Source organism: Bos taurus, chromosome 3 (genome assembly GCF_002263795.3).
Source record: "Bos taurus isolate L1 Dominette 01449 registration number 42190680 breed Hereford chromosome 3, ARS-UCD2.0, whole genome shotgun sequence".
Lineage (NCBI taxonomy): Eukaryota > Metazoa > Chordata > Mammalia > Artiodactyla > Bovidae > Bos > Bos taurus.
Genome location: NC_037330.1, coordinates 8,314,739 through 8,585,185, shown reverse-complemented (window position 1 = coordinate 8,585,185; position 270,447 = coordinate 8,314,739). Strand labels below are relative to the sequence as shown.

At 46.0% G+C, this 270,447-nt stretch overlaps 14 protein-coding genes, 2 long non-coding RNA genes, 2 other non-coding genes and 4 pseudogenes across 56 annotated transcripts; 9 read left to right on the top strand and 13 right to left on the bottom strand.

Annotated features, from left to right (window-relative positions):
• Positions 1 to 5,980: 5,980 nt before the first annotated feature.
• On the top strand, positions 5,981 to 7,230 carry LOC112446059 (voltage-dependent anion-selective channel protein 2-like; annotated as a pseudogene).
• A 3,186-nt stretch (positions 7,231 to 10,416) lies between these two features.
• On the bottom strand, positions 10,417 to 22,441 carry LOC100336682 (intelectin-2). The gene is given in 8 exon segments (XM_059884944.1): positions 10,417 to 10,716; positions 16,424 to 16,527; positions 17,804 to 17,924; positions 18,327 to 18,485; positions 18,812 to 19,059; positions 19,981 to 20,091; positions 20,710 to 20,905; positions 22,352 to 22,441. Coding segments are annotated over 8 exon segments (1,182 nt in total). The 3' UTR covers positions 10,417 to 10,563.
• A 19,936-nt stretch (positions 22,442 to 42,377) lies between these two features.
• Positions 42,378 to 43,581, bottom strand: LOC100137986 (heterogeneous nuclear ribonucleoprotein D-like; annotated as a pseudogene).
• A 12,748-nt stretch (positions 43,582 to 56,329) lies between these two features.
• On the top strand, positions 56,330 to 57,108 carry LOC788783 (neurotrophin-4-like; annotated as a pseudogene).
• A 39,099-nt stretch (positions 57,109 to 96,207) lies between these two features.
• F11R (F11 receptor) lies at positions 96,208 to 142,396 on the bottom strand. 3 transcript variants are annotated; one of them, XM_059881545.1, is made up of 12 exons: positions 142,267 to 142,396; positions 125,643 to 125,708; positions 120,630 to 121,345; positions 100,519 to 100,587; positions 100,261 to 100,368; positions 99,898 to 100,044; positions 99,396 to 99,598; positions 98,931 to 99,033; positions 98,686 to 98,793; positions 98,454 to 98,466; positions 98,089 to 98,137; positions 96,208 to 97,948 (listed from the first exon to the last, which is right to left on the bottom strand). In XM_059881545.1, the coding sequence occupies exons 3-12, from the start codon at positions 120,688 to 120,690 to the stop codon at positions 97,913 to 97,915; spliced, it is 897 nt and encodes a 298-aa protein (XP_059737528.1). In that variant the 5' UTR covers positions 120,691 to 121,345; positions 125,643 to 125,708; positions 142,267 to 142,396; the 3' UTR covers positions 96,208 to 97,912.
• LOC107132057 (small ribosomal subunit protein uS10-like) lies at positions 109,715 to 110,077 on the top strand (annotated as a pseudogene).
• Positions 140,931 to 142,396, bottom strand: TSTD1 (thiosulfate sulfurtransferase like domain containing 1). Of its 3 annotated transcripts, none has more exons than XM_005203566.4 (4): positions 142,267 to 142,396; positions 141,917 to 142,039; positions 141,212 to 141,382; positions 140,931 to 141,125 (listed from the first exon to the last, which is right to left on the bottom strand). In XM_005203566.4, the coding sequence occupies exons 1-4, from the start codon at positions 142,340 to 142,342 to the stop codon at positions 141,070 to 141,072; spliced, it is 426 nt and encodes a 141-aa protein (XP_005203623.1). In that variant the 5' UTR covers positions 142,343 to 142,396; the 3' UTR covers positions 140,931 to 141,069. The 3 variants fall into 3 exon arrangements, with proteins under 3 accessions (XP_005203623.1, XP_002685900.1, XP_005203624.1); XM_002685854.6 differs by having other exon boundaries at positions 141,223 to 141,382; XM_005203567.5 differs by lacking the exon at positions 141,917 to 142,039 and having other exon boundaries at positions 141,223 to 141,382.
• Positions 142,397 to 142,635: 239 nt separating this feature from the next.
• USF1 (upstream transcription factor 1) lies at positions 142,636 to 148,324 on the bottom strand. 7 transcript variants are annotated; one of them, XM_024985344.2, is made up of 11 exons: positions 147,501 to 148,324; positions 146,319 to 146,411; positions 145,889 to 145,938; positions 145,620 to 145,735; positions 145,179 to 145,280; positions 144,749 to 144,944; positions 144,411 to 144,498; positions 144,208 to 144,266; positions 143,969 to 144,063; positions 143,589 to 143,717; positions 142,636 to 143,393 (listed from the first exon to the last, which is right to left on the bottom strand). In XM_024985344.2, exons 2-11 carry the CDS (start codon positions 146,324 to 146,326, stop codon positions 143,304 to 143,306), a joined length of 933 nt encoding a protein of 310 aa, XP_024841112.1. In that variant the 5' UTR covers positions 146,327 to 146,411; positions 147,501 to 148,324; the 3' UTR covers positions 142,636 to 143,303. The 7 variants fall into 7 exon arrangements, with proteins under 7 accessions (XP_024841112.1, XP_024841124.1, XP_024841108.1 ...); XM_024985356.2 differs by having other exon boundaries at positions 147,835 to 148,324; XM_024985340.2 differs by having other exon boundaries at positions 148,232 to 148,324.
• A 1,698-nt stretch (positions 148,325 to 150,022) lies between these two features.
• Positions 150,023 to 165,007, bottom strand: ARHGAP30 (Rho GTPase activating protein 30). 4 transcript variants are annotated; one of them, NM_001191499.1, is made up of 13 exons: positions 164,626 to 164,995; positions 160,058 to 160,160; positions 157,998 to 158,142; positions 156,714 to 156,796; positions 156,487 to 156,594; positions 155,620 to 155,747; positions 154,977 to 155,148; positions 154,794 to 154,897; positions 154,640 to 154,717; positions 153,965 to 154,363; positions 152,481 to 152,746; positions 152,034 to 152,388; positions 150,023 to 151,391 (listed from the first exon to the last, which is right to left on the bottom strand). In NM_001191499.1, the coding sequence occupies exons 1-13, from the start codon at positions 164,720 to 164,722 to the stop codon at positions 150,781 to 150,783; spliced, it is 2,649 nt and encodes an 882-aa protein (NP_001178428.1). In that variant the 5' UTR covers positions 164,723 to 164,995; the 3' UTR covers positions 150,023 to 150,780. The 4 variants fall into 4 exon arrangements, with proteins under 4 accessions (NP_001178428.1, XP_005203596.1, XP_059740751.1 ...); XM_005203539.5 differs by having other exon boundaries at positions 150,023 to 152,388; positions 164,626 to 165,007; XM_059884768.1 differs by having other exon boundaries at positions 150,023 to 152,388; positions 152,652 to 152,746; positions 164,626 to 165,007.
• On the top strand, positions 154,294 to 155,620 carry LOC132344818 (uncharacterized). The gene is made up of 3 exons (XR_009493825.1): positions 154,294 to 154,380; positions 155,153 to 155,243; positions 155,466 to 155,620. It is a non-coding gene; the product is annotated as an uncharacterized lncRNA (long non-coding RNA).
• A 766-nt stretch (positions 165,008 to 165,773) lies between the features above and the next one.
• On the bottom strand, positions 165,774 to 182,062 carry NECTIN4 (nectin cell adhesion molecule 4). Of its 4 annotated transcripts, XM_010802749.4 has the most exons (10): positions 181,990 to 182,062; positions 181,719 to 181,866; positions 172,872 to 173,231; positions 171,359 to 171,649; positions 170,151 to 170,271; positions 169,079 to 169,227; positions 168,699 to 168,855; positions 168,211 to 168,286; positions 167,834 to 167,908; positions 165,774 to 167,498 (listed from the first exon to the last, which is right to left on the bottom strand). In XM_010802749.4, the coding sequence occupies exons 2-10, from the start codon at positions 181,795 to 181,797 to the stop codon at positions 167,274 to 167,276; spliced, it is 1,533 nt and encodes a 510-aa protein (XP_010801051.1). In that variant the 5' UTR covers positions 181,798 to 181,866; positions 181,990 to 182,062; the 3' UTR covers positions 165,774 to 167,273.
• Positions 182,063 to 194,179: 12,117 nt separating this feature from the next.
• KLHDC9 (kelch domain containing 9) lies at positions 194,180 to 196,000 on the top strand. The gene is made up of 4 exons (NM_001192635.1): positions 194,180 to 194,832; positions 195,117 to 195,276; positions 195,368 to 195,566; positions 195,834 to 196,000. Exons 1-4 carry the CDS (start codon positions 194,312 to 194,314, stop codon positions 195,998 to 196,000), a joined length of 1,047 nt encoding a protein of 348 aa, NP_001179564.1. The 5' UTR covers positions 194,180 to 194,311.
• A 323-nt stretch (positions 196,001 to 196,323) lies between these two features.
• PFDN2 (prefoldin subunit 2) lies at positions 196,324 to 208,270 on the bottom strand. Its single transcript, NM_001080221.2, has 4 exons — positions 208,185 to 208,270; positions 197,436 to 197,524; positions 197,211 to 197,334; positions 196,324 to 196,614 (listed from the first exon to the last, which is right to left on the bottom strand). The coding sequence occupies exons 1-4, from the start codon at positions 208,257 to 208,259 to the stop codon at positions 196,438 to 196,440; spliced, it is 465 nt and encodes a 154-aa protein (NP_001073690.1). The 5' UTR covers positions 208,260 to 208,270; the 3' UTR covers positions 196,324 to 196,437.
• On the bottom strand, positions 202,692 to 202,798 carry LOC112446156 (U6 spliceosomal RNA). The gene has a single exon (XR_003034217.1). It is a non-coding gene; the product is annotated as a U6 spliceosomal RNA (small nuclear RNA).
• TRNAK-UUU (transfer RNA lysine (anticodon UUU)) lies at positions 204,816 to 204,887 on the bottom strand. The gene has a single exon. It is a non-coding gene; the product is annotated as a tRNA-Lys (tRNA).
• Positions 208,271 to 208,325: 55 nt separating the features above from the next.
• NIT1 (nitrilase 1) lies at positions 208,326 to 211,258 on the top strand. Of its 3 annotated transcripts, none has more exons than XM_005203468.3 (7): positions 208,326 to 208,587; positions 208,978 to 209,076; positions 209,344 to 209,598; positions 209,709 to 209,812; positions 210,021 to 210,154; positions 210,324 to 210,449; positions 210,716 to 211,258. In XM_005203468.3, the coding sequence occupies exons 3-7, from the start codon at positions 209,354 to 209,356 to the stop codon at positions 210,980 to 210,982; spliced, it is 876 nt and encodes a 291-aa protein (XP_005203525.1). In that variant the 5' UTR covers positions 208,326 to 208,587; positions 208,978 to 209,076; positions 209,344 to 209,353; the 3' UTR covers positions 210,983 to 211,258.
• A 284-nt stretch (positions 211,259 to 211,542) lies between these two features.
• DEDD (death effector domain containing) lies at positions 211,543 to 222,046 on the bottom strand. 6 transcript variants are annotated; one of them, XM_005203536.5, is made up of 6 exons: positions 221,829 to 222,046; positions 220,215 to 220,247; positions 214,247 to 214,635; positions 213,939 to 214,046; positions 213,499 to 213,645; positions 211,543 to 212,738 (listed from the first exon to the last, which is right to left on the bottom strand). In XM_005203536.5, the coding sequence occupies exons 3-6, from the start codon at positions 214,569 to 214,571 to the stop codon at positions 212,362 to 212,364; spliced, it is 957 nt and encodes a 318-aa protein (XP_005203593.1). In that variant the 5' UTR covers positions 214,572 to 214,635; positions 220,215 to 220,247; positions 221,829 to 222,046; the 3' UTR covers positions 211,543 to 212,361.
• Positions 221,213 to 246,921, top strand: UFC1 (ubiquitin-fold modifier conjugating enzyme 1). 6 transcript variants are annotated; one of them, XM_059884751.1, is made up of 7 exons: positions 221,213 to 222,607; positions 243,234 to 243,356; positions 245,199 to 245,266; positions 245,503 to 245,566; positions 245,871 to 245,947; positions 246,197 to 246,287; positions 246,486 to 246,921. In XM_059884751.1, the coding sequence occupies exons 2-7, from the start codon at positions 243,234 to 243,236 to the stop codon at positions 246,564 to 246,566; spliced, it is 504 nt and encodes a 167-aa protein (XP_059740734.1). In that variant the 5' UTR covers positions 221,213 to 222,607; the 3' UTR covers positions 246,567 to 246,921. The 6 variants fall into 6 exon arrangements, with proteins under 6 accessions (XP_059740734.1, XP_005203587.1, XP_010801073.1 ...); XM_005203530.5 differs by having other exon boundaries at positions 221,213 to 222,752; XM_010802771.3 differs by lacking the exon at positions 221,213 to 222,607 and adding an exon at positions 222,864 to 223,474.
• Positions 246,922 to 247,023: 102 nt separating this feature from the next.
• Positions 247,024 to 253,711, top strand: USP21 (ubiquitin specific peptidase 21). Of its 3 annotated transcripts, none has more exons than XM_059884702.1 (13): positions 247,024 to 247,164; positions 248,548 to 249,168; positions 249,974 to 250,033; positions 250,161 to 250,281; positions 250,511 to 250,622; positions 250,804 to 250,959; positions 251,470 to 251,534; positions 251,834 to 251,937; positions 252,119 to 252,205; positions 252,488 to 252,566; positions 252,796 to 252,903; positions 253,008 to 253,122; positions 253,333 to 253,711. In XM_059884702.1, the coding sequence occupies exons 2-13, from the start codon at positions 248,569 to 248,571 to the stop codon at positions 253,421 to 253,423; spliced, it is 1,698 nt and encodes a 565-aa protein (XP_059740685.1). In that variant the 5' UTR covers positions 247,024 to 247,164; positions 248,548 to 248,568; the 3' UTR covers positions 253,424 to 253,711.
• On the bottom strand, positions 253,507 to 254,324 carry LOC132344819 (uncharacterized). The gene is made up of 2 exons (XR_009493826.1): positions 254,186 to 254,324; positions 253,507 to 254,014 (listed from the first exon to the last, which is right to left on the bottom strand). It is a non-coding gene; the product is annotated as an uncharacterized lncRNA (long non-coding RNA).
• A 76-nt stretch (positions 254,325 to 254,400) lies between these two features.
• Positions 254,401 to 258,247, top strand: PPOX (protoporphyrinogen oxidase). Of its 7 annotated transcripts, none has more exons than XM_005203496.4 (13): positions 254,419 to 254,618; positions 254,787 to 254,881; positions 255,029 to 255,163; positions 255,299 to 255,414; positions 255,597 to 255,729; positions 256,033 to 256,177; positions 256,287 to 256,477; positions 256,914 to 256,974; positions 257,153 to 257,271; positions 257,355 to 257,465; positions 257,565 to 257,714; positions 257,907 to 257,949; positions 258,029 to 258,247. In XM_005203496.4, the coding sequence occupies exons 2-13, from the start codon at positions 254,795 to 254,797 to the stop codon at positions 258,169 to 258,171; spliced, it is 1,434 nt and encodes a 477-aa protein (XP_005203553.1). In that variant the 5' UTR covers positions 254,419 to 254,618; positions 254,787 to 254,794; the 3' UTR covers positions 258,172 to 258,247. The 7 variants fall into 7 exon arrangements, with proteins under 7 accessions (NP_001179355.1, XP_005203553.1, XP_005203554.1 ...); XM_005203497.5 differs by having other exon boundaries at positions 254,770 to 254,881; NM_001192426.1 differs by having other exon boundaries at positions 254,401 to 254,881.
• A 97-nt stretch (positions 258,248 to 258,344) lies between these two features.
• B4GALT3 (beta-1,4-galactosyltransferase 3) lies at positions 258,345 to 264,145 on the bottom strand. Of its 3 annotated transcripts, none has more exons than XM_059884365.1 (8): positions 263,809 to 264,145; positions 263,102 to 263,247; positions 262,481 to 262,779; positions 261,740 to 261,975; positions 260,776 to 260,966; positions 260,545 to 260,667; positions 259,245 to 259,349; positions 258,345 to 259,134 (listed from the first exon to the last, which is right to left on the bottom strand). In XM_059884365.1, the coding sequence occupies exons 3-8, from the start codon at positions 262,740 to 262,742 to the stop codon at positions 258,861 to 258,863; spliced, it is 1,191 nt and encodes a 396-aa protein (XP_059740348.1). In that variant the 5' UTR covers positions 262,743 to 262,779; positions 263,102 to 263,247; positions 263,809 to 264,145; the 3' UTR covers positions 258,345 to 258,860.
• Between the last annotated feature and the right edge of the window lie 6,302 nt (positions 264,146 to 270,447).

Genomic DNA, 270,447 nt, shown 5'->3' with positions numbered 1-270,447 from the left:
TGGACAACCTGGAAGAAATGGACAAGCTCTTAGAAGGGTACAGTCTCCCAAGACTGAACCAGTAAGAAATAGAAAATATATGAACAGACCAAGCACGGAAATTGAAACCATGATTGAAAACTTCCCAACAAACAAAAGTCTACAACCTGACGGCTTCACGGGTGAATTTTATCAAACATTTAGGGAAGAGTTATCAAACCTTTATCCCTCTGAAACTCTTCCAAAAAGTTGCAGAGAAAGGAAAACTTCCCAATTCATTTCATGAGGCCACCATCACCGTTATACCAAAACCAGACAAAGATACCACAAAAAAAAAGAAAATTACAGGCTAATATCACTGATGAAGATAGATGTAAAAATCCTCAACAAAATACTAGCAATCTGTATCCAACAATACGTTAAAAAGATCATACACCATAATCAAGTGGGATTCATCCCAGGGATGCAAGAAACTTTCAACAACCACATATCAGTTAATGTGATACACCATATCAACAATTTGAAAAATACCACATGATCATCTCAATAGATGCAGAAAAGGCTGTCGACAAAACTCAGCACCCATTTATGATAAAAAAAAAAAAAAAAAAAAAAACCTCTCCAGGAAGTGGGCCTAGAGGGTACACAGCTCAACATAATAAAGGTCGTATATGACAAACCTACAGCTAGCATCATCAATTCAGTTCACTTGCTCATTCTTGCCCAACTCCTTGCGACCCCATGGACTGCAGCACGCCACGCCTCCCTGTCCACCACCAACTCCCAGAGTTTACTCAAACTCATATCCATTGAGTCAGTGATGCCATCCAGCCATCTCATCCTCTGTCATCCCCTTCTCCTCCAATCTTCAATCTTTCCCACCATCAGGGTCTTTTCCAAGGAGTGACTTCCCATCAGGTGGCCAAAGTATTGGAGCTTCAGCTTCAGCATCAGTCCTTCCAATGAATATTCAGAACTGATCTCCTTTAGAATGGACTGGTTGGATCTCCTTGCTGTCCAAGGGACTCTCAAGAGTCTTCTCCAACACCACAGTTCAAAAGCATCAATTCTTCAGTGATCACCTTTCTTTATAGTCCAACTCTCACATCCATATATGACTACAGGAAAAACCATAGCCTTGACTAGATGGACCTTTGCTGGCAAAGTAACATCTCTGCTTTTTAATATGCTATCTGCTGCTGCTGCTGCTAAGTCACTTCAGTTGTGTCCAACTCTGTGTGACCCCATAGACGGCAGCCCACCAGGCTCCCCCGTCCCTGGGATTCTCCAGGCAAGAATACTGGAGTGGGTTGCCATTTCCTTCTCCAATGCATGAAAGTGAAAGGTGACAGGGGACTCACTCAGTCGCATCCAACTCTTCGCAACCCCATGGACTGCAGCCCACCAGGCTCCTCCATCCATGGGATTTTCCAGGCAAGAGTACTGGAGTGGGGTGCCATCGCCTTCTCCGAATATGCTATCTAGGTTGGTCATAATGAAGAAGGAATTCATAGGGCCTGGACCCCATCTTAGGCCTCTTCATGCTGATCATGCTCGGCCACCTTTCCAATGGACTCTGAACTCTGTGTTTAGTGCCTATGAAAACAACCACAGAAGGATAAGACCCCCCTCCAGACAGGGGAACCTTGAAGATCGTATCTAGGTTACTCATCACCTAAGAGAAAACATACACTAATCATCCCTTCCTCCAGATAGGCCATAAATTTTTCTGTACCTATCAGAGTGTAACCTCAGATTTATTGATTATTGGCTAATTGTTTGACTGTTTGAGCACATGAGCACATAGCACGAGAATGATGGGGTTATTGGGATTGTATTTTCCTTGGTTTATGTAAGTCTCAAGGAATTTGGAGTGGTGGGTTCAGACACGAACACATGGGGTAAAAAAGATTTTCACAAATGCTGGTCGGGGTCCTTGGCTAAGAGGACACTCTGCCTTCGGCCCACTGGTGTAATAAGCTGCACTCCACTATCTGCATTGTCCTTCTGAGTGAGTTTGTTTCCCGGAAAGTGTGGCTACAACACCTTTCCTTACAAGGAGTAAGCGTCCTTTAATTTCATGGCTGCAGTCACCATCTGCAGTGATTTTGGAGCCCAAAAAAATAAAGTCTGACACTGTTTCCACTGTTTCTGCATCTATTTGCCATATAGTGATGGGACCGGATGCCATGATCTTCGTTTTCTGAATGTTGAGCTTTAAGCCAACTTTTTCACTCTCCTCTTTCACTTTCATCAAGAGGCTCTTTGGTTCTTCTTCACTGTCTGCCATGAGTGATGTCATCTGCATGTCTGAGGTTATTGATATTTCTCCCAGCAATCTTGATTCTAGCTTGTGCTTCATCCAGCTAAGCATTTCTCATGATGTATTCTGCATATAAGTTAAATAAGCAGGGTGACAATATGCAGCCTTGATGTACTCCTTTCCCTATTTGGAACCAGTCTGTTGTGCCATGTCCAGTTCTAACTGTTGAATCCTGGCCTGCATACAGATTTCTCAAGAGGCAGGTCAGATGGTCTGGTATTCCCATCTCTTTCAGAATTTTCCACAGTTTATTATGATCCACATGAGAGGGTAACAGGCAGGAAGGCCAGGGGTCTCCAAACAGAGGAAATAGCCTGCAAGTGTCAGACATTTTTATCTCTCTGAAGTGGCAGGAGGAAACAAACTACCGATATTTTTTCCTTCTCTATACACATTTAAAAGGAGGTTTCTCTTAAAATACTGTGTTGCCATAATGACATCTGGTTTCACCTGAAGTTAACTATTCTCAAACCTTGAGTTAACCAATGCCTTTGTCTTATGGAAATGTTTGTCTCAAGCTATGCTAATGTGCTATGCATTTACCCCAAACTCTGTCTTCAAGTCGGTTCTGCCTCTTGGCTCAGAACCTACTTGACAAACCAGTATGTTATATTCAGATATTGTTCCCCTAATCTATGTAAATGAAACTATTTGTATGGTGATCTGCCCTTCTTCAAGATTCAAGCTCATCATTTTATGGCCTAGGATGAACCATTGGGTGCTAAGATTATCCCAAAATGCATCTTATGGGTGAGGGGCCTGGTGCCATTCTGAATTTTAAGACGTTCCTTTCTTTCATTAACAGACTGCTAGAGACTATATAACACCCAGCTGAAGACTAGCAGGGGGGGGACTCTTTCTGCCCCCTTCTGATGCCTATGTCAGAAGCTTTCTCTATCTCCTTTATACTTTAATAAAACTTTATTCCACAAAAGCTCTGAGCGATCAAGCCTCGTCTCTGGCCCCGGATTGAATTCTTCTCCTCCGGAGGCCAAGAATCCTGGCATCTTTGCGTGATTCAACAACAACCTTTCACACACAGTCAAAGGCTTTGGCATAGTCAATAAAGCAGAAATAGATATTTTTCCGGAATTCTCTTGATTTTTCAATGATCCAACGGATACTGGCAATTTGATCTCCAGTTCCTCTGCCTTTTCTAAATCCATCTTGAACATCTGGAAGTTCATGGTTCACGTATTGTTGAAGCCTCGCTTGGAGAATTTTGAGCATTACTTTACTAGCATGTGAGATGGGAGCAATTGGGCGGTAGTTTGAGCATTCTTTGGCATTGCCTTTCTTTGGGATTGGAATGAAAACTGACCTTTTCCAGTCCTGCAGCCACTGCTGGGTTTTCCAAATTTTGGCATATTAAGTCAACAGTTCCACAGCATTGTCTTTTAGGATTTGAAATAGCTCAGCTGGAATTGCATCACCTCCACTAGCTTTGTTCATAGAGATGCTTCCTAAGGCCCACTTGACTTCACATTCCAGGATGTCTGGGTGTAGGTGAGTGATCACACCATCGTGGTTATCTGGGTCATGAAGATCTTTTCTGTATACTTCTTCTGTGTATTCTTGCCTCTGCTTCTTAATATCTTTTCTGTATACTTCTTCTGTGTATTCTTGCCTCTGCTTCTTAATATCTTCTGCTTCTGTTAGGTCCATACCATTTCTGTCCTGTGTATTTCTGTCCTTCTGCCCCTCTTTTCTTGAAATGTTCCCTTGCTATCTCTAATTTTCTTGAATTAGAGCTAGCATCATACTCAGTGGTGAAAAGCTGAGAGCATTCCCTCTGAGATCAGGAAGAAGACAAGACAGGACATGGATGTCCATTCTCACCACTTTTATTCAGCACAGTTTTGGAAGTTAGCTATAGCGATCAGAGAAGAAAAAGAAGTAAAGGGAATCCAAATTGGAAAAGAAGTTGAACTGTCAATTTTTGCAGAGGACATGATACTCTACAGAGAAGATCCTAAAGATACTATCAGAAAACTACTAGAGCTCATCAGTGAATTTGCTAAAGTTGCAGGCTACAAAATAACACACAGAAATCTATTGTATTTTTATACACTAACAGCAAAAGATCAAAAAGAGAAACTCAAGAAGCAATTCCATTTATCATTGCATCAAAAAGAATAAAATACCTAGGAATAAACCTACCTAAGGAGACAAAAACCTGTGTTTCAAAAACTACAAGATGCTGATGAAAAAGATCAAAGAAGACATAAACAGATGGAAAGATACAGTATGATCATGGATTGGAAGAATCAACATTCGCAAAATGCCTGTACTACTCAAGGAAATCTACAGATTCAAAGCAACCCCTATCAAATTACCAATGGCAGTTTTCACAGAACTAGAACCAAAAAAAGTTTCAAAAGTTATATGGAAACACGTAAGACCCCAAATAGCCAAAGCAATCTTGACAAAAGAAAAATGGAACTGTAGGAATCAAGCTCCCTGATTTCAGACTATACTACAAAGCTACAGTCATCAAAACAGTACGGTACTGGCACAAAAATAGAAATATAGTTCAATGGAACAGGATAGAAAACCCAGAAATAAGCTCATGCACCTATCAGTTCAGTTCAGTTGCTCAGTTGTGTCCGACTCTTTGTGACCCCATGAATCATAGCATGCCAGGCCTCCCTGTCCATCACCAAGTCCTGGAATGTAAGGTCCATGAATCAAGGCAAATTGGAAGTGGTCAAACAGGAGATGGCAATAGTGAACGTCGACATTCTAGGAATCAGTGAACTAAAATGGACTGGAATGGGTGAATTTAACTCAGATGACCATTATATCTAAGAATTGAAGGTTTTGAACTGTGGTGTTGGAGAAGACTCTTGAGAGTCCCTTGGACAGCAAGTAGATCCAACCAGTCCATTCTAAAGGAGATCACTCTCGGGTGTTCTTTGGAAGGACTGATACTAAAGCTGAAACTCCAGTACTTTGGCCACCTCATGCAAAGAGTTGACTCATTGGAAAAGACCGTGATGCTCGGAGGGATTGGGGCAGGAGGAGAAGGGGAAGACAGAGGATGAGATGGCTGGATGCCATCACTAACTCAAAGCACGTGAGTCTGAGTGAACTCCAGGAGTTGGTGATGGACAGGGAGGCCTGGCGTGCTGCAATTCATGGGGTCGCAAAGAGTCGGACATGACTGGGCAACTGAACTGAACTGAACAAAAAAAGAAATTATACAAATGAACTTATTTACAAAATAGGAAGAGACAGACTTAGAAAATGAACTTATGGTTGCTGTCACCTACAGTAAATGCTGCATTTTCTTTCACTGCAACCCTGTGTCAGAAGACAGGTTTTTCTACACACAAGGCATAAAAGTCAATCTTGGTTCAGCAACACCTTGACATGAGGAGAGAGAAATAAGGCAAGAAGTAATAAAAATAAGTAGAGAAATGAAAAATAAATGAGGAGTAAAGAAAATCAGGAATGAGCTAGTAAGGAACAAAGATTTAATAAAGAGGAGACAAAAAGCGCAGATACTAGGGAGGGAAATGCATTTGACCCTGGAACAAAGCAGGTTTGAACTAGGCTGGTCTACTTACATGTGGATTTATTGTCCAATAGTAAATAATATGGACTACATAATTTGTGACTCATTGAATCTGCAGATGTTAGCCACAAACACAGAGGAACCTCAGATATGGAGGTACTATGGGTACAGATGATCAACTATAATTTATATGTAGATATTAGACTGTGAGGAGAGTTGGCCCACAACCCACACATAGTTCAAGGGTCAACTGTACATGAATTGTGGCTGATCAACTACCATACAAATCAGGTTTAGCCAAGAGCAACCACAAGGCTTTCACTTCACCCTCCAGCCAAGATGGCTGCCGCCCAACCCTTAACAAGCCCACGGCCTCAGCTGTGGCTGCAGCTCGCCCTCAGTAGACACCAGATGATTTCTTCTCACAGTCTTGCCATTGAGACCTACACACTGAGCTGTGTGTAAATGATGTGTACTCCTCTGTCATGAGGTGACACTGGAAAATCTGCCAGGGACATTTCCAAGGGAGGACTGGTTTGGGGTTGTCTGGATGGGAAAACAAATCATGCACTGACACAACATTCTCAACATCATCTAACACAGACACGGGTCAAGTGCCTGGCAGCTTAGAACCAAATACCTATACTGTATGATCTACCACAGAACAGTGCAACACTGATAACACTCTGAGAGCAGACTTGAATTAAAATGAAGACCAGATTTGTCAAGGCTTGGATCTGAGTGTGGTACTACCTTCTCTCACTAACACAGTAAAGAAAAATGGTAAAATCAAGTCTTCTTACAAGAGAGAGCCAATAAACCTTGGCTGTGATATCAATTTGGATTTTGCTGGACCTGCAATCCACGGTTCAGCTCTCTTTGATGGTGAGGGCTGTTTTGACTGTGAGGGCTGGCTTGCTGGGTTCCAGCCCATGACCTGGTACAGTGCCAAATCCAACCTGACAAGGAATAACTTGCAGTGCATTACAGGACTGGGTCGTCCACCTGCATGCTAGGGAGTGATTCAGGGGACGGAATTTGGAGGATCAGTTTAACAAAGAATACGAAGATCTTGACAGTCAAGTGAATGTTGCTTGGATATTAGGCATCAGCTGCACTCATTTGGGTATTCCAGCTAAATGTCAGTTGGATCCCATTACTTCTGTTTCTGCAAAAGTCAACAATTCTGGTTCAAATGGTATGAGATTCATTTAGACAGTGTGTCTGGTGTGAAGCTGACGTGTCTTCTGGTAAACAGGAAGAGCATTACTGTCGGAGGCCATAAACTTGGAGTTTCTCTGGGGTGGGAAGTTTATCTAAATGTAGAAACCTCTAGGAAGAGATATCAGAAGATGGGTCTTGATACAATTCCCCAGTGACCAGTAGGCTTCGTTCTCCCTCTCCTGATCCCCAGTCACCACAACAAAGGATAATCTACAAAAGAGCTGTATTTTAGAAGTGTGGACAATTTTAAGTACACTGGCTGTCCAGCTAAATAGAAATTATCTATCTAGTTGCCAAGGCTGCAGTCCTCCAGTCACCTATGCATTCCAGTCAATGAAGAAATTAATTCGATGATCTATGAAAGAAATGGAGTTTTATTCAAATTAAACTGAGGATGGTAACCCAGGAACAGCCTCTCAAAAAGCTCCAAGGACTGTTCTCCCACTTAGAGGCCCACGCCTAGTTACGTAGGTTTTCTCTTTTCATTTATTACGTGTTCTGGCTGTGCTGCGCCCTGGCTGCTGCTCGCAGGCCTTCTCCAGCCGCAGCGAGTGGAGGCTGCTCTCCAGTGGTGGTGCACAGGCTTCTCACTGTGGTGGCTGCTCGGGTTGCACAGCCTCGGCTCTGGAGCACACGGGCTTCAATAGTTGTGGCACTCAGGCTCAGAAGGTACAGCTCCCAGGTTCCAGCGCTTGGGCTCAGTAGTCATGGCACGTGGCTTAATTGCCCCACAGCAAGTGAAATCTTCCTGGAGCAGGGATCAAACCCATGTCCTCTGCACTGGCTGGCAGATTCTTTACCACTGGCCCACCAGGGAAGTCCTATCTAGGTTTATGAGATAGACGGCTGTACATTAAAAGATGTACAGAGTCTATAAAATCCTGATCTCTAAGTACAAAATGATGGGCCATGGTGACCTCTAATGAGTTCAAGAAGGAATGTTGCCTATTAAGGAGTTGCCTTGGTGCTAGGAGAATGGTGCTCTTGATGACTGAGCAAGTATTTCTGCCAATACAGAGGCTTGGTGGATGCATAAGGCAGATACACAAGGCACAGTAGAGGAGACCAAGGAGGCCAAGGGGTGGAGAAATTTCTAAGCTTAAATTTTCTTGACTTCTCTTAGAATATGAATTTCCATTTCATCAACATGAATGCATAAAATTATTAAATACTTGAGGCCAATAATGAAATAGATTTTTGTGAAATGTTTAAATTAAACACATTTTCTTAAATTTTTCTTTTTGCCCTCAGCTACAAATGTTCAGAAACGCAGAATGTCAATACTCTACAAATAAAGCAAGTCCTGTGTCCAGGGTTTCTCAACACACTACTCACATTGCAGATCACATCACTCTCCATTTGAGGGAGGGGTCCTGTGCAAGGATGGTGTTTCCCAGCAGCCATGGCCTCTATCCAGTGGCACTCCAGCCCTACAACATCACCTCCCAGGCATGAAAATGTCTCCAAATGTTCCCAGGTGTTTGCTGAGGGTAGGGTCTCCAGGTAAATATTGTGGGAAACACATTTATACTAAAAACATTACTCATTCTTTATCTGAAATAAACTGTAGGTGAGTCTCCTATGTTTTTATTTGCTAAATCTGGCAGTCCTCCTGAGAGACAACAGCACCTGCACCTCCTCCATCTCCCACCCTATTTGAGAATCACTGCTCTAATCCACAAGGAGCAATGGAGAAAGAGTACAGTAATGGGAGGTGAGGAAAGTTATGATCAGATTTGCCTTTTGAACAAAGTAGAATAAAATGTCTGCACTATGCTCATAGCCAGAGCTGTTGTCATCGAATTCGCATTGTACAGATGATGCACTGAGACCTAATTCAATGTGTAGCTCTGCTGTTGAGTAAGCAACTGAAGACGGGAGCCCAGATCCTGCCATTCACATCCTTGGGGAGTGTGATACTGCTTTACACTAAGTGGCAATTTTGTTTTCATCCTGTTTCTGGCACTGAGTTCCTAAAACTCTTGGATTTCTTAAGTGATCAGAGCAAAAAACAAACAAACAAAAAGGTTTCTTGTGTTATGTGAATGAAGTAACTTTTGGATCACACCTAAGGAGGTAGCGGAGAAGGCAATGGCACCCCACTTCAGTACTCTTGCCTGGAAAATCCTATGGACGGAGGAGCCTGGTGGGCTGCAGTCCGTGGGGTCGCTGGGAGTCGGACATGACTGAGCGACTTCATTTTCACTTTTCACTTTCTTGCATTGGGAGAAGGAAATGGCAACCCATTCCATGTTCTTGCCTGGAGAATCCCACGGACGGGGGAGCCTGGTGGGCTGCCATCCATGGGGTCCCACAGAGTCGGACACGACTGAAGTGACCTAGCAGTAGCAGTAAGGAGGTAGGCTGGTTGCGAGGTGACTAACCACATGATTAAAGGGTTAGAACTATCAGTACTACAAACCCTGACCCTCCGGGAGGGAAGAAGGGCTGGAGATGGAAACAATTGCCCTGGTAAATGATTAAATCAATCATGCCTATGTAATGAAGCCTTTCTTAAAAAAGAAAAAGAAAAGAAACCCAAAGAAGTGGGTTCAGAGGGTTTCTGGATTGGAGAACAGATGGGAGAATCGGGGTTGGTGATAGGCTGAGAGGGCATGGAATCTCCTTACACTGTCCCCATACTGTACCCTAAGCATCTCTTACATAGGGCAGTTCCCAATTTTATCTTTTTATAATAAATCAATCACCAGTTGTTTCTGAGTTCTGTGAAACACTCTAACAAATGAGTTGAACCAAAGGAGGGATTCACTGGACCCTCAAATATATAGCTGGTCCTTCCAGACTTCCAACTGGTGTTGAAGTGGGGGATCCAAGGGGCAGATGTACAGGACTGAGCCATTCACATGTGGGATCTGGGGATTTCTCATAGTAGATTGGGTCAACATTGAGTTGAAATGTAGGACCTCCACCTAGTTATCAGAACATTTCTTGGAGCTGAGACAACCCTCCCCAACACACACACATTCTTGGAGCTGAGACAACACTCCCCAACACACACACATTGCAATTCATACTAGAATCATTTTAGGGACAATGTCTTAACTGTCAAAGCTACAGAAATCAAGGAAATGGGTAGTCTCAACTACCCAACTTTTTTCCTACAGAATCTAAATAATAGTCATCTTTTCTTCATTATGTTTCCTTTGAGAGCTTGATTTGACTAGCCAATAACAATATGGTAGGAAAAATTAGGGAGAAAAACTTTCCCTTGCTCCTCAGTCTTACTCAGGATTTGCCTACAAAGAGGGGCAAACTTGTGTTCTGGGACCTGAGACTAGAAGTTCCCAACTCAGAAAGTAAATCAAAAGTCACCAGAATAAGAGGCATTATTTTAATACATCTTCCAGGTGTCAGACAATTTGTAAAAAGAATTCAAAAAAACAAGAGTCACAAATGACGTAATTTACTCTCCTTTCGTTGTTGGAGAAAATGGAAACATCTTTCCATCTCTAAGTTTCTGGGCTTAGGAGCTGGGTTCCACGTCTCATACACTCAGGTCTCAGCGGTAGAACAGGAGCACAGCTGCCTCAGTGATCTCCCGGCTGGAGCTGGAACCCCGGTGAGTTCCGTATCCATCCCAGTCAAAGGAAGAGAAATCCCCACACTGCACGGGATTGCCCTCTGGGAAGAATCCTCCTCCACCGATGCAGTGCTGGGGGGCAGGGAGAAGACACAGTGAGGGGTTGGCTGTGGACACCACAGAAATCTTAATCTTTAAATCCCCTGGAATCTTTGGTCCTCCTCCTACTTGGCCTAGACCAATCCCCTGCCAGAAATCCTCCCTCCAGTGGACTCTGAAATCATGTTCTTTCCTGAATTCCTTTCTACCTTGCTTCATCTTTATTCTCAGGCCTTTTACCTCACCCTTTTCCCTCAACTGATTCTCCCAAATGCTATTCCCCACGGTTCTGGCCACACCAGTCTCCTGATGATGGCTCATCTTCTCCCATGCCTTTTGCTAGTATCAGCATAATCATACATTGTCAAGAAACTCCTAAATCTCGGAAGTCAGGTCCATATTTTCTGAGCTTGAAACCCCATAGGCAACTGCAGCCACATGTCTCCATCTACATATCTCTAGATCTAACATGCCAGTTGAGCAAAACAAAACTAATTCTTTCTCTTACTGGCCTTGAACACCCTGGCTCGGGTCCTCAGCATTTCACATCTGCATCTTTACACCTGCCTCACTACCTCCCTGCCCCTAATTTCCCTGCTCTTGGATCCATGTCCTCCACCTGGCTATACATCATTATAGAAACATCAAAGCTGATCAGGTCACTCCTCTGTTCAAAATCCTCTGAAGAGTCACATCTTCTATAACATGAAATCTACATCCTGAACAGAATGGAAATGTCCCTGCTTACCCTGCTTCCTGTAGGTATTTCCAGCTTCTGCTCCTGCTTCTACCTAAATGCACGAGATGCTCCAAAAGCAAACAACAGCTCAAGGGCCCTTCAACACCCCCATGGTCTCTCAAACACCAGTGATTCTGAAAATGTTAGTCACTCATGCTAGACAGGCATCTTTCTGCCCTTGTTACTTGCTGAGCTCTACACACAGCTTTTGAGATTCAACAAAAATGTCCCCAACTTGGAGAATCAGCTATGTGCCATCATTAGAGGTAGAAGCTCCTACATTTTGTTCCCCAGGCCCCTTGTTTATGTTGCTATCACAGGTGACACCACATTGCAACCGTGCACTTCTGTCTCCATCCCATTCAGTCTGATTTCCTTAAAATGACTGTCAGCTGTGCATGTCTAATATCGAGCACTTTGTGGGTGCTCTATCATGTATTTTTATGGAATCAGTGCTTGCAAGGGTACATGCAAATGAGCACTAATGAACACGATAAGGCTCCATGGAAGCCAGTGTAGGGGGCGACACGTCCCACCCCACTCCCAGGGCCCACACCTGCTTTATCCTCAGAATCATAACCTAAGGGCTCTTTCATGAGGACACGGTTGTCTCACTTTGACTGACAAATGGGCAAACATATTTGAGGGGGGACATGAAGACGTCCTTCAGGGTCACACACCTTAGACTGACTGGCAAGAAATGAAAAGGGCCTAAGTGAATGTTCTCCCCTCTATATTTCTGACACCCTCTTCTTCCTGCCCCTCCAGTCACAAAATACCCATCAAAGACAGTCTCCACCCAACATGCCTATGGTGTTCTCTTCTACAAGACTGGAAAAACAACAAAAACCTAAAGCTTCTAGAATTTACTAAGAATATTTGAGAATGTCTTTGTGACCTCAACAAACAGAAATATTTCTTAAACACAACATAAAAATGCTAATCATATATGAGAATATACATAAATTGAACTTCAAAACAGTAAATTATGTCCAGTGGTCTAAAGGTATAAACTTTCAGTTCATTTTTCCTGTTCATGCCACACATGTTACAGATCTCAGCTCCCCAACTAGGGATTCAGTTGGGCCCCCTACAGTGGGAAATTGATCTTCAAACCATTAGGAATATAAATATGAAGATGCAAGCAGTGGATCAGCACCATGATGGACTCTTGGCTCCAGGGTGGATCGGCTCCTGGGTGGCCATCGGCAGAGGTGAAGGCAAGTGCCCTCTGCTCCTGGGAGTCCTCCAGCATCAGCTCCAGCCTTCTCCGGACCCACCACTTCAGAAGGGCCTTTGCCTCAACCCCCAGCCACGTACTGACCAACGTCTGATGGCCCGTGAAGGTTTAAACGTTCAATGTGGACTAGCAGTAGGACGGCCAGGGCACTAAGCATGTCATCCAGCTCCGCTGAGCGGCTAAAGCACGTGTCCCTGCTAATTAGGGCCTGAAAAACGTGGTCCACTGGAGAAGGGAATGGCAAACCACTTCGGTAACTTGCCTTGAGAACACCATGAGCAGTATGAAAAAGAAAAAAGACATAACACTGAAAGACGAACCGCACCCCCCCCGAGATCGGAAGCTGGCCAATATACTATTGAGAAGATGGAGAAATAGCTCCAGAAAGAATGAAGAGGCTGAGCCAAAGCGGAAATGACACCCAGCTGTGGTTGTATCTGGTGGTGAAGGCAAAGCTCGATGCTGTAAAGAACAACATTGCATAGGAAGCAGAAATGTTAGGTCCATGTGGTCAAACAGGAGATGACAAGAGTGAACATGGACATTTTAGGAATCAGTGAACTAAAATGGATGGGAATGCTGCTGCTGCTGCTGCTAAGTCGCTTCAGTCTTGTCGGACTCTGTGCGACCCCATAGACGGCAGCCCACCAGGCTCCCCCGTCCCTTGGATTCTCCAGGCAAGAACACTGGAGTGGGTTGCCATTTCCTTCTCCAAGGCAGGAAAGTGAAAAGTGAAATGAAGTCGCTCAGTCGTGTCCGACTCCCAGTGACCCCATGGACTTCAGCCTACCAGGCTCCTCCATCCATGGGATTTTCCAGACAAGAGTACTGGAGCAGGGTGCCATTGCCTTCTCCAATGGATGGGAATAGGAGAATTTAATTTAGATGACCATTATATCTACTACTGTGGGTAAGAATCCCTTAGAAGAAATAGAATAGACCTCAGAGTAAACAGAAGAGTCTGAAATGCAGTACTTAGGTGCAATCTCAAAAATGACAGAAAGATCTCATTTCATTTCCAAGGCAATTCATTCAGCATCACGGCAATCCACGTCTATCTTCCAACCACTAAGAAGAAGCTGAAGTTGAATGATTCTATGAAGACCTACAAGACTTCTTAAAACTAAAACCAAAAAAAGATGTTTTTTTCATCATGGGACTGGAATGCAAACGTAGGAAGTCAAGAGATACCTGCAATAATAGGCAAGTTTGGCTTTGGAGTACAAAATGAAGCAGGGCAAAGGCTAACAGAGTTTTCCCAAGGGAGCGCACTCATCATAGCAAACACTCTCTTCCAACAACACAAGAGACAGCTCTGCACGTGGACATCACCCGATGGTCAGTACCAAAATCAGACTGATTATCTTCTTTGCAGCCAAAGGTGGAGAAGCTCTATACACTCAGCAAAAACAAGACATGGAGCTGATCATGATCAGATCATGAGCTCTTTATTGCAAAATTCAGGCTCAAATTGAAGAAGGAGGGAAAACCACTAGGCCATTCAGGTATGACCTAAATCAAATCCTTTATGATTATACAGCAGAAGTGACAAACAAATTCAAGGAATTAGATCTGATAGAGTGCCTGAAGAACTATGGATGGCGGTTCGAAACCTTTACCAGAAGTGGTGACCAAAACCATCCCAAAGAAAAAGAAATGCAAAGGCAAAATGGTTGTCTGAGGAGCCCTTCCAAATAGCTGAGAAGAGAAGAGAAGCAAAAGGCAAAGGAGAAAAGGAAAGATATACCCATTTGAATGCGGAGTTCCAAAGAATAGCAAGGAGACATATAAAGCCTTCAGAGCCTTAGGAAGCATCACTTCAGACAAAGTTGGAGGTGATGGAATTCCTACTGACCTATTTCATATCCTAAAAGATGATGCTGTTAGAATGCTGCACTCATTATACCAGCAAATTTGGAAAATTCAGCAGTGGCCACACAACTGAAAAGGTGAGTTTTTATTCAAATCCCAAAGAAAGGCAGTGCCAAAGAATGTTCAAATTACCATACAATTACATTCATTTCACATGCCAGCAAAATACGCTCAAAATCCTTCAAGTTAGGCTTCAGCAGTATGAGAACTGAGAACTTCCAGAGATATACAGCTGGATTTAGAGAAGGCAGAAGCAGCAGAGATAATTGCCAATATACGCTGGATCATAGAAAGCAAGGCAATTAAAAAAAAATTTTTTTTTTGCTGCTTCATTGACTATGCTAAAGCCTTTACTGTGGATCACAACAAACTGTGAAATATTCTTAATGAAATGGGAACACCAGACCACCTTACCTGTCTCCTGAGAAACCCGTGTGCAGGGCAAAAAGCCACAGTTAGAACTGGACATGGAACAATGGACTGGTTCAAAATTGGGAAAGAGGTACATCAAGGCTGTATGTTGTCACCCTGCTTATTTAAGTTATACAGACAGTACCTCATGAAAATGCAAGCCTAGATAAAGCACAAGCTGGAATCAATATTGCCAGAAGAAATGTCAACAAACTCAGATATACAGTTGATACGACTTTAATGGCAGAAAGTGAAGAGGGACTAAAGAGCCTCTTGATGAAGGGGAAAGAGGAGAGTGGAAAAACTGGCTTAAAACTCAACATTCAGAAAACAAAGACCATGGCATCTGATCCTACCACCTGATGGCAAATAGAAGGGAAAATGTGGAAACAGCGTCAGATTTCATTTTCTTGGACTCCATAATCACTACAGACAGTGACGGCAGCCACAAAATTAAAAGACGCTTGCTCCTTGGAAGAAAACCTATGACAAACCTAGACAGTGTGTTAAAAAGCAGAGGATCGCTTTGCCGACAAAGGTCCCTGTTCCAGTAGTCATTTATGGATGTGAGAGTTGTACTAGTTGTAGTATAAAGAAGGCTGAGAAGCAAAGAATTGATGCTTTTGAACTGTGATGCTGGAGAAGACTTTTGAGAGTCCCTTGGACAGTAAGGAGAGCAAAGCACTCAGTCCTAAAGGCAATCAACCCTGAATTTTCATTGAAAGGATTGGTGCTGAAGCTGAAGTTCCAATACTTTGGCCACCTAATGCAAAGACCTGACTCACTGGGAAAGACCCTGATGCTGGTAAAGATTGAGGGCAAGAGGAGAAGGGGTCAATAGAGGATGAGATGATTGGATGGCACCACTGAGTGAATGGACATGAACTTGAGCAAACTCTGCAAGATAGTGAAAGACAGGGAAGCCTGGCATGCTGCAGTTCATGGGGTCACAAAGAGAGGGACATGACTTAGCAACTGAGCAACAACAACAGTGGAGTTCCAGAGTCCTAATCACTGGACCATCAGTGATGTTCCAGAATTTCATGTATAAAGTAAGTCCTGGGGGTGTAAGGTACAGTATGGTGACACTAGTCATAAGACTATACTATACATTGAAAAGTTACTCAGAAAGTAGATGTTAAAACTTCTCATCACAAGAAAAAAGAATTTGCAACTGTGAGTAGTGCTGGGTGTTGGCTAGACTTGTTACAGTGATCATTTCATAATATATAAAAATATAGAATCACTATTCTGTATATCAGAAACTAATATAATGTTATAGATCAACTCAATCTCGATTAAAAAATAATAGCTAAAAAAAATAATAATAGCTACAATTTAAAAATTATGTCTACAAAATGCCAGAAAAGAGTAAAAATGCAAGCCACATCAAACACCCCAGACAGGTACACACACACACACAAACATACACACACACACACTCACCCGGACAAGCCAGGGATCTTCCCCAAACTCACGTGCTCAGTGTTTCAGCCAGTGACTCTTATCCCAGCACACAGGGCATTGGCTGCCTTCTCATTGTTAAACACCCTGAACTGGACAAATCCTGCAACAAATTCTTCTGGAAAAGAAGAGGCAGAGAAAAGGCCAAGGATTCAAAGGACGAACTGGAAATATCTTCCCTTTGACCAGCCTAGGAATTCCCTAAATCAACAGGTCAGCTTACAGCCAATCTCTGGGCATAGAGCACAGCACTTTTCAACAGTGGCTGATGCATCCTGGCCTTGAAAAAGCAAAGAGACCCTCCCTCCATCTGGGGCAAGAAGACCAAGGCTCAGGCTCACAAAAGTCACTTGTCTGTCTAAGGCTCATAGGAGAAATGAGATCCACTGACATATCAGCAAGAAGACCTCCAGGGGTTCAGCAGGAATAAGCAATGATCAGAAGCAGCCATCGGTCTCTGCTGGCACACTTCTCATCCAATTACCATGACTTTAAAGTAAAATGACTCTTATTTTCCCTCCAAAGACAAGTTCTGTGGCTTTATCATGCTTAAAAGGTCTTCTTACAATAATAGTTATCCACCATAACAAAAACAAATTTTTCTCATTACTTTGCAAGTTGTTCTCACCTGTACACATTAATTAGCTCTTAACTATGGTAAGATTCTTACAGTGACTCAGGAAACTCAAACCAGGGCTCTGTGACATCCTAGAAGGGTAGAATGGGGTGGGAGGTTCAACAGGAAGGGGACATATGTATACCTATGATTGATTCATGTTGATGTACGGCAGAAACCCACACAATATGGTATTGGTTTAAAATAAACAAACAAACTAAGGGGAAATTAGAAATAAATAAACGAAGGGGGGAAAAGAATCCAAAAGGGTTATTAGTTAAGAATCCTGAGCTTATAGGTTTTTCATGATGGTTATATAACAAAAATTCATGTCACATTCCTAGAAAACAGCTTGGCATATTGTACATGTTTAATAAATGCTAAGGATTATTAGGGTTACAAAAGATCACTCCTGGGTGTTCTTTGAAAGGAATGATGAAACTCCAGTACTTTGGCCACCTCATGCGAAGAGTTGACTCATTGGAAAAGACTCTGATGCTGGGAGGGATTGGGGGCAGGAGGAGAAGGGGACGACAGAGGATGAGACGGCTGGATGGCATCACCAACTCGATGGATGTGAGTTTGAGTGAACTCCGGGAGTTGATGATGGACAGGGAGGCCTGGCGTGCTGCAATTCATGGGGTAGCAAAGAGTCAGACATGATTAAGCGACTGAAATGAACTGAACTGAACTGAAGGATCATTAACTTTTCTTATTTACACTTTCCCCGAGAGTGCAGAGAAGGGTTGACAACTGGGCTTTGGAAGCAGATACTCACCCCTACCATATGGTGAATAATAAGATGCAGTTTTCTTAGCATCACCAAAGTCATACACAACAGGAACGGCTGGGCCGTTGTCAGTCCAGCAATTCCCTGCTCCGTATTTCACTGGGTATTTCTGCAGGGACCCAAAATACACATTGTGGAAGACAACACAGACACTGCCATTCTGGGCAGTAAAGGCTTTATACCCTCATGTGGCATTATTCAGGAATCAGTATGAATAATACTGGTGTATTTCCCCCTTGCCACCCATAGCTAGGACCCTAACCAGCCTCAAAACCCCTATCCTTTTCACTCTCTACCCGCCCCAATCCTCTCCCCTAGGCTTCTTCCCCTGCCTGGCTCACAGTTCCTCTGAAAGAGGCGGCACACTAGTTCATAGTGACGCAGAGGTAGTAGAAAGCCAAGCAGAGGCCCTTAGTGATATGGACAGAGCAGACTTACTCCCCATCCCAAACACCTGACTCTCAGCTCACCAAAGGTAGTGCCCCCCCCCTCAGCGAGCAGCGCCAGGTACCTGGTAGAGTCCAAACAGATTGTGCCCCAGGCTCTGGAAGAAGCCAGTGTTGGTGTGGTACCTCAACAGGGAGCTTTTCCTCCATTGCTGCAGGGGGGACTTGTTGGGCACGTGCCAAATGCCCAGGTCCTGGGCCTGGATGTCGTAGTAGCCAGGGTTCTGCAGAGGGACACACACTCAGCCTGAACAGCCCAGGAGGTGCCACCAGCCAAAGACCCACACACACAGTGCTCAGTGCAGCTGAGAGCTCAGGTCTCCAGGGAACAGGTGCCCAGCAGTGCCCACAACCCCACCTCCCTTCAGCAGTCGATGAGACCCCACCACACAAACAACCTTGGTGAGAGGAATTTGTCATTCAAGATATGGACTTCCATCTTTATTCTTCTCCAGCCCCACGTCCACATCCCCATCTCCCACCCTCCCTTCCACATGCTCTGCTCCAGCCACACTCAGCTCCCACCCTTTCCCACCTGGGTGCTCAGTACCTTGTAGTCATCGCTGGTGGCGGCCTCTGCAGACCCAAACGTGTTGTAGTTGGCCCAGTTGCCGTCACCCTCTGGGTAGTCAGCCTTGTTGCCCTGCTGACTAGACCAGCGATCGCCCACCGTGCATTTCCCACGCATGTTGTTCTCATGGACGCTGGCCACCAGGGTCCAGCCACCACCCCCAGAGGTCATGTCACAGAAGGTCTGGTAGACGACACCATTCTCAGTGCGGAGGTGATACAGGCCATCTGCAGAGGAAACCAGCCAGAGACCCCCTGTCTGAGAGCACAGGGTCCATCTCAGACTCACAACCAGAAAGACTCTGGGAAGTCAGAAATGTATCCTGAAGGCTCCGACACATATCCGCTTGTTGAGGACAATTCTCTGTGGACACTGACTGCCTTTGTTCCACGCTACCTTTTCAAAGACTTTGTAGAGCGAACATCCTAGGAGACAGAGATGGTATCTCCCTTGGGATAGAGCCTTCTTATGGCCAGAAGAGGCCAGAAACATCTCATCAGGATGTGGCCTCTGCAACTCAGAGATAAGGGCAGGCATGGTCACTGCCCATTATATGAGATTCAGATTCCCTAACTGCACAGTTCTTCCTTGTACTCAGCCCCAGAGAAAATAAACTGTCTTATCCGAAAAGGCTTACATTTGCTTGACGAACCCAATTTATGAGCCACTTGGCAAACAAACTGCATGGGCAGATATCTCCTGGCCCTTTCACATCACTGGATGGGATGGGACCCAGAACACCAGCACAGGAAAAGGCTGATGCTCTGGCTACTTCTGTGATTGTGAGGAATAAAGCTCTATGTCTCTGCCTCTGGAGGCTCATGTTTTCTACCAGAATCTATGATACTAGGGCAGGACTAACTTCTTAGCTTACAAGCAGGGAAAAATCTTACACTCATTGCAGCTACAGCCATCATGCTAAGACTCACCAGAAACACCACCTTCTCCCTGTGTTCAGAAGATCATGTCTCCGACAACTAGGCTGGACCCAAAAGCCTCAAAATTCCCAATAGAAATCTCCTAGGCTGGAAGCTGGAGTCAGAGCAGACAGGAGCAGTAGGCACACCCCCTCTTGATCTCCATGACTAAGATCTGTTTAGCTAAAAAGTGGTTAAAAGGAAAGGATGCTGAGTTGGGTTATTACTCACCAGCTGCTTTATGGCACCTTTCTTTGATTTCCTTGCAGCTTCGTGGAAGGAAAGACAGGTAAGGAGCACATGTTTCCTCCTCCCAAACCTTCTCAATAGAAAGTGTCCCTGCTAGAGGATGTGAGGATAATTCTCAGTCTCATGCCGCTCACACCAGCCTTCCTGGCCATTGGCTCCTAGCCCCTTCCCACTTCACAGGCTCATCACTAGGCTGTGAGGCCCCAGAGGTCAGGATTCTCTCTGCTAAGACTAGCTGACCACAATCTAGTACATACTCAACACTTGCATTCTTCTCCACAACCAATTAAACACAAAAACTCTCATTATGCCTACTGTGATAAATGGAATTTTGAGGATGAAGACTAGGGAAAGATGTTCCCTGGACACAGCCCTGACCACCAAGCACCCTCTGGGAACCCCAAGGCCAAGGCCATAGGAGCAGGAGCAGCTAGAAGGAAGCCCAGTCTTCACCACCATGGCTCCCCTGAGCCCCCTCAACCGCACAGAGGCACAGATGGAGCCCCAGGACAGGCCTTAGCTTCAGACCAAACATCCAGAGACACCAGCAATCAGCACTCTGGCCACAGCTCAATTTGGCTGCAAAGTGTGGCTTCTCTGCATCTCCATGACTCCCCCTCTAGTCCAGGACTTCAGCATCCAACCTGGTTCTACTCTCTCTGCTCCACTGCACATCTCAGCTGATGAAACTGCTGCTCCTGAGTGACTTACCTGCACTCGGCCCTCTGGTGGCCACAGCCAGGAACAGCAGGAAGTAAAACCTGACTCCTGTCCCCTAAGTAGAAAGGACATGCACAAGGTCATTGGCTGGTTCATCCTTTCTCTCCCTTCCATCCTCTCTCTTTGAACTCTCTGAGTAAGGAAAACTCAAACGGAAAGTGAAGGGATTCTGGGTGCTCTGGACCTCCTGGAACAGACCCCACCCCAGTCAACCCTTCAAATCCTTAAGGGGCCACAGTCTCCTTTCTCTCAAACTCCCCATCCTTAAGGCCAGGACCAGACCTGAGCTGGCATTGTGGCTCCCCACACACTGGGATCCTGTCTCAGACTCAGCACAGGGAGCTAGCTCTCTGCTTCCTTCCTCAAAGGTGCCAGGAGCTGAGAGCGCCCAACCAGGAGGAGTCTCAGAGCTCCTGGGTCTGCAGGGAGGTCTGAGGTACTTAAAGTGCTGAACATATGGGCCCCGCCCATCCCAGCCTACTTTGGGCTGCAGGCCGCACCCTTGAGCATTCTTCCTTGAAGCTTCCTGAGCCTCAGGCCCTGGAGAAGGAAATGGCACCCCACTCCAGTACTCTTGCCTGGAAAACTCATGGACAGAGGAGCCTGGTGGGCTGCAGTCCATGTGGTCGCTAGCAGTCGGACACGACTGAGCGACTTCACTTTCACTCTTCACTTTCATGCATTGGAGAAGGAAATGGCAACCCACTCCAGTGTTCTTGCCTGGAGATTCCCAGGGATGGGGGAGCCTGGTGGGCTGCCGTCTATGGGGTCGCACAGAGTCGGACATGACTGAAGCGACTTGGCAGCAGCAGAACCTCAGGCCCAGGCAAGGAGAAGGAATGTGTGGCTGGCTGAAGGGGCAGGAGGCAGCACTCCTGGGCACACAGGTGACACTCACACAGGGCTCCCTTCCATAACAGGCTCTGGGGATGGACGGGACCTCACGGTTCTCCCCTGCAGCCTGTCCTGCTCCCACCTCAGTCAGATGCCCCAGGGCCTCACACACCTCTGTCAAGTCATCATCCTTCCAGTCTCTCCTGAAACTTCACCATGAAGCCGTCCCTGACACCCCCACCCCCTGGAGAAGCTGATGGATACTCTCCTGTCCTGCTATGGCTTTTTTCCAACCCCTAATTATGTGATGTCACACTGTCATGTCATTCTTGTATTTATTTGGGGTTAGAAATAATTGAAAATTTACAGAATATTGTAAAAATAAAAACAGTTCATAAACACAAATATAGCCTTTACCTAGATCCACCTGCTGTTTGTGTTTCACCCTATTTACTTTATCATGTATACCCTCTCTCTATATTCACACACAAACTTACACAACACTTTTTCTGGGCAAATTTAGGGTAAGCTACATACATGAAGGCTCTTTCCCACAGATAAGTTTGTATTTTATTAATAGAGATATCCCATATATAACCACGTGCAATTATCGTTCACACTTTTCAGGGTAGCAGTGTAACTTGCTGGGGTCCACCAGCCTGGGAGTTCCACTCAGCTCAACTGGCATCCATAGTAAACTGAAATTCCTCTGGCTTTTATTCCCTCCCATTATTAGGAGATTTCTTGCCTACATTTGAAGCCCATAATCCCCAGGGTACACCTGCTTACAATGTTCTACCTCTCCATTGCACACCCATGCCAGCCCAACTCCTCTCAGCACTGTCCACTGCCCACACTCTGGCTGACCACTGACCCTGCGATACCTCATTTCCGCCACCTCTGCTGCTGGGGCTGCTCTGGGGGATCAGTTGCTGGTGCTCAGGACATTACTTCCTGTCCTTCCTGGGCCTCCAGCAGCATATCTCTTTGCTGTCCAAGATACAGGAGCCATCATGCTTCTTCAGTGCAGAGGAAGGCAAATGCCTTACACACATACAAACCACTATCTAACCCAAGGCCTGGAATGTTATTAATAACTTACACTTACCCGTGCACTCTACTACATCACAACCATCTGAATTTGTTTTCAGAGAGGACAAGCTTGGAGAGAGAGATGGAGAGAGGACTGACCTGCCTCCCATCTCTGCTGTTTGCTACAGCCATAGGGAAATGACCACTAATACCCCTTAATCAGGCAATTTCTCAGGTAGTCATTTGGGTTGTTCACTGTGATTAACTCCCTTCTTTTTGGAGGCCCAGGAAAGACTGCCCCTCTCCTCTGTGAAGTTAGGTGGGCCATGGGACTTGTCCTAGCCAAGAAATGTGAGCAGAAATGGTCAGTTTCAGGCTGAAGCCTTTACCAGGCAGGGCACAAGTCCACACCATCCTTTTTCCAGCCTCAGGAAATGACCCCATAAAATACGGGGCCCTGGCTTGGTGGTGTGTTTATGTCTGATGAGGAAACTAATCTTCGAGGTTGGAAGGATGGTGTTCTGTGCTCTGTTTTAGGGGAAATGCCAGATGTGCTGCCTGTGGTGTCTCAGGAGGCGTGAGATGTACAGACTGCACCGGGGCGTTGAAGGAAGACAGGGAAACAACGTCAGCGCTACGAGTCAGCTGCCTTGGTTCTGTATCACAGAGGGGAGGGTCTGGGAGAAAAGGTGGTCGTTTTGCAAGCAGGAGTGAAAGGAATAACTAATTCTGGGTCTTCAACAGGCAAATGGTATGGGCAAATTTCCTTGATAAATCATCTTCTATCAGGACACACACACACAGAAGCCCTATATGTGTGTCCGACCAGTCAAGTCCGACCCTTTGTGACTCATAGACTATAGCCTGGGGGGCTCCTCTGCCCATGGAATTTTCCAGGTAAGAATACTGGAGTTGGTTGCCATTTCCTCCCCCAGATAGATGGATACAGATACATACCACTCCCCAAATCTTTGTCTCTGTCCGCTTTAGTCAAGAACAAGTATATACTATTTAGTATCTCATGCACAATATAGTAAGTAGTGGCAAAAACACAACCTAGCAACTGAGGGAGCTGAGAAATAGTATTCCTGCACTACACATCAAACTTCTAAAATTTTACTAGTAAAATTTGGGAGAATAAAGCAATACCTTTTTAATTGCGTTTAGACTATGTTTCTGAATTACTGTTCTCTCAAGTTCCAAAATACCAATATTTGGGGTATAATAACATATCTTAGTGTTTTTCAAGAATATGAAATCTGATTTTTTACATCTTAATTTATATATCCAAAGGAACAATTTGCATTAAAATTTCAAATTAAAACTACACTCCTTTAAAAAATTGTCACCATACCCATTGCTCACTTAAAACCCCATCTTGGTTTTACCCTACACTAGCATTTCAGTCTTACGGAATATAACAGTGTGCTGGGGTACTGAAAGCTTGTTTTCTACTAACTACATCCTAGTGGCAGACCCAGGTTTTAGGCCTAGTTATGGTCTATCCTTACAACTCTTTTAATTCTTACTCCTATACGTCTGAGAACTCTTTTTTTATGTTAGTTCACCTGGACTTGTTTAGTAATTCATTTCCTTCACGTCCTCAAAACAGAAAATGTTAGCTTAGCAAACAAGAGAAACAACCAACTTTTTCTTAAGAATTGCATACAAGATAAATAAATATTTGAAATGCAATGAAATCAAGTACATAATAAAAGCTTATCATGAAATTATATACAAGGAAGTAGTTGAGTTTGTCACTGGAAAAGGGAGATAAAAATTTGTTCTTGAAGAGCTCGCTGTCTCCAGAGTATGAATAATGTCACACTTTTTGATCATGAGAGGCGTTTGTACTAAACCAAAGATTCACAAATCACCATCTGAAGATTGGGGCAGGTCATGACAGTGTTAGGCATACAACATAAAAAATATAAGAACAAAAATATAGGTTTTCTATGTAACTAGATATATTCAAGCTAAAAAACTACATTTACTCTGTGACTGTGGCCTATTTTGGTGTTGTTAAAATACCTTTCATGTAAAAATAACACTGATAACATATGTTCTATTTTTGCTTTTTAATTTTTAATGGGAAATTTTTTTTAAATTTTGTAACAACTTTTTCTTGTTTCCCAAAATAAACTTTATGACAAGTCCTAAGTTATGATTCTGTGTTGAGCCTGGTCTAGTCTTGAGAAACCTGTCTTCATCTCCATGGGGCAAAATACGTAATCAGAGGCACCGCTGGGTTTTCCTCCTAAAAGACCCAGCAGCAATCCCCAGGGACTTTATAAAACACGGAAAGGATCCCAGCTTAACAGGGAATAGGGAGAGATAAGGGAAAGTTCCTTTGCTCTTTGGAAGGAGAATTCAGGGGCTGTTTTGGTTGTTATTAATTTTCCCACCTCTTTCCCTTTGGGGCTGCATGCCTACTGTAGAACTATCTCTCAGTTATGTCCATCTTTGCTTTATATATTATAATGGTATGTTACTAGTTGCATAAATGTTTCTAATTCCTGTATCATTTTGCTGTACTGAACTTTATAAATGTATAATGTCCTTTGTCTCTTGCTACTTTTTTTAAATCTATTTTGTCTGATATTAGTATTAATATTTGCATGGAATATCTTTTTCCTGCCTTTCACTTTTCTTCACTTTCAATCTATTTGCATCTTCAGATCTAAAATGAGTCTCTTGGAGATATAGAGTTGGATCATGACTTTTTTTTAACGTTCGGCTGTGCTGGGTCTTTGCTGCTGTGCACAGGCTTTCTCTAGTTGCGGCGAGCAAGGGCTACTTTCTACGTGTGGTGAACGGGCTTCTCACTGTGGTGGCTTCTCTTGTGCAGCGCAGGCGCTAGGTGTGTGGGCTTCAGCGGGTGTGGCACACAGGCTTAGTTGCTCCATGGAATGTGGTATCTTCCTGTACCAGGGATCAAACCTACGTCCCCTGCATTGGCAGGCAGATTCTTAACCACTAGACCACCAGGGACATCCTGATCATGATTTTTTAATTCATTCTGCCATCTCTGTCTTTTTATTCGAAAATTTAATTCATTAATATTTAAAGTAATTGCTGACAAGAGGGGATTTACTTCTTTCATTTTTTTCTGTTTTCTATATACCTTACAGGTTTTCATTTCTCCATTGTTGTACAGCAGAAACCAACACAACATTGTAAAGCAAATCTCCTCCAACTAAAAAGAAAAAAAAAAAAGATTTTCCTTTCTCATCACCTGCATTACTGTCTTCTTTTGTGTTCAGTTGGTAATTTTTTTGTAGGGAAACATTTAAATTCTTTTCTCATTTTCTTTTGTGTATATTCTATACTATTTAATTTGTGCTCAACATGAAGATTACATGTAACCTGCTAAAGTTATAATGCCATATTTGATTTTTAACAGCTTAACTTCAGTATTATACAACTCTTTCTTTATAGCTCTGCCCCCAATCTTTTCTGTTGCTGATGTCACAAAATTACATCTTTATACGTGGTGTGTCCTAAAACTTAAACTAATAATGTTTTTAATGCATTAATCTCTTAGATTGTGTAGAAAAAGTGTACTCATAGTGTTTGGATAATTTGCTTACAGGTATGTCTCTCCCTGCCATTCCCTTGACTTCACCCTCCATCCCACTGTACTCTACAACTCAATGAACATATTGTTTTCATCTGTTTCAGAGTTTACCACAATTCACAGTATAGTGGGAGAAGGCAACGGCACACCACTCCAGTACTCTTGCCTGGAAAATCCCATGGACGGAGGAGCCTGGTAGGCCACAGTCCATGGGGTCACTAAGAGTCGGACATGACTGAGCAATTTCACTTTCACTTTTCACTTTCATGCATTGGAGAAGGGAATGGCAACCCACTCCAGTGTTCTTGCCTGGAGAATCCCAGGGACCGGGGAGCCTGGTGGGCTGCCGTCTATGGGGTCGCAGAGAGTCAGACAAGACTGAAGTGACTTAGCAGCAGCATAGTATAGTGATTATTCAGCAAAAGTGTCCCAAAATCTCTTTTTAATAATTGAGTAAAACAGAATTGAAGTAGATTTTTCAAAACTCTTCAGTTCAGTTCAGTTCCATCGCTCAGTAGTGTCTGACTCTTTGCAACCCCATGAATCGCAGCACGCCAGGCCTCCCTGTCCATCACCAACTCCCGGAGTTCACTCAGACTCACGTCCATCGAGTCAGTGATGCTATCCAGCCATCTCATCCTCTTTCGTCCCCTTCTCCTCCTGCCTGCAGTCCCTCCCAGCATCAGAGTCTTTTCTGATGAGTCAACTCTTCCCATGAGGTTGCCAAAGTACTGGAGTTTCAGCTTTAGCATCATTCCTTCCAAAGAAATCCCTGGGCTATTTCCTTCAAAACTCTTAAAAATATAATAATAGTTAACAAGTATCAAGCAGTTATCACAATCCAGGCACTCTTTTAAGGACTGTAATGCTATTTCATTTAATATTTATAAAAAACAACAACTGAGGACTTTACTATTATTATCTGTACTTTATTAATGTCTGTATGACCTGTATTCAGTTAAAAAAAACTAAGACTCTGATATATTAATAAATTTCTAAGGGCCAGGTGAATTTCAGGAACCATGATTTGGACTAAATACACTTATGAACATTTTTTAATGTATTGTCCACCTGGAACTTTCTGCCAGTTTTTGTTTCTACCTGTAGAGAATTAGAGAATCCATTTATTTCTCTTTTTTTAATAGGCATAATTGACATACTGTATTAGTTTTAGGTATACAACATAGCAATTCAACAATTATGGTCTGCAATATCAACTGCAATATGGTTACCACAGTAAGTCTAGTTACCATCTGTTACCTTACAAAGTTAACAAATACCCTACATTAATTAATGACTAAGTACATTATATTCTCATGATTTACTTTTTTTTTTTCTCTTCCACATTGTTTTTTTTTATAGGCATAATTGACATACTATATTAGTTTTAGGTATACAACATAGCAATTCAACAATTATGGTCTGCAATATCAACTGCAATATGGTTACCACAGTAAGTTTAGTTACCATCTGTTATCTTATAAAGTTAACAAATCAGATCAGATCAGATCAGATCAGTCGCTCAGTCGTGTCCAACTCTTTGCGACCCCATGAATCGCAGCATGCCAGGCCTCCCTGTCCATCACAAACTCCCAGAGTTCACTCAGACTCACGTCCATCCAGTCAGTGATGCCATTCAGCCATCTCATCCTCTGTCATCCCCTTCTCCTCTTGCCCCCAATCCCTCCCAGCATCAGAGTCTTTTCCAATGAGTCAACTCTTCTCATGAGGTGGCCAAAGTACTGGAGTTTCAGCTTTAGCATCATTCCTTCGAAAGAAATCCCAGGGCTGATCTCCTTCAGAATGGACTGGTTGGAATTCCTTGCAGTTCAAGGGACTCTCAAGAGTCTTCTCCAACACCACACTTCAAAAGCATCAATTCTTCGGAGCTCAGCCTTCTTCACAGTCCAACTCTCACATCCATACATGACCACTGGAAAAACCATAGCCTTGACTAGACAAACCTTTGTTGGCAAAGTAATGTCTCTGCTTTTGAATATGCTATCTAGGTTGGTCATAACTTTCCTTCCAAGGAGTAAGCGTCTTTTAATTTCCTGGCTGCAGTCACCATCTGCAGTGATTTTGGAGCCCCCCAAAAATAACGTCTGACACTGTTTCCACTGTTTCCCCATCTATTTCCCATGAAGTGATGGGACTGGATGCCATGATCTTCGTGTTCTGAATGTTGAGCTTTAAGGCAACTTTTTCACTCTCCATTTTCACTTTCATGAAGAGGCTTTTGAGTTCCTCTTCACTTTCAGCCATAAGGGTGGTGTCATCTGCATATCTGAGGTTATTGATATTTCTCCTGGCAGTCTTGATTCCACCTTGTGCTTCTTCCAGCCCAGCGTTTCTCATGATGTACTCTGAATATAAGTTAAATAAACAGGGTGACAATATACAGCCTTGACGAACTCCTTTTCCTATTTGGAACCAGTCTGTTGTTCCATGTCCAGTTCTAACTGTTGCTTCCTGACCTGCATACAAATTTCTCAAGAGGCAGATCAGGTGGTCTGGTATTCCCATCTCTTTCAGAATTTTCCACAGTTGATTGTGATCCACACAGTCAAAGGCTTTGGCATAGTCAATAAAGCAGAAATAGATGCTTTTCTGGAACTCTCTTGCTTTTTCCATGATCCAGCAGATGTTGGCAATTGGATCTCTGGTTCCTCTGCCTTTTCTAAAACCAGCTTGAACATCAGGAAGTTCATGGTTCACATATTGCTGAAGCCTGGCTTGGAGAATTTTGAGCATTAGTTTACTAGCGTGTGGGATGAGTGCAATTGTGCAGAAGTTTGAGCATTCTTTGGCATTGCCTTTCTTTGGGATTGGAATGAAAACTGCCCTTTTCCAGTCCTGTGGCCACTGCTGAGTTTTCCAAATTTGCTGGCATATTGCGTGCAGCACTTTCACAGCATCATCTTTCAGGATTTGGAATAGCTCAACTGGAATCCATCACCTCCACTAGCTTTGTTCGTGGTGATGCTTTCTAGGGCCCACCTGACTTCACATTCCAGGAAGTCTGGCTCTAGGTCAGTGATCACACCATCGTGATTATCTGGGTTTAGAAGATCTTTTTTGTACAGTTCTTCTGTGTATTCTTGCTATCTCTTCTTAATACCCTACATTAATTAATGACTAAGTACATTATATTCCCATTACTTACTTTTTTTTTTCTCTTCCACATTGGTTTTCATGTGGTATTTGCTTTTTATTGTAGAGAGTGTTGAAAATTCTCTAGTTCTCTTTTTTTTTTTTTTTTTTTTGCTTTACAATATTATATTTGTTTTGCCATACACCAACATGCATCCACCACGGGTGTACACGTGTTCCCATCCTGAACCTCCCTCCCACCTCCCTCCCCATATCATCCCTCCGGGTCATCCCAGTGCACCAGCCCCAAGCCTCCTGTATCCTGTATCGAACCTGGACTGGCGATTTGTTTCTTATATGATATTATACATGTTTTAATGCCATTCTCCCAAATCATCCCCCCCCCCCACAGAGTCCATAAGCCTGTTCTATACATCAGTGTCTCTTTTGCTGTCTCGCATACAGGTTGTCGTTACCATCTTTCTAAATTCCATATATATGCGTTAGTATACTGTATTGGTGTTTTTCTTTCTGGCTTACTTCACTCTGTATAATAGGCTCCAGTTTCATCCACCTCATTAGAACTGATTCAAATGCATTCTTTTTAATGGCTGAGTAATACTCCATTCTGTATATGTACCACAGCTTTCTTATCCATTCGTCTGCTGATCGACATCTAGGTTGCTTCCATGTCCTGGCTATTATAAACAGTGCTGCGATGAACATTGGGGTACAGGGGTCTCTTTCAATTCTGGTTTCCTCAGTGTGTATGCCCAGCAGTGGGATTGCTGGGTCGTATGGCAGTTCTATTTCCAGTTTTTTAAGGAATCTCCACACTGTTCTCCATAGTGGCTGTACTAGTTTGCATTCCCACCAACAGTGTAAGAGGGTTCCCTTTTCTCCACACCCTCTCCAGCATTTATTGCTTGTAGACTTTTGGATCGCAGCCATTCTGACTGGCATGAAATGGTACCTCATTGTGGTTTTGATTTGCATTTCTCTAATAATGAGTGATGTTGAGCATCTTTTCATGTGTTTGTTAGCCACCTGTATGTCTTCTTTGGAGAAATGTCTGTTTAGTTCTTTGGCCCATTTTTTGATTGGGTCATTTATTTTTCTGGAGTTGAGCTGCAGGAGTTGCTTGTATATTCTTGAAATTAGTTCTTTGTCAGTTGCTTCATTTGCTATTATTTTCTCCCATTCTGAAGTCTGTCTTTTCACCTTGCTTATAGTTTCTTTGGTTGTGCAGAAGCTTTTAATTTTAATTAGATCCCATTTGTTTATTTTTGCTTTTATTTCCAATATTCTGGGAGGTGGGTCATAGAGGATCCTGCTGTGATGTATGTTGGAGAGTGTTTTGCCTATGTTCTCCTCTAAGAGTTTTATAGTTTCTGGTCTTATGTTTAGATCTTTAATCCATTTTGAGTTTGCTTTTGTGTATGGTGTTAGAAAGTGTTCTAGTTTCATTCTTTTACAAGTGGTTGACCAGTTTTCCCAGCACCACTTGTTAAAGAGATTGTCTTTTCTCCATTGTATATTCTTGACTCCTTTGTCAAAGATAAGTGTCCATAGGTGCGTGGGTTTATCTCTGGGCTTTCTATTTTGTTCCATTGATCTATATTTCTGTCTTTGTGCCAGTACCATACTGTCTTGATGACTGTGGCTTTGTAGTAGAGCCTGAAGTCAGGCAGGTTGATTCCTCCAGTTCCATTCTTCTTTCTCAAGATGGCTTTGGCTATTCGAGGTAAGCCGCTGCTCCAGCACCACCCGCAACTCAGTGCCTGCCATGCTGTCCTCGTGGCGGTGGTGAGAGACCCGGCCGAGGAACTGCTACTTTTTTATAACTGTAAAAAGTTATAAATTTACATCTTAACCCCTTCATCTGTTTCACTCTCCCACCCCACTCCTCCTCTGGCAACTACCAATCTGTCCTAAAAGAGTCCATTGTTTGTTTGTTTGTTTGTTTTCTTTTTTACCTCACTGTGTGGCTTGAGGGATCTTAGTTCCTTAACCAGGGATAGAACCCATGCCCCCTGCAGTGGGAGCATGATGTCCTAACCACTAGACCACCAGGGCATTCCTAAGAGTCCATTTCGTGAACCTCTTGTCAAGGATTATATTTAGCTGCAAAAAAAAAAAAAAAAAAAACCTATCACAGCAGCTTAAATAATTCAGTGGATTTATTTATCACAAAATAAAAATTCTAGGGGTAGGCAACGAAGGACTAGTGTGAGACTCAACTACTTTAAGAGGGTACTTGACTTCTTTGATATTCCTACTTCACATTCTATTGCACATAATTTTTTTTCAGCCTCCTGATCACAGAATGGCTACTGTCTCTCCAATCATCCTATCTGTTTCCAGGGATAAACAAGAATAAAAGATGAACAAAGAACATTTAGACTTCTACTCACTAGCACTTGTACAATGGCAACTCTAGATACTAAGGAGTCTGAGAATTTTAATATTTTGTACTGACATTAGAAGCAAGGGGGAAAACTGGGATTGGAATGATGTGCTGAGTTCACTACTAGAAACTATGATTTATCAATTTTATCAATTTTATCAAATTTATCAGTTTTTGTCAATTTCAATTTTTTAAAAAACGCAAACTTGTCATCTACATTTCTTTGATTATTAATGAAGTGGAACAATGGTGATTTTGTGCAATATTGATCTTGGTTTTACTAAACATAGAAAATAATTTAGAAATAATGGTAATCACTTCTGCCTTCCTGGCCATGCCACATAGCTTGCAGGATCTTAGTTCTCCAACTCGGGCCCTTGACAGTGAAAACTTGAAGTCCTAACCACTGGACCACAGAGAATTCCCAACCTTTAAATATGTAAACCCATGCTCAGCTCACTGGCCATAAAAAACAGGTCATGGGCAATGGTTTGTAAACCCTGATCTTGACAAGAATAAAGCATTAGTGTTATTCCCCTCTGTTTTCAAATCTACCTGCCTTCTTCTGGAATTTATCACATGACTTGGTCTGGGTAAAATCTCAGTATATTATTATCAAATTGGTGCAGGAAGGGGGACCCCTTCCAAGGCCCGAAACTGGGCTCTTGTCTAACACTCGGAAATGAATTGTCCGAGGAGACACATGTGCTGACAAAGCAAGAGATTTTATTGGGAAAGGGCACCCGGGTGGAAAGCAGTAGGGTAAAGGAACCCAGGAGAACTGCTCTGCCGCGTGGCTCGCAGTCTCAGGTTTTATGGTGATGAGATTAGTTTCTGGGTGGTCTTTGGCCAATCATTCTAATTCAGGGTCTTTCCTGGTGACGCAGGCATCGCTCAGCCAAGATGGATGCTAGCGAGAGGGATTCTGGGAAGTGGACGGACATGCGGTGTCTCCTTTCGACCTTTCCGGAACTCTCCCAGTTGGTGGTGGCTTATTAGTTCCGTATTCCTTATAGGATCTCCTGTCATAAAACAACTCATGCAAATGGTTACTATGGTGCCTGGCCAGGGTGGGCGGTCTTAATCAATCTGCTTCTCCTAACAACTTCCCCCTGAGAGACTCAAGATAACTTCTTGGGAATTGGGGCAGAGGTCTCTTTCTTCTGTAACTTCTTCCTGCTGTGCATGGGCATAGGCCTGCCTAGCAGAGCAGAAGTTTTTCTCTACCTGATCTAAGTAGGGGTGTTCCACATCTGAAACCAGCTTCCACCCTTGAAGTAACAGCAATTTAGTTTGAAACTGTTGGCCCCTCTCAGAGATGAAATAGACAAGGGCCAAACAAGAGACCTAACAGGATGGTCATCTCTGGTCCCCGGAAACACAAGGCAACATTTGGGGTGAGGGTTGCAGGGTTTGTGGCCCTTTTTGATTGGTTGGTGGTGAGGCAACAGCTGTGTTCCAGGAATCTTGTGCTCAGTCTGAAGTTACCATCCTCCACCTGGGTGGGGGCTCAAAGACACTGCTATGCATATTTCTTTGAGTAGGAACCAGGACTCTCTCCGGAGGCCGTACCAACCTTTGACTGTTTCTCCTGTTTCTGTATCCCCTCACTTCCCCGATTAGTAATTGTTGGAATCCACCCTTTGGAACTCAGGGAAGGTGAAGGAGGCTGAATGAAGCCTATATCCTACAGACAAGCAATGGAGAACACAGAACTGATCTCTACTCCAGAGCCCCACAGAGTTCTACTCAGTTTTAATTTAGGGAACTAGGCAACTATGACTGTGATAACTTCCTGTCAAAATGGGGCATAGGACTGCCTCAGCTTGGAGTGTAGACACTGAATTGGAAGTGTTTCTGAGTTCCAAGTTCTAGATCTGAGTCTTGTATGATTAAAATCTCAATCTCTTGGTCTGCCGTTTTGGTGTAACAGACCCAATTAGAAGTAGTTGGAGGAGTGATAACTGGAATTTAGTAGACAAAATAAATCTCATTTCTTTTTAGAAGAATAGGCCTGAAACCCAGTCTGGACCTGGCACTTCAGGGAGACTTGTAGCCAGGTAGCCAGTTGCCTAGTTTTATAAAAAGTCAGGTTGCCAGTTACTAGCTTCCAGCAGACATAGTTTTGAGAATGGTGGCATCCAAGCCTGACATGACTCAGAAAACTCAAGTGTTGGATATAGGGAGAGAGACTTCTGCTCTGCTAGGCAGGCCTATGCCCATGCACAGCAGGAAGAAGTTACAGAAGAAAGAGACCTCTGCCCCAATTCCCAAGAAGTATCTTGAGTATGAAGTCTCTCAGAGGGGAGTTGTTAGGGGAAGCACACTGATTGAGACCGCCCACCCTGCCCAGGCACCACAGTAACCATTTGCATGAGTTGTTTTATGACAGGAGATCCTGATAAGGAATACGGAGCTAATAAGCCACCACCAACTGGGAGAGTTCCAGAAAGGTCGAAAGGAGACACCACGTGTCCGTCCACTTCCCAGAATCCCTCTCACTAGCATCCATCTTGGCTGATGCGTGTGTCACCAGGAAAGACCCTGAATTAGAATGATTGGCCGAAGACCACCCAGAAACTAATCTCATCACCATAAAACCTGAGACTGTGAGCCACGCGGCAGAGCAGTTCTCCTGGGTTCCTTTACCCTAGTGCTTTCCACCCGGGTGCCCTTTCCCAATAAAATCTCTTGCTTTGTCAGCACATGTGTCTCCTCGGACAATTCATTTCCGAGTGTTAGACAAGAGCCCAGTTTCGGGCCTTGGAAGGGGTCTGCCTTCCTGAAAAAATACTGCTGAGTCATGCATAGGGGATGGGGCCATCACCATAGCCTCTATCTCCCCACATCCGCCATCAGCAGCTGAACAGTAGAGAGGCTGGCCCATCAAATGCCTGATGCACTGAACCACAGAGTAGGACACCACCCAGGGTGCTCCTTTAAGTGACTGATGTGCCGATCTACAGAGTAGGACCCCAGACGGCGGGGGGCCCTTTATGTGCCTGATGCACCAAACAACAGAGAGGGACCCCAGGCAAGGGAGCCCTCTGAGTGCCTGAACAGGCAGATCTATGGAGAAAGACTGGCCAAAGAGGCCTTCTGATCGCCAGCTACAAAAGGCTCGAAAAAAGACCATGATAGGGCCATAACTCCTGCGGCAGAGGCAGTCCATGTCCCTGCACACTTGGCGCCGCCAGGGTCCCTGCAAGCCAAGCAGCTGCACCACCTTCATGCTCAACTCTCACTAGGGCAGAGCTGCCACAGGCAAAAAAAACGTCTTGCTTCTATGCACACAGGGTTGCTTGGGTCATGTCCAGCTCTGTGACCCTGTGGACTGTGGCCCACCAGGCTTCTCTTTCAGGGAGGGGTGTTCTCCAGGCAAGATTACTGGAGGATATTGGCCATTACTGGTTGCCATACCCTTCCAGAGCACTGTATTCCCTGCTGCCCTAGCCACCAACCCCCCAAAGTACCTGGTGATGCGAGAACCCCTGTGACCCAAGCAGCTGCACCACCTCCTCACTTGGCCCTCACAGGAGCAAACCCAAGCCCTCCAGAGCAGCCTCAGGAGGAAACTCCAGTGGACGACCCACATGTAGAGGTAGAAGTAAAACCACAATTGAAACTCAGGAGTAGTGTGGCTAAGGAAGAAGACCCAAAACCTTCCCACCAGCTGTACAAGCTGCAGATTAAATCCACACGATCAACTAGGCAGACTCTGTGTCTATGGAATATATAAAAGGTCATTGAAAGCTCCCACAAAAGAAGTTCTGATAGCGCTAGTTCTGATAGCTATGGACATTGGAGGCAAGAATACAGGAGTAGAACCAGATTACAATATGAGCTGCCCTCACGGCAGGTCCAGAGATCCGCACAGTGTTGGAAGGCATCCTAGGGAGGTGAAGTGGACTGTGACTCCCAGAGAGGGAAACGGCTCTGACAGCAGTGACTCAAGAAAAGCATTTATTATTCTTATGTTTTGACTTGTTTTGTAGATTCTTTTGGATTTTTTCCCCCTGCTTTTCCCCCCTCTGTTGTAGTTGTTGGTTTTATTGGCATTATGAAATCTAATTAAGATTTGAGCTTTTTTTTTTCCTCAGTCACATTTTTTATCATTGTTATAAACCTCTGCCTCTACATTGGGCTTTTGCAGTTCTGTGGAGTTTCCCTTTTTCTCTCTCTTTTTTTTAATTTTAAGTTTTCAAACCTATTATTTTTTCTACAGTTATTCCTTTGTTTACTTTTCCTCCTGTTCTTTTCCCCTTGCAGTTAATCTTTAATGTATATAAATCTTCTTTATCTACTTCTATTTGACATTGTATATCCATTCTTTCTTTCTTTCCTTTCTTCTCACATATTTGTTAGTTTTATTTTCATTGCTTTATTCCCCAATTGGCATCTTGCTTTAGTTTGATTTTCCAGTTTGTGCTTTAGTTAGTTTTGTTCTGAGAGATATACTTTTTGGTTTCCTTTGTTATCCAGGTCAATCTATTGTACTTTACTTTTGCTGGACTGTTTTTTCTACAGTTATTCCTTTGTTTACTTTTCCTCCTGTTCTTTTCCCCTTGCAGTTAATCTTTAATGTATATAAATCTTCTTTATCTACCTCTATTTGACATTGTATATCCATTCTTTCTTTCTTTCCTTTCTTCTCAACATATTTGTCAGTTTTATTTTCATTGCTTTACTCCCCAATTGACATCTTGCTTTAGTTTGATTTTCCAGTTTGTGCTTTAGTTAGTTTTTTTCTGATAGATATATTTTTTGGTTTCCTTTGTTATCCAGGTCAATCTATTGTACTTTACTTTTGTTGGACTGTTTTGATTTTGCTTATGGGTGTATATGTATATATGTATATTCAGTCACACTTTTTATTGTTGTTATAAACTTCTGCCTCTACGTTGGGCTTTTGCACTTCTGTGAAGTTTTCCTTTTTTTTTTTTTCCTTTTTCTTTCTTCTTCCTTTTTTTATTTCGTTTTTTATCATTTTAATTTATAATTTTTAAACCTATTAAACTTTTTCTACATTTATTCTTTGTTTGCCTTTCCTACAGTTCTTTTCCCCTTGCAGTTAATCTTTAATGTATATAAATCTTCATCTGCCTCTATTTAACTTTGCATATGTATTCTTTCTTTATTTTCTTTCTTTCCTTTCCTCTCAACATATTTGTTAATTTTGTCTTCATTGCTTTTTTCCCCACGTGGCACCTTGCTTTAATTTTGTTTTCCAGGTTGTGCTTCAGTTAGTTTTTCTTCCTAACTGGTAAATATGATTTTTGATTTCCTTTGTTTGCCAGGTCAATCTATTGTACTTCTTTTTTTGTTGGATTGTTTTGACCTTGCTCATAGGCGTACATGTATATGTGTATATTCCATTATTTTAATTATTACTTGTCTGATTTTGTAACTGCCATTTGTCTGGGGTTCACCTTTGGTTTCTCGTTTTTGGATATTTGTTTTAATCTCACTTAATGCCATAACAAACCACTTGTGGAACATCAGTCCTGACCAAGATCCAGCCCTGAGACTTTGGAGTGGGAGTACTGACTCCAAGACCCTAGACTACCAGAGAACTAACCCTCAGTTCAGTTCAGTCACTGAGTCATGTTCGACTCTTTGTGACCCCATGAATCGCAGCACATCAGGCCTCCCTGTCTATCACCAACTCCCGGAGTTTACCCAAACTCATGTCCATCGAGTCAGTAATGACATCCAGCCATCTCATCCTCTGTCGTCCCCTTCTCCTCCTGCCCCCAATCCCTCCCAGCATCAGGGTCTTTTCCAATGAGTCAACTCTTCACATCAGGTGGCCAAAGTATTGGAGTTTCAGCTTCAACATCAGTCCTTTCAATGAACACCCAGGACTGAACTCCTTTAGGATGGACTGGTTGGATCTCCTTGCAGTCTAAGGGATTCTCAAGAGTCTTCTCCAACACCACAGTTCAAAAGCATCAATTCTTTGGCACTCAGCCTTCTTCACAGTCCAACTCTCACATCCATACACGACCACAGGAAAAACCATAGCCTTGATTAGACGGAACTTTGTTGGCAAAGTAATGTCTCTGCTTTTCAATATGCTATCTAAGTTGGTCATAACTTTTCTTCCAAGGAGTAAGCGTCTTTTAATTTCATGGCTGCAGTCCCCATCTGCAGTGATTTTGGAGCCCAGAAAAATAAAGTCTGACACTGTTTCCACAGTTTCCCCATCTATTTGCCATGAAGTGATGGGACTGGATGCCATGACCTTAGTTTTCTGAATGTTGAGCTTTAAGCCAACTTTTCCACTCTCCTCTTTCACTTTCACCAAGAAGCTCTTTAGTTCCTCTTCACTTCCTGCCATAAGGGTGGTGTCATCTGCATATCTGAGGTTATTGATATTTCTCCCAGCAATCTTGATTCCAGCTTGTGCTTCTTTCAGCCCAGCGTTTCTCATGATGTACTCTGCATATAAGTTAAATAAGCAGGGTGACAACCATAAGAGATGATAAACATTTTTTTCCTTGGTGGTGTTCCAACCAAGGAAATGGTGATGAATCAGACTCAGGAAACGAACTTATGGTTGCTGACAGCTAAAGAGATAGGGAGTTTGGGAAGGACACGTACACATTTCTATATTCAAAATGGATAACCAATAAGAACCTATTGTGTAGCACATGCAACTCTACTCAAGCTTCTGTGCCAGCCTGGATGGGAGAGGGGTTTGGGGAAGAACAGATACATGTATATGTATGGCTGAGTCCCTTCACTGTTCACCTGAAACTATCACAACACTGTTAATCAGCTATACCCCAATACAAAATACAAAGTTTAAAGTTTGGGAAAAAGAAAAAAAGAAATGGTCATGAGTGATGTTCCTCTTAAGGAAGGGCTAGAAATGCTGTACATGCCTGTGTACAACCTACAGGCCCAATGATTGGCAGCATGCCTTCAGCCTGAGACTCTCGAATTCTGCCGTTTAAAAGAGGAGTCCGATCCTCATCCAGTTAAAAGGAATGCTTAGTCCTGCAAGAGAATATTGTCACATCTGGCTCTAGTGAACCTGAAGTGCCTAAATGCAGAGTGCTGCTACTTCACTGAGCTCCAAAGAACAAGTTGTGTTTGCTTTGCACCTCTTCCATAATGAATAGTATGGTAGATTTCAGTTTGAGATTTGCTTTCCTTGTAATATATCAGTTCAGCAGGGGAGGCTGTGGAAAAGGAGACCCATAGCCTTCACTACCTCAGATCGTCAAGATCACTTACACCTACCAAAAAGAACTCGACAACTGTGAACAATCAGTTTGGCTTAGGTCAGTTTACAAACACATCCTTAATGACTCATTGTTTATAAATAATCTCAAACCATGGTTTTCTCTCAAGGGTGATATTTCAGACAGTCTCATTGGATAGATCCCTTTGACATCTCTATATAGTCATGAGTTGAAGAACACTCTAAGGTACCTGGGACCACACCTGTTTTTACTCACTATTCTATTCTCTGTGTGTGCCATGCAGTAAGTGTTCAATAAAAACTATTAAATGTATGCTTTAACAAATGAATATGTAACACATTTTAGCCAGAATGTTCCCAAGTCCAAATCTTCCAACTTTCATTGGACCAAAAAAAAAAAAAAAAAATCTGCTGACTCAATTTCCTGCACTACGTACTCTGGAAAAACCCCATGCCCTCTCTGAGAGTTCAAGGGATTCCCAGGGGCCCCTCGTGGCTACCTCTGGCTCTGACTTCTTGTTCTTGCTGAATTCTCTCACGTCTCTCCTCCCACACAGTTCTCATCCTTACACTATATATAGGACCAAGTATGAAGCCTCCCCTTTTATCTGCAAAACATCACCAATCCAAGGCAGTTGTTGAGATTGCTACTGAAGGTTTTTGGATAATAGAGAGGAATTACTACTGCCAGCCCCAAAAATAAATAAAAATGAGATATTAGACATCTCTGTTCTCATGTTCCTCAGCATCCCTGAAACAAGGAACTTCCTACTGCTGAATTTCCCCCTCAGAAGAGTGACCCTGCCTCTGGCTCCCAGAGCTATAACGGCCTCTCACTAACCTCTGACATCAATCACTAACTTTCCAACGTTGTCTTATACAGGGAAGCCTACCTCTTCTTTGCTGCACCATCTCCTGTCTAGGCTGAGTTTTTGCAAGCAAAGTGGCCTGATTAGATGTTTTTTTCTAACCCAGGAATTTATATCTCTCCCTCTAGGCCATGCTCTATACAAGAGCATTTACTGTATATATTCTATGAACCAGTTGTCCTAATAGATGCCAGGATATAAAATGAATAAGAGCTTTCATGGTGGCTCAGTGGTAAAGAATCCACCTGCCAATGTAGGAGACACAGAAGATGCGGGTTTGTATCTTCTGGTTCATAGAATATATACAGTAAATGCTCTTGTATATAGCATAACCAATCTGACTGCTACTAACAAAGTACAACATGTTGAAGCTGAAGATGGAGACTGACTTCATTTTACTTCATTTTAATGTAAACAGCCAGCTGGGTCATTGTTATACATACTGATCTCCAAACCTCCCTAACTATCCCTTCCCTCCACCCTTCCCCCCTGGTAACCATAAATTTGTTCTTTAAGTCTGTGAGTCTATTTCTATTTTTGTATATAAGTGTATTTGTATCATTTCTTTTTAGATTCTATATATAAGGGATATGGGATATCATACTTTTTTTTCTCTGTCTGACTTAATTCTCTGTCACTCAATATCACAATCTCTAGGTACATCCATGTTGTTGCAAATGGCATTACTTCATTCTTTTTAATGGCTGCGTAATATTCCACTGTATACATGTACCACTTCTTCCTTATCCATTCCTTTATCAATGGGAATTTAGGTTTCTTCCATGCCTTGGCTACTGTAAACATATTGCAATAAACACTGGGGTGCATGTATCCTTCCAGACCATGTTTTCCTCCAGATGTATACCCAGGAGTGGGGTTGCAGAGTCATGTGGTAACTCTAGCTTTTTTAGCTTTTTTAAGGAACCTCCATACTATTCTCCATAGTAGCTATACCAATTTACATTCCCACCAACAGTGCAGGAGGATTCTCTTCTCTCCACACCCTCTTCAGCACTTAATGTTTGTGAATTTTTTGATGATAGCCATTTTACTGGTGTGAGTTGATATCTCATTGTAGTTTTGATTTGCATTTCTCTAATAACTAGCAGAAAGTGAAGAGGAAGTAAAAAGCCTCTTGATGAAAATGAAAGAGGAGAGTGAAAAAGTTGGCTTAAAGCTCAACATTCAGAAAACGAAGATCATGGCATCCAGTCCCATTACTTCATGGGAAATAGATGGGGAAACAGTGGAAACAGTGTCAGACGTTATTTTGGGGGGGCTCCAAAATCACTGCAGATGGTGATTGCAGCCAGGAAATTAAAAGACACTTACTCCTTGGAAGGAAAGTTATGGCCAACCTAGATAGCATATTCAAAAGCAGAGGCATTACTTTGCCAACTAAAGTCCATCTAGTCAAGGCTATGGTTTTTCCAATGGTCATGTATGGATGTGAGAGTTGGATTGTGAAGAAAGCTGAGCGCCGAAGAATTGATGCTTTTGAACTGTGGTGTTGGAGAAGACTCTTGAGAGTCCCTTGGACTGCAAGGAGATCCAATCAGTCCATTCTGAAGGAGATCAGCCCTGGGTGTTCTTTGGAAAGAATGATGCTAAAGTTGAAACTCCAGTACTTTGGCCACCTCATGTGAAGAGTTGACTCATTGGAAAAGACTCTGATGCTGGGAGGGATTGGGGGCAGGAGGAGAAGGGGATGACAGAGGATGAGATGGCTGGATGGCATCACCGACTCGATGGACGTGAGTTTGAGTCAACTCCAGGAGTTGGTGATGGACAAGGAGGCCTGGTGTGCTGCAATTCGTGGAGTCGCAAAGAGTCGGACACAACTGAACGACTGAACTGAATAACTAGCAATGTTGAACCTCTTTTCGTGTGTCTCTTGGCCGTCTGTATGTATTCTTTGGAGAAATGTCTATTTTGGGTTTCTGCCCATTTTTTGATTGGATTGTTTGTTTTGATGATATTAAGCTTCATGGGCTGTTAGTAGATTTTGGAGACTAACCCCTCATCAATCACACCATTTGAAAATATTTACTCCAAGTCTGTGGGTTGTCTTTTGTTTTGTTTCTGGTTTTCTTTACTGTGCCAAAGCTTTTAGGCTTAATTAAGTCCCACTTATTTATTCTTGTTTCTTGTTTCCATTATTCTAGAAAGTAGATCAAAAAGGATACTGCTGCCATCTATGTTAGGAGTGCTCTGCCTATGTTTTCCTCTAAGAGTTTTAGTGTTCAGTCTCAACTTTAGGTCTTTAATCCATTGTGAGCTTATTTTTTGTATGGTATAAAGAATGATCTAATTTGATTTTTTCCCCATGTTTCAGTCCAGTTTTCCCACCACCATTTGTTGAAGAGACTGTCTTTTCAAAATTGCATAGTCATGCCTCCTTCATCATAGATTAATTGACCATGGGTGCATGGGTTTATTTCTGGGCTCTTGATCTTGTTCCATTGATCTATATTTCTATTTTTGTGACAGTACCACACTGTTTTGACGACTATAGCTTTGTAGGATAGTCTGAAGTCAGGGAGCCTGATTCCTCTAGCTCTGTTTTTCCTTCCTCAAGATTGTTTTGGCTTTCCCTGAAGCATTTTCAGGAACTGAGGACAAGAGACCAAACGTTATCTCAGTGCTCTTATCACTCAATGAACTCCAAGGGTTTGGGAAACTGTAAGACAGGAACTATGGATGAAGACCAAATATATATTTCTCATATATTCTGATTATCACCTGAATGATCAGATATATTTTTTAATAAACCACAATATCATAGGCACTCTTGTAACTTCCATATCTTTCATCTTAATATTTGGTTTGGGGTTTGACCCTGATGTCCACCATGATCCTAGTTCCACCTGGTCCACCAGCTGCAGCTCCCCTTCCCCCCATTGCTATTGATGCTTGTACATCTCTTTGGGTTGTGCTTTTTTGTTTTAATTTACGTGTCACAGAACCAATTTGATGATATGTGCTTTCTAACAATTTCTTTACTGGCTCTTCATCTGTATATGTGATAAAACAAATCCTCATTTTTTCATTTATTTTTGAATCCATGGGGAGTTCAATATTTCAACCCCTCCTAAATCTCCAAAGTATTCTTTAATTTGTTCTTCAGAAGTATCTGGGCTCAACCTACCCACAAAAATCTTTTTAGGAGATTTTTTGCCTCTTAAGTTAATACTCTTAAAGTATTAACTTTTGGTGGGTCTATCAATTTGCCATCTAGTTAGTGTTCTTTGTCTTCCAAAGTCTTATTAACACTAGCAGCATCTTTGAAAAGCACAAATCCAGGTCCTCTTGATCTTCAAGTAATTGGCTCTGTTTTGATTATGCAGTCTACAGCTTATCAAGTGAGATAAGTATTCAGTCAGGTCTTTCTTGCTTATATACCAACTCAAGGCTCCAATAAACATTATACTATCATCCTGCTGATCCTTACTGATGTTGATCTTGTAGCCCTCTGCAAATGCTTCTGGGTCATCATACTTGCTTACATGCTGCATGGTGGGGGTGCAGCACCAGCTCAGCCTGAGTCCAGGCAGCGGTGATGATGGTGCATTTTATGGACCTGAATTTAAAATGATGGCAGAAAGGCCCATTCCTTGAATTTTTTAATATTTTGACTTCTTGGGGCCTTACATCCCCTGCAGGAACTATCCCTGCCAGGGTTAGCTAATTTCTAAGGGTAGCAAACAACTCGCCTGTGAACTTTCCTGTCATGTGCAAACCAACCAATACAGAGCTCGTACCCTCAGCCTTCTGTCTGTTAGGGTCTCACATTCCAGGACACTATCAACCTGCCCCAGTCACCAAGGATCAGGAGCCAGACAACTAGAGATAGCCCCTGTGCCCCAGAGCCCGCTGAAATTATTCAAACTAGCCAACCTGAAATCTGCTTATCCTGCTTTACCTCTTCCTGTGGAAACCACAATAAGAGCTCTTGCATACGATTTTCCCTCAATGTCTCTGCCTCCTGATTGACCCTGGTTTCTGCCCTTTATGGCCCCCCACCCTGATGCTGGGAAAGACTGAATGCAAAAGGAGAAGAGGGCGGCAGAGGGTAAGATGGTTAGATAGCATCACCTACTCAAAGGACATGAATCTTAGCAAACTCTGGGAAATAGTGAAGGACAGGGAAGCCTGGCTTGCTGCAGTCCATGGGGTCACAGAGTCAGATAAGACTTAGAGACCAAACAACTACAGCTTGTGGGACTGAGCACTTTACCTGTGGAATCTGATTCTATCTCCGGGCAGGTAGTGTCAAAATTGAGTCAAATGCTCAGACACTCTGTGGCATCCAAATATTGCTTGTTGGTATGGGGAAGCCTATACACACACACACAGGAATGAGTCTCAGAACCTTGCTTAGTGCCTACAGTGGTGATCAAAACTATAGTGGCTATGGGTGGCATGAAGATACTGCGTAGAACTATGGGAAATCTGGATATGGACTAGAATACGCAGATATTGGCAAACAGAGCGCGTATGGCAATGCATCTCAAGCAGGAGACAATCACCAAAATGATTTCCAGCCATACTAGTGGGGGCATCAGAAAAAAACAAGAGTAGTGCTAAGCTATTAATGATTGGCCTTCTGTTGATTTAAAATGATTATTTTGTAAAAGATTTTCTATGGTACAAGACAAAACTATGTCCCACTGTTTATAATTGAAACAGGAGGGAAGGGGGCAAAGCACATTCTTTAAAAGAGTGACAAAGCCTGAGGACATGACATAAGCTGATTAGAACCAAACAGGTCCAAGATGGAAGACAAACTGACTTCCACTAGGCCTTGAGCCTTCAGTATATGTTCATTGTAACAGATCAGCAAGCTAAATGACATACCTACCAGGGAAAACCACTAGACCATTCAGATATGACCTAAATCAAATCCCTTATAATTATACAGTGGAAGTGACAAATAGATTCAAGGGAATAGATCTGATAGAGTGCCTGAAGAACTATGGATGGAGGTTCATAGCACTTTACACGAGGCGGTGATCAAAACCATCCCCAAGAAAAAGAAATGCAAGAAGGCAAAATGTTTGTCTGAGGAGGCCTTACAAATAGTTGAAAAAGAAGAGAAACCAAAAGCAAAGGACAAAAGGAAAGATATACCCATCTGAATGCAGAGTTCCAAAGAATAGCAAGAAGAGATAAGAAAGCCTTCTTCAGTGATCAATGCAAAGAAATAGAGGAAAACAATAGAATGGGAAAGACTAGAGATCTCTTCAAGAAAATTAGAGATACCAAGGGAACATTTCATGCAAAGATGGACACAATAAAGGACAGAAACAATATGGACCTAACAGAAGCAGAAGATATTAAGAAGAGGTAGCAAGAATACACAAAAGAACTGTACAAAAAAGATCTTAATGACCCAGATAACCATGATGGTTTGATCACTTACAGACAGCCAAACATGCCTGGAGTGAGAAGTCAAATGGACCTTGGGAAGCATCACAAAGTTAGTGGAGGTGATGGAATTCTAGCTGAGCTATTTCAAATCCTAAAAGATAATGCTGTGAAAGTGCTGCACTCAATGTGCCAGCAAATTTGGAAAAGTCAGCAGTGGCCACAGGCCTGGAAAAGGTCAGTTTTCATTCCAATACAGAAGAAAGGCAATGCCAAAATATGTTCAAACTACCGCACAATTGCACTCACCTAATATGCTAGCAAAGTAATGCCCAAAATTCTGCAAGCCAGGCTTCAACAGTACATGAACCATGAACTTCCAGATGTACAAGCTGGATTTAGAAAAGGCAGAGGAACCAGAGATCAAATTGCCAACATCCATTGGATGATCAAAAAAGCAAGAAAGTTCCAGAAAAACATCTGCTTTATTGACTACACAAAGGCCTTTGTGTGGATCACAACAAACTGTGGAAAATTCTTCAAGAGATGCGAATACCAGACCACCTGACCTGCCTCTTGAGAAATCTGTATGCATATCAGGAAGCAACAGTTAGAACTGGGCATGGAACAACAGTCTAGTTCCAGATTGGATAAGGAGTACATCAAGGCTGTATATTGTCACCCCACTTATTTAACTTATATTCAGAGTACATCACCCAAAATGCCAGGCTGGATGAAGCACAAGCTGGAATCAAGATGGCCGGGAGAAATATCAATAACTGCAGATATACAGATGACACCACCATTATGTCAGAAAGTGAAGAGAAACTAAAGAGTCTCTTGATAAAAGTGAAAGAGGAGAGTGAAAAAGTTGGCTTAAAACTCAACATTCAAAAAATGAAGATCATGGCATCTGGTCCCATCACTTCATGGTATATAGATGGGGAAACAAAAGAAACAGTGAGAGGTTTGATTTTGGGGAACTCCAAAGTCAATGCAGATGGTGACTGTAGCCATAAAATTAAAAGATGCTTGCTCTTTGGAAGAAAAGCTATGACCAACCTAGACAGCATATTAAAAAGCAGAGATATTACTTTGCTGACAAAGGTCTGTCTAGTCAAAGCTATGGTTTTTCCAGTAGTCATGTATGGATGTGAGAGTTGGTGAAAGCTGAGTGCCAAAGAACTGATGCTTTTGAACTGTGGTGCTGGAGAAGACTTGAGGGTCCCTTGGACTGCAAGGAGATCAAACCAGTCAATCCTAAAGGAAATCAGTCCTGAATATTCATTGGAAGGACTGATGTTGAAGCTGAAGCTCCAATACTTTGGCCACCTGATGTGAAGAATTGACTCATTGGAAAAGATCCTGATGCTGGGAAAGATTGAAGGCAGGAGGAGAAGGGGACGACAGAGAGTGAGATGGTTGGATGGCATCACCCACTCTATCAATGTGAGTTTGAGCAAGCTTTGTGAGTTGGTGATGGGCAGGGAAGCCTGGTGTACTGCAGTCCATGGGGTTCCAAAGGGTCAGACATGACTGAGCGATTGAACTGACTGACCAGTGCCATGACCATACTGAGGTCAACCATCAAAGGTCAAAAGGTGGGTGGTGGCCCAGTTCCTGGAAATCCCTACCCCTTCCTCAAAAGAGTTGAAATAACTCTCCCACTCATTAGCTTATGAAACTACTCAGCCCATAAAACTAACCATGCCATATTTCGAGGCCTCTCTACCTTCTGAGATAGCACAACTCTGTTGAGTATGTTTCTATCTAAATAAAACCACTTCTTGCCTGTCACTTTGTTTCTCACTGAATTCTTTCTGTAATGAGATATTAAAGAACTGGGCTTAATTAAATGCTGAAGCTAGGTATATGATCTCAGTAGGAAGACTGTGAGTTTTGGCTGGATTTGAGTCCCAGCCTCGTTGGTTCAAGTCCCAATTTCAGTTACACAGTTTCATAGTCACCAATTGATTTTCTTTGTTTTTACTTGTCATTTGTTATCTGCCTTATGACTGAATGTGGAGTGTCTATATAAATTTTATTTGTAAAATTTCATGTTAAGCCTCAAATAAATGCTACTGTTGGGGAGGGAGAAACTTTCCCTTACCCTTCTCAAGTTATTCTGGCTGGTCTAGTAATTAAATTCACACAAGACAAATCAACAAGAGGGGAAAAAAACAAATTTGTGTGTGCAGAGATCCCAGGAATGGTACCTATGAAGCAGTTTTTTAGACTTTTTAGACAAACAATAAATTTGCAAGGAACTGATAAGACAAACATAGGCTTTGGGTGCTTAATTAATGAAGAATCTACAGCGTTTACTCAAATAGCAAAGTTTGTTTATATATACATCTTGACCCCAGTATCACTAACCCTGTTGATAAGGGTATCCTTATATCTTCAGGTGCAGAGAGGGTACCTTTCACATAGGAAATTTATTTTCTACTTTCAAGGAGACAGAGAGGAAGGCCAGGGCATTCCTCTTGCATTGGCCTTTCCTTAAGTATCTCCCATTCAAAATAATCAATATGCCATTTTGGCATATCTGGGGGCAGCCTGCCCTGAGTCCCAACACCTCCTTCTGTGAAAAAAGAAAAACAAAATGAAAGAAAAGAAATGGTTAGTATACCTGCACTCCCTTAGCCTGAGTTAGGTTGCACCCTAGATACACTTCTGTCATCAGATTTATTAAACTACATCGTAAAGTCGTTTTGTTGGGTTCTGCCTATTAGACATAATTCTTGTGGGTAATCATTCTGTCTCCTTCATCCCTGTGTTCTCAGCTTACAGGGTGGTGCATTGCCCAGAGTTTCCCAGCTCCTGTAACTTAATGCCTTTGTAGAGTGTAAACAGGTTACAGGTGTCCCAAGAGATCTTGATGGCTGTAAATTTTTTATGGTGATACAAAAGCCAAAACCATATTTCACAACCACTTAAATGTTCACTTAAATTAAAATTATATTTGAATATTATTTATATGGCTTTCCTATTTTCAGTTATTATCTTAGCAAAAGACTTTAGGTATAATGCCCACCACTAGAATGTCCTCTATTGGCAATACCAAGGAACACCTCCCTCAGTAATGCCATGTAAAATATCATCCTTGTTGTGTGTGCCAGGATGTAGTTTTGGGAGCACTGACCCACCTAGAAGGATTCTGAAAAGGGATTTGAATTAAATAAGATTGTATGAATGAACTGATGAATGTACTGGCTTTGTCTATTAGTAACTGCAAATCACCAGCATGCCTAAACCTTGGTATTCCAGCTAAAAAGAGAACAATGACTATTTTATAGAATTATGATGATTAATAATACATGATCTAAGTTCAGCTATAAAACATTATATAATGTAAATTTAGTTACCGACTTTGGCAGTAACAGTTACACTACCATTTCCCTAACTGATCTCCCTTTCTTCAGCCTCACTCCTCTGCCATTAAGAATTCTGCACCAAAAAAAAAAAAGAATTCTGCACCCTATTCTAGTAGGGGAAGAGGGTTTCCCCACACTGCCAAGCACCACTAGCTGGGTGTCCTACAATTAAACACAATTCTGATGCTATCTAGCAAAAGGTTAAGGACTCGGTCTCAAAAGACTTCCCCCTCTGCCCACTTCAGACATCAGTTGCAAGTCCAGAGTGTCATCTGTGCTTCTGACCTACTGGCTATAGATGAGAGGTTCCACTGACTCCTTCCTTGGGTTCAATTAATTTGCTAGAACAGCTTACAGAACTCAGAGAAACATTTTACTTTCTAGATGATCAGTTTATTATGAAAGGATATAACTCAAGAAGAGCCAGATAGAAGAAATACACAGAGCAACGTATGGGGGAAAGGCTCAGAACTTCTACACCCTCTCTGAGAATGCTAGTCTCAAATCTCCACATATTCACCAACCCAGAAGTTCTGGACCCTGTCCTTTGGGGGGTTTTGGAGGCTTCATTACACAGACTTTATTGACTAAATCATTGATCACTGGTTGATTCAACCTCCAATCCCTCTCCCCTCCCTAAGTGTCAAGAGAGGTGGGAGTGAAAGTTCCAACCCCCTAATCACATGGTTGGTTCTGCCTGCAACCAGGCCCCATCCCTAGGTGGGGCTCAAATTTCACCTCATTTGCATAACAGAAGATACCTGTATCCTTCTCATCACTCAAGAAACTCCTAAGGTCTTAGAGCTCTGTGCCAGAAATGGAGATGAAGACCAAATATATGTATTTTTTTTTAATTATCAATCACAAAATCAGAGCCATATACCCTGCTCTTATGATCAAATCATTCTTCTAGTCTCCCCAAATCACTCCTCAAATTAAAAATTTCTAGTCAGCTGCCCTTTGCCTACAGTTTTTTGCAGTTAAGCCTAACTGAGGCCATGAGGACCTTCAATTTTTAACTCTGAGGCAGATCCCTCTGTTCACTATGACCTGACCCTACAACAGGTCTAAGAGGGAAGTCCAAGACCAATAAGCCAGGTACACCAGCCACTAAGGATGGGAGATCCCAGAGCCAAGCTATATTAAACAAGTTTATCCAAAGAAGTCATAAGCAACGGCATGAAGGTAGGCTCAGTAGATGAGGCAGGCAACGAGAAGTCTAAGCTGCAGCAACAGCAGCAGTACTGGGTTTAGAGGTGAAGTAAGGACATAAGTAATAGGTTTTCATCAGAATGAGGTCCACTATGTTCCCCTAGCAAACAGCCTCCAAATTAAGTGGCTTATCACAACACAGGTTTATTGCTTGCTAATGCAAAGTCAGTTGCAGGTCTGGGGAAATGCAAAATAATTATCATCTGTGGAGCAAGTCACAGTAATTACACCATGAGGCCTTCTTAGTTGCAGAAGAAATAATACATCTGAAGTATCTTGCAGGTTTTTCTTTGCTTTAGCCTGGAAATGAAATATGTCATTTTTGCCAACAGCCCATTGTCCACAAGTCAGATGGCCCCACCTAATTTTAAAATGACTGATAAATGCAGGAGTGGTAGCTAGAATCCAAAGATGTAACCCACATACATTCCCTACTCATCAATTACACACATATTATACCATTTATATGAAATATTAAGAATAGTCAAATCCATAGAAAGAATTAGTGGCTACGTAGGGCTGAGGGGGTTTGGGGAAATGGGGTGTGTCTGCAACAGGTATGGGGTTTCTTTGGGGGTGATAAAAATGTCCTAAATTTGATTGTGATGATGATGACACAATTCTGTGAATATGCTAAAAAAAACATTCAACTATACATTTATGTATGGTTAAACTGTATATTTAACTATACATTTATGGTATGTGGATTATATTTCAATAAAGCTGCTTTTAAAAATCAAGATAATTTATATACCCTCAGAACTCTTGATAAAAATTGTCCAAAACTCACAAATAAGGTGAAAGGAAGACTGCTTGTGGTTTCAAGGTCATATACAAGCATGGCCCAAGAGGCCTCCCCAAGGATTATCTCACCCTTCTTTCTAGGCTGTCCAATACTCCAACCACAGCCACAGGTGTCTGCTGACTACCTAATATGTAGCAAGCACAACCCAATGTTTAATTTTATTTAATTTTAATTAATTTAAATGTTAAAGCTAGAGTTATTGGGAAACTTTTAAATACATATAATATATATATATACTTTTTTATAACAGAGGTCTTTGCCTTTATTTGTATCATAGGTAAGGTTTGGGGAAGTTGTTTGGTTTTGGCTGAGCCACACACCTTGTGGCATCTTATTGTTATTTTTTTTTTTTTTATCTTTTAATTGGAGAAAAATTGCTTGATAATGTGTTGGTTTCTGCCATACAACAACGTGAATCAACTATAATTATACATATATTCTCTCTTTCTTGAGCTTCCCTGCCCTCCCCACCACCACCACCACACCCTTCTATGTCATCACAGAGTGCCAGGCTGTGTTCCTCATGTTAATATAGCAACTTCTCACCAGCTATATATGCCAAACAATGCTCCAACTACCATACAATTGCACTCATTTCACATGCTAGCAAAGTAATGCTCAAAATTCTTCAAGCAAGGCTTCAACAGAACGTGAACCGAGAACTCCCAAATGTTCAAGCTGAGTTTAGAAAAGGCAGAGGAACCAGAGATCAAATTGCCAACATCCTTTGGATCATAGAAAAAACAAGAGAATTCCAGAAAAACATCTACTTCCGCTTCATTGACTATGCTAAAGCCTTTGACTTCGAGGAATACAACAAACTGGGAAATTCTTCAAGAGATGGGAATATCAGACCAACTTATCTGCCTCCTGCGAAACCCATAAGCAGGTCAAGAAGCAACAGTTAGAAGCGGACAAGGAACAATGGACTGGTTCCAAATTGGGAAAGGAGTATATCAAGACTATATATTGTCACCCTGCTAATTTAACTTAAATGCAGAGTATGTCATGAGAAATGCTAGGCTGGATGAATGATAAGCTAGAATCAAGATTGCCAGAGAAATATCAATAACCTCAGATAAGCAAATGACACCACCCTTGTAGCAGAAAGTGAAGAGGAATCAAAGAGCGTCTTGATGAAGGTGAAAGAGGAGAGTGAAAAAACTGGCTTAAAACTCAACATTCAAAAAATTAAGATCATGGCATCAGGTCCCATCACTTCATGCAAATAGATGGGGAAACAGTGGAAACAGTGAGAAACTTTACTTTTGGGGGCTCCAAAATCACTGCAGATGGTGACTGCAGCCATGAAATTAAAAGATGCTTGTCCTTGGAAGAAAATCTATGACAAACCTAGACAGTGTATTAAAAAGCAGAGACATCACTTTGCCAAGAAAGGTCCGTGTAGTCAAAGCTATGGTTTTTCCAGAAGTCATGAATGGATTTGAGAGTTGGACCATAAAGAAGGCTGAACACTGAAGAATTGACGCTTTTGAACTGTGGTGTTGGAGAAGACTCTTGAGAGTCCCTTGGACTGCAAGGAGATCAAACTAGTCAATCCTAAAGGAAATCAACCATGAATTGGAAGGATTCAACCACTGGAAGGATTGGGGCTGAAGCTGAAGCTCCATTATTTTGGCCACCTGATGGAAAGACGACTCCCAGCAAAAGACCCTGATGCTGGAAAAGATTGAGGGCAGGAGGAGAAGGGGACGGCAGAGGACGAGAGGGTTGGATGGCATCACCGATTCAATGGACATGAGTTTGAGCAAGCTCTGGGAGATGCTGAAGGACAGAGTAGCCTGGCCTGCTACAGTCCATGGGCTCACAAACAGTCAGACACGATTGAACAGCTGAACATCAGCATCATCATCTCACCAACTGTCTGTTTCACACATACTAGTGTGTATACGTCAATGCTACTTTCTCCATTCTTTCCACTCTCTCCTTTCCCCACTGTGTCCGTAAGTCCATTCTCGACATCTGTGTTTCCATTTGTTATTTTTTACTTACTTTTTACTATTTGGCCTTGCTGTGCAGCATGTGGAAACTTAGTTCCCCGACTAGAGACTGAATCCACTCCCGCTGCTTTGGAAGCAAGGAGTATAAACCACTGGACCACTAGGCAAGTTCTAGCCTTGCAGGATCTTAGTTCCTCAAACAGTGAAAATGTCAAGTCCTAACCACTGGGTCACCAGGGAATTCCCAGTATGTTTTTAACTAGACTTGGAACAACTCTTTTGACTGTAAATTTTATGAAACCTAAATGCAACATCAACAATTCTAATGAATATGTAGCATACAAATTGAGTGGAGCTTTATGTGAGTATTAGATACACAGTAGATTTTGAAGACTAAGCAAGAGAATAAATTTTTTACATTGATTACATATTGAAATGATAATATTTTGGCTACACACATGTTAAAATTAATTTCACTTTCTCTTCTTACTTTTTTACAGAGTTAATAGAAAAATTTAAATTGCATATGCAACTTGCATTATGCTTCTGTTGGACAGTGCTGCTCTAAGGTCTATATCTTTAATTTACTATTTAAAATTAATTAGGGCTTAAACTGAAGCTACATATTAATTTGTCAATTTTTGCCTGATAAAAGCATAAATGATTGAAGACTACCCCAAAGGTTTGTTGTCTAGTTTGTTTCTTGGTTGACTTATTCCAGAAGGCTCCTCCTGACTACTATATAAATCTCTATTCCACAAATTCTCTTTGAATCAGCTTTACTATCCACTAGATTCCTCATTAATGAGTTAAATAAACATCTGACACATGTTCACTTTACAGTCATATGAATCACATTTTTAACTTTTTTTAAATTACACTTTGGCAGAGCCCACTGGCAAGGCTCTACATGACACATCACTTCTTTAATAGAAAAAACTATAATCTACTATATCATTCAAATAAAATTTCTAAAAGGAAAAACACTTTACAACCTTGCTACTTAAGAAAATTATTTTGATTCATCCAAATCATCTACCAGCGTGGCCTATATGACATTTTTCCACATAGATGTAATTATGATGGATGCTATCTTGTATTTTCAGTTATGTGTATATGCAAAAATCATAACCATTTTCATGTTTATACATGTGCTTTGTAATTATCATTTTTAATAGCTGCATACTATTTCATTGGCCTTTGTGTTTTAACTCAACAATTTGTTTATTGTTGAGAATTTGGTTTCTTTCCAGGTTTTTACTCTTATAAATCATGCTTACAATGGATATCTTTCACATATATGTATATATATTTATACAGGCTTTAGCTTCTGTTTAATTGCTTTCTTAGGGCAGATTCCCATGAAAGGGATTATTGAACTTCAGGGTGTGAACAATTTTATAGCCACTGAAGTATGCTGCTGTAATGCATCCAGAAAACTCTGTAACCATTTCTACCACCATCAACAGTCCATTAACTTTTTAGTTTTCCAAAAGTTCCCAGTCTTGGTGAAAGAATGTATTTTGAGGTTTCTTGTTTATTTTGTTTTTACTATGACTTGATAGATGCAAAACAAGTCCTCAATTTAAATGCTTCTCATAATTTCCTGTTTTCTTTCTTTTTTGATCAAAAGGAAAACTGGCATTCTGGGGACACCTAACCTGAGAATGATTCTTAAAGGATACCTACCACATAGCCCTCAGCTGTGTGAAGCCAACTGAATGTGTTACCAAGTGTAACCACACTCTGCTCGACCCATGACAGGCCAGTGAATACAAGAGATGAGGTGTTGAGGCAAGGAATACAACTTTATTCAGAAAGCTGGCTGACTGCAAGAAGATGGTAGACTAATGGTTTCAAAGTAACCATCTTCTCGGAGAAGGCAATGGCACCCCACTCCAGTACTCTTGCCTGGAAAATCCCATGGACGGAGGAGCCTGGAGGGCTGCAGTCAATGGGGTCGCTGAGGGTCAGACACGACTGAGCGACCTCACTTTCACTTTTCACTTTCATGCATTGGAGAAGGAAATGGCAACCCACTCCAGTGTTCTTGCCTGGAGAATCCCAGGGACGGGGGAGCCTGTTGAGCTACCGTCTGTGGGGTCGCACAGAGTCGGACACGACTGAAGTGACTTAGCATAGCATAGCAACCATCTTCTCAGGGTCTGGATGCCAGGCTCTTTTATAGAGCCAGAGGGAGAGAAGCAATGAGGAACTAATGTCAAAAGGTAGAACAGGGACTTCCCTGGTGGTCTAGTGGCTAAAACTCTCTGCTCCCAATGCCAGGGGCCTAGGTTTGGTCCCTGGGCAGGGAACTGGATCCCACATGCTGCAAATAAGAGTTTGTATGTATGCCACAACGAAGACCTGGTGCAGCCAAATAAATAAATATTGAAAAATTGAAAGGCAGAATAGAGAGGGAGAGGCAATGAAGCAGTAAAGTAGAAAGGGTCTTCAGTCTTGCAAAACATCTCTGGGAAGGGCCAGCCTTTGGAAGGAGTGTGTTAATCTCTTCTTTTTCCCATCCATTCACAGGTGGGCACCATCAGATTATCTCTGTATGAGCTGAACAAGCTAAAGGCAAAGTAGAAAAAGAAAGATATACCCAAAAAAATAAAAAATAAAAAATAAAATAAAATTAAAAAAAAGAAAGATATACCCATTTGAATACAGAGTTCCAAAGAACAGCAAGGAGAGATAAGAAAGCCATCTTAATGATCAGTGCAAAGAAATAGAGTAAAACAATAGAATGGGAGAGACTAGAGATCTCTTCAAGAAAATTAGAGATACCAAGGGAACATTTCATGCAAAGATGGGCACAATAAAGGACAGAAACGGTATGGACCTAACAGAAACAGAAGATATTAAGAAGAGGTGGCAAGAATACACAGAAAAACTGTACAAAAAAATCTTAATGACCCAGATAACATGATGGTTTTATCACTCACCTAGAGCCAGATATCCTGGAGTGAGAAGTCAACTGGACCTTGGGAAGCATCACTATGAACAAAGCTAGTGGATGTGATGGAATTCTAGCAGAGCTATTGCAAATCCTAAAAGATGATACTGTGAAAGTGCTGCATTCAATATGCCAGCAAATATGGAAAACTCATCAGTAGCCACAGGATTGGAAAGGGTCAGTTTTCATTCCAATACAAAAGAAAGGCAATGCCAAAGTGTGTTCAAACTACCACACAACTGCATTCATTTCACATGCTAACAAAGTAATGCTCAAAATTCTGCAAGCCAGGCTTCAACAGTACATGAACCTCAAACTTCCAGATGTTCAAGCTGGATTAAGAAAAGCCAGAGAAAGCAGAGATCAAATTGCCAACATCCATTGGATGATCAAAAAAGCAAGAGAGTTCCAGAAAAACATCCACTTCTGCTTTATTGACTACACCAAAGCCTTTGACTCTGTGGATCACAACAAACTGTGGAAAATTCTTCAGGAGATGGGAATACCAGACCACCAGACCTGCCTCCTGAGAAATCTGTATGCAGGTTAAGAAGCAACAGTTAGAACCTGACATGGATCAATGGACTGGTTCCAAAATTGGAAAGGAGTACATCAAAGCTGTATATTGTCACCTTGCTTATTTAGCTTATATGCAGAGTACATTATGCGAAATGCCAGGCTGGATGAAGGGCAAGCTGGAATCAAGATTGCCCAAAGAGCCCCCGACCGTGCCGCCAGCAAGCAGGAGGAGGAGCTGACATGCCAGAGACAGCCTGGGGGAGCTGAGGAGGTCTCCCTACATGGTTGCCCCCTCCCTCTCCTGAGATGTCAGGAAGGAGGGGGCCACCCGTGTCCCCAACAGGGGCCCCCTGGAACCAGGGGTCCCAAGCCCTGGAGCTCAGAGGTAAGGAGGTGCTGACAGGTGCTCAGCAAGATGCTCCCCCACCCCTCAGGCTCCGTTCCCATCCTCCTATTTTTCCTCCTCCCCAGTGTCCCACTGGCCCCACCCCCCACCCTCACCCTTGACCCCATTTCCAGCACCTGAGTGCGACTTCTTGTCCCCGCCACATATCCCTGTCCAGGGGTACCCTCATGGGGCCCCCTCTGCTCTTTGTGCTGGAGTCCGAGGCCTTTGGGGAGCCCACCCGGAGCCCAGCTGACGGCAATCTGCGAGGGGTGAGCAAGACAGCACTGTGGTTGCTGTGGAGAGCTGGCCTGTGTGATGCCATCCGCGGCTGGGGACAAACCCCCGGACTGCTGTGCGCCTGCGTGGGTGTGAGGTAGAGATGCTGGAGGAGGTGCCTGCGGCTGGCGGCAGTCCCCTGCGCCGGTACTTCTTTGAAACCCACTGCAAGGCTGCCAGTACTGAGGAAGATGGCCCTGGTGAGGGTGAAGGAGACTGCTGGAATGTGGGCCAGAGGCACTGGTGTCTGAGTGTAAGGCCAAGCAGTCCTATATGTGGGCATCAACCACTGATGCCCAGGGCCGGCTGGTGATAGATTTGAATTGATACCGCCTGTGTCTACATGCTTCTAAGCCGGACTCGCCAGGCCTGAGACCCATGCCCTGGAACTGGGCAGACAGAGAAAGAAGGAGCTGGATGCTGAAAAACCTCAGGAGTGACCTGGCTGCTCTGGGCCTCAGTCTAGGAACTTGTCAAATGGTCACAAAAATCATTGAGAGTTCATTCTGGGCAAGACAGATGGTCAAATCAAATGGGGTTTTGAAGGATGAACAGGAGTTATCCTGGATGAACTTGAGGGTGAAAATGATGATGATGATGATAGCCAAAAAAAAGAAGATTGCTGGAAGAAATATCAGTAACCTCAGATATGAAGATGACACCACCTTTATGGCAGAAAGAGCCTTTTGATGAAAGTGAAAGAGGAGAGTGAAAAAGCTGGCTTAAAACTCAACATTCAAAAAACAAAGACCATGGCATCCTGTCCATCACTTCATGGCAAATAGATGGGGAAACAATGGAAACAGTGGTAGACTTTATTTTCTAGGGCTCCAAAATCACTGCAGATGTGACTGCAGCCATGAGATTAAAAGACACTTGTTCCAGGAAAAAATCTATGATCAACCTAGACAGCATATGAAAAAGCAGAGATATTACTTTGCCAAAAAAGTTCCGTCTAGTCAAAGCTATGGTTTTTCCAGTAGTCATGTATGGATGTGAGAGTTGGCCTATCAAGAAAGCTGAGTGCCAAAGAACTGATGCTTTTGAACTGCGGTGCTGGAGAAGACTTGAGAGTCCCTTGGACTGCAAGGAGATTCAACCAGTCAATCCTAAAGGAAATCAGTCCTGAATATTCATTGGAAGGACTGATGCTGAAGCTGAAGCTCCAATATTTTGGCCACCTGATGCAAAGAGCGGAATCATTGGGAAAGACCTTGATGCTGGGAAAGATTGAAGGAAGGAGGAGAAGGGGATGACAGAGGATGAGATGGTTAGATGGCATCACCAACTTGATGGACATGAGTTTGAGTAAGCTCAGGGAATTGGTGATGGACAGGGAAGCTTTGTGTGCTGCAGTCCATGGGGTCACAAAGAGTCAGACACTACTGAGCAATTGAAATGAGCTGAACTGAACTGAACTAGTGACTTCATTTAATCATAATTGTTACTGAACTCAGGTTCAACGGCTCACCACTTGAAAGCCAATATTTGAGAGACAAGTGCTGGTTAGAAAGGAAAGTTTGCTTTATTCAGGAGGTCAGCAACCTAGGGAGAAGGTGGACTCCTATCCAAGAACCAACTCAGAGATTCTGTTCGATCAGGAAAGTTTTTAAAGGAAGAGAGGGGAAGCTTATCTCAGTTAATCATTTGGAAAGGGGGGTCAGAGTCTTCGCTATCTTCCACTGTGTGCAGACTTTCTCCTGATTGGTTTGTAGGGAGGTAGCAAGGCAGTGTTCCAGGAATCTTGTACTCAGTCTGAAGTTATCCTCTTCCACCTGGGTGGGGACTTTAGTTCCTGCAGAAGAACTCGAAGATATTGTTGTGTATATCACCTGAGTGGAAACCAGGTCCCTGTTTTATCACTGCACTATAGTTCCTTGACTATTCTGAGGCAGGAGATAGATAGTCCATCCCTGGGTAAGGTGATAGGAGATTCATTCTCTGTGGACTGAAACTCCAAGATGAGAATAGCAGGGCATTTCAGAGAAGAGGCTAGGCCTTGCCCAGACCACATATTTCTCATTCTCGAAGTCAGGAGATCTCCATGACCATGCATGTCCTTGGAGGTCAAAAGGGAAGTGATGCCAACTGATGCAAGGCTACCCATAGGCCTCTGGCAGTAGAATCCATCTTGGCTAAGAGACACATGTACACATATGGGAGAATCCTGAGATATACCAAATATGGACTCTGACCCAGGCAAATCAAAATGATAGGCCTAAGAAAAACCAGAGTGATGCTCCACAAAAGTTATTTAAACTACCACAAGGGCAAGACTCGGGGACTTTCTCTCTGAGCTCACCTTTGTGTCTTTCCACACATATGAACTATTTTTCCACCTAGTAAATACTTTACTTGCTTCACTACTTTCTGCCTTTATGGGAATTCTTTTCTGCAAAGCCAAAGAGCCAGGGCTTTGTCATTGACCACTGGTCTAGTGGGGAGGATTTCGTGTTTTCACTGCTATAACCCACCTCAGTCTCTGGCCAGGAAACCAAAGGCCCACTTCAAGCTGCTTCAGGTTGAGGCTACCAAAGATCAGTTCCTCTTTTCATTCCCCATTGCCTCACTATTTTGATTAAGAACTGTTTGAATTTACCCTTTGATAAATCAGGGAAGGTCTAAGAGGCTGAAGCTTCTTTCCTACATACAAGAAACTGGGGACACGGAAAAGATTTGTACCAGGGGAGGTTCCAATGGGGTCCTGCTCAGCTTTGTAATCACTTCTTTAAAGGCCTTATGTGCAAATATAAACATAAACCATGTTTATGTTTGATTGACAACTTAGATGTCAAGTTCTAAACTGGGTTAGAACTTCAGTTTATAAATTGGATGGGCAGGTAAGGGCAGGCAAACACAGTTCTGCCTATAATGGTAGTGTTAGCAATATTTGTTACAATTTGCAGAAATAAAAGTTTCAAAACGTAAAGTTAAAGCCCCTAGAAGAATGGTGCTTAAAAAAAAAAAAAAAATCACAATTCAAATAAGCAATGTAAGGGCAGAAAAAATTTCCCAGCCTCCCATCTACTGCAGGAGAGTAGGGCACAGGAGAATGGTCACATCCCAGTTCCTGCAACAGCCACCAAGTGTGTGTTCTTGGTTTCATGAAACAAAGAATTCAAGAGTGAGAAATAGTAAAGTGACAAAGGCTTACTTAGGGAGGAAACACTTCGTTGACAGAGTGTGGGCCATCTCAGAAGGCAAGAGAGGCAGAAAAGGCACCAGGGTATGCTAACCTATCCTACTGCTGCTGCTGCTGCAGCTGCTAAGTCGCTTCAGTCGTATCCGATTCTGTGCGACCCCATAGATGGCAGCCCATCAGGCTCCCCCGTCCCTTGGATTCTCCAGGCAAGAACACTAGAGTGGGTTGCCATTTCCTTCTCCAATGCATGAAAGTGAAAAGTGAAAGTGAAGTCGCTTAGTCATATCCGACTCTTCGCGACCCCATCGACTACAGCCTACCAGGCTCGTCTGTCCATGAGATTTTCCAGGCAAGAGTACTGGAGTGGGGTGCCATTGCCTTCTCCGAACCTAATCCTAACCTGAGTTCAAGTCCTAATATGAGTTGTATGGTTTCAATAGTCCTGAATATGGGATTGCCAGTTTTTATAAGGGTGGGTAATTTCACAGGCTAATGAGCGGGAAGAGTATTCCAACGCTTTTGGGTAGGGGTGGGGATTTTCAGGAATTGAGCCGCCGCCCACTCTTTGACCTTCATGGCACCTGTGGACGTGTCATTTAGCATGTTGATGTGCTACAATAAGCGTATACTGAGGCTCAAGATCTAGTAGATGACTCATCTGCCATCTTACACCTAGTTGGTTCTAATCAGTTGAAGTCGTGTGTGTTCTCAGGCTATGTCATTCTTTTAAGGGTTGTGCCCTGCCCCCTTCCGATCTCAGTTCTATGTTCTTTGACTGGTCTAATAATTAAACTATATGAAACAGATTAACAGAGGAAAAACAAACAAAATTACATACCTCCAGGAGCATGTGAAAATATAAAGAATCAAAGGCAGCCAGGTAACTGAAGCTTATATCATATCCTGAGCTAAAAAAAAGGGGTGGAGATCTAGAGTTACAAAAGTGTGAATGAGGAAGGGCAAAAAAAGCATTGTTCACCACCCAGTTCTACATTGTCATAACCCTCTACAGCTGCTCACCAACAGGGTGAAGAACAGAGTGAGGCTCTCTGTGCTTTGTCCTAACAGTTCTTTGTGAAACTGAGCAAGACCCTGTGGGGCTCCTGGCCTTGGAAGCCTTTCCGTGTCCTCTATTCTTTGTAAGGAACAGACTCCAGCCTCCATGAGCTTCCCTGAGTTCCAAAGGACAGACTCAAACAGTTTTAATCTGGGAAAGAGAGGATGTAGAGACAAGGGAGGAACAGCCAAGAGTCAACAGTTTAGCCTTGGGGCGGGGCAGGTTCCGCCTCAAGGAATACACATAATAATATGTTTATGCTCTTTATAGAAATAAAAACAGCAACAGATGAAAGATGTATGCATGGTTGACTGCATGTATTCCCTAGACCAAAAAAAAAAAAAATTGTATGTATACTGGTTCCTCCTCTACCACTTCTAAGTTCTGAGCTTCATTAAGTCCTGAGATGAGGTGTATGATCTCAACAAAAGACTGTGTGTTCAAGTCCCAAAATGAGTTGTACAATTTAGCTACTACTTGCCTGTCTCCTCCTTTACCAATGCTCAGTCTATCAATCCTCTATCCAAATTACCTTTCTGAAACAGGAGGGAAGGGGTCAGGGTAGAGTCTTTAAAAGAATGACATAGCCCAAGAACAAGACGTAAACTGATTAGAACAAAATAGGTCAAGGTGGAAGATGCATCAACTTCCACTAGACCTTTAGCCTCAGAGTATGCTCATCTTAACACATCAGCAAACTAAGTGATACACCCACTAGTACCATGACAGTTTCAAGGCCAACCATCAGAAATCAAACTAAGCAGTGGCCTAATTCCTGGAAATCTCCACCATTCTCTAAAATAGTTGAAATAATCCTCCCATTCATTCGTCTATGAAATTACCCGACCTGTAAAAACTAACCTCTCCATATCTGGGGGCCTCTTACCATCTAGTCAAGGCTATGGTTTTTCCTGTGGTCATGTATGGATGTGAGAGTTGGACTGTGAAGAAAGCTGAGGGCCAAAGAATTGATGCTTTTGAACTGTGGTGTTGGAGAAGACTCTTGAGAGTCCCTTGGACTGCAAGGAGATCCAACCAGTCCATTCTAAAGGAGATCAGCCCTGGGATTTCTTTGGAAGGAATGATGCTAAAGCTGACACTCCAGTACTTTGGCCACCTCATGCGAAGAGTTGACTCATTGGAAAAACTCTGATGCTGGGAGGGATTGGGGGCAGGAGGAGAAAGGGATGACAGAGGACGAGATGGCTGGATGGCATCACTGACTGGATGGACATGAGTCTGAGTGAACTCCGGGAGATGGTGATGGACAGGGAGGCCTGCCGTGCTGCAGTTCATGGGGTCACAAAGAGTTGGACACGACTGAGCGACTGAACTGAACTTACCTTCTGAGATAGCCCACAGTATGTCAGTGAAGTGTGTTTCTACCAAAGTTGTTCTTACTTTTTGAGATATACCTCATCCTATCTATGGAACATGTATCTCTCTAAATAAATCCACTCTTTACCTATCACTTTATCTCTCATTAGACTTTTTTCTGCAACAAGACATAAAGGACCTGAGCTCTATGAATCCTGAGACCAGGTGTGTGATCTCAATTAAAAGACAATGGGTTGAAGTCTTAATCTGAGTTGTACAGTTTCAAAAGTCCTAAGTAAGCTCCTGATTATGTAACCAAGCCGGACCATATGAGACCTTCTCAGTTCCCCCATAATTCTGTTTTTTCTCCTCTCTGAAGTACCTAGATAGTGGTATCTAATGCATCTTTCCCAAGTTTTTCAACTGACAAGTTCAGTTCAGATCAGTCGCTCAGCCGTGTCTGACTCTTTTCGACCCCATGAATCGCAGCACACCAGGCCTCCCTGTCTATCACCAACTCCCAGAGTTCACTCAGACTCACGTCCATCCAGTCAGTGATGCCATCCAGCCATCTCATCCTCTGTCATCCGCTTCTCCTCCTGCCCCCAATCCCTCCCAGCATCAAAGTCTTTTCCAGTGAGTCAACTCTTCGCATGAGGTGGCCAAAGTACTGGAGTTTCAGCTTTAGCATCATTCCTTCCAAAGAAATCCCAGGGCTGATCTCCTTCAGAATGGACTGGTTGGATCTCCTTGCAGTCCAAGGGACTCTCAAGAGTCTTCTCCAACACCACAGTTCAAAAGCATCAGTTCTTCAACTGACAAAACTGCCACCAAATGGATGAAATTAGCTATTAATACTTGATGATCATGAACAGTAGCTTGCTTCTAGTGCCCAAGGATTGATCACCATCAACCAATCAGAGAATTGTGCAGGAGCTGATCACACACCCTTGGACACCTCTTCCTTCCCTTGCCTTTAAAAATGCTTTGCTGAAACCCTTCAAGTAGTGTGGAGTTTTTGAACACAAGCCCCTTGTTCTTGCTCAGCCCTCTGTCAACTACAAACTGGCAGTTGATTGGGTGCTTGCCATCTACCTCTACAAAGATTAAATCATGTGCTGCTACACCTGTTGATTTTCAACATCCTCTGAAAGGAGTTCAGGGTAGACAGCAGAAATTGTCGCAGGTAAGAGCCTTGACTCCATGCTGGATCTCTTTCTTTGACTTTAACCTTTATTTTTTTGTTTTATTTTGTTTTTGTTATTATAATCATACATAACGGCCTTCCTAAAAGGACCCCACCCCTCTGCTGGACTGTTAAACTAAAGTACCTTTGCTCAGCACACAGAAATATAACCTGACTCTGCCCACCTGTTAATGGCTGCAAGAAAGAAGGTATTAACACATCCCTTCCCCAATACTGGCCATTCCCAGAGATGATTTGCAAGACTGATGGCCCTTTTTATTTTACTTCCTCATCCCATCTCTCTCTCGTTTTATAAAAGAAAATGGCATCCAGACCATGATAAGATGGTTATTTCTAGACATTAGTCTGTCATCTTCCCAGTCAGCTGGCTTTGTGAAGAAAGTCGTATTTCTTGCCTCAACATCTCATCTCTCAGCTAAGTGGTCTGTCATGTGGCGAGCAGAGTGAGCTTGGATTCGGTAACAAAGTGAGGCCCTCTGTGCTCGGGGGGAGGGGGGGTGAGAACTAATAAGACAGGGCTTCAGATAGTTAGATATTTTCAGGAGCCAATTTTGTTGTTGTTGTTGTTGTGCTGGTTGATACACAGGTTTTTCTCTAGTTGCAGCGAGTGGGCTACACTCTAGCTGTGGTGTGATAGCTTCTCTTGGTAGCGGCCTCTCTTGTTGCAGAGCACGGACTCCAGGGCTCTTGGGCTTCAGTAGCTGCAGGTCCCAGACTCCAGAGCACAGGCTCAGTGGTTACGGTGCACAGACTTAGTTGCTCCGAGGTATGCAGGATCTTCCCAGACGAGGGATCAAACCCATGTCTCCTGCACTGGCGGGTGGACTCTACCACTGAGCCACCAGGGAAGCCCCAGGAGTCCATTTTTTTGAGCCTAATTCTTGTGTCTCCTCTCTGGAAAAGTATTAAAGTCCATGCTGACAACTCTTCCTGATGACTAGCAAAAGCTTCACAAGACAAGCAGAAACCTTCTGGGAAATATGTGCTTGATTGATTTCCCCTTTACCAAAATTACATATATACTATTTTTCCCTCCTACGTCTTGGGAGTAGTTTCTCAGAGATATTGAAGAGGGAATTCATAGGGCCTAGACTCCATCTTAAGCCTGTTCATGCTGATCATGCTTGGCCACCTTTCCAATGGACTCTGAACTCTCTGTTTAGTGCCTATGAAAACAACAACAGAAGGATAAGACCCCCTCCAGACAGGGGAACCTTGAAGATCATATCTAGGTTACTCATCGCCTCAGAGAAACATACACTAATCACCCCCTTCCTCCAGACAGGCCATAAATTTTTCTTTATCTATCGGAGTGTAACCTCGGATTTATTGATTATTGGCTAACTGTTTGACTGTTTGAGCCCATGAGCACACAGCACGTGAATGATGGGGTTACTGGGATTGTATTTTCCTTGGTTTATGTAAGTCTCAAGGAATTTGGAGTGGTGGGTTCAGACACGTACACGTGGGGTATAAAAGGTTTTCACAAATGCTGGTCAGGGTCCTTGGCTAAGAGGAGACTCTGCCTTGGGCCCGCTGGTGTAATAAACTGCACTCCACTATCTGCATTGTCCTTCTGAGTGAGTTTGTTTCCCAGAACACGTGGCTACAACAGTATCTGATATGCCATCTCCCAGGCTGCAGTCCTCGTTTTGCCCCAAATAAAACTTGACTCACGACTCTCATATTGTGCTTTTTCTTAAGCTGACACCTCCAATAAACCTTTCCATGCTTTAAACTCATTTTTGTTTATTTGCCGTAGAGGTAGGAGATACATGGGGCCAGGCTCAACAGTTTCTCCCCTGTGGACAGAAATTTCATAATAGCAGAAACTCTATAAAAACAGGATGATGGAGGAGGCTGGGCCCTGTACAGAGAAGAGATGAAAGACCACATATTCCTCATTCTAAAGTTAAGGAGACGTCCCCGACTACACATGCACCGAAAGGCTCCTTGGAGGTTGTAAAGGGAGGGGGGATAACCTCAAAGAAAGTGATGTCAACTACCCATAAGCCTCTTTACTAGAATGCATCTGGGCGAAAAGATGTGCACACACACGGGATGACCCTGAGCTATGCCAAATATGGCCTCTTTACCAGACAAAGCAAGATGATTGGTCAAAGTAAACTGGAAAGAAATGCCCCATAAAAGCGATTCAAACTAAAAGTGATTCAAAGGTGATTCAAAAGTGATTCAAACTCTGAGCCTGCCCATGTATCCATCCACAGGCACTATACTCTTTATCCTCCTAATAAACACCACCTCCTTGGGAATTCCCGTCTGCAAAGCCAAAAGGCTAGGACCTTGTCACTGACCACTGGTCTTCAAGACATGGTGATGCAGGGACTCCAGCCACTCCCCAAGCAGATCCTGCAAAAGCAACTGAAGTCACCATGGGACCTCTTTAATGAGACACGGTGAGAGCTCCATGACTCCAACTAGGTAGGGTCTATGAGGTCCTGTCAGCCTGAAAAAGTTACAGAAAACAGACCTTTGCCTGTCATCTGTCCAATAAAGATTTTTGGGGGTTTATGTTTCTCAGAGGGTGTGATGCAGGAGGTAGATGCACCCCCAACACAGTAGAGCAATTGGAGATTCATTCCCTATGGACTGAAACTCCAAAACAAAAGCAGCAGGACAATTAAGGGAGGAGGCTGGGCCCTATCCAGGACATATATTTCTCATTCTTGAAGTCAAGAGACCTCCCCAACCACACATGTGCAGAAAAGACTCCTTTGAGGTCAAAGAGGGAGTTATGTCAAAGGATATTCTCTACCCATACACCTATTCATCTTGGCTAAAATCCAATTTGGCTAAGAGATGTGTATGCACACATGAGAGATCCTGAGATATACCAAATATGAATAGTGAACCAGGCAAATCAAAATGACTGGCCAAAGGAAACTCAGAAGAAATGCCCCATAAAAGTAATTCAAACTACGGAAGGCTGCAACTCAGCAATTCAGACACTGTCTCTGAGTTTGCCCATTTGTCTATCCACACATGCTGTACTCTTTTTTTCCTCTGAATGAATATTTTATTTGTCTCCCTATTTTCTATCTTTGTGGGAATTCTTTTCTGCAAACCCAAAGAGCCAGGCCCTTGTCACTGACCAGTGGTCTAGTGGTTAGGATTTGGTGCTCACGCTACTGCAGCACAGCCTCAGTTTCTGGCTGGGAACCCAAGCTCCAAGCCAAGGCAGGCTGAGGCCACCCAAGGTCAGCCTCACTGTGCATTGGGCTCACAAATTTGCATTCAGCAACAAACAAAATTTAAATTCACAATTTCACCTCGTGTGGTTTTTCTTTAAGTAGACAAAGGGGAAGAAAACTATTCACAGGAAGGCAGAGGTGTTTGGAAAACAAAAGGTGGATAAATTTCTTTAGGTGTCTCAGGTAATAGCTCTCTTCCTGGTACAGGCCCCCTTTCCAATGTAAATTTAAGCAGTTAAGGGAGAGATAAAGAGCTTTCCTGTTAGATTTGATTACCTTTACCTTGAAATAACCCTCAGGCCGAAGAGGCATATTTTGGGGTGAGAAATTCTGTTCCCCTTCAATACAAAATAATTTACATGGCCCCTCAAAGGACACTGAAAAGGGATAAATCCTTGATCTCACTTAGTAACTTTTCACAGAAAAGACCCTGGAAAAGACCTGATGCTGGGAAAGATAGAAAGCAAGAAGAGAAGGGGACAACAGAGGACAAGACCGTTAGATGGCATCATCAACTCAATGGACATGAGTTTGAGCAAGCTCTGGGAGATTGTGAAGGACAAGGAAGCCTGGCGTGCAGCAGCCCATGGGGTTGCAAAGAGTTGGACATGACTGAGCAACTGAACAACAACTCTTTTCGCAATTCCCTTTCTCCCATCCCACTCACAACCGACAGAATACTGCTTTGCACCCATAGTTCCCAGGTCTGCTTAGGGACCCTGACTCTGTAATGCAAATTTAGTAAACTCTGCCGTTAAAGCCTTACCCTTGCCTCTCCCTGACATTCCAGCTCAACCCCATCACAAAAGTTCAAAACCAGTCTGACTGGGATTTGCTCTCCACAAATGGGAGGTGGGGCTGAGGGTGGGGTCAAGTGTCAAACACTGGAGGAAATCAAGTTACATCTTGTTGGAAAGCTAGATGACTGGTTTTGTTGTTTAGTCTCTAAGTCCTGTCCCACTCTTTTGCAACTCCTTGGAGGTTACTGGAGGAGTGAGTAACAGTCATGCGCTTGCACTCAGCCCCCACCTGTATCTTTTCTGGGAGCCCCATAGAGATGCTGGATGCCCCAGTGTGTGGCCCACTGCCCCTGCAGCCCCTTCCTACAGCCAGTGCACAGGTCCTGTCCTCATTTGAAAACACCTGGGGGCCAGATTTCTCTATTCCCTCAAAGTCAGGAACTTACCTAGGATCCACACGACCTGCTCAATAGTTTGCTCCAAGACGACTGTCATTGGCACCCCAAGAATAACAAAACAAAGGGATAGGCAGCCACTAGATGGCCCCCTCTGCCTTATCCACAGCAATGCAGGGCTCAACTACCTCCCAAAGTTTGACATTCATTTGTCTCCACCTGGGGATTAGGTGACTGGCTTCCTCTTTGGAAGCAAGTGTTAACTACAAATCGGCACCTGCCATCTCCCTCTACAAGGATTAAATCATGTGCTGCTGCAGCTGCTGACTTTCAGTGGCCACTGAAAGGAGTTTAAGGCAGAGCAGAAATGAGCCCTTTTTGCTGGGGGGGAGGGGTGGAGTGGGGGAACTGGCAGGAGAGGTCTTCATATATCTAGATATTTTTAGGATCTGGTTTTATGTGCTCAATTCTTGTATCTCCTCATATCTAGAAAATCACTAAAGTTCTTTATGGTGATGACTGTTCCTCATGACTAGCAAACGCTTCAGGAGACCAGCAGAAACCTTCTGGAGAAGGTGTGCTTGATTGCATGTATTCCCCCTTCACCAAAATTACATATATAATGACCTTCCCCCCTGCTTCTTTGAACCAGTTTCTCAGAGCTATCTGAAGTGAAGTGCTGACTCCTGGGCTGCAGTCCTCGTTTTGCCCCAAATAAAACTTAACTCACAGTGCTCAAGTTGTGCATTTTTTTAAGCTGACACAAGTTAAGGGACAAGTTGTGAGCCCTCGACTGGCTCCACAAGAGGTGGCCCTGGAGGAGTCTGAAGAATTCCCTGAATCCACCCTCAGGGACTCCACATGCAGATACTTATCTTTGGGGGATCAACTTAGGCCTGCATCACTCTCAGGTCCCCGTAGCAGGGAGTGGGCATCAAACTAAAAGACTTTGTGTTGTCTGCATCTTTCCAGGTTATCAGATCCTAGTGAAGGGAACAGAATCCCAGGGGGCTCTTCTGAGTACATATCCTTTCTGTGTCTCCCATTTCATGTTTGTAGGAATCAGGCTTCATTCAGCCTCCTAGACCTTCCCTGAGTCCCAAAGGGCTGATTCAAATGGTTGGTAATCAGGAAAGAGAGAGAATACAGAAACAAAAAAGGAATGTTACCAAAACTCGACTTCTCTATACTCCAGTGCTGAATCATATCCTGAGACAGAAGTAGAAACGAACAGCTTTCTTGCTTTGCCAGGCAAAGGGAGACACACCAGGCTTCTGCCTTGAAAACCTATGTGTCTCAACTCCAGAGAACTTGAGTGTTTGTACACCAGGCAGGGTCAAAGGCAGGCTCCGTCAAGATTAGGGTGGGTGCAGGGTTTGCCCTCCTTTAATCCTTTAGTCTCAGGTGGTCAGGTGGTGAGCTTCTCTGGTTCCTTTTGTTGTAGGAAGGGCGGGGTTGGGGGGGAGGGGACCCTTACAGGGCCCCAAGAGCAGGCTCTTGTCTAACACTCGGAAAAGAATTGTCTGAGGAGACACGTGCTGACCAAGCAAGAGATTTTATTGGAAGGGCACCCGGGTGGAGAGCAGTAGGGTAAGGGAACCCAGGAGAACTGCTCTGGCTCACAATGTCGGGTTTTATGGTGATGGGATTAGTTTCCGGGTGGTCTTTGGCCAATCATTCTAACTCAGAGTCTTTCCTGATGGCACACGCATCGCTCGGCCAAGATGGATGCTAGCGAGAGGGATTCCGGGAAGTGAACGGACACACGGTGTCTCCTTTCGACCTTTCCCGAACTCTTCCAGTTGGTGGTGGCTTATTAGTTCCATATTCCTTATCAGGATCTCCTGTCATAAAACAACTCATGCAAATGGTTACTATGGTGCCTGGGCAGGGTGGGCGGTCTCAATCAGTGTGCTTCCCCTAACACTTTCATCTTTGCCTCAAGTGGTTTCTTTGCTGATCCTCCCTTGATTAGCAACCATTCCAAGCCACCATTTGGAACTCAGGGAAGGTCAGAGGCTGGAGTCTTGCCTACAAGAAATGGGGGATAGAAAGTCTCCATCCTTGGGAGCCCCATAGGACTGGGTTTCAGGAAGAGTCAAGGAATAATCATGTAGCCCTGGGGCAAAGTTCCAGGTCCTCCTCAGGGGACAAGCAGAGCAATGTCTTTAAGTTCTTCTGCAGAAAGTAAGGGCCCCACTCAAGTAGAGGATGGTAATCTCATTGCTGAAGCACAAGATTCCTGGAGTACCACCTTGTTACCCCACCACCAACCAATCAGAAGAAAGCCACACACCCTGCAGCTCTCACCCCAAATTTTGCCTATAAAAACTTTTCCCTGGAAATCCTAAAGGAGTTTGGGGTTTTTGAGCACGAGCCACCATTCTCCTTGCATGGCCCCACAATGAACCTTCCTCTGCTGCTAACTCCAACCTTTTGGTTTGTTTGATCTCACTGTGCATCAGACACATGAACTTGTGTTCAGTAATGGTACCCTCTGTACACTTTTTAAGGTACAGAGGGTACCTTAAAGGAATTTTAAGCTGGAGGTAATTAATATGTTCAGTCGTGTCTGACTCTTTGACACTGTTATAGTTCATGGAATTCTCTAGGCCAGAATACTGGAATGAGTAGCCTTTCCTTTCTCCAGGGGATCTTCCCAAGCCAGGGATCAAACCCAGGTCTCCCACATTGCAGGTGGATTCTTTACCAGCTGAACCACCAGGGAAGCCCAATTAATATGGTGATTTCCTTGATTCTGGCAGAATGGTGATTTCCTTGATTCTTGTCCTCTCAAGGGAAAGAATTTAGTCGAGCATCATAGAGAAGTTTTAAGTAGCAAGAGTTTTACCAAACACAGCAAAAATACACTCCCAAGAAAGGATGAGAGTGGGCTATAAGGAAGCCAGTAGCAGCCCTGCAAGGAGGTAGTGTTAGGTTTTTTAGAGTTGTTGCTGTTCCCTGTGTCCTGCATCATTTTGAAACCATTCACCCAGATTGAGACTTGAACCCATGTGCCAGGACTCAGCCAAAACCCAGGTTGGGACTCAAACTAACATGGCTGGGACTCAAACCAACATGTCCAGGACTCAAACCTGGCCAAAATTGGGCTTGGACTCAAACCCACACGGCCAGGACTCGATCCCAGCCAAAACCCACTCTCTTCCAAATGAGACCACAAACCTGGTTTCAGGACCTAAAGAAGCTCTTGTTCTTGATGTCTCATTGCTGAAAGAATTCAGTGAGAGACAAAGTGATAGGTAAGAAGTTAATTTACTTAGAAACACGCTCCACAGACAAGAATGTGGGCTGTCCCAGAGAGTGAGTGTGGCCTCAAAATGTGGAGTGGTTAAATTTATGGGCTGGGTAATTTCATAGGCTAATGAGTGGAATGATTATTTCAACCATTTTGGAAAAGGGGTGGAGATTTTTAGGAACTGGGCCACCACCCACTGTCTGGTCTTTGATGGTGGACCTTGGAACTGTCATGGTGCCTCTGGATGTGTCATGTAGCTTGTTGATGTGTTACAATGAACATACACTGAGGATCAAGGTCTAGTTGAAGTTGACTTCTCTGCCATCTTGGACCCATTTGATTCTAACCAGTTTATGTTGTATCCTCAGGCTATGTCATTCTTTCTAAGATTGTGTCCCGCCCCCTCCTCTCCTGTTTCAGCATCATGTGGCCAAAGTGTCGGAGCTTTAGCTTCAGCAAGAGTCCTTTCAATGAATGAAATTACCCAGCCTATAAAAGCTAACCACACATTTTGAGGCTGCACTCACCTTCTGTGATGGCTCACACACTTGTCTATGGAGTGTGTATCTCCCAAGGCTGCCCTTGCCTTCTGAGATGGCCCACACTCTGTAGAGTGTGCTTCTCTTAAAAAAAAAAAAGAAACAAACAAACAAAACACTTCTTACCCATCACTTTGTTTCTCACTGAATTCTTTCTGCAATGAGACATCAAGAACCTGAGTCACACTGGGTCCTAAAACCAGGTGTGTGATCTTAGTTGGAAGATCATGGATTTGAGCCAGGTTTGAGGCCCAACCACATAGGTTCAAGTCCCAAGCAGGTTTTTGCCTGGGTTCAAGTCCTGACACGTGGATTCAAGTCTCAATCTGAGGTGAATGGTTTCAATGTGAAGAGCCAACTCATTGGAAAAGACCTTAATGTTGGGAAAGATTGACGGCAAAAGGAGAAGGGGGAGGCAGAGAATGAGATGGTTAGATAGCACCACCATCTCATTGGACATGAATCTGGGCAAACTCTGGGAGATGGTGGAGGACAGAGGAACCTGTGTGCTACAGTCCATGGGGTAACAAGGAGTCAGACACAGCTTAGTGACTGAACAGCAACAAAAATCCAACAGGCTAATGAGTGGGAGGATTATTTCAACTATTTTGGGGACAGGGTGCAATCCAGGAATTGGGTCACCACCCACTCTTTGGTTTGTGATAGTTGACCTTGGAACTGTCATGGTTCCTCTGGGTGTGTCATTTAGCTTGCTGACATGTTATAATGAAGGCTTTCCAGGTGGTTCAGTAGTAAAGAATGTGTCTCCCAATGCAGGAGATGTAGGAGACAGGGGTTTGATCCCTGGGTCGGGAAGATTTATCCATTTATGTTGTGTCTTCAGGTGAAGCCATTCTTTCAAATGTAGTACCTGTGTCCCTCCCTCCTTGCGTCATTTCTTGCTCAGATTTTTGTCCCATATTCTTATGGGAAGAAAAAAGGCAGTGGTCCATCTTCTGTAACTGCTTCAAGGCTGAGTAGGGGCATTGACCCTGCCTGTCAGGTAGTAAATATCTCTGGATGCCTGATCTCACAGCCTCAGGGACAAGACAGCTTGCTGTTTTAAGTCAGTATGAGCTGGAACACTCCCCATAACCATCATCTTGATAGGGAACTGTTGTAAATGCTTCACAGCTTTCTTTATGAATCTCCTTGATAATGAAGCACTTTTTCTAAGCACCAGAGTATAAGAATATCTATAAATGACAAAAGACTTAAAACACAGAATTAAACATCTGATTACAGTATAATTGATAAACAACCCTCATTGCTGTTGTTGTTAGGGGAAGCACACTGATTGAAACCGCCCACCCTGGCCAGGCACCATAGTAACCATTTGCCTGAGTTGTTTTATAACAGGAGATCCTGATAAGGCTCTCACTTCCGAGTGTTAGACAAAAGCCCAGTTTCGGGCCCTGAAAGGGGTCCCCCTCCCTGCAACATTGTGACACACAATATTTTAAGATAACTAGAACTATCACATTATACCAGGACATATTCCAATTTTAGAAACTTTATATAATCTTTAGAATGTCTATATTAATCAAACCAACAAGCTTAAGCCACCTTTAATACCAGATATTAGTTTTCTTCTGAATATTTTCCAGCTAACATGAACCTGAAATTCATTCTGGCCAGATTATTTTGTATTTCTGAGTATCATGTAAGTGCTTAATTTCCTTTAAGTCAGTTAAATATGGCTTTTTTATGAAGTAATTTTTGGCAATACCATCATCTATAACACTTATAGACACACATGAACACACATTTGGACACACAGAAGCCTGTCCAAAATTTCAGCCATCATCTTAGACCCAAACCATTTTCCCAAAATACTTTCCAAACCTAGGAGAGGGTCATTTAGAGCTTCTATCTGTTTGTGCATGTGACTCAGTAATTGAGATACACCAACAGAATTATCTGGAATAAAAACATAATATTCTGTCTTAATGATAGCACAGATTACCTGCCCCGCTCCCCCACCCCGCCATGAAGCTGTGATAATGTCCAAGGCCATTCTATTTTGTAGGATAGCTTTCCCCATTAGAGGTCCAAATTCTTAAATAGATGTGCAACAGGCTGGTATGTATGTCCTAAACATTGAGTTAACACACCAAGGGCCATACCTCCTCCTTCAGTACCAAAGAGAAAAAATGTTTTTTCTAAATTAGGTGACCTCAGAGCAAGGGGGTCTAATAATTTTCTTTTTAGAATTTGGGAGACCTGTTCTGTATCCCCCCAATTTAATGGTCCAGTTTCTACACTTTGTTTTAGGAGCTCATATAATGGTTTTGCATCTAGCCCATAACCAGGAATCCAACCCAGCAATATTCAATTACTCCCAAGAAGGTCCTAAACTGTTTTACTGTTTTTGGAGACTTTAATCTTTGAATTAACACTATTCTATCAGCAGATATAAACCTCTTCCCTGGGGTAAGCATGCATCCCAGATAACAAAACTTGTTTAGAAATTTGCACCTTAACTTTGGACACCCTATTACCCTTTTTTCATAAATGAGTTAGGATCTTAACAGTATTCTCATCTGATGCCTTCTTAGGGAAAACTTCCTATTAAAATATCATCTACATATTGCAGAATAACTCCATTTGTTCCCTTTAATCCTCAGTCATGGGACAAGAATTCCCATTTCTTATGCCAAGGCAGTCCCCAAAATATGTGGGCTATCCCTAAATCCTTGGGAAAGTCACGTCTAAGTATATTGTCCAGTTTCTTTTGTATCTGAATCTGTCCACTTGAGGGCATAAGAAACTGAGATTCTTTGGCCCATGGAATGTAGAAAAAGGTATCCTTTGAGTCTGATACAGTAAGCCACTTGGCTTCCTCTGGGATCTGAGTCAGAATAGTATAAGGCTTAGGCACAATAGGCTAGATGGTTTCCCTGCTTCATTAATAGCCTTTAGATCTTATGTAAATCGATATTCTCCAGTGGGTGTAAGAATGGGTAATATCAGCATATTGTGCAGAGACTGAGGTACCAATAAACCATGCAAAAGGTATTTTTTAACTGAGGGAGAGATTCCTCTCTGTGCCTCTGATTTTAGAGGGTTCTGCTTTTTGCAGAGAAATTCCCACCCAGGTCTTAACTTAATAACCACTGTTTGGATATCTTTGGCCAAGCCTGGACCCTCTATATTCTACACACCAGAGTCTATAAAGGCTTCTATCTCAGCTTCAATCTGTTCCTTCCTACTTTCTGTTAGAACCATTTGGCAATAAGCGTGATTCCTTTGTCCCTCAAGAAACAGAGAAACCCCTAACTTTAGTTAATAAATCACTTCCTGTTAAAGGGATAAGACAACCAGGCACGACAGAAAGGAGTGTAAAAACAGCTGACCATTGATGTTGCACGAAAGGGTCTCCAAGAAACTGTGCCCCTGTTTCTTCCCTGACAACCCCATTACATATCCCTCATGATTGCTAAGGTCTCCAATTCTTTGGGTTTCGACGGAGAAGTTTGCATCAGTGTCTATAAGAAATTCTATCAAGTGGCCCACTGCATCAAATGACCACCCGAGGCTCAGCATTAGTTATATAGATGGTATCTCTGGGTAGAGTCACTTTCAGCCTCAGGCTTCATAGGTCTTCTGATTGCAAAACCATCAGTGGCTGAGGGACCCCCATTGCTCTCTGGCATCTGGAGCATTCCTTATGCCAATGCCCTGGCTATTTGCAAAGGCCACATCAACTGTAATCCTTCCCCCAGTGCCCCTTTTGTCCACACAAGGTACACTGAGGTTGTATGGATACCCACGGACCTTGTGGTCTGCCAGTCAGATTGGCCCAGAAAAACCAGACTCTCAGTTAGCGGTCTCTAAGCAGACAAAGCCATTGCAATCATTTGGGCCTTTTGCATATTTCTCAGGGTACATTCAGCCTTTTTGGCCATATCCCTATTATTGAAAACCAAATAAGTCAATTGGAGCAAATTGCTCATTGCAATCTGAGGACCAGCAGTTGCTTTCTGAATTTTGTGCCTGATATCTGGGGCAGACTGAGCTGTCCCTGAGACAGAAGGAATCCCTGTTTGTGTATTTCCTAAAAGCCTCCACTAATCTCTTTTAGAACACTATAGGATTTTCATCCTGTTCCTGTTCAACCTTTCACCTTATCATAATTAACAGATTTTACTGTAAGTTTCTTCATACCCTCTATTAAACAGTTAATCATAAGGTCTCATCTGTCTCTATCAATTGAATTAAGCTGGTAATTCCACTGCAGGTTTGCCTCAAGGACATCATTCCCCACTCAGAGCACGGCATAGTCCTGTTGGGCTTGGGCTGCCAGTTAGTCCACATGGGCTCTGGTCGCCAGTATTATACACTGCTTTTCCTCAGGGGTGCAGCAGTGGGATAGTAATCAATAAGATCTATAAGTCCCCTCAGATGAGATTAAAAGATCTCACTAGTTGGGTAAATCCCTTTGTAAAAAAGCAGGATCCTCAGAAAAACTTCCCAACTTGTCCTCCGCCATACTTAGATCAGGCATTGAAAAAGGTACATGGACTGTTATTGTCCTTTGATTTTCATCCAGGCAAAACTGTAAGGGCAGTTTGTTGGTAACTTACACCAACTGCGAGGGCTAGATGGGCTAAGGATGGGCCCCTTGGGTAACCCAGGGTACAAAGAGGTTCCTGAATATGGGTGGGGCCTTTTTCTTCATCCCTAGCTGTGTTTCCCCTCAGGCAATAGCCAGAGAAGGGGCTCCTGCCTGTGGGTATCCCTCTGAGCTACATACACCTTAAATCCCTTTGGGGTCTCATTTAAATTTAAATACAAGGCCATGAAAATTTGAAGTGCGGAAGCTCACTCCATTCAAATTTCTCTCTACAATATAAATCTAACTCTAATATAGTATCATAACTAAGGGAACCATATGTGGCCACTTTTTTGGGGGGGGAGGGGGCTTCCTCCTTTAGTAGCCACTTTCCTTGGCTTCCTAATTTGTATCATGGCCAAACATGATTACATAACCTAATAATTTTTTTTTTCTTTTTAATCTCTGTAGTCTCAATCTTTCCCAATCCCTGAGGATATGGCCCAGAGGGGTATTGGTTGAGACTGATGCAACTTGACCCATTTCAGACCCAAACCTGAGATGATGTCTCTAACTCCCATTCTATCCAAGATTTCAGTCTTAAGTCAATATCCACTGTGCAATTTGGTCAAGATTTGCACTTATGATATTAGATGCTATCTTTTCCGAAATAGTCTCCCAACCAGGTGTTCAGTTCAGTTCAGTCGCTCAGTCCTGTCCAACTCTGTGACCCCATGAATCACAGCACACCAGGCCTCCCTGTCCATCACCAACTCCTGGAGTTCACTCAGACTCACGTCGATGGAGTCAGTGACGCCATCCAGCCATCTCATCCTCTGTCATCCCCTTCTCCTGCCCCCAATCCCTCCCAGCATCAGAGTCTTTCCCAATAAGTCAACTCATCGCATGAGGTGGCCAAAGTACTGAAGTTTCAGCTTTAGCATCATTGCTTCCAAAGAAATCCCAGGGCTGATCTCCTTCAGAATGAACTGGTTGGATCTCCTTGCAGTCCAAGGGACTCTCAAGAGTCTTCTCCAACACCACAGTTCAAAAGCATCAATTCTTTGGCGCTCAGCTTTCTTCAAAGTCCAACTCTCACATCCATACATGACCACTGTGTAAGTGCCCAAAAAGTTGTTGCAGAGAAGTAACACAGCAGACATCCCAGTGGTACTGATGAGCTGGAGTTGGTCTAGCTATAAATTGGGAATAAAGATCAGCACCTGTAAGAGTCAGAGAGAGGTATAGTAAAAGCAATAAAAAGTACAATTTGGTGGTCACATAAGTCTTCTAGGGTTATCAGAAGAAAGAAAGAAAGAGGGAATGAACAAGAATGCAAGCATGTAGGAGAAAAACCTCAGTCAAAGACTATAGAGATTAACAATTCTGTCCTGGACCCACTGTTGGATGCACATAAGCGTACAGACTTGACCCCACCAATGACATCAGCAGAGCTTCATCCCTCTGTGGGCTTGTGGAATCCCACATGCCTCTTAAGGACCAAGACCTAATTTTAAACCTTTCTGCCTTATCACTATCCCTTTGTAGTCACTAACTGAAACCATTCACCTCAGACTGGGACTTGAACCCATGTGCTGGACTCAGCCAATACCCAGATCGGTATTTGAACACAGCCAAAACCCATGGTCTTTCAACTGAGGTCACACACCTAGTTTCAGGACCTAACGAGGCTCAGGTTCTTGATGTCTCATCGCAGAAAGAATTTACTGAGAGACAAAGTGATAGGTAAGAAGTGGATTTATTTAGGGAGAAGCACACTCCACAGACAAGAGTATGGGCTGTTCTAGAGGGTGAGTGCAGCCTCAAAATGTGGTGTGGTTATCTTTTATGGCTTGGCTCAGCTGGTAAAGAGTCCGCCTGCAATGTGGGAGACCTGGGTTCGATCCCTGGGTTGGGAAGATTCCCTGGAGAAGGCAAAGGCTACCCACTCCAGTATTCTGGCCTGGAGAATTCCATGGACTGTATAGTGCATGGGGTTGCAAAGAGTCGGACACAACTGAGCGACTTTCACTCTTAGCTTTTATGAACTCAGTAATTGTATAGGCTAATGAATGGGAGGGTTTTTTCAACTATTTTGGGGAAGGGGTGGAGATTTCCAGGAACTGGGCCACCACCCACTTTTTGATCTTTGATGGTGGGTCTTGGAACTGTCATGGTGCCTCTGAGTGTGTCATTTAGCGTGCTGATGTGTTATAATGAGTGTATACTGAGCATCAAGGTCAAGCTGACGTGTCTGCCATCTTGGACCCATTGATTCTAATCAGTTTGTGTTGTGTCCTCAGGTTATGCCATTCTTGCAAAGGTTGTGCCCTGTCCCCCTTCCTCCTGTTTCAATTTGCCTGACAAGCTGATTGACAGCTTTAGGTTATATACTTTTGCCCTAGTGCACAGGCACTTACCCATGAGCCCCCGAGTGAAACCCATGGAAAGGGGGAACCAAAATCCTAATTTATTGCAAATATGGCATAATGAACCCAAGGTCACTGTGAGTCACCTTTTAGGTCTTGGTGCCCCTATGCCAACCTGTGCTGGAGTTTTATCTTGTTTGAAACTTAGAGCAAGGATCTCTGAGTGTGCTCTGATTACCAGGGTCCACATAGGGGAGAGAAATATGACCCTTCTAGAATGAGGTGGGACCCACTCATGTCTGACTAGCTACCTAACAAGTAGAAGTGTAAATTCTGTAATTTATGTGAATTTTATAATTTTCCTTCCTCTCCCAAAAAATCAACTTTGTCTCCACTTGCAGTTTATTTCAGCATTTGTGTTTTTTCTATTCTCGTTTGAATTGGTTATAATATTTGCCTAATTCTACCATATGAGTAAAATAAATCTTTTACCTAACAGCATTATTATATCTGTATGAGATTCATGGTTTTACCTCCTTGCAAAAATTATCTTTTAACAACGGTTAGAGGTATATTCACTGTAATGTTAAAGAAATAAAGAAATCTGAGCTTCAGGTCTTCTTCCAATGTATTATTTTCTTAAAGAGACCTCCAGATTGCATAAACTTCAGTCCCACCAAACTTATATCCACTACCATAAACTGCCAGCTCCCATTAAGCGGTTGAAATTTTATTAAGGTAAAGTCATAGCTCCCATAGGAAATTCAAAATGAACACATGTTAACAATTAATTAGCTCATTAATTAATTCTGTGAAGCAAAAAATGCAATTTCTGGAATCATCTGCTTACTTTCTAGAGTGGAAATCAGTCCCTACCAAACAAAATCCATTTGCATTTCTCTGAACAGGGATTATTTGCATCACCATCAGGCTTCCATGAATTAACTTTTCCCGGTGTGCTTAGTCACTCAGTTGTGTCTGACTCTTTGTGACCCCATAGACTGTAGCCTGTCAGGCTCCTCTGCATGGGGATTCTCCAGGCAAGAATACTGGAGTGGGTTGCCATGCCCTCCTCCAGGAGATCTTCCCAACCCAGGGATCAAACCCAGGTCTCCCACATTGCAGGTGGATATTCTTTACCATCTCAGTCACCAGGGAAGCCCAACTTTTCCCTCCATAGTTGCAAAATAGTCAAAGATGATAAAGGGTGCAAACCCCTATAGAACCAGAAAATCCCAAGGAGGGTCCTCTGGTTTAGACAAATCTTGGTACTCCACTGAAGGGAGGCTCTGTGTTTGTCCATTTCAAAGTCTTTCACAATTTCTCCTTAATTAGCAGCAGGGATTCAGCAGCATTAAGGTGTTGTTTGTAACAAACATGCTGTTTGTTTCCTCATAAGAGTGTTGTTTCCTTGAGCCTCCCCCTAAGCCTGTCACCCTGCATCAAGGTGACTGACAATTTGTGGAAATTTCCCCCAAGGTATCTAGAACAGTGTTTGATTTTGGCTGATTGCAGATTCAAGTTATGAATTGGGACCATGAGTCACTATCACTGTCCACCCACCACATACTTGTTCTAGAAGATTGAGACAGCACTGCCCGGAAGTGCCAGGTGACAAAGACTCTCTCCTTGGCCAGAGCCTAGTGTGAAGCACTGTACTCCCCCTATCCATGAATCAGTTTCCCTTGAATAAAGCACAGCAAATTTATTATGATATTGTACTGTTTTTTCGGTTGATATTCCTTACTTTCTAGTTTTCTGTGTTCAGATATTACCAAATTGAGACCCCTTGCCAAAACCTATTGTCTCAGCCAGAGAGGTCCTTGCTCCTGCTTGGATCCTCTAAGCCAATAAGGGAACAAAAACCCATGCTGAGACCGGAACTGCACAGTCTGTATTCAATGGCCAAAGAATGGAAAAGCAGGAACTTAGCTCATAAATCAACTTCTCAACCCTGTTAGAGCAGAGACCTCATATTTAAGAGAGGGTCTAGCTAAAAGGGAGGCAATTGGAAAAAGTGAGAGAAATATTCACGAGTCATCCAAGAACAGGAGTGTGGTTTGGAACGGGAATTGATGCAGCTCTCCTTTTTGTTCTTGTCTGGTCTTGCTCAGTTGTTGTCATTGCAAACTGTCAACTATCATGGCACTGGTGGGTGTGTCTTTTAGCAAAGACTAATGTATTACAGTGAGCATATGATGAAGCTCAAGATCTATGAAGTCAAATCTTCTGCCATTTTGGGCCTAGTTGGCTCGAAACAGTCTTTGCTTTTTACTCTTTGAAGCTTCCTCCTGAAACTTAGACAAGAGTAATTGGTCTCCATTGGCAGGAGAGGCAGGGATATGATTCTGGAGCACAGTCTTGGTAAGGCTTTTTCTTTTAGTCAATCACCTCAGTTCAGTTCAGTCACTCAGTCACGTCCAACTCTTTGCAACCCCATGGACTGCAGCACATCAGGCTTCCCTGTCCATCACCAACCCTCAGACCTTACTCAAACTCATGTCCATCAAGTCAGTGATGCCATCCAACCATCTCATCCTCTGTCGTCCCCTTCTCCTCATGCCTTCAATCTTTCCCAGCATCAGGGTCTTTTCCAATGAGTCAGTTCTTCACATCAGGTGGCCAAAGTATTGGAGTTTCAGCTTCAGCATCAGTCCTTCCAATGAATATTCAGGACTGATTTCCTTTAGGATGGACTGGTTGGATCTCCTTGCAGTCCAAGGGACTCTCAAGAGTCTTCAACACCACAGTTCAAAAGCATCAATTCTTCCGTGCTCAGCTTTCCTTATAGTCCAACTCTCACATCCATACATGACTACTGGAAAGACCATAGCTTTGATTAGATGGACCTTTGTTGGCAAAGTAATGTCTCTGCTTTTTAATACGCTGTCTAAGTTGGTCATAACTTTTCTTCCAAGAAGAGAGCGTCTTTTAATTTCATGGCTGCAGTCATCATCTGTGGTGATTTTGGAGCCCAAAAAATTAAAGTCTCTCACTGTTTCCTTTGTTTCCCCATTTATTTGCCATGAGATGATGGGACCAGATGCCATGATCTCAGTTTTCTGAATGTTGAGTTTTAAGCCAACTTTTTCACTCTCCTCTTTTACTTTCATCAAGAGGCTCTTTAGTTCTTCTTTGCTGTCATAAGGGTGGTGTCATCTGCATATCTGAGATAATTGATATTTCTCCCAGTAATCTTGATTTCAGCTTGTGCTTCATCCAGCCCGGCATTTCTCATGATGTACTCTGCATGTAAGTTAAATAAGCAGGGTGACAGTATACAGCCTTGACATTCTCCTTTCACGATTTGGAACCAGTCTGTTGTTCCTTGCCCAGTTTTAATTGCTGCCTCTTGACCTGCATACAGACTTCTCAGGAGGCAGGTCAGGTGGTCTGGTATTCCCATCTCTTGAAGAATTTTCCACAGTTTGTTGATCCACACAGTCAAAGACTTTGGCATAGTTGATAAAGCAGAAGTAGATGATTTTCTGGAACTCTCTTGCTTTTTCCATGATCCAGCGGATGTTGGCAATTTGATCTCTGGTTCCTCTGCCTTTTCTAAATCCAGCTTGAACATCTGGAATTTCTCAGTTCACGTATTGTTGAAGCCTGACTTGGAGAATTTTGAGCATTACTTTACTAGCGTGTGAGATGAGTGCAGTTGTGTGGTAGTTTGAACATTCTTTGGCATTGCCCTTCTTTGCGATTGGGATGAAAACTGACCCTTTCCAGGCCTGTGGCCACTGCTGAGTTTTCCAAATTTGCTGGCATACTGAGTGCAGCAGTTTCACAGAATCATCTTTCAGGATTTGAAATAGCTCGACTGGAATTCCACCACATCCACTAGCTTTGTTCATAGTGATGCTTCCTAAGGCCCACCTGAAGAAGCTGAAGTTGAATGGTTCTATAAAGACCTACAAGACCTTCTAGAACTAACACCCAAAAAAGATGTCCTTTTCATTATAGGGGACTGGAATGCAAAAGTAGGAAGTCAAGAAACACCTGGAGTAACAGACAAATTTGGCCTTGGAGTACAAAATGAAACAGGACAAAGGCTAACAGAGTTTTGCCAAGAGAACACACTGGTGGTAGCAAACACCTTCTTCCAACAACACAAGAGAAGACTCTACACATGGACATCAGCAGATGGCCAATACTGAAATCAGATTGATTATATTCTTTGCAACCAAAGATGGAGAAGCTCTTTACAGTCAGCAAAAACAAGGCTGGGAGCTGACTGTGGCTCAGATCATGAGCTTGTTATTGCAAAATTCAGACTTAAATTGAAGAAAGTAGGGAAAACCACTAGACCATTCAGGTGTGACCTAAATCAAATCCCTTATGATTATACAGTAGAAGTGACAAACAGATTCAAGGGATTAGATCTGATAGACAGAGTGCCTGAAGAACTATGGATGGAGGTTCATGACACTGTACAGGAAGCGGTGATCAAGACCATCCCCAAGAAAAAGAAGTGCAAAAAGGCAAAATGGTTGACTGAGAAGGCCTTACAAAAGCTGAGAAAAGAAGAGAAGCGAAAGGGAAAGGAGAAAAGGAAAGATATACCCATCTGAATGCAGAGTTCCAAAGAATAGCAAGAAGAGGTAAGAAAGCCTTCCTCAGTGATCAATGCAAAGAAATAGAAGAAAACAATAGAATGGGAAAGACTAGAGATCTCTTCAAGAAAATTAGAGATACCAAAGGAACATGTCATGCATAGATGGGCTTGATAAAGGACAGAAATGGTATGGACCTAACAGAAGCAGAAGATATTAAGAAGGGGTGGCAAGAATACACAGAAGAACTATACAAAAAAGACCTTCATGACCCAGATAACCATGATCACTCACCTAGAGCCAGACATCATGGAATCAAGCACCTAGTGGTTTTTAAGTTTGCTTCTCACCCAGCACATTCGACAGGCTGTGTAAGCATCTTCTCCAACCCTGACATGCTGTCTTTTCTATGTGTCTGTTTAGCACTTTCAATACTGTCATAGCTCAAGCATAATCAATTCCCAATTCCTTTGTAGTGTTATGGCAGTCTCTTCAGCAAGTTCTCCCATGAAATTCAAGCTTTTTTCTTGTTGACTTTTTTTAAATATGCAAAACATAATTATAATTTCAAAATTCAAAACAATAGAAAGTGGTATGCTCAGAGCCACACTCCATCATCTTTCTCTTTCACTTTTATCTTATCCACCAATTGTTTTAATGATAAACAATTTCATTAACTATTTTTCTTTCTGTGTTTGTTTCTGCAAAAATAAATATAATATGCTGTCTTATTTCTCATCACTTTTTACCAAATAGGAAGCCTTGCTTTTACTTCATTTAAAAAACATATCCCGGGGACTTCCCTGGTGGTTCAGGGGTTAAGAATGCACCTTCCAATGCAGGGGCTGCTGCTGCTGCTGCTAAGTCGCTTCAGTCGTGTCCGACTCTGTGCAACCCCATGGACGGCAGCCCACCAGGCTCCCCCATCCCTGGGATTCTCCAGGCAAGAACACTGGAGTGGGTTGCCATTTCCTTCTGCAATGCATGAAAGTGAAAAGTGAAAGGGAAGTCACTCAGTCGTGTCCGACTCTTAGCGACCCCATGGACTGCAGCCTTCCAGGCTCCTCCGTTCATGGGATTTTCCAGGCAAGAGTACTGGACTGCGGTGCCATCGCCTTCTCCATCCAATGCAGGGTACATGGATTCAGTCTTTGGGCAGGGAACTAAGAACCCACAAGTCATGGGGCAACTGGGCCTATGAACCCCAACTGGAGAGCCCACACGCCACAGCAAAGACCTAGTGTAGCCAAAGTAAAAAAATAACAACTTTCAAATTTTTAAAAATTCAGTCTTTGAAGAATTTTATTAAAATGTATAGATATTTTAGGTATATCATATATGTTAAATATATAAAACTATGTATTCAAACTGATTTATAGAAATCTTTCTCTTTTTTTAATAATTGTGTAAAGAAAAAAATGTTGCCTGCCATTCCAGTTCCACAAGGATCAAGCCATTAGCCACTGCCGTCTTCCACTGAAAGGATGTTCAGATATCAAGGGTGGAAAAAAAGCAGGAAACAGTCTGCACTTTGGCACTAGATAGCTAGGACCCATATCAAAGGAAAATTTTCAAAGGACTCCAGATTCTTGCATCTTCTCATCAACACAAAAGCACTAAAACCTTTAACTTGAGATGTCTGTTCTTTGTGATTAGCAGTAATATTTTGATGTTTGACTACATGTTCTTCCTAGAAAAAGAAAAAGTTCAAATATATCCCAGCTCCTCCCTTACCTCTTTAGAGAAGTTCTTCAGCGCTATCTGAGATGTTCTCTTGTGCTATAAAAGGTTCCCAAATAAAACTTAACTCCCAATTTCTTTTTTTAATTACTTATTTATGTATGCATTTATTTTCTGCACCAGGTCTTCATTGCTCCATGCGAGCTTTCTCTTCGTTGCGGTGTGCAGGCTTCTTACTGCAGTGGTTTCTCTAGTTGCAGAGCCCAGACTCTGGGCACACAGGTTTGTGTAGTTGCAGCACTCGGGCTCGAGGGTTCTAGAGCACGTGGGCTCCAGCAACTGTGGCGCAGGGACTTAGCTGCCCCAAAGCATGTGGAACCTTTCTGGAGCAGGGATCCAACCCGTGTCCCCTGCAATCGGCAGGCAGATTCCCAGCTACTGTACCACCAGGAAAGCCCAACTCACAACTTCTACACTGTGTGTTTTTCAGTTGACATTTGCATAGCGTTTCATTGTGTGAATATACCATAGCTTATTGAACCTTTTTTTCCCCAGACTTTTTGGTTGTGATGAGCAGCAAGCATGATCTTACTTCCTCTACCAGGGGTCCAACTGTCAGCCCTGTCACCTTCACTTTCTTGTCCCATCTTTGTTCTGTCAGAATTGAGAACTATCAAAGAAAAGGGGAGGGGGATTAAAAATGAGCAGGAACCTGCAAGGACTTCCCTGGTACAAAAGCTGCTCCATGTCCCGTGCTTCTTATTTGGAGAAAACAGTTTTAGTCTCCTAAGCCTTCTCTGAGTTCCAAAGAGCAGACTCAAGCAGTTACTAATTAGGGAACTGAGGGCATGCACAAAAACAGGAAAAGCAGTCAAGCAAGGAAAGTAATGATGGCTTAACAGTATTTCAGCCATAAAACAGAGTTCTAGTTTCTCCTCGTGGAACACAGGTAATAAATAATCTGATGCATATATTTGAGTTGTTTTGCAGAAACTAAGACCCCTACCCAGGTGGAGAGCTATGACTTCATGCTGACCACAAGTCCATAGACCCCAGACTGGTTGGAACCGGAAGGCTGATGATTAAGATTCCTGAAACATCAGGAATTTTCTAGCGGTTCAGCGGTTAGGGCTCTGCACTTCCACTGCACAGGGCACAGGTTAGATTCCTTGGTTGGGGAATTAGAATCCTGCAAGCCACTTGATATGGCCCCCCAAAAAAGATTCCTGAAACATCAATAAATGCTGTCCTTTCCTTCTCCACACTGTGTTATCAGTAGACTGGCTTCGCTGCATGGCAGGTGAGCAGACAAGTTTTGTTTGGTAACATGTTGGCCAGGTCATATTTTAAATGTATATATAGTTTTATTATGATACTGACAATGTCAACTGAAAAAACATGCACAACATGAGAGTTACAAGTTGATTTTGATTTGGGATAAAATAAGGACTGCAACTCAGGAGACAGCACTTCGGATAGCTGAGAACCGGCTCCAAAGAGATAGTGAAGGAAAGTCAATATATATATGATTTAGGGGAAGGGGGCGTTCAAAGCAATCAAGCACTTATCTTACAAAAGGCTTTCTACTAGTCACAAGGAGCTGATGTCATCATGAAGGGATTTAGTGCTTTTCTAGAAATGAGGTGCAAGGACTGAGATCATGAAATCATTTCCTGAAAACGTCTATCTAAAGACCTGTTCCACCAGTTTCCCTGGAGCGCAAAGTGCCTCTTATTCTCCACCCTGAACTCCCTCAGGGAGTGTTGAAGGTCAACAGCGGCAGCAGCACAGGATTCTATCTTCACAGAAGCAGATGGCAAATGCCCTCCTTGTGGCTGTTGTTGTTCAGTCGCTGGCAAATGTCCTTGGCAAGTGCCAATTTGTAGTCGACAACAAATTGCCCCCCTTTTATATTCACATCAGCAAAATATGTGTTTGCTTCCCCCAGCCTTGATGATCAAGTGTATTATCAAGTGAAGGGAAACAGAATATGCCACCCCAACATATGCCCTTTTGGTATTGAGGAGGAAGAAATTTTCCTCTCCCCTTTTAGCTTTTTCTGGCTAGTTTAAGAAATAAATTGACATGAACCAGATTAACAAAAGAAAAGCAAAATTTAATTAATAACATGTATCCAGGGGATGGCACCCCACTCCAGTACTCTTGCCTGGAAAATCCCGTGGCCGGCGGAGCCTGGTAGGCTGCAGTCCATGGGGTCGCTAAGAGTCGGACACGACTGAGCGACTTCACTTTCACTTTTCACTTTCATGCATTGGAGAAGGAAATGGCAACCCACTCCAGTGTTCTTGCCTAGAGAATCCCAGGGATGGGGAAGCCTAGTGGGCTTCCGTCTATGGGGTCGCACAGAGTCGGACACGACTGAAGCGACTTAGCAGCAGTAGCAGCAGCATCCAGGGGAGAGACCCAGGAAACTGAGTAACTCAACAAAATGGCCAAACTCTTCACCTTAAATATCATCCTCAGCTAAAGACAAAAGAGAATGTTGAGAATGGGGGCAGTGCATTATGCGAAGTTACCAGGAAAAGCACAGTAAAGAAGGGTAATTGTGATGCAGATTTAGGTCATTGCCTTCTCTGCTGATAAGTTTCCAGAGATTTGGTCATCTTCCTCTTACAGGAACAGAGAAAGCACACCATTACAAACGGAGATTTCCCTCACAAATGTAATCATTTCTTACAAAAGGGCAACTCCTACTTGGTTTAGAGAGCCCCGGCTGGAGAAGGGATAGGCTACCCACTCCAGTATTCTTGGGCTTTTTTTCCTCTGGTAAAGAATCTGCCTGCAATACGGGAGACTTGGATTTGATCCCTGGGTTGGGACGATTTCCTGGAGAAGGGAAAGGCTACCCACTCGAGTATTCTGGCCTGAAGAATTCCATGGACTGTATAGTCCACGGAGTTACAAAGAGTCGAACCCGACTGAGCAACTTTCACTTTCACTTCACCATGTCTGTTGTTTCTCAGAGAATAACCAGCTTAAAACAATGAATATGCCAATGAGAGGGGCTTCCCTGGTAGCTCAGCTGGTAAAGAGTCTGCCTGCAATGTAGAAGACCCCAGTTCGATTTCTGGGTCTGGAAGATCCCCTGGAGAAGAGACAGGCTACTCACTCCAGCCTTCTTGCCTGGAGAATCCCCATGGACAGAGGAGCCTGGTGGGCTACAGTCCATGGGGTCGCAAAGAGTCGGACACAACTGAGCGACTAAGCACAGCACGGCATGCCGAAGACATATTTTACAGTGGCAAATTCTGCTCCCCTACGTTGACATAGGATTATCTTGAGTTGATTACTTTTTAAAAGGAGCAAACAAAGATAAATAAATAAAAACAACAAACATAGGAAATGCTCTGAAAACTAAGTAGAAGTCAACCTTTCTAAGAGAAATTACAGGGTCGGCGGGGGCGTGGCGGGGGGGGGTGGGTTGGGGGCTGATAGAGAAAAAGGGGCAGTTCCTCAACCAAGAACTTAGAAGGGTGGACGCAAAATTCTTTTTCCTCCCCTGTACAAGATTTTAAAATTTTGCCAATCTGATAAGGGAAGTTAACTATTTTTAATTCCTCATACTTAACTCTATGTCCAGGAAATCATGCCTTTAACATCGCATCACGTTGGGAAGAATAACCATGACAGAAGGGTCTAGCTCCACCTGGTGGTAGCAGGTCTAGCTGCAGGAAAGCTGCACCTTTTCTTCAGGACTATTTGTGCCTTTGTATATTTCCCTACCTCTGTCAACTACAAATTGGCACTTGCCATAGGTGCTTGCCATCTACCTCTACAAGGATTAAATCATGTGCTGCTGCAACTGCTGACTTGCAACACCCCCTGAAAGGAGTTCAGGGTGGATAGCAGAGATGAGACTCTGGGAAAAAACTGGCAGGACAGGTGTTCAGATAGCTAGCTATTTCACGAGCTGATTTAATGAGCGCAATTCTTGTATCTCTTCATATCTAGAAAAGAAATAAAATCCTTCAGGGTGATGACTGTTCCTCATGACTAGCAAAAGCTTCACAATACTAGAAGAAATGTTATGGGAAAAAAATATGTGCTTGATTGCAAATATTTCCCCTTCACCAAAATCACATATATCACCTTCCTCTTTGTAATAGTTTCTCAGAGCTATCTGAGTTGCTGTCTCCTGGGCTGCAGTCCTCATTTTGCCCCAAATAAAATTTAACAGATGTGGGACTAGCCAATTAAAAAGATGCACAAAGTAAGAGTTGCAAGTTAAGTATTATTTGGGGCAGCCTGGGAGACAGCACCTCAAATAGCTCTGAAAGACTGCTCCAAAGAAGTAGTGGGGGAAGGTCAATATGTAAGATTTTGGAGAAGGGGGATTTTAATGCAGTCAAGAGCTTTCTTTACAGGATTTTCTGCTAGCCAGGAGGAGCTGATGTTGCCACGAAGGGATTGAGTGCTTTTTTGGATATGAAGAGATGCAAGGATTGGAATCATGAAATCAGTTCCTGAAAATATCTATCTAAAGACCTGCTCCACCATTTTCCCTGGAACACAGAGAGACTCACTGTCCACCCTGAGTTCCCTTCAGGGAGTGTTGAAGGTCAGCAGCTGTGATAGCATGGCTAGAAGGCAAAAGCCCTTCTTGTTGGTGTTCAATTGCTGGCAAATGCCCTTGGCAAGTGCCAATTTGTAGTTGACAGGCTTAACCCTTTTACCAGCTTTATTTCACAAGTAGACCTGCTGTCTTGTCCTTTCATCCACTGACACCCTTTAAAATATTAGAGGATCCCTTGGTTCATTTAGGCCACTATAACAAAATACTGTTGACTGGGTAGCTTATGAACAATGCTAATTTATTTCTTCAGGTTTAGAGGCTGGAAGTCTGAAATTAGGATGCCAGTATGGTTGGATGAGGACTCTCTTCCAAATTGCAGACTTCTCCTGGTATCCTCCCTGGTGGAAGGAGCCAGGGAGTGTTGTGGAGCTTCTTTTATAAGGGCACCAATCCCATTAATGAAGGCCCCACCCTCATGACTTAAACTTCTGCTAAAGACTCCACCTCCTAATACCATCACCTTTCATTTCAGCATATGAATTTGGGTGGAACTCATTCAGACAGTAGCAAAGGGCAACCTTTAGACCACCTGGACCTTAGGCTCTGTTCTAACATTGAAGGCTAGAGGTTGTCATCACCTGCTTCCCACACTAGCCAACTTCTTTCCCCTCATTCTATTTTCTTTATATTTCTTCTTTTCTCCTTTCCCTTCTCTCTTCTACATGATCAAGGCCTAGGACTAAAAAAATTTTCAGTGTATAGGGAAATTTGACCTGCATCCATAAGAAATGCTTTCTTGAAATAGACCTCAGATCCAGGCCTGGATTCTGCAGGCACCACAGGGAGCTACAGGTAAGAGCCCCAGGTTGCATCCTCCTGGCATTGCTTACATTGAATTCCACGAGTGGCACCTCTGGCCTGCAATGCCTCCCAACAAGGCATCTCATATTCTTGAATTTTCCAAAAAACCTCTGGAGTTGTATACAGAGTGGCAGTGCTGGTGTGGTTTAGGGAAACTTTCCAATAGCTCTTTTTCATACAGATAATTACATTTCTATAACCTTGGTAGAGGCAGAACAGTGAGTCTTTAGAATTTAGGTTCTGGAGTCTGTCTGAGTCTGCATTCTGGCTCCACTGCTTACCCCTATATGACGCTGGGCAAGGCACTTAACTGCTTCCTGCCTCAATTCCTCATCTGCAAGTGTGAATGATAGAGTACCTTCCTTTTAGGTGTGAGGATTAAATGAGGTAGTGCATTTATTGGTTTTAGAACAATGCTTGGCACTAATGAGGATTCCAGGCCAACTATCACTATGTAAAGCACTAGGCAACTACAGCTTCAGGTCCTGCCCTCCAACCAGATTGCTGCTCCCTAGGGAACAACTTCCTGGAGAAGGCAATGGCAACCCACTCCAGTACTATTGCCTGGAAAATCCCATGGATGGGGGAGCCTGGTGGGCTGTAGTCCATGGGCTCGCTAAGAGTCCAACACGACTGAGCGACTTCACTTTCATTTTTCACTTCATGCACTGGAGAAGGAAATGGCAACCCACTCCAGTGTTCTTGCCTGGAGAATCCCAGGGATGGCGGAGCCTGGTGGGCTGCCCTCTATGGGGTCCCACAGAGTCGGACACGACTGAAGTGACTCAGCAGCAGCAGCAGCAGCAGGGAACAACTTCAGCCGCATCAGCTCTCCTATGATTCCTAAATGTGTAAAAGCTCCATGAGGGAAAACATAAGGCTGTTTTTCACCTAAATCTGCTTATCTCAAACTCTAAAGAATGGTCATCTTTCTCACACCTTTGTAAAAAATCTGTGATGTTTCTGCCAACAGTGACATCCCTTTTCAGCATGGACATCTTTAAAAATTTCAACCTGTGTTTCTTGGAGATGCAGATAACACCACCCTAATGGCAGAAAGTGAAGAGGAAGTGAAGAGCCTCTTGATGAAGGTGAAAGAGGAGAGTAAAAAAGCTGGCTTAAAACTCAACATTCAAAAAAACTAAGATCATGGTATCCAGTTCCATCAGTTCATGGCAAATAGATGGGGAAAAAATGGAAACAGTGACAGACTTTCTTGGGCTTCAAAATCACTCCAGATGGTGACTGCAACCATGAACTTTGCTGACAAAGGTTCATATAATCAAAGCTATGGTTTTTCCAGTAGTCATGTATGGACGTGAGAGTTGGACCATAAAGAAAGCTGAGCCCTGAAGAATTGATGCTTTTGAATTGTGGTATTCTAGAAGACTCTTTAGAATCCCTTGGACAACAGGGAGACCAAACCAGTTAATCCTAAAGAAAATCAACCTTGAATATTCGTTGGAAGGATTGATGCTGAAGCTAACACACCAATACTTTGTCCATCAATGCAAAGAGTTGATTCATTGGGAAAGACCCTGATGATGGGAAAGATTGAAGGCTGGAGGAGAAAGGGCAGAGGATGAGATGGTTGGATGGCATTACCGCCTTAATGGACATAAGTTTGAGCAAACTCTAGGAGATAGTGAAGGACAGGGAGGCCTGACATGCTGCAATCAATGGCCTTGCAAAGGGTGAGACATGACTGAGCAACTGAACATCAACTCCCCTCCCAAAATAGATATTGATGGGTAGCAGAATATGCCACCCCAAAATATGCCACTTTGGCATACTGATTATTTCAAGCTGAAGAGAATGAGTAGTGGATACAAGAAAAGCCCTCTGCCCTTTCCCCATTTGCCTAAAAGCAGGACATAAATTCATTAAGGTGCCTCTCTACCTTTACCAGAAAGGACAGAAGTTAATCACCAGAGACAACTCTAGCCTTTAGCCCAGAGACGGCCCAAGAAAAAAATCTATACAACAAACCTAACATTCATGTCCCATTAGTTTCTCCCACATACTTGCTGTCACTAAGTCGCTTCAGTCATGTCCGACTCTGTTCGAACCCATAGACGGCAGCCCACCAGGCTCCCCCGTCCCTGGGATTCTCCAGGCAAGAACACTGGAGTGGGTTGCCATTTCCTTCTCCAATGCATGAAAGTGAAAAGTGAAAGTGAAGACGCTCAGTCATGTCCAACTCTTCGCAATCCCATGGACTGCAGCCCACCAGGCTCCTCCGTCCATGGGATTTTCCAGGCAAGAGTACTGGAGTGGGTTGCCATTGTCTTCTCCGCTCCCATATGTTTTACCATCTGAGCCACTAGAGAAGCCCTCCACATACTTACTTCCCTACAATTTGCCAATCCTGGAAAGTCTTTTTCCTTTTGTCTGGTCATTTCACTAAAACTTTATTCTTTTGTTATGCTGTATACGCCCAAATTGTCTTTTGTCAGTCTAATGACAGGTCCCCAACTGAAGAACCTAGGAGGGTAGTGGGGAAATGAGTTTTCTTCCCCTACAAGGTAGACTTCAAGTGTTCTGTGTGTAAACAGAATTAGATCACAAGTCTCTTAGGAGTGTTGTCAAAATATTTGTGGGAAAAGGTGAGAGAGAGAGAGATGCCTGGAGCCTTAGGGGTTGTCCCTGCTCGTTGCTTATCCCTCTGGCCACACTGCTGTTGCCAGGCTCCTTCCAGACCAGGATAAATGGACCTCATTCTCAGCATTCAGCCTTTCCTGTATAGCTTGATGCCTCCCCAAGGAAGGTTTCAATGTGCTCCTTCCTGGCCACCTCAACAGTTAAAACTGTGAGCTGGGCTCAGAGACAGGAAGAGGGCTGAAAACCCAGGAGCCCAGCCCCCTGGGAAAGACTCCACACCAGGAAGTGAATGAGGCTGCTCATTGTCTTCTCAGCCCTGTACCCCGTTCCACTGCCTCTACAGCCCACACACCAAGAACAAAATGCAGGCTTCAAGGCCCGGGACCCTCTGTCCCCCATCTCTCTTCTGCTTGTTTTCATTTGGCTAGCACTTAATCAAGAGGTGAGAATGTTAGTGAGAGAGGATATATGTAAACCTATGGCTGATTCATGCTGAGGTTTGACAGAAAACAACAAAATTCTGTAAAACAATTATTCTTCAATAAAAAATAAATAAATTAAAAAAAATGTTGGTGAAAAATCTGGCTTAAAATTCAACATTGAAAAAATCTGGCTTTCCATTCACTCCTTTCCTGCAGGCTCCAGGGATTTAGCCCTTATTCTAACTCAGATGTTCCCACTTACTCTGTTGCCTGAGTTTCTTTCTCCACAGGGATGTCACAGACCTGGACCAAAGCAATGTTAAAGTCTATGTTCAAAATCAAATGAGGTTAGGTTCTTTAGCTTCTTGAGAGCTCAGTTGGTAAAGAATCTACCTGCAATGCAGAAGATCCCGGTTTGATTCCTAGATCAGGAAGATCCATTGGAGAAGGGATAGGCTACCCACTCCAGTATTCTGGCCTGGAGAATTCCAGGGTCTGTATAGTCCATGGGGTCACAAAGAGTGGGACACAACTGAGTGACTTTCACTTTCACGAATAAAATAGGGCTTCTCTGGTGGCTCAGATGGTAAAGAATCTGGCTGCAATGCAAGGAGTTCGATCCCTGTGTCAAGAAGATCCCCTTTAGAAGGAAATGGCAACCCACTACCACATCCTTGCCTGGAGAATCCCATGAACAGAGGAGCCTATAGTCCATGGGGTCACAAAACTATAAATTTTATTCTCTGGAGGTATCTTTGAGCTCACCGAGTAGACTCTGTGAGCCAAATTCACCTTTCTGATTTGTAAAAAAAAAACAAACAAAATTTATGGAAGAAAGTTATCATTGAAATTAAACCATGGCAGACATGTCCAAAAAACATTGCAGAGATTTGATCCCTTTGATTCCTGAGGTAGATGAATGTGTGGAGATGGCAACCAGTGGGCAACAGAACAGTATCAGAATGGGGTAATATGAATAGCATCATCACATTAGAGGACTTCCAGTGTTTACGCTGCTGTGTTCACCAGAGAAACTGATTGCTTCTTCACATCCCCTCTCCAGCATGTCTTACCATGATATAAAAATCGGATTGTATATATTTTCTTCCCACTCCAGTATTCTCACCTGGAAAATCCCATAGGCAAAGGAACCTGGCGGGCTACAGTCCATGGGGTCAGTCAGACACGACTGAGCAGGTCACATGCACACATTCTTTCCACCATACAACACCCCTTCCTTAAAGCTCTGAAGGGCACATTCTTAATTACAACCAGTCTTCTTTCTTCGACATCATCCATTGATTCTAATTTTCTCCCTTGGGGACATCCATCCAGTAATCTTCAAATATCTAACTTTGTCTTGCTTGAGTCTTTGATTCTTTGGGTTTTACATGGTTTCAGAAGTTTCTAGAACGCAGTTTTAAGTCCCTTCACCATCCATATCACTTTCTATGAAGATATTGTCTGTAATCGTCTTAAAAGTTAACCCTAACCCTAACACAGAACTTCATATAGGGTTTTAGCACTATCAGCAAGGAGTATCTCTCTGCTTCTAGACATCCTACATTTTCCCAACTTTATACATGGAGAATTGGTTTTGCCAGTCCAAAGATACAATCTTACACTTACTACTATTGAACTTCTAAGATGCAGTTTATCACTCCTGCCTGTTGAGATCTTTTTGTATTCTCATTTTGCCAACTACTGAAGCTGCTGTTTTCGCTCCTTGTTGCCCACAAATGTGCCTTGTTTGCCACCTGGGCCACAAGGCAGTGACATTATCTCTCATTCCAGAAGGTGGCACTCACAAGCCCTTCATTTTACCAAGAGCTTCATAAATGCTAGTCACAATCTGTACCGTAGGTACTACTGTTGGGGTGTCACAATTCAGAGAAAACCCCAAGTGTCATTGCTCTCTCCTAATCCTCACATACACACCTCCCCAGAGAAAGCTAAACTCTGTCTCCAGCTCCTCCTGCCCTTTCTCATGCAGGGTCACTGTGAGCAGAACATAAGCTACCCAGCCTCTTCTGAAGCTGTCCTGAATCCTAGATCTACACTTGGCTAGGTTCCTTAGCATTTCTGTGCCTCTTTTTCCCAATCTGTGAAATGGGGATAGTGGTAATATACAGTAACTTTATGAATGATAGTAATTATCCAACAAGCAACTGGGGGATTCCCTGGTGGTCCAGCGGTTAGGGCTCAGGCTTTCGCTGCCATGGGCCAAGGGTTCAATCCCTGGTTGGAGAACTAAGATTCCATAAGCTCCAGTGTGGCCAAAAAAATTACAAATTCCTCTTCGTAGAAAAGTCCCATTTCATACTAGATTTTTACAGCTAGTACCAAGGAACGGACAATAAATTGCAAGAGCTACAAAATTAGAGATTTTTTAAAGTGCAAGTGGCTCAGACGATAAAGCGTCTGTCTGCGATGCGGGAGACCCAGGTTCGAGCCCTGGGTTGGGGAGATCCCCTGGAGAAGGAAATGGCAATCCACTCCAGGACTATTGCCTGGAGAATCCCATGGACAGAGGAGCCTAGTAGGCTACAGTCCATGGGGTCGCCAAGAGTCGGACATGACTGAGCGACTTCACTTAAAGTGCAAGTTGTCCTTTCCTCATTTATCTCCTTTACTGATCTGTCCCTGCCCCAGCATGCAGAAATGGACCAATCTATTTCCCACTTTCCCCTACCTCGATCTGCAAATCCTATTAACACAGGAACAACAAACATATCCTGAATGTTCAATCATTTTATCTCTAATCAGGTTGGGTCCATGTCTAAAACACGAATCTCTACAGAATCACCCTGTTCTCCAACACCAAGTCTCCTTTTAATATAGATTATATTCATTTGAAACATTACCATTCAAGTACAGTCTAATGGTAAGTGAAAATGAAGTGGCTCAGTCATGTCTGACTCTTTGCAACCCCATGGACTATAGCCTGCCAGGCTCCTCCATCTGTGGGATTTTCCAAGCAAGAATACTGGAGTGGGTTGCCATTTCCTTTTCCAATGGTAAGTTAAACTGAAATCTAACCACCAGATACTGTAGAAGGATATCCCTGATCTCTTAAAGACTACAGGGAAGATAAGTGAATGTCAAAGTCACTCTGGGAGTTCCAATTCTTTAAAGCTAGAACTTCAGAATTTAAACAAACTCAATGTGAAAAATAAACATTTATTACAAAAATTAGTTTTAACATTCTAAAATGAAAGCAGATGAGGTGTTTTCCAACTCAAAGGGGCTGTTGTTAGCTGGAGAAGTAAATTCCAAGGCTGGTAATTACTGACTCATACTCCTCAAGTGACCTAGGGAGTGAGGAACCATTTGCTCCAGACTTGCAAGAGCAATGATTCACCTCTGCCTCCCTGTGCCCTTTGCTCCGTTTACTCCTTCCCACCCTGTCTCCCAACCAGGAAGCTGAAACATACTTTGATATTTTCATTCTTACTGAACCGTTTCACAATCTCTACTTTCATTGCCTAATTAGATTTTATTTCCATCTGGAAAGCTTATTTTTTATTGGTGCATAACAATATGATTTGTTTTTTGTTTTTCCTCCTGGACCCTGGATGAAAAGAAAACTCAGTTCTGGGAGGGACTGTTAGTCAGATAAGGGTGCAGAATATGGTGAAATGGTGCTCAGTATCCTCCACAAAATTAGCAGAATCAATCCTAGAAGATCCCTTATTTGCCCTCTTGCTAGTTAATAAATAGACTACTGGGTAAAGGGAGAAATAGATTCAAGGGCAAAGAAGGGTCCAGATGGGATGAGGGAAGCAGGGCCCGGCGTGCCTAGCCCACTCACTCCTGCTCTCACTTACGCCTATCCTCTAAATAAAGTAGTAGTACTACTTTAAACTACTAGTAAAGAAGTGGTTCTCCAAAGGATTTGAGAAATCCTGCCTCAGGCCCTGGAGCAGCTTTTCCTGTAGCCTCTGGGAAGTGTACTAGCGCATCTGGGTTGGCAGAGGTGGGAGGGTGGTCTTCTTTCACTGGGTGAGTCAGATCAAGTAGAACCTGGAGCACAGCATCACTTCAGCCAGGTGCTCGCCTCCTACCGCAAGAGGACTCTGGAACACTAGATTTCAACATAGGGCCAAGACCACACACACACACGCACACACACACTCACACGCTCAGCAGAACTGACTGCTACACAAATTTCCATAACCCTGCAGACATATCTTAAAAGGGCAGGTCGAGTTTTTCCAACCAAGAGAAGGGTGATAGCTTGAGCTACCCACTCCAGCTTTCTTATCTGCAGATCAGCGTCTTGTTTTCCCTACAGACACAGTTGTCAGTCTGCTTGTGTTCGGGAAGAGGATGATGCAGGAGGATCCCAGTGGCACTTCCCATGGAAGACAGAAGAAAGTGGCCTGCAGAGGTGGCAGAAACTCGACACCGTTTCCAAACAACCATTCCAGCTGCTCCAGTCTCCAGCCCCCACTCTAGAACAGCTGCACCAGGCCTCAGCACGGCAGGAAGGAGTCAAGAAGCCAGACTCCAGATTCCTATCTGAAAACCACTACATGCAGGGGGCAGTGAGTACCCCACTGCTCTTGTGGTCTACTTGTGGTCAGCAGGCATCAGTCAGGACTTCTCTCTGATCCCTTGTAGGGCTGGGACAAGAAGGTTTGAAACAAGTCCCAGGCCACTCAGCAGTGGTGGGAAAGGAAGGGAGGCAGGAAGGTGCACATTGCTGAAATTATTATAAAACACAACCTAAGATAAAAGTGGGGGCCCCTGAGGGGGCTCGAAGACACATAAGGCATCCTGTGAAACTACAGGCATCAGGGGCCAGAGTCTGGTAGCACCTGAGTAAGGCAAGCACTGAGGACAGGAGAGAAGCTGGACCAGGGTCACACCAAGAATGACGAGGTCTGTCTGAACTCCCCCTGGAAAAATAAAACATCCAAGTCAGCTCTCGTCAGTCTTCTCTAGCTGCTAGATAATCCCCAGAATACATGTGAACATGGGCTGGAAACCCCCAACCCCAGCCAGGGGGCCCTCCCCATCCCAGGGCAGGCATACTCACGTCACTTCGAGCATTGGGCTGGCTGTAAATTACCTTCTTATTGGAGGTCCTAAAGACAAGCCAGAAGATGGAGACACTCAGCATCCCCCCTCGCCTCCGCCGTCCCTCTCCTTAACCTCTGCTCATTAACGTTAGAGGTCAGGACTGAGAACTTCACGGGCGCGTGGAGCTCTCGGTAGGCAGGTTTGGGTGGAGGGAGAAAGGACAAACACAGGACCGCAGTGGACCATGGTAGGAATCCAGATGTTCTCCCTACCAGGCTGGTCGCCTCCCCTCCAACCTCTTCCCCTGGGCACATTTCAGCTTCAAACCATTCACAAATACGTTCTCAACCTCAGAGAGCCCCTGGACAGCAGCTCACTCACCCTTTCTTTGCTCCTGAAAGACAAGAAATGGGACCATGAGTGTCAGCAGAGTAGAAGACAGCATGGCACCGGAAGATGGGGAACCCAGTGTGTGGCCCTGAAACACGGGTGAGCCATGCTTCCCGGGAGGTAACCCAGCACACAAAGGCTCAGTACCAGGTCGGCACTCAGGTGGCACTCAAGAATCAGGCCCCGAAGCAGGGAGGATCCACCGTTGAGAGCAAATACTCACTGTCAAAGTAGCCTCGGCTATAGGCGAACCAGATGCCAAAAATCAAGGCTCCCAGGAGAATGAGTGTTACAAAGACAGCTGCCACGATGCCCCCAACATTGAGCTCCACTGTGGGATACAAGGGAGAGGTCAGGCGCCTGAATACGCCTTCACGGCACTGACAGCACCACCAAAGCCAGGACGGAAAGCAGACCCCAATCCGCACCCCAGGTCTGAGCGCAAGCCCCAGCCACACCCTCACTCACCAGCATCCATGTGCACGGTGTCTGACTTCACGGGGGATGCATAGCCATTCTGTGCCTGACAGGTGAAATCTCCAGTGTCAGAGGCCGACACGGGATCAAAGATCTAGCGGGCAGAAAACGAATTGGCTTCCTGCTTGAAGAAGCCACTTACCTCTCTTTTATGTCTCCTGACCCTCATGCCAAAGTTACCTTGCCGCTTGCTTTTTCCCCACCTTCAGAGCTTGTATAACCCTGCACCCCATCACATACACCTTTTACCCCAACCCCACCTGCACTGCCTGCAGTGCAGGAGACCAAGGTTTGATCCCTGGGTCGGGAAGATCCCCTGGAGAGGGAAATGGCAATCCACTCCACTATTCTTGCCTGGAGAATTCCATGGACAAAGGAGCCTGGCAGGCTACAGTCCATGGGGTGACGAAGAGTCCGTCATGACTGAACAACTAACACACACACACACATCCCTACCAACTCCCCTGTCTTCTGGTTCAGGGTGTAGGAAGAGTTGCTGAAGGCACGGTTGCTCTTGGGTTCCAGAGGCATCTCTACTCCATCCTTGAACCACTTGTATTCAGATGGCGGGGAGCCATCTCTCTCTGAGCAGGTCAGCACAGCTCGGGTTCCAATGGTAACAGAGGAGGGGACGTTGATTGTAGGCTTGGATGGAGGCACTGGAGAGGGAGAGAAGGTACTGGTCACAGGGGTGGGAGGGCTGCCTGCAGGCACAGTAGCAGGCACCCCCCATCTATCAGCTCTAGCCCTCTGTCCTTACTGTGCCCTTAGTTTCCCCCTAACCAGGCGCTTGTCACTCTCTGGCAGCACCAGGACTCTGAATACTCTCCTCCCTGCCCCACCTGCAACCTGCCATGAGCATGCTCACTCTCAGTGAGCTCTGAAGCTTAGCCGAGTCTGCTAAGGGTTTAGGGAAGCAACCGACTGCAAACCCACACAGAAGACCTGCGGCACGTACCGAGCACGATGAGCTGGACGGTGACCTCCCCGTAGGTATTGCCGCCCTCATCAGAGACCATACAAGTATACATCCCCGTGTCTTTCCGGGTCACAGAATGGAAGGTGATGCCAGTATCCGAGAAGGTCACTCGGTTCTCATAGGAAGCTGCCAGGGGAGAGGAAGCAGGGGCAGAGTGAGCTGGAGGGCTGAGAGAAGCTGATGACGGCAGCACCCAAGGCACAGGGGCTCTCTTCCTCCCACCAGCAAGGGCGATGGGAAGGCCCTGGAGACTTGAGCCCCAAGGTGCCCCCCTCCCCTGGAATCCAAGCACAACCAATCCCTCTACAAATAGGCAGTCAGCAAGGAGATGGAGCGACTCACCAGTGATTTTGTTGTTATAGCAAACGAGACCTCTGATATCACCATGGGTAAACTTCCACTCCACACGTGGCGAGGAGAAGCCCGAGTAGGAGCAGGACAGCTTGGCAGCTGCAGGCAGAATCCAGGTGAGTTGGAGGAAGGAGCAGCAGTAAATGGACCCAAAGCACCACGTGGGTTGGATATTCCCCAAAGGTCTGCCCCTGCTCGCCTCCCTCTCACCCCAGCCCCCACCATCCCCCACAGCGCCTCCCAACTCACGGTTATTCTCAGGAACTCTGACTACCGGTTCATAGGTTTGCACCGCACCCCTGCCCAATGCCAGGGAGCCTGAGAAGAAGAGAGGTAGGTCCATCAGGAGTGGACAGAGAAATGCCATGGAGAGGGAAGAGCAGTCCCAGCTGATGGAGCATCTGGAGCCGGGACCCTCTGTGCTGAGATCTCAAGGTCAAGGGATTCAAGAGATCCAAACTCCTCTCAGATTTCACACCCTCTCACCATCTTCTTCAAATGTTTTTTGCTAAACTGCAGGCCAATACTTGTTTAATCAATGGAAATAAAACATTTATTTCTAAGGCAATGTCCTTCATTAAAAAAAAAAAAAATTTCCCTCTGTGACTATCAATAATCTAATTAGTTCCTACCAGTCCAAGAACAGCTTCCCAAATGACATTTCATGGTTTCAGAGAAAGCGTCTCAGTAAATAATTGTTGTCACTCGTCAGACAATCCTGGCAGGAAGCCAGAAAGCTGGAGGCAAAGACGGGAAAGAAAGGAAGAGGCAGTAATAGGGTAATAATACTCGCCATTTTGAGGGCATTTTGTGCTTTTTAAGGTGTTTTCACATACATTACTTCGTTTGATCCTTGAAACAAGAAAGACAGATCAGCAGGACAAGTATCATCCCAGTTTTACACAAGGAATTAAAGTAAAGAAACGTTTCTATGATCACACAGCTGGTTCTGGACCAGAACTGGGCTCAGATCACCTCAATAGAATCTCAATCACTGGGTTGGGAAGATCCCCTGGAGAAGGAAATGGCAACCCACTCCAGTATTATTCCTTGGAAAATCCCACAGTCAGAGGACCCTGGTGGGCTACTGTCCATAGGGTTGCAAAGTCGGACACGACTGAGCAACTTCACTTTCACTTCTGCCCAAAGGAAAAGGGAAAGAAAAGGTGGTGTGTGTGATGGGGTTGAGAGAGGAGGTGAGAGACAGGCTAATTAAATAACATGGTGGGAGAGAGGCAGCAGGTTCACAGGAGGGGCCGACACTCCAAAACAAGCGCCAGCACAGGACTCTGGGATGGTGATACAGTCAGCAGCCTGCACTTGCAGAGTTACTCGCAATTATGCTTTCCAAGCCCAAACTGACGAAAGATGCTTTAGTCAAAATCCTGTCTTTCTTAGATAAATGCAAGCACATCTGTTCAATGCAAGTATATTTTTCCTTTATTAAATTACTCATATAACTGAGCATGCAAAAGTAGGAAATCAAGAGATACCTGGAGTAACAGGCAAGTTTGCCTTGGAGTACAAAATGAAGCAGGGCAAGGGCTAATAGAGTTTTGCCAAGAGAACACACTGGTTTTAAGCAAACACCCTCTTCCAATAACACAAGAGAGGAGTCTACACATGGATATCACCAGATGGTCAATATCGAAATCAGATTGATTATATTATTTGCAGCCAAGGATGGAGAAGCTCTATACAGTCAGCAAAAACAAGACTGGGAGCTGACTGTGGCTCAGATCATGAACTCCTTATTGTCAAATTCAGACTTAAATTGAAGAAAGTAGGGAAAACCACTAAACCATTCAGGTATGACCTAAATCAAACCCTTTATGATTATACAGTGAAAATGACAAATAGATTCAAAAGATTAGATCTGATAGACAGAGTGCCTGAAGAAGTATGGATGGAGGTTCACAACATTGTACAGGAGGCAGGGATCAAGACCATCCCCAAGAAAAAGAAATGCAAGAAAGCAAAATGGTTGTCTGAGGAGGCCTTACAAATAGCTGAGAAAAGAAGAGAAGCTAAAGGCAAAGGAGAAAAGGAAAGATATACCCATTTGAATGCAGAGTTCCAAAGAATAGCAAGAAGAGATAAGAAAGCCTTCCTCAGTGATCAATGCAAAGATATAGAGGAAAACAATAGAATGGGAAAGACTAGAGATCTCTTCAAGAAAATTACAGATACCAAGGGAACATGTCATACAAAGATGGGCACAATAAAGGACAGAAATGGTATGGACCTAACAGAAGCAGGAGACATTAAGAAGAGGTGGCAAGAATACACAGAAGAACTATGCAAAAAAGATCTTCCTGACTCAGATAACCACAATGGTGTTATCACACCACAATGGTGTGATCACTCACCTAGAGCCAGACATCCTGGAATGTGAAGTCAAGTGGGCCTTAGGAAACATCACTAGGAACAAAGCTAGTGGAGGTGATGGAATTCCAGTTGAGCTATTTCAAATCCTAAAAGATGATGCTGTGAAAGTGCTGCACTCAACATGCCAGCAAGTTTGGAAAACTCAGCAGCAGCCACAGGACTGGAAAAGGTCAGTTTTCATCCCAATCCCAAAGAAAGGCAATGCCAAAGAATGCTCAAACTACTGCACAATTGCACTCATCTCACACACTAGTGAAGTAATGCTCAAAATTCTCCAAGCCAGGCTTCAACAGTACATGAACCGTGAACTTCCAGATGTTCAAGCTGAATTTAGAAAAGGTAGAGGAACCAGAGATAAAATTGCCAACATCCGTTGAATCATTGAAAAAGCAAGAGAGTTCCAGAAAAACATCTACTTCTGCTTTATCGACTATGCCAAAGCCTTTGACTCTGTGGATCACAATAAACTGGAAAATTCTTAAAGAGATGGGACTACCAGACCACCTGACCTACCTCCTAAGAAATCTGTATGCAGGTCAGGAAGCAACAGTTAGATCCAGACATGGAATAACAGACTGGTTCCAAATTGGGAAAGAAGTACTTCAAGGCTCTATATTGTCACCCTGCTTATTTAGCTTATATGCAGAGTATATCACAAGAAATGCCGGGCTGGTTGAAGCATAAGCTGAAACCAAGATTGCTGGGAGAAATATCAATAACCTCAGATATGCAGATGACACCACCTTTATGGCAGAAAGCAAAGAAGAAGGCTTAAAATTCAACATTCAGAAAATTTAGATCATGGCATCTGGTCCCATCACCTCATGGCAAATAGATGGGGAAACAGTGTCAGACTTTATTTTGGGGGGCTCCAAAGTCACTGCAGATGGTGACTGCAGCCATGGAATTAAAAGACACTTGCTCCTTGGAAGAAAAGCTAGGACCAACCTAGATAGCTTATTAAGAAACAGAGACATTACTTTGCCAACAAAGTCCGTCTAGTCAAACCTATGGTTTTTCCAGTAGTCATGTATAGATGTGAGAGTTGGATCTTAAAAGAAAGCTGAGTGCTTGAAGAATTGATTCTTTTGAACTGTGGTGTTGGAGTAGACTCTTGAGAATCCCTTGGACTGCAAGGAGATCCAACCAGTCAATCCTAAAGGAATCAGTCCTGAATATTCATTGGAAGGACTGATGCTGATCTTGAGAATCCCTTGAACTGCAAGGAGATCCAACCAGTCAATCCTAAAGGAATCAGTCCTGAATATTCATTGGAAGGACTGATGCTGAAGCTGAAACTCCAATACTTTGGCCACCTGATGCGAAGAACAGACTCATTGGAAAAGACCCTGATGCTGAGAAAGATTGAAGGCAAGGGGAGAAGGGGATGACAGAGGATGAGATGGTTGGATGGCATCACTGACTCGATGGACATGAGTTTGAGGAAGCTCCAGGAGTTGGTGACGGACAGGGAGGCTAGCATGCTGCAGTCCATGGAGCTGCAGAGAGTCGGACACAACTGAGCAACTGAACTGAACTGATTACTGAATATAGTCTCTTGACCCCTGAGGCTCCCTTTTCTCATCTGAAACATGAAGGGTTTGAACTAGATATTCTGTGAAATCCTCTAGGTTCTTTTTCTTGTTTCTTTCTCTTTTTTTTATAATAAATTTATTTATATTTGGTTGTGCTGGGTCTTTGTTGCTGCATGCGGATTTCTCTAATTGCTATGGCTTGGGGCCATCCTTCATTGTGCAGTGCACAGGTTCTGGTTACAGTGGCTTCTCTTGACGTGCAGCACAGACTCTAGAGCACAGGCTCAGTAGGTGGGGCACACGGGCTCAGTTGCTCCACCATATTTGGAATCTTTCCAGATCAGGGATCAAATCCATGTCCCCTCTCTTGGCAGGAAGATTCTTATCCATTATACCACCAAGAAAGTCCCTCTTTCTTTCTTTCTTTCTTTTCTGGCTTAAACAGTTAGAGAGGATTTTTATGTAATTTACTTCAATTTGATACAACCACACTGAATTAGCCAGGCTAAGTATTCTCTCTCCCATTTTATACATGAAAAAATTGAATGTCTAAAAGGGTAAGTGGAAGATCCCAGTTTTTATAGCTAGGAAATGACAGAGCTCTGATTAGCATACAGGTTACTCCTATCCCTGCTTTCCTCCCTTATTATACCATATTTTATACATCATGCTGCTTTTCAGAAAAGCCACTGGTTTAACGGAGGCAGTGCTTCCCAGGTAGCTCAGTGGTAAAGAATCTGCCTGCCAATGCAGAAGACACGGGTTTGATCCCAGGGTTAAGAAGAGCCTCTCAAGGAGGCAAATACTGGAGTGGCAACCCACTCCAGTATTCTAGCCTAGGAAATCGCATGGACAGAGGAGCCTGGAGGGCTACAGTCCGTGGGGTCTCAAAGAGTCAGACACAACTGAGCACACATGCCGTAATGGAAGGAAACTATGTACTAAAATATGATTCTTTTAAAAGTCAGGTCCATTTTATCTCTAAATCACTTCTAATCATATTATTTTGTGTCTGTATATTTGGCACTACATTTCAAAGTCAAATCTATAATCAACTGTAACAACAGACACAGAAATTAAAGCAAATAACCTTCACTAAATTGAAATCTGAGGACATGGAAGTTCTCTGACTCAGCTCTCATCAAGGATGCTGATCATGAAATGTTTTGATTTTTTGCCCAAGTCAACTTTCTCTGCTTTGATGATGGGAATTTGGGGTTTTTTTTTTTTAAGATTCTCAAATTTTACAATTTGCTACCTGTGATGTGCACTGAGATACTCAAAACCAGATCTCTCTTCAGGAATGCAAGACTCGTCCTGGTTGCTGGACTACTCCCAGAAGAAAGCCTGCTGCTGTCATCCCTCTCTTAGGGCAACCAGAACACTCGCCCAGGGGCATGCCTCCTACCAGGCAGAACAGGGTCAGGGTACCAGCATCCGATGCCTGATCGAGAGGAGGTAGGGAGTTAGGATTCTGGACTTTCACTGCTGTAGCCTGGATTCAATACATGAGTGGGGAACTGAGATCCAGCCAGTCCTGTGGCCAAAAATAGAGAGGGAGAACCAGCAAGAACTGACTTTTGGGGACCTCCCTGGTGGTCCAGTGGTTAAGACACTGTGCTTCCAATGCAGGGGAAGCGGGTTCAATCCCTGGTCAGGGAACTAAGATGGCACATGCCATGTGATAAAAAAAACAAGTGGGGTGTGGGGAGGACATATAAAGCCCCAGCTCTGTGTCCTACCTCCCTGGGACAACAATGAAGGGCTCTTCCTGCTTCAACATTCCCGGTGCAGAAGGCTGAGGCCTTGTTGGGACTACAGTGCAGCTCAACTTCTCCCTCTGCCCAATCCGGCTTCCTTTCCATAGGTGTGCATGCCAGGAGCACTCCCTCATAAATGTCCTAGGACAGTAATTGACATCTCAGAGTCGGCTTCCCAAGAAGCCAAACCTATGACACCACCCAAATAAAGAACAGCTTCTAATTAAGCTAAAAACTAGCCCTTGAAATAAAAGGCCACCTAAAAGAAGACAGATAAATAAACCACAGCATATGAATTTGATGATTATTTCTGCCTTACTTCTAACTTTAACCAAAGTTCTTTTTTGAGTCCTCTCAGGTCATCAGATCTAGAGCGTGCTCAGGAATGACACCACCACATAGATTCACAAACACACTGGACAACAGGCATCTTCCCCTTCTCATGAAATCTGACCGCTACTACCTAGTCCAGGCTTCTCTTCTCTTATTTAAAATACAGGGCCCTTTACCTCATGGCCTTCCCACCCTCCTCTGATGCAGGCACTGCTGATGACTTCCCCATGACCTGACTGCAATGCTCAGAGTTCTACTGTGACTGCGTATTGCACCATGAGTCAAGTCCTTCCTTCCTAGTGACTGCAGGACACCCCAGTCATCCTGATTCATGGTCCCCTTCTCATTCCAGAACAAGCCTCTGGAACCAGCCTGCCTGCATTCAAATCCCAGCTCTGTTACTTACAATTTGTGTGACCTGGGCAAGCCACTTTGAACCTCAGTTTGCCCATTTGTAAAATAGGGATAATAACAGTTTCGATATCAAAGGGCTGTTGTTAAGAGTTAAACAAGTTACTACAAATAAAGGGCTTATAAAAGTGTCTGACCAACAGGAAGCACCCAGTAGGTATGATGCCTTATTATCATTATCATCTGCCCATAGGTCCTTCTGTACACACTTCTTTTTCTGACTTCAAAGTAAGGCATATAAGTAAATGTAAACACTTCTGAAAAAATGCTTACATTCCAGCCCACCAAACCATATCCTCTATCACTGTGACGTAGCCTTAGAAAGACTGACTCTTTTCTAGAACCACCATGTATAGACCAGCAGAGTTGAGGGCTTTCCCTCATCACATCCCAGCTACGTCACAACATCCACGATTTCCACACCCATTCTCCTCATCTATTTTATATTTTCCCTTACCGCATCACGACCTCCCTTTTGCATTTAACCTTGGATCTATATTTGGCATACTGTATGTGTGTTAGTCGCTCAGTCATGCCAACTCTTTGTGACCCCATGGACTATGGCCTGCCAGGCTTCTCTGACCGTGGAATTTTCCAGGCAAGAATATTGGAGTTAGTAGCCATTCCCTTCTCCAGGGGATCTTCCCAACCCAGGGATCAAATCTGGGTCTCCCACATTGCAGGCAGATTCGTTACCATCTGAGTATACTTGGCATAACGTACATACATACAAATATCCTACTATTGATAATTAACATGGTAAACCAAAACAGAAGAAAATTTCATCTTTTCCATTGTGATGTTTAATTTACCCTTAAGTTCACAACAAGAAAAGTTACAGAGTCAAAGGTATCAATAGATTTTTGGTGCCTTCCTGTACAGAAGACCCTCACTTAATCTTGCACCCTTCTCTGGTTACAATTTTTTCCTCCCTTCTTCTCTAAACTTCTTAAAGAAGTAGTCTACACATACTGTTTGCAACCCAACATACGTGTTCACTGCTCAGCCTACTTCAGTACATCTTTGGCTCTCAACCTGAAATTAAAATTGCTTTTACTAAGGGCACCAATCATTGTATTCCTCAATTTTAAGATACCCTGATTATAAGATAAAACACTGATTTAGTAAAAACTTCTTGGGGGGAAATTAAATATATACAATAGACTTATATTGGCTGTAAGTCACATCCCAATTTCTAAAACATTAAGATAGCCTTAGAATTAAAATATCCAGTATTCGCTTTTTCAGTTACCATCTGTGCTCTTGGTAAGATGTTTGATCTTGCTGACTACTCCACTTTTAAGTCATCACCATCTTTCCTTCATTCTAGTCAATCAAGCACTAAGCACTACAATGTCATCTCCCAAATCTACCCAAATTTTTTAGCACCATCACCATCTGTTGTTCGTTGTTCAGCCACTAAGTTGTGTTCTGACTCTGCAATTCCACTGACGGCAGTACGCCAGGCTTCCCTGTCCTTCACTATCTCTTGGAGTTTGCTCAAACTCATGTCCATTGAGTTGATAATGCCATCAAATCATCTTTCGCTCTGTAGCCCCCTTCTCCTTTTGCCCTCAATCTTTCGCAGCATCAGGGTCTTTTCCAATGAGTCTGCTCTTCATATCAGGTGGCAAAGTATTGGAGCTTCAGCTTCAGCCCCAGTCCTTCCAATGAATATTCAGGACTGATTTCCTTTAGGATTGACTGGTTTGATCTTGCAATCCAAGGGACGCTCAAGAATCTTCTCCAGCACCAAAACTCAAAATCATCACCTGGAGAATTGCATTTAGTCTTTCAGTTGTTTTCTCTGCCTTGTTTAATCTTGGCCCACTCGCATCCATCCTCCACCCCACTGATGGAGAAAGAGTTAACATTTATTGAGCACACACTATATGCCAGGCACTGCTATGAGCACATTACAGGGACTACCATTTAATCCCTACAACAACCTTAGGAGTTGGATGATACTGTTATTATCATCTCTTTTCTACATGGGGAAACTGAGGCCCAGAGCTACAGATTCAAACCAGAGCAGTCCAGTTCCAGAGACTGGGCTACACTATACAGCCTTCTGGAAAGTCCAGATCTCACACTTGCTTCAAGCTTCCAGTGATTCCACATTGCCTGTAAGATAAAATCCAAATTTTTCAGCCAGGCAATAGTTCTAGCAAAACCCAACCTGGTGATAAGTTTATCATCTTCATCACCCTCTCTACTCTTGCAATTTACCCCCCAGCAATACAAAACTACTTAAAATTCCCAGCAAAGAGTCTCACAACCTCTGTTTTGCTCATGCTATTCCGGCCATGCGGAATACCCTTTCCCCTCTTTCTTCATCTGGCCAGCAGATATTCATCCACATTATTTTCTGGAAAATGACTTGGCCCACTCCCAATCCTTCCTCCATCTCCTTCCTAGGCTTGCACTACACCACGCAAAACACTGTCAAAGCACTTCCCATATTATAATGACATCATCTATGTGCCTGCAGGTCTCCCCTATCAAGCAGTAAACTCCCAAAGGAGCAGGAACTATGTTAATCTATCATTCTTTCTCATCACTTAGCATAAGTACAAATTAGTACAAATTGACACGGAACAACACAGAACCTTAACAAATCAGGTCAGAGCAAATCATTCACTATAACGTCTACTTGTTAAGATAAGACCATTTTTCAAATTGACAGATGAGGCACACCCCCACCCCCAAAAAAAAACTTGATTCAAAACACTAGCTTTAAAGCTGTAGGTATCTGCCTGCACAATGGTAGACGCTGGTTTCCCGCATGCAGAAGTGTGCAGAGCCAAAAGTGGAAGAAGTGTCAGAAGGTTTTCTAATGCAAGGTCTAAAATGTGGGGAAATGGACAAAAGATGTGAATCCATTTAAAACACCCCCAGCTCTTTGAGGAAAACTCAGCTGCTGCTGCAGCAGAGCCTGGAGTTACCTGCTCCAGCTCCCTGACTCACTGCTTGCTCTCGCCAAGGAACTAGCCTGCAGGAAGCCCCACAGCCACAGTCATGGCTTTTGAAGATACAGAAAGACTCCTGTGGAGCCAGAGCTGACAATTCATAGGATTAGAATCACCCTCACCAGCTGCAACGTGAAGTCTTTGGAGAAGGTATGTACTGACCTGATCAGAGGCCCAAAGGGAAAGAATCTCAAAGTGTAAGGACAGGTTCGGATGCCTACCAAAACCCTGAGAATAACTACAGGGAAAACTCCTTGTAGTGAAAGTTCTAATATTTGAGACTGATTCCAGATGAGGATCCATACACAACTCAATGACCTGCACAGTCCTGAGATTGCCAAGCAGATCTCTTCCATGAATACGGAGCTAAGAGTCAAGGCTGAAATCACCATTGCAGAAGCTTAAATTAACATTTTTCTAAATACTGACAACCAGTTGTTAAACAAAAAAACCTATTTCTTTCATGATCACAAGAGCAACCCAAGTAAGCCCAAGCCCAAGTCATCTGAGGAGACACCTGGCTAGATCATTGCTCTTTCTGCCAAATCTTCAAAATGGTTTCTGGGGTTTAAGGATTGAATTGTATTCCCTCAAAATTCATATATGAAAGCCCTAACTTCAGAAAGTAACTGTATTTGGAGACAAGCCCTTTAAGGATGATATAATTGTTAAAATGAGGCCCTTAGGACATGCCCTAATCCAATCTGATTGGTGGTGTTCTACAAAGAGACACTAAGCAAGCTCATGCCATAGAGGGAATGACCAGGTGAAGAGACAGCAAGAGCATGGCCACTGTAAGCCAAAGAGAGGTTTCAGAGGGAGCCATCCCTACCAGCACCGTGATCTTGGAGTTCTGGGCTCCAGAACTGTGAGAAAATAAATTAGTGTTGTTCAAGCTACCTAGTCTTTGGTATTTTGTTATGGCGTCCCAAGCAGACCAATACAAAGGTTCAAACTGGACATCAGCAATGGCATTCTGGTTGAACCCCCAGTCACTATAGCCTTGACTCAAGTATGCATGATGACATGAACAGTGAAAGAATCAACATGCTGCACAGCAAAGGAAACCACCAACAAAAGGAAAAGGTGGGTCTTGCCTACAGTGTAAGACTCACGCTTCTAAGACAGGAGGTAAGGGTTTGATCCCTGGTCCAGGAACTAAGATCCCACATACCACACAGCATGCCCAAGTAAATAAATAAAATTTAAATTTGTTTAAAAAAAAAAAAGCTAAAAACGCAACCTAGAGAATGGGATAAAATATTTGCAACTCACTTAACTGATAAAGGATTAATACCTAAAATGTATAAAGAATGCATACAAATCATAGTTAAAAAAAAAACAAACCACACCTAACCAATCTATTTTAAAAACTGTCAGAGGATCTGCATAGACATTTTTCCAAGGAAGACTGACATACAGATGGCCAACAGGTACATGAAAAGATGCTCAACATCATTAATTATCAGGGAATGTAAATCAAAACCATAATGAGATAACACCTCACACTTGTTAGAATGGCTATTATCAAAAAAGACAAGAAACAGATTTTCTGGTGGTCCAGTAGTCAGAGATCTTTGCTTCCACTGCAGGGGGCATGGGTTTGATTCCTGATCAAAGAACTAAGATTCCACAAGCTCCCCAAACCCAGAAAAGACAAGAGACAACGAATGCTGGTGAAGACACAGAGAAAAGAGAACCCTTGTGCAAACCTCATGTTGGTGGGACTGTAAATTGATACAGCCACGATAGAAAACAGTATGGGGTTCTTCAAAACGTAAAATGTGGAAGTATCATATGATCTGGGGCTCTCTCTACCCAGGTGGCAAAGAAGAGTCCGCCTGCAGGAGATGCAGGAGAAGCAAGAGATGCAGCTTTGATCCCTCAGTTGGGAAGATCCCCTGGAGTAGGAAACGGCAACCCACTCCAGTTGTTCTTGCTTAAGAATCCATGGACAGAAGAGCCTGATGGGCTACAGTCCACAGGGTCGCAAGAATCAGACATGACTTAGCGACTAACAACAAACCTAAGGAGAAAACAAGATGCAAGTTACCTTCCTGACAGTTGTTTTCCTCTCAGTCTCTGCCCCCAATTCCTGCCCGGTCCTGCAAAGACTCAAAGGCTAAGGATCCCTTACCCTCCACACAACTCTGAGCTGGAATCCAGGCTCCCGCACTCACAGACCTCGTGTGAGTCTCAACGGCACTTGCTTCCAGTACAGACATCCCCTTTTTCCCTTCACACTGGGGCCAGCAGAGTTAGCTGAGGCTTCAGCGCACACAGAATACACGATGGAATATCACTGAGTCATTACAAAGAACGAAATCTTGCCATTTGTGACAACAGGGATGGACTTTAAGGGCATTATGTGAAGTGAATTAAATCAATCAGAGAAAGTCCAAATACCATATGATGTTACTTATATATGGGATCAGAAACAAACAAAAAAACTCCAAGCTCACAGACACAGAAAACAGATTGGGTGCTTGCCAGAGGCAAGGAGAGAGTGGGGGGCAAAAATGAGTGAAGAGGATCAAAAGGTACTAACTTTCAGTTAGAAAATAACTAAGTCATGGGGATATGATGCGCAACACGGTAACTATAGTGAATAATGCTGTACTGCATATTTAGAAGTTGCTAAGATATACAGATGACACCACCCTTATGGCAGAAAGTGAAGAGGAACTAAAAAGCCTCCTGATGAAAGTGAAAGTGGAGAGTGAAAAAGTTGGCTTAAAGCTCAACATTCAGAAAACTAAGATCATGGCATCTGGTCCCATCACTTCATAGGAAATAGATGGGGAAACAGTGTCAGACTTTATTTTTGGGGGCTCCAAAATCACTGCAGATGGGGACTGCAGCCAGGAAATTAAAAGACGCTTACTCCTTGGAAGAAAAGTTATGACCAACTGAGATAGCATATTCAAAAGCAGAGACATTACTTCGCCAACAAAAGTTCGTCTAGTCAAGGCTATGGTTTTTCCTGTGGTCATGTATGGATGCGAGAGTCAGACTGTGAAGAAAGCTGAACGCAGAATTGATGCTTTTGAACTGTGGTGTTGGAGAAGACTCTTGAGAGTCCCTTGGACTGCAAGGAGATCCAACCAGTCCACTCTGAAGGAGATCAGCCCTGGGATTTCTTTGGAAGGAATGATGCTAAAGCTGAAACTCCAGTACTTTGGCCACCTCATGTGAAGAGTTGACTCATTGGAAAAAGACTCTGAAGCTGGGAGGGACTGGGGGCAGGAGGAGAAGGGGACAACAGAGGATGAGATGGCTGGATGGCATCACTGACTCGATGGATGTGAGTCTCAGTGAACTCCTGGAGTTGGTGATGGACAGGAGGCCTGGCGTGCTGCGATTCATGGGGTCGCAAAGAGTCGGACATGACTGAGCGACTGAACTGAACTGAATAGAGTAAATCTTAAAAATTCTATCACAAGGAAAAAATATTCCATAACTATATATGATGACAGATGTACATTTATTGTGGTGATCATTCTTCAATAAATATAATTGTTATATTATTATTTTGTACATCTGAAACTAAAATGTTGTATGCAAAATATACCTCCATAAAATAATTTTTTTAAAAAACCAACAGAAATTTTTTTTGGAAGGGACCCTAGGGACCCTCTGTCCCATCCTTTTCTAAATATATAATTTTGTTGACTTTTGACTGTGCTGGGTCTTCATTGCTGCACAAGCTGTTTTCTAGTCTCGGTGGGCAGGGGCCACTTTGCGGAGCACAGGCTGGAGGGCTCAGGCTCAGCAGCTGTGGCCCCTGGGCTTAGCTGCCCCACAGCATGTAGGATCTTCCCAGACCAGGGGTCAAAGCTGGGTCTCCTGAACTGCCAGGTGGATTCTTTACTACTGAGTCACCAGGGAAGCCCAACAAAGCTAAACAAGACCTCTGCAAGGTTTGTCCTCTGAAAGGTTTAATTCATTATATCCAAATTCTAGACACATGTTACTGAGCATGACCAAATAAATTTTAAAAAGCATGAATAATAAGATAATAGCAGCTAATATTTCTTGAATACTATGTACCAGATACTCTTCTGAGCCCTTTACAGGTCCCATTTAATCCTTGTAACAATGCTATGAAATAAATTTTATTATTGCTCCCACCTTACATATGCATTAATTGGAGCACAGAAATAAGTAATTTGCTCAAGGTCTCAAAGCTAGTAGGAGGTAGAGCTAGGATTCTAACCAGGTAACCTGGCTCCAGGGTACAATAAATTATACAACTAAGTAAAAATAAAAACAAACAAAACTAACCATATTGCCATGCAATAAGGTAGATCAATTTATTCAGAAAAATAATCCTAGGATATACGTAAAGGTATCTCTAAGAATAGATTCCAAACCCTTGACAGTGCATATTATCTGAGAGGTGAGAATACAGGCAACTTTTCTATGTTTCTATGTTTTCTACATTTGTGTAATGGCCAAGTATGTATTAAATATTTTAAGTTAAAGAAAAAAGAGTGGGAAATGGGAGTTAAAAAGGAAAGAAAAAAAAAATCAGATCACAAGAAGCAAAGAAAAATAAAACATAGCCAGAAAGGGGAAACAAAAGCAAAGGCAAAAACAAAGGAAGAATGATCCAGAGTAACAAGAACACACCAGGAAGCACAGGACAATGAAATAAAACTTTGAAGGTGAAATGAAGTAACAGATGAGTAAGAAACAGGAGATTACAATCAAGATCCTGTATATGAGTCTGATAAATTTCAAGGAGAGAAAAAAGGCAGGAAGAAATGTGAACATATGCATTGGATTGTCTCATGAAAAATGTTTCGAGGAGAAAGAAAACAACCCTGGAAGGCAAGTATTATTGTTACCATCCCACTTTATAGATGAGAATACCGAGGCTTTTTCCTAGTTGCCCCAAATCACTCAGCTGCAAAGGAGGTGGGAATCTTAACCCAAGTCTGCCTGATTCTGAGTCTTCAAAACTACTGTACACAGCGTCTCCAGCAGAGAAGCCGGGAAACACCATTCACTCTTCAAGATTCTGGGCCAGTGTCCCTCAATCCATTATACCTTTCCCCAGTCAAAATTAATCTCTCCAGCTTCTAGGAATATAACCTAAGAAAATAATCAAAGGTAAGCTTAAAGATGTATATTCAAGGACAATTTAATGTTATACAGCAAAGAAAAAAAAATGCTCAGCAAAAAGTGAACAATTAAGTAAATTACAGGATAGTCATACAGTATAATACTATAGAATGGATTTTATTTAAAGCATTGTTTGCTCAAAAAAAAAAAAAAGAAAGAAAGAAAGAAATACATATATGGCCATGATTTGCAATAATAACCTACCATCATAGAACATTTATGTTCCTGTCCTCTCTGTCATGGAGGTAGTCACCCATTTCATTTAAAACTGATATTCAAAAAAAAAAAAAAAAAAAAAACTGATATTCAGTCATTAATAATCTAAATGAGAAGGGCTCTATAACAGAGTTTTGTTTTTTGCCACTGGAATTCCTACCTAATTTGACAAACTGGCCATAGCTCAAAGTAGTTTAGTACACAACTTGGCTTAAACACTGGTATGTATGGATTTCTGTTGAGCTGGTATGACCTAAATGAATATATGCCCACAGGGCCAAGGCTTAAGGAAAAGTCAATGGCATCAAACAGCCATTTCATTGTTTTCCAATATATTTTTGCAAAGGTCAGCTACACCACATATTAATCATAGAGGAAAGATTAGAATAAAGCCAGCAATCAGTGTTATCTCTAGAGAACAGGATGTGATTTTATTTTCTCTATATCCCTGTTTTCCGATTTTCTGTGTTGAATATCTATGATTTCTTAATAAAGAATTTATCATTTTGAAAAGTAACTGTTTCTCTATGTTCCCCAAAGATTCTGTACTTCGATGACTGCCCCTGACGCATGGTGCTCTGTATTCTACTTAGTAAATACATGTCTATAGTTCCTTAGAAACAGAGAAAACGAGATACATTTGTATCTTCCCCTGTTCTTAGAGCTGTGCTTTGCCACCAAAGCAGTGCTGTGTTAATGAGGTAGTCAGAGGGTGGAGGCATCCAGATATCTGACAGAACCCAACCCGCCAACCTGTCCCTGTAAACACAGGTCAAACCCACAACAGAAAAGCTACTTCCTTCTACTGCTTTATTAAGAAAACTTTGGTCTCAGTATGCAATCCTGTTAATAATTAGAATTTTCCTTAAGGTGTTTTCATGCAATGAGTTTGTTTGGATCCATGTAAAAACAAACAAACAAAGGAAGGAAGGAAAAGGAGGGAAGCCAGGAAGCCAGCCAGCCAGTCTCTGGTTTTCTCTAAGAATTCATCCAAACTTCCCCTCTAGGCATATGAGCCTCACAGGACCCACCAGCCTCAGAATAAGCCAAAGCCTAGGAAAGCCCCCAGATACAGCATGCTCACAGTTTTCAGCTGTTGGCTAATGGTTACAAATACCTAACTGCCCTCAGAGTTTCTTAATAGCAGAGGTTATTCATTTTTTAATTCCTAATCTCAGCACAGTGCTCAGAACATAGTAAACACCAATGCTTGTTGGATTAACAATTGAATCTGACATTACAGTGCAATTAGAACCTGGACCCAGGGCTTCCACCCCCGGTTTGCTCTTTCCTTCCCACCACTCACCCTGTAGAGACTGAACTCACTCCTGGGGGTTGAGGTGGGACAGATAAGGAATGCGTGGGCAAGAGGAAAGCTGTGTGAGCCAAAGACTGGCTGGGCTAAGTCTAAACAGTCAGGCTTGGCTGTACTTTAGATGACGTGGGTCAACTGACACAGCCCTCTGAGTACAGCGGAGAGTGGCGATGGCTCTGTAGGACAGGAAAGCTTTCACTCCATTGCTCCCTCCAACTCTCTCTCAGCAGAATTTCCAGTTCTACCAGCTCGGCTCTCCTCCCCCACCCACCTACTCATTACAGAGCAGGCTGTGCCTGCCTACCCAGGGCTCACTCCAAGGGCCTGGCATCAGACTTCTGGCCAGCCAGCTGCTTCCTCCCATCTGACCCCGACACTGTAAAACGAATGACACCAGGCGGACTTTGGACAGAAACCCTGCTTATCAGGGAGTCCCAGGCAGATGAACTCTGAGTTTTCAATGCCTGGAAAACCCCAGTGTGTTGTATCCACTCACTTTACTTCTCACAACCCTCTGACAACACTGAAACCTCTTCCACAGTTACATTTGACAAGTGGCCATCCAGCTCTTTCCTGAGCCTCTAGAGAGGAAACTGGGCTGAGTTTAGAGATCCCCAAGGTCTCCCCTCAATGCTAACAGAAAACAAGCCCAATTTTTTTCCTAATCTCTCACATAAAATGTACGTAGCTTTTAAATCTGTCCTTGAGCAGGAGTGTCAGCTCTTCTGAATCCAAAGAATAGATACCTCTTAAACCAGAGGACTTGGGGAGGAGGTGGGGAGAGGGGTGGAATATTCTAACAGCCAAGGCCACACCAACAATATGAAAAGAACTCCAGGGCATATCAAATGAAATAAACAAGATACAGGATGGAATACAATGTATAGAGGGTGCCTCCTTTTGTGTCAGGAAAGGGAAAAGAAAGCAATATATATTTATATATACTGATATTTGTATAACAAACCACTGGAAAAATACACAGGAAACTAGGGGAGGTGTGAACCAGGTGGGAGTGATAACCCCACTCGTTTAATATTATTTTGATTCTCGAACCACGTTAATGTATTAATCTCTTCTAAACAGACAAACATTGTTGTTTGGTTTTTTAATTACAGCAGCTCCACCCCGAGCTAAAACTAGGCTGGAGATACCAGGCAAGCCCAGATCACAGGAAACTGAAGAGAAATGTCATAAGGGGAAAGCGTTCTGGAGCAAGGAGAGAAAAACTAATAAGACACTGGAATTCCACTACCACTCACTTCCTTGTTTCACCGTGTGGCGTCACTAGTTTCTAGGTTCTGGTTTCGAGGGAACAATTCTTTCATGGGAGAACCCCCCGAAGAGGGAGGGGAAAGGAGTGACTCACCAATCTACAGTTTGAGGTGAGTCTAACCCTGAACAGGAGAGCTAGAAAGGCTTGAGTCCAAAATATCGATATGAAACAGCCAGACTCCCAGGCTGACCCAGACAGGCTCAGGGCAGCAGTTTCTCCCTGCTGGAATGCCTCAGTGCAGACACTTCAGGAACGGGTGTGTGTGCAAACCCCAGGCTTCCAACCAGGTTTCCACTTCCCCAGCGGTCACAGCTGACACACACCATCTTGCTAAAGAGAAATGCCTCTTCCTGCCTAGGAGATAGCTGGAAACTTTTTTTAAGCACAGGCTCTCTAGGGGGAGGGAGGCTAGTATTCCTGGTCACCAGTTTTTCTTTTCCCAGGCCCAGTTCTCCCAGTGTTTATTCTCCAACCCTGTCCCAGCAGGTTCAGGCCTTCTTCTCCACTAGATTCCCCAGGCAGGGGTAGGGCCACTACTTGATCTTTTCTTCTTCCTCCCTGATGACAGAGTCCAGGTGAGGAGCAAGGACATGCAGGCATCCTATACAAGCTTCCAATTTCCCAAGGGCAGAGGACAGACCTGATAGGCAAGAAAGCCTCTACTTTTTCACTCTAGCCATTTGGAATCTAGCAGGGTCCCTCCCTGCTTTCTCTGACCTGCTCTACTATGGGCAGCATTCTTTCACCCTCACAAAATCCAAAGTGGGGTAAGAGCTGCCCACTAATAATCGCTTTCATGGATGTCATGAAGCTATTATCCCAGTTGATCCACAGGATGAGGTTAGGACAAGTATTATTACTCCTGTAATACTCTTGTATTACAGATGAAAGACTGAGTTACTAGACTATGATCACAAATAAGCCGGAAAGTCAAGCCAGAACCCAGGTGGGGGGTGGCCTGGTTGTTATTTCCATTCTCACTGTGCTAACCAAATAGCATCTCCCAGGTCTAGCCCTATTTACATGTGACAAGGTCAGTTCCTCCATCTTCTGGACACGTTACTTCCCAGGATCCATCGCCCTGTCAAGCTAATACAATATCATCTCACGTTCCCTCTAAACCACTGTTTATTGATTCCCTGAGCAGACTAGAGGGGATCCCCAAGCTCAGAAGGGTGATATCACAAGGCTTTCAGTGTCAATCTGTGACAATATATTGTGGGGTTATTCTAGAAAATGAGGGGGAAAGAGGAAAAGGGAGAAGGATGCAGTTCTAGGAGTCTTATAAGCCTGACAAATACTGTCACAAATACAGTTACTCAGAAATTTCTAGGTTGGGAGGTGGGGGGATGAGTACGAGGGTTGACGGGGTTGGCAAAGTGTTTAGTACTGAGCACCACAACCAACAAGAAAATGACTATGGGTGTCACTAGCAGTTCTAAGATACAGACAAGTAAATGGAGAAGAATGGGAGGGAAAGAATGGAAATTGAAGAAAGGGGGGAAATGGAGGAGTAGAACAAAAGGGAGAAGTGAAAAAAGAAAGAATCTAGTGAGAAAGAAAAATTGAAAAAGGCAGGTGAGACCGTGGACTCTGGAGCAGTATCCCAAACTGATATTTTGATATGCTGGTTCCTGTGTCACAGGGTGCCTGAGGTGGGCCCCAGGGTAGAAAAAGGAGAAGTGAGTCAGGAGACCTTGGTTCCAGTCCCAGGTCCTTTGGTCAGTCTTACCAAGTCATTTCCCCTCTTTGTACCTGTTTCCTGATCTGTACAATAGGGGGAGGGAGGATCTGATTTGTTACTGGTCCAGTCCATCCCAAGGGTTAATGTTTTTGCGATGAGAAACAAAGAAGTCAATGCATCTGTCTAAGGGCACCCTTCACACTAAGCAAAGTGAATTATCTTGTAACCACCTATATTGGTCTTAATTGTTCATCTCTTCTACATTTCCTAAAATAGGGATCTCGAGGAGGAAATGGAGATTCTTACAGACCCCCTGCCGAGGAGGAAATGGAGATTCTTACAGACCCCCTGCCGACACAACTATTCACAGTAGCACACACAGACGCTCAAGAATCAGGTAAGGGTACAGGTGCTGACACAGGTAGACTAAGGCACAAACCATAAACTCAGGCAGGCAGGAGCACAACTATAGACAGAGGCCTGCCCCAGCAAGGGAGCCTCATTGTTCCACAGGAAAGGGAGTGTACAAAGGCAACAAAATCTCTCAAACATGGCCAGAGGGGAGGGCAGAGTTCTGGCTCTGAGAAGGAACCAGCCAACCAAAAAACAGGACCTTCCCCTGGGAATGGTCTCTCAGTCAACAACATTTATCAAGGACTCCTGAAGTAAATTACGCTAGAAAGGAACTCTGAATGCTGTGCTAAGAAATTTTAGATTTCAATTTTATATATTTCCTTCAAAAAAAAAAAGGTTTTGCAACTGGACACTTTTCCTGGAGCAACCATGCAACCCAGAGGTTCGGGAAAAGCTAAAAAGACCCTTCAGCAACAACCAGGCAAAGGGACTTCCACTCCAGTCGACCTCCATTAGATTTTCTCTGAGGACCCTTCAGGAGCAAAACATCCCAAGAGAGTCAGGGGACGTGAGGCTCCCGACTGATCTCGGATGGTTTGCGAACGTTGGAGGGGCAGGATGGCCCTTCCCTGATGCTTGATCCCGGCTAGGCAGCGCCCCCGAACCCACCAGCACTCACCAGTAAGTGAGAATGGAGGAAAGGGGAACCAACCTTTCCCCATTATTTTTGGTAAAAGTGCGGCAGAGGCAACTCCCTCCAGGTGGATGTAAGAGGGGATCCTTATTCATAAATGTGGGGGAGGGGAGCCAGCCACTCACCAGAGGATGGGGGAAGGGAAAAAAGAAGGACGAGTCTAGGGTGGAAAAGAGGACTAGGAAGGTGAGGCAGACAGATTTCAGAACCCCTCCCCTTTCGGGAGCCAGAGGTGTGGGGAGCGCCTCCCTCCAACCTCCGATCAGACGCACAGATTACTCCGAAAACTCCGGGAACTTACACAGGATCATCGACGTGAAGAGAAGCAACTCTGTACTGCCGACTTTCGCCTTTGTACCCATCACGATCAAGATCCCGATGCGACAGCAGTCACTGCGACCCTAGAAGCAGACACCAGCTTCGCCCACAGCAGCGCGGGGACTAAACTCCAGACGCCAGGTTGAGCCCAGCCCGGCCCTTCCCTTCACGCCCGATTGGTCGGCGCCGCTCCTCTGCACTTTCCGATTGGTGGAGGGAGCCACCGCTCCTCTGAGTGATTCACCGTCGCCAGGTGCAGTCCCGCCCACTACTCCTCGTAAGGCGGATTGGAGCCTTTCCAAGCCCGATCCGCCCCTGATTGGGCCACGAGACTGTCGCGTACAGAGACCCAGGCCTCACCTTCTGCAGGTGAGGACTCTCTGATTGGGCGGCGTTCCTGAAGTAGGGACTTTACGACTGGCTAGGCTCTGAACTGGAGCCGGAAGATTTTTAGAAGAACACCTTAAAGGAGGTGGTCGGGAAGGTAGTTGGTCTGTGGGACGCGAGAGGGAGAGGCCTGCTTTTGTTTGTTCGTTGTAATTGTCTGTTTGTTTTTTCGGAATTTAAGTTGCAGCTGCAGAAACCTTGGTCCAGTCCTTTGTCAAGTGAAAACCACGTGTATTAATATGTGAGGGTCGGGAGAGAAGACCCTCAAAGTGTGTTCCTCTGCCCACTCCACTCGCAGGATTCAAGGCCGCGCTAGAGGAGGAAAGGGAAGAGGGGAATGAAGCGCTCAGTTCGGTAGTGGGAAGGGCAGAATTGAATCACCAAACACACCCAGATAATAGAAACTGACCTACAGACACTATAAACATCACTGTGACTGTGGGTATGTCCTTTACACATGTTTAATCAGCAGAGGTCTGCATGCATTTCAGTATTACTTATCTTCTCACTGCGGATAACTGCGTGCCTGCTGAACCCTTTTCTATAGGCTATGTTGATACTGTTAATATTTATATTGTTACATCGTTTTTATTTGAAACCCATTCTCAACACCTTTACTATTTCTAGTTTCTAATATTTTACAATGATTTTACATTGTGATCGTAATACTTTTTTTTTTTTTTGAACTTTTTGGCTGCGCAAGGCTGCGTTCGGGATCTTACTTCCAGATCAGCAATTAAACCCACGCCCCCTGCAAGAAAAAAAATAGGGAAGTCCCTATTTTTTTCTTAGTATATCCAGGTTGCCCGTGGGAAAACTTCCTGAACTTTATCTCACTGCAAGTAAGAAGCCCATAGTGAAGTGAAGTCGTTCAGTCGTGTCCGACTCTTTGTGACCCCATGGACTGTGGCCTACCAGGCTTCTCCGTCCATGTGATTTTACAGGCAAGAGTCCTGGAGTGGGTTGCCATTTCCTTCTCCAGGGGATCTTCCCCACCCAGGGATCAAGACCAGGTCTCCCGCATTGTAGGCAGATGCTTTTACCATCTGAGCCCCCAGGGAAGTCCATACTTGTATCCAAAACAGTGGTATTTTTTTGACCTTTTGCTCTTTCATCTTTGTCCCATTCCTTTGGGCCAAAAGTTCTCTTCACGTTTCACCCAACTTAAAGCAATGTTTATCAAGCTCCTATTGGGTGCTGTGAGAGAATACAAATAAATATAAACCATAATCTGTGACTTCAAATGACTTACAGTTTACTTCCAATACAATACAGGAAACAGGACAATATGTATCCAAAAAAGAAACTTAAGTTTCAAAAGAGAAACACTTGCAACACTCTGGTCTTTAGCCTCAAGGGAATTTAAAGTATGTGTATGTCTTGGAGAGACATACACATCAAGTTAAATATGACAGTAAAGACAAGAGAGAAGAGCTTAGAGAGGGGACCAGGAACTCTGGACTGTGATTGTCAGAGAAAATTTTAAGATGGGCGAACTTAAGCAGGGATTTTATCTATTTATATGTACACACTGTTGTTGTTTAAACCCTGAGTTGTGTCCAGCTCTTTTGTGACCCCATGGACTATATATAGCCCATCAGGCTCCTCTGTCCATGGGATTTCCCAAGCAAGAATACTGGAGTGGGTTACCATTTCCTTTTCCAGGGGGTTGTCCTGACCGGGGGATCGAAGCCGTGTCTCCTGTATTTGCATGCAGATTCTTTACCACAGAGCCACCAGGGAAGCCCTAACAGTGCTTTATTTGTTTATTTTTGGCTGTGCTGAGTCCTTGTTGCGGCACACAGGCTTTCTCTAGTTGCAAAGAGCAGGGGCTACTCTCTAGTTGCAGCCCATGGGCTTCTCTTTGCAGCAGCCTCTCCTGTCTTGGAGCACAGGCTCTAGGCACACAAGCTTCAGTTGTTGCCGCATGAGGGCTCTAGAGCATGGGTTCCATATTGTAGTTCACCAGCATAGTTGCTCTGCGGCATGTGGAATCCTCGGTCACCAGGGATTGAACCTGTGTCCCCTGCATTGGCAAGCAGATTCATAGCCACTACGCAGAGGAGTCCCTCAAGCAGGGATTTAAAGGAACTCTGAGACTGATCAGTCTTAAAGGTCATTTAGGTCACTTTCTCAGCCTTCTCAGAAAGGAATTCAGTGACAAAGTGATAGGTAGTGGATCTATTTAGGGAGAAACATACTCCACAGCATCAGGACCATCTGCCATCTCAGAAGAGGCCCAGAAATAAAATATGGTTAGTTTCTACGGGCTGGGTAATTTCATAGGCTAATGACTGGGAGGATTATTTCAACTGTTTCAGGGAAGGGGCAGGGATTTCCAGAAATTAGGCCGCTGCCCTCTTTTTGACCTTTGATGGTTAGCCTCAGAACTCTCATGGTGGGTGTGTCATTTAAATGCTAATATATTACAAAGGCTTCCCTGGTGGCTCAGATAGTAGTCTGCCCCCACTGTGGGAGACCAGGGTTCAATCCCTGGGTCGGTAAGATTCCCCTGGTGAAGGAAATGGCAACCCACTCCAGTATTCTTAACTGGAAAGCCGCATGGATGGAGGAGCCTGGCAGGCTACAGTCCATAGTGTTGCAAAGAGTTGGACACAACTGAGCGACTTCATTTCATATTACAAAGACTGTATAATGGGGCTCAAGGGCTTCCCAGCTGGTGCTCAGTCAGTTCAGATGCTCAGTCATGGCCGACTCTTTTCGACACCATGGACTGCAGCATGCCAGGCTTCCATGTCCATCACCAACGCCCGGAGCTTGCTCAAACTCATGTCCATCGAGTCAGTGATGCCATCCTGGTGCAGCCACATGTTCTGGGAAACACTCACTCAGAAGGACGATGCAGATAGTGGAGTGCAGTTTATTACACCTGTGGGCCCAAGGAAGAGTTTTCTCATAGCCAAGGACCCCGACCAGGTTTTGTGAAAACCTCATATACCCTAAGCCTACATGCCCAAACCCACCTCCCCAAATTCCCTGAAACTAGTCTGAACAAAGGAAAAAAAAAGATATAATCAAAGTTAATGGTGATTCATATGCCTTAAGCCTAGGTAGTTAAGAGTGGACAATTATCAATAGGCTTGTGGTCATACCCCAATAAGCATAATAGAATGTATGATTCTATTCGGTTACACAGATAATTAGGGTATTCTTTTAGGCATGGAGAGCCCTGGGGCTCTTCCTTCTGGGGGCTGGTTTTCCAGTTGGTATGTCATTTCCATCGATGTTGGGCATATAGCTCAAAGTCCACAGTCTGGTCAAGCTGGAGTACTGCTTTCAAGGTAGTGCCTGTTCTGTTTCCTCTTTCAATCCAACCATCTCATCCTCTGTCATCCCCTTCTCCTGCCTTCAATCTTTCCCAGGTGGTGCTAGCAGTAAAGAATCCGCCTGCCAACGAGGAGACACAAGAGATGCAAGTTCCATCCCTTGCATCCCATTCCATCCCAGGGGGGTCGGGAAGATGCCCTGAAGTAGGAAATGGCGCCCCACTCCAGAATTCTTGCCTGGGGAATTCCATGAACAGAGGAGCCTGGGGAACTACAGTCCATGAGGCCACAAAAAGTCAGAGATGACTGAATGACTGAGCACTGTCTGTCTGTAATGGTGCTCAAGGTCCACTGGAAGTTGAATTTTCCATCTAGACCTTGTGGGTTCTAATCAGTTTTTGTCAGGGCCGATGTTTATATCATTCTTTTAAAGGTTGTTCCCTGTCCCCTTCCCTCCTGTTTCATTTCAGATAGTCTTCATATTGTTACACTGAAACTGGTTTCACCTCTTGGTATCACACCAATAGACAGCAAAGCCAATGATCAGGAGAAGGAAGAGTTTATTATCACTAGCAGTAAGTAAGGAGAGCACCAGGGATTTTTCCCAAAGTAGCATCTCCCTGAAAAGCAAAATTGGGGAACTTTTAAGCTAAAAGTACACATATATTCAGGAAGGGGCTTGAGGAGAGAACTTAGCATAGAATTGGGGCAACGGTTGACAGAGTCCAAACTTTAGTTGATTGGAGTCAAAAGGGTCAGCAGCATCATTCCATCCTGCACCTATGTGGAGGTGTTAGTTCCACACAGGACCTATTATTCTGTATATCCCTTGAGGAGGAACTAGGACTCTGCTCTTTCATTGTACTATTATTTGCCTTTTCTCTGTTAGTGCATTCCTTTGTTCCTTAAGATGATTAATTACTGAGACCTGTTGAAGGGTAAGCATAGCTCCAGGCTTAGATCACAAAAAGTCTTAGGCCAAAATGACTTCTCTTATAACAAGAAAGCCATTAATTGTTCTCTTTCTCCAGAGATTCCCCTAATTTATCTGCTTACAAAATGGCACAGATTCACATGCCCCCCAATTAATCTCACTCCTCTGGATAACCCCTTGTTTATTATTTTACCAAGAACGGAACCAGGCACTAGAGAAACTGTCTCTCTAAGGGATAGACAGATCTCAGTTAAAACCCAGTTCCCCAATCTACCTATCTGTCCTTGGCCAGCTCACATTTCTCTGACATTTTCTCCATTCAGAAGGCAGTTATGATGATGGCAATATTGTCCTTTTTCTATTCTAACTACCTAACAATATGACTTACCTTAGGACAGGGAAGCTGGCATGCTGCAGCCCATGGGGTGGCAAAGAATCAGACACAGCTGAGCAACTGAAAAACAACAATGGCAAAATAAGAATTAAATAATATAAAAGATGTACTATGCTTCCTTAGCACAGGGCCTGGTACATTTTAAGAACTGCAATGGTAGTTATTTTCATTACTCTCATTTTCAGTCTAAGAATGCATTTGCAACCCCATACTTATGTCAGTTCATCTACAACAAAGGAGGCAAGAATACATGATGGAGAAAAGACAATCTCTTCAATAAATAGTATAGAGAAAACTGGACAGCTATACATAAAAGGATGAGATTAGAACATTTCCTCACACCATATTCAAAAATAAACTGAAAATGGATTAAAGACCTAAACATTAGACCTAGAAGAGAACATAGGCAGAACACTTTTTGATGTAAATCACAGCAATATATTTTAGATCAGTCTCCTAAGGCAAAAGAAATAAAAACAAAAATAAACAAATGGGACCTAACTAAACTTAAAAGCCTTTGCACAGCAAAGTAAAAGACAATCTAGTGAATGAGAGAAAATACTTGCTGATGATATGATCAATAAGGGGTTAATATCCAAAATGTACAAACAGCTCATATAACTTAATATCAGTAAACAACCCAGTTTTGTTTATTTTTTGGCTGCACTGGGTAACATGTGGGCTTAGTTGCCCCCAGCACATTGGGTCTTAGCTGCTCTACCAGGGACTGAACCCATGTCCCCTGCTTTGGAAGGCTGATTCTTAACCCCTGGACCACCAAGAAAGTCCCTATTTTTTTTAATGTATTTTTAATTGGAGGATAATTGCTTTAAAATGTTTGTTAGTTTCTGCCATACAACAATGTGAATCAGCCATAGGTATATATATATCCCCTCCCTCTTAAACCTCCCTCCCTAATCCACCATCCCACCCCTCTAGGTTGAGGAGAGCACCAGGTTGAGCTCCCTACCACTGGGTTTTAAAACAGCCCAGATAGACAACCTTCCAAAGAAGACATACACATGGCTAATAAGCACATGAGAAGATGCTCAACATCACCAAGTGTTCAGTTCAGTTCAGTTCAGTTCACTAACTCCCAGAGTTCACTCAAACTCATGTACATCCAGTCGGTGATGCCATCCAGCCATCTCATCTTCTGTCGTCTCCTTCTCCTCCTGCCCTCAATCCCTCCCAACTTCATGGTCTTTTCCAATGAGTCAACTCTTCGCATGAGGTGGCCAAAGTACTGGAGTGTCAGCTTCAGAATCCGTCCTTCCAGTGAACACCCAGGACTGTTCTCCTTTAGGATGGACTGGTTGGATCTCCTTGCAGTCCAAGGGACTCTCAAGAGTCTTCTCCAACACCACAGTTCAAAAGCATCAATTCTTCGGTGCTCAGCTTTCTTCACAGTCCAACTCTCACATCCATACACAACTACTGGAAAAACCATAGCCTTGACTAGACGGACCTTTGTTGGCAAAGTAATGTTTCTGCTTTTTAATATGCCATCTAGGTTGGTCATAACTTTCCTTCCAAGGAGTATGTGTCTTTTAATTTCATGGCTGAAATCACCATCTGCAGTGATTTTGGAGCCCAAAATAATAAAGTCTGACACTGTTTCCCCATCTATTTCTCATGAAGTGATGTGACCAGATGCAATGATGTTATTTTTCTGGATGTTGAGCTTTAAGCCAACTTTTTCACTCTCCTCTTTCACTTTCATCAAAAGGCTTTTTAGTTCTAATACTTCACTAAGTATTCAGTTCAGTTCAGTTCAGTCGCTCAATCATGTCCGACTCTTTGCGACCCCATGAACTGCAGCATGCCAGGCCTCCCTGTCCATCACCATCTCCCGGAGTTCACTCAAACTCACGTCCATCGAGTCGGTGATGCACTAAGTATTAGAGAGATGCAAATCAAAATCACAATGAGATCACCTTACACCTGTCATAATGATTATTATCATAATGTCTATGAAAGTGAAAGAGGAGAGTGAAAAGTTTGGCTTAAAGCTCAACATTCAGAAAACTAAGATCATGGCATCTGGTCCCATCACTTCATGGGAAATAGATGGGGAAACAGTGGAAATAGTGTCAGACTTTATTTTGGGGGGCTCCAAAATCACTGCGGATGGTGACTGCAGCCAGGAAATTAAAAGATGCTTACTCCTTGGAAGGAAAGTTATGACCAACCTAGATAGCATATTGAAAAGCAGAGACATTACTTTGCCAACAAAGGTACATCTAGTCAAGGCTAGGGTTTTTCCAGTGGTCATGTATGGATGCGAGAGTTGGACTGTGAAGACAGCTGAGCACCGAAGAATTGATGCTTTTGAACTGTGGTGTTGGAGAAGACTCTTGAGAGTCCCATCGACTGCAAAGAGATCCAACCAGTACATTCTAAAGGAGAACAGTCCTGGGTGTTCTTTGGAAGCAATGATGCTAAAGCTGACACTCCAGTACTTTGGCCACCTCATGCGAAGAATTGACTCACTGGAAAAGACTGATGCTGGGAGGGATTGGGGGCAGGAGGAAAAGGGGACAACAGAGGATGAGATGGCTGGATGGCATCACCAACTCAATGGACATGAGTTTGAGTGAACTCCGGGAGTTGGTGATGGACAGGGAGGCCTGGCGTGCTGCAATTCATGGGGTCACAAAGAGTCGGACACGACTGAGCGACTGAACTGAACTGAACTGAGTGATTAACAAGTAATATTAATGTTATTATAAATACTAAGTATAGTCAATTTACAGCAAACTAAAACCCACAAGCCTCTTATTTTTTAATAATATTTATTTTAATTTATTTATTTGACTGTACCAGGTCTTAGTTGCAGCATGTGGGATCGAGTTCCCTGACCAGGGATCAAACCCAGGCCTCCTGCATTGGAAGCAAGAAGCCTTAGCCACTGGACCACCAGGGAAGTCCCAGCTTTTTATTTGTGCTTGAACTACTATTAAACCAGATCTCTCACATACTATCTTTATACAGTTGTGGGATTTTGGCCACCCTGTACAGCATGCAGGGATCTTAGTTCCCCAGCCAGGGATCAAACCTGTGCCCAGCACATTGGGAGCTCAGAGTCTGAAGCACTGGACCACCAGAGAAGTCCGTATACAATTTTTTAAAAATATTTAAATTCGTTTATTTGGTTACATCAGGTCTTACTTGCCGCATGTGGGATCTAGTTCCCTAACCAGGGATGAATCTAGTCCCCTGACCTGGGAGCTCGAAGTCCTGCCGCTGGACCACCAGGGAAGTCCCCCTGTGCAATTTTAACCAAAGTAGATTTGCATTTATCCCTACTCAATTTTATGTTTTTTGTTTTGAAAATGAACTAATATACAGAAAAGTATACATGTAATTATGTTAATGATTAAAGTAAATACAAATAATGTGCATTCCAATTATTTCTATATAAAACCTTTATGTGTATATTTACAAAGCATAAAGGGGCTCTCCTAGTGGCCCAGTAGTAAAGAATTCACCTGAAAGGCAGGAGACTGCCTGCAATGTAGGAGACGTGGGTTCTATCCCTGGGACAGGAAGATCCCCTGGAGAAGAATATGGCAACCCACTCCAGTATTTATGCTTAGGAAATCCCACAAACAGAGGAAGCTGAAAGGCTACAGTCCATGGGGTCGAAGGAGTTGGACACGACAGCAACTACACCACCACAAAGCATACAAGTAAATTTGGAATGTCCAAATAATTGTTTTAATTCTGTATTTATTTCTGGCTGTGGTGAGTCTTTGCTGCTGCTCACAGGATTTCTCTAGTTGTGGCAACCATGGGGTACTCTCCAGCCTCAGTGTGCAGCCGTCTCACTGCGCTGGGTTCTCTCGTCCTGGAGCTCAGGCTCTAGTAGTGGTGGCACACGGACTCAGTAGTTGTGTCTCTTGGGTTCTACACTCGGGCTCAGTAGTAGTGGTGCATGGGCTTAAGTTGCTCTGCAGTACGTGGGATCTTCCCAGACAGGGATGGAAACCATGTCCCCTGAATTGGCAGGCGAATTCTCATCCACTGACCACCAGTTCAGTTCAGTTCAGTTGCTCTGTCGTGTCCGACTCTTTGTGACCCCATGGACTGCAGCACACCAGGCTTCCCTGTCCATCACCAACTCCCGGAGTCCCCCCAAACCCATGTCCATTGAGTCAGTGATGCCATCCAACCATCTCATCCTCTGTCGTCCCCTTCTCCTCCTGCCGTCAATCTTTCTCAGTATCAGGGTCGTTTCAAATGAGTCAACTCTTCGCAACAGGTGGCGAAAGTACTGGAGTTTCAACTTCAGCATCAGTCCTTCCAATGAACACCCAGGACTGAACTCCTTTAGGATGGACTGGTTGGATCTCCTTGCAGTCCAAGGGACTCTCAAGAGTCTTCTCCAACACCACAGTTCAAAAGCATCGATTCTTCAGTGCTCAGCTTTCTTTATAAAGAAAGTCCAACTCTCACATCCATACATGACCATTGGAAAAACCATAGCCTTGACTAGACGGACCTTTGTTGGCAAAGTAATGTCTCTGCTTTTGAATATGCCATCTAGCTTGGTCTTAACTTTCCTTCCAAGGAGTAAGCGTCTCTTAATTTCATGGCTCCAATCACCATCTGCAGTGATTTTGGAGCCCAGAAAAATAAACTCAGCCACTGTTTCCACTGTTTCCCCATCTACTTGCCATGAAGTGATGGGACCGGATGCCATGATCTTAATTTTCTGAATGTTGAGTTTGTTTTTTTTTTTTTTTTTGTTTTGTTTTGCTTTGTTTTTTTTTTTTTTTTTTAATTTTATTTTATTTTTAGACTCCACATAATCATATCAGTTCTGCCAAACATCAAAACGAATCCACCACAGGTATACATGCGTTCCCCATCCTGAACCCTCCTCCCTCCTCCCTCCCCATACCATCCCTCTGGGTCGTCCCAGTGCATTAGCCCCAAGCATCCAGTATCGTGCATCGAACCTGGACTGGCAACTCGTTTCTTACATGATATTTTACATGTTACAATGTCATTCTCCCAAATCTTCCCACCCTCTCCCTCTCCCACAGAGTCCATAAGACTGTTCTATACATCAGTGTCTCTTTTGCTGTCTCGTACACAGGGTTATTGTTACCATCTTTCTAAATTCCATATATATGCGTTAGAATACTGTATTTATGTTTTTCCTTCTGGCTTACTTCACTCTGTATAATAGGCTCCAGTTTCATCCACCTCATTAGAACTGATTCAAATGTATTCTTTTTAATGGCTGAGTAATACTCCATTGTGTATATGTACCACAGCTTTCTTATCCATTCATCTGCTGATGGACATCTAGGTTGCTTCCATGTCTTGGCTATTATAAACAGTGCTGCGATGAACATTGGGGTACACGTGTCTCTTTCCCTTCTGGTTTCCTCAGTGTGTATGCCCAGCAATGGGGTTGCTGGATCATAAGGCAGTTCTATTTCCAGTTTTTTAAGGAATCTCCACACTGTTCTCCATAGTGGCTGTATTAGTTTGCATTCCCACCAACAGTGTAAGAGGGTTCCCTTTTCTCCACACCCTCTCCAGCATTTATTATTTGTAGACTTTTGGATCGCAGCCATTCTGACTGGTGTGAAATGGTACCTCATGAATGTTGAGTTTTAAGCCAACTTTTTCACTCTCCTCTTTCACTTTTATCAAGAGGCTCTTTAGTTCTTCTTCACTTTCTGCCGTGTCATCTGCATATCTGAGGTTATTGATATTTCTCCCGGCAATCTTGATTCCAGCTTGTGCTTCTTCCAGCCCAGTGTTTCTCATGATGTACTCTGCATGTAAGTTAAATAGGCAGGGTGACAATATATAGCCTTGACGTACTCCTTTCCCAATTTGGAACCAGTCTGTTGTCCCATGTCCAGTTCTAACTATTGCTTCCTGACCTGCATACAGGTTTCTCAAAAGGCAGGTCAGGTGGTCTGGTATTCCCATCTCTTTCAGAATTTTCCACAGTTTATTGTGATCCACACAGTCAAAAGCTTTGGCATAGTCAATAAAGCAGAAATAGATGTTTTTCTGGAACTCTCTTGCTTTTTCCATGATCCAGCGGATGTTGGCAATTTGATCTCTGGTTCCTCTGCCTTTTCTAAAACCAGCTTGAACATCTGGAAGTCTGAATTTAGCAATAAGGAGCTCATGATCTGAGCCACAGTCAGCTCCAAACCTTGTTTTTGCTGACTGTATAGAGCTTCTCCATCTTTGGCTACAAAGAATATAATCAATCTGATTTCAGTGTTGCCCATCTGGTGATGTCCATGTGTAGAGTCTTCTCTTGTGTTGTTGGAAGAGAGTGTTTGCTATGTCCAGTGCATTCTGTTGGCAAATTAGCCTTTGCCCTGCTTCATTCTGTACTCCAAGGCCAAATCTGCCTGTTACTCCAGGTGTTTCTTGACTTCGTACTTTTGCATTCCAGTCCCCTATAATAAAAATGACATCTTTTTTGGGTGTTAGTTCTAGAAGGTCTTGTAGGTCTTCATAGAACCATTCAACTTCAGCTTCTTCAGTGTTACCACCAAAGTAGTCCCAAATAATTTGATATTCACCAGATTCTTTTTCCCATAAAGTGATGAAATAAATAATAAATTTTAAAGTTTTTATCATTAACATTTGTTTTCTGTAGTCTTTTAAGAAAAATAGATTTTGTAAACTTCAGATTGGTGAGTTTGTTTGCAAAGTGGAAAATTCTAGAAGGAAATATTAAATATAAATCTTGATTTTGTCATCCAGTATATTAGCAGTTGAACCTGAATCTACATTATATGCCAGTTTCATAAGCATGCTGTCTCTGACCCAGTTCAAAAAGTTTTTTTTTTTAAATATGGCCAAAGACAAGAGTTGAAAACAGAATCCTTAAGTGACCTCTTTCCAAGCTGGCAGAGTACACTGATAGCACTCAAGCTATTGATATTTCCAAAGGTTCCTGTTGAAAAATGCTGTGCTTCTGTCACATATTGATTGTATAGATATCTTACATTTTATAATTGATCGTTAGTCATTTTGCTTTAATCTCTAGGAAGAGCAAGCCCAAGTTTGCAATCCAAACTCAAATATTGACATGCATTCCTCATTTCTTCTGACTTTATCCTGACTTCATCTATGTTATTCAGTTTTCTCTTTGCCCTGAGATTTCCTTCCCCTTCTATCCTTTTTGGAATGTAGGGTTTTCTATACATACAAACATGCTGTAGTGATGCTGTGATGTGCTATTCAGACTCCCCTTCGGAAATGAAGGATGATTTCCCCAGCTGTGGGCCTCTCTGGGAACTACTTCCACCTGAGAGTCACACAAAGGTGTGCCCGCTTCCCAGGGTGGTGGTGGTGGTTTAGTCTTGTCCAACTCTTTCAACCCCAGGGACTGTAGCCCCCCAGGCTCCTCTGTCCATGGGATTTCCCAGGCAAGAATACTGGAGTGGGTTGTCATTTCTTTTTCCAGGGCATCTTCCCAACCCAGGGATGGAACCCAGGTCTCCTGCATAGCAAGTGGATTCTTTTCCAACTGAGTTACCAAGGAAGCCTCTTCCCAGGACAACCTATATCTACTCTAATTCCTGTATATCGTTCCCGGGTCACCTTGAAAGACATTTCAATAGAGTAGTGGAATAGGCAGTAAAACCTGTATGGAGTAGGCTGAGGAGAGAATGTAAACTGAGAAAATATAGAGTATGACCACAGACAGTTCAAGAGAGATGTTGCTGAGAAGGGCAGCGGAAAAAAGAAGCGGCAGCTGGAAGGGTGCTGGATGAAGGCAGAGTAGGTATTTTGTTTACATGGAAAGGACTGTTTGCTAATGGCAATGGTCCAGTAGAAAGAAATGCTGTATGAAAGGGGGGTAGTTGCAGTACTATGCTCTTGAGGAGAGAGGAGATGGAATGCACAAGCTGAGGCTCAGGAGAGAGCAGAGATAACCACTGTGACTAGCAGGAAGTGTATGGTGCCATTGGAACATTTGTGGCGGGAAGATGATACAAATTCAGTCTAACTTTTGTTCTCTGGAGTATGAGGTAAAGTCGTTAGCCAAAAGTACAGAGGAAAAAGGAAAGTTTAGGAGACTGAAGAGTGGGGAGAAGTAGAGACAGAAACTGTACGTACTAGGGAAGTGTATTAGGACTGGTGAGCAGTAACAAGTGCCTTCAAGATATTTTAGACATAAATTTGAAGCAAGACCAGTCAAGCTGATATGACTTTTACTCCAGCTCTTTGACTATGGAAAAACAGTAAGTGGGTAGTTGGATGTGACCATAGTTGGGACTTTCCTAAACAAATGGATGGAGAAAGCATCAAGGATGTTAAAGTGGTATTTAAGGGAATGGCAGTTTACTTCTGTGTTTTCCCAGAGAGTTTTTTGGGTTTTTGTTTTTGCTAATATAAGCAAATATAAACATATATGTATATTATTTTACTTTTACTCTATTATTTTGCTTTTTTTCTTTTTTACACAAAAGGTAGCATACATTTTTTTACCTGAAAATGTTTTGGAGAATGCAGTTCTCAAAGAGTTTCCTCATTCTTTTTTAAAGTTGTATAATATTCTGTTTGTAAGCTTCCCTGATGGCTCAGACAGTGAAGAATCTGCTGTAATGCAGGAGACCCGACTTTGATCCCTGGCTTAGGAAGATCCCCTGGAGAAGGAAATAGCAACCCACTCCAGTATTCTTGCCTGGAGAATCCCATGGAAAGAGGAGTTTGGCAGGCTCCAGTCCATGGGGTCGCAAAGAATCAGACACAACTGAGTGACTAACACTTTACACTTCTAAGGGCTCTTTATACAGTCCAGGAATTAGCCCTTTGTGTATGCTATGACTTCAATTTTCCCTTTACTTTGTCTTTTGGCTTCTGTGATGTTTGTTTGTTTGGGGGGCTTTTTTCCTTTTGTTTTGCATTTTGTTTTTCTTTTTTGGCTTTGACACACAGCAGGCAGGATCTGTTACCAGACCAGGGACAGAAACTGCGCCCCCTGCGGTCGACTAGTGGGGAAGTCCCTATTTGTTTTTGCCACCCATAAGCTTGCTTGTTTTTTTATTTTATCAGTCTTTTCTTTCATGGGTTCTAAATTCTGACTCAGGGATCTTCCTCGCTTTTATTTATGCAATTTGTTTTTTTATAATGAAAACCTTTACTATGTATTCTCTCAGCAACTCTCACATACACAGTACAGTATTAGTTATTAACTAAGTCACCACGAGGTACACTACATTCCCATCACTTTTTAATTAATTTTTTTTGGAATAGAGTTGTTTTACAATGTTGTATTAGTTTCTGCTGTGCAACAAAGTGAATCAGCTATCTATATACCTATATCCTCTCTTTTATAGATTTCCTTCCCATTTAGGTCACCAGAGAGCACTGAACAGTGTTCCCTGTGCTATAAGTAGGTTCTCATTAGTTATCTGTTTTATACATAGCAGTGTATACGTGTCAGTCCTGATCTCCCAGTTCATCCCACCTCCCTCTCTCCCTTTGGTATCCATACATTTGTTCTCTACACCTGTGTCTCTATTTTCTGAGTTCATCTGTACCATTTTTCTAGGTTCCACATATAAGTGATATTTTATGATTTTTTTTCTCTTTCTGCCTTAATTCGCTCTGTATTACAGTCTCTAGGTCCATCCACATCTCCACAAATGGCACAATTTCATTCTTTTTTTATGGCTGAGTAATATTCCATTGTATATATTTGCCACATCTTTATCCCTTCCTCTGTTGATGGACATTAGGTTACTTCCACGTCCTGACTATTGTAAAGTGTTGCAATGGACATTGAGATTCCCTACTTTTAGATGATGAACTAAGTCTTCTTGATAGTTTCCATTTTTACTTTAAATCTTTGATCAATTTGAAACTTTTCTTGGTATAGATTGTGCAGTTTGGAACTCATCTCTTTGCAAATAACCACCTTATTATATATTGTAATAGCTGGTAAAACTTGCTCCCACTCATGTTCTTTTTTTTTTTCCTGGCAATTCTTAATTTCAACTAAACTGATACATTTATGGAATTGAGTTTTCCTATCTAAGAATCTTCTGTTTTTTCTTTCATATAGGTCTTCTTTTAAGGTTTTCATTTTCTTCAATATGTTTTGAATTTTCTTTGTAAGTTTAGTCCCAATTATGCAGAATAATGATTATAATAATAGACACACAGCGGGTCCACTGGATTAGGAGGAAAATAAGGGCATGAGGAAAATAATAGTGAAACTAAGGTAAGGTCTATTAATTAGAGGACTTCACAGGTTGAGGAATATGATTAGGACTGGAAAAACTAAGGGAATGAATGAGCTGGAAGGACTTCCCACTGGGAAATACTATCAAGTCTAGGTTCTTTAGACTCTCAGCTTTCCTGACTCCTATGCTCCTTTGAGTCTTCAGCTATTTAACTGATATTTTTCTTTTAACTTAAAAAATTTGCTTTCCTATAGTCCATTTCTTGTGTCTAGTTGTTCTTAGTGTTTTCTTCTTTGGTTAATATGAATTCCAGGAAACATGGCCTATTATTACCATGTAAACATTAACTGAAACAAAGCTGGTGTAGTTGTAGTAACAGCAGATAAAATAGACCTTAAGGTAGAAAGCATCATCAGAGATAAAGAAGGATGTAATAAGAAAAGGATCCATTCTGGAGGAAGCATAGCAATTCTAAATCTGGAACATCTAATAACATCATCTCCAAATATATACATAAAAATGTCAGAAAAAAGAGAGAAAAGACAAATCCAAATCACGATGAAAGATTTAAACATATCTTTGTAAGTATGCTAATAGAATAAGCAGGCAAAAAAAGAAAAATCAGCAGAGCTATAGATTTGAAGAAAATAATTAATAAATTGGGACTGATATATTAATATATAGAACACTGCACCCCAAAACTGTAAAATATATCTTTTCAAGTGTTCATGGAACATATGCAAAAATCAACCACACACTTGGCTATAAAGCAAGTTTCAACACGGTTTAAATGATTCAAATCTCAGTATATGTTTTCTGAGCAGAAGCAGTGGTTAAATGAGTATGTAAAAAGTCATCAAGCTGCACATTTAGTTATCTGACTCTTGCACCAAATATATTAAAAAACAAAAACAATTTTTCACTGTCAGTCATAAATTCCCTTCCATCAAGTTTCAGTTATATCTATGCTATTTTATTTACCTTCTTGTGTTTACTCACACATACAATCTCTAAATCTACACATTTTGAATGGCAGGCACTTTTCATATGTTTACATATGCTATTCCAGTAAACTTTCAGAACCACCCAAACAGATGAGTCTTTTAACCCCCCTTTTATAGATGAGGAAAGTGAGAACTGGAAAGTAACTCGCAGTGACCACTAAGTAGTGCTGAGTCAGAACTGGAACTTAGAACTCTGATTCATAGCCTTGGTCCTTTACATAACATGCTTTAATACCATGTGTGAGTATTATTCCCAACTTTCTCCCCTTGCATTTCCCTCCCTGGATTATTAAACACCTCAGTAAAAAATTCAGCATCTATTGAGTACCTCCTTTATGCAGTTCTGGTTTCATTATTGGCCATACAGAAATGAAATAAACAGTCCCTCCCCTTAAAAAGCTCATTCTAGGACTTCCCTGGTGGTCCAGTGGTTAGGTGTCCACCTGTCAAAGCAAGGGACACAGCTTCCATCTCTGGCCCAGGAAGATTCCACATGCCTCAGGGCAACTAAGCCTGTGTACCACAACTACTGAACTTGTGAGCCCTAAAGACCGTGCTCTGCAGCAAGAGAAGCCACTGCAATGAGAAGCCCGTGAACCGCAACAAGAGAGTAGCCTCTGCTCACCCCAACTAGAAAAAGCCTGCATGCAGCAACAAAGGCCCAGCAAGGCCAAAAGTAAATAAAAAAAAAAAAAAACAGAGCTAGGTCCAAGGGGAAGAACCACATAGATTAGAATACAGTGTGGTAACTGCTACATGGAAGCGTGTACCTTCTCCTCCATTTTTCTGGTCCCTCTGACCGTCATGAATCAGTTACATAATTTTATCGGGTTATTTTTCTTCCTTTTCCTTCAGTTTAAAAGCCCTCTGGATGAAGATAGCAAGCATCCTGCCAAACACATTCTTCTAATTTTTGTGAAATTCAGAGTGGCACAGAAGATGCTGGAAGCTTCCCAAACAGGGTTAATGGTGAGTAAAGGCCAGGGTCAGAAGGGAGGAGGATCTACTTAGGCCACTAAATAAACTAGCCTGATGGGAGCTGGCACTGAAAGATGTGTTTGAAAAGTCAGGGTGCTGCCAGATCCTGACTAAAGACTGCTCGGAATGCCAGGTCAAGACACATGCTTGAGCCACTAGGCAACAAGGACCTATTGTAAATGATCAACTCTGACTGATAAGATTAAAATGTTATTTTAAGGTTGTTCAGGCAGCAACATTTCAGAAAGACTTAAATTAGGAGATTCTGAAAGTTGGGAGGCTAGTAAAGCTCAACAGACACCTACTGAGAACTTGAGTCCCACGCAGTGGAGATAAGGAAATGAAAGCCAGTTCCTACCTTTGAGGAATTCATAATCAATTGAGAGAGAAACAAGCAAAATGTAATGCAATAGATATGATGACACACTCAACCCAAACCTAAGGTAGATAAAGTATGATGAGAGAGAGGAGTCTGATGTAGCATGGGGAGAGAAGGCAAGGGAATACAGCCGGCACACACAGCTCCTCAGCCTCACCTGCTGACATAGTTAGCTATGAGGAGAGGGCAAGGTTGGCACAGCCCAACAAGGTTACTACCCACACAGTTAATGATGGGGAAAGAGGAATGTTTTCTTAACAATGATCAAGCCAGAGGGCATGGTCAGGTAGTGGGTCAGCTCAGTTTACTTCCAGGATTCTCTCTAACCCTCATCAGCTGAACTGAAGAAAGCAAGTATTGTAGGTTGGCAGGCCAGGAAGGAAGCTAGAAAACTAGTTTAGGTGGCAGAAGATAGAAAATGGTTGCCTAAAAAGAGGTTAAGGATGGAACTGACTGGTCCCAGGGAAATTTTGGAGATTTCAGGGTTTTATATCTTGGTTAGGATGCTTGCTTCAAGTAAGTGTATAACTGTCAAAACTCAATGAGGTGAACACTTAAGAACACTGCATTTTAGGGAATCCCAGGGCAATCCAGTGGCTGGGACTTCATGCTTCCACTGCAGAGAGCACAGTTTGGATCCCTAGTTGGGAAGCTAAAAGTCCACATGCCATGCCAAAAAAATAAAAGCATTTTATTGTAAGTAAATTATGCTTCTCTAAAAGAGAAATGCTATAACCAAATTATAAAATTTGAGGAGGGATAAAGGAAGACTAGAACAGTTGAGACTCAACAAGGGAAATTTGGGACTTCCCTGGTAGTCTAGCGGTTGAGAGTCTGCCTGCCAATGCAGGGGACACGGGTTTGATCCAGGAAGATCCCAGGCTTCCCAGGTGACACTAGTGGTAAAGAACCCACCTGCCAATGCAGGAGATATGAGACGCAGAGTCTATCCCTGGGTTGGGAAGATCCCCTTGAAGAGGGCACAGCAATCCACCCCAGTATTCTTGCCTGGAGAATCCCCATGGACAGAAGAGCCTGGTGGGCCACAGCCCATGGGGTCACAGAGTCGGACATGACAGGCAACTTAGCACACGTGCATGCTGGAAAGATCCCACATGCCAAAGAGCAACTGAGCCCACATGATACAACTACTGAAACTCGAGCACTCTAGAGCCGGTGCTCTGCAACAAGAGAAGCCACCACCAAGAAAAGCCCAAACACCGCAAAAAAGAGTAGCCCCTGCTCACTGCAACTAAAGAAAGCCCCTGGAAAGCAATGAAGACCCAGCACAGCCAAAAATAAATAAACAAAATTTTTTTAAAAGAGGGAAATTAAAGCCCAGGAAAAATTTCCCAACCAGTCTGAGAACCAAAGGAATTTTGGCATTTGAGGAAAGAGTAACTGACATCTATTATTTGCCAGACCCTAGACTAGACTCTTTCACACACTTCAAGTTTATCTCCAAACCCAACAATATCCAGCTAAACTCAGTATTGTGACTATCCAGGGAGAGAATGAAATAGGTTTGTGAAAGGAGGTGGAGAGCTCAGATGAATAGAAGATTTTATACAGTGTGCAGTGTAGACTGTGAGGTAAAAGATGTATAAGGGCTGGGTACAGTCCCAAAAGCAGGAGGAGAAGAGGAAAAGGTGAGGAAATGGCTCCAAGGAATTTCTTCAGAAACTTGAAAAATCAGAAAACTGGGCCCATCTCTGACTCAACCTTCTCTTCCACAAATTAAGAAGTAAAAATTTTTTATAATCAGACTTAACACATCAGAACTGAGGGACTTCCCTGGTGATTCAGTGGCTATGACTCCTGGCTCCCAATGCAGGGGGTTTGGGTTTGATCCTTGGTTAGGGAACTAGATCCCACATGTACCAATTAAGAGTTTGCATGCTTCAATTAAAGATCCTGCGTGCCTCAATAAAGATTCAGTACAGCCAAATAAATTAAAAAAAAAAAACAACTCTGACATTGAAATATTTAATAGGTCTGGAAGGATATGCATTAAACCATGAACCATGACAAGGAAATTACCTACTGTAAAGTGTCCCATTTTGTGCTGTTTCTGTTTTTCTTTTAAACCAATTAAATTTTGTTAAATCTACTGTGGGATCAAGGAACTGTGCTGGTAAAAACTCAGACCTCTTTCTGGTGGCAAAGGAGGAGCTCCTCAGACCTGTGATCTGTGCTTGGGATTAGGGGTGGCATCCATTCCTTCACCCAACTGCCCGGGAGAACCATTTCATTTCCTCAACCCAGTGACAAAGTCTGAGGGAAGTGAGGTTGGGGCTGGGGACCTGAAGACCTAGAGCAAGGGTACACAAACCTTCTATAAAGGACTAGATACTTCAAAGAATTCTGTTGCCACTGTTCTCCCATTTTGGCACAGAAGTAGTCACAGACAATCGTAAACAAATGGTCATGGTAGCAAGACCAAGTACGGCCATAGTTTACTGACCTCTGGTCTAGTTCTGGCTCCTGACCGCATATTAGAATTACTTGAGGGCCTTGTAAAACCAGGTCCCACCAAATCTGAGATGAGGCTCAAGTTTTGTTTTGTTTTTAAGCTACCAGGTGATTCTGGATTATAGTCTTTCAGCAAACTTCTGGGTGTTTTGGTTTTGGTTGGGGGGCAGATGAATGCTGGAAGGAGGACCTAGGGCTGAACTGAAGTCTAGGTTATGATTAGAACTGTTTTCAGTTCACCTGACAAATTAAGTGCTTCCAATACTTTGATTAAATGCTCTTTATTTGCTGCTTTTCATGCACAGCGCTATAAGAAGTTGCTCAACCCAACAAGTCAGCTCCTTCATCACTCTTAGTTAAGGCGGCCACTGGCAGCAGGGAGGGAGCATTCAGTATGCCACACTCTACCTAACCTTCTTTCTGGAGCCATTCTCTATAGGCCCCTTCATAGTTCCGAGCCCTGTGAAGAAAAATAGGGGTGAGGGAAGGACAGAGCCCAGGAGGCAGTCCCCAGTCACCACCAACCCCCGCCCCCGCCCCAGTTACCAAGCCCATACTCTTTGTATCCGAGTCTCTGGGCCAACTGCGTGGCCTGCAAGCCCCGCTTGCCCATCTGACAGAAGAAAATGAGATTCTCTTCCAGCTTTGGCTTCTCAGTGGAGTACAAAGCCTTGAAAGCAGCTGGCTCCATCTGCAGGGCGCTTTCCAACTCTGACACTGGGAGGAGGAGTCAAGAGGATACAATGGAAAGCCGGAAGTTGGGCCATCTCAGGTTCAGTGGTTGGGTCTGGAAGGACCGGTCCTGTGGTCGAACACATCTTCAAGGGGCCCCAAAACAACACATGGTGAGAACTCCTCCCCCCGCCCCCACCCACTTCGAGGACAGGATACGTCCTACCTGCACAGGTCAGCCAAACCACCTCTGAATGGAAGCCACTTCCCTAGTTTGTGAGGAGACGCGGGCAAACTCAGGCATCCAGCTTTGGGGAGCTCAAGCGTGTGAATCTGGCCTGCCCCTTCCTCATTGCCTGTTACCCCCTCAAACTGGAAGGGCCAGTTCCGCTGCCAGGATCCGCCTCCCATCAACCTTTCTTAAGGGAAGTTTGGGGGGCGGGAGCCACAGGAATACCGGACCCCTGTAACTAGTGCCTTCTCACATCATCCTAAATGAGGTCCTATTGGATAAGACCCTCCTAAACTGTCTGCAATCCACCACCAGGGCTTCCCCCCGCCCCCGCCTCAATCCCGTACCCGGGATGTTGAGAGCCCCAGGGATGGTTCCAGCCGCCGCCTCCTCCCGGGATCTCACGTCAAAGAGCCGGGCCCCGCCGGAGGCCAGGAGCGAACGGAGTTCAGGGAGCGAGACCGTAGGCTCTGAGGAAGGGGCACGCGAGCCTTGAGGGAAGCACGACTGCCGCCCGCTCGCCTGCCGCCGGGCCCCCCTCACCTGGCAGCGCCCCAACCTGGCGGGGGATGCGTGAGGACCCCTCCGCCACTCCCCTTCGCGCCTCCCTCCGCGTACACCTCCACCGGGGGCGTTCCGAGAGCTCCTAAGGCCACAAGTTGGCCTAGACCGGATTCCAGGTCTCCCCTACAGGTACCTCCAGCCATGGTGCGCACCGCAAATGTGAGTTTCAGGAACTCGGCCCCAGCCCGCCCCTTGGGAACGGGCAGCATCTCCCCCGCCCTTCCGAAGCTGCAGCTGAGCTGAGCCCGACCGGAACCGGAAGCAAAGGCACCGCCTCCCGCACAACCCCCGCGGCACCTGTTCCCGGTACTCCTAACACACTCGCTATAGAAATCCTCGCGATTGCGGGCGTGCACTGGCCTGGCCCAATAGGACTCATTGTCGTAACTATAGGAGCTCCGATACCCCACCCAACCTTGACCCAACCCTTACTGGTCAAAGCAGTGTGTTCCCTCCCTCCCAGCGTGGAGCCCACAAAGGGAGGAAGACCCAGAGACAGTCATGGCTCTGAACAGTTTATCTTAAAAAAAAAAAAGAAAAGGAAAAAAAAAAAAAAAACCGTCCCCTCAATGGGGTAAGGCCCCCCAGTGGGCCCTGCCTCCTGTTCTCCCTGGTGCCAGAGATCTGCATAGGCCTCAACTGCTTGCTGGCCAATCTCCTCTTCCTGGGGCAGCAGCCACTGCTAAGCCTCTGATCCCCACTTCCTGCTAAAGCCTGTTCCCCAGAGTCCTGAGGAGCACATCTGAGCTCCAGGGAAAGGAAGAACCAGTGGAAGCGCCAGTCCTGAGGCAAGCCAGAACACTGCTTGTCAGCAGACCCTCTGCTGGCACTTTAAGCAAGCACAGGGCAAGCCCCCCAATTTAGTGTGTCCAGTGTCCAGCATGGAGACAGCACATGCATTGTGCAAGAGGAGCACAAGGGCCCAGGGGCTGCATGGGAGGGTTGGTTGGGCGAGACTGTCGGTGCACCCCCACGTGTGTGTTTCACACCACTGCAGGCTGCTAGATCACAGGGCCTTAATTCAAAGATACGCCTTCTGAACTCCCCCCAGTCCCATGCCAAATGTGGGCAGTGAAGGAAAGGGGCATGGGGTTATTAGCCTGTGGCTCCTGGGCTATCTGAAGTTCTCGGAAAGGGGCTGTAGAGCTTAGAGCCCCTGAGTCCCCAGAGTTAGTTGCTGTCACTCTTGATGACAACCTCTACTCCATGGTGCCGCAGCTGAGCTCGTAGCAGCAGATTCTTGTTCTTAAGATCTTCTACCTGGACATAGGAAAGAGCAGTAAGGGAAATAGGTAGAAAAGTCTCTGAACTTACGCAGACACCCACCAGTGACGAGGTAAAGATAAAGCTCTCTCTATGGAAAACAAAATAGGGAGTCCCGAGATCGGTTGGTGGCTAGGGAGTCGAGGACAGCTGTACTGAGGGGGGGCGGCGGGGGGTGGGGGAGGGTCTGACCTGCTGTCGAAGCACATCATTGTCCAGCTGTAGTTGGTCAAGCCCCTGCAGTTCTTCAGACAACCGGTGGTTACTCTGCCGAAGTTCCTGGATATAATCACAGGCTTTGGATAGAATTCCACCTTTACTCTGTTAAGAAAAAGCCAACACAATAAGGACTAGGATATAAAAATACCTGGCTTGCTTTCCAAAAGCATGTTCACCCTCTGGACCTTGTTTTCCCTTAAAGGGTGGTGGAATAAATTCTCCCAGGGATTCAGGAACCTCAGAGACAGACAGGAAAGAGCTACCGCCATGTGTGCCCACTGTCTACCATTTCTGGAAGCAACACCAGGAGACAGAATTCAGGCATCCTGCCACTACCAGGGTCTTTCCATGACCTGGCCGGACTTGGTGCTCTCCATGGAGCAGTCTGGGATGATCTTGGACAGCTGTACGATCCAGTTGTTAATCTTGTCTCGGCGGCGGCGCTCCACTGTGGGGCAAGTAGAGGACAAGGTGACTCGGAGAGAAATCACCAAAGGCCCCAGAGTAAAATCACCTAACCTCTCCCTTCAACATCAAAGAGGTCCCCAATCCCAGCAGGCAGCGCCAAGCTTCACATGCAGATCGTGCCTACCTTCATTATGCTGAGCCCTGCGTTTCTCATCCCGAGTTGTCCGGGGAGCTTCTGACTTCCTAACAATAGAGCACAGGGTGCCCAGAGTGAGAGGCAAGATCAAAAACTGAGATTGGAGTTTGGGGTGAGGAACCAACCGCACCAAATCTTTGGAAAGGATCAAGACTATTCCTGGTAACTGAGAAGAAACAAGGGTCACTCACGGGGAATAAGGGTGGGTCCTGGGGGCAATAGAGCGCTGGCTTCCTCCCTGCAACACTTCTTGTGGTGACATCATCACAAAGAACTGACCTGTGAAGATGCAGGGGAGGTTCCGTCAGGACACGGGACTAGGACCCTCACCAAGCTCTAAGGACAAGGCCCTGGGCTCCTCCTCTAAAACAAGACACACTGCCTCCTGCTGGAAGGGCAGCCCCAGACTCACTGCCTGCCCAAGTCTTAGTGATCATTAAGGGATCAAGAGTAAAGGCCCACTGCCCACCAGCCATGTCCCACAGCCTATCCTAGCCCCTCCAGCCAGCATCCTCACATAATATCTCACCAGTGCCAGGAGGGGTCGCCTGCCCCAGTAGTGCCTCTGAGCCCTGGGTAGTAACAACAGCTGCTGTACTCCCCGATGTGGTACCCCCTGCCCCATCTCCCACTGCAGTGCTGGGGAAGTAAGTATAGTGCGTCTCAGCAGCTGTCCCCTCTGTGTCAACCGCATCATCACTCGTGAACGCACCCTGGATCACGGCCTGGGAAGGGGAGCAAGAGGACAGAGACAAGTGACAGTCAGACACTTCCCATGAACTACTCTGCAGCTCTATCTCTTGTGAGGAGACAGGGAGAAACATCCAGAGAAGAGTCTAGTGCTATGGGTCAAGGCAGCCCCAGATGTCTCACCATCCCAGCTACGCCCATCCTATTAGCTCCCTTCTTCATCTTACTACTCAGAGCTCAAGTCCCCTCTGCAGCCCATACCCCTGTACCTGGGTCATGGATTGAGTGGCAGGGTAGCCACTGATGGCACCAGTCCCCTCAGTCTGGCCATCCAGCTGCCCTTCAGACACCTGGATCACCCTGTACATCACCTAGATTCAGGGAGGAAGAAGGGGGGGAAGAGAGAGTAAGTGCTAGGGACTCCAGAGCCCCTCATAAAGCTTCTCTTGGATAGGACCCCCCAAAAAGAATCCTTCAGAGACGTATATTTAGCCATTCCCCATCCTTTTCCCATACAGTGGTTTCAGCATGGCCCCCACCCCATACCAATCTCTACTGTAAACCTCATATTCCACCCCCCAACCCCCACCCTCCAATTAGTCCACATCTTCACCTCATCCTCCAAACCAAGTCTCCCCATGACAGGTTCAGTCACCTCCCTCAATCCCAACCCCAGGTAACACCTGCAGCCACCTGGCCCCCTCCCTTACCTGGCCCCCATTTTCAGTTCGGAAGACGTACTTGACGTTGGGGTCAGGGAAAGTGGCAGCTGACTGGATGCTAGCTATAGCCACACTGGTGGGGTCCTCCCCAGTTGCCACTGCACCTGAATTAAAAGCAAGAAGTCTGTGAGTTACTGCTTTTCTCCCTCTGTTGCGCTTGCGTGTCGTTTGAAAGGAGAAGGTGATAGGCCCGGGGGTTGTGGGGCGAGACCAGGATGGGCTGGTGGCCTCAGCTCAGTTCTGTTTCTCCCACTAACCTTCCTGAATCTGCACTGTCCCCTCTTCGGTTTCTGCTGTTTTCTGCTGCCTGTTCGTGAAGGGATAAGAGGAAGAATAAGGGAAAAAGTGAATGAAAAAGTGAATGTTACTGGCCCAGTAACATACGGCTCCCAAACTCATTGGCATTCCCAACAGATGCTAGGGGAGTTTAGAATAACCAGAGCTGGTATTTACTTAGCACTGAGCCAGCATTTAACAGGCAATATCTTATTTAGTACTAAGAACAGCACTTATGAGTAGGTAGCACTACTTGCATTTTATAAACAGAAAACCAGATCACATAGCTAGGTGATATAGCTGGGACCTAAACGGAGGTCTGCCTGACCTCCAGAGCCAGTGCTCCTAGCCATTCTGCATTCTCCCAGGCCTCCCATCTCCCATTCCAGGCCCTACCTCTTCTTCACTCACCCCTTCATCTCTCTGTGAGGGGGCACATCCGAGGAACTGGTCCTTCTTTGGAAATCTTCGTATCTCCTGCCTCACAGGCCTGAGTGCTAAGTCCTGGTAGAAATCAGGGAGTCTAGTGAGTCTAGGAAACTGAAAGCTCTCTTATTTCTAGAACCTAGGCTCCATGAAGACACATCCAGGAACATAACCAATCTTCTGCAGGGGACAACCAGCTTTCTCCATTCGGATGCTGAAGGCTGCCTACAATGACTGAAAAAGCAATTCTACAAATAATGTTCCTCACCTCTCCAATTCACACTCCATCTTCTGGTGGAGAGGGGATAATTATACGAAAGACTGAAAAACAACATATTTCTGGATGGATCATTATTAAAGCTATTATGATCTGCCATGATATAGGGATTAGGAAGGGCCATGTTTAGACCACAGCTATCAAAAAATACAGGACCATAGACCCTGATGCTTATTCCAGTTTCTCAGGCACACATACTGAATACCAAGAAATTTCTGTCCTCAGATCTAGGAAAAGAAAACCTCCAGAACCATAAATGCCAGACTTGGCCCTTGGGCCCCATTCTACTGATCCGGCTGTTGTTTGGGGAAGTCCAAATATATGTCATTCATTAAAAAGACCTTAAAGCCCTAGTGTATCGTCTTCAAGCCCCTACTATTTTATTCACCAAGCCTTCCTGTGGAACAACATAGTTGCTAAAATGTTGCCATGACAACTCCAAATCAACTGAACCCAGCAAGAACGGAGAAAACTCCAGGGTTCGGCAAGAGGAGACAATGGGGGAGGAACGCATCAACAAGGTGCCTGCCTTAAGGCCCTAACGGGGGTGGGGGGTTTTTTGGGGGGACGGGCTAGGGGTGGGGGGAGACGGCTGGAGGGCGGCGGAAGGTGGGCAGGAAAAACAAAGGAAGGCGCCTCCAGAAGGAAACAGCTATACAGTGTAAAGCAATAAAATAATCTCGACAGGAAAGGGGTAAGGTTCTTGTAAATTCTCTACCCATAATGTCCCCCAAACCTTTATCTTCAGCGGATGAGTCATGGAAAGCTTGTATCCAAAGCGTTAACCCCAAAAAAAGGAACTGAAAGTGAAACCGTCCAGAGGAAGTAGCGCAGCAAGAAGATCCCAGTCCCTAAGGGGGAAGTAGGACCAGCGTTTCAAGACCACCTACCGCTCCATCCTCAAACCTCCGGAGGAAATGCCCCTCTGAAGCTTGCAGCACTGACAGCAGAAGGAAGCAATCAGAGGGCAGGGTACAAGAGGCGTCTCTATGGCCCACAGCTGTCAGCCAGGAGCAGCCTCTGAGGACAATCAGCAACGGGGTCAGGCTACTTATTCGAATCTTAGTTGGACATCCGGAAGCATTTCCTGAGCTTTAGGGGTACGCGACACGGAAAGTGGGCTAGGATGTTGTGGCGTGCACGCTCCGGGAAGGAGGGCCCTGAAAGAGCTTAGCTAAGTCTGGACACAAAGGGAAAAATCAAGTCCGCAAAGAAGTCAAGCACCTAGACTTCGCCTGAGAATGCGGCGTCTCCCTGCGGGCCCACCAACCAGCAGGCGCTCAGCAGCTGAGCTACGGCCAGGCGCGAGCCCAGGGGCCCGCGCGGTGACCCGGCTAGCCCGGCCGGGCTCACCCCCAGCCCGCGCTGCTCCTCAGAGGTAGGGAAGGACGCCGGGGGCTCAGCTAGCCCTGCGGTCTCCGGCCCAGCGGCCCGCGGCTGGCAGCGCAGGAGGGCGGGGACGTGCGCGCCCGGGGGCGGGGAGTGAGTTCGGCCCACAAAGGGGGTAGGAGATAAAGAACCGGGCACGGCCCCCTCCCTCAAAACAAAGACTTCCGCCCCAGGAGTTCCTGAACCTAAAAAACGGAAACAAAATCAAAGCTGCTATGCGGTGCCGGCTCACCCAGTCTCCAGACTCCCGCTATGTCCTGCACTCACCGGCCAAAGCCGCCGCAGCCGCCGATCTCCCCCGACCGTGTTCTCCCTCTCCGGACTCGGGTATCTCCAGGGACAGCTGATCATGCGCACTCCCGGCCCGCCGCCATGTTGGTGAGGGGCGGAAGTGTCTGTCTCGACCCACCCAGCCATCTCTGCCTCCGAGCCGCCCGACTTCCGTTCCCTCCATGTTGCTGCGGGTTTGGATGCGGGCTTGTATAGTGTGGTTCTGCTACTGGGAAGAAACAACCCTTTGGGGTCCTGGGAGGAGGACACTGAAGTCCAAGTGGCCTTAGGCAAGAACGGGAGACGGACGATTAGCTTGGTGCTACCATTTTTCTGCTGGCCAGGGCCTTTTTAGTTCCAGAAGTGAGCTTATATCAAGAGGCACATCAGATGGAGGCAGAGGTGCCGTCTTTAAAAAGAGCTATTGGGCGGGGGCGCATCTTGAATCAGGCCACCTATTTGAAGTTTCCTATTGGCTATTAGGACATATCTGGGCATATATAAATCTGGATATGCTCATGTGTATTAGTGTTAGCCGGGCTTCCCTGGTGGCTCAGTGGTAATGAATCCTACCAGTGCAGGAGACGAAAGTTCCATCCCATGGTTGAGATCCCCTGGAGAAGGAAATGGCAACCCACTCCAGTGTTCTTGCTTGGGAAATCCCATGGACAGAGGAGCCTGGCCGGTTACATTCCGTGGGGTCGCAAAGAGTTGACAGGACTTAGTGACTAAACAGCAACATTAACCTTCGTAGTCACTCGAAGACCCCGAAGGTGTCTAGTTTTTGTGAGTCTCAGTTTCTGTGAAAGGGTATCTTAATTCCCATTCTTTTCAGTCAGGACCTACCCTTAATGGATTTGAAGTAGTGTGGTGTAAGGGAATGAGTTCAGACCCTGAGCCAGACAATTTTGGGTCTCAGACCTACCTCTGCCACTTGTTAGTTCTGAGACCTTTGGCAAACATTTTGACCTAATTAACTTTTGTTTCCTCGCCTGCAAAATGAGATACTAGAGACTTCCCTGGTGGTCCAGTGGCTAAGACTTTGTGCCCCTAATGCAGGGGAAGCCAGGTTCCATCCTTGGTCAGGGAACTAGATCCCACATGCCACAAGAATGCGTTCGCAGGCAGCAACAACAACAAAAAAAGCGCACATGCTGCAACTAAGATGGAAAATCCCACATGCTTCAATTAAGACCCAGTCCAGCCAAATAAAACTTTTTTATTTTAATGGAGTACCAGTACCAACCTTATAGAATTATTAGGTGGACTAAAAATTAAGAGCATAGATTCTATGCATGTAGGATACCTAGCATTACTGGCGTATAAAGAGCATTATGTAAATATAAGTTTCCCTTCCTCATTTCCTGACCACCATGAACCCAGCTCTCGTTTCTAGCTGTAGGTCTCCACCACGACAATTGAGGAAGAACACCCAGACAATAAAAACAGAAGAATGCAACGTTTGACCAAACATGAAAATATAACTATGCGTGCCAAGTCACCTCAGTCGTGTCTGACTTTATGACCCTGTGGACTGTAGCCTGCCAGGCTCCTTAGTCTGTTAGATTCACCAGGCAAAAATACTGGAGTGGTTTGCCATTTCCTCCTGCAGGGGATCTTCCAAGCCAGGGATGGAACCCCCATCTCTTACGTATCCTGCATTGGCAGGTGGGTTCTTTACTACTAGCACCACTTTGGAAGATATGGTATCTATCATTCAAAACTTTAGTGAGAGGAAAAAGAAACCACACTATTTATGTGTAAAAATACAGCATTTATTCTGAGATATTGCCCCTTGGGACCTGTGGCCCCAACCTGTGCAGAGAAGCAATCCCAGTGCCTGAGTGACGCCATCCCTCTTCCCTAAAATAGGAAGTTATTCCAAAGGAGAAAGAAGAGGCCAGAGAGATCTATATAAGACCTCGGTTCCTAGAGATCCAGGGAGGCAGAGGGTTGGGGAGCTGGGAAGGGAACTAGTCCCACCAACAAATATTGTGTATTCAAAGAGTTTCCTGGACATTTTTCTCCTAATCTGGAGTTAATAGGAGCAGGAGGTATCCAAGGGGCCAAGAGTAGAACAAGGATAGATAACCTCTAAAAGTGTTTGTGTGTAATGGGCTCCAACCTGGCCCTGACCCCGCTTCTCCTCTGGACTTGCATGAAGAGTTCATTGCCTCAGAGGAAGGCAGGACCTTGGCTGGAGTTCCCCCTTCATTCTTCACTTTGAGAAACAGTTAAGTTTTCCACCTACCCTTTGTTCCCTTTGGCCAGTGACCCCTCTCTCTGGGGACAGGATCTTGGTGACTCTCAGGAATCTCCTAAGGGATAAGTGCTTTGTGTCTGAGACAAGCCCAGGTAAACAGATCAGGACAGTGCTTCCCACAGTCAAAAAGAGAAGCTGGAGGGCCAAAACCTATAGAGTTGGACACTACAGCTGCTCAAGCTGCAGATGAAACAGTCCAAGACCCTGGAGACAGCTACTGTCCCTTATGCCCAGTGCTCTTGTCCTAATTACAGTCCCTCACCTCTCCCAGAGTTAGCCTGTGTTTCGAATCCGTATGATCGACGCTGGGGGGACAGAAGGGGATCAGGAGGTTGGGGTTCTCTGGGGGGCAGGCTAAACCGACTCCGGGGTCCAGACCCTTCTGTGCCCTCAGCTGGGATCTCCAGGCAGCTAAGGGGCCGGGGAGCGTAGGCAGGGATCAAGCTGTAGGGGGAGGTTTTGGGGATGAGGCTGTAGTCCCCAGCACCAGTACAAGTCTGGGTCCGCCGAACTGCCTGAGCTTCAGTCCTCTGGCGGTCCCGGGCCAGGGCCACAGCAGCATCAAAGGAAAGACTACCCCCATTCCTCCAAGAGGAGCGGGAGGCTCGGGAGCCCCAGGCCCTGTCCCCATCGAGCCGGCCAGGCTTTGGGCATGGGTTTGCTGGTGCCACATGGATCTTGCCACACATTGCACTGGGCATCTTGGCAAACTGTGGTTTGGGGGGCACCACAGGCACAGAGCGGACCTGTTGGACCTGAACGAGGGTGGAAGCCAGGCGCATGCCCACACCGCCAGCTGAGCCAAGGGGATTGGGCTGCCCCTCAGGATCCATCTCCTCCGGCCGAGGTGGCTGTGGGGCTGCCTGTTCTGCCTCAGAGGACTGGGAGTTTCCCTCTTTGGCACTGTCAACCTCCAGGCACTCTACCCGTGACCCTTCAGGAAGGGAAGCCTCTTCTACATGTTCACCTCCAGCTCTCTGGTCTCCCTCAGCTTCTCCATGTCCACACTCCCGTTCCTTGCTGATCTCCCCTGCTCCTCCTTCAGCTGCTGCTTCTGGGATCCTGCTATCTTCGCCATCTCCTTGGTCTTCTCCTGCCTCTTGACCCTCATCTCCCCTTTGTCCTTTGACCTCATCTTCTCTGCCTCCTTCACCCTCTTGTTTGTGTACAACCTCCCAGCTCTCTTCGGCAATTTGGTTTTCCTGGGCCTCATGCTCTGAGTCCTTTCCAGCTGCTACCTGGGCTTCGTCTCCTTCCTCAGCACCTTCCTGTCTCTCCGTCTTTCCTTCCTTCCCCTTGTCTTTAGCCTGCTCTCCTCCAGTTTCTCCCACACCCTTCGCTTCCTCCGTTCTCTCACCCTCCTGCTGACCTTTGGACTCCTCTGCCGTGGCCTCTGTCTCCTCTGTCTCTTCCTCACATCCTTCTTTCAAACTGTCAGTCACCTTCTGGCTCCCCTCAGCCTCTGCTCCTTCCTCAGTGGCCTCTCTGCCCTCCACACCACTCTCTGGCCTCCCCTCAGCCTCCTCGCCGGTGTCCCGTCTGCTTCCAGGCTCCACCTCGTCCTCTCCACCCTCACACAAGGCTTGCTCGCCCTCAGCCTGTCCTGAAGCCTCCTGTCTTCCGGACCCTGCCACCTTTTCCTCTTCTCTGCCTGGACCCTCCCAACTTGGGAGTTTGGGCTCCAGAAGGGGACTTAGGTCATCATAGGCACTCAGGAAGACTTCCTCCCCACTTTCCTCCTCTGTTTCAGGCCTGGGGCCAGGAGAGTCCAGGGAACAGCAGCTGGGAGCCAGGACAAACTGTGCCTCATCCAGGGACAGGTCATCTAGGGGTGGCTCCACAGAGAACTCCTCCACCTGTAAATACAGCATCATGGCTTAGGACTCGGTGGTCCTGTCCACCCTCTGGGTTCCTTAACACCCCCAAACCCAGCACAGCGCCTCCTTACCTGAGGCCCAGCTCCCAGGAGCTCCTCCAGGTAGCCCATCCCAGGGTCTTCCTCCCCAGGGGAGAAGGCTGCTCCTGCTGGTCCCGCCTTGGCCACCTCCCCGTCCTCCACCCCCACCCACTCAGGTTCTGAGCTGCTTGAGTCCTCTAGGAAGGAGAAGGAATCCTGCACCTCCTGGGACAGGCAGTCCTCCAGGGCAGGGGCCACGTCCACTGGGCCCGAGTCAGCCGAGGGACCTGGGGCTGGACTTGCCTCCAACTTCTCATCTGTTGGGAGAGAGAGAGTCCCAGGGATACTAAGGTCAAGACCAGCTCTGACCCTTTCCAAGGTCAGTCTTCCTAGCACTGCTTACAGTATGGGCCCAACATTCCCAGCATAGATGCTTCCTGTGGCTAATCCTCTCTGACCAGTATCCCTAACTATTGGCTTATAGCCACCTTTTAGAGCTCCTGCCAGGCGCCAAGCACTGTGCTGGATGTTTTATAATGCATTGCTTTATTTTCTCCACAAGACAAGTTTATAATGTCAGGTATATATCCCCATTATATATATGAGGAAGTTGAGACTCAGAGAAATGTATCCAAGTGCCACAAACAAGTGGCACAGCCCAAATTTGAATCCCAGTCTGCTTTACTCTGCAGTCGTTATCCTTACCCACTACCCAGGGCTGCCTCAGTACTTCTCATTATTGACACTTAGGAACTGGAGTCAGAGCACAGATCAGATTCCAGCTGTGCCACCTCCTACCAAATTGCTTAACATAAGTCTCAGTTTCCACTGCTGTAATGTAAGGACAATAACAATACCTGAGTCAACACTATGAGAAAATGAAACGAGCTAATGCCTTCAAAATCCTTAAAGCATATCATAAGCTCTCAACTACTGTTAGCTATTCTTATTCATGTTGTTGTTATTATTTTTGTGATGCACAGGCTTAGTTTCCCTGAGCATGTGGAATCTTTCTGGAGCAGGGATTGAACCCATGTCACCTGTTAATGTGTCTGTGCTCAGTCATGTCCAACTCTGTGCAACCCAATGGACGGTAGCCTTCCAGGCTCCTCTGCCCATGGAATTTTCCGAACAAGAATACTGGAGTGGGTTGTCATTTCCTTCTCCAGAGGATCTTCCCAACCCAGGGATCGAACCCAGGTCTCTTGCCTCTCCTGCATTGTCAGGCAGATTCTTTACCACTGAGCTACCTGGATAGCCAACTATTATATCTTCCTACTTTGTACTTAGTAATCCCTACTGTGTATATCTGACACAAATCCCCATTCTTGGGTGTATCAGTGATCTAAGGCTGCCAGAGAGCCTTTCTATGTGAAGCTCATATAACCTAATAATATTACTGGATTCCCTCAATCTTGAATTTGGAAAGGCAGCTAAAGATAACCACCACAGTCCAGGGCAGATTCCCAGCTTCAGAGCCTCAGCCTAGAGTTCTAGTCCCTTCTCCCAGTCCTTGGCAATCCTTGGGTCCTCACCTGGGGGGCCAGGGCCAAGGCCGGGGCCAGGACCGGGGCCAGAGGCAGGGCTTGGCCGGGGCTGTAGGGCAGGGCGTTCAAGACCACGGGCAAATCCCGCCAAGGAGATAGAGATGTTGTTTGCGGATATGTTGAGCATATTGCTGATGTGTGCTGGGAGGTTGACATCGTAGGGCTCTGAGATATGGACACCAGCACGGCGCTCTGCATGGCTGCTGCCCCCAACACGGACTGCTGACCGCCCAGGTCGTGGTGTGCCAGGCTCAGAGCTCGTGCCACCCAGCGCCTCTGGGTCGGGCTCCTGCTCACACTCTGCCGCTTCTACGGAATCATTCTCCAGGCTTTCCGTCAGCAGTGGGCCTGGCCGAGGACTGTTGGATCCGACCAGCCCCTCTGGTTCTGTGGAGGAGAGAAAGGTAGACCATAACCTCAGCCACAAGGGGCCTGGACACACCTCAGAAAGGCTCTGGAGAGTGCCCTCTGTTTTGTCTATAGCCTGGAAGGCACCAGGCCCAGCTTCCCTTAGCCACCACTGCCAACCCTTCACAACAAGCTGAGCGGAGGTCACCCCACCAACACATATTTAGGAACGCCCTCCCTTCCCTGGAAATGGGAGTCACTGGCCATCCCTACCCTTACCCCACCCCACATACACGAGTGCACACCTATACTCACCATCACTAACCCCAGCCACAGCACTCAGCGAGTCCATGCTCTTGGCTGGCCGCAGAGTCCCCTTATCAGATTTGTCCTCTGCAAGACAGGGATGTCCATAGAGCCAGGACCTAGTGCACCTCAGCAGAACTCCCCCAAATCTCTGCAGACTTACCCCTGTCCTCAGCCCCCCGTGGAAGTTTGCGTTTGGTCTCATGGCCAGAGCGACCCAGGTTGAAGATGGATCTCCACTTCCTGACCTTCAGAGACCCCTTCCTCCTGGAAGGAATGGAGAAATCACTGCAGTTGGAGCCTGACGGCCAGTGCAGGGGAGAAGGGCCCAGGAAGAAGGCCTTACTTGTGCTCTGCAATCTCTATGATGGTGTGGTAGGGCCGCATCTGGGGGGGTCCGTCACCAGCCTGCAGGATGCTAGGCAGATTGTAGGGCAGGGACCGTGGCATAAGGTCCTCAGGGCTGCCTGACACCCGGACCCCTGGAAGTGACCGCCATCCACTTTCCACTTCACTACCTAGGAAAAGAAAGAGGAATTGGCCAGCCCGGAACAGAAAGAGGACTTCGGGTACCCACCCCCTAACTGCATCCTCCCACTCACTAACTACCAAGGTAGGGGATATACCTGGAGGTCAATCCTCTGTGCTCAAGAGGAAGTCCTCAGGGACATAGAGGTCAGGAGATCCCAGGACATTCGCCCAGTGGACTGGGGGTGGGAATGATCAGTCACTAGCCTCGAGAACTGGGATGGGTGTTGATTAAGAGGTCAAGCTATGCCCTAGACTGAGCGTGGAAGAGGCCCGCTCAAGTCCTGACTGTACCATTCTTCTGCAGGGTCTTCTCCACAAGACCATAAGAACTTAGGAGACTCAGTCCTGTCATCTGCACAGCGGGGAGACTGAACTGGATGATCTTGGGGGCCTTCTCTAACTCCGATGTGACTCCCCAGGCAGAGAGTGGTGATGTGGGGGGTGGGAAGGACACTGACCAGAGAGAGCAGCACCCCCAAAAAGCTGGTCCACATGTGTGAGGATGAACTCAACGACGATGGACTGCACACGCACCTCCATGAAGGCTGCTGTCCCATTGAAGCCTGAGGCCTCTATGTCCTTTGACCTGTGGAGGTGTGGATTATGCCCCGCAGCCCCACCGCATCTCCCCATTCAAATTCTCCCTAAAAATACCTTATACCCTTTCCTCTGAATGCCATTAAACCCATTCCATCTTTTAATCAACATGCATGATTCAAGTCTCAAAGGGCCACTTCCTCCAGGAAGCCTTCTTGGACACCCTCCTCAGGATATTAGTCTCTACCTCCTCTGCCCACCAGGGTGCCTGTGTATGCACCACAGGGAGTGACATGCAGGCTACTTCTCCAAGATATTTGCTCAACAAACATTTGACAAGGCCCATCCCACCCCTACCTCCCCCCAACCCCCCCACAGCCCCCCCAGCTCCCACACTCTGCACCGCCCCCATCTCCTGTCCTGCTCCAGTCCCTGAGCTAAATGACCACAGTATAAGAAAACATAAAGGCCCAGAAATTCCCTGGTGCTCCTGTGGTTAGGATTCTACCCTTCCACTGCAGAGGGCACAGATTTGATCCCTGGACAGGGAACAAAGAGCCTATGTGCTACTCAGTGTAGCCAAAAATAAAAGAAAACACAAAGGCCCCATCCTTAGGGACTTTACTCAAGCTCAGAGAAAGGGCTCGCATAGGTGAGCCACACCGTGTAACCCTGAGCCTTCCTGTTCTAACTGGGTGAGAGCCCTCTCCAGTACCACACAGCCACACTCCGTCCTCAAGCAGCTCCTCAGGGGCTAGGCTCGGCCAGGACACCACACATGCACCCACCTCAGCAGGTTGGGGGCCCACACGATGGCCAGGTTGCGCGCGTGCATGTTGGTCTGGGCACTGAATGAGGCCATGTGCACCAGGTGCCTCATGAGGAACTCCAGGGTCCTGCAGAAAGGGGGCGTCAAGGGGCCGAGCTCACACAGGGTGGGGGCCGGAAGAGAAGCGACGAGTCAAGGCCCCAGGTAAAGCGCAAGCCCGGGCTTAGCAGGGGGAGCCCCACACACCTGTAATTGGGGACCGGAAGTTCTTGAAGCACCTCTAGGATCTTGACCAAGCGCTCAGGTTCCAGTTGTACTGCCACAGCCTCCTGGTTGGGAGCAAGGGGCAGGAGTCGGTGATGCAGTGCTGCCCCAGCGTCCTCCCCAGACCTCTGAGCCAAACTCTCAGAAACAGTCTGTGCTCAACCCCACGCCATCCCCCAACCCTGGATCTTCGTAGCACACTGAAGTAGCAGACAGAACTTGGGTCCCACAGAGACCTGCCGCTGCCTCTTGGCCATGCCACTTAGGGCTTTGTGACCATGAGCAGCTCCTGCCACCTCTCTGCCTGAGCATCCTCATCAACTGTGCTCTGGTACTGGAAAACACTCGGGGTTTCATCCTGTGGGTGCGCCAGGGGCTGTGGTTTATTTCAGGGTGTCCGGGAAGACCTATGCCCACCCAGCCTGGTCTATTTGGGCTGAATGGCATGCCCTGGCTGTTTAGGATCTGTAAATGATGTCATGCTCAATAAAATGCAACTTAATTTAAAAGTGTTACTCAAGGCAGTTCCCTGGGGGTCTCCCGTCTTAGTGGTTAAGAAGCTCTCACAGTCGAGGGCCCTGTTTCAATCACTGGTCAGGGAGCTAAAATCCCATAAGCCAGAAGGTGCAACCAATAAATAAATAAATACTTTAAAAAATATAAGTAAAAATGTTACTCAGTTCAAGATGGCGCTTCTGCCATGTATTTTCTTTCCCTTTAAAACATTATTTATGTATTTGGCTGTGCCGGGTCTTAGTTGTGGCGTGTGGGATCCAGTCCCTTGACCAGGGATTGAACCCTGGCCCCCTGCACTGGGACCGGGAGCCTTAGCCACTGGTCCACCAGGGAAATCCTGTCATGTATCCAAGAGATGTTCAACACACAAATCACAGTTCACAGAAGGGCACATTTGAAAAACATCTGGCTTCCTGAAAGTGTTCTCATTCTCTGAAATGTAGGGAAGCTCTGGTCTAGGTGATTTCCAAGGGCTTTCCAGTGGCTGCTCCCACCCACCCCCGCCCCCCCGCCTCCCCGCCCCCGTCTCCCCCTGCACTGGGTGCAGTTTGCAGGCCTTGGGGAAAAGAGGGGCGGGGGAGGGCGGAGATGGCAGGACCGGGAGACTTGTAGGGAAGGGTCTTGTCGTTTCCATGTGGTCTCCGTCATGCGGGGTCCCTAGGACTCTGTCTGGCATTAGAATCATCTGGGATGTCGCATCAGAGCGGCCACCCTCAGCCTTCTCTCCCACTCCCCTTCCACTCAACTCACAGCAAACTTGTCATAGAGCCGATAAGTGAGCAGTGGGTCCGGCAGCTCTCTGAAGTAGGCCTTGCACAGGGAGGAGACACAGTGAATGTCCTGAAGGTAAACATCTCGCCGCAGGTCTGGCTTCCGTTCAGTCTCAAATTCCTGCCTGGGGAGGTGCAGAGTAGTCAGGAGTGGCGGGGGTCTGGGGCAACGTGTGGAGAGCAGGAGCTGTAGAGATGGGCTCCAGGCAGGGTCGAGGGCCAATATGTATGAAACTTGGAAGGAAGAGGCTGGGGCGTGTATATGCGTGAGGCAGCAAGCTTAAGGCATTGTTCTTGTCAACATGCAGTTGATGTGAGGTGGATGAGTGGACCTATGCATGAACAGGATACATGTCAGGATGTAGAGGTGTCAGCGGCAGCATAGGGGTATGTAGGAGTCAGTAGAAGTGGAGGAATGAGCCTAAAATGTGTGTTCCTGGCTACATGCAAAGATGGATGCGACTAAGTCTTAGAAGGAAACGTAAGTGTAAATCTTCATGACCTTGGACTAGGCAACAGTTTCTTGGATATGACACAAAAAGCACAAGCAACCAAGGAAAAAAATACATAAATTTAACATCAAAGTTACAAACCATTGTGTGAGAAAGGACACTATCAAGAAAATGAAGAAAACCCACAGAACGGGAGAACATATATTTGCAAGTCATAGATTTAGTCAGTATCTAATATTCAGAATATATGTTATGAATATAAAGAACTCCTACAACTCAAAACAGACAAATAACCTAATTTTTTTAATGAACAAAGTTGATGAATAGACATTTCTCCAAAGAAGATATACAAATGACTAATAAGCACACAGAAAGTATTTGACATCATTAGCTATTAGGAAAATGCAAATACAGATGAAATATCACTTCACACCATTATGATGGCTATAATCAAAAAGACACACAGTAACAAACATTGACAGGGATGTGGGGAAATTGGAACCCTCATACATTGCTGGTAGGGATGGAAAATGACACAACTGCTGTGGGAAATTGTGTGACAGTTTCTTTAAAAGTTCAACATAGAGTTACCATAGTGATAGTGAAGTCGCTGACTCTTTGCAACCCCATGGACAGTAGCCAACCAGGCTCCTCCGTCCACGGGATTTTCCAGGCAAGAATACTGGAGTGGGTTGCCATTTCCTTCTCCAGGGGATCTTCCCGACCCAGGAATCGAACCTGGGTCTCCCGCATTGTAGGCAGAGTCTTTACAGTCTGAGCCACCAGGGAAGTCCCAAACCATAGAGTTACCATACGACCCAGCAATTCCACTTTTAGGAATATACTCAAGAGAATCGAAATCATATGTCCACACAAATACTCGTACACAAAATGTTTATAGCAGCGTTACTCATAACAGCCAAAAGGTAGGAACAACCCAAATAGCCATCAACTGATAAATGGGTAAACCAGATGTGATAACACCCCACAACGGAATATTTTTCAGCCATAAAAAGAAATGAAGTACTGGTGCATGCAACAACATGTATGAACCCTGAAAACATGCTAAGTGAAAAAAAAGCCAGCCATAGAAAGTTACCATTATGTGATCCCATTTATGTGAAATGTCCGGAATAGGCAACTCCATAGACTGAAAGTAGACTCGGGGCTGGGCGGGGAGGGAAATGTGGAGTGACCGTGGGTACAGGGTTTCTTTGGAGTTGATGCTCTGGAATTAGTGGTGGAGGTTGCACAGCCTTGTAAATATACTAAAAACCATGGAATTTTACAGTTTCACATGGGGAATTTTATGGCCAGTGAATTATATCTAAATCTGTCTGTAAAGCTGGGTGGGTACACGTGGGAGCGGAGGAGTGTGTGTATGTGTGCATGTGCGTATGCACAGTCATGCGTCTGTGCAGGCTAGCCTGTGGAAAGTGTGGGGCATGGTGTCAGCCTGTCCTGAGGAGACTAGAGCTCCGCCCTTGGACAGTACCTATCACCTGTGTTTCCTTCTCCCCAATTCCCCTCACCCCTCTGGCTTCCTGGCCTCATGGCCACAGAGCCCTCCCCTCACTGCCTGACTCACCGGAGCTTCTGGATGTTGGAAGAGACCCCTGAGAGGCGGTAGATCCCGTCCACCACTCCATACTCCTCCACAAACTCTGCACAGCTCCTTAGCACCTGGGGCACTGGGGGACACAGAAGGCGCAGAGAAAAGTCAGAAGATCTGGGAGACTAGAGACCCCAGAGCGTCTGAGAAATGGACACATCAGGGAAGTCAAACATGGAATAAACACTTGTCAGAAAGATTCTTGCAGGATATCAGCTCCAGCCTGCCAACCTGTTATAATCTCTCTGCCCATTGGTTCTAGAGTCTTGGCATAAATTCCCCTAGTGAGGGTGAGATCACTGCCTCCCCAGACTGCCCATTCCCATTAGAAATATCTGCCTTTGTTGACCTGAAATTTCTCTCTCTGTAATTACTAGTTGGTACTACAAAAATTTTAGAGGGACAGCAATGCAGTTGGAAGAGGTAAAAAACTGGTCTTCAAAGTGCATTTACTAACACTCTACAGAAGTGAAAGGAACATTAATTCTTCCAACCAGGATGGAACAGAGCTGGTGGGCATTATTGTGAAGCACCTTCTCTGGTTAGTGAGTGCATGGATGTTAGATCTATCATACGAAGGTACACAAAATTGTAACAGACCTTCAAACTGGTCCATTCAGGAGAAAAGCACCTATGTGCCAAGCACTGTGCATTAGACATGAAAACAGAGGATCAAAGAAGTAATGAGTGCCCAATATCAACCTGATAGAGCCAGAATTCAAATCCAAGAATGCAAAAAACTGTATTATTTCCCCCTGCCTTAGAGCCTTCCCCAGTTACTGGACTGTAAGCCCCTTAAGGACAAGATCTAAGTGTGATCCATCTTGCTTTTCCTCATCTTATCTGTCATGGTGTCTCAATCATGGGAAAACCTCAAAAACCATGCGTTGAATCTCATCTCCACAAGTCCACAAAGGTATTTCTCTAAAGCACTTCCATGCTTGAAATCCTTTGCTACATATAGACTCTGCTCCACCCCAATCTTCAATGCTTAGCTTACAAACACAGAATAAAATAAAATCTTCTCAACAGGTATACTGCATAAGACCCTTCACAAACCAGATCCAACTGCCATCCAGCCTTACCAGTTCCAGCCAGCCCCGTCTCCGCATGCCGCCCCGCCCAGTAAATCCTATGGTCCAGCCCTTTGCTGTTCCTTGAACAAGCCTTGGTACCATCACTCATGTTTTCCCTTGCTTGGAATGCCTTCCTCTCTGTCTCTGCCCGGTGAATCCCTATGCATTCCTCAAAACACACCTCAGACATCACTTCCAGTTCTAAACTCTTTGCTGATACCTGTATTATAGTTCCCACGGTCCTTTGTTTATATCTGTACTATAGTGCTTATTGTACTTTGTTATGATTAGTATATTTTGTATCTATACCTTCTGACAAATAGTGACATCCTCCCCAGCATCTAGCACAGTGTTGAAACAGAGCAGGTGCTCAACAGATGTTTATTAAATTACTCAACGAATTAGTCAATGAATTGGAGATTTAATAGAGAATATTGCCTAAGACTGAGATGCAGCAGAGAAAACCCTGTCTTGTGTGCATCAGAAAAAGATGTGCTTCTCCTAAGCCACCTATATTTTTCAGGTGGGCTTTATGAATTTTATATCTGATTATGTTTACTTCTTTAACTGTCAGGAAGCCCATATCTTGGAACCATATGGAACTACTTGAAATGCATTTCTGGGCACTGAGCTCACCCTACTTGTTTTCCCTTCACCTTAATTCCTTCAGTCATTTATTCTTTTTATTTGGCGTTTTGGAAGTCATCCATCCCAAGCTCATTGTGGAATTAAGTAAGTTAGAAATACAGACTGAAGAAAATAATAAATCCATCAAACACTATTTTAAACCCTTCTTGTATGACCTGGTGTCCACACCCTTTACCCTCGTGCACCCCAGAATGAGGACTTGGGTAGGAGAAGGAAAGCACCAAGGCTGCACAGTTTTTTTGAAGGCTGCAAAATTTAAGGAAGCACTCACTCTTAGGGTCATGCCAGAGCCAGCTGTGCACATAAATGATCTTGAGAGTGAATGCCTCCTTAAGAAAGAGGCACCTAGGGCACTTGCCTGGCCCTGAGCGTGAGAGCTTCCTTAAATTGTGCCCTCGTCACTTCTCTTGCCTCATCTTAGTCCTGGCCCTACAGTTCGACGTCCATCGCTTCAGGATCTTTTTTTTTTTTTTGCCAGGGTCTCCCAACCTCAGGTTCCCAGCATTGAATGCTCCTCATTCAAGCTGTTGCTCTACTCTAATGCTACCCCAGCTCTTTTAGCCATCACTCTGTTAACTCATAATTGCTGTCACCTAAATCCCAAGCTCTTTTCACATGAACTGCAACGAAGTCAGGTCTTCCCCATCCTTCTCTGTTGATTTTTGAACCTCCAGAGGAGGCCTTGAAAGAAGACATGGAGAGCCTAAGGAGTCAAAGCCATAGAGGAAATGGGTCAAGGAGATGGGGGAAGAGATAATAGGATCAGAGTGATGGAGGAGTCAAGGAGACAGAGATAAGAGAAATAGGGTCAGAGATAAAAGACTCAGAGTTGGGGTGGTAGAGTCAAAGAGAGTCAAAGGGTGGGTCAGGGAGGACGGCCTGAAGCTTAGAAACCCGGAGAATCAGAAACCTGAGCAAGGTCTCAAAGAGTTAAAGTTTAGGAAAAGGAAGAACTCAACACACATAAGGGCTTAGGAAGGAAGAGACCTACCTGAGGCAAAGAGCTGGGAGAGGTTGCTGAAATGGAGCACAGCAGCAAGGATTTGGGAACCCAAGATAATCAGGATAAATTAACCAGAAACACAGCTTTCCATTGGCCTGGACTTTCACTTTTGCTGGGTCTTAGCTTAAAGAGAGAAGCGGTTATGGCTTCTCTCTATCCTTCAACTTTCCACCTGTCTGTGCTAGGAGGAGCTGGGGGAAGGGGAGAAGGCTGCTGCTGCTGCCCTGCTGCCTAAGATTCTCCTCTACCCTTGGACTTTGGTGAAGGGCAGGAGGTGCTTCTCTCTATCTCTCTTTGGGATTCATTAGGATCTGGACCCAGCAACCTGTCTGTCCCTTCCAGAGAACATGCCCTGCACCATCTGAGGCCAGGAAGGTTACAGGAGTGGGATCTGGGTTGGCTGTGGGGTCAGCGTTTCAACATGAGGTTGGCTTCAACATGGGGGTACAGGGAAGGACAGTGCCAGGATGAGGAGGCTGAACTGAGGGTTTGCAGAGAACTAGAAGAACATCAGCCCCAGCTAAAGCATGTGGCCCTCAGCCAAGAGCCATCTTTCTCAAGATTGTGATTCCTCTTGTCAGCCCTGCGCTGGCTGCTGGGCTCTGCCCCAAGAGAAGAGAAAGGTGCAGAGAAACCACTTCAGCTGTTGTACACCCTTCCTTGGGGCCCGGGTTTTCCCTTAAGCGAGGCCTGTGGGGATGGGGGCCTCTGGGGGAGGAGAAAAGGGGAAGGAGGCATCTGGAGACACAGGGGCGGGCCTAAGAGCAGGAAATGAGCTGGGACCCACCGTCACCCTGCCTCCACTGCAGGCACCACAGCCCAGAGCAGAGAAGAGGACAAAGAGGAAATGACAGATTGGGGTGGGGTTGGGGGGGGGAGGCAATAGAAATCGTGTCCTTCTTTGGGAGGAGCTCAAAGTACCAAAAAACAAGCTGGGCTGGGCAAGTCAGAATATATGCATTCAATTCCAAGTCAAATCAAGAAATGTTTCTGAGTGTCTACTCCACACCAAGCATAGTTGGGGGCCAGTGTTGTTCTGGCCCTGCTGGTTCCCAAGCCCCTCCGAGGCAATCCAGGGAAGGTGCTGTCCACAGGCAGTCCTCACACCCACCTTCCTTTGTACCCTCCACCCCCACCTTCAAACCAGGCTCAGGCCATCCCTCTTACTCTTCTGGTGTTCCCCATTTTAGCAGCTTCTCGCCTTACCCTCCACCTTGAACCTGCTTCTCCTTTGCACAGGGAGAACCAGAGAATCACAGAGACTGGGGGAGGGGACCACCCCTACCCCACATCTTCACCTGTGGCCCAGCAAGGCTGCAAAGAGACCAGAGCCCCGTAACCTCTTCTCCTCCAACCAGGAAATCCCCGTCCTTCCCATGTACCACCTCACCCTCTCCAGGGGCCCTTCTATGCCTTCTTTCATTCAGACCCAAGGACTGTCCATGCTCCTCAGCCACTCATTTCCTGACCCTGTCCCCTCAGCCTTCCTCTCCTGTCCCATAGCTGTCATCTTCTCACTGCTACTTCTTCTCCCTCTCCCGGGTTTCCAGTCTTTCCATCCTCTCCTGTCAAGTGTCCTCATTCTCATCCCCAGGCTCTTCACCCCAGGCGGTCCCACGGAAGAGCTCCTTGGCCTTCTTCACCAAGCCACATTTCCTGCCCTGCCTACGCATCAGCCTCCTGGGGTGACCCCACGCCTCTGCCCCTTCTCCACGAGCTCCCAGAAAAACTGCTTCTGTACCCTCAAATTCGATCAGGCTGGAGAAGCCCCATGCCTCTCCATCCACCCAACAGCAGCTCCGGGCTAGCCTCCTTACCCTCCTGGCCTGAGTGCTGCAGGTGCTCCTGCAAGTCACACCCAAACACCCGCTCCTTTGAGCTGCCCTTCTTCTTTCCTTTCTGCCGAGACTTCATGGCCGGAGCCCCAGGGCCCTGGCCCAGCCACCTCGGTCCCCCAAGACCTTTGCCCTACTAGTCCCCCATGGGATCCCAAGCCAGCCTCTGGGTTTGGCCTGGCCCCAGGGGGGCAGGGCTCAGAACTGGGGGTGGAGAGTGGCCTGGGCAACAGGCAGCAGCTCCTGCCTCTGGGGCCCCGGCCACACGGAAGCAGCTGTGGAAGAGGAAGCTGCTAGGACCCCGGCAAGAAGCTGTGTCTCGTGGCCGGGACTGGCACTCGCCCTTCTCGCCCTGCTCAGCCCTGGGGCGGCAGGAAGCCGTGCAGCTCCTTAAACCCGCTTCCTGTTAGAGCATCTTTGCAACCACAGGGCTGGGGTGGGGGAGGTAGCTGACATTCACATCCTCACCCATTGCTGGGCCTCTGCTCATTGGTCAAGAGGAGGTGATGTCAGAGCCCTTCGGTGGGGTGGTAGCGCCTGGGGCACAAGCAGGTGACTGGCACTCTTAGAGACAAGAATCCTGGGGTCTGAGGTTGATACCCCAAAACTGCCTGGGAGCAGAGCAACGCAGGACTGTTCAGGACACACCAAGGAGGCAGGAGGCCCAGCCTCCGACTCTTACAGGCCTGCAGTGTCATTCGAGCTAGGCCTCAGTTTCCACACATATGAAAAAATGAAGAGTAGACTAAGATGACCTTTAAATCCTTCCAACTCTAATATCCTGTGGAACCCATCTGAGTTTTGGGTTCTTTGACCATAAACATTTTAAACTGCTTTTTACTTTCCAGGCCTGTTGTAGTAAGATTCCAGTAAAAGATAAGATATAAAATACTGCCCAAGTGAATTACTGCCTATCCTGGAAGGGGTCTTCCTTTCCACTGTCCTACCTGGGGACTCTCAGAGATGGCTCAAGGTCTGGTGAAGACCATTCCTCTCCCCCTGTCCCTCCCAGTTGCAGGCATCCTAGCTCCTCCCCAACTTGGAAGCACAGGGAAGATGTGCTGAGACAGAAGAGTATTCAGTATTCAGGATTTACACCATTCAGGGAGCAAGACAGGAACCAGAAAGAACAGGTTTTATCTGTTTATTTAAAAACAGAATATCATTTATGTACAACTATGCACATATTTACACAAAATGTACATACTAGAATTCCATTATCTTCAGGTTCCACATGCAAAGTCCTGGGTGGCTGGAGAGCAGGGGATGAGAGACCCTCCTTTGGTCAGAAATCCAGCAGAGTTCAGGCTGAACAGGGTTTGGCACTAAATCTAGGTATCCTGGTTGAATGTATTTGGATCAGGCAGGCAAAAAGGGACCTCATCTAATCCCAGCCCCCACCCAGCGAAACTGCTGGAAGAGCCCCAAGTTAGTGACCCGGAGACCCCTGGGGAAAAGGGGATATTCTTGCTGCCAGTAGCTCCTTCACCTCACTTGAACTCCCACCCTCCCTGGTTCTATTATCACTATTCTCTGTCCCCTACACCATGACTAAACCAGGAGCCCTTGTCACCAAGTCCTAGTGACCCCCTCACCACGGGACCACAAACACCTGTGCACGCAACTAAGAAACCATGAGCCTAGAGGAAGAGCCGAGGAACCGCTAGGGCCAAGGACCTTACTTGTCCTCCCGTTACCAGTAACTGTGGGGCACACGCGCCTCCAAACTCCATCAGATCTTAGTCTCCTTCCCAGAAGGCTGTCCAGACTAAGATGACTCAGAAGGAGCACCTTGAACCATAGGAATTAACCTCCCGGGGTCAGGCTGAGCAAGGCCTAGCTTTGCTGGATTCCTATGTAGGCTGATGACTCTTTAAGCAATCCTTGTAACGACAAACATCCAGATGAGTCCAAAGTTTTTTAAAAAGTCTTTTCTCTTAATGAGTTTGGGGCAATATTCCTTAAAGAAGCTCCCCTGTGCAGGCTTATTTACAGAAAATATGTACATGCAACAGGGCTAGAGACCACCAGAGGGCAGTTTGAGCTTCCGGCGAACCCCGGCCACCGCTTCACACTTGCCCCAGCGGGTCCCAAGTGGTGGGAGCCCTGCTCCCCAACTCAGGAGGCCAGATTCCAGCTCCAGCTATGCCCGCACACCTGGATCTGGCCAAAGTCTCCACCTCCCGCCTCGAACCTCTGCATCATTAATACTGCTCTGGGGTCTGAGGAAAACACCTGCATTTTACAGGCAAAGGTCCCACGGCTGCACGACACACAAGCCCATCCCCGTGACGTACCCCCCATATTGCCACCGAACTGGGTGATACAGCTCACTTGTGACAGCATGACGCACACCACGGGCACAGTCACCCCTGCACACACACGCAGCACACACTCAAACAAGGACACATGCACACACAGCGACCTGCACACACTGTGGGAGGGACTCAACCAGCAGAGCCCTTCCATTTTCCAACGGAAGGACTGGAAGGACTGGAGATCAAGCAGTCAGTGGGATGGGGAGCATCTTCCTCAAGAAAAGAGTGTGTAGGGAGGCCCCCCTGGGGATGAGCTGAAGGCTTCCCTGTCAGCAGAGGGAGCCAGGCTTAGGGGACGGAGGTAAGCCTGGGTCAGACCAGATGCCCCCGCCCGTTGATGTAGATGCCATTGCCCGTGGGCTTGGCCCGCAGGGTCCCGTTCTCCTGAACAAAATGGTTCATGGCCTGCTTGATGCCTTCATCCCGATCCTCCTCCTCCTCTGCCCGCCCAGGGCCTGGAGACGGCAGCTCGGTCTGCGTTTCAATCTCCCTCACTGTGGTCAGCGTGGAGTAACTGCGGCCCTCCGGCTCTTCACTCTGGAGACCAAGGGCAGGGGGCGAGTCAGGAGCCTGGGCGGGGCGGCCACGCGTAAGGGGGCTGGCTGGGGCACGGTGGGGCCAGAGGTCAGGCACAAGCAGGGGTTACGGTTGCTCAGCGGCTCAGCGATGGACAGGAGTGAATGTTAGGTGTGGGGAAGGGGCAACTAGAGAACGAAGGCGTAAGGGCATAGCTGGGGGTGTGGGGGGAGGCAGGCGGGCAGCGTGAGTCTCAGCAAGGGGGCTGGTGGAGGGGCTGCTGACGCACCACATCGGGGGCCGGGAGAGGGGCCTGAGCAGAGTGCTGGGGACACCGGTGGGGCCGGGGGCCTCACCATCACAGAGCAGCTACTGTTGTCCTTGAGACTATCGGGGTGGCCCTCGGCTCTCAGCCCTACACTCTCCTCCGGCTGCAGGGCCCGGACACGGGGAGGAGTCAGGACGGGGCTCAGGCGCCTCCCTAGTCACCTTCCCCCGCCCCACAGACATCCTCATTCCCCCACCCTGACCTTGACCCCACCCTGACACCAGTGCTAACCATGGCTTCCCAGAGCGACCTCGAGGCCAGTGATGAAGAGGGCTTTCTAAGTGAGCCAGCAGACCCAAAGAAGCGCTGCCCACCCCGCCACTTCCCCCCAGTGCAACCCTCCTACGCTTCTGACCTGCAGAGGGGCCCCAGCCCCACGAACACCTGCGACCCTGGGGCACACACCTGGTTTCTGGGGTCCGAGTGATGGGAATGCAGCCTCCGGATGGAGTTCTCCCTGGTCAGGGTCAGCTCCTCCTCACTGGGAAGACACCCCCTCGTCAGGAGCTGAGGGTAGTGGTAGCCTCCCAAGGCCAACCTAGGCTGGCGGCGCCTCTATGAGCTGGGGCTGGAGGGTGTGGGCACTGGGCCGTCCCTGCAAGTGTGAGCGCGTGGCTGCAGGTGGCGGTGTGGCTGCAGAGTGTGTGTGCCTGGTGCCGTGTATGTGCCCGTGCGTGTGACACCCTCGCATGTGGATCTGCCCTCACTCGGGCAGCGTGGCTCCCCTCACCCAGCTGCGGTCCAGGCCCCCAGGTCTTTCTCACCTCCCAGGAGACTCTGCCTACCTCTGGTCCACAAGCTCCTCCTCTCGCTCCTCAGTCCTGGCCCACCTCCTGCTTGTCTCCTCTCTGCTCCCCGCTGACCTCACCCGCCCGGGAGGGGCCAGTACTCACTATTTCTGGGTCATCTGCTGGGCCTTGCGCCGATGGTATCGGGACATGAGCACCACGACCACCACGAGAAGGCAGAACAAGAGCGCGGCGATCACGCCCACCACCACCACGGAGGCCGACACGAGGTCCACCTGCTTCCCGGGGGCGTCCTCGGGGTCTGCTGGGGGCAGGCCGCGCTCTAAGGCAGACGTCCAGATCTCCGGCCCGCCCCACCCTGTCCGCTCGAGACACATCCCAGACCACACCCTCAGCCTGACCTCTGAGAAATACACACAGTCCCGACCCCTCCAAATAAACACTCTCCCAGTTCACTCTGTCCTGCTTCCCGTTGACCCCACCAGGCCCCTGGCCCAGGTCCCAGCCTTTGCCCCCGTGCTTACCAAGAACATCCACCACCACCTGAGAATCCCTTGAGGAGAGTGCATTGCTGACACGGCAGACGTATGTGCCACTGTGCTCAGGGGTCAGTGTGGGGAAGCCCAGGGTGTCTCCTTCTGCTCGTACCCCACTGGGCAGAGGCCCGTCCAGCCTGGAGGACAGGGAAGCTGATGGGCGGGCTGAGGCTGCCACATCCAACGTGCCCAGGCAGCTCTCCACCTCCCTCCCCCATGACGTCACCCAGAGCCACCGGCTGTTCCCACGGTGCCCCTCCCTCCTATAGGCAGGTCTAGGCAGAGGCCCCTTCTCCCTGCCGCCCAGCCTGACCTGGGCACCCCCACACACACTCGGGGAAGATCCACACGCACACCATCTCACATGCTCCTGTGGGCATCACGTCACTCAGCACTGAGCACCAGGTCCACATGGCATAAAGTCCGTACGACAGGACTTTCCATTCCTATTTGGGCTCAGATGCACTTGGAAAAACGTGACTGCATGCCCCCATACCCCTGACATCGCATGGTAGGGTACATGAACAGAGCCCCAGGCACAAGGCCACATACATGGCTCATCCGCTCATATGTGAGAGCATGCCTGTCATGGGCTCACACACATGTTCCCCTGACCCCCTCCCTGATTCTCTGGACATCTCAGACCCTGGAAAAAAGCCAGGGAACTAGCAGAGATGGGAGGGTGCTTCTAAGGTGCTGGCAATGTGACAGCGGTTATAACAGTGGTGCTTTAACAACAGTCATAGTCAGCTGTATCTTTTTGTCTTATCCACTTGAGGCACTTACATAAAAAGTGTTAACATTTAAATACTGTATTATATTCCATAATTTTAAAGTTAAGGGGAAAAGCCAAGCACTTATTAGCTAACTCCCTACGCATCGCCATGTATCCCACACTCCCTGGTGTAAGCCAATAATAATGTTTGGTGACCATGCGTATTCTTGTATTGGTCTGAACATGTGACCCAATTTATTTGGGTCTCAGATTATATTGCCCCAGTTCGTGATGAGTACGTGTTGTTCCCGAGGGAAGGATCCCAGTCTCAAGCTTGGCCCTTACCGTGTCCAGTTGTACGAGGGTGGGGGCTGCCCTTCACTCAAGCACTTGAGCATAGCCCCTTCTCTGCCAACCTGCCACAGCTTTCGGTCTTCAAGGCCCCTCACAGAGGCTTCCGCAAGGACTGGAATGAAAGGTGGGAGGAGAGAGAATGGGAGTGATGCTCTTCCTCGAAGACCCCCGGCCCCAGGCCTCACCCTGCCTGGAATGGCCTCTCCCTGCCCTTCCCTGTCCTTCCCATCTGTGGCCCAACCTAGCCCAGCCCCACTCTGCTGACAGCTCCGTCCCCTGAGTTCAGAGAGTCCACGCTGGTTTACCTGTGCAGCGAGCCTATACGTTCCTCTGCATAGCAGCGTGGCAACACCTTTTGAATCCCCTGTGGGCCCTAGCATAGTGCCAGTCACAGAACAGGTGCTCAGCAAAACCCCTCCCTGAGTCTTCAAAGGTTTAACCATCCTCCTAGTTCCTTCATTTCTTTTTTATTTTCCCTGACTGTGTAGCACAGCTTGTGGGATCTTACTTTCCCAGATCAAGGATCAAACCCAGGTCCTCGGCAAGGAAATAGTGCAGTCCTAACCACTGGACCACCAGGGAATTTCCGGCTCGCTCATTTCTTTAACAAACATATGTTGAGGACCTACTTTGTGCCAAATGCTATCTTAGTATGAGTAGAAACCAGTACCATCCCTCACAGAGGCGTGAAGTCTAATGCCAGGAAAACAACATCTGCCATTGACCTGGCACCATCCATACACTAAGCGCCGTGTGAGAGGCTTTGCATTTGTGGTTTCTAATTCCCATCAGGACCCTGTAAAGTTGATATAATTACTCTCCTTCTGCTAACGAAGAAAATGAATCTTGACTGAGTAACAGCTGGTAAATAGCAGAACTAGGGTGCATTCCAAGTCCATCTGTCTTCAAATCCTAAACTATTTCACAAAATTCTTTCAATTCCATATTTATATCTGACCTCCCTGAAACCTGTAAAACGGGGCAAGCTCCTTTGTAAGCAGGAGGACTCTGAAGGTCAGGGAGTGATTTGCCAAGGTCATCTGGGATGGGCTCCAGGTGTTACACCTTGGACTGGTGCTCTCTTGGCCACACAGCATGCCCTGTAGGATCCAGGCTGGCCAGACTGGCGGGCCTCAGGGTCTCTCAGGATCTCACCCATCTTCCTGGAGCCCATGGGGGTGCCCTACCCAAGTACTCACAGGCCACTTGGAGGATGTGGGTGATCCGTTGGTCCTGGAGCAGGCCAGGGTGGGATACCACGCAGGTAAGTGGCTGTCCATTCATGCTGCGGCTGGGCACCAGATGGAATTCTGAAGTGACGGCAGCTGAGCGGGAGTGTGTGAAGGAGCGGTGGGATGCTGTGCCCTTGACTTCTGTGTCCCAGGTAACGCTGGGGGCCGGGCTGCCCTCTGCCGTGCAGGAGGCTGCCAGTGTCAGGCCCTGGCCCTCTTCTAGAGGCGGACCAGGATTCAGCGAGGGCAAGGGAGGCACTGCAGATAAGGGGAGGCGGAGATCATCTTCACAACCCCGGTTAGGAGGCCCCACCCCATCCCAGTTCAGTCTAGTGTTTTCTTCTTTTATATTATCAACAGAGATGTCAAATAAGTGGTAGAATTTCAACTGACTTTGTACCTTTCTCCACTGTTTGAATTATTTACAATGAGTATGGGTCATTTTTTTAATAAAAATAATGAGGTAATTTAAAAACTAACAAGATAACATCTATATTATAATAATAGTAATAGCCACTATTTTTAAAGCACTGACTATGTGCCCAGTACTGTGCGCAACACTTTACAAACGTTATTTCTTTTAATCCTGTCAACAGACATGAAGTACGTATTATTATCCTTATTTCATAGCTGAAGAAACTGAAGCTCAGGGAGGTTAAATGATTCAGTCCAGATCATTAGCTATGGGGTGGTGAAGCCAAGATTCACACTCAGGTTTTTTTACTATGGCTGGTATTACTAAATTTCATGTGGATAAAGGAAAGCTATGAAGGTCTTCATTTTTATCTTCATAACATTAACAGTTCAAGCCCAGAATGGAAAAGACTTGACTTGACCATAAGTCCAGGGCATCCGTTGACCATGAGAGTCCACAGTGCCAAGAGGTGGTTTACAAGGCAATTGTGGATCCCTGAAGGTCAGGATCAGGGAAGGCATGAGCCCCACTGGTCATGCACAGCCACTGTGGGCAGAGCTGGGCCTGTGTGTCCATGTCTAGGCCCAGTATTTTAAATGGAGCCCAGGAGGATGAGGGAGGCTCTGAATGAGTGTGTCTGGTAGAACTGTTGCAGAAACTAGTAAATTTAGCTTGAAGAAGAGATTTGAGTGAGGCATGACAGAGCTCCACATCTAGTGGAGAGGCTGTTTGTTGTGCGGAAGAGAGAAGGCTGTGTCATCTCGCTGCAGAGGGTGAGAGTAACCAAGAGGGAGATTTCAGGTCCATAGAAGGAAGACCAGCCTAATAAATGGATTCTTCCCCAAGGCTGATCAAGCCATATCAAGCTTTTGGGGTCACCTGAAAACAATCTCTGGATTGGGGTGGGGGTGGATGGGCTAAATGAAGCTCTCTCAGTCCCACAGGACCCCACCTCTTCCTGTTTCGACCCCACCCCATTCATCTCTGCATCCCCCTGCCTCTGGCTCTGCCCTCCAAGACCCAGGGCCTGAGGTTCTGGCGTCTCTGGCAACTGGCCTCACTTACCCAAAACGCGGAGCCGCAGCCGCGCCTGGAAGCTTCCAGCAGGGAAGGTGCTGACGCGACACTCGTACTCGCCTTCGTCAGCCTGCACCGCATTGCGCAGCAGTACCGCACCATCCAGGGGGTTCCGTGGGGGCGGCGGCTGTTCCACGCGGCCCTCGTAGGCTGAGCTCACGTGCAGCCCGTATTTGGAGTTCAGCAGTGCCAGTTCCCGGCCGCCCTCGCCCGCATCCACGCGAGCCCATGCCACCTGCTCCACCTGCTCGCCCGGATCCCCTCGGTAGAAGCAGGGCAGCTTGGCATCCTGGCCCAACACCACAGTCACCAGGTCCGAGGTCTCCAGCTCACCAGCAAGGCGCTGACCTGCAGAGGGCAGACAGAAGCAGCCAGGATTAGGGGCGCTGCCGGAGCTGGGGAACACTTATTCATAATGATAATGTCAGCAAAAGCAGCCCAGAACTCCTGGAGCATTTTATGCTTGCAAAGCGCGTTCTGTCCATTACCTCATTAGATCCACAAACCATTCCCAAGAGGTAGGTGTTATTATCGCTCTTTAACAGATGAGGAAACTGAGACCCAAAGAGAGGAAGTGACTTGCCTAAGGCCACACAGATGGTATATGGAAGTGTCACACCCTCTCTCAGCCCTGGATCCTATCCTGAGCAGTTGTAAGGTGGGCAGCTATAACAGGAGAAGAGACCCAGCCTCTGCCCTCTGGGAGCTCAGGGAAATGCATTTTATGCCACAAAGACCTGGAAGCCATGGACAGACTTTCACAGAAGGCTTAACCTACCAAGAGAGGGAAAGAGAATGCTTTCAGAAAGTGACCAGGAGCCAAGGCAAGGGTCGAGAAGAGTTGGTGTCTGGGATGAGGCACGTGGTGTAGGAAGGGTCCATCCCAACAGGCACTTTGGAACATTCTTTTCATGGTTTGAAGATAAGAGGATGAGAGACCTGGGTTCCCAGAGAGAAGAAGGTATGCTATGTGGGAGGAATGGCATGAACCAAGACTCAGAGACAGGAATGAGCAAGTCATTGAAGGTAGAAAGGCCCAGGGTCAGAGGCCCAGAGGGAAGAGGTCAGGACAGATACATAACAGGGTTAGAACCATGAACCAGAAGCAGAGGACTGGAGGTGGGGACCAGGGTTGAAAGGTGAGTGTTATGTGCATTGATAAGGAACAGTATGAAGCCCTCAGGGAGATCTATCATGTAGCCTTATCAGCAAAGAAGGATGCATGTCCTGCACTTAAAGAATCTGAGTTCTTCTGGGGAAGAGATATGTATGGAAACATCTATGGAAATATGTGTGATGGTTTCTTATTTAGTGGTTAGTGGTGTGTTGCAGGTTAGTTACGGGATAGGCTAGTCACAGTGGTCCTGATTCAGGTAGGAGGGCCTCATGCATGAGGTGGGTAGAATCAGGAGGGGTGAGAACTGGAAAGGGATCCCAGGTAAGGGCCCAAGGTGGGCAAACCCCAGGGAGGTGGAGAGTCTGGCTGGTTCAGGAAGCCAAGAGGAGAGGACACACTAAGGCAAGGCGTGTGTGTTGAGTGGGAGTGGGACATCTGGTCACAGCAAAATCAGCCAGGACCTTCCACACCAGGCAAAGGAATTCAGATTTGGCCAGGGGAAATACGGAGTCACTAGAGCATTAAGCCAGTGGTCGTGTGCCCCCCGACTGGAAAGAGAGACTGAGGGCAGGAGACACATTAGGACCCTGCTGGCATCCTGCACGGTGCTGCCAAGAGGAGGGGACAGTTCCAGGAGAAGCTCAGCAGGGCTTGCTCACTGACCAGAAAGAGGAAAGGCTCAAAGACAACTCCTAGGTTTCTAGAATGAGTAACTTATGAGGGAGGTAGGGCCAGAGAAGCTCGAGGCTGGGAAGAAGGAGATTTGAAGTTGTGGAATAAAGTGCATGAAACAGGGCTGGGGGCAGAGGGCTGTGGGCAGAATGAAGGCTCTCTGGAATGGTGAGAGCGCCTTGCTTGGGGATCCATGTCCAGTAATTCCCCAAAGTTCAAAGCTCCTACCTCTGGCCAGCACTTCACACAGCCTGCTGGCCTTCACCTTGCTCATGCTGTGATCCTGCCTGGAACGCCCTCCTCCCTATGTCTGGTAGCTCCTACTCATCACCGTCTGGGTGACTCCTACTCATCCTTAAAGACTCTGCTTAGACATCACTTCCTCCCAGAGTCCTCCCTTCCCCCACCCCCACCTGAGGCTGGGTGATTGCCCTTCCTCCGTTCTCTCTCTAGCATCCTGCGTTGACCCATTACAGACTGACTGCATTTGTTGATACCACAGATTGTATTTGCTGTTTTCTCGTCTGCCTCTTCCACCAGACTGAGAACCTCAAGGGTATAAACTGGATCTCACATCACATATGCAAACATGGCTTCTGATTCAGTGCTCAGTGGTCTGCATTCCTGGCATATAACTGGTACTCAATTATTATTTATTGACTGACTGAATGAGTGGATGAGTGGATGAATGAATGAATGTGAGAGACAGGCGGAAGAAGGAAAGGGTAGAATGAGGAGGAATGTGCAGTCTTTGGTTGGGTTGGGCAGGGAGGGGTTTAGCATGGCAACCTTAGGGTGGAGACACAATAGGCTAGCTAGCTGGGTTCTCTGCCAAAGGGAGTACCTCCAGACTGGACCTAGGGTGAAAGTAGAGGGTGGAGGGAATCAGACATGGGGGGAGAAAATGAAGCCCCACTAGAGTGGCCAGAGGGTCCCAGTGAGGCAGAGCATGGGACAGAGGAAGGGTCCCACGGCCCTGCAAACGGGAAGAGGGAGGGAGGGTGCTGTTGGGAGCTGGGAGGGCCCGAATGGGACGGGACAGACCTGAAGGGCCAGATACCAGGGCCCTGACCTGCCCAAGCTGATGTTGGTCCCACCCAGCCCAGCCAAGGAGTCCAGCTAACCACCTGTCACCCCTCCCAGGCACCTCCTCCTGGCACCAGAGGGAGCAGGGCTGCCAAGGAAGGGCTGAAGGTGGGCTTGAGATTAATGTCCATGCAGGTCACAGGGAATCCAAGCCCTGCTCCACTAAGAGACACTCAAACCCTTCCAAAGCCTACTCCTGGAACAATATCAGATGGCATCCTCATTCCTATACTTGTCAAGCAACTAGCCCCTCCCCACCGCTAATCACATTTCCCCACCAAAAATACCTTCTTAGCGTACAACATGCATCGAGTCCCTAGCACATGTCTGAGTCCGATCCTCCACATCCCTACCTGTGGCTCCATGATCCCCATGATACCAAGTGATAAACCCAAACTTTGCAGGATGAGGAACCCAGTAAAACTGGAAAGTCCCTTCTGGGTCTCTCCCACATCTCTCCATTGTCCTAAATTCACTATTTACTGGGAGCATCTCAGCTTGAGCAACACCCTCCTTCACTTACACACACACACACACACACACACACAGCCTGCAAGAGAAGGACAAGAGAACTTGGGCCCAGTAGGCAGACCCAGAAGCTGAGACTCCCAGGGTAGGGCAGACCAGCACTGCCTCCTCCTTCTCTCCCCCACCCAGTGCCCGCCCGGCGTCAGCATGATGATGTCACCAGAGCAAAGGAGACACACCGCCTGCCTGGTGAGGTCACCCTGCGGGCATGTAGTGGCCAGGCCAAGCCCACGGACCCTTCTGCTGCAGACTGTTTGCTGAGGCTGGTGGACTCTGCTGGCTGAGCACCCCGCCCTCTGACTCTCCCCTCCCCTCCTCCTGGGAGCACCAGGACGCTGGTCAGGAGCCTTGGTGATTCAGCCGCTGCTGCACAGCCAGCCTAGCCACAGCCGCCACCAGCCACCACCTTGCGCAAGGCAGAGAACAGGCCCGACTGGCCGGACGGGATCCCTGCCCTGGTCTTCCCCCACCCCTGGCCAGGCCCCCACGGGCCTCTTTGGGGCCCTGCCCTCTGTGTACCCCACCTGCTCCCAGACAGGCCCTCCGTTCCCGGCCTGGGCTGGCTGCCTTCTCCCTACCCTGTGCCCCAGCTCTCCTCTCTGCGTGAGGCCTGGCCTCTGATGTCCGGAGGGGAGACTGAGGCTGGCAGTGGCAGCTCTCCTGCATCTCTCCGGCAGGTGGCTTCCTTTCTGCAGAGGCTTTCTCCATCAGCATCCACACTGCATCTAGGGGCATCTAGATCTGGGGGCATCTAGGGGTACACAGTGGGGTCCTGGAGGTGGGTCTAGGAGGAGGAGGAAGGGAGGCAGTGTGAGCTCTATGTGTCTGGTGTCCGTCTTTGGGTGAGGGCCTGGTGAGTCTCAGTTCTGGTTCACATGCAGGAGAGGCTGCCTCTTCTCATGAACTTGGGGGTGTTTCCCACATATATGGGTCCACTTTTTCTCTTCAGGAGTGCATGTGTGCTTGTCAGCATCAGAGCAAGGCTTGAAAAGGCATGTCTGTAATGCGCACACATAGTAAATATTTTCATGTTGGTTTCTCTTAGCTTCCGCATAGTTGTCTGTCTCAGCTGCCTTTGGTCAGTGGTGTGTGGCTCGGGGCCTTTGTCTCTGCACCCACTGGAGTGTCGCCCAGGCACCCCTCCCCTCCTCACCCCAGACTTGAGGCAGATTCATCTCAGGCAGAGGGACCCAGAGATGAGGTCACTGTCCCTCTGGGGTGATGGGAAATTGTCATCAAGGACTACCCCACAGAACAAAACAAAAGCTCTCTACCCTTGCTCCTCAGGTTCCTACTGGAAGGACCCCCACCTTTCTCAGCCCCTCCAGTCACGCCCCAGGCCCCCCCAGTACCTCTGGCCCCTCAAGGAGGCCTCTCCCTGGGAATCTCTGTCAGGTCTCTGCTGCTGCCGCCACCAGAAAAACCAGCTCTCGCTGCAGGCCTGGGGTGAGGGTTGTCTGGTGGAGGTTTGCTGGGAAGGAGGAGGGGGATCCTACCTGGGGCTAGGGGGAGCGGGCTGGGCTGAATAGGGTCTCATTCTCCTTTGTTAACTCTTGCCTCTCCTCACCCCACAACAGCAGCCTCCCCAAGAAAGAGCTGGAATGTGTGGGTGAGTTTGGGGTAAGAAAGGACCTGGGAAGGGACCCCTGAAGCCCCTTATTCAGGACCATTTATATAAACAACCCAACTTTTTTTCCTTCCATCCTTCCCTCTGCCCCATAACCTTGGCCTTGGAACTTTGAAAACCAGCAGATTCTCTCTCTGCCTTCCTCCACCTCCCTTGCTTACCCTCCATTGTCCTAAGCCCCTCAGCTTAGTGAGAGCTTCCCAACCCGGGCAAAGCGCCCACCACAGATTAGTGTCTGGGGAGGGGGGCCACACCAATCACAAAGGGAGGTGAGAACAATGGGGGAGGACGGGCCTTGAGGCAGCCCCGGCTCCGGCCCAGACACGGCTCCCAGCACAGATAAGTCCCCTAAACCCCCCGGAGCCAGAGTCTGAGCCTGGCTGAGTCACCACAACAGCCACACTGTGGGTGGGAGACCCAGAATTCAACTTCTCCCAAACCCCTGGGATCCTAACCCCCTCCCCAATCCTGCCAGCCAGCCACCCCTCCCCCACCTCTGCAAGTGTGGCCAGCTCTGCCCCACCCCAAATCACAGCCTCAACCCAGCTCTCAGGACAGCCAACCAGTTTTAAAGGCAAGGGGGTGTGTGTGGGGGGTGGCCTGAGAACTGTGGGGAAAGCATCTGAAGCCTGAGGCTCCCTGTCCAGTGAAAAAGTGGTCTTGTCCCCTCCCCCTCAGGCACAGCCCTCCTCCTCCAGCTCTGTGGCTGGACCCCAGTTCTGAACTTGACCTTCTCAGTTTAGATTCTGTTCCCAGATTCAGCCCCTAGGCTTCTCTCCTCCCTTCCCTCCTGACTCAGCTCCCCACCCCACCCCATCCCTTCTGTCTGCCTAGACTTTGGTCAGCAGAAGGGCAAGTTTGGGAGTCCAGAAGGCCCAGGCATTCTCTCTTCACTAGGCTTGCTCCCACCGTGGCTGACCTCCCTTCATCCTGCTTGGAGGGCCCCAGGATCCCGAGGCTGAGGTCTAGAGGCTGGGACCGTGGACTCTCCTATGAATCTCTTACTGCCATCTCTGTGGCTGGGGTCCCCTTGGCCCAGCTCCCTGAAACACTGGGGTTGGACTAAGGTCACTGGGGGCCACAGGGCTTCCCTGGGATCCTCCTAGCGCTCCCCACCTTGGGCAGGGATGCTTGCCTCCCTTTCTGGGCTTCCCCTGGGGTTTGGGTAGGTCCTTCAGAAAAGGGCCTGCCCCCACCTCTGTAAATAGGAGTAGAGAAAGGGATGGGGTCCCTCCCTTTCTAGAAAACTAACTTCAGACAGAAAGCTGATCCTAACCCTCAGAGGCCAGACTTCAGAATTCAGAGAACCCTGTGTTCTCTGGGGTCCTGCAGGGCTCAGTTGGACTCAAAGATTAGGAACTAGGACCCTACTGGCAGGGTATCTACAGATTTGGGTCCCTCAGCCCCAGGGCAGGAGATGGGAAGGAGAAGGGAGGAGACCTCACCCGGAAATTCATCCCATTAAGGAGAGACAAAGAGCTGTGGTTGTTGGGGTGCCTCCCCAGCCTGGGCTCCTCTCCCTAACAGGGGTGGGGCAGGGCCCTGGGGCTCAGAGCACTAATGACCCAGGACTTGGTGGGACACAGATCTGCAGCAGTGCAGGGTGGAAGGCAGTATCTAGGGTAAAGCTACCCCCGGTCCCCGCTGAGAAAGGGGGTCAGGACCTTTCCCCCTTCTGTCGCCATAGCCAGATGGACTGCCTCTACCAGCACCCAGCACCCTCCTTCAGTCAGGGCCTGGACGTTCACGCAGCCACAGGCTCTCAGAGCTGGAAGGCCCTTATAGATCATCTGGTCCTACCTCTTGGTCTCCTGAAGTCTAGATTCTTAGTAGCCCAAGGTCGTGTAACAAATTAACTGCAGAAATGGGGTCAGAACCCCAAACTCCTGATTTCCCAAGGTTCCTGTCCAAGGCTTTCTCAGAGACAAGAACACTTCAGTTTCCTGGGGGCCGTTGAGGAGATGCCCACAGGGGAGCCAGAATGGGGGTGGCAGTTAGGTAGGCCCACTTGTTCCTCAGGCTGGGAACCCGGGGTCTGACTTCTGGCCCGCAGAGCACTCTCTGCAGGTCACAGCAGCTGAGTGTGGCTCCCTGGGTGCCAGCTTCCCTGGAGCCAGGCTGCCTCCCTGGCCACGGCACCCGTCCATCAGGCACCAGACAAGGTTGGGGTTATGCCCTAACTATAAGGGGTCTCCTGTCCCTGCCATGGGCTTCTCTGAGAAAGAACAGCTTTGTGTCCTGGAAAAAGAAGGCAGGGACTATGTCTTGCTAAGCGTTGCATGTCCAGCATCCAGTGCCCTGGCTCTCCCTAGTGAGCACTCAGAGGTGCTATGCTCCGATGACTTAGGGGTTGGAAGACCAAGACGCTAACGCCCATTATGCTTCTAACACTGAGGAATCTTGAGATCTCGCTGGCCTTTCTATTTCTTTCAGTTCCCCCTGGAAACTTCCCTGAGGGAGTTGGCTCTCTTTGATCCCTTCCGAGTCCTGAGACATCATGGCTCCACTCTCTAGATGTGGGTAGATCCTTTAGGTGTGGGTAGATCCTACAGGAAAGTGACTGCTGAGTGCCCTGGCCCCAGCAACCAGGCCCCACCCTGTTGGCCTAAGCAAGTGAGAAGAGTTGTCTGGAAGATGGGAATTAAGATGGGGGGGGAGGGGAGGGAGAGATGGCAGGGCTTAGAACTCAGTATCCTGCAGCTAGAGGCTGGGCCAACGACCCCTCTGTTAGAAAATCAGAGCAAGAGCCGCCCCCACCCATCCACACATCTAGGTCTGACTCCTCCTGACAGCTTTAGGTGGGGATGGAGGTTAGGGAGAATCACTGCTGGACAACTGCAGCTCCGTCACCACTGCTCCTGGGACTTGGAATCAAACTGTTGTATGTAGGTGAGGCCCTGTCTTTCTAAGGAGGAAGATTTCTCAGTTGTCCATTACCTTGGGAACAGCCTAAGGTATCCTACCCTGGTTTCATTGTGCATACACACACTTACAGACACACACACACACACTCTCTCCCCCACTCTGAAGATTATAAGTTCCTATAATTTCTAATCTTCTGTACATAGTGCTAGACGGGAGTGATCCAAGACATCTAGTTGAGAAAATAGGACGAGGGATAAAGAAAAGAGGACCATGCCCTCTCTAGAAGGTGCCCCACTTCCACTCATGGAAGTAGCCGTCTTACTTTGGAATAGCACCCCTCATAGTGTGCTCAGAGACGGGGGGCCAGAGTGAAAAGAGCTTCCAGCTCCCCGACAGTCCCCCAACAGGTGCCACAGAACTGGTATTCTGGGCCATCATGGAGAGAGGAGGGGAGAGAAAGACCCTGTCCATTCTCTGGACATCAGGCATCCTACACCCTGATGACTGGGGAAACCAGCTCAGCCCTGAGTCAGCTGCAGCCCCAGTCAGCAATTCTGAAGCCCAGGGGGTGGGTGAGGGAATCTCTACGAAACCCTGGGGCAAAAGGGTCCCCACCAGTTCCACCTCCCTGGCCACCTGTACTGGATTACCACATCTCTTCCCTCAGAGGCAGCTCCAGCCTTTTGGCTAAGGTGGTCAGGGAGCCCAGACCCAGAGACCTGGCCTGGGGCTGGAAAGGGACATGAAACAGAAGAGCTCCAGTGGCTCTCCTGAGGGCCCTGGTAGCAGCTGGAGAGGCAAGAGGGAAGCCGATTCCTCAGCTCAGAGTACAGGAAGGGAATGTGTATGTGTGCACGCGTGTACATGCGTGTGGATGTGTGTGTGTGTGTGTGCCTGGTCGGCTTGGGCTCAGGAACAAGGGTCCTGAAGCAAGTCCTACCTGTAAATGACGCCAGGAGCAGCAGCAGCAGCAGCCAGGCCGCAGGACCCCACATCTCGGCTCCCAGGGACAGAGGCATTGGTCGGGAGGCAGAGCTGCCCAGTGTTTCTGAAGTTCCACCGAGGTCTCCCTGGGAGCCGCTCGAGAGCTGGATAGGGACCGACCCAGACGGTAGGCAGTTACAGAGTCCTCCGGCAGGGACGCACCTGCCTGCCCCCTGGGGTCTCCGCTAGGGGACCCAGCCCCCTTGCACCCACTCAGCTGTAGCTACCCCCAAGAAGCCGTGATCGGGAGCTCCGAGCTCCCCCAGAGCTGCTTCCCACGCCGTGGCCAACAACGAAGGCAGAAACTTGGGAACCTGCTCAGCAGGTCAGAACAGGTGCGTCTCCGGGGGCTGGGCCTGGCACGGAGACTAGGCAGCCGCCGCCCCCACGGCTCGGGCTGGCTAATGGGCGCCACAGAGGGAGGGAATAAGGGAAAGACCTGGGGGGGTGTGGGATCCCATCATCAGCTGCAGGCTTTACCTGGCAGTGTGTGGAAGGGGCTGTGACGGGAGGGGCCGGGTTGGGGGAGGGGTAGGAAAGGCCCAGGGTGGCTCAAAGAGGGAGGCACCTGGCCAGGAGGAACCAGGGCAAGGCCCTTGTGGGTGGAAAGCAAGCCAGTAGTCCCGCACCCCGGCCAGTCTTGCTGCCTTCCCTTGGGTTTTGCTGAGTTCCCCAACTTCCCAGAGGGGCTCAGCTTTCGAGCCAGAATCGGAGAAGACCAGAATAGAGGACAGTACTGCCCAAATACTTCATCCACTAGATGAGAAAACAGAGGCCCAGAGTGGGGAAGGGGCTTGCTGGAGGACACAGCTTAGGTAGTATGAGACATCTCTACCTTTGAGGTAGGGAATTAGATAAAAGGCAAGAATACTGGTAGCCATTCCCTTCTTCAGGGGATCTTCCCAACTCAGGGATGAAACCCAGGTCTTCTGCCTTGCAGGCAGTTTTTACCGTCTGAGCCACCGGGGAAGCCCCAGAGACCCCTCAGAAGGAACTTAAGTGACCGCCTCCCCAAAGCCTCCCCACCGACATAAGAGAAGCCAAGGGATTGACCAAAGCATTAACCCCACAGATTGCTGGCCTCCCTAGCAGGACTCTCCATCAGCGTCAACACCTTCTCACTACTGGTCAGGAGTCCCCACACTGCACCAGCACCACCTGAGCGGAAAGGGGCTCCTTTCCACCACCTCTGGGGTTGCTTTAACCATTTACCCCATGGTTACTGAACAAAGCCACATGTCTGGGCTTTGCAAGGACAATCGATTTCAAATACTCTGTCCTTGTATTCCTATAAGTATACTCTTACTGGTCAGACCATCTGTTTCCATGTTGCCTATAATGTTACTGCCAAGTTACACGAAACCTTACTGACCTATCTGGGATAGCCAGAGAATGGGGCAAACTCAACTCCCTGAAAACTAAGGGAAGGGGAGGTGCAAGATCATTGATGTACTGGAGCTAAAACATATATATATATATATATATATATATACAGGTAGACAGGAGAGAGGAGGAAATGTATACAGGTTAAAATCTTGCAGCAGGGTCCTTTTGTCTGGAGAGGGGCAGGCAGGAGGAGTCAAGGACAGCAAGGTGCAGGGGTGGGGGTCATTTCATGTAGAATATTTTACACACACACATACATACACACTCCTGATTCCATCTGTCAAAATCTTACTCATCTTTCAAAGCTGACCTCAGATGCCACATTTTCCATGAAGCCTTCTCAGTTCCTCCCACCTAAAATTAATCTTTCTCCCTTCTGTTCTTCCTCAGCCTCTGCTAGTCCCTTTATTATAGCTTGCGTACTCATAATTTGTGCACATCTTATCTCCTTAACTAAATTGTAAGCTTCAATTCAAGAAGCATCGATTGAAGCCTGCTGTGTGCCAAGGATTCAGCAAATGTGTTAAATGAGGGACGGGATGAGAACTGTAGTCTGTGAACTCCTGGAAAGTCAGGCTTGTTTTGTAATCTTGGCTCAATCATCCATGCTAGCACAGTCCACAGCACTTAACGGGGACTGGATGCACTTTTGTTGAAGGCATGACATTATGGATAGAAAAGGTGGTCAGGTACGGAGTGGAAATCCTGACTCTCCCGGACCTGGTCAGCGACCCAGACTTTAACCCTGCCTCTGGACAATGAGCCCAACTCTGGACCATGACTCCAGGGGCTCTAGATCCCAAATCTCACAATGTTCATGGCAGTGACCTCTTCTTAGAGAACTATTTCCCACGAGGACCAGGCTGAATGCCAAAGCTCCTGTTTCTCTCCACCTCTGCCAGAGTGAACCCCTTCCCCTCTTCAGGACTCACCTGTGCCAGGGGAGCAACCCCACCCCGATGTAGCTTTGAGATCCACAGTGGCAGGGGTGGGGTAAAGCCGGGGGGAATAAGAGGGAGGAGCACCCTGTGTTATAATTATAATTATCACACTTCGGATCCTATCGCACGATTTCAGAGGAGCTCCTTTCCTTCCCACGGATTCACCCCTCCTGGTCCAGGAAACCCCAGGAGAAACTGAGGCACAGTGGTGGGAAAGCAGTATGATCACAAGGTGGGCACCCAGTCCCTATATCCCTTTCACCTTTTCCATTCACAGTACATCCATGGTGTGGCCGGTCAAGATGTCTAGGGCCCTCCATCACTCACCTGCAGTTCCAGTCATATGGAGCACTGGGCTCCCGCTGGACTTACCAGGGCTGTCAAGGCCAGGCTGTGCCAAATATTTTTTCATGGGTATGTTGAGGTCCTAGTAAACACCAGAGGTGGCCTTGGAAGGAGGACTAAGGCTACCACTGGGCCTGAAAGGGAGCACCTGGGCCAGGAAGTCACTTCAGGCCTCTGCTGGAGGTAGGGATCTGTGTCCTCCTCCTCCAACAAGTATCTGTCTCCAAGTCCCTCTGCCCGCTGTGTCCTCAGTCCTGTATATTTCACATGGGCCATGCTCTTGGGGAACACGCCCTCATTCTTAGGCCTTGCCTGCACTCTTCTGGGATGAAGCTTGCAACAGGCAAATTCCAGGGTTGGGGCCAGAAGGGAATATTTTTTGGAGAAGACTTTGCAAACAAGTGTGTGGTTTCTCTTCTGTTCTCTCTCCCTCATTGAATCCCCATTCTCCTCATGCCTCACTACCTACCCTCCTCCCACCCACATTCTGGGCCCTAAGAATGGGAATAATTCAAGTCAAGGTGGCCTCCTCAGCATGTGTATTGTTCTACTGGCATCACTGAAGGCATGCCTGCATGCCTGAGTTCATTCAACAGACATTTGGTGAGCACCTTCTCACGCCAGGCCGCAGGCAGAGGATAAAGATGTGTAAATCATGTGGTCCCTGCCTCAAGCGCCCTCAGTTAGGAGAGACAGATGCATAACAACACGCCAGACCCCTCCATCACGCGTTCCCTGCACGTCTCTGTATGTCCATGCCCAGGGCTTTCTGTGTGTGTCTAACTTCAGATGTTCAACGTCTAATGTGTCCAAGCATCCGCTTGTAACCTGTGTCTGTCTCCACGGAAGGCCGCACACCTCAGCCAAACCGGTTGGAGTGGGTTGTGCTGAAATTTTTGTTTGTGTCAATGGGACTTGGAGGTGAGTCAGGGAAGACCAAGGCTGGGTGGGGTGGTGTGGAGGAGAAGAAGAGTGAGAGTGAGGGTCAGACTGAGTGAGCAGGGGAAGAAGGGAGTGGGTCAGGATGGGAGGGGCTGGGGTGGGGCATCAGCTATCAGGAGGGTATCAGGAGGATGGGTTGGGGGAAGGAGGAGATGAGAGGGCCTCTTAGTGAGTAATATCCTGTTTGTCTGAGGTGAGATCCCAGGTCAAAGAGTCAGAGGCTGGCAGGGAGACCCTTGGGCTTTGCAAGAGACAAAAGCAGACAATAAAGCCGAGCAGAACTAGTTGGAAGCATGAGGGTGGACGAAATGTCTACATTCCATTTCTATACAGCTTTGTTTCTTTGTGTGGTATTAAGCTATTTCTGCGGTTTGTACAGAGAAGTGTCAGGGGGTTGACTGAGGCTGTAGTGGAAGATTACTGATAGGGGACGTGACTCCATCCCTCAGGACCAAGGCTATTTCCAGTAGAAGCTTCAAGATCCCTTTTCCTGCTCCTCCCTGGGACTCTGTTCACCCACAGAGGGCTAGACAGTGACCCCGATATTCTGGCAGCTTTTCCTCCTCTGAAAAGAGCCTTTGCTCCCCTCTGGCTGGAGCTTCACTGCGCCAAGTATCAGGACGATGGCATCCTGCTTCCTAAGAGATTTCCTCTAAACATTGCCATGCGCTGTGCTGTTCCTATCTGGCTATCCTGCGAGTCCATTGATTCCCCAGTACCCAGCCCCATCCTTTCCTGTTGCCTAACAACAACCACACTTTCCTGTTGCCCAACAACATCCCTTAGAGCTTAGGGGGCTGGATTTGCTTGTTCCTAAAAAGCCCTGAAGCTGAGTCAGGAAGTAGCTGAGCATAAGACATATTTGGGTCCTATTTCTCAGTAGGATGATGCGTGCAGAGCCCCCTCCTCCTTGCGTTCATCCCAGGACCTCCCCAAGCTTCTGTAAATACATAATCACAGAATCAGGGACCACAGTGTGGGTAAAGAGAGAGATGCCTTCATTCTTTGACTCTGTGGTCTCTGGGTGCTCCTGCCCAGTCGCTCAGTCATGTCTGACTCTTGTGACCCCATGGACGGTCGCTTGCCAGGCTCCCCTGTCCATAGGATTTTCCAAGCAAGAATACTGGAGTGGGTTGCCATTTCCTCCTCCAGGGCATTTTTCCTCACCCAGCGATCGAACCCACATCTCCTGCATTGGCAGGTGGGTTCTTTACTATGGAGCCCCCAGGGAAGCCCTGGTCTCTGGGTGGACTAGCACTTTTAGAAGGTTCTGGAAATAGGTCCTGACTGGCCAAGGACAAGAGTAGGAGCCCTTGTGGAAATCAGAGTCTTCCAAGTGCTGACAAGAGCAGGAGAAGATGGCAGTGGTTTAAAGGGCAAAGCTCAGGTGGAGACCAAAGAGTTCAGTGAGAGAATGGATTCTAGCGATGACCCCAAACTGTGCTTCCCTGCATTTCCCCATTCCTGTCCCCACCCCCAACCACAGAAAGAACCAGGCTCCTTCCAGGGAGCCCACCTGTTAGAAAACATGTAGACAGCCCCCAGGGACTAGCCCCACATGCAGAGCCTATACCACCAGGACATCTTTAGGTAATATCTGGCCTCTTAGTTTCTCAAACTTGTCTCCAGGTATCCAGCTTAGATACTGAGGGTGTGGCTCCTCTCTGCACCAAAGAGACTGCCACTTCCCAGCCATCAGCCTGGGTTTCTGACACCACCTGGCTTGGCTTCCCCAGGGGAAAGCCTTCTGAGGCCCTGAGATATAGCATCACCCCAGGACCAGGCCCTGGGCGGCAGGACAGCTGCAGAGCAGAATATGGGGCTGTGGATGGAGAAAAACATCATGACACCCAGGAAGCCTGAAAGGACTGGGAGACTGGAGGGAAGGGCCTGAGGGGAGAGGCCAATCGTCAGATGAGAGAGGCAGAAGCTGAGAGGACATGAGCAGGAGGTAGGAATCAGGGGAACCAGTAGGATCTGGGGTTTCCTGTAATTGGAGGATGGATTTTAGTATGACATTTGTTAGCAGAGTCCTCCTTCTGTATGATCCAGGAGTACTCACCTCTCTCTCACCTCAATTCGAATCCCCTCCTTCCCACGTGCGTGCTAAGTCACTTCAGTCGTGTCCGACTCTTTGCGACCCTATGAACTGTAGCCCACCTCTGTCCGTGGGGTTCTCCAGGCAAGAATACTGGAGTGAGTTGCCATGCCCTCCTCCAGGGGATCTTCCCAATCCAGGGATCAAACCTATGACCCTTACATCTCCTGCATTGGCAGCTGGGTTCTTTACCACTAGTGCCACCTCAGAAGCCCTTTCTCTCCACACCAGGACCCAAAGTTACATCAGACCTGCAGCTCCACCTGTTTCCACAACCATGCTCAACTCTCAGCAGGCAGGCATCGCTGCCCTGGTCAGAGGCCAGGATGCCATGCAGCTGTGGAGGAACCCTAGTCTAAGTGCCCTGGTTCTTGCTCTGCCTAGTCCTGGAAAGCAGGGACTGGGTACTTCACGTTCCGAGACACCCCCAAAGCCCCACTGCAGCAGGACTAGTTCTTAGTCTTGCTCCCGCTTCTCGCTCTGCCTGGTCCTGGAAAGCAGGGACTGGGTCCTTCAGGTTCCGAGACACCCCCAAAGTCCCACCGCAGCAGGACTAGTTCTTAGTCTTGCTCCCACTGCACTCAGAGACTTGGGCCTGTCCTGCATCAGTTTTCAGTCCCAGAGATAGCCAGGCGGGGAGCTTTTGAGCTGAGGATGGAGGAGGTAAGTCCCAGTTGCAGGAGAAGCAGGAAGAGTGGGAGTGGAAGTGGAAGCTTCAGAGTGGAAGCCCAGTTAGAGCATGCCCCTGACTCCCTCCTGAGCATCTTCCACCACACATTCCAAGATGTACTTGAGGCTTTCTGTGAAGAAATCCCTAGTTACTGCCCTCCAGCCTCATCTTAAAGCCTTCCTGCTGAACCTCAGTTTTTCCTTCAACTCTAAAAGTGGCATAGAAGAAGGGCTGGGGATCAAGAAACAGTGCAAGAGTCCCTTGCCTGTGATAACCAGTGAGATCAGGAAGCACTGGTCCATGGGCTATATGGAGAGGCAGAGGAAGAAGGACTAGAGTCTAATCTCCCCATTCTAGCCGGCTTCTCTCCCTGGGCCCAGGCCTCCACACACGAAGGTCCTCTGTGGAGAAATACTACTCCCCATATATTGAAGCTCGCTTAGGTCCTCATCAGTGATCAATGATGAGGTCCCTATGACTGTGTCCAGGGACCCCAAACTGCTTCTACATTTCTAGCACACAGCCAAAGGGGAGAAACCTGGTCACCCCTAGAAGGTTCCAGAGCTCCTTGCAGAAAAGTCAGATGGTCAGCTCTGTTCAGCAGCAGAGAGAGGGCAGGGGGACAAAAGACAGACATCCAGAGAGAAAAACACAAAGTGGAAATGGTGAGAGAGACCTCAAGGCACAGTGATACAGGTTGAAACTTAGACAAAGAAACGGAAGGAGAAACTCACAAGTTATCGAAGAGGGGTAATTCAAAGAGACAACAAGCTGAGACAAAATCTGAAACAGACAGAAAGACCTAAAGAGACATTTCTGGATGCCTGCATGCCCACTGTTGGGATCACTCAGGTATTTCCCTCTTCCACCCTCAATTTCCACCACTCACTTGACCCATTGATACTTTGCTACTCAGTATCACCATGGCTCAGGTTCTTCCCCATCCTCATCCCACTGCTCCATCATTCTCTAACTCACCTGATGTTCACTCCCCTCCACCCCAAGTCTGCTTACAGTTCTGCTTTTCTCTCAAACTCCTTTCAACTCACGTCTCAATCACGACTCAAGATCTGGCCTCTTGAAGTCTCTGGTCCTGGTCATTCCTCTGGCCTTCCGTTTGCCCATGTCCTTATTCTGGCTGAGCTGAGCAAAGAGTCAGTGGGGCCAAGAAGGCATGGGGACAGGAAATCAACTAGCCAGAATGAGCTGTGGGAAAAATGTAGAAAGGTCAGAGGACAAAAAAGGAAGAGCCAGAGACACCGCCAGAAGGATAGGACAGCCTGGGAGATGTAGGTAGAGGAAATTGAGAGTCCTGACAGTGTGACTAAGACCCCTAGGGTCCAATTGTTGGCTTTCTGTGTGACTGGACAATGCTGAGAACCAGAGATGGTTCCAGGGGAAGAAGATGGGGTTATGGAAGGGTAAAGACAGACTAAGAGTTTTGTGAAGGTTTGAGACAAGCGGGTGTAGATTTAGGGCTGGGACAGATATGAGACTGAAAAGCTGAGCTGCAGGGATCCTTGCTTGCCAGAAATAGCCAACTGAGGAGACTGAAGTCATAGGGTCACATCAGGATTCTGAGACTTTCAGGATGATCAGCCCCTCCCCCTACTCCTGGACAGAGGTTGTCCCTGTATATTATTAGCAGGTGGAAAGCAGGTCCAGAGAAGGAGAAGCCCTGGTAGCCCTTCTCCCTATTTCTCACAATTCTCTCACAGGTGTGCCCTTCACTTTATCTTAATGCCCTTTCAGCTTTTTACCATTGATGGAGCCATTGCTGCTGCTGCTGCTGCTGCTAAGTCGCTTCAGTCGTGTCTGACTCTGTGCGACCCCATAGATGGCACCCCACCAGGCTCCCCCGTCCCTGGAATTCTCCAGGCAAGATCACTGGAGTGGGTTGCCATTTCCTTCTCCAATGCATGAAAGTGAAAAGTGAAAGTGAAGTCACTCAGTCGTGTCGGACTCTTAGCGACCCCATGAACTGCAGCCTGCCAGGCTCCTCCGTCCATGGGATTTTCCAGGCAAGACTACTGGAGTGGGGTGCCATTGCCTTCTCCAGATGGAGTCATTACACACCACTTAAGATGCTGTCCTGGAGTGTCAAGTGTGTGTCAGACAAGCACAAATTGGTTTATTTTCTTCCTCTCTTCTCTCCTTCTTCTTCCCCTCTTTTCCCCTCTCCAAGTTTTTTTTTTTTTTTTCTTCCTCCAAAATACGGGCTTGATTCAGGCTAACCAGGGGAGGAAGGAGTCCTCCCCCAGGTCTATGTTTGGGATGCCATTGGACATGTCAGACACCTCTGACTACTAGGTGGAACTGGAAGAGATACAGAAGTGGCAGGAACAGCTAAGGAGCACGTGAGGTTCAGGCTGCATGTTCAAGTGAGATGCGGACTGCTGAGGACCCAGAGTGGCAGCTGGGAGGAGAAGGAAAACAAAGCTGGGAGAGAGGAGCTGGAAAGGCCCCTGGGGTGGGGAGTTCCCTGTTGTGTCCAGGAGAAGCAGAAAATGAGTCTGGCGGAACCGCCAAAGACTTAAGCAAAAGCAAGAGCCTAAAATGGGCATATAGGGCAGGTCGGTTAAAGCAAAACGACACCACCCTCAAGGCAGCTCCTCATTGAAATCTTAGGAGTCCTCAGTGAAATCTTAGGACAGATTTGAATCCAGCATTTGGGAGATTAGCCAGTTAGAAGCCTTAGGGAAAGACTGACTTTCAGATTTCAGCCAAGGATGTTAGTAATGATTTTTTTTTTTAACCACGATCTGGAAAACTGAGGATCCCCTTTGCCAAAATCAGGGAAAGCTATAGTTGGGTGGGCAGGGACTTTCAAAGCTACTGCTGGGTCTCGGCTTAAAGGTATAGGTAAGGAATAGGTCCTCATACGTTCCTGCCCATACCCTCTTCATGCTATTTTTCTCTAAGGACCAAGAGTTAGGATCTGGAGTGGGAAAAGCCCTGCTGTGCTGTTCCTGAATGACACCTCCATCCCTACTGTAGCTCGAGTCACTCTCTAAGGCCTTGGTTTCTGGGACATGATGGGGACTAAGCTGATGCTATAGAAACCAAAGGCAAAAGTAAGCAGTCATCACTCCCATTTACAGCCCAGCCCCGACAGACACAAGGCCTGTTTCTGTCCCACCTCAGCAATGCTGGAAGTAGAAACCTGCCTGCATTCTCACCTGTAGCTAAATCTAGTCAGTGTGGGTCTGGGCCTCTTCATTCTTCCCTGGGTCTTGCAGGGATGAGTTAAGAAGCAGCTCAGGGACCTGGCTTGAATAAAAGGCTGATACCAGGGAGGGGCAGGAGTCTGTTCTTCTCACTCCTCCCCCCCTTCACCTCTATCCAGCTTCTAAGGCTGGGCAGCTTCTGCCCTGGATCTTATCAGGAGAAACTCCCTGCCCTTAATTCTGAGTTCCAGATGCCACAGTACCTGTTTCCTTGTGCTGTATGAGTTCATGAGACAAGATGAAATCAGGAATTACTCTTCCTAGGACTCAATAGTGAAAAGTTCTCCAAAGTTCCAGATCTCTTCCCTCACCCCAACCCAATCTCTCCTCTAGCCCTCGCCCTGGCCCCCTCCCCCCTGCACAGTACCCTGAGACTGGGCTCTACTACCCTCTAGTGGCCAGATAGGAAAGGGCTGTCCCACCCAGTCAAGACTTTCAAGCCTTTACCACAGATCTCTGGTTTGTAAAACAACTAAGAGATTAGCCTTTGCCCTGCTTTATTCAGTTTTCCAAGGCCAAATTTGCCTGTTACTCCAGGTGTTTCTTGACTTCCTACTTTTGCATTCCAGTCCCCTATAATGAAAAGGACATCTTTTTTTGGATAATCACGATGGTATGATCACTCACCTAGAGCCAGACAATCCTGGAATGTGAAGTCAAGTGGGCCTTAGAAAGCATCACTACGAGCAAAGCTAGTGGAGGTGATGGAATTCCAGTTGAGCTATTCCAAATCCTGAAAGATGATGCTGTGAAAGTGCTGCACTCAATATGCCAGCAAATTTGGAAAACTCAGCAGTGGCCACAGGGCTGGAAAAAGTCAGTTTTCATTCCAATCCCAAAGAAAGGCAATGCCAAAGAATGCTCAAACTACCGCACAATTGCACTCATCTCACACGCTAGTAAAGTAATGCTCAAAATTCTCCAAGCCAGGCTTCAGCAATAGGTGAACCGTGAACTTCCTGATGTTCAAGCTGGTTTTAGAAAAGGCAGAGGAACCAGAGATCAAATTGCCAACATCCACTGGATCATCAAAAAAGCAAGAGAGTTCTAGAAAAACATCTATTTCTGCTTTATTGACTATGCCAAAGACTTTGACTGTGTGGATCACAATAAACTGTGGAAAATCCTGAAAGAGATGGGAATACCCAACCACCTGACCTGCTTCTTGAGAAACCTATATGCAGGTCAGGAAGCAATAGTTAGAACTGGACATGGAACAACAGACTGGTTCCAATTAGGAAAAGGAGTATGTCAAGGCTGTATATTGTCACCCTGCTTATTTAACTTATTTGCAGAGTACATCATGAGAAACGCTGGGCTGGAAGAAGCACAAGCTGGAATTAAGATTGCCGGGAGAAATATCAATAACCTCAGATATGCAGATGACACCACCCTTATGGCAGAAAGTGAAAAGGAACTAAAGAGCCTCTTGATGAAAGTGAAAGTGGAGAGTGAAAAAGTTGGCTTAAAGCTCAACATTCAGAAAATGAAGATCATGGCATCTGGTCCCATCACTTCATGGGAAATAGATGGAGAAACAGTGGAAACAGTGTCAGACTTTATTTTTCTGGGCTCCAAAATCACTGCAGATGGTGACTGCAGCCATGAAATTAAGAGACACTTACTCCTTGGAAGAAAAGTTATGACCAACCTAGATAGCATATTCAAAAGCAGAGACATTACTTTGCCAACTAAAGTCCGTCTAGTCAAGGATATGGTTTTTCCAGTGGTCATGTATGGATGTGAGAGTTGGACTATGAAGAAAGCTGAGCGCCGAAGAATTGATGCTTTTGAACTGTGGTGTTAGAGAAGACTCTTGAGAGTCCCTTGGACTGCAAGGAGATCCAACCAGTCCATTCTAAAGGAGATCAGCCCTGGGTGTTCTTTGGAAAGAATGATGCTAAAACTGAAACTCCAGTACTTTGGCCACCTCATGTGAAGAGTTGACTCATTGGTAAAGACTCTGATGCTGGGAGGGATTGGGGGCAGGAGGAGAAGGGGATGACAGAGGATGAGATGGCTGGATGGCATCACCGATTCGATGGACATGAGTTTGGGTGAACTCCGGGAGATGGTGATGGACAGGGAAGTCTGGCGTGCGGCAATTCATGGGGTTGCAAAGAGTCGGACACAACTGAGCGGCTGAACTGAACTGAACTGAAGAGATTAACCAGCAACGTTTTATAAATGAGAAAGAAAAGGCCTAGAGAAAAATAATCACTTTGAGAGTCAGGATATAGCTGGAACCAGAACCCAGGTCTCCTGACTCCCAGGTGAGTACAGTTTACGTTCACTGTCTCCACTCTGAGTTTTGTCTCCGCTTCCTCACTCATCCCTGGGGAAATCAGAACCAAACAGAAAAGTGCCAGAGCGAACTTGCCTGGCTGCCCAGTGGTGAAGACGCCGGGCTTCCACTGCCTGGGGCGAACGTTGCATCCTTGTTGGGAAACTAAGATCCCACATGCCAAGTGGCAGGCCTCTTCCCCCTCCCCGCCCGACCCCCAAAATATGCTAAAGTCAAAAGCACATGGTTCCTCCTCAATATTTGCTGAGCAACGCCGGCACCTGAAACGTCGTAGTCCCAAGTGAATTCGCAGCTTAAACAACAGGGGTCTTTCTGAAGAACTGGCTCTCCTCGGTCTGAGTTCAACACTCATCATTTTTATTGACCTAGCACAGCTCCTGTTGCCATGGTGACAACACTGCTTCCCGGTAGCTCCCCAGGTCTCCTGTCTCCACGGTTACCAGTGCTTTGCGACCTTCAATTTGCAGCGTCGTGCTGCAGCCGCGGCAGTGGTTGCTGGGTGACGGCGGCGAGAGCCGGTGCCTTGAGGTGGGGACCTGGAGGGGCTTCCGGTAGGGGCGGTTCCAGAGAAGCTTGAGCCCCCATATAGCTGGGCTCCGGGCCGCCGGCTCCGCAGCTCGCCTCTACCGGGTCCCATGGCTGGGGCTGTGGGCGAGGCGCGGGGCTCGGGCTGGACTTGGCGGCCGGTGGCGCAGGACCCGCTGCTGGCGCGGGCCTTCCATTCATGCACTGAACTGCGGGGACGGTTCTATCTGGTCGGGGGGCTCCTAGCTGGAGGAGCGAGAGAGCCGAGCAGTGAAACAGTGGTCTTCGATCCGGCTGGGGGCCAGGCCGTGCGTGTGGCAGCACGGGGCGGCCCGAGGCGCAGCCACCACGACGCGGCGCCGGTGGGCGGTCGCTGGCTCTGCGTGGTGGGCGGCTGGGACGGGTCGCACCGCTCGGCCACTGTGACCGCTTTGGACACGGACCGCGGTGTGTGGGAGGCGTGGACCGCCGGCTCCGGCAGCTGCCCCCCCGCCGGCCTCAGTAGTCACACCTGTACCCGAATCTCCGACCGAGAGCTGCGGGTAGCAGGCCGGGAGGGCGGGACCCGCACTCAGCGTCGTTACGGAAGCATCTACACGTTAAGGCTGGACCCTGGCGCCCGCACCTATTGGTATGACCTCCCCTGCCCTAAAATTTTCACCCTTCCTTCACCTGCACCCTGGAAAAACAGATTCGCAGGCAGTTTATCTAACATCCTCACCCTAGCACCATTCTTCCCTGGGAACCTTCCATGTCTAAGAGTTTAACTCCCTTTCAATATTACCCTTCATCTCAACTGAACTACATGTGGCCCTTTCCATGTCTCCCTTCTATCGCTGGCGAGGGGAGTGGGGAAAAGGCAGTATACAGCAGTTACATTTTCTAGAAAACCCAACTCAGGCCTGAATTTCACAGCTTTAAGGAAGAAGGCTGCCACACTGCTTCACGCTCGGGTCACTGTGCTGCTTTGCTCCAAAGTCCTGGGCCCCACCCAGGTCACCAGCTATTACTCTTTGGGGGCTGCAACTCAGCTGAACCAGAAGTAGCTGGGCATTGGAGTCATGGGAAGATTAAGGTATTGTCTACTCACATCTCGCTAAGGGTGGAACGCGACTAAACTTTGGATGCCCAAATCCCTCCAGACAGTCCCTTCTTTCTCCCTCAAGGAGGAACCGCCTGTTGCCCCCCATTTGATGGAAAAGCTTTCAAGGCTCGTGAGCAGCGGGCAGGGGTCCCGGCAGGGGCCTCGAGGACTGCGCCATCACTCATGTTCTGTGGTTGGGCCCTTTGCTGTCCTGTTCGGTGGAGAAACTTTGACCAGAGCCAGAGACACCATCTGCAATGACCTCTACATCTATGATACCCGTAAGAGCCAGCTTAAAGGTTGAGAAGGGGGAAAGGTGGGAAGACAGGAGAACCTGAAGACTACAGAGAGATAAAGGATGGAGTAAAGGGGTAGGGGGGAGGAAGAATTAGTCGACAACTTAAAGGAATACACAGAATATTAAACTTTTGAGAGGCCTGCAAATCATGGGAGGAGAAAAACAATGAGCAAGCCTTTGTCTTCTTGAGAGCCCCATGGGAGCCAAAGTGCTACGGCCTCAATAACCACCCTCTGCCCTTACCCAACAGGGAAGTCTCCTGCTCTGTGGTTCCACTTCCCCTGTGCCGACCATCGACTAAAACGCGTGGGCCACCGCACCTGCCTTTGGAATGATCAGCTCTACCTGGTCGGGGGTTTTGGTGAGGATGGCAGGACAGCTAGTCCACAGGTTTGCATTCTAGACCTCTTTATCTAAAGAGTAGTGCCAAGATACACTGCCAAGCCTCTGTTTTGTCGCAAACTCAAAGCATTATCACAGAGCTATCTTCCTCTTTTCAAATGCTGATTAAATTGCAACCTGCGAGTCAACACTGTCTCTGAATCTTTTGGTGGGGAGGGAAGTAAATAAGGAGATGCATCTTTATTTGCAAAGGAAAGGATAAAATATAAGACCTAGTCTGATACTGTGAGCCATTAACCTGACACAACCAAAACCACAAATCATATGCTTATCCATGCCCCATGCAAATTCTACCCCTCATATTGGGTGAAAGGTTCAGGCTAGAGCTAAGCATTCTGACCAAAACATTTAATTAACAAAAAAATATTACAATAGCAGAGAAAATAATAATAACAATAAAGAGAAATTAGAAGTGGGAATCAGGGTAGAAAACAACGCAAAGGCTTTGGTTTCTAGGAGACCAACACGCCAGCTGAGCTGGCCTTAGCCCCAGCGCCTTCTGAGTTTTCCTTGGCTGCTGGCTTCTCGTCTTCCCCCATGAGACGAATGTTGTGCTTTTCCCGGAATTCATTTAGTTCTTTTCCCTTTGCCTGAAGCTGTTGTGTCAGTGTCTCAATGATCTTCTGTATCTAGAGGGCAAGCGACAGGGGTTATGTAAGGATTTCAGGACTCCCTTCCCCCATCTGTTACAGACAATGGTTGGGGGAAGTGAAGGACAGATGATACCTCTAACCTCATCTTTAACCAAATATTAATAGTAGAGCCCAGACACTAAAAGTATTCCTTTCTTTAAAACAATGGCTTAAAACTTTAGTATACATAAGAATCACCTTGGCTGATTATTTTAAAAATGCTCTTCATGGCTCCCATCCCCAGCAGTTTTGAATCAGTGGGTACAGGAGAGGGTTTGGGAAGCTGCATTTTAAATTAGTCCTCCAGGTGATCTGGATGCAGGTACCCATGGACTACACTGTGAAAAACACACTCTAACCACCTTGCTTCTCCCAACTCAGCCAGGTCACAGAACCCATGGTGAGAGGCACAGTCAGCAACTCCTTTGTCTAAGGAGTTAGACTGAGCATAACATAAAGAGCATAGGCCAATAGGCTATTTATGCTGTCTTCAATGAGAGTCCCTACCCAAGCCCTCCTCCCCACATTCCCTAAAGCCCAAGCCTCCCCTTCCTTACTGTTGCTCAGAGCATCTATACGGGGATCTTGCTCACCTGCTCCTTGTTGTTCTCCAGGGCAGGCAGCACCTCTTTGACGGTCCGCTCCACCAGCACCCCTCCAACCATGCGGTAGCACTTGCGGGTTTCATCGACCTCCTTCAGAGTATCAATCACTAGGCTAAGGTAGGAGGACAAAGCAGAGCCTGAGAATTCAGTCCCACTCTGCTGCAACCCTCGTACAAAGTGGCCCATCCAACTCTCCTACTCTTTGCTCCTCACCTATGCTCATTCAACTCCATCTCCAGCTCAGCTGCTTTGGATGCCAGGCCCCGCTGTTCCTGCCTAAGACGGTTGAAGCCAGCAATTACCTAAGATGAGAAAGAGATAAGGTGAGAGAGGGGACAGTGGAAATGGCGGAGGGTCAACATACAACCGACTCACTGGAAAAGACCCTGACACTAGGAAAGATTGAAGGCAAAAGGAGAAGAGGACGGCAGCGGATGAGATGGTCAGACAGCATCACCAACTCAATGAAAATTAATCTGAGCAAACTCCAGGAGACAGAGAAAGAGGACAGAGAAGCCTGGCACTCTGGAGTCCATGGTGTCGCAAAGAGTTGGACATGACTTAGCCACTGAACAACAACATACAACACAGCATGGCAGGCTTTACAAAGACGCAGTAGTCGGCACCTACCTGGCAAAAGGAGAACACGGTCTGCAATTTGTAACTTATGTCTGTCTGGAACTCCATTCAACCAACACTGAGTGCCAGCTAGGTGGCTAGGCCACCTTACAACTTAGTCTGGTGAGGACTAGGCATTTGTTAGCCTCTTGATGAAAGTGAAAGAGGAGAGTGAAAAAGTTGGCTTAAAGCTCAACCTTCAGAAAACAAAGATCATGGCATCTGGTCCCATCACTTCATGGGAAATAGATGGGGAAACAGTGTCAGAGTTTAATTTTTGGGGGCTCCAAAATCACTGCAGATGGTGACTGCAGCCGTGAAATTAAAAGATGCTTACTCCTTGGAAGGAAAGTTATGACCAACCTAGATGGCATATTCAAAAGCAGAGACATTACTTTGCCAACAAAGGTCCGTCTAGTCAAGGATATGGTTTTTCCAGTGGTCATGTATGGATGTGAGAGTTGGACTGTGAAGAAAGCTGAGTGCCGAAGAATTGATGCTTTTGACCTGTGGTGTTGGAGAAGACTCTTGAGAGTCCCTTGGATTGCAAGGAGATCCAACCAGTCCATCCTAAAGGAGACCAGTCCTGGGTGTTCATTGGAAGGACTGATGCTGAGGCTGAAACTCCAATACTTTGGCCACCTCACGCGAAGAGCTGACTCATTGGAAAAGACCCTGATGCTGGGGGGGATTGGGGGCAGGAGGAGAAGGGGAGGACAGAGGATAAGATGGCTGGATGGCATCACCGACTCAATGCACATGAGTTTGGGTGAACTCCGGGAGTTGATGATGGACAAGGAGGCCTGGCATGGTGCAATTCATGGGGTCAAAAAGAGTCGGACACGACTGAGCAACTGAACTGAACTGAACTGAGGCATTTGTTATAAGAATGGGAAGTGGAGAGCTACTGGAACACCTACAGGGTAGCTTAAACTTGCAGGTAAAGGAAAAGCTTTGTAGTGAGTAATTCTTGTTTGGGTCTGCCCAGCATCCCTCTCATTAGGGAACCGCCCCTTCTAATTCACTGGGGTTCTTGTGGGGCTACTAATTACAGGACCCTTGCCCCTTGACCACAGGGACAGTAACCTATTCTATACTACAGTCTCTCTACAGGAGAGACAAACAGGTACAAAATGCAGCTGGAGCTCAGACACCTATGTGAGTATTCGGTCATCTCTGACATTTTGCAACCTTATGGACTGTAGCCCACCAGGCTCTTCTGTCTATGAGATTTTCCAGGCAAGAATACTGGAGTGGGTTGCCATTTCCTCCTCCAGGGAATCTTCCCGACCCAGGTATCGAACCACCATTTCCTGTGCCACCAGGGAAGCCCCAACACCGACAGTTGTCCTGTAAAGATTATCCTCCATTCCTTTCCTGAAACCCCTGAAGCTGCCCTAGTTCTTGAACTCTGTGTGGCCTAGATGATTAATGTGTCTTTTCACTGTGTTCAGTTCTACCACCAGCCTTCTAAAACAGTCCTTTAAAAAAAAACAAATGGCCCAAAGCCCATATCTGCAGCCTGTAAATCCTAACTGATAAGAGGTTTCCTGAGAGAGAATGCCTTAACTGAAGCCCAAAGGATGAGAAATCGGGGGTGAGGGTGGGGTGGGCAGTGGTGCAAAAGAAGCATAATAACATACTTAAAGGCCCAGAGAAGTGATTATGACCAGCTGCTTCTTCCCCAGAAACTGAGCAGAGAATTAAAACAGACTGAAAGTCAGCTGGATACTAATGCCACCACCAGCAACACATCTAGTATAGTGCTCTGATGACTGTATTTGGAAAGAAATATCAGATGAAAGGCAGAAGACTAGGTTTCAAGTTTTGTCTCTCACATATTGGTTCTATGACAAGACTTTTAACCCTATTCATTTAACCCTGGCTACAAGTGAGGATCAGGGGATCCGTTTTAAAGCATGAATAGTGGAACCTCAGAGCAGCTACCCAATCACTGGGAGTGAGGCTCTGGGCCTCAGTATTTCAGAGAAGATCTCCCATGAAATTCTGAGGTGCAGCCAGAACTGAAAACCACTGGGTTAATCTCTCTGAGCCTTAGTTTTCTTACCTGTGATATGCAGGTGATACCTACTTCACAGCGCTGTTGTATCACATGAATGAATGAATGTGGACAGTTTTGTAAGCAGTGAAGTACATTAATTACCATCATGACCTCTCTCCAAATGGAGTGTCCCTTGGACCCTCATGGTCCGCTGAGAGCAACAGGCCCACTCATTCAAACCATTACCAAATCTCTCACGGTCACTTCCATCATCTCCATTCTCACTGCATCGATGACTAAGCACCTCATCTTTACTAGGATCCCTTATTTCTAGCTCTCTCTCTGCAAGATGCATATACAGCTAATATGCTGTCCTGTACCACCTCTGCATCCCTTCTAAGGCCCAATAAATGAAGGAATAAATTTGACGAGGAACTTGTCATTCCAGCAGCTTGTTTCCCTCTCCCAACCATCCTTTCATCTCAATCTGCTTCATCCATTCATTTCAGCAGATGCGTTGGAAATCTCACTCATCTACAAGCTGTTTTTCCTTCATTTTCATTACCTATAATCGAAACTATTCCATTTATAATTAGCATTTTCTCCACTGTCAACGTAACCTCAAAATACTTTCATCTAAGAAAATTTCACAACTAAGCTAGATTCCAGATGCCCTCCTAGAATCTGAATGACATCCATTCTTCTGGATATATGTTGTATTTAACACACATTAATGAAATCAGCTTAAATGTCTAAAATTTCTGAGACCTGAAATTATTTTTTTTAGTATAATAATTAGTAGGAATCTACTTTTCAACCACCAGTTTAACACCACTAAAGGCAAAGAAATTTTTTAAAATTCCAACTTTTCTTCAAACATTCTTGCTGATTAACAATGCTATATTTCAACCCTACACTTAACAACCCTGTAATAAGCAGAGATGGCCAGGCCACTGTTGACTCCCTCAGCCCTATTAAATCATCTCACACATAAACACTCCTCCTGAAAAAGAATCCAATTAAAATACCAACTCTTTTTCCTTTTTTTGGCCGTGAGGTGTAGCAGGATCTTAGTTTCCTGATCAGGAATTGAACCCCCAACCCCTGTAATGCAAAGGCAGAGTGCAAACCACTGGATCACCAGGAAGTCCCTACTGTTCCTATTCTAAAGTAACTTCAAGCCTGACAGCTATACAGTAGAGCACTCACATTCTCATAACTGGCATGTAGAAGTAATTTTACAGAGGACATGATCATCTTTTTTTGTTTGTTAGTTCCTAGTTTTCTTCAGATATAATTGATAGGGGACTTCCCTGGCAAACCAGGGGTTAGGACCCAGCTTCCACTGCAGGAGTCCTGGGTTCGATCCCTGTTTGGGGAACTAAGCTCCCACAAGACACACAATGCTCCCCTCCCCAAAACAAAGATAACTGACACAGAGCATTGTGTAAGTTTAAGGTATATAACATTATGATTTTATATATATATTTGAAAACGTTAGCACAATAATATTAGTTAATATATCCATCACCTCACAGTTACTTCTGTGATGGGAACTTTTAAGATTTCTGCTCATAGCAACTTTCAAGTATACAACACAGTATTGTTAACCACAGTTGTCATGGTATACATTAGATCCCCAGAACTAATTCATGTTATAACTCCAATTTTGTTACCTTTTGTACCCCCCCTTCACTCATTCCCTCTCTTCCGGCTCCAAAGCACCAATCTACTCTGTTTCTATGAGTTCAATTTTTTTTTATTCCACATATAAACGAGATCATTAAGTACTTGTCTTTCTTTGACTTATTTTCACTGGACATAATACCTTCAGGGTTCACTCATTTTGTCACAAATAGCAGAATTTCCTTCTTTTTTTTTACAGGTGAATAATATTCTTCTGTGTGTGTGTATGTGTGTGTGTGTGACATTTTATGTATTCGTCTATAGGACATGGTATTCTAATTTTTAAGGGCTATATAGCACTTAAACTTTATCGATACTTTCTTTTAATACATAAACCATCTAACCATTCTTCTCTTGTTGGGACATTTAGGTTATTTCCAATTTTCCTGTAATAAATAGCACTGATTTTACATATCTGGACAAACAGTACAAAAACTTTACAGTCATTTCTCTTGAATCATACTCTCCTAAGACTGAGTCAAAAGGGTATTAACATTATTATAGTTTCTTTTTTTTTTTAAACTTTACAGAATTGTATTAGTTTTGCCAAATATCAAAATGAATCCACCACAGGTATACATGTGTTCCCCATCCTGAACCCTCCTCCCTCCTCCCTCCCCATACCATCCCTCTGGGTCGTCCCAGTGCACTAGCCCCAAGCATCCAGTATCGTGCATCGAACCTGGACTGGCATCTCGTTTCATACATGATATTTTACATGTTTCAATGCCATTCTCCCAAATCTTCCCACCCTCTCCCTCTCCCACAGAGTCCAAAAGGCTGTTCTATACATCAGTGTCTCTTTTGCTGTCTCGTACACAGGGTTATTGTTACCCTCTTTCTAAATTCCATATATATGCGTTAGTATACTGTATTGGTGTTTTTCCTTCTGGCTTACTTCACTCTGTATAATAGGCTCCAGTTTCATCCACCTCATTAGAACTGATTCAAATGTATTCTTTTTAATGGCTGAGTAATACTCCATTGTGTATATGTACCATAGCTTTCTTATCCATTCATCTGCTGATGGACATCTAGGTTGCTTCCATGTCCTGGCTATTATAAACAGTGCTGCAATGAACATTGGGGTACACGTGTCTCTTTCCCTTCTGGTTTCCTCAGTGTGAATGCCCAGCAGTGGGATTGCTGGATCATAAGGCAGTAAAAATATGGAACACTTCACGAATTTGCGTGTCATCCTTGTGCAGGGGCCATGCTAATCTTCTCTGTATCGTTCCAATTTTAGTATATGTGCTGCCGAAGCGAGCACATTTATTATAGTTTCTACTGTATGTTGCTATAAACTCCCCCAAGATGACCAGAAGACTTTACAGTGCTACCAGCAATATCATGACTGTGCCTGACAGTAGCTCATATTACCTATGTTAATTTAGTAATTTTTAGAGCAGGAAGAGATCTTAATTCCAGAAGCCTTGGAATCATCCTCAATTCACTATCCACCCTCAATTAACTTCTAAATCATATCTATCTACTGAATACCTCAAATCCATCCACTATCATCTCTCACCTGTACTATGGAGCCTCCTAGGTGAGTTCCACACTTGACTCCTTCAATCCATTCCCCACACTTCAGCACAAGTAACCTTAAATTTAAATCTAACCATCCTATGCCTAAACCTTCCATTATTCCCACTGCTCATGGGATAAAACCCAAACCCCTGAAGACAGCAAAAAAAAAAGTCCTTCAGATCTGGTCCTTGCTGCCTCTTGCAGGCAGTCCTCCTCTCACCGCTCACACTCAGCACTATCAGGTCTCCCGCACTGCAGGCAGATTCCCTGCTGTCTGAGCCACCGGTGAAGCCCATGGCCCAGCAGAACCACTTGCAATTCCCCTATCATTTACCTTCAGGTATTTGCAGAAAATCCACACCCTACCTGGTACACTTACCCAAACCTTTCTTGTCGCATTTTTCTCTGCCTAACTCTAATTCGTTCTTCATGTTTCAACATAGATTCTTCTAGGAAGCAGTTCTTGCCATCCCCTAGCCCCATATTAACTCCTTGTATGTACTCACATATAGTGTGACTGAAGTCACTCAGTGGTGTCTGACTCTTTGTGACCCCATGGACTGTAGCCCACGAGGCTCCTCCATCCATGGAATTTTCTAGGCAAGAGTGCTGGAGTGGGTTGCCATTTCCTTCCCCAGGGGATCTTCCCGACCCAGGGATCGAACCCGGGTCTCCTGCATTGTGGGCAGACGCTTTACCATCTGAGCCACCAGGGAAGCCCACTCACATATAAGCATCTATCAATTTCTTACACTTTTTGATAGAAAACTTTTTCTATTTTCACATACTATGTTCTTTATTTTCCATTATACCGCCTACCTCTAAACTTTATTATCTTCTTTGAAAATTTAAAAATATGTAACTGTACCTTCTTTTAAAACACCTGTATCTTTTACGGTCCTACACTAACCTGCCTGCCTTCCACCACAGTCTGCACAGTAAGGGGGCACTACTATGTGCCAGGTACTCTGCTGGACTCTTTATTTCATTTTATTCTAAAACAAACAACAAAAGCAACAAAACACATTATAAGACATGTACCTTCATTATAAGACATTTTACCTTCTGTGAATACAGATCATGAAACCAAGGCTGGTGGAACGTGGGGGTGGATAAAATAACACAGTGGACAGCAGGACTGCTACTTTCACCATGGTCTAACTCTAAGAATTCATTTTCTATTAATGTATTATCCCTGGCTTGTAACATAATAATCTCTTAATGAGTCAAACTATTTCCATTTGATTTATTTTTGTTTTCTTTCTTTTTTGTTTGATACCATATAGTTTTGATAAGTACGGGGAAAATCTATAATCATATTTATCACCCAAAGGTCTTATCTACATGATATTTACTCTTCCTGGGTTTAATGGAAGAATAAAAGAGGTAGAGAATTATGACTGGATGCATCTGGAAGAGCATTTTCTGGGCTGTCACTGCACTTAGTATCTTCTTTTTAGTTCAGTGCCCCCTGTTCTGACTAACATGTGCTGTGTGCTTAGTTGCACAGTCACATCTGACTCTGTGATTCCCTGGAATATATATAGCCTGCCAGGTGCCTCTGTCCATGGGGATTCTCCAGGCAAACATATTCAACTCTAAAAACTTTTCTGAGCTTATCAAATGATGATTCTCATCCTTTCTCTTCATCAAAGTTTTTAGGACGAGTCTATACTCACTGCCTCCACCTCCTCACCTCCCAATTCACTTTATTTATTTAAATGTTTAACCATGCCATGAGGCTTGTGGAATCTTAGTTCCCTGACCAGGGATCGAACCTGGGCCACAGCAGGAAAAGCACCAAGTCCTAACCACTGAACCATCAGAGAATTCCCAAGTTATGTCTTTTTGAATCTAAGTTTTTTCACCAAAAAATTGGAGGTGTCTATCTCGTACAATGTTGTGAGGATTCATTAATTACATCAAGGACTCAGGACATTATCCAACATACAACAGATTGTCAATAAGCAGTACCTGCTATTATTATAACACAGCTCCACCTAAGTGTCCTACAGATACCTTAAACTCAGGTCATTCAAAGCTCAACTTTCTTTTACTCCTTTTTTTTCCCCCCATTTTGGCAACTCAAACAGCATGTAGGATCCTAGTTCCCTGACTATGGTTCAAACCCGCACGCCCTGAATTGGAAGCTCAGAGTCTTAACCACTGGACCACCAGGGAAGTCCTTTTACTCCATTTTAAACTGCTCCTCTTCTTGTCTCCCCTCTTTCTGCTAATGACACAACTCTAGCCTGTTAGGAAACCCTGGTTTCATCTTTGAACACACCCTTACCCCATCAACTGCCAAATTTCTTACCTCTACCTCAGCAATTTTTCTTAGGCTTACTGACATTGATCATGCCAACTGAAGGCCTCATTACCTCTTGTCTGAGGTACTGCAACAGTCTTTTAGATTATCTCCCCATTTTTGGACTCTCCAAATCCATCCTATACATTGTTGCTAATTTAATTCTTCTAGCACTTGGATGACACAGAAAAATATTCATGATATAGTATTAAGCTTAAAAGCAGATTATGAAATAGCAAATAACTGTATTTAGAATACTACATAAAATTAAAGATGTAAATGTGTAAAACACACATGTACAAAAACATAAAAGAAGGGGAAAAAACTCTCAAATGATACATTTCAAAATGGTAAGAACAGTTATCTCTGGATAGTAGGGCCATGGGTAATTTATTTATCTTGTACTTTTTCTTGTGTTTTCTACAATGAATATATATTTTATGTAATAATAAAAAAATAAATGATATAACATATATCCTTCTGTGAGTCCCTCACTGCTTACATAAAAAATTCCTGAATTCTTTGCCATGCAAAGACTCAGTATACTTTAAGGACTATACCTCTCTAACTTATAACTCATAATTTAGCTAAACAAAGTAGTCACTGCACTTCATGTCAATCTATGCTTTCTCTAGATCTCCTCTTACCCTATTCTCTATATTCTGTTTCTACTGCCATCTGTTCAAATTTATCCAATCCTTCAGGTTCAGCTCAAATATCTCTAGTAGGATCATGGTATAAGCAGGAAAAAATAGGTCTGTCTGATTCTCAAGTCCCTCAATTAAAAACTCTCCCAGTCTGAGTAAGTTAAAGCCTTTGAAACTCAAACATTCTGAGGACAACACTGCTACTTCAAATGGCAGTAATTAAGTAACAGAAGATAAAACAAGTCAAGTGCCCAGCACAACATGCCACTTGCCTCCATCCTGTCTATATGGCTCAGATTTGAAGCAGTGATACAGATTTTTTACCCAGTGTTCTCTCTGGAACACAAAGGTCAGAGAATGTTAAGCAAGGAACAGCCTCAGAACTCAATTACCACAATTCTTCAGTCTGTTCTGACAGCCTCTTTTTCTCTATCGTCCCTTAAATCTGGTTTCACTCTGTTCTACTTCTTCACTTTCTGTACAAACCTTAGGTGATTTCACCCACAACCATGGCTTTATCTACCATTCATAAACGTATAAATTCTCTGTATCTCCAATTCAGATTTCTTTCTGTAACCTGACATTATGAATCAAACTATCTACTAAATGTCTCTACCTGTATGTCCCACAAGAAACTCAAACTTATTTTCTCCCCAAACCTGTTCATCTTCCTACATTCCCTAAAGGCACCATCCAAGGCAGAAACCTGAAGGACATCCAAGATTCCCCTTTTGTCCCCTTTTCTCCACTTTCAAGTCTTGCAGTAATCCATTCCAAACTTTAAGTCCATCTGCATCCCAAACATATCAGGAAGTTTACTGCCACAGTGTTTTTAAACACATTATTCCCTCTACCCAGAAAATCCTCCAGTTCTTTCTTTGCTTGACTAACTTCTCTCATCCTTTAGAACTGAGCTGAAAGATTATCTTTTTTACAAAACAAAATAATTAACATTTATTATGCACATCAGGTACTTTGGCCACCTGATGCGAAGAGCTGACTCATTTGAAAAGACCCTGATGCTGGGAAAGATGAAGGCAGGAGGAGAAGGGCATGACAGAGGATGAGATGGCTGGATGGCATCACCGACTCAATGGACAGGAGTCTGAGTAAACTCCGGGAGTTGGTAATGGACAGGGAGGCCTGGCGTGCTGCAGTCCATGAGGTCGCAAAGAGTCACACGACTGAGCGACTGAACTGAACTGAACACACAGTAGTATATTTTGTTTTATATCACTGTGCAAAATACTTTGTATACGTTGTCTAAAAACTCTTCTTCCCTCCCCCAAAATTCCATAACACTTCATATCTCTCATACATACACTTCTGCCTCACATTGGCATTTTGTGTATATCTTATTTTTCTCACCAGACTAAAAGCTCTTTGATTGCCGGAGTCAGTTTTAAAAATCTTTATGCAGAATATCTCTGCCTATAGTAACTGTTCAACAAATAACTGATAGACAAACCTATAATTAAAAGAGCTATTGTTTTAATTACGTTTTCCTATTTACACGGATTTCTTCCCACCCGTAACAAACACTAGCCCCACTATCAGCAAACCACGGTTCCCAGGCCACAAACGGCCTTCTGATTAACTTATCAAACGTTCTCCCGGTGCTAGGCACTGGGAGAAATGCATGCTCGAATTTTTAGTAAAGGATTTCTGGTGTCTAAATTCAATCTAGTAATGACTCTCAAAACAGTATCAAACACTAGACTGTTCGAGTATGTGAGTCACGTGGCTCTGCAGTGACGACGATTTTCAGCGTGGCTTCAGAGTCAAGTAACAGACTACACTAGCCGTTCGTCGACTAATCCCCTAGGACTCGCCATGACCTGCCTCACCTAGCCATATCCTGTTCGAAGGTGCGGAGGAAAAGGGGGAAAGTGGCCACCCATTTTTCCTCAGACCTGGGCATCCTCCCAGCCCCTGCTTCCCCCTCGCCTAGGCTCACCCAACCCTCCGAGGGGGCGTGGCTCTCACCTACCAATCCGCCTACTCTCTCCCCGGGGGCTCGGCTAGCTTCTCCAAGGACCCTCCCCTCTCTGGACGGCCACGCAAATGCGGGACTGGAGTAAAGGTCTGCACAGCCACAGGCTAACCCCCCTCCTCTCACGACGACTCTGGACCCAGCCAGCTTGCCCTACTGCACATTCCCTGGTCCTCACCTGCTCTGCGGACACCGCCCCCTTCCCCGTGCCGCTCCCGCTGCTCTTGCCGGCGCGACCGCCGTTCTCCGCCATCTTCACCGCCTGCTAGGCTTCCGGCCTTCGCGGCTCAGCCCCCTGCCCTGCGTCACGTCCGGTCTCGGAGTTACCGCCCACTCGCCCCTGGCACCGGCACCTCCACCTCCAGGCCGCAGTTTTGTTCGGTTCCCGCGGATGATTTTGGCCATATCTTGATGTAGGACCTACTACCTATCCCGCCCACCCCGATGAATTCCACCTGTGGTGCTTTAACTTGTGCAACAGAGACGCTGCCCCTGGGAGGCGCGGGAAAGAATGGGTTAACTGGAGAGTGGGGCGCTGGTTGAGATCTGGGTGCCAGTGCCCCCCTGCCCACCACTGGGTGGTGAGAAACGAGGGAGGGTGAACTTCCCCTCAGAGATTCTGGTGGGGAAATATGCTTTGCGTCAATAAAACTGACTGTGCTGCACAGTCAGGGAGAGAAGCTGGGAAGACCAAGAAGTAACTCGGAGATGGCTTTTGAACTGCGGAAATATTTGTCTGAGGAAAAAGGCTTTAATTTAATGTGAGATCAAAGGCCTTTCCTCCATCTTCCCACTTTATGATCTCTTCCGGTAGCCCATAATTACCTATGATAAAGAATGTTTTGACCATTTGGGAGGTTTTGCAGGGAGGGTCCTGATTCAGCCTCACAGTATGAAGAGAGAAGTCAAGGGATCTTAGAAATTTATTGCTTGAGAGAAGGGTTGGTGTCCTGATTTCTCACTTTCTTCAGGCTGGGCTTCATCATCAGGCCTCCTCACCAACTCCTGTCCCTTCTTTCGTGTCCTGGACTCCGGATACCTCGATTTTCAGTACTTTGTGCTCCACCCAGGTAACCTGTTTTGCTGTGCTCAGTTGCCTGGCACATAATAGATACTCAGTAAATGTTTGTTAAATGTATGGATGGTGGGAAACACTGGGGCATCAACCATCCACAGAAATATTTGATTAGTGGCTCATTATGCCATGGGTCATTGTGCCCTTTAAGAGTAAAATTAAAGGAAAGTCCAGCTTTCCTGTCTCCCTATTTTAGCCTCTTATCCTTAAACTTAGGTTTCCCCATGCTAGTCACTCTGAGGCTTGCCTATGCCATTTACAGACTCAGAACCATGGCCGCCTCATCTTCTTTCTCGGAACTGCCCCTGGTGGCTGTGTGCCAGGTAACATCGACCCCAGACAAGGAGCAGAACTTTAAAACATGTGCTGAGCTGATTCGGGAGGCTGCCAGACTGGGCGCTTGCCTGGCTTTCCTGCCTGAGGCATTTGACTTCATTGCACGGGACCCTGAAGAGACACGCCGCCTGTCTGAGCCACTGAGTGGGAACCTTTTGGAAGAATATACCCAGCTTGCCAGGTATCAAGGAAAGGGGGAGGGAGAGGTAGTTTCTTTTTGAGTAATGTCCTAGGATTGCCGGCTATGAGGGTAGAACTTGAGAAGAGTTGTCAGTGTCCCCTCCCCCTCAGGGAATGTGGACTCTGGCTGTCCTTGGGTGGTTTCCATGAGCGTGGCCAGGACTGGGAGCAGACTCAGAAAATCTACAACTGTCATGTGATTCTGAACAACATGGGTGAGACTCTTTAGCCTGCCTCCTCAGGCAATTATACCTAAGATTCTCCAGAATTCTGTTTTCTCAACTGTTTCCTTGGCCAGGGGTTTTTGGGGGTATTTGTACTTCTGTTCCTAGTCTATAAGCTATCTCCTCTTTGGGAGGAGAGGATCTAAGCTGGCTTTCTAGGGCACCAGCACCGAGTATTTTTTTTTCCCTCTTACTCTAGGGTCAGTAGTGGCCACCTACAGGAAGACGCATCTGTGTGACGTAGAGATTCCAGGACAGGGGCCTATGCGTGAAAGCAACTCTACCATACCTGGGCCCAGTCTTGAGTCTCCTATCAGCACACCAGCAGGCAAGGTGGGCACTGTGAAAGGATGAGGGTAGGAGGGGAACAAGAGGGAAGGGAACAGGAATCCTTGAAAGAAGTGGTAGAGGACAGAAAGCCCTAAGGAGTGGGGTAGCAGGGTCATGACCAAATGCTGTGACATAAGGGCAGGGGGGCTAAATAGGCTGGTTTTCATTCCAGATTGGTCTAGCTATCTGCTATGACATGCGGTTCCCTGAACTTTCTCTGGCATTGGTTCAGGCTGGAGCAGAAATACTTACCTACCCTTCGGCTTTTGGATCTGTTACAGGCCCAGCCCATTGGGAGGTAAGAGTATACTTCTTTGGAACATAAGGGCTTTTCTTACTTCATTCTCCTTCCTTGGTTCTACCAGTTAAAAGATTTTCTTTCTCCTTCCCAACTAGTGGGAAAATTCACTTTCCCAGATTGTTGCCTCTCAGAGTAGTAAATAATTCATAGGCAATTATCAGGATGGTCACAATGGGTAGATTGGGCTGTAATGTCCATGGCTTATCACTTCCCTACCAGCTGCTACATGTACTTAAGTGAACAGCTGTCTTCTCCATCCCTAGGTGTTGTTGCGGGCCCGTGCCATTGAAACCCAGTGCTACGTAGTGGCGGCAGCACAGTGTGGACGCCACCATGAGAAGAGAGCAAGTTATGGCCATAGCATGGTGGTAGATCCCTGGGGAACAGTGGTGGCCCGCTGCTCTGAAGGACCAGGCCTTTGCCTTGCCCGAATTGACCTCAACTATCTGCAACAGTTGCGCAAACAACTGCCTGTGTTCCAGCACCGCAGGCCTGACCTCTACGGCAATCTGGGTCACCCACTGTCTTAAGACTTTTGACTTCTGTCCACTGAGACCTCCATTGTGAGCTGGTGGTGTTGTGACTTGTAGGCGGGACCCAGGCGCAGCTTCCCTCATTTGGAGAACCTTGTCTCTTGATGGAACACAGGCTCAGCTTCTTGGAAAAGAAGAAACTTTCACCTGAGCTCAGATTTCAGTTTCAGAAAGGTGGAATTTAATATAGTCACTGTTTATTTCATGAAAACTGAAGTTATGCTGAGGGCTGAGCAGCACTGGCATTGAAAAAAAATATATAATCATCATAAAGTCTGTGTCTGAATATCTCTTTTGGGAGCTGAAAGGGGAGGTGGTATTGTACCAGCTGGACTAGGCTCCAGTTCTAGGCCTCCTGGCTTATTCAACATGCCTCCCTACCTAAAGAAAAGTGCAACACTCAGTGCATGTCCCAGCCCCACGCTCCCAAACTTGGGAGTGGGAGTGAGGGTAGAGGATGGGGAAAGACAAGGAAGAGAGGCATTGCTACCGCATCACTTCACTCTCACCTGTGATGCCCTTTGCCCAAGCCAGAAGAAAGCAAAAGGGGAAAGGGCTGCAGGGTACATTATTTATTTTCACTTGAACATGGAAAGAAAGTGTCACACTCCCCCTTCCCCTTTTCAGGGGGAGTGTATTCTAACCAGCAACCGCTTCTCCATCCACCCTGTGTGTGTGTGTGTGTGTGCGCACACACCACAGTTGGGACTGACTAGGCTGACCTAGTCCTCTTACCTATTATTCCTTTGAAGAGAGTTTGACAGAGAGGGAAAAGGAAGGAGCCACACCAGGCAGAGGTTTCAAGCCATGGAATGGAGGAAACGAGGCAGAGAGGAGCAGCACCAGAGGCCAGGAGAGAGTGGAAAGGGCCACAGCTTCTTTGTTTTTTAAAAATTCTATAATTTGGGAGAGGGTGGTGATTAATTTCCAAAATACACTTCAGAGTCCCACCTACCACACAGCTCCCTACTGACAGCCCTTTGGTTTTTCAGACAAAGTTTAAGAGCCCTCATAAAGCCAGAAGTACTGACAACCCCTCAATGCACCCCAAAAGCAGTGATCACTTCAATCCCTTACAAAGACTATGACCTATAGACTTTGCTTCTCCCTACACATTTCTTACGGCTCAGTGGCAAGGTGACTGTAGAGACACAATGAGGGGGTAAGTGGAAAAGGAACAAAGGGAAGCCAGGCACATGGGTGCAGGGAGGGGTGGGGGACACCACTTCCATTTTTCTTTTGTCTTTTCCTTTAAAAAAAAAAAAAAAGGCAGGGGTGTGATTGGTTGGAAGGGTAGAGAACAAACCCCAGAACAGTATGTAAGCTCCAGAGGTGGGCGGTGAGAAGTCCCCAGAGAAGTGAGAAGGGGAAAAAGGTCAGGGCAATGCTTGCAGCATCAAGTTCCTCAGGAGTTTCTGTCGGCCCAGCTCATAGTCCTCCTCGTCCACATTCACCAGCAGCTTAATGGCTTCGTGGCCCACAGCCTGCTTGAGGGAGTCTGTGATAAAGACACCTTTAAGTGCCTCTAGTAACGAGCCATTGATGTAGTCGCGCCAGAATGCATCGAGGTAGGTGAGCTCAGAGAACTTGATGTCACAGATGATGGAGCCCAGGTCCCGGGACTTGAGGATGGTGTTGGCCTGGTTAAAGCGCTCAAACTGGCGCTCAAGTGGGTCCTGCTTGTTAGAAAAGACGTTGCCCTGCAGAGCAGTCTCATGCTGGCAGTATTCAGCCCGAACCCGCAGTCTGATGTCTGTGGGGAAAAGAAGACACACAGAAGAGATTGCAGTGAGAGCTGAGTCTACACCCAAGTTTTGAAAAGTTGAAAAGAATGGCAGAGTAGCACAGTTGGGAACAACACCTGACAGCTTCTCTACCTCTTCCCAGGACTAGTTCTTTTCTATGAAGCTCTGAAATCCTTGCCTCAATTCAAGAGGTTCCCTTACATGAGACATGCCCAGGTCAGATTATTTCCATCACTCACAAGTAGCACCTTGATTCTAAGAGATTTTTCTAATTAACAGAAGTTCACTTTAATATTCTATCATGACTTGAGTCATACTACAATAAGGATGTGCTAAGAGCATCCCTTTCATCTAGTTATTACTTAGAAAGAGTTGACATGTACTCTGCCACAAAGACAGAGTTCTCCACCCAGAGACTGTAACATTCAACCTCACTGTGCAACAGCAGTCAAAGTGAGCCTCGCTCTAAACAGCCTAAGCTGCCCAGTGTTCTGAGGCTTCCCAGGTGGCGCTGGGGGGAAAGAACCCACCTGCCACTGCAGGAGATACTAAGAGACAGGGATTGGGAAGATCCCCTGGAGAAGGAAATGGCAACCCTCCAGGATTCTTGCCTGGAGAATCCCATGGACAGAGGAGCTTGGTGGGCTACAGTCCAGTGGGGTTGCAAAGAGTCGGACACGACTATAAGCAACTCAGCATGCCCAGTATTTCAGCAGTTCTATTTCCCCTCCAGTCTACTCCGCCTCTAGAACCCTTGAACTTTCTCACCGCATGTCTGCTTCTCCTTGGGATCTGGTGTCACTGACTTCCGGCGTTTCCGCTGGCTCCCAAGTGTGGCTCTCCCTCGAGCTGGCCGCTTGCTACACATCTGAGGGCCCGAAGCAGGGCAGCACACCACAGGATAGTGGGGAGGCACTGACCAGAGGGAAATAGGGAGACACAGCAGGGGAAAAGCAGAAACAGAGACAATTCACTTGGAATGTGGAGGGATCATTCAGACTCAGCACTACAGCAGTATCAATAATGGGACTTGAAAGGCAGACACAATATGGGAACCATTATAGGACCTAGATGAAGCATTAACACCTCATCTGATTTTGAAGGAGGAGCAGATGTGGGAGGACAGTGTCCTTTCATTTAGGCTGGCAAAAGATGGGTCCAGCATCCTCTTTCTTGATTATGGAAATTAGGGAGAGTTAATATCTCACCTGTTTTAGGGGGGTGGGGAGGCCTCGGTTCTGGGTCGCTGAGGGCTCTGGGTGTCACATAGCGAACTGATGTCTCCTCCAGGTATTTGTCTACAAGATCAGGGCACACTGTAGGGGGAGAGGGACTCACTCAGGAGAAGATACACCCTTCCCTTCTCCTAGTCCAATCCTCCAATGCACCTCGAAACGTCCTGCTCAGGACTCCCCGGAGTGAATGCCTCCTTCTGCCTGGACGCCTACGCTGCTGACTCCGGGCCGCCCACAGCTCTCCCCTGATCCCAGGGTCCCAGCCCCAAGTGCACCCTCACCAGCCCGTCTCCGCTTGAGAGTGACGTAGGGCAGCAGGTCATGGCGAGTGATGATGCGCAGCAGCTGCAGCACCTGGCGGAAGTTACTCTCATCACAGCGGCCCTGGCGCTCCAGCGCCAGTAAGAAGTCACGTCCATTTCGGATGAGGCCACGCTCGTGGTCATCAATGACGTCAACAAAGAGGAAGGAAAGAACACGCACGTCTCTGTGTGTCAGGTGGGTGCCCACGATGTCAAACATGCGGTGCAGGCTGTACAGCCCGTGCTCCTGCTCACCGTGCTCTTCGGGCCACACCTGGCTTGCCCTCCGCTTTAGGCCCGCCATGCTGGGGGCTCAGGTACACAGTGCTTTCCAGAATCCCTGCTCAGCAGCTGCAATCCCCACTATACTGTAAGGACAAGGAAAGAACCTGTGAACCACTCAATGTTAGGAACTAGTCTTAGCCGATCCTATATTCTCAGAGCCTAACACAATGCCTGGCACTGTGTAGTGCTTAATGAGCATTTATTAATTTTTACAAAGTTGTTGATTTTTTTGGCTCACTGTGCAGCATGCAGGATCTTATGTCCCTTGATCAGGGATTGAACTCACATCCCTTGCATTGGAAGCATGGACCCTCAACCACTGGACTGCCAGGGAAGTGCCTGTAAAATATTTATTAAAAAATAAAGCACAGAGCTCTCTATATTCAGCAGATAGTGCCCTAAGTCCAGATCTTACTAGAGAAAGACAGTCACATCTGCTAAGGAAGACTCACTAATTTGCAAGTTTAGTGTTACATATTCAGCAGACATTGTTGCGATTGTTGCTCTGGCCTCCAAAATACTGTTTTTGGTCCTGTGTGCTCTCCCTGACAGTGCCCCTGATCAATTCATCCCTTAAATGAAAGCAAAATGAAGAGAAGTAGAAAATTCACTCTAAATTCTAACACAGAAGCTGCATCAGATAAACTTAGGGGCTGACAGCAGGGAAACTGAAAGTCTGAACTAGTTTTAATTCTGCCCATATAAACTGTAGCTACGTGACCTTAGGTAAGTCACTTAGCTTGAAAGCCTCAGTGTCCCCATCTACAAAACAAGGAGGAAAGACTACTCCTCAGAATTATTAAGAATCCAGTGAGAATATGCACATAAAATCACCATAAAACTTTTCTAACTGGTTAGGAGATTTCAAAGAGACAAGCATCCTTGGCCTCTGCAGACCAGACTCATCCCTTCACAGACCTATCCTCATTTCTCCTACAATCAAATCAAGTCCAGGAGAATAATAACTGCTGAGAAAGTTAATCAAATATTCACCAAAACTCATGGATTTAAATCAACAAACATCACTACACTCCTACACTGAGCATTCGTGGAATTCTCCTGTGCCACCTGTACTCTCCTGACGGTCACACACCATTTGGATCTATGCCACTGTCTAACCTTTCCTCATGGTTGTCGTTTACCAATCCCCCGTCAATGACCAAGCACAGTCCTACATTTATTATGTATTTTGGCATTTGATTCACACATTTCCTCCATCATTGTGGGTAATGTCAGTGACCCAGCTAAAAACCAATCCTCAAGTCAAACAGCTTTCATCTCTAGCCACTCATATTTACTACCCTACCAAGTACCACCCAATACTACTACACCCTCTGACCACAACCTCCAATCACCCAAACAATTATAAATTCCTGTTGATACTACTTTCTATTTCCTAAATTTGCCTCACCTTTCCACCCCCCTACTACCATCATGCTGGTTCAGGTCCCAATAATCTCTCACCTGGATTACTGCAGAAGCCTCTTTAAGGGCTCTCCTTACAACCAATCTTAACCTGTCTAAATCCATCCCCTACATCCAGCTAGATTATCTAAAATGCACAACTGACCACATCACTTTTCATCTTAACACCTCTCCACAATTCTCTCCTTGAGTTTCCCAGGTGGTGCTAGTGGTAAAGAACCCACCTGCCAACGCAGGAGACATAAGAGATGTGGGTTTGCTCTCTGGATCAGTAAGATCCCCTGGAGGAGGACGTGGCAGCCCACTCCAGTATTCTTGCCTGGAGAATCCCATGGACAGAGGAGCCTGGCGGGCTACAGTCCACAGGGTTACAAAGAGTCAGACACGACTGAAGTGAATTCACATGCACAATCCTCTCCTTACCAATAAGAATACTCCAGATTCCTTACCCAACACACCAAACCATCCAAGATCAGGTCTTTGTCACTTTTTATTTCTCTAACGTTAATCATTAGTCTATAGTTCACATATATCACACAACTCATTTCTCCATAACTATCTTTAGAGTATTCTCTTTGCCTGAGTGGCCCTTCCCTTCTTTTCCATACGCCCCATTACACCTTTTTTCAGATGGCTAATTCCTACTCATCCTTTAAGAATCAGTTCAGGGACTTCCTTGGTGGTCCCATGGTTAAGAATCTGACTTCCAAAGCTGGGGACACAGGGTCAATCCCTGATGGAGAACTAAGATCCTACATGCCACAGGGCAACTAAGCCCATGTGCCACAACAGACGATCCTGTGTGCCTCAGCTAATACCCCACGCAGCCAAAAATGAAATAAATAAATACTAAAAAAAAATACTAATAAACAAATACTTAAAAAAAAAAAAAATCAGTCCAGATGCCATCTTCAAATTCATTCTCTACAGCCCATGCTAGGGTTAAGTAGGCCTCTTCCATGTTCCTATGGAACACTGTACATATATTTCCCTTAAACCATTTATCAGAGGGTACTAAAATTACCTGTACGCCTATCATATCTTAAGCAACTCAAGTAGAGGGACTAGGTCATATTCATCTTTATAGCTATAGTGCCGAGCAATGGACAGGGCTTGGCATATACTAGGAGCAACCTGCTGTTGAACTGAACTGAACCTCCAAGAGATCTCCACAAGCAATACCAGTTAAGAACAAACTCACTTAAGTCCAAGAGTAAGAGGACCCCATTAAAAGTACACGCAGCTCAGGTAACATGCATATTCTCTAGCGTTCCCCATACTGTAAAACTACCACTACCATAGCAACCTACTCAACAATAATACAGGCTGTTCTGTCCATTTTATACTCCAAGAAACTGAGGCTATGTTAAAAGGGAGAATAAAATGATAAACTACTTCAGAAGAGTCAAGCAACTGTGGACTCAGAAAACTGAAGAGCAAGTAGGACCTGGTCTTCTTTTTTAATCCTGAAACGACTGCACAGAGAGACTCACACCCTTAAGAAAACGGGAGGTCCAACCTGAAATCACCTAGCCCTGTGACATGGGTTCAGAATGTGGACAGGAAACACAGCCCATATCTAGTTATGAGAACCAGACATCCCACCCAAAGCATGGGAAACAACTGGGAATATGGCTACTCAACTGTTGACTGGTTTTCCTCGTTTCTTCCTCTCTTGTTTTCCCTGCTACAGTCACTGGCTACAAATAGAGGGGCCTGAAGGAAAACAACTTCTTGCTCATAGCAGAAGGCTCACATGAGAAAACTGAGCCTCCTTAGAGCCCCTACAACTTCGCCTTGTTCCTATCCCACCTGTTCCCATCCCACCTGTTCCCCTTGACCAGCTGTCTATTCTGTGGATCCCAGAAAAAAACAGATGGGCAGGTTTCACATTCAACCAATCAGAAAAGTAGGCTGCTCCAGAGTTCCCTAGTTCAAAGTGTCCTGACTATAAACCCCAGGAAATTGTCCCCACATACCTGGTCACTGGAAAATGAAGCAGAATACAGGAAAGCCCTGTGGTCCTAACTATATATCAATGGATGCAATTCTATGATAGGCCTCAATTCTGAGGGTTACATCCCTAGATCTGAGGGGGAAACAGCCACTGTTAAGTCATAGATCCTAGGCTGGGTCAAAGTGACAGGATTTATCAGAGCTTCTAGGTCAGTGGTTCTCAATCAGGGCAATTTTGCCCACCAGGGGACATTCAGCAATGTCTGGAGACTTTTTAGATCATCATGAATGGGGAGTGGGAAGTGAGGGTGGTAACGGAGGGCGCTGCTGGCATGCAATGAGTAAATGCAATGGATAATGCCAGACATCCAATAAAGCACAGGATGGCCTCTTACAACAAAGAATTATCTGATCCAAAATATCAATAATGCTAAAGATGAGAAATCCTATTCTAGATGGAGCATGATGAAGGGTCAAAAGAAGAGACAGCACTGTCACTTGCCATCTTCTATCTGGAGAAGGAAGTCATCTGGTCCCTCCAACCAAAACCCAGCAAACAATATTCCAGAAGAAGAGCCAGTCAGACAAAGACTCATTTAACTTAACTAAGGAGTTTCATCCTGCTCCAGCTTTGGCTTCTCTATCACCTGCTGCTGCCATTTAGGTGAACAGCAGGGACAGGGCTACACTCCCTTCCACCCCATCCCAGGAGGTATAATCTGACCTAATTCAATCTAAATTGCTGTGAAGATTAGAGAAATGCCATCCTCTGCAAGACAGAAAGGACCCTGCACTGAAACCTTGCAACCATCTTTAAAGTCCCCAAATGAGATCAAGAGCAGACCCTTCCTTGTTAGGCTGCTGAGCAGACTTACAGCACTTATGCAATAAAGCAAAATGTACAAGAGGGAGAAGTTTCCCAAGGCCATGCTTGTCCTTGGGAGAAATGTCAGGAGGCTGACATGCAGGCTAATAGGCAGCCCTCCCCACTTAATTATCATCTGTGATGGCGAGTTCACTCACTCAGCAATCCACATGCGGGTTCCAAGAATCTAACTTCAGCACTCAAAGAACGTGGCCAACTTCCTCTTAAACCAAAATATATTCAGCTTACTGTGGCAGTGAATCGAGGGAACTACGCAGAAATTATACAGAGATTCTAGATGAAAGGTATCAGAGCAGTGAGGAGAATGTACATCCTCCAAACAGAAGATGAGAAAGAACTTCAGAATCTTGGTGCCTGAAATACTGCCAGACAGCAGAGACAACACTCCAGTAAACAAGAGTCCTGATCCTGCAGGCTGGTTTGGGTCTATCTGGGAGCCTAACATCTAGGTCACCCCGAAGGGGTTCCCGAGACTAATCCTTTATTCTGATGAATTGCTGCATTTCCGGGCACTGTAGGAGTTTTTATTGTTTGTTTTCTTTAGGTAGGCACAAGCCAGCCAAGGGCCAACAGTCTCTATGTATCTACAGGCCTTCCTCTCGATTAATTGTTGTCTGTTAGGTTTCTACTCCCAAGCAAAGTCTAGTTTCATTCCAACCAGGAATGCGATCTGTATTTTTTGAGGTATTTGATTTTCTCAGAAGCCCTTGGAAGTCATGTGGAAGAAATTAAAGAGAGTGATGTCTTAACATGAAAACAACAGTAGTTTCATCCCAACAGAACTGGAGGTGTCTGACTCTCTCACAAGCCCTTTTGAGAGGGAAAATCTGAGAAAGGGTGATGTCTTAAAACTTGAAATATAAAGGATATGGAAAAACCTTAAAAAATGACTAAAACTACATAAAGAAAGAGCTTTCTTGCTGGTAGGACCCAGAAAATGTAACCAAATATCTGGAAGTCAGAATTACAAAGTATGTTTTCAAAATGAAACTTCCAAAACAACTAGGAGAAAGAGTAAGCTGGAAGAAAAGCCTGCCCGCAGCAGCCCGCAGCAGGTGTCTCAGCAACCCTCCAAGGCAACCTTGGGAGACACTGTGCTAGAGTACAAAATTCCACATGTTTACAAATGTTTCTCTCAGAGCTGACCAAGACAACTAGACAGTGACAAAACAGGGCTGGAGGCTGGTCCTAAGACACCTAATTTCTGTTCTCTTTTCCCTCCTATCAGTTTCCAGCGACCTAAAGAGACAACGACTGTAACAAATCTTATGCACTTGGTTGGGTGAGTGAAAACCCATTTTCCCTGTCATCTACTCCATTACTGCACTCAACCCTCAATATGTCATTTCCATTCCCTTTCATTGTTTGAAAACAAACAAAAAGTTCCAGACTTACCTCTGCAGGAAACTTAATTTCCCAGGTCTCTTCCTAGCACAAGATTCAAAGCCAGCAGCAAAACAAAAACAAATAAGGGGGGAAAGTGTCAATTTTCAAGCTTTACTTTGACACCTCAAAGGCCCAAAGAGTCAATCTCAGCTGCAAAAATATACAGACAAGCCTAAAGCTATTTCAATTGTAATGATACACTCTAAGCTAAATGGGAGAACTCACTTCCAACAAAGTCCCCAGGCTTTCCTAACCTTCTATTACCCAATTCACTAAACAATACCAACTCTGAGAATGTCCAGTCTCAGTGGTTTACGCAAAAAAGTCCCAAATTTAACAACTTGTAGGGGGGAAACCAATTATCCTCTGACACCTCACTCCTCACTCTCTTGTGAGGCCCACCTACTTTGTTATACTATCAACACTGACTTCATCTTTAGATGAACCAGGAGGAAAGTGGTTACAGCGAAAGGCGGCACCTTCTTTTCATCACTTCACTTGAGAGACCGCAACTATCCTCCAAATTCTGTCTTCACTCTTTCCCTTACCTAGTACACAGTGAGAACGAAAAACCCACTGGGGCAGGATCCACTCAAACACCTACATTTCACCGGGAACATTTTTTTATACACGGGTACTGACCCTCCCTCCCAGCACTAAACAGCAAAATAAAGAATCTGGAAACTAAAGCGCTCATTTAATTAGCACGGCTGCCCAGATGCCATCCTGCGTTTTCTGATCCCTTTCTCAGACTTCAGAGCCTTGACTTCAGCATACAGAGGTCCAACACGGCATGCATGTTTCCCCATTCCGACATTGATAATTACTTAAAACTAGGAAAGTCCTTTACTCCTTCCACACAACAGCGATACCAGGGTCCGCCTTTCCCCTTCTTTTCGTAACCAGGAAAAACAAGGGTGCTTTGGGAAATCCAGCTGAACCTTCATCCAACCCCAGTTCTCTAAACCCACAAGACCATTCCCTTCTGCCCGTCCCACCCTAGGAAAAGCTAAAAGGCCTGGCAATTAGAATTGGCTGCAACTGATGCTGCTTAACTCTGCTCTCTCTTCCTTTCCACAGGGGAAAGGGAAACCCCTGAACCTCTATCATTCGTGCAGCTCCACTGTCCTATCTCCCATCCCATTCCCCTTCCTCCCAAACTTTCCTCCTAGTCTCTCACTTTCTCCATTACCTCGTTACACCGACACGCTCTCCAGTCCCCAAACCTCCGTTTTCTCCTTTTCCACCCAAATTCTCCCCTAGGCCCTTCCCCCTCCCACCTCCAATTTAACACCTTCAGAACCTCCCCCCAGACGTCTCAAACCCAATCTTCACCTCTCACCTCCCCACTACAGCCCTTACGCGAGTCCAGCTCTTCTCCCCACCACTTGCCACAAGCCCCCTTCTCCTTCACACCCTCAGCCCCTCCCTCCCGCTCCTGCCCCCTTGGCCCGGCGGGCTCGCAGCCCCACTCCCCACCTCGGCCTCTCTAACACCCCCAGCCCGGCCCAGCCTCGGCCCTTGTTTACGCCCCTCCCCTGCCCCACTCCTCCGCCTCGACCCTGCCTTCCCGCACAGTTGCCACCTCCCCCGCACGCCCCCTCGGCCGCTCCCCTCCCCCACCTCGCAGCGTCCCGTCACCTCCCTCTCCTGAGGTTCTCAAGCTGGACGTCGCCACCGCCTCCCCCTCCACTTTCCTTCCCCAAGCCCTTCGCGGCCCCGCCCGGCCCCGCCCCGTCCCGCTCGACTCCCCCTCCCCACTCCGGCCGCCCCGCCGCCTCACTCTCGGCTCAGGTTCGGCGCCGCCATGTTGGATCCATCCGCGCCGCGCTCCCGGGCCTGTCTCACGGCGCCGCATCCGGGCTCCAGCCGCCGCCGCCGCCGCCGCCACCGCGGGCGTGGGGGAGGGGAGAGGCGGGCGGGGGTGGCTGCATCCTGAACACCGCCTCCCGGAACCCGGCCGGTTAGTGGCGGCTTCGAGACCATAGTGAGGCATGAGCCGGAGTAGCCATGCTAGGTGAGGGCAGCCTGGCAGCGGCATTAAACAGGGAGTGGATAGCTTCACTTTGGTACCGGAGACTAGAGATTGGCAGCCATCTTGCTTTGGGGCAAGCTGGCAACGCACGTTTTTCTTCTCTACGGCTTTAGGGCGGTAGTAAGGCCTGTGAGAGGTTGCACTCTCTAGTGTGGAAACGTTGGTGGGACCCGAGCTGGCTGGTGTCGACCTCAAGATCCACTGACAGACTGCGACTGGCAGCCATGACGCAGAAGGGCGGAATGTTACGAGGGTCCGATTGCCCTACGAACTTGTGGGAAGGTTCACGGTCTGGGTTTGACCTTTGCCCTGAGCTTCCTGATAACCCGGACGTTCCGTAAACTTAGGTCCGGAACAGAAATCACTGGTCAGTTGCCCTCTCGGATTTCACTCTTTGAGCACTTGCTTTTTGAGCACTCGCTTCCTGAAGGAAGTGTCACCTGAGCTGAATCCTGGACTGTTGGGAATTGGGGGTGGGAGACTGGGTACCTTCTGGAGCTGCCAGCAGTATGGTATGGCTAAAGAGGGGTAAATAGATGAGTTCTGTGAGGTTGGGAGGGGCTAGTTTACGCAAGGCCACGTAAATTATTTTCCTAAGGATAATGAATAGGTTTTGAAGAGTCTTAGCTGAGGTGTAAACAAATACATTTGCATTTTAAAAGATCAGGGGTAGCAATGGGTAGAATGAATTGGAGGGGGCGAAGTTAGACCCAAGAACGGTTAGGACGCTCTTATCCCGAAGAGAGATCACAGTGGTCTGGCCTGTAAAAGGGTGTGTACCGATGGTGGCGGGGGAGGGTGGGAATGATCGGAAATGGATATGAGGCCGAGGGAGGAATCCAAGGTTTTTCTCGGTGTTCTGGCTTAGGCACCTAGGGACTAATGATGCCATTTTCATTATTTGAGGTCGGGGAAGGTGGGGGAGAGAATGAGTTTTAAGTGCCTGTGGGATATCCGTTAGACAATGGAATGTTACATAATGTGGGTTGGGAGTCCAAAAGGAAAGTTTAGTGTGTGTTGTTGAAACCATGGAAGTGGATAAGATGGCCTAGAAAGAGGAATACCTGCATTTAAGAGATGAGGTGAGGAAAGAGGGAAAAAGAGGACACCGAGAAGGGACAAGTAGAAAGAAGAAACCAGAAATATCAAGGAAATTGGTCAGTATTAAAGCAGAAAAAAAAAAAAAATCGCGTTAAGATGTGGACTACAATGTGTCCGTTGGATTTTGCAACAAGTAAGTCATTTAGTAACTTTGGAGAAAGCTGTTTCAAAAATATGGTGGGGTAGAAACAACGAGGTAAATTGAGTTACTAGAAAGGCACAATGTATAAAGACAATTTTCATCACAATGTTAATGGTAAAAAGGGGATAGCAGCAGGGGATAGCATATGGGAGAATTTCACAGAAAAGGAAGGAATTTTAGATAACTGTGGGACAGCCAGATAGAAATGTCCAAATGACAGTTGAATGTACGAATCTAAAACATGGGAGAAAGTTATATTAAGTTGGAAAAAAAAAAAAGCAAGTGCAAAAGAATACACGCATATTTATACAAGTATTAAAAAATGAGTTATGAAATGGGCTTGGGAGGGATGAAACATACTTTTTATTTTAGATTCATTTTTACTGTTTGAATTTGTTTTACTGTGTACATAACATACATTACTTTTATAGAAAGCTGCTTTTTAAAAACTCCAATGATGTATAGGCCAGAAATTCTGAATCATGGACATTAGAGTGGTTGTTGAAGCCATAGATTTGAATACGCTCCCCCAGAGAGCAGCAGAGGGCTATGCAGAGGCCTTGGTGAAGTCTAGCACTGAAGCCGTAAGTAGAAGAGCCCTTGGAGAATCTTTGGAAAGGAACAGCCAGTGAGGAAGAAAAAACCCTGGTTCCTAGTTGTCACAGAATTAGAAGGAAGAGAGTGTGTCAAGAGGAGAAGTTGTCGAAAGCGTCAGCTATCCCCAGAAAGGCAGCTAACAGGGAAAGTTAAAAGCTATCTCCAAACTCAGGTTTCCAGGAAACTTGGCATAAAGGTAAAATCCGTATCTTGAACCTTCACTAGATATTATTGAAATTCAACGTCTATGCTATTCCATCATTATATGTCACAGCTGACAACCCCAGTCTTTCAATGCGTCTTCAAATAAACACCAGCCAATTCTTGCACCATGAATGTTTTCACATCAAGAATGCTTCCTCTCCCATTCTTTATTAAAGCCCTTAGGCTGCCATCAAGAAAAACTTGTGTTGCCAGAAATGGTAAAGTTAAGGAATTGAAAGTAGGAGTATAGGTTGAGAAGACCAAGAACTAACTACTGATCAAGTGGATTTTCCTAAAACCACCCAGATAGGAGGGCTTCCCAGGTGGCACTAGTGGTAAAGAACCTGCCTGCCAATGCAGGAGACCTAAGAGACACAAGTTAGAAACCTGGGTCAGAAGATCCTCTGGAGGAGGGCATGGCAACCCACTCCAGTATTCTTGCCTGGAGAATCTCAGGGACAGAGGAGTCTGGCTGGCTACAGCCCATAGGGTCTCAAAGAGTCGGACGACTTAAGTGACTTAGCACATACATACACATACCCAGTTTGGCACAGAGGGATTATTTAATAGGCACAGGAGTTTTCAGTAAGCAGGAGGGATAAAGGACAGTAGAGCCAAATGGTATAAGCTTCAGAGAAGGAGTTTTTACAAGAGGATGAGAGCATGATCATCTGAAAGTAGCGGTGAACTAAGGAGAAGCATGGTCCCCTGCCCCCGTTTCCTGCAGGATTGGGAAGAATAAACAGTCTCTACAAGGTTGAAAGGAAGAGATATCCATTAGAAAAAGCCAAAACTGTCTCTCCCCTCTTCACCACCACCCCATACTGGAACTCTTCCCTTGTGAACAGCCTGCACTCCATCCTCATTTTCTTAAGATTACTCTTTTTCCTAGAGTAAGAGTCATCAGGGCAGAGGTTGCTACCTGTAATGTATGATATGGGGATGTGCCCCCACCCACATAAGCTCATAAAAGAGACAGACAGGCACTACTTACAATTGAATCGTATTCTCTCTCTATCCATATTAGGAAGTGGTTTGATGCCTAGCAATCCTGACATCATGGTGGGAATTCCTTTCCAGGAGCCCATCTCTCTTCCAAACTTAAGCCAACCCCATTTAGAGGATTAGAGAAGAGAGGCCTTCTCTACTGCTGTGGTGTCTTATCTGCTCAGTGCAGCCTCTGGGGAGATGACCTATCACCCTCTTCACTCACAATGGAAAGATAAAGAAAAGGACTGGAATTTTTCTTCATTAGGCCTGCAAAGTAATCCCTCTTCCTCTATAGGACTATACCTAATCCTTTTCCCTAGGGCCAAACCTTAACTAAATTTTACAGATTCCAGACATTGAGACAATCGCCTGGCCAGCTGTTCCTAAATTAGTCCATTCATGACTGCATTCATGACTGTAGGAATGTTTACTTTTGGGGGTGGGAGCTGGAAATACACTCTTAAAACATGAAGACTTGGGAATTCCCTGGTGTTCTAGTGGTTAGGACTCCACACTTCCACTGCAGGGGGCACAGTTTCAATCCTTGGTCAGGGAACTTAATATCCCACATACTGCACTGCATGGCCCCAAACAAAAAAAGCCACACATGAATCCTCAGGACTTTCCTGGTGGTCTAGTGGCTAAGATCATAATGCCCTTAACAGAAGAGAGCTAAGTAGATTTCCGGAGGTGAAATGGAATAAATGCTAACCAAACCAAGGAGACTGGCACTTATGCCCAGCACTGGAAAGAAATATTGCAAACAGTAAGATTTTTTTTTGTTCAGTCGCTCAGTGATATCAGTCTTTGTGACCCCATGGACTGCAGCACACCAGGCCTCCCTGTCCATCACCAACTCCCGGAATTTACGCACTCAGGTCCACTCATCATCTATCATCCCCTTCTCATCCCACCTTCAATCTTTCCCAGCATCAGGGTCTTTTCCAATGAGTCAGTTCTTCGCATCAGGTGGCCAATGTACTGGAGTTTCAGCTTCAGCATCAGTCCTTCCAATGAACACTCAGGACTGATTTCCTTTAGGATGCACTTTTGTTGTTGCTGTTAGTTGTAGCTAAACAGTTGTTTCCCTTTTGCTTGAACCGTATGTCATCTCTACAGTTAAAGCAAAAACTTCATCTCTTGTCTAATGTTCTTTTCCCACCCTCTCCTTACTTCAACTAAAAACTCAAAAAAACTCTCTGAGAAGATTGAGAACCCTATATAGGACTCTCTTGTTCCTCCTCCTTTCATGTCCCTTTCTTTATATTCATCCCTGTCTCTTCCTTGGAGCCTCAACTGAGAGAACATCCCTCCAGCTTTCAGGCAGGCCCCCAGGGCTGGGGGAGCCTGGTGGGCTGCTATCTCTGGGGTTGCACAGAGTCGGACACGACTAAAGCAACTTAGCAGCAGCAGCAGCCTCCAACTGGACCCTGGTTTCCATTCTTTTCTACTTCTCAATACACTCTGTTCCCACAATTATCTCTTCTTCCTTTCGAATCTTTAAACAAACATCCTTCAGCTACCTTTCACATGATCCCATTTCCAGTATGCCCTGCACTTAATTCATTGTAATTTTCAGTGATTAGAAAAGCCTTTTTTTCTGTGCTTAAAAAAAAAAAAAAAAAATCTCTTTGTAACTTGCATTTATTGGCCCTGTCTTTTTTCCTCTGGATCAACACATCAGAGCTAAATGTCAGCCCTTCAGAGAGCTACTATCATCTCCCTACTAAAGCATTTTTTTCAAAGTCCAATGTTACTACCACTTAAAATTATAGTAGATCTCTCATCTTTCTTAATCTGAATGCTCTATTGAGATTGCTTGTCTCAGTCTATGCTGTTCCCATTTCTGCCAGATTAAAATCTCTTTTTGAGCCAGACATTTCCTTAAATAATTCTATACCCTGTTAGTAACCCATTGTCACAAGTATACTCTTGACGCTTCCAGGCCCACTCTGATCCCTATGTCATTGCCTGGGCTTTACTCTTGAACTTTATCCTACAGTGACTTGCTGACCCGACAATCCTCTCTAGTTCTTGGTTCCCCATTAAGCTGCTCCAATTACTCATTTTCATCTTCACCTAAAGCATCATGTTAGCTAATTTCAGTTGTACTTCTAGTTCGGTCGCTCAGTCGTGTCCAGCTCTTTGTGACCCAGTGGACTACAGCATGGCAGGTTTCCCTGTCCATCACCAGCTCCCAGAGCTTGTGCAAACTCATGTCCATCAACTTGGTGATGCCATTCAACCATCTCATCCTCTGTCATCTCCTCTCCACCTGCCTTCAGTCTTTCCCAGCATCAAGGTCTTTTCCAATGAGTCAGTTCTTCACATCAGGTGGCCAAGGTATTGGAGTTTCAGTTTCAGCTTCAGCATCAGTCCTTCCAGTGAGTATTCAGGACTTATTTCATTTAGGATTGACTGGTTTGATCTCCTTAGAGTCCAAGGAACCCCCAAGAGTCTTCTCCAACACACAGTTCATAAGCATCAATTTTTCAGTGCTCAGCTTTATAGTCCAACTCTTACATCCATACATGACTACTGGAAAAACCATACATTTGATTAGACAGACCTTTGTTGGCAAAGTAATGTCTCTGCTTTTTAATATGCTGTCTAGGTTGATCATAGCTTTTCTTCCAAGGAGAAGAAAAGGTTAGTTTCTAACCTAGCTGTAAGCCTTTAGCTAGAATCCCAGTGTCTCCTGGCTCCTGAATAGGAGAGTAGAGGCCACAGTCAGCTACTGAATCCTAAGGATTTGCTGTCTAACATTCTCCTTAACTTGTTTCCTTCATTTGCCACCTCTGACCTTCACTAACAAGACTTTGGGTAACTCCATTAACTTCCCTGAGCTTGTTTTCTCATCTGTAAAAGGAGCGAATATATAAAATAACATTCATGTCATAGGTCATTGTTTTAAAGATTATATTAAATAATATATATGAGCTGTCAACACAGGGCCTCGCTCATTGTAAACATCAGATAAATGTTACCTAATATTTATATGTAACAGTTTTCACCAGTTTTCAGAAATTCGGGAGGTTCTTTGTTAATGCTCTCTGCTGCTCCCACGGGGATGACTTTTTCCAAGTCATTGGTTATCCTACAGGCAGGCCATGACAAAAAAACAGCCCTGTCCTACCAAAACCTCCAGCTAATTAGAGATTTAATTCTCTTTAGTTGTTGTTCGGAGAAGGTGATGGCAACCCACTCCAGTACTCTTGCCTGGAAAATCCCATGGATGGAGGAGCCTGGTAGGCTGCGGTCTGTGGGGTCGCTAAGAGTCAGACATGACTGAGCGACTTCACTTTTCACTTTCATGCATTGGAGAAGGAAATGGAAACCCACTCCAGTGTTCTTGCCTGGAGAATCCCAGGGACAGGGGAGCCTGGTGGGCTGCCATTTATGGGATCGCACAGAGTCGGACACGACTGAAGTGACTTAGCAGCAGCAGCAGCAGCAGTTGTCCAGTCAAAGTATTTCTGTATTCTAGCAAATTCACTATCTTTTTCAAAGAACATATCAGGAAACTGTTAGTTTTTTTTTCTGAAATCAAGATATAGTGTCTCTGTGATGTTCCCCTAGTCTGCTAGTCTAGTAACACTGACAAGGAAAGTCATCCAGTCATTTACTTAATATACATACATTAAGCATTTACTAATGTCAAGTGCTGTTATAGGCATATAGGGTAGGATACAGAGTGGTGAACAAACAGACATAGTCCATGTCTTCATGGAGTTTATTGTTTACATGGGTGGACTGCCTAAGGAAAGAAAATAGCAAATATACCCTTTTAAATTGAGATAGGCGCTATGAAGGAAAAGAACAGACTGCTGTGACAGAAAAGGAATGATCAGGGAAAGCTCTCTTTGAGGAGGTAACACAGAAGCTGAGACCCAAAGAGCCCAAAGGAGCCAGTCTGCTTGCAGAAGACTATCCTAGAATGAGAGGATATGTGCTAGAGGCCCAAAGGCAAGGAAGAGCCACACCCTGGGCGACTGAATCACATCATGGTGAACCACTGTTGGCATCTGGGTTCACTGTTTTCTTCTCTCGTTTATAAAATAATCTTTAATAACTGTTCTATGATTGTAAAATAATCGATAATCTTAATTCTTCAGTTTCCAGAATTCACCATCTAGAATTTCCCTCTTTGAAAATGTGGACATTTGTGATATGTGGTGCACTGGAGAAGGGAATGGCAAACCACTTCAGTATTCTTGCCTTGAGAACCCCATGAACAGTATGAAAAGGCAAAATGATAGGATACTGAAAGAGGAACTCCCCAGGTCAGTAGGTGCCCAATATGCTACTGGAGATCAGTGGAGAAATAACTCCAGAAAGAATGAAGGGATGAAGCCAAAGCAAAAACAATACCCAGATGTGGATGTGACTGGTGATAGAAGCAAGGTCCGATGCTATAAAGAGCAATATTGCATAGGAACCTGGAATGTCAGGTCCATGAATCAAGGCAAATTGGAAGTGGTCAAACAAGAGATGGCAAGAGTGAATGTCGACATTCTAGGAAGCAGCGAACTGAAATGGACTGGAATGGGTGAATTTAACTCAGATGACCATTGTATCTACTACTGCGGGCAGGAATCCTTCAGAAGAAATGGAGTGGCCATCATGGTCAACAAAAGAGTCCGAAATGCAGTACTTGGATGCAATCTCAAAAATGACAGAATGATCTCTGTTCGTTTCCAAGGCAAACCATTCAATATCACAGTAATCCAAGTCTATGCCCCAACCAGTAACGTTGAAGAAGCTGAAGTTGAACGGTTGTATGAAGACCTACAAGACCTTTTAGAACTAACACCCAAAAAAGATGTCCTTTTCATTATAGGGGACTGGAATGCAAAAGTAGGAAGTCAAGAAACACCTGGAGTAACAGGCAAATTTGGCCTTGGAATACGGAATGAAGCAGGGCAAAGACTAATAGAGTTTTGCCAAGAAAATGCACTGGTCATAACAAACACCCTCTTCCAACAACACAAGAGAAGACTCTATACATGGACATCACCAGATGGTCAACACCGTAATCAGATTGGTTATATTCTTTGCAGCCAAAGATGGAGAAGCTCTATACAGTCAGCAAAAACAAGACCAGGAGCTGACTGTGGCTCAGACCATGAACTCCTTATTGCCAAATTCAGACTTAAATTGAAGAAAGTAGGGAAAACCACTAGACCATTCAGGTATGACCTAAATCAAATCCCTTATGATTATACAGTGGAAGTGAGAAATAGATTTAAGGGCCTAGATCTGATAGATAGAGTGCCTGATGAGCTATGGAATGAGGTTCGTGACATTGTACAGGAGACAGGGGTCAAGACCATCCCCATGGAAAAGAAATGCAAAAAAGCAAAATGGCTGTCTGGGGAGGCCTTACAAATAGCTGTGAAAAGAAGAGAAGCGAAAAGCAAAGGAGAAAAGGAAAGATATAAGCATCTGAATGCAGAGTTCCAAAGAATAGCAAGAAGAGATAAGAAAGCCTTCCTCAGTGATCAATGCAAAGAAATAGAGGAAAACAACAAAATGGGAAAGACTAGGGATCTCTTCAATAAAATCAGAGATACCAAAGGAACATTTCATGCAAAGATGAGCTCGATAAAGGACAGAAATGGTATGGACCTAACAGAAGCAGAAGATATTAAGAAGAGATGGCAAGAATACAGAGAAGAAGTGTACAACCCAGATAATCACGATGGTGTGATCACTGACCTAGAGCCAGACATCCTGGAATGTGAAGTCAGGTGGGCCTTAGAAAACATCACTACGAACAAAGCTAGCGGAGGTGATGGAATTCCAGTTGAGCTATTCCAAATCCTGAAAGATGATGCTGTGAAAGTGCTGCACTCAATATGCCAGCAAATTTGGAAAACTCAGCAGTGGCCACAGGACTGGAAAAGGTCAGTTTTCATTCCAATCCCAAAGAAAGGCAATGCCAAAGAATGCTCAAACTACCACACATTTGCACTCATCTCACACGCTAGTAAAGTAATGCTTAAATCCAGGTATATTAGACTTACTCAAGTGAAGTGTTCTTGTTTATTTCTAGTAATGCTTTTGCTTTCAAGCTTATTGCATCTGTTATATAATTTCCTTTTGGTTTATTTTTCCACAATATATCTTTTCCCATTCTTTTACCTTCAACCTTTTCTGTATCATATCATGTTTTAGTTTCTAGTATCTTATGTTAATTATGATTTGCTATTAATGCATGTGGAATTAATTTTAAAGGGTATGTATAATATTTCCAATGCTCTAAAGTGACACATTTATCAATGCAAAATTTTCTTATGTATTTGGGTCTTCCACTTGTTTTCCTCAGTTGGCTTATTCACAGGGCATTAACCCACTGTTCTAATTATTGTAGCTTTACAATACATGTTAATATTTGGGTTAACTTTTAGTCATTACTTATCTTTTTCAGAATGTCCCTTTCATTTTTTCCTTATTTTTCCATGTGAGTTAAAATTAATTTGTTTAAAAATCTTGCTGACATTTTTATCTAGATGTTAAATTTATAGATAACATTGGGAAATTGACATCATTACATATTCTCTCTCTCCAAGAACATGATGTTACTTTCCATTTGACCCAGTTTTCTTTTATGTGGGTAGCATTCTAAAATTTCATTCATACTAGGAATTTCCTGGCAGTACAGTTGTAAGGACTCTGCACTTTCACTGCCAAGGGCACAGGTTCAACTCCTGGTTGGGGAACTAAGATCCTGCAAGCCTTGAAGTGTGGGGGAAAGAAAATTTCATTTATGCAGATCCTGTTCATTCTTTTTGGTTATTCCTAGGCATTTTATCTGATTTGTTGCAATTGGGTCTTTCTTAAATTATGTTTTGTTTATTGTTTATATATAAAGGATATTTATTTCTGCATGATAGTTCCTCTTCCAATCAGTTTACTAAATTCTATTACTTGTAGTAATTTTAAAGTTGATTTTCATGATTATATATATATAATAAGCTATCATCTGCAATACTGATAATTACATTATTATTTTGGCTATATAAAAATGTTTATAAGTAGCTAGCTTGGGAGAAAACATGAAGAAATGAGGTAAAATGAGTTAGGAAAATTCTTTTTGTTAGTTATAATTTCACTGATGATTAGTTAAAATGATAACAGGATTCTCAGCATTTTAAATGAGTTCAGGGCCTGGACGCATGGTATTCTAGAAATCAGAAATATTTTGTAAGTGAAATTGTTTTCCGCAAAGGTGGTCTGAAGAATGCAGATCAGATCAGATCAGTCGTTGAGTCGTGTCCAACTCTTTGTGACCCCATGAATTGCAGCACTCCAGGCCTCCCTGTCCATTAGCATCTCCCGGAGTTCACTGAGACTCACGTCCATTGAGTCAGTGATGCCATCCGGCTATCTCATCCTCTGTCGTCCCCTTCTCCTCCTGCCCCCAATCCCTCCCAGCATCAGAGTCTTTTCCAATGAGTCAACTCTTCGCATGAGGTGGCCAAAGTACTGAAGTTTCAGCTTTAGCATCATTCCTTCCAAAGAAATCCCAGGGCTGATCTCCTTCAGGATGGAATGGACTGGTTGGATCTCCTTGCAGTCCAGGGGACTCTCAAGAGTCTTCTCCAACACCACAGTTCAAAAGCATCAATTCTTCAGCGCTCAGCCTTCTTCACAGTCCATCCATACATGACCACATCCATACATGACCACAGGAAAAACCATAGCCTTGACTAGATGAACCTTTGTTGGCAAAGTAATGTCTCTGCTTTTGAATATGCTATATAGGTTGGTCATAACTTTCCTTCCAAGGAGTAAGCGTCTTTTAATTTCATGGCTGCAGTCACCATCTGCAGTGATTTTGGAGCCCAGAAAAGTAAAGTCTGACACTGTTTCCACTGTTTCCCCATCTATTTCCCATGAAGTGAGGGGACCGGATGCCATGATCTTCGTTTTCTGAATGTTGAGCTTTAAGCCAACTTTTTCACTCTCCACTTTCACTTTCATCAAGAGGCTTTTTAGTTCCGCTTCACTTTCTGCCATAAGGGTGGTGTCATCTGCATATCTGAGTTTATTGATATTTCTCCCGGCAATCTTGATCCCAGCTTGTGTTTCTTCCAGTCCAGCGTTTCTCGTGATGTACTCTGCATATAAGTTAAATAAACAAGGTGACAATATACAGCCTTGACATACTCCTTTTCCTATTTGGAACCAGTCTGTTGTTCCATGTCCAGTTCTAACTGTTGCTTCCTGACCTGCATACAAATTTCTCAAGAGGCAGATCAGGTGGTCTGGTATTCCCATCTCTTTCAGAATTTTCCAGTTTATTGTGATCCACACAGTCAAAGGCTTTGGCATAGTCAATAAAGCAGAAATAGATGTTTTTCTGGAACTCTCTTGCTTTTTCCACGATCCAGCGGATGTTGGCAATTTGATCTCTGGTTCCTCTGCCTTTTCTAAAACCAGCTTGAACATCAGGAAGTTCACGGTTCACCTATTGCTGAAGCCTGGCTTGGAGAATTTTGAGCATTACTTTACTAGCGTGTGAGATGAGTGCAATTGTGCGGTAGTTTGAGCATTCTTTGGCATTGCCTTTCTTTGGGATTGGAATGAAAACTGACCTTTTCCAGTCCTGTGGCCACTGCTGAGTTTTCCAAATTTGCTGGCATATTGAGTGCAGCACTTTCACAGCATCATCTTTCAGGATTTGGAATAGCTCAACTGGAATTCCATCACCTCCACTAGCTTTGCTCGTAGTGATGCTTTCTAAGGCCCACTTGACTTCACATTCCAGGATGTCTGGCTCTAGGTCAGTGATCACACCATCGTGATTATCTGGGTCGTGAAGATCTTTTTTGTACACTTCTTCTCTGTATTCCTGCCATCTCTTCTTAATATCTTCTGCTTCTGTTAGGTCCATACCATTTCTGTCCTTTATCGAGCTCATCTTTGCATGAAATGTTCCTTTGGTATCTCTGATTTTATTGAAGAGATCCCTAGTCTTTCCCATTTTGTTGTTTTCCTCTATTTCTTTGCATTGATTGCTGAAGAAGGCTTTCTTATCTCTTCTTGCTATTCTTTGGGACTCTGCATTCAGATGTTTATATCTTTCCTTTTCTCCTTTGCTTTTCGCTTCTCTTCTTTTCACAGCTATTTGTAAGGCCTCCCCAGACAGCCATTTTGCTTTTTGCATTTCTTTTCCATGGGGATGGTCTTGACCCCTGTCTCCTGTACAATGTCACGAACCTCATTCCATAGCTCATCAGGCACTCTATCTATCAGATCTAGGCCCTTAAATCTATTTCTCACTTCCACTGTATAATCATAAGGGATTTGATTTAGGTCATACCTGAATGGTCTAGTGGTTTTCCCTACTTTCTTCAATTTAAGTCTGAATTTGGCAATAAGGAGTTCATGGTCTGAGCCACAGTCAGCTCCTGGTCTTGTTTTTGCTGACTGTATAGAGCTTCTCCATCTTTGGCTGCAAAGAATATAACCAATCTGATTACGGTGTTGACCATCTGGTGATGTCCATGTAGAGTCTTCTCTTGTGTTGTTGGAAGAGGGTGTTTGTTATGACCAGTGCATTTTCTTGGCAAAACTCTATTAGTCTTTGCCCTGCTTCATTCCGTATTCCAAGGCCAAATTTGCCTGTTACCCCAGGTGTTTCTTGACTTCCTACTTTTGCATTCCAGTCCCCTATAATGAAAAGGACATCTTTTTTGGGTGTTAGTTCTAAAAGGTCTTGTAGGTCTTCATACAACCGTTCAACTTCAGCTTCTTCAACGTTACTGGTTGGGGCATAGACTTGGATTACTGTGATATTGAATGGTTTGCCTTGGAAATGAATGGAGGTCATTCTGTCGTTTTTGAAATTGCATCCAAGTACTGCATTTCGGACTCTTTTGTTGACCGTGATGACTACTCCATTTCTTCTGAAGGATTCCTGCCCGCAGTAGTAGATATAATGGTCATCTGAGTTAAATTCACCCATTCCAGTCCATTTCAGTTCGCTGCTTCCTAGAATGTTGACATTCACTCTTGCCATCTCTTGTTTGACCACTTCCAATTTGCCTTGATTCATGGACCTGACATTCCAGAAAAGGCAGAGGAACCAGAGATCAAATTGCCAACATCCGCTGGATCGTGGAAAAAGCAAGAGAGTTCCAGAAAAACATCTATTTCTGCTTTATTGACTATGCCAAAGCCTTTGACTGTGTGGATCACAATAAACTGGAAAATTCTGAAAGAGATGGGAATACCAGACCACCTGATCTGCCTCTTGAGAAATTTGTATGCAGGTCAGGAAGCAACAGTTAGAACTGGACATGGAACAACAGACTGGTTCCAAATAGGAAAAGGAGTATGTCAAGGCTGTATATTGTCACCCTGTTTATTTAACTTATATGCAGAGTACATCACGAGAAACGCTGGACTGGAAGAAACACAAGCTGGGATCAAGATTGCCGGGAGAAATATCAATAAACTCAGATATGCAGATGACACCACCCTTATGGCAGAAAGTGAAGCGGAACTAAAAAGCCTCTTGATGAAAGTGAAAGTGGAGAGTGAAAAAGTTGGCTTAAAGCTCAACATTCAGAAAACGAAGATCATGGCATCCGGTCCCCTCACTTCATGGGAAATAGATGGGGAAACAGTGGAAACAGTGTCAGACTTTACTTTTCTGGGCTCCAAAATCACTGCAGATGGTGACTGCAGCCATGAAATTAAAAGACGCTTACTCCTTGGAAGGAAAGTTATGACCAACCTAGATAGCATATTCAAAAGCAGAGACATTACTTTGCCAACAAAGGTCCGTCTAGTCAAGGCTATGGTTTTTCCTGTGGTCATTTATGGATGTGAGAGTTGGACTATGAAGAAGGCTGAGTGCCAAAGAATTGATGGTTTTGAACTGTGGTGTTGTAAAAGACTCTTGAGAGTACCTTGGACTGCAAGGAGATCCAACCAGTCCATTCTAAAGGAGATCAGCCCTGGGATTTCTTTGGAAGGAATGATGCTAAAGCTAAAACTCCAGTACTTTGGCCACCTCACGTGAAGAGTTGACTCATTGGAAAAGACTCTGATGCTGGGAGGGATTGGGGGCAGGAGGAGAAGGGGAGGACAGAGGATGAGATGGCTGGATGGCATCACTGACTTGATGAACGTGAGTCTTAGTGAACTCTGGGAGTTGGTGATGGACAGGGAGGCCTGGCGTGCTGCGTTTCATGGGGTCGCAAAGAGTCGGACACGACTGAGCAACTGATCTGATCTGATCTGAATATATCTGGAAGTTTTAAAGTTGCATTTAAGTATGAAGTTAACTTGAAAATATATAGAGTGACAGAGCTACAAGGAAAAAATACACAAATTCACTATCATAACAGATTTAACACACTGCTCTTATTCACTGATAGAGCAAACCTCTTTCAGAACCAATAAAAACTTAAATAACATGAGTAGCAAATTTAACTCAACAAGTATAAATATATATATACAGCCACTATACTCCAGAACTGCAAATTACAGGTTTTTTTCAAGCACACTTGGGACATTTTGAAAATTGACCATATAGTGTATGCTCAGTCATATCCAACTCTTTGCAACCTCATGGAAAACTCCTCTGTCTATGGAATTATCCCAGTCAGAATACTGGAATGGGTTGCCATTTTCTCTTCCAGGGGATCTTTTGAACCCAGGGATGAAGCCCACATCTCCTGGGGCTCCTGCATTGGCCCGTGGATTCTTCACCACCATTGAGTCACCTGGGAAGCCCTACCCTATACTGCCATAAGGCAAATCTCAACAAATTTCAAAGTTCTGAAGTGATACAAAGTATGTTTCTTGACTTGCAGTTAAGATACAGATCAGTAACAAAAAAGTAACTAGAAGTTATGAAATACAGTACTTCTAAGTAACCTCCCCCCAAAAAATCACAGTTGGAGTTAGAAAATAACTTGAACTGAATGATAATAAAAATATTACATACAAAATGTGGATGTGACTAAAGCTATGCTTATAGGGAAATGTATAGTCTTAAATGAACATATTAGGAAAAAAGAAAAACTGAAAGTTCAAAAGTTTTGCATCCATCTTAAGCACCTATATAACAGTAAATTAAAACCAAACGAAGAAAAATGTGTGCATAGAGATGTCTGGAAGGATGTGTACTTAAAATGATAGCAGGTTTTTTTTTAATATGGGGTAGAATTTTGAATTTATTTTTCTGTATTGTTTAAATAAGCTAGAACAAACAAAGCCATTTTCATTTTAAGAGAAACAGTACTAGAGGAAAACATGGGATAATTTTTAAAAAGTAATATAGACTGTTGTGGTGACTCAATACCAGAAATTTTAAGCAAAAAAAGACTGTGGGGAAAAAAAATTTCTACATGGGTAGAAATACTATGAACAAAAACTAAGACAAACTGAGGAAAATATTTATAATTCATCACAAATGACTAATCTCTTTAATATATATTTTTTAAAAACTCATAAAATCAGTAAGAAAAAACAAATGACAATTTAAAAGGAGCAAAGCATATAAGAATTTATAGAAAATGAAATGCAAATGAATCCTAAACCTATGAAAAAAATATTCAACCTTACTCAGAATGAGAAATAGACTCTAAAATTGTCTTGAGATTCTACTTCAGTCATGAAATTGGCAAAAAGAACTCTGTTGTTAACACTGATTTTTTTTTTTTAAGGAGGGGAAACTTGTCATTTCATATATTGCTAGTAGTGATACAAATTGGTTTAATTTTTATAGAGGACAATTTTTAACAAATTGCCTTTTATAGAGGCAATATTTAACAAATTTTAAAAAGCACAAATCTTTTGAGGCAACAGTACTATATCTAGGTATTTATTACATGTGTACAAAGTGATGAGTAGACAAAGCTATTAACTGCAGTACTGTTTGTAATAAATAGCAAAAGACAATTTAAGTATACCTCCTGAGGGTCTTGCTGAAGAAATTATGGTAGATTCATACAGTGGGATGCATCTACAAAAGAAGAAAGAGTCGGGGTGGGAAGAATGAGGTAGTTTAATTATGTATTAATATAGAACAGCCTCCAAGATATTTACTCAATGAAAAAAGAGCAGAAATTTGAACAGTATGCTATGACTTATATACAGAGTTTTCAAAGAAGGTATATGTGTGTATATGTGTAAGTGCACAGAGTATATCTGGAAGGATATACAGAGAGCTAGTTCGAGAGGAGAGCCCTGGGGAAGAGGACTAAGTAGCCAAGGAATGGGATTAGAGGGAGACTCACATTCACATTACATTACATTACAGGCTTACGTTGCACTCTATAGCATTTTCTACCTTTTGAATTTTGAGCAGGTGCATGTATTTGTAAGTATTTTGAAGCTCCATCTGTGTATAATTTTGTTTTGTGATTTTATGCTTATTTTATAAATGTTTCTATATAGCATATTGCATATAATTAAGTCCTGCTAGGCGCTTTCTTCCGTCTTCTCTTATAAACAACGATCTGGATATCTGCTGTCCTTAATATACTACTTTATTCCTTCATGACTTCCTGACTTCCAGAATGCTCTTCTTTCTGCCTAGAATGTCACATTTACCCTGTTCTCTCCTTTTCTGCATATTCAATATGCTCATCCTAAGGGATCCAGTTCAAGTACTATCAGCCTTACCTGATTCTCTCAGGCATATGTACTTGGACTGTACTGGTACATGTCCAGAATAGAGATTTATTTTATGGTAATTGACTACTTATTAATTTCTCCTCCCCAAAGAATATGTATTTTCATCTTTATTAACCAAATCCTCTGACACCCCCAACCCTTGCCAAGATCTTGCTTTGAACTCAAAGTCCATAGTTCTATAATCTCTAGGGGTGACATTAACACCTCAGAGTCCTGTGCACACTTCAGCCCATTCCAGGGAGGGGGCTGGTTGTCCCATTTATGTTTCTGCAGCTCTACTGTTTGTTTCTGCAGTCTCTCTTTGTGTTTTGATAACTGTCTGCCCTTTAAGGGTGATGAATAGCCCTCTAATACGAACTCTGACCCCTCAGATCACTGCTACTAATTTCACATTGGCCCAGAAACGGTAGAAAGCTGGTTGTGGATGTGATCTCTAGAGCCAAACTGTGCTTGGGACTGAATGCCAATTCTACCATTAGCGGCTGTGTGATATAGGGGTTTCTTTCATTGAGCCCAACTTCAGTTTCTTCAAATGTAAATGAAGCTAATGAAGTAACTATTAAGATTGTTGCCAGAACTAAAGGATCTAATTTTTTTTTTAATGTTTAGGACAGTTCCTAGCACATTGTAAGCATTGTATAAATTTTTTTTTTTTTAATCATTCTCTCCACCAAGTTCTCTTCAGTGTTATAAGAATTCTTTGCTGAAGTCTCCAGAATAATTAAAGGCAATAACAAAAGGAAAAAAGTTTTCTGAACTGGTTACCCATCTATCAGATCAGATTAGATCAGATCAGTCGCTCAGTCGTGTCCGACTCTTTGCCACCCCATGAATCGCAGCACGCCAGGCCTCCCTGTCCATCACAAACTCCAGGAGTTCACCATGACTCATGTCTATCGAGTCAGTGATGCCATCCAGCCATCTCATCCTCTGTCCTCCCCTTCTCCTCCTGTCCCCAATCCCTCCCAGCATCGGAGTCTTTTCCAATGAGTCAACTCTTTGCATGAGGTGGCCAAAGTACTGGAGTTTCAGCTTTAGCATCATTCCTTCCAAAGAAATCCCAGGGCTGATTTCCTTCAGAATGGACTGGTTGGATCTCCTTGCAGTCCAAGGGACTCTCAAGAGTCTTCTCCAACACCACAGTTCAAAAGCATCAATTCTTCGGTGCTCAGCCTTCTTCACAGTCCAACTCTCACATCCATATATGACCACAGGAAAAACCATAGCCTTGACTAGACAAACCTTTGTTGGCAAAGTAATGTCTCTGCTTTTGAATATGCTATCTATACTGATCCTCTATATGGTGGTACCCTCTCCTCACCATTCTGAGCTATATTCTCTGAGAATATTAGAGTCCAGACTAACCCCTTTAAAATCAGAATGAGGAAAAACTTAAATTCCTCCCCTAGTCCAAAGTTTATTTCCCTAATACAATATTTCTCCTTTTGTCCCTAGGGCTACTTTTCTCCATGATGACTGACAATGGGATTTTCAACTACTTTCAGGGGCACCCTCATGTACCCAACAGTACTATCCATCAAAACCATGGTCTGATGTCAGTACACTTCCCAGAATTGAAGTTTCCAGTCATTTCTGTCCAATTCCTTTTTATAGCTGTTTTAGGACAATTTCCTTCAGGGCAAGTACTCTGCCTGCCTTATGCACTACTGTATTTCCAATGCCTGAATGTAGTAAGAACTCCATAAATGCACAAATAAATAAAAATAAGTAAAATAAAAATGAAAAGCTCATATATATAGTTAAAATCGCCCTATAAACACTACTATCCTTTCATAGGTGAGGACATGCAGCTCACAGAGATAAAGTAATTCGTCAAAGTCTGGCCCTCCCCTACTTTACTGAGGAATAATTGACAAATATATATTTTTAAAATCGTGGCTTGATATCTGCATGTATCTATCATATACATGTGGTGAATACATCTGCACGTGTGAGCACATATATGAATGATTACCAAAATCAATATCCATATCCATCACTTCACATAGTCAACACATGTGTGGTTAAGAACGTTTAAGACTGGACTTCCCTGGTGGTACAGTGGATAAGAATCTGCCTGCAATGCATGGGTTCAATCCCTGGTGTGGGAAGATTCCACATGCCATGGAGCAACTAAAATCCACGTGCCACAACTACTGAGCTCACATACTACGATTTCTGAAGCCACTGCACCTAGAGCCTGTGCTCCACAAGAGAAGCCACCACAGTGAGAAGCCCATGCACCACAACAGAAAGTAGCTCTTGCTCACCCACACACCACAACTAGAGAAAGCCCATCTATAGTCACCATGTGGTGGTGGTGGCGGCAGTCTAGTCACTAAGTTGTGTCCAACTCTTGTGACCCTGTGGACTGTAGCCACCAGGCTCCTCTATCCATGGGATTTCCCAGGCAAGAATACTGGAGTGGGTTGCTATTTCCTTCTCCAGGGGATCTTCCTGACCCAGGGATTAAACCTGAGTCTCCTGCATTGCAGGTGGATTTACTGCTGAGCCAGCTGTACATTAAATCCTCAGAATGTATTCTTTTTATAACACTGTGCACCCAATTTGACCTACATTTCCCTATTTCTCCTCCTCCTCCAAATTCTTATGACAATCAAATTGCACACCTCATTCCAAATCTCTGCTTTCCACCACACCACAAAGCCCACACTCAAAATGGAATAAATCTTTATTTCTCTAGGAGAGAAAACTCGAGTGAGATACTACAAAGCTTTGCCTTAGCCTTACCCAATATTTTAAAGAAACATATTGCATGCTAATAAAAGAAAAAAATTACATCATCATCTCAGTGAATAAAGAAAAAGCATTCAGGGAGGGGGGAACACTCCCATTCATGATAAAAACCTTCAGCACTAGGAAGAGAAGGGAACTTCCTTAACCTGATAAAGGGCACCCATGAGAAGCCTATAGAGAATAGCATACTTAAAAAAGAAAGACAGTGCTTTCCTCCCTGAAATCAGAACAAGAAAAGGGTGTCTGCTCTCAGCATTGTACTGGAGGTTTCAGCCATAAGAAATTAAATTTGTAGATAAACTATAGAATTTCATGATTAATAGGATTTGATCCAAAATTACAGCTAAAGGTTGCAGTGATTAACGCTGCAAACAAGACATGTAAGTTAAGGCCAAAAATAATGTGCTTCTGTTTAAAAACCAACCGGAAGATACAAAATTCTGAAAAAGGATTACTGGGTACCTACTGTGTGCCATGCACTGGAGATAAGAGACATGATTCCCTCCTAGATTTGTTAATTTCATACCCAAAAATGACTAGGCTAGATGAAGGCAAGTTTTCTAGCGGCCTTTCAACAATTTTGGCATTTATTAAGAATTCTCTAATTCAATTGTGTTAACTCTTTCGGCCTGAGACTGTATATACTTTGATTCTCCATGGTTTCCAATAAGTTTCAGAAGTTTAATACCTTCCTAATGGATGACTTTTGATGCTTTTGAATTGTGGTGTTGGAGAGGACTCTTGGGAATCCCTTGGTCTGCAAAGAGATCAAACCTGTCCATCCTAAAGGAAATCAGTCCTGAATATTCATTGGAAGGACTGATGCTGAAGCTGAAACTCCAATACTTTGGCCACCTGATGCGAAAAACTGACTCAATTGAAAAGACCCTGATGCTGGGAATGATCGAAAGCGGGAGGAGAAGGGGACAACAGAGGATGAGATAGTTGGATGGCATCATCAACTTAATGGACATGAGTTTGAGTAAGCTCCAGGAGTTGGTGATGGACAGGGAGGCCTGGCATGCTCCCGTCCATGGGGTCGCAGAGTCGGACACGACTAAGCGACAGAAATGAACTGAACTGAATGGAAGACTACAGTGGCTCCCTGCTACCTCAGCCTAACTACAAGGAAGTTAAGGAAGTTTAATCAAAGCTGAAACAGGTGACTCGCGCATTTTAGGATGACAGGAACCAGAAGAGCGCCTAAAACTGCCTGAAATTCTAACAATTCTTCAAGTGTCCAGAAGGGTTTTCTGAGATTACGTCTCTGAGCATGAGCGGAAGTCACCCTTTGAGCAATCTGCAGTTAAATGATAGGTGCCATATTCAGGACAGAGTCATCCGTTTCCATTCTTTCCTCCTCGTTGCGCCCACAAGCAGGTGATCCGGTGACAAATTTGTCTTCGTTACTAGAAAATAAAGATCGTATTCAGCGAAGTTTTAAGGCAGCCATTCCCCATCTTCCCATAGTAAAGATGGAGGCGCCCTGAATGTAAACTACAGGTAATACCACTTCCGTATTTCTCTTGTGCCCTGGTCTAAGATGGCGGACGAGGCCACCCGGCGTGTCGTGTCTGAGATCCCGGTGCTGAAGACCAACGCCGGACCTCGAGATCGGGAGTTGTGGGTGCAGAGACTCAAGGAGGAATATCAGTCTCTTATACGGGTTAGTTGTGCTTCTACTGTCAACCGTGTCGTAAAAGGTTTGCGGGCAATCAGGTGTCCATCGGAATAGGCTCCGTGTGGAATCCACTTCCGGTTTTAAAGTTTAACTTAAAAATTCAACGATACTGGATGACTTCGGGGCTGGGGGACTTAAGGAGCCGCGGTGGGCAGGAGGCAGAAGATACTCAAGCTAGGAACTACAGTGGGGCCAGATTTTCTTCCTGAAAGCAGCAGTTATTTTAGGGATACGCGGCCCAGGAAAATGACGTGTCTTTCTGGCTCCAGGTGATTGCTCTCCTGGATGTAGGGGAGGTGGTCTTAAGGATTTCTTAGAGCCCTAAGTCCGGGCCTGAGTCCCTCCGCTCTTTCACTTGTCCTAAGGTAGGAATACATATTAGAGCGAAAAATTAAAGTAGGTATTAGTTGCAGAGAGATGAGGAGCTCAGCTCAGTTAGGAATGAACCGTTTTCTCAGCTAATCTCCGTTCTGTGGAAAAAATTTGACTTCTTGCGGTGGTCTCTGTCTGTTTCAAAGGTTTCCTGGTGCATGTATTCACTAAAAAATAAATTTAAAAAATAATGTACATCTGGTACCTAGGAAGGGTATCCAAAGCCGAATAAAGTGGAGCCTACCGATAGACAGAAACATATTATTATAATACATAAGGTGGAGAAAGAGGGAGAAGGAATCTGAGAAATTGCTAGGATGTTTTGAAGCAGGAGGTGAGATACCTAAATCTAGCCTGGGTTTGGTCAGGGAAGGCTTTTAGAAGAGGCAATGCTTGAGCTGAGACTGAAAGAGTAAACATAAGTTAGCCTTATAAAAAACGAGCATAAGAGAAGAACATTCAAGGCAAAAGGAACAGCATGAGCAAAGTTATGGAAGCTAGAAACACATGACCTATATGAAGAAACACAAGTAGTTCAGAGTTGTTAGAGCATCAGGGTGTGTCAGGGAGTGGTAGATAAGACAATAAATAGATTGGAGCACTTGAATTCTATCTTGGAGGCCTTGGGATACCTTTAAAGGATGTTAAGCAGAGGATGTTAACATGATGAGATTTGGGTTTAAATCAATCACTGGCAGAAGAGAGGAAAACAGAATTGGCAGGGCTAAGGCTGAAGTTTGGAGGCTGTCATTAATCCAGGCAAAAGAAAAGTGATAATATAAATTCAGCAGTTATGGTAAAGAGAGGAGAGGTAGACTTGAAGAATATTCAGAAGGTAAAATCAGCAGGATATCATAAAAGATTGGTTTGTAAAGGGGAAGGAGACTTAAGGATGATTTCCAGATTTTTAGCGTGGGTGACTGCACGCTAATACTGCCAATGGAGATTGGTGCTGTGAAGAAACAAGTCTGAAGGACTAGGGGGAAACTGGCACTGCCAAGTTTGAATTGCACCTGTGGAATGAAGGTAGAAGTTTCAATATACATTTGGATGTAGACTTTGAAGCTCTGGGAAAAGCTCTAGTTTAAAGATAAAGATTTAGAAGTCATCAGCATATGAGTGCTAGTCAAAATCAGGACAAAATGAAGTCTTGGGAAGGAATATGCCATAAAATGAGTTGTCGCTGAGATTGTCAGAAGTGAGAAGAAAAGCCAGGCAACATCATAAAGTTTTTTGTGCCTGTTAAATTGAGTAGAACCCAAGCGTTCTATTCTCTCTTCTGCACAAGTGCCCTACTTACCAATATGGCTTTGACTTCAACTTATGTCAGAAAAGTTGGGTAAAGAGAGTAAACATACTAAGTTGGGTAAACATACTAATCACACTTCTTTTGAGGGAAGGCGTACTGCCCTTGGCTCCAATTTCCCCCTCAAAAACCTCATTTTCTGCTTTTAGTATGTGGAGAACAACAAGAATGCGGACAATGACTGGTTCCGACTGGAGTCCAACAAGGAAGGGACTCGGTAGGCAGACCCTCTCGGGAGTTGTGGCGGTGGGGATCTTACCTAGCTTAAGCATTCCGGTGTCCCAGAACCCACTCTCAGGCCTTTCCTGCCCCCTTCTAGTCTTCACTCCCACAACTCCAGAGTTCCCAATTCCCAACCTATGGGTCTCCCAGGCTGGTCACCTAAGCCAAAAAGATGTCGTATGAGTATTAGAACAATGGGAAAATTGGACTGAGGTTTGGTTTCTGTTGTAGGTGGTTTGGAAAATGCTGGTACATCCATGACCTCCTCAAATATGAGTTTGACATCGAGTTTGACGTGAGTATAATGGAGTGGTAGTTAATGGAGGTTAGTTGAGGATGATGGATTAGGTGATTGTTAACAAGCTAACCTTTCTTGGAGGGACCAAAGAAAACTTTTTAAATGGGAGGGAAAATCTTAATGACGTTTGAAACAAGCACAGGTTTTAATTACTCATCTCCATGTCCAGAACCCTGCTATGTAACTGCTGCTTGGGGGAGTTTGCAGCACCTTTCATTTCAACCAAGAAATGTGTATATCTGATTAGATTAGTTCCTTTCTATTCTGCTTCTGTCATATTAAAGCCTTGTAATTCTTCCAGATTCCTATCACATATCCCACTACTGCTCCAGAAATTGCAGTACCTGAACTAGATGGAAAAACAGCAAAGATGTACAGGTAGGACTTAACAGGAGATGGGAAAAGGTCAAAGAAGGCCTTGGTGAAGAACTCTCCAAGGCAGAAATTTCCCCAGAGTCTGCCGGCCTAGAGAAATTCTACATCTCCCTCTGCCAAGCCTGGGCAAAGCACTTAGATGACCTCGTTCTCAGTTCTGATCCCCAGTAGTCTTCCTGTGCTCTCAAGAATCTGCTTTGCTTTGTGGTGTACCTTGCATGTCAACACCTTCTGATCTTGTTCCTCTCATAGGGGTGGCAAAATATGCCTGACTGATCACTTTAAGCCTTTGTGGGCCAGGAATGTGCCTAAGTTTGGACTAGCTCATCTCATGGCTCTAGGGGTAAGTTTGGAGTATCTGGTGTATAAGAGGGGAAGGGGTTTGGTCCTGAGCGATATAAGAACAGTGAGAGTAAACCTGGAATAACAGTGTTTTCCTTTGGGTCTGTTCTCCCAGACTATCTCTAGGAAGGAGCTTCTGTTGGAATACAAGGCATTGACTGGCTGGTAGTAATCTCACAGGGTCTCCCTTGTATTGCAGCTGGGTCCATGGCTGGCAGTGGAAATCCCCGATCTGATTCAGAAGGGAGTGATTCAGCATAAAGAGAAATGCAGCCAATGAAGGATCAAGCCACTGAGGCAGGACAGAGGGACCTTTGATAGGCTACTGTTCCTGTTTTCCTGTGCATCATTCTTCTTACTCATCTAACTGCTTCCCTTCATACCTCTTCACCCATAATTGTTACTAAGTAGCTGCAGCAGACACTGCTGAAAAAAACAGCACTGCTGCTGAATTTCTTAAGTTGGGCTACACAGGAAGAGGAAAGACTACGGCCTTGAAAAACCAAGAGGCAATTTATATCCCTTCCCTAGGTGGAGCACTGCGAGGTCTAGAGGGATGGGGGGGACCAAAAGTGGGTACATAGTCTTTCTGGTTTCTGGAGATAACTCATCAATAAAAGCTGCTTTCTCTGGTGGCTTGCGGCTCTCATTGGTGGCTGTAATCGTGGGTGAGTAGCCTAAAGGTCAGCAGGCTACCACCCAAGGCACATGTACGACCATCCTAGTTCAGGGGGGAGGGGGAAATGGAGGAAGCTCTGGTCTGGACCAGAATGAAAGGAAATCCTGACTGCTGTCCCTGCTGCTGAAGTCTGCTCATGTGCTTGAGCAGGGAGCCTCCTGCTTCGGCCTGCAAGATGACTGAGGACTGGTTTTGAAGGGTCAGTATTCCCTACCCTCCGAGGAGCTTCCCATCCCTATGTGGATACTTCTCTGTTCTGTGGGCTGGACCCTACGTTCGCATCCCTGCTCCCTGGGAAGGTCTGTGCTGCAAGCCGGGGGGCCATACAACGATTGTCAGGTTTATATCCTTTAGGGCCACAAGATGGGGCGATGGGACTCTACTTTAGGGACTTGCTTTGGAATGATGGTCTAAAGAAAATTTTTGGCAGAGCTGGGAACTGGCGGTCCTAAAGTTGGCTGTGTTTCCATGGTGTCAGCGGCGGAGCCAAGGGGGCGGGTTCACGCAAGCGCCGAGGATGCAAGTGGGTGGATTCTGAGTGTGGGTGCGCAGGCGCCCTGAGAGACAGTGAAGCCGGTGGCCGGTGGCCGGGCGGGACCAACAAAGATGGCGGCGGCCCCTGCGGCGGGAGAGAGCTGGGCGATAGCTGCGGCTAAAGCTGCAGCCGGGCCCGCGGGGGCGCTGCGCGAGGGTAGTAGGGGATGGCCCTGAGCTGAGGCCTGACCCCGGTTGGCCTCCCCCGCCGCCTCACTCGGGGACAGGTACGGTCCGGGGCGTATGGCGTGGGGGGTTCCGAGGGAAGACTGCTCCAGACTCGAGAGATCGCCCTCCACAAAGGCAAAGCCGCTGGGGTCCTGGCAGGCCTGAGAGAACTGGGCTGGAGGGACCAGCATCCTTGGATCGTGGAGAATATGCCTCTGGACCCCGTAGCCAATCAGCAGCCTCGGCCTTTCTGCCCTCGAGGGGGGCGGACCCGGTTGAAAGCTGCTGTGGTGGGCGAGGTGCAGAGCTTGAGGGTCAGGGAATTAGTTGTTCGTCCTCCCTGCTCGCCACTGCCCCTAAGCCCCGACATCACTTTGGAGCTCAGAGGCGGGGGGAGGGAGTGATTGGCAAGTCACCCTTTTAATCTGCTTCATTTGCAGCCCGGAGGGGCAGAGGTTTGAGAATGGAATGCTATCTTTGGGGCTGTTGTACTTGCATCCACACCCCTATTTGACCACAGGTTCTAAATGACCCAGAGCACATCCCACTTGACTAGCCAAGTATGGGGGACCTTCATGAACATTTAGATTATAAAGACAGGCGAGATAGGAACTGTCTTTTCATTGGCTCTCCAGTAAAGCTATATTCTGCAGGAAGAGGGTAAGGAATGTAGAGTCAAACCTCTGGACTGCTATCATTCATTCATTCATTTACTCAATGGTTACTAAGTGTTTACTTTGTGCCAAACACTATGCTAGCTATTGGGGATACAATGACTGATATGATACGGTTCCTGCCCTCCATGCATATAGCCAGGTATGGTAGCCTAGGTTCCCACCTCCCTCCATGTTCAAATGTTGACCCTGTCTTCTTCTCCCAGGTCCAGCCTGTGGCGTCCACAATGCCCCAGGCTTCTGAGCACCGCCTGGGACGGACCCGAGAGCCACCTCTTAATATCCAGCCCCGAGTGGGATCCAAGCTACCATTTGCTCCCCGGGCCCGGAGCAAGGAGCGACGAAACCCAGCCCCTGGGCCAAATCCCATGTTACGACCTCTGCCTCCTAGGCCAGGTCCCCCTGAGGAACGGCTCAAGAAACTGGAGCTGGGACGGGGACGGACCTCAGGCCCTCGTCCCAGTGGCCCACTTCGGGCAGATCATGGAGTTCCCCTGCCTGGCTCACCACCTCCAACTGTGGCTCTGCCTCTCCCATCCAGGACCAACCTAGCCCGTTCCAAGTCTGTGAGCAGTGGGGACTTGCGTCCAATGGGGATTGCCTTGGGAGGGCACCGTGGCACTGGAGAGCTGGGGGCTGCACTGAGCCGCTTGGCTCTCCGGCCTGAGCCACCCCCTTTGAGACGTAGCACCTCTCTCCGCCGCCTCGGGGGCTTTCCTGGGCCACCCACTTTGTTCAGCATACGGACAGAGCCCCCTACTCCCCATGGCTCCTTCCACGTGATATCTGCCCGGCCCTCTGAACCTTTCTACTCCGATGACAAGATGGTGAGGATTCGCCAGCACACGTGGCCTTCCATGTCCACACGTTCCTCCATGCCTCCAGCTTTCTTGCCATCATATGGCTTTCCTTTCTCCTTTTCCCCCAAATTTCTTTTTCACCCCTTCATTTCAGTAGTGTGGACTCTCTTCTCCCTTACTTAAGTACTCTTGAGCCTCATAGACCCTTTTTGGGCTTGTCTGTGACTCCCCAGCATGGTTTGCCATTTCATTCTCCAAGGAATTAACTCAACCATTTGGAATTATTTGGGTCCCCAGGCCCTTAATTTCCCTTGCTGTGCCTTCTCTCCTAGGATGCTTGCCTAGGTTTAATTAATCTCTGGAGCAAAGGAGGGGTGGGCTCAGAACATCTGAGCTAATGTGGTTGCCCATTTCCCCAAGCTAAGTGAGCTAGGCTGATTGAAGTTGGAGCCATCAGGAGAGGGTGTAGAAAGGGGCCACGGGTGCAGGAGGGGGCCTTGCGGGTAGCAAGGTGGGGGTGGGGAGCAGCTGGGCAACCATGCCAGTGCTTGGGGAGTTGCCCCAGGAGTTGCATCGCCGGCTAGCTGGGCAGAGGAGTAAGTGGGGAACAGATGGGACAGCCATGGCTGAGACCGTGGTACACTCAGCTGTGATGGGCTTACTGCTCATGGCCAGTGAGGTAGGGAGACCCTGATACTCAGTGAGGGAAGAAGTGTAGAGTTTGGGGGTGAAGGATGGGACGGGGAAGGCAGTGGGCAGCATGCTGTGGGAAGGTTAAAGTGCCAGGTACGGTATACAGGCACCTGTTGACTGTTCTGTACTGACCTTCCAGGCTCATCACACACTGCTTCTGGGCTCTGGTCATGTTGGCCTCCGAAATCTGGGGAACACGGTGAGAGCCATTCTTCATCCTTCCGAACAGGAATGTGGACTGGTGCTGGTGACAGGCATGGGGAGGGAAACTAGAAGCGCAGCACTGAAGTTCTCCTAAGGCTTCTTGGGTCTCTCCTGCTCCCCAGTGCTTCCTGAATGCTGTGCTACAGTGTTTGAGTAGCACCCGGCCTCTTCGGGACTTCTGTCTGCGAAGGGACTTCCGTCAAGAGGTGCCTGGAGGGGGCCGAGCCCAGGAGCTCACTGAAGGTAGGGCCACAACTCCTGCTCCCCCCTTTCAAGTCCTCTTTCCCCCAAAAAAAGGACTTTGTAGGTTCCTCTGCCAGTAGCAGTGACCCTGAGCCTGAAAGCTGGCAGTTGTATCTGTTTTTCTCTGTGTCTGATTTCCTAGAGGTTGTTTTCCACCCTCTGGGCCTCCTCTCGCTTCCCTCTTGTAGTCATTAACTTTTGTTTCCCTTCCCCACTCCCATCCTAACAGCCTTTGCAGATGTGATTGGTGCCCTGTGGCACCCTGATTCCTGTGAAGCTGTGAATCCTACTCGATTCCGAGCTGTCTTCCAGAAATACGTCCCCTCCTTCTCTGGATACAGGTGGGAGAGCTGGAGGGTATGGGATTTCTCTCTGGCCTTGTCTGGGGGTAGGAGCCCTGGCAGCCTCATTCTGAGCCTTGAGATGCTCTTCATCCAGGAAGTGGGGACAGATGTCTGGGAAGGGATTAGTGACTGTGGACTAGGGAGGAGTCAGTTGCCCATGCTCTTTGTCTGGCTGCAGCCAGCAGGATGCCCAAGAGTTTCTGAAGCTCCTCATGGAGCGGCTACACCTCGAAATCAACCGCCGAGGCCGCCGGGCTCCACCAATCCTGGCCAGTAGTCCTGCTCCCCACCCACCCCGCCTTGGAGGGGCTCTGCTAGAAGAACCTGAGTTAAGGTAAGGTTGCTCCCCCTCCCTCTTCTCCCCAGTAGTTTATCAGCAGCATTCATCCTTCATAGAAGTGAGTTAGTCATGGTTGAGGCTGTAGGGTCCAAGGAAATACATAGTTCAGAAAATGGTTTGTGAAGCAGTGCAGAAGCAGGAAGAAGGAAGGAGGAGGCTGAGGGGCGCAGATGGAAGCAGAAGATAGTGCTGTGGCTGTCACCATATTGACGGAGGAGGGGATAATTAATTTATAAGGTACAAAAGGGGTTTGGAGCCAGGTGGAGGAAGACGGCATGTTCTTCCCCTGTCTACATTCCTTTGTTTTCCTCTCACCAGAAAGTCCTCTGAAGGAGGGCTCCTTTGACTCTTTCTTGAAATTCAAAGAAGGAGCCGGGGCACAGAGGGGGTCGGGTATGGGGTGGGGTGGGGTACAGGGCTTTGTGGATCATTTCAGTGGTGGTGGGGGTGCCCAGCGTTCCTGCTGTCTTATGGATGCTTCCCACTTGCCTTGCTTTGTGGTAGCGATGATGATCGAGCCAACCTAATGTGGAAGCGTTACCTGGAAAGAGAGGACAGCAAGATCGTGGGTATGGAGTAAAACAAAGTGATGGAGGGAGTGTCTGTGTGTCTGTGTGTGGGGGAAGATCGTGGGTATGAAGTAAGGCAGTGATGGGGGAAAGTGTGGTGGGGGTGGCGGTGCTGGCTTGGCAGAAAAAATCAGTACTGTTGAGGGGTATGGGAACAGGACTGGGTGGTAAAGCTGTTGGGGGTTTGTGAGGAGTGTTGGTGGTGGGAAAGGAAAGGTCAGGTAAGGAGGTGGGATTCCAAGAAAGCACCTTAGGCATCCCATAGTGACTGTTTCTCCTGCCTCTTTGCTTCTATCTAGACCTGTTTGTGGGCCAGTTGAAAAGTTGTCTCAAGTGCCAGGCCTGTGGGTATCGCTCCACGACCTTCGAGGTTTTTTGTGACCTGTCCCTGCCCATCCCCAAGGTGGGATTCCAGAAGATTCCAGGGGTGGATGGGACATGGGTTCTGTGATGCAACCCTCCCACCCCTAGTGTGGGACGGAACCCTCTGGGTCTCTGGAGCAGAAATGAAGCTTGGATTACTTGCGAAGAGTTGGAAAAGTAAATTCATACCATGCTGACCCTTCACTCCCCTTTCCCCCCAGAAAGGATTTGCTGGGGGCAAGGTGTCTCTGCGAGATTGTTTCAACCTTTTCACCAAGGAAGAAGAGCTAGAATCGGAGAATGCCCCAGTATGTGGGGGTTCACAAGGGATATAGTAAGGGTGGGAAGCCGGGGTGGGGAGCTCCATATGTGTAAAAGGGGTTGCATGGTGCCTGAGTATGAAGAATGACACGTGTCAGGGTTTGTAAAGGAGTTTCAGGTATGTCCTGGTGCTTCCAGGGCAAAGGGCAGCGGCCCAGAGGATGCAGAAGTGTATGCAGAGCACAGTGAATTTGTGAGTCAGGATGCCAGAAAAGCTAGCTGAGGTGAGAAACACGTTAACCTTATAACATAATTTGACATTTATTTAGGTGTGTGACCGATGTCGGCAGAAAACACGAAGTACCAAAAAGTTGACAGTACAGAGATTCCCCCGCATTCTCGTGCTCCGTATCCTAATCTTCAGATTATTTCTCCCATTCATTCTTTTTTCCACATTTTCCATGTTTACAGAAGCTGGACATTTGGGAATTCAGTTTGCCTTAGGAAAAGCCGGCCACTCCACCTTTCCCTATCACGCTCCCCAAATGTGTTCCAGGAGGGGTGGTGGACAACATTCAATTCCTCAGCCCCCCTCAGAGGCCCTCTGCCTCCCAAATTCTCCTTAACCAGAGCTTAGATCTTAATCGATTTTCCGCCTCCCGAGGCTCCATCAAGAAAAGTTCAGTAGGTGTAGACTTCCCACTGCAGCGACTGAGCCTAGGGGACTTCGCCAGTGACAAAGCCGGTGAGTCTGATAGGGAAGGTCTTGGGGAGCTCCATGCAGGGGAGGGAAGAGTGAGAGCGGGGCACAGCTCTGACTGTAAGATTTGGTCGTCTGTAACCCTGAAGGAAGCCCCGTGTATCAGCTGTACGCCCTTTGCAACCACTCGGGCAGCGTCCACTATGGCCACTACACAGCCCTGTGCCGGTGCCAGACTGGCTGGCACGTCTACAATGACTCTCGGTGAGAAGAGCCTGCTACTCCCCTCCGGCCCTGTCCCCACAGCAGCCCTGACACCTTTCCCAAAGACGAAGCCCCAGGAGAGCACAGTGCCGGGCGGTGGGGGCGGGATTGGTATCCTGATCACTACCTGGATGCTGTGAGGTTGATCTTGTGGGGAGGTAGAACACGCAGAGATGATCACACCTCTTTCCCTATGTCCCTTCTTCCTAGTGTCTCCCCTGTCAGTGAAAACCAGGTGGCGTCCAGTGAGGGCTACGTGCTGTTCTACCAACTGATGCAGGAGCCACCCCGGTGCCTGTGACATCCCTTTTATGCCCTGGCACCTGTGAAACCCTTTCAACACCCTTAAGCCCCCAGGCTCCCCATTTACCTCAGAGACGTCTATTTTTGTGTCTTTTTAATCGGGGAGGGGGGAGGGGGTGGTTGTACCTCCCATTATTTTTTTTATTAAAAAATACCCTTTCACCTGGAGGCTCCCTTGTCTCCCAGTCCCATGTACAGAGCTCCACAGGCCCCTGCCCGTGTACAGCCCCCAGATCCTCTACAGTCTCACTTTTTTTGTGAATAAATTTATTAAAAAAAAAAAAAAGATGTCCTTATTTGTATTTGTGTTTTAAGGGTGTAGAGACACAGAACTAGGCCGAATGGGGAGTCTTCCTGGGACCCAGTTCCCTCTCGGAACAGATGGGGGCACGCTCAGAGCCGTGGGGGTGGGGATGCGATGGGACCAGGACACGGTGATGCCAGGGTTTACATTGGGAGGAGAAGAGGGAAGGCAAACTTGAGACCCGTGAAGCTGTAAGGAATCCTGGAGCTAGAGGGCGGACACGGGGGTCCACGGGTTTTGCCAGCGTAGGGGGCTGCCTCTCGAGAGCTTGGTACCCAGGGACCCCTGTGGATAAACACGGTACGCTGCCGGGCTGCCCTAGCTCCCACAGGCCCAGGCTGTTGCTAACATCAAGGAGCTGTTGATGAAGCCACCTCCCCACGGACCAGCCTCCAGTGTCCCTATCTACTCTCCCTACAACCAAAGCTCATGGGACCCTCCCTGCAGGGTTCTCACCCTAGGTGGGGCCTGGGAAGCTCGACCTGGGGAATGCTGACCAGGATTCAGCTCTCGCCGCTCCAGCCCTGAAGGGAGAGTCGTGCGAGATATGGCCGCTCTCTCCAGCCCGGCACCGAACCAGTTAATCTCCAGCTTCAGAGATCCGCCTTCTACAGGCTGGAGCATCCGCGAGACTAGAATGGACGGAGAGTCGGAGAGGCCAAAAAGCTTGGGGGCGGAGGCTACGGGCTGAAAGCACTAGGCCTAGATAGGGGTGGGAGGGAAAGCGCTCCAGAACACCGGCGTCCAGTTGGGTCCCCGAGCCCTGCGCGAGCAGATAGCGTGGGCGTGGCCCTTATCCGCCTCCCCTGTCCCCCCGGATCGCCGGCGGGGTGATGCGCTGAGACCTCTACCTCCTCCTTTCGCCTCATTTTTCTCGTTCCCCTCGTGGGTGAGTCCTAGGCCCTGGGAGGGGACCTCAGAGTTCCACCACCCCATCCGCCGGCTCTGGGTTTCCCCGAAAGCAGCGAATGGCCGGGGGTGGAACGCGGAGCTCGCAGATTTTCTGGAGAGCAGGCTGCTTGCAGTCACGCTGTTCGTAGTGCCTCTTCACCCGCAGGTTTCTTCATGGGCCGGACCGTGGTCGTGCTGGGCGGAGGGATCAGCGGCTTGGCCGCCAGTTACTATCTGAGCCGGGCCCCCTGTCCCCCCAAGGTGAGTGCGCCACGCTGCCAGAGGGAGCGCCTTTAACACTTCTCTCCCATTTCCAGCAGGAGCGAATGCGCCGCCCCCTTTTTCTCCTGACCACTTATGCCGCCGAAGCTGTGGCTGTAGGCTGCAGTGTCTCCCTCTTGCCCTCAGGTGGTCTTGGTGGAGGGCAGCGAGCGCCTGGGAGGCTGGATCCGCTCAGTACGAGGGCCAGATGGTGCCATTTTTGAACTTGGACCTCGAGGAATTCGGCCGGCAGGAGCCCTGGGAGCCCGGACCCTGCTCCTGGTGAGCGGCTTGTGCAATGCCTAGGAGGTATTGCGGAGAGGCCTTCACTAGAGGATAGAGTTAAGGGGAGCAAGTGGATTTGGTGGCCAGTCCTTTCCTTAGTATATCCTCTTCTTGAGGACGTGTGGAGAGCAGGTTTCTGAGCTTGGCTTGGACTCAGAAGTGTTGCCGGTCCGGGGAGACCATCCAGCTGCCCAGAACAGGTTCCTGTATGTAGGTGGTGCTCTGCATGCCTTGCCCTCTGGCATCAGGTAACGTTGTCACTTCCTTACTACCATCCTTCTCCTTTGCCCTTGTCCTCACATCCCTTCCATTACCTCATCTCCCAGTCTGTCAGCCCTCCCAGCAAAAGGGGCCAAACGAATAGAAATGATCCCCTGGAGCTGGAGAGGTAAATCAAAGCTCCCTTTTCACTGTGCCTTCCTCCATGCAGGGGGCTCCTCCGCCCTTCACCTCCTTTCTCCAAACCTCTGTTCTGGGCTGGGCTGAGGGATTTGACCACCCCTCGTGGCAAAGACCCTGATGAGACTGTGCACAGTTTTGCCCAGCGCCGCCTTGGTCCCGAGGTAACACCACCCAGAAGCCCCCAGATCCCTCCCCTTCTAAACCGGCTGCAAATCTACCACTGGGGCCCAAACCTACCACTGGGGCCTCTTCTGTAGCCTCTGAAAATGTCCTCTTCTCTTCGTACCCAGTAGCCCCCCAAACTCAGTGTTGAGGTGAATGCCTTCACTTCCTTCCCATCCATCTGTTGTAGCCAGACTGCTTTCCAAGTAAACCCATGCTGCCCCCATTCCCTACCAAGCAGGGATTAGTGGAAATTAGTGCAGTTTGTTCCTTGGCCTCTCAATCCTAGTCTCACCCTTAAGGTGGCGTCTCTAGCCATGGACAGTCTCTGCCGTGGAGTGTTTGCAGGCAACAGCCGTGAGCTCAGCATCAGGTCCTGCTTTCCCAGTCTCTTCCAAGCTGAGCAAACCCATCGTTCCATATTACTGGGGCTGCTGCTGGGGGCAGGTGAGGGGGCAGTTGGTTCAAGGGTTGAAGATATTAAGGACTGCCAGAATGAGGGACTGGAGGCAAGGGGTGCTATTTTAATGATTCTTCTCTGCTTCCTCCCCTGCAGGCCGGGGCCCACAGCTGGACTCAGCACTTATTCGCCAAGCTCAGGCTGAGCGCTGGAGCCAGTGGTCACTCCGTGGAGGGCTGGAGACATTGCCCCAGGCCCTCCACGCCCACCTGACTAGTAGGGGTGTCAGTGTTCTCCAAGGCCAGCCAGTCTGTGGGCTCAGTCTCCAGGCAGAAGGGCGCTGGAAGGTAGGTGAGCCTCCTGGACTGTAATGAACCTGTGTGTTAGAGTTTTCATCTTTGTTTAAACTCCAGGACTGGAGTTTCTCTTTTTCTTCTGTCCTACAAGCTGCTTAAGTATGGGCTACCCCAGGTTCTTAGGCCTTCTTTGTGGACCTTCCTCCAAGACCATCTGATCCAGATCTGTGGATAGAAGTAGTACTTATATATAAGTGGCTCCCAGCTAAGGGAAAGAACCACCCAGCTCCACTAAACATTTCAAATTGGCCCACTGGCTTTTGTCTGGCCCACTTGCTGGAGTAACAGGGGGATGGTTTTTGTTCTGACAACATAGTCAGTCTCTTCATCCTGAGTCAGCATCCAGTCTCTCTCCTGCCACTTGGGTGCTGGAAAACTGAGGCACAATTCCCAAGATTTCTGTCTTTTAATGTTTTCATCCTTTCAGGTGTCTCTAGAGGACAGCAGCCTGGAGGCTGACCACATTATTAGTGCCATTCCAGCTTCAGGTAATGGGATAGCCACCCTCCCCTTCCCCAGCCAGGGTGAGGCACCCTAGCTTCTTCCTGGGCCAACAGGACCATACCATGCCCTTGAACTGCTCATCCCTGTGGGGATCTTATCCTAAGGAGGGTGGCCAAAACTGCACTGGGAACGCCTCCTGAGGCAGGCTGCTCTCTCCTCCAGTGCTCAGCAAGCTGCTCCCTGCTGAGGCCACACCTCTGGCCCGTGCCCTGAGCACCATCACTGCTGTGTCTGTGGCTGTGGTGAATCTGCAGTACCGAGGAGCTCGTCTGCCTGTCCAGGTGTGACTCAGAAAAGGAGGCGAGACAGACACGGGCTCAACTGGAACCCTTCCGTCCTGACCCATTCTCTTTGTTTTCTTCAGGGATTTGGACATTTGGTGCCATCCTCAGAAGATCCAGTTATCCTGGGAATTGTGTATGACTCCGTTGCTTTCCCTGAGCAGGATGGGAGCCTGCCTGGCCTCAGACTGACTGTGAGAGAAGGCAGCCATGCTTAGTGGGGGTTTCCAAAGGGCTCCTCTCTGCCCCAGTGCAGTAAGGCCAGGCTGGTCAGTGCCATCTTCCCTCCTTAGGTGATGCTGGGAGGTTCCTGGTTACAGACACTAGAAGCCAGGGGCTGTGTCTTATCTCAGGAGCTGCTCCAACAGGAGGCAGAGAAAGCTGCTGCCACTCAATTAGGACTGAATGAGCCACCAAGTCACTGCTTGGTCCATCTACACAAGGTGAGTTGTGTAACACAAGGTAAACACTCTTCAGCTACCTAGTAGAGGCAGGCTTGGAAGCACTGTCTATCCGGGCCTGTTGTTGTTCAGTTACTAAGTCATGTTTGACTCTTTGTGACCCCACGGAATGTAGCACCCAGGCCTGGGATATCAATAATAATGTTTTCCCTGTATCCCTTTTTCTCTCCCCAGAACTCTATCCCCCAGTATACATTAGGCCACTGGCAAAAACTGGGTAAGTTGAGAAAGCAGCTGGGCTGAGAAGAGCCGTGAAAATAGACCCCAGCTGTAATATTCCTTTTCTTCCCTTTCAGAGTCAGCTGCCCAATTCCTGGCTGCTCAGAAGCTGCCTTTGACTCTGGCTGGGGCCTCCTATGAGGGGGTTGCTGTCAATGACTGTATAGAGAGCGGGCGTCAGGCAGCAGCCCGTGTCTTGGGCACAGAACCCAACAGTTGATCCTCAGCTCCCACTTCTTCTTGCCCCTGGTGGCAGGGATTCTCTCACCCATGAAAATAAAAGTTGCTAAAGCTTGGCTTGGCCTGGCTGTTCTGTCATCCAAGGGCAGAAGGTGGGGGTGGGTGAGCAAAGATAGGCAAAGAGTGCCTGGGACGCAGAAAGCAGGAGCGGAGGCGAGACAAAGTCCTTTATTAGAAAATATATCAAAATCCCAGCCCCCTGAGCCAGGTCCAAAAGAGGGAGCTACTCCATTACTGGCAGAAAGTACCCAGGGAGGGGCTTCCTTCAAACACACTTCCTGGGAACCATAAATAGAATAAATATTCACAGAGGTCCCGGGAGAAGCCAGATCACTCTTCTCTCCATGGAAGAAGAAGGGATTTTGGGTCCAGCCCTGCTCCTACCCCATGGGCAGGGGACTCCTAGGAGTCATCACATAAGTCATGACATCAAGGATTCACAGTCATAAGCCCTGGCAGGTGACCCTAGAAAGAGAGACCTCCAGGGCCAGAGGAGCCCAGCTCCAGTCCAGCAGTGAGGAGAGGCCCCTGCCCCTAGCACAGCAGTAAAGTTCATTTCCTCACATCCCTCTAAGAGCAGTGAGGAGCTGAGGGTGGGGAAAATATAACCCCTCTGATTCAGTTTCATGATTAAAGTGGGAAAGAGTCAGTTTCATGATTAAGAAGGAGTCAGTGTGAACCATGAGGAGCTGTGTGGTTGGCAGTAGGCAGAGGGCCAGGCCTGGCTGGGGGCCGGCGCTGCAGCATCTCCTGACGGAAGGCTTGGGAGGAACCAGGCGGGTAATGGGGACCAGAGGAAGTCCGGGGACCCCGAGGGTCAGTTCCAATGTCTGCTGTGATGTTCGTATAGAGAGGGCCCAGCTCTCGAGACAGCAACTGGTATGTCAGTGAGTTCATTCCATCTTGAGTCCAGGAATTCTGGGTACGGACCAGGAGGTCAAACCTGAGGGTTACAGATTGGAGACTGAGACCCGGAAAGGAACAGCCAGGAATCTAGAAACTGTAGAGCCCTAAGGGTTCACTAGTAATTCCCAGGCAACCCTCCCGTCCTACCTGTGGGGATTTTCCTCGTTGCCCTTATCTCCTCGGTGCTTCACCATCTTATAGTGTCCCACGGATGTGGGGGGACGAGATATCTTCATCCCAGCCAAGCGAACCCTATGGGAAAAGTGAGGGCACCTTGGAGGATCCAGAGTGGAAGAAAGCTGCTGACAGGTGAGCAAGAAGAGCTAAGGCCAGCGAGGGAGGAACTGCATGTTTCTTTACACAAAGAATAACTAACTTGACAAAGGGCCGAGTACTGGAAGGGCAAACAGAAAAGTCAAACAGAAAGAAGGAAAGGCTGAAGAGAATGTAAAAGCTGGCTGTCTCCAAACCCTCAGGGCCTAGTGCAGGCACGCTGGGGGCTATAAACCATTGGCAGAGGTAGCTTTGCACCTCCCACCTGTTTCCCAAATGGCTCCTAGGAGCTGCCTTTGCTATCTGGAAAGGACAGGGAGAGGAACCATTTTGTCAAAAAAGGTAGGACAAAACTGGGAACCACAGACCCAAGCTCAGCAGTTCTTACTGAGATTAGTGGCTGAGCAGCCTCAGCTCTGATGCACTCCTGTCCCCCACCCACATTTAAGAAAACTGTGGAACCAGGAAATCAAGACCTGGAAAGAAATGAACTCCAATTCTGATACACAGAAGCAAGAAGTGAGGATGGCTGGGGAAGGTACTGAAAGAATACATACATTTAGAAATTGCTGGGTGCTTTACACACATACAGAAGACAAGAATTCATAGAGATCTCTTCCCAGAGGACAAAGCGGGAGGAGAAGCAAGGGGCCCAGCATATCAAGCCCAAATAGTCAAATGACATATGAAATTGGGTCAGCTGAGGCTGAAGGTCAAAATGTTTTATATGCTAAAAATAAGCTGGCATCATGCCAATGGCACAGGCCCTTTATTTAAAAAAAAAAAAAGTGATTCTGGACTATGTGGAGCAGAGCCTTTCCTCTTCCAGCTCTGCAGGAAGTGGTTTGGATGCAATCCTAGCAGAGGCAGGACTAAACAATCTCTAGGCCCCTTTCCAGTTCTGGAATCCCATGATACTATTGGGATTGATTGTATTGATCTTGTCTTCTCTCCCGGGAATGTTATTAACCAGCTCTAAGGGACTGAAAGGTAACAGAAGGGGGAGCAGCATGCAAAGCCTGACCTGGGTAGACCGCAAAGATAAGGGAGAGGAATAGGCACCGTTCAGGACCAGGGAGCTAAATTAGTGTTAAAAGACTAGGGCTAGAGGTGGTCTTAGAGGATAGGGATCCAGGCTGGGGTCAGGGAAGAAGGTGGTGGCAAGAAGTCTGACCTGGTAGCAATGTCGTCATCCTCACCACCCCAGCCCCAGTATTCATTGGGGAAGCCATTCATCTTCAGGTACTGGTCAGGAGTGAGCGCTGAGACCCCGCCAAAGTACTGGGGATACGGGAGGCTGGGGAAAGAAAGATCCTTGGATTCCACACGTCTTTTGGGAGCCATCCCTCCTTCTTCCACTGGATGGTGGAATACCCTGCTTCCAGTACCCTCCTGTGCCCTCTACCTGTATCCAAATTTGTTCATGGCAACAGCAACGTGCCGAGGTCCTCGGGGATCGCACACATACAGGTTGTGGTCGTTCTCTGGCAGGAGATCCACATCATGCAGAAACAAGCAGTCCCATTCTTCATCTCGCAGGGCCTCCCGCACCCCGACATTCAGCAGCTTTGCCCTGTTAAATGTTCCATTTCCAGCCTGGAAGATAATGGAGGAGGACCAACTAGGTCTATAGGTGGCGTGGAGAAGAAGCATAAAAGTGAATGGAGGGAAGTCAAAGCAGGTTATGGGATAAAGAGGATGAAGAGAAAGACAACTTCTTTGTTTTCTCATTCAACAAAATTTTTTGAGCATCAGTATGTGCCGGATGGGCTTCCCTGGTGGCTCAGATGGTAAAGAGCCTGCTTGCAATGCAGGAGACCTGGGTTCGATCTCTGGGTCAGGAAGATCCCCTGGAGAAGGGAATGGCAACCCACTCCAGTATTCTTGCCTGAAGAATCCCGTGGACAGAAGAGCCTGTCTGGCACAGTCTATGGGGTCGCAAAGAACTGGACATGGCTGAGCAACTAACACACATGTGCCTGACACACACATGCTACTATTTAGCATTTAATCCCAACAACCATGTGAAATAGGTGGTATATTGGTTACCACTCTTTGCCTCATTTTAGCAGGTTGGGTGTGTTGCTCAAGGTCACATATGGAACAAATAGCAGAACCAGAACTTTAGCCCAAATCTATCCACTTCCAAATTCAACAACAGAAAAATCATGGAAGATTACAGGACAACGGGAATATCCTTAAGAAGAAGCATGGGGCTAACATGTTGGCAGAGCAGTGCAAGCTGCTGCTTTCTTACATTCCACAGTCTGACCCTCTTTTAATTATTTTGAGACCCATTATATGAGAGTGGAGTGGAATTTGCTTGAGGCTTCCTTATAAAATCACAGTGGCGTGGGAACTGGGAGTACCTGGTGGATGACATAAATGCCGTAAGCAAGCTGCTGGCGCTGCAGGAACGGGTGCAGGTGGTAGAGCAGCAGGCGCAGGTGGTGCTCCCGGGCACGGTGGGGCACAATGATGGCTGTCCGGGACCGGGGCTCACACCTTGCAGGGCGGTATCGGCCCCCCGGTTCTACCCGGGGATTCCTCTCCACAATCTCTGCCAGCGATGGCACTGGGCTAAAGGACACGGATATGGGACCCACTGTCGGGAGGGAATGACAAGGTCAGGGATTAGAAGGTCAAGGAGAAATGTCCCTGTCAGTCTGATTCTGGGACTCAGCTCCCCCAAGGGCTTGCTCAGAAATCTCACAAAACCTTGAGTTCCCCATCATTGGGACAACTTTGCAAAGTCTGGAAGGTGAAGGCTCCTCACCTAGCCTGCTTTATTTTAGGGTTCCTTAACTCTCCCCTGCCTCACAAAGTTGGAAGCTTACAGTTAGCAGGTGGAGAGAACAGGACTTCCAACTAACTCCTAATCCTACCCTGAGGCATGAAGAGCCCATAAACAGGCAGGCAATGGAAAGCTGTGGCTCAATCAAAGAACCCAAGTCGAAACTCCAAATTTAGAGTCCATCTATCTCAACATTAGCCTACCTTCCAGTTCCATGACCCTCCAGTTTGAAGACCCACTGCTGCCATCCTATACTTGTCCAAGCCTCCCTGTCCCCACACCTTGGCCTTGCCTTCTGCTTTCCTTCTGCACTCACCTAAGAGAGGAGATCGTTCGGGACAGTATGGCAGGCCTTGAGGAGCTGGGAGGCCCCCTGGGGCAACAGGGGCCCCAGGCATGTGACTGAGGTTACTGTAGACATCATGGGGATGAGAATAGTCAAATGCCGGCTCCTGCTCTCGGCCAAAGAGGGCACTGAGGCTTCGAAAGCCCCCCAATGACAGGTACATCATGACTGCCAGCTGGGAGCCCACAAGTAGGGCCAGGGTGCAGGGCCGCTCCAGCAACCTCCGCAACATTCTGTGCTGGGGTCTGGATGAGAGAGAGAGGAAAGTTCTGGGAGTGGGCAGGAAGGCAGCATGCCAGAAGAGAGATCATTGGGTATTGATGAAGGTGGTGGGCAGGGGTAAAGAGGAAAAAGGAAAAGAACAGAGTCACAGAAGGGAGCACACACCGATACAGAAAGAAATAGAATGTAACCATCGGCAGGCCGCACCACCTGTCACTCCCAGCCTAAGTTTCACTCTCCCCCACCCCTCCCACCACCTACTCAGTCCCCACCCCCAAGAATGCTTACATCATTCAGGTCCCAAGGCCATTCCAGAGCATTCTCTGGAGAACATTCCTTCCAATTTTAGAGGGGGAGAGATAGACTCACCTAGATTCAAACTGTCTTCTTCAGGATCATGGGGACTCCAGGAGGTCCCGGAGGAGCAGAGATGTGAAGCATTATATAAAATTGGAAACGTAACAGAGGACAGAGACAGGCTCCATCCAGCACGCCAACAGCAATCTTGGGACCAGCTGGAACAGAAGTGGTCAAGGATAGCCAGCCACCCCCAGAGGGGCAGAGGGCAGGAACAGGGTGAAGCCGGTTTCTCAGCTCGGGAAGCGAGCGAGGGAAAGTGGTTGGAGAGAAAAGGGGTGGAGCAGGAGATGCTAGGTCCCCGGCTCTGCCCCAGCCATCCTATAGCGTGTCAGATTCACTCGGTATGTAACCATCCCCCACCCCAACAGGACCAACCTGTTTGGGGAGTGGGGACAGGGCAACTACTGGAGATCTGGGTGAGGCAGTCCTAACAGGACTGTGAAGTGGCCTCAAGAGAACCCAGGGAGGCGGAAGAAACCGGCTCCTTTCCGTTCTTCACATTTATGGGAGCTAGCTCCGCAGGTGCAGGGAGGTGACCACCTGGGAGCTGCAAGCAAACAACCCCGGAGCGCTGCAGGAAATAGGATGGGGGTGGCGTCCTCTACCTTCTTCTACCTTTCTCCATCCTAGCGAGGATGGGGATCAGGGTTATTGATGAAATGAGATAGGGAGAGGGAGGGCTGGGCAGAACCTGTCAGGAACCTGGGCTAGCTCACCTAGAGGGGCGTGGTCAGCGGTCTGGAAGGGGTTACAGCCCAGTTCTTCCGAAGCAGCCTCATCTCATCCCACGCCAACCTCCTCTGGCGATTGCTCTACCTTGCAAAGTGAGACCGCCGGCCTCTGTCCGGACTTGCACTTAGGTCTCCCTCCTTGCTCAAGGCTGTTTACAGCCTTTACCCAAAACTTCTCACCTTCCCAATCTCTCAAACCTTTCTCCAGGGCCTCTCACCCCACCATCTCCAGCCTACACACCTGGCCTTCTGCCGCCCGTCGTCACCGCCACCCGGACAGCCGGGCAGGAATCGCTGCCGCCATCTTGGAAGCGGGCGTCGCGGGGGCGGGGCCTCGCGTCACGGGGCGGGGCCTCGGAAGGGTGGGGGTCGTCCAGGCGTGGAGCGCAGGGTCTGAGCACCGCGGGGATGGTGGGGCTCGCTTCAGGCCGCAGGCAACGAGGGGCTCGACGTTTTGGGAACCGGCGCAGGGTCTCTTCCCCATTGGACCGACTCCTAGCAGGATTCCATTCCCCACCCCTCAGTTCAGCCTCTCAGTCGTGTCCGACTCTTAGCGACCCCATGGACTGCAGGATGCCAGGCTTCCCTGTCCTTCACCAACTCCCGGAATTTGCTCAAACTCATGTGCATCGATCGAGTCGGTGATGCCATCCAACCGTCTCATCCTCTGTCCTCCCCTTCTCCTGCCTCAATCTTTCCCAGCATCAGGGTCTTTTCAAATGAGTCAGTTCTTTGCATAAGTTGGCCAAAGTATTGGATTTTAAGCTTCAGCATCAGTCCTTCCAATGAACACCCAGGACTTATTTCCTTTAGGATGGACTGGTTTGATCTTGCAGTCCAAGGGACTCTCAAGAGTCTTCTCCAACACCGCAGTTCAAGAGCATCAATTCTTCAGCGTTCAGTTTTAAGATCCAACTGTCACATCCATACATGACTACTGGAAAAACCATAGCTTTGACTAGATGGACCTTTGTTGGCAAAGTAATATCTCTGCTTTTTAATATGCTATCTAGGTTGGTCATAACTTTTCTTCCAAGGAGCAAATGTCTTTTAATTTCATGGCTGCACTCACCATCTGCAGTGATTTTGGAGCCCCCAAAAATAAAGTCTGTCACTGTTGCCATCGTTTGCCCATCTATTTGCCATGAAGTGATGGGACCGGATGCCATGATCTTAGTTTTCTGAATGTTGAGTTTTAATCTAGTTCTTTCACTCTCCTCTTTCACTTTCAGAATCAAGAGGCTCTTTAGTTCTTCTTCACTTTCTGCCATAAAGGTGATGTCATCTGCATATCTGAGGTTATTGATGTTTCTCCCTTGATTCCAGCTTGTGCTTCATCCAGCCTGGCATTTCGCTTGATATACTCTGTATATAAGTTAAATAAGCAGTGTGACAATATGCAGCCTTGACATACTCCTTTCCCAATTTGGAAGCAGCCTGTTATTCCATGTCCAGTCCCCCCTAGACTTATAAAAACAGCCAGTCCTACCAGGACCTTCCTCGGGGCCAAGAAGGACCGAGAGGCTGCTGTGTCAGAAGACCTATCACCCCAGGCTGGTCGGAATAAGATTCTCAATGTGTCAGTGGCCCCCCCTGCAATCTAGTGCCACTTATTATCAAAATTGTTTCCTGCTTGGGGTACATCTTTGCAGACCACTCTGGTGTATTTTTGTATCCCCAAGGTATCCCTCAGGCCTTGAAATAGAAATGGTTAATAAAACAAGGAAATATTGAGTATGAAGGGGAGGGCAGCATCTGCTTTAATGTAAAAATGTGTTTCCCCAGATGTTAGAATAAGACGGAAGCTCTGCTAATATGCAATATGTTTATCTTGTGGCTTCTTGTGGCTACCCGCTTTGAATATTGTGCTCCTTTAGAAGCAGATGATCAGACTGAGAAAACTTTGAATAACTCACAGTGTCTGCCTCAAAAACCTCATGTGCTTATGTGGGGATGGGAGGAGTTACAGACAATATAGTGTAATAAATATGATAACCTAGAAATTGCACCTCATTCACAAGTTGAAGTTTGGGAAAGATTTCCCAGAAGTGACAGGAAACCTAAAGTACGTGTCTATAGCGTGTCCTGTTGCATAAGTTTCTGTTTCCACGCGGCTATTTTACAACTCTGTAGGTAGCTAACCCAATGTAAATTCTATTGTCTGACAGAGGTTCAATTAACTCCCTCCTCCCAAATTTGTGGAAAAACAGTTTTGCCTTCATTTACATATTTCTGTATCCCTGATCTACATAAATGTGTCTATTCTTTTGTTCAGTTGCTCAGTTGTGTCCAACTCTTTGCGACCCCATGGTCTGCATCATGCCAGGCTTCCCTGTCCTTCACCATCTCCCAGAGCTTGTTCAAACGCATGTCCATTGAGTCAATGATGCCATCCAAGCATCACATCCTCTGTCATCCCCTTCTCCTCCTGCCTTCAGTCTTTCCCAGCATCAGGGTCTTTTCCAATGAGTCGGCTCTTTGCATCAGGTGGCCAAAGTATTGGAGCTTCAGCTTCGGCATCAGTCCTTCCAATGAATATTCAAGATTGACTTCCTTTGGGATTGACTGGTTTGATCTCCTTGCTATCTGAGGGACTCTCAAGAGTCTTCTGCTTGTTTCCTTGTGAGTTAAATAAAACCTTTAACAGGTGTTCATTTTTATACATGTATTAACAAAAAGTCTCTTCATTGACCAAATTTTAAACAGGTCCCCTGAGCCCTCTTTTCCGATAGACCTCATCCTTGGGCCTGTAGCCATTTTTAAGAAGAATCCGGTATCAGTTTAGCAAGAATCCCCTTACCTTTAATTTCTGATCTCCTTGGCCTGCTTTTATCAAGAATTTTAAGTTGGTTTAGCAAGAATCTTCTTATCCTTGATGTAATTTTCCATCCATTGACTCTTTCATTCTGCTTATTGGCTATAAATATCTATTTGTCCTTACTGTATGTAGAGGGAATTCCTAATAATGTACTTTCACAGCCTTGAGAAGCTCCATAGAAATAGCACCTGGAAAAACAGCATATATTAAGAAACTATGTTAATAATTACCTTTCATGTTTTTCTTAGAATAATATCCTTGTTAAAAACCCCAAGGCCAGACCCAGAAGGAAGTATGACTGGAATCATGAAAGCATGGACCTTGAAACACCGGGTCAGAGTCAGGCATGAATGTTGCTTCAGTTCAGTTCAGCCACTCAGTCGTGCCTGAGTCTTTGCGACCCCATGAACCCCAGCATGCCAGGCCTCCCTGTCCATCACCAAGTCCCAGAGTCCACCCAAACCCATGTCCATTGAGTCGGTGATGCCATCCAACCATCTCATCCTCTGTTGTCCCCATCTCCTCACTGTTTACTCGCTTGCTAATTGTTCCCAAGACTAGCCCAGAAGGGAGAGGCCTGGGGTGAAGACAAAGAGATCTGGACTCTGTCAGTGTCATCCAGGACATTTAGGAGTATGTGACTGAAACAGCATGTGTCTTGAGAAAGATAATATCTGAGACAGTCTTGTGGTCTACAATTAGGAATAAAAGCTGGACTCAGAGTGGACTCTGCACCTCAGTCCAATAGAGGCGGCAGGTCCCTGACCCATTGCCCCAGATTTCGTGTTCTGTCTTCATTCTCATTGCTCACTTCCGGACCATTAGAGCAACAACTATATTCAGAGTTGAATCCAGTCTCTCTCTGACTGGGACAGTGTTGGCCCCTATTGTGATAATCCTGAATAAAATCTTTCTTACCATTTTAACAAGTGTCAGAATAAGTTTTTACAGAGTGAGAGTTATAATTTTACCCTTTTCTGAAAATTATCTTTTAACAGATGGATTGTGTTCTAGACCAAGAAAACCATAGTGCAGTCTGAAAATGAGGAATAAATTAGGGCATTGGGGAAATTAAAAAATGGATCAGTAGAGCTAAACGATAGGGTGAGGGGAATGATGAGAGATGAGACTGATGAGGTAAATAGGTGCCAGATAATGAAAGAGTCCATAAGCCACATTAAAAGAGATTTTTATCCTGAGGGCAAGACAAAGGCCTTAAAATGCTCAAAACAGAGATTTTAGGAAGTTTGCTCTGGTGGAAACGTGGAGCATTATCAGAGGGGTCAAGGCTGGAAGCAGGGACCTATTAAGGTTACTGCAGAAATCCAGGAGTGAAATGAATCTCATGCAAAGTAAGGTAATTTCAGTGGGACTAGAGGGAAGAAGACAGCTTTGAGAACTTTTGGGAGGCAAATAGGACTTGGTGATTGATGGCATGTGCCAAGTCAGGGAGTTAGAAGACTCCAAGATGAATCTTGGATTTCTAATGTGGACCAATGGACATTTAATGAGAAACAAAACTTAGAAGAGGCAAATTTGGGGGAAACAATAGTGATGACAAGTTAAACTTTGGCCTTAATGAGTTTGATGTGCCTGTGAAGGCTTATAATTATATAATACTGGATTTCAGTACAATAGCAACTTTTTTTTTTGGCTGCATCAGGTCTTCACTGCATTATGGGGAGTCTTTCATTGTTGTGCAGATTCTCTAGTTGTGGTGTGTGGGCTCCGGAGTTGCAGCATACAGGCTTAGTCACTCCAAGGTATGTGGGATCTTCGTTCTCCCCTGCATTGCAAGGCAGATTTTTAACCACTGGACCATCAGGGAAGTCCCACAATGGCAGCTTTGAAACCTCTGTCTGTGTGATGTTGAGCAATACACTCTCTGGGTTTATCTGTACAGTGAACCCATCTTAAAGGGTTTTGTGATATTTAGTGAGAAGTATGGGAAAGGGCCAGCAAACAGTGGATATTCAATACATCTTAATTTTGAGCACAAAATAGGAGTCAAGTAAAAGCCCTACTTTTTTTTTTTTTTAAGTTCTCACTATATAATGGAAAAGATAGACTTGTACAGAAAATTGATATAGATCTCATCTAGAGGACTTTTCCTCTGAGCCTCTCCCCCGCCATGATGTTCTACTCATAAAACTGATCTTCACCTTCTATCCTTCATATCTACCATCTTCTGACAACTCCTCTACATTCATTTGCAAGCTCCCTGTTTTCAGGAAACTTCACTTCCACTCCTTTTCATGCCGGCCCCACCCTGGGCTTAGTCATCATCTAGAACTGCTACATTTCTGAAACCTTGGATTTTAATATGCTGGTTTCTACCACAACATCCTGCCTTTTTGTATTCTGAATAAAATGATGGGGCCCCTAGAGGCCCAGTCATGACACACAACGTAATAGAAGAAACCCAGTCTAATAACTAAAAATAATTAAATCTCTACTTGCGCTTCCCTGGTGGCTCAGTGGTAAAGAATCCACTTGCCAATGCAGGAGACATAGGTTCAATCCCTGGATCAAGAAGATCTCCTGGAGAAGGAAATGGCAACCCACTCCATTATTCTTGCCTGGAGAATTTCATGGACAGAGGAACCTGGCAGGCTACAGTCCACGTGGTTGCAAAAGAGTCCGGAGTCGGACTCGACTTAGTGACTAAACAACAACAGCAACAAACCTCTACTTAGTTTCTCCAGGAGACGTCAGAGGCATGGGGGAAGGGAGAGGGAAGCAAGAGCACATTCTAATGCACAGCTCAATGTCTTTAAAATCCTCCCCTGCCACTTAACACTTTCTACTGAGATGGTAGCTTCTTCCCAAAACTACCCCTTCCAACTACTCAGTTCCTTACAGGTATTATCCACCAGCTTCAAGTCTGTTTGCTTTATTTTGATTTTGCATACCGGAGAAGAGCTTGGGAGCTGACCTAGCAAGCAGAAATTCTTTCTTCTTCCACCACTACCCTACTCTCCACAAACGCTTACAGTTCACTTCTCAAAGGTGAGGCAGATACCTCTAGGAACACTTCTGTGACCTCATACCCTATGACCCCCCCTCTATCTTGACACCTGTCACACATGTCTAAAATCTTTGTCTTACCCAAATGTCTGAGCCATCAGACTATGAACTCTCTGAGGACAGAAAGCATGTCTTCCTTTTTATTATCCCCTGAATGTAACCTAGAACTTTTGGCACAAATTTTTACAAAATAGCCCAAGTAATAATAATATTATTATTACAATATAATATTAGATTATATAATATAATAATTGATCAAGTAATTTAAGATCATGCCATTGCATCTTGGCTCTTGCAAAGCTTAGATTCAGTCCAACTGCAAAAATCTGTGTCCTTTCCAGACACTGTGAGAGAATGATTTGATTCCAGTTTATAACCTAATTGGTTTATTTATTGAACAGGTAAGTGTGATTAAGTCAATTAATTTATTTCCTCTGACCCACGTTCAGACCACATTTCCAGCTTCTCAGTGCTTCCTTGCATCCGTATTTGAACATGTGTGTCAACGTGGGTCACCGTTGGTGTAATTTATTACTGGGTCTGCAGGGCCTGTTGTTGGTTGCCCAAAGACTATGAGGGATGCCTCCAATCTACTTCCTGCCCTCCCTTTCCTTCCTAAAGCTACGTAAGTACTCAGGGCCTGTCCCCATACAAGGTCCTGTCTGAGGAAGTTTTCAGCATTGTTGCCCCCCCTTCCCCTCGCCCGCCTCTTTCAGAGTGGTTTTTTAAGAACTGGTGGTTTCCTGCAGCTGTCAGCTGGTTACTCTTGCTGCCAATGA

Coding starts and splice junctions, on each gene's coding strand:
- NECTIN4 (XM_010802749.4), bottom strand. CDS start 181,797: ATGCCTCTGTCCCTGGGAGCCGAGATGTGGGGTCCTGCGGCCTGGCTG. Junction 170,272..171,358: donor CCACATCCTCCAAGTGGCCT/GTGAGTACTTGG, acceptor CTTTCATTCCAG/TCCTTGCGGAAGCCTCTGTG. Junction 168,856..169,078: donor GGTGGTGGTGGATGTTCTTG/GTAAGCACGGGG, acceptor TGCCCCCAGCAG/ACCCCGAGGACGCCCCCGGG.
- USP21 (XM_059884702.1), top strand. CDS start 248,569: ATGCCCCAGGCTTCTGAGCACCGCCTGGGACGGACCCGAGAGCCACCT. Junction 250,623..250,803: donor CCCTCCTTCTCTGGATACAG/GTGGGAGAGCTG, acceptor GTCTGGCTGCAG/CCAGCAGGATGCCCAAGAGT. Junction 253,123..253,332: donor CACGTCTACAATGACTCTCG/GTGAGAAGAGCC, acceptor CCTTCTTCCTAG/TGTCTCCCCTGTCAGTGAAA.
- KLHDC9 (NM_001192635.1), top strand. CDS start 194,312: ATGGCTGGGGCTGTGGGCGAGGCGCGGGGCTCGGGCTGGACTTGGCGG. Junction 195,277..195,367: donor GGAGTCATGGGAAGATTAAG/GTATTGTCTACT, acceptor TTCTCCCTCAAG/GAGGAACCGCCTGTTGCCCC. Junction 195,567..195,833: donor CCTCTACATCTATGATACCC/GTAAGAGCCAGC, acceptor CTTACCCAACAG/GGAAGTCTCCTGCTCTGTGG.
- ARHGAP30 (XM_005203539.5), bottom strand. CDS start 164,722: ATGAAGTCTCGGCAGAAAGGAAAGAAGAAGGGCAGCTCAAAGGAGCGG. Junction 160,161..164,625: donor GCAGCACTCAGGCCAGGAGG/GTAAGGAGGCTA, acceptor TGTGTCCCCCAG/TGCCCCAGGTGCTAAGGAGC. Junction 155,748..156,486: donor TGGGCCCCCAACCTGCTGAG/GTGGGTGCATGT, acceptor ACACCTCCACAG/GTCAAAGGACATAGAGGCCT.
- DEDD (XM_005203536.5), bottom strand. CDS start 214,571: ATGGCGGGCCTAAAGCGGAGGGCAAGCCAGGTGTGGCCCGAAGAGCAC. Junction 214,047..214,246: donor TCTCAAGCGGAGACGGGCTG/GTGAGGGTGCAC, acceptor CTCCCCCTACAG/TGTGCCCTGATCTTGTAGAC. Junction 213,646..213,938: donor TCCCCACCCCCCTAAAACAG/GTGAGATATTAA, acceptor CCCTCTGGTCAG/TGCCTCCCCACTATCCTGTG.
- NIT1 (XM_005203466.2), top strand. CDS start 208,715: ATGGCTTTTGAACTGCGGAAATATTTGTCTGAGGAAAAAGGCTTTAAT. Junction 209,077..209,343: donor GTACTTTGTGCTCCACCCAG/GTAACCTGTTTT, acceptor TGCCATTTACAG/ACTCAGAACCATGGCCGCCT. Junction 210,450..210,715: donor CAGGCCCAGCCCATTGGGAG/GTAAGAGTATAC, acceptor CTCCATCCCTAG/GTGTTGTTGCGGGCCCGTGC.
- PPOX (NM_001192426.1), top strand. CDS start 254,795: ATGGGCCGGACCGTGGTCGTGCTGGGCGGAGGGATCAGCGGCTTGGCC. Junction 254,882..255,028: donor GGGCCCCCTGTCCCCCCAAG/GTGAGTGCGCCA, acceptor TCTTGCCCTCAG/GTGGTCTTGGTGGAGGGCAG. Junction 256,478..256,913: donor AGGCAGAAGGGCGCTGGAAG/GTAGGTGAGCCT, acceptor TCATCCTTTCAG/GTGTCTCTAGAGGACAGCAG.
- PFDN2 (NM_001080221.2), bottom strand. CDS start 208,259: ATGGCGGAGAACGGCGGTCGCGCCGGCAAGAGCAGCGGGAGCGGCACG. Junction 197,335..197,435: donor ATGGAGTTGAATGAGCATAG/GTGAGGAGCAAA, acceptor CTCCTACCTTAG/CCTAGTGATTGATACTCTGA. Junction 196,615..197,210: donor TGGAGAACAACAAGGAGCAG/GTGAGCAAGATC, acceptor CTTGCCCTCTAG/ATACAGAAGATCATTGAGAC.
- TSTD1 (XM_005203566.4), bottom strand. CDS start 142,342: ATGCTGCCCGTTCCCAAGGGGCGGGCTGGGGCCGAGTTCCTGAAACTC. Junction 141,383..141,916: donor TGGGGCTCTCAACATCCCGG/GTACGGGATTGA, acceptor TCCTCCTCCCAG/TGTCAGAGTTGGAAAGCGCC. Junction 141,126..141,211: donor ATACAAAGAGTATGGGCTTG/GTAACTGGGGCG, acceptor TTTTCTTCACAG/GGCTCGGAACTATGAAGGGG.
- UFC1 (XM_005203530.5), top strand. Junction 245,567..245,870: donor AGTTTGACATCGAGTTTGAC/GTGAGTATAATG, acceptor TAATTCTTCCAG/ATTCCTATCACATATCCCAC. Junction 245,948..246,196: donor AAAACAGCAAAGATGTACAG/GTAGGACTTAAC, acceptor TTCCTCTCATAG/GGGTGGCAAAATATGCCTGA.
- F11R (XM_059881545.1), bottom strand. CDS start 120,690: ATGGGTACAAAGGCGAAAGTCGGCAGTACAGAGTTGCTTCTCTTCACG. Junction 100,369..100,518: donor CAGAGTTCCTGAGAATAACC/GTGAGTTGGGAG, acceptor TTCTGCCTGCAG/CTGCCAAGCTGTCCTGCTCC. Junction 99,599..99,897: donor CGTCCAGCTCATCGTGCTCG/GTACGTGCCGCA, acceptor CTCCCTCTCCAG/TGCCTCCATCCAAGCCTACA.
- B4GALT3 (XM_059884365.1), bottom strand. CDS start 262,742: ATGTTGCGGAGGTTGCTGGAGCGGCCCTGCACCCTGGCCCTACTTGTG. Junction 259,350..260,544: donor GATGACGACATTGCTACCAG/GTCAGACTTCTT, acceptor CTTTTCCCATAG/GGTTCGCTTGGCTGGGATGA. Junction 259,135..259,244: donor AACGAGGAAAATCCCCACAG/GTAGGACGGGAG, acceptor TGTAACCCTCAG/GTTTGACCTCCTGGTCCGTA.
- USF1 (XM_024985344.2), bottom strand. Junction 144,945..145,178: donor CCACTCAATCCATGACCCAG/GTACAGGGGTAT, acceptor TCCCCTTCCCAG/GCCGTGATCCAGGGTGCGTT. Junction 144,064..144,207: donor CAGGGCTCAGCATAATGAAG/GTAGGCACGATC, acceptor CTTGCCCCACAG/TGGAGCGCCGCCGCCGAGAC.